At 39.9% G+C, this 288,358-nt stretch overlaps 1 protein-coding gene, 1 long non-coding RNA gene and 1 pseudogene across 3 annotated transcripts; 2 read left to right on the forward strand and 1 right to left on the reverse strand.

Moving 5' to 3' along the window:
- Positions 1-38,538: 38,538 nt before the first annotated feature.
- TSPAN7 (tetraspanin 7) lies at positions 38,539-169,939 on the reverse strand. The gene is made up of 8 exons (XM_081042136.1): positions 168,486-169,939; positions 62,563-62,751; positions 58,514-58,588; positions 55,438-55,533; positions 53,860-54,015; positions 47,797-47,880; positions 39,762-39,837; positions 38,539-39,488 (listed from the first exon to the last, which is right to left on the reverse strand). Exons 1-7 carry the CDS (start codon positions 168,759-168,761, stop codon positions 39,769-39,771), a joined length of 945 nt encoding a protein of 314 aa, XP_080898262.1. The 5' UTR covers positions 168,762-169,939; the 3' UTR covers positions 38,539-39,488; positions 39,762-39,768.
- Positions 168,639-204,226, forward strand: LOC308494370. Its single transcript, XR_013992921.1, has 3 exons — positions 168,639-168,903; positions 176,565-176,647; positions 203,397-204,226. It is a non-coding gene; the product is annotated as an uncharacterized lncRNA (long non-coding RNA).
- Positions 204,227-270,170: 65,944 nt separating this feature from the next.
- On the forward strand, positions 270,171-270,887 carry LOC308495100 (annotated as a pseudogene). The gene has a single exon. The product of its transcript is annotated as an uncharacterized misc_RNA (transcript).
- Positions 270,888-288,358: the final 17,471 nt, after the last annotated feature.

Below are 288,358 nucleotides of genomic sequence, written 5' to 3' on the forward strand. Positions count from 1 at the left end.
CAACTGCAGCCCACGATCCATTTTTTATTGGCCTGCAGCAAATTCCAAAAATATATTTAGTTTACTTAAATAAACCAGGTGAGGCAATGCGTACTTCACCTCGAGTGAGTGGCCCGGCTGTTTGTGTATTTTACCGCATAGGGCCCTTGGTGAAAACCGTTGAAAAAAGTTTGGACACCCCTGGTTTAACCAGTACCCTGTACCTGGGTTATTTCTGGCTTTCTACTCTTACAGATAATACTGTAATGAATAAGTTATACATTTGTCATTTTACATGCACTCTGGTGTATCTGTGGGATAGCATCGCAGAGTGGATTGCTGAGTCAAAGGGTAACTATATTTGCAATTTTGATAGTTGTAACCTAATTGTTCTTCATAGGGTTAGAACATTTTGTGTCCCACCAACAATGCATGAACGGTGACTGATTCTCTACAATCTCACTGAGTGTGTGTCAAACTTCTTTAATCATTTTTAAATATTATAAATTAAATGTTATATCTGACATACAGCTTCTTTCAGGTTATTACATTGTCTCCAGTTCTCAGTATCTCCCTGCATATTATCTGTGGACTTCTCCTTCACTGAGAACCATTTCTTCTCATGTTCATAATTTGTATTAGTAAGCACCTTTTTACCAGAGATTCCCCTCCCCCCCACCTCTTTTTTTTTTTTTTTGGTTATCTATTGCTACAGACAAGTTACTCTAAAGCATAGTGGTTTAAAATGACTATTTTATGTTGCTTACAATTTTTGGGATCAGAAATTCAGGGCTTGACTGGGCAGTTCTTGCTTGAACTCTTTTATGTTTTCATAGTCCAATGCCAACTGGATCTAGAGTCACCTGAAGACTTTGCTGGGTTAGTATCCAAGATGGCTCATTAACAAGGCTGGCAGTTAACCTGGTTATCAGCCAACAGCTCAGCTGACATGTAGGTAGGAACACCTACATGTGCACTCTCAAGCATAGCAGCCTCAGGATGGTAATACTTCTTTACATGGAGGTTTAGGGCTCCAGCATGAATGTTTCAGCAACTAAGGTAGTAGGTTCAAGACTTCTTAAAGTCTAGCCTCAGAAATCATGTAGCATCACTTCAGCTGTATTCTGTTGGTCAAAGCAGTCACAAGCCTACCTGGATTGAAGTGAAAGAACATAGACCCCAACCCTCAGTGGGATATAAATAACATTTTGGCCAATATTTCTTTATTTTTTTAAATTAAAGTTTATTGGGCTGACAATGGTTAGTAAAGTTACATAGGTTTTAGGTGTACAATTTTGTAATGCATCATCTATATATCACATTGTGTGTTCACCACCCAGAGTCAATTCTCTTTTCATCACCATATATTTGATCCCTTTTACCCACATTTCTGAAGTCCCAGGTGTCCTGGACTGTAGAATTCCTACAGGATGTGTTTCCATTTCCCTTAGCCAGGGGGCTGAGAGGTATTGTTGGTCTAGAACCAGTTTTTATATTGATTTCTCAGCTTGGAGATTCTCATACCATATAGATAGTGAAAATTCATACTCCACATCCACTTGTGGCATAAACCTGTGGTTTTCTCTTCTAACAGAAACTTTTTAAATCCATCTAGAGTTGTACACAGAGATGACCTCCCTGTTAAATCCTTGAGCCAATCAGGAGAATTTTTCTAGGGTACCTCCATTGAAGGGACAGCTCTTTTGGAATTCTGGCTTTATAAAATAAAGTCCAACTTGTCTTGCATGGACACAAGACATGTCTTCTGTCCCAATATGACCATTAAATTCCAATGCTTGGCCATTAAGACCTATATCTGGGTCTGATGCTTCACCCTATCCACACTTCAAACCCATAGGGTTTGATTTTGATTCCTTCTTAGTTTTGCATTTGTAGGAAGGGATTTCTTTTCCTTTATTTTTAACTAAGCTACATATTTTAAAGTTATTGTTGATATATTCTATCCACCATGTCTATGTGTTACTAGGGGATGGATCATCTACAGTAACTCAGCCCAAGATGTTCCCAGAAGTCCTCAGTTCTCAAATAATTTTTTGAGGTTAAAAGAAGGAAAACTGGGCAGCTGGTTAGCTCAGTTGGTTAGAGCACAGTGCTCATAACATCAAGGTTGCCAGTTCAACCTTGGGCCAGTTCAACATGAGCCAGTGAGCTGCACCCTCCACAACTAGATTGAAGACAACGACTTGGAGCTGATGGGTCCTGGAAAAACAACTGTTCCCCAGTTGTTCCCCAATAAAAAAATTTTAAAAAAGGAGAATTATTGAATGACTGTCCTTGAAGGTAACTTTGAGAGGCCATCATTAGTGGGCAAGGACAAATATTTTCCCTCCACTGGCATGCTTTTCTGTAAGGTTATCTCTTTCTTATTTTCTGATCTAGATCAATAGGTAGATGCCATTTTAGTCGACCTCAAATAGCGGCTGAAGCATGTGTAGTCACTGCCTTTTTGCCATCCATCACAGCTATTCTTCTTGTCATAGGTTTGGCAGGATAATCAATAGGACCCAAATGGCAATCAATTTCATGTGATTGCACTTGGTTTCCCATCGATTTCAATGTTGACTGTATGGTAGAATAATGAGGGAAATCTAATGCCAATCATTGTTTGTGAATGCCACTGCACATCTTTCTAGGTGACTGAACAACATCGAAGAGATAAGGAGAAAGAGACATGCTGGCAAAAAGAAAGAGAGAGAGAACCAAGGGAGCCCCAATGCTGAAGATGAAGAAAAAGATGTTAATAGAGATGTGAAAAGGAAAGCCTGAATTATGACACTTCTCCGATCCAGAACACCACTGCAAAACCTTCTGGGATTGGTACAGTGGAGGATAAAATCAGCCTCGGGGCCACATAGCCTGAGCGAGATTCCAAGGTATGTTTTCCCTAACAATCATGATGTTTAATGGCTTAATCTTAGCGAGGCAATCTTGGTTGTAAATTCACACTTGGAAATCATTAGTCTAATTGCTTTCTGACCATCAAATTATATTTTCTTGAAGCCAAGAATCACATTTTTATTTACCCACAAAGTATTCCACCACCCTCCACTATATGTATTCTCAATGAATAATTAGTAGTAATATATATTGTATCTTTTATGGATATATTTTTCTAACCTATGGGTGTAGTGTGTTATTAGTATTCGCCAGACTTCTCCTGTCAATACTGACATCCTGGTTTGACATATGACAGAATTATTACACCAAGCAAAGGGTCACAGTTGATCTTAATAAGGAGGTAAAGTTAACAATACAATAAAACACATTTAACTTAGATTTCTTCTAAAGCATAAGCTCTACTCCACTCTTCTGTTATTTATCTCTAACTTTGGCAAAAGTTTTCTGTAGAGTACATTCTTAAATTTCATTTATACATTTTTGAAAAGGAAATACATTCACAATAGCCAAAAGTTAAGGTGATATGGAAAGACATATATTAAGGCATATCCCTTCTACCACTGACTCCATCCACTTTTTTCTCCTCTAGTCTCCGTTAGGTAATTAGTCACACTAGTTTATTGTGTTCCAGTGCTTCCTTATGCAAATATAAGCAAATGTGAATAATTATTCTTATATTTTCCATTTCTTATACAAAACAAGAATACTACATATGATGTCTCACCCCTTTTTTCACTGCATATACTCTAGAGATTTTTTTCCATATCGGTACACATAGAAGAACATCTTCATTCTATTTTAGCAGCTACATAGTATTCCATTGTATGGATATGCCAAAGTTTACTTAACCAGTCCCCTATTCATGGACAACTGGGTTGTGTCTAATCTTTTGCAATTACAGTGTTGCAATGAATAATCATGAACATGTCATTTCTTACATGTGCAAGTGCATCTATGCAATAGGTTCGAAAGGTAAACACATTTGTAATTCTGATAGTTAATAGATGTAATGTGTGAGAATACCTACTGCCCCAAAACTTTACCAAGAGAATGTGTTGTTACACATTTAGATTTCAGCCAATCAGAAAAGTTAAAAATAATACCTCAGTATAATTTCAATTTGCATTTCTATAATTATGACTGAGGTTGGGCATATTTTTACATGTTTTAGGGGCCATTAATTTTGTTTTTGTTTTTTTGTAAGCTGTTTGTGTATATTCTTTGTCTATTCACCCATGTTTCTTGAAATGCTTTTATGGTTTCTTTTTTCTTCTTGTTCCTTTTTTTACATTAAAATCTCCAATTCATTTGGAACTTGTTGTAGTGTACAGTTGTACATTTTGAGGTATAGATTCAACTTTGTATTTTTTCAGCTCACAACCCAGTAGTCCGAAATCCTCATGAACTAGCAATTAGGGATGCCATCTTTATCATATATTAACAGCACATACCTGGTTTAATTTCTGCACTTTCTATTCCTTTCCATTGGTCATATTCTTTATTCAAGCACTTTTCAATTGCTGAGACATCCTTGTACGTTTTAATTTCTGGTAAGGTCACTGTCCTTGTATTGTTTCTTTTTCAGAATTTTACTGGTTACTCTTGCTTATTTTGTAGTGAAGATTTCTTATAGTTTGATAGTGATCATTTAACCTTGGGTGTGAGGACATGAAGGATGAAGGAGACTTCTGCATGTGTTATAGGAACTTCTTTTTATAGAGGATTTTTCTCTCCTTTTTAAAAAAAAATTAAAACTGAGGCTAAATGAAATTACCAAGTTTAGATGGAGAGTGTTGTTGTGAATCTAAGGTTAACCTTGAATTGGCCAACATAACCCAATAGAACTTGCTCTGAAGAATTATCTCACCAAGTAAAATAAAGTAGTTGAGCCCACAGTAGTCAGAGCCCCATCTTTCCAGGTCCTAGGATTAACTAAGCCAGTAAGACATAAGCTCTTGGCTTCAGTTCTAACAACCTTAAGACAAGGGTTCAGGAAGCAGCTATTTGGCTCTGATGAATGAAAACTGGGAGCACCATGACTTTCGTGAGTGAACCCTGCACCCAGACTGGGGCAGGTGGTACATGCAGCTCATACCCTACCTTAAGTTACTCTTTCTTCAGATTGAAAACTGGTGGCCCAAGCAGCTGGGCATGGTCCCGGAGGAGCCATTTACAGTACATCAGCTGAACCACAGACATTCATGTCAGGGAAAGCACATTTGGGCATACCTGCCAAGGGAGGGACTGGGGTTTAGGGAGGTCAGGAAGAACATCGAATAGGAGGGTGCACTTGAACTAGGTCTTGAAGGATGAAAGGGAGTTTTTTGATAGATGAGCTTGGAAAGGACATTCTAGACCGAGGAAACAGCACAAAAGCAAAGAAGTTCAGGGATGCACAGTTCATTCTGGGCATGGCAAGTCGTTTGCTTGGGCTGTAATGAGGCATACCGGGGTATGGGTGGTGCCTCGTGGACAAAGAGATCCTGCAGTATTCTATATGTTAATACCTGAACCTTAACTCTAACTCCTTTCTCTATGTGGGAAATCACTGAAGGATTTATTAAGCCTGATATTTATAATAAAAATCTTACTTTCACATAGTAAAAATTTAAATAGCACACAAGTCTTTTTTGCCCCCACTCCTCTCCTCTAAAAAGACCGCTGCTACAATTTCTTATACATTTTTTCAGAATTTTCTCTCCAGAAACATGCAAGTATTATGGGTATCTGTCCTTTTAAAACAAGATTGCACTCGTTTTTTTTTTTTTCACTTTATTACTAATCTGTTCTATAATTGCTCTTGAAAAGCCACACCATTTTTTGGAACGACACCTTTTTTTTGAATTGGTATAGTGACTTTTTTTCCACAACGCATACTAAATAAATGGTCTATGAAAATTTTGACACTATAGTTTCACGCAAAGATACTTTCACCCATTTACTTGAATAATGGTCTCTAGTTAGAAATTATCATGCAGAACTAATTGGAACTGTGCACCATGTTTGGATGAATCCAAAATGTTTTGTTTGGTATGCACAGACCAAGCAAGAGGGATGAAGCAGTATGGCCTGCACACGTCTTCAGTCTGGAGTTCGTGTGTGCTATTTCCACACGATCAAAGCACTGTGTGTTTAGTCTTTACGTCACCCTCACATTATTCTATGCTATCACTTTATGTTTAAGGACAATTTCACGGCAATATAACATGAGCCCACATAAAAGTGAAGAAAATGGGGGTGGCTGGTTGGCTCAGTTGGTTAGAGCGCAGTGCTCATAACACCACGGTTGCCAGTTCAATTCCCACATGGGCCAGTGAGCGCACCCTCCACAACTAGATTGAAAACAATGACTTGACTTGGAGCTGTTGGGTCCTGGAAAGACACACTGTTCCCAATATTCCCCAATAAAAATTTAAAAACAAAAAGTAAAGAAAATGGCACAGAAAACAGAATTCACCTTCCAAGGCAGGACTCCCTTGCGCCCCATCTTCCTCAGGGGTGTCCAAACTGTTTTCAACGTTTTTTACCAAAGGCCATATGAGGTAAAATACACAAACAGCCGGGCCACTCACTCGAGGTGAAGTACGTATTGCCTCACCTGGTTTATTTAAGTAAACTAAATATACTTTTGGAATTTGCTGCAGGCCAATAGAAAATGGATTGCGGGCTGCAGTTGGCTCACGGGCTGCAGTTTGGACACCCCTACTCTTCCCTTTTGGGCAAGAACAGTGGACCTTCACTATGTGCACACTTGCAAACTGATGTTTATTACTTACAGAAACTTGTTTTCATCGTTCACCTGATTTCTTTTTCTATTAGTAAAACATTCTTGGTTATTTGAGGTTGGATTAGAGCACAACACAATTTTCCCAGTAAAGTTGATGTAGGTAGTTTTTCATGAAACAGCTCTTCACTTAGTGGCCAGGCTTTCAGGAGCAGATCACGGTCTTTGAGGGAGGATATGGAGGGTCTTTAAAGGTGTAGATCATAGCCCAGGTCACAACAGCACACCCCGATCTACACCATTTGGTTTATGACTTTCCAGTGTCCAATATCTGTAGATACCACAGTGACTCTAGCCCTCTTACTCTGACCTCTTACTGGATGATCTAGATTTTGTTTCTAAGAAAAGAAAAAGAAAAATCAACAAAAAAATGCTGCACTGGAGATCCTTTTATACACATCTTGAAATGCTTGTGCAAGAACAGCTGTAGGAGAAATTTCTAGGAGTGGAATTGCTGGGTCAAGGAATGTTTACATTTACGATGTGAAAGTGAATGCCAAATTGTCCTTCCGTGAAGATGCACCAATTTACACTGCCATTAACGCTGGAGAAGAGTCCCTGCACCCCTACCAACAGGGAATCATAGAAAACATTTTCAGATGTGAAAAGCAGTCATTTGTCTGTTTCTATATGCATTTCTTTAAATGCTAGTGAAGCATAAGAGTGAAATAAATCATTTTTCATGTGCTTAAGGCTGTTTATAATTATTTTTCTTTGATCTGCCTCTTCATGTCCTTTGCCTATTTTTACATTAACTTGCCACCTTTCTTTTATTGAATTGTAAGACTTAAGGATTTTAAATAGGGGTGAGATTCAATCACATTTTAGAAAATTCTTTTGCTATTTAGTACCACACTGATATCATTTAATTGACAAATGTAACCATATTTTAGTGATTTCTGAAGAATCTGGGCATAGATTTCTCTGCGGCTCTCTGAAGGAGAAAAGTTACTATAAAAGTATAAACTTTATAGAATCCCATAGGCTAAGTCTCACTGAGGGAGAATTTTATTCTTTTTTTGAAGTTTGAGGGTTACGCTGAAAATAACAGTAACCAGAAATTTGACAAAAAAGAGCAGAAAACCATACTTTCTGAAAATAAATTGATTTGTCAGACTGTTTCAAAAGTGGAAAATAAAAGATAAACCAGCATTGTATTAATTTCTCTAAAACACTGCTTTCATTCTCTTGGAAGGTCAGAAACATTTCATCTTACTGTTCTTTGCAGGATACACACTTAGCAACTGCTTGTTAATGAAGGCAACCCTTTTCCTGTACTGAACTTTCCATTTCCATTTATATGGAATCTGAACTCCCCAGGCAGACAGACATTCATGCCGTTTTCAGACCTGACTTTGAGCTACCTTTCCAGTATGATCCATCTCTGTTCTCCCATGTGAAGTGGCTGCTCTATCCACAATAGCCATTACATTGTCCTCGTCTTGGTCTTGGTTGTCATGTTTCCTTTCCGTGGAGAACCCTTCCCCCATGGCCCACCCAGTCCCAAGGTCAGCCAGGTCCTGATTCACTTTGAGATTTTGGTTCCCTCGCTCCCACAGTCTTCCTGACCTCACCCTCCTTGACTGTTTGCCTTTTCCTAAGGCTTTCATTTAACTTCTTTTATGAGTGAGCTTTGTTCCCTCAACTAGATTCTAAGGCTCATTTTTGTTGTTTATTTCATCTCTATTTTTTTAAATGAAATTTATTGGGGTGACAATGGTTAGTAAAATTACATAGGTTTCAAGTGTACAATTCTGTAATACATCATCTATATATCAAATTGTATGTTCACTGCCCAGAGTCAGTTCTCGATTATAAGGCTCTTGAGGCCGAGTCCTGTGGTAAATTTCCTAGTGGCCCCCTCCCCTCACAGGAACTATCACAATGCTAGGCACTCAAATATTTACTAACTGAATAACATGAGTAGGGTCTTACGATGCTTCTAACCTGTAAGGTGAGGTCCTTCTCAGAACTTTCTACCACCAGATGCTTGCTTCTGACCATTCCTTCCCTGCCCCAGCCTGGTGACCCACATCCTCCACCTATCCCTTCCATACTGGGGTTCTCTAACTATTCAGTCCTTGCCCTTCTGCTCTACTCCTTTTCTGGAAAAATCTCATCTACCCCATATTGTCTGCTACCAGTAACTTAAGAGTGTAGCCTAAACAAACTCCGGAGCCAAACTCAGTATGAGATTCATACTGAGATTCAACTCAGAATCTTCTGGTTGAGATTCACATGCCTACCAGACATCTGCACCTAGGTATCTCTGAGGCACCCAAACTCACCCTTCATAAAATAGGACTCATTGTCATCTCCCAGCCCTTCTCCTGTTCCTGTGTTCTTCATCTCCACTGGTGGCTCCACCACTGTCCCAGTCATCTGAGCTAGAAATCCCACAGTCATCCTTTATTGCTCCTTCACCCACTTGCCATTCCCATATCCAATCAATTACCAAACCCTACAGATTTGAATCCCAATATGTAACCCTTTTCCACCCCAACTCTCAGTGCCTTTGCTGAGGCTGGCATCATCTCTGGATAATGGTAGCCACTCCTTAGTCTCTCTTAATCTCACATCCCTCAACTCCTTCCAATATGATCTATTTTCCCTGCTCAAAACAGTTCCCCACCTCTTTGTTGCCTATAGGGTGAAGTGTCTGATTCTCAGCCTGATATAAGGCCCATAGTGCTCTGTCTCTCACAACTCCCACTGAACACAGCTAAGCAATACCCTATTCTAAATCAGTATGATTTCACATAGAATGCAGAACTGCACTTATGATATTTTTCCTTTTCTGTATCTGGCTTCCCACTTGATTGTGAGCTCCGTGCACAGAACTCATTTTGGTACCCACCCATCCACCCGCCACCAAACCCTATCTTATATTCTTGCCTTGTCTCTTGCTCCAAATGTCTGCGTTGGCTGAAATGCTCTTCCACCTTTTCTTTACCTGGCCACTTCTGTTCATCCTTTAACACTGGACTCGAGGTGTCCTTCCCCAGGAAGCAAAGCATTTTCTGATATCTGATCTTTCCCATTTCAGTTCCCGACTCACAGCTAAGCAATACCCTATTCTAAATCATTATGATTTCACATAGAATGCAGCATTGTACTTATGATATTTTTCCTTTTCTGGCTTCCCACTTGATTGTGAGCTCCATGAGGACATGGTTCAGAGTTTATACATCTTTAGTCTGACACATATTAAGTACCCAGTTCACTGAATGAAAAACATCAGGGTTTATTTCTCTTCAGTGTATAGACAATTGCAATGATATACAGATGAAATTGTTTAGGATACTTCATAATCCACTTCTACTGCCTTATAAAAGGTATGTCTTTGTGGGTTTATGGGGGATAAAGGTTTCAGAAATTGGCATGAATGCCATGATTTATTACATGTATTTGATACTTGTTTATTTGTTCTTTTGCAACTTTTCCTGGCTAAGCTGTAACACAGTATTGCAGAGTGGGAGAAGTGAACTCTATCCCTGTTGTGAAATGATTGTGGTATAGGTTAAATGTGTGTGCCAGTGAGCTGCCTCATAAAATCAGATTTGTTTGGATATTGCTTCTGGGATGGGACCACAAGTTGTCAAGTGATGAGGGAAACCACAAGCAGAAGCCTAAATAAACCAAGTGGCTGTCAGGATGAAGAGGATTGTAAAACTGGAGTTGGAGAGGAACAGAAAATAAAACAGAATTGCTTTGTATTCATGTAACTGCTATTATGGTTCCTGGGTCAGTATTTCTCACCAAATGGTGACTTAAGCATCAGAACAGAAACAGAAAAAGAAAAATAGGCAATTTTATCTGGGTTTCTGGTTCTTAGTAAGGAAATATGATAAATTCAAATTCAACTTAGCATATAGGAGGAAATTATCAGCAGTCTATCTCAAGTCACTCCAAGTGTGAATGGGTTCTCAGGGCAACTTGTCAGTTTCTGTCTGCTTCTGCCCCCTAGTGGTCCATTTATGGCTGTTGACACTTAACCTTGAAGAGTTTTTGGCCTTTTATACAGAGAGGGAAAATGATATTCCCTAGAAATGAAGAAAAGGGAGTATCTCTGTGTACAGGCCCTTGAATTTAAAATTGGAATTTATGGAGTATATTTCATTTATTTTCTAACTATTCAGTAACTACCCACTCCTGAAAGCCCAGGTTAACCTATAAAAAAATATATCAACTATTACTTTACATGCCCTTGAAAAATATGGCTTCTCGATTCTGGGAGAATGATTGACACATTGATTTTATTACCTTCGTCCTGTCTAGAATTATTAATAGTTTGTTGTTCCACTTGATCTTCCTTCCTTGTTAATCTTTGTGAGATTTGTGGTTTGTAATTGTTTTGTAGCCAGCATTCTCAAATAATGTAGTTTTCATTTTACATTAATCTGAAATGGAATGTTATTGGGTAAAATACCCCTTAGGAGTATAATGAAAAGAACCCATTAATTTTCAGGGCAAGAGGGCTAATTACTCCCCTCCCCCTTAAGTCTACATTAATTGCTAATAACTTTTTATAAAATTGAGTACATGAAGCTAATTTTGATTTCTTCTTTCCAATATACAGCATATCTGAAATGCTTGGCCAGAACAAGAAAAGGAGCTTTAGAAGGTCGAGTGTTTAATATGCTTTATGACACTGCAGTTTGTAAATGACTCAAAACTGAAAGAAATTTGGGGCTCCAAGAGAGAATGCTCGTGTTTTTAATTAAAGGGGGGTGTGATTGGGAGTCCTATTTGAAGAGCACACACATGTAGTACTCCATAGGTGACACTTTGTAGCATCGTTATACAAAATAAAGAAGAGGCAGTGTAGCATGGTAGGTGAGTGCAAGGCACAGGTGCGAGTCTGATTCTGTGAGAATCCCAGCTCCATAGTTGACCTTGGGAAAGTTTCTTAACCTTTCTGTTGCTCAGTTTATTACTTGGTAAAATGGAGATAGTGAGAGTTCTTCTTAATTCATATTGTTGCTGTGAAGACAAAATGAAATAATGTATAAAAAGTCTTTAGTGCAGTTCCTGACATTAATGTCATCAATCAATGTTAGCTACTTTTACTATTAAAAGACATTCTCATATTTACAGTCCCATGTTCACTGAAGCATTATTCACAATAGCCAAGAGGCGGATGCAACCCAGATGTCCATCATTAGATAAATGGATAAGCAAAATGTGGTGTATACCTACAACGGCATATTATTAAGCTTTAAAAAGGAAGGAAATCTTGTCACATGCTACAACGTGGATGAACATTGAGGATAGTATGCTAAGTGATATAAGCCAGTCACAAATAGACAAATATTGCATGAGTCCATTGATATGAAGTATCTAAAGTAATTAAATATATAGAAACAAAGTGGAATGGTGGTTATCAGGGGCTGAGGGAAGGGAAAAATGGAAAGTTGTTTAATGGGTATAGAGTTTCAGATTGCAAGATGAAAAAGTTCTGGAGATTGCAAAACAATATGAATACACTTATCACTAGTGAACTGTGCACTCAACAATGGTTAAGATGTAAGCTTTTACATTGTGTGCTTTTTATTATTTTTAAAAAAGATTCACTTCTCAACACGAGGGAATTTCTGGGGAGCTGGAGATATTCTATATTTTGATCCAGGTGCTAGTCATATGAATGTGTTTAGTTTGTGAAAAATCATCAAAAACATGTTTATGATAGGAGCAGTTTCTGTATGGCTCTTACACTTCAGTGAAAAGTTTAAAAACAAAGATATTCCCTTCCATGATGACCTTGCAATCTCATAGCCAGGAAAGGCACATAATTGCTTATAGAAACACATTTTTAAAATATTAACAGACAGAGACATGATTATACAGTGAAATAAAAACAACTATCTAGCAAGCAGGTGTGCTAAGAATTCAAGGAATTCAAACATCCTTCGTATAATGTTACAACCTGAATAAACATTACTTAAGAAAATGTGACACAATGCAGTGGAGACACAATTCTTGCTAACTTGCACAAGGATCTTAGTCACTGTTTTTTACCAGCCACATTTAGGGGAAGACTCAGAAGAACTCAGTGACACAAAATATACCTCTTAAAAAATAATTAACAAACAATAATTGACATACACAGTTTTTTACTAAAACTTTTCTTGTTTTCAATTTTTGGGGAAGATGAACAGGACTTTATTGGGGAACAGTGTGTACTTCCAGGACTTTTTCCAACTCAAGTTCTGCTTTCAATCTTACTTGTGGAGAGCGCAGCTTAGCTCCAGGTCCAGTCGCCTTTGCTAGTTGCAGGGGGCAGAGCCCACCATCCCTTGCGGGAGTCGAACCAGCAACCTGAGAGGACGCGCTCCAACCAACTGAGCCATTCGGGAACTCAGTGGCAGCTCAGCTCAAGGTGCCGTGTTCCATCTTAGTTGCAGGGGGCGGAGCCCACCATCCCTTGTGGGACTTGAGGAATTGAACTGGCAACTTTGAGGTTGAGAGCCCACTGACCCATGTGGGAATCGAACTGGCAGCCTTCAGAGTTAGGAGCATGGAGCTCCAACCTCCTGAGCCACTGGGCTGGCCTGACATACATATTTTTAAAACAGCTGTATTGTGATGTAATTCACTTACCATACAGTTCACCCATTAAAATATACAATTCGGTTATTTCAATATATTCACAGAATTGTGCAACCATCACCACAATCGATTGTGAACCTCAGAAAGAAACGATGTAAGGTTCAGCAGTCAATCCTCATTTCTCCTCAACATACATGCCCCCACACCTAAGCAACCATTAACCTACTTTCTGTCTCTATAAGATATGCCTATCATTTACATTTTATAAAAATAGTCATACAATACATAATCTTTTCTGACTGTCTTCTTTCAAGTATGTTTCAAAGGTTCATTTATATTGAAACATGCAGCAGTAATTTATTTCTTTTTATTATTGAATAATATTCCATTATATGGACTTATTATATTTCATAAGAGAACTTTCTATTATTGATCTCTTTACTAAAATCCCACTGTAGCCAGAGAATATGCTTTGTTTAAGTTTAAATCCTTTTAAATTTATTGAGACTTGTTTTGCGGGCCACAATATGATATCTCTTGGTAAATATTCTGTACAAAGCTGGTTGATTTTGTTGTTCAAGTCTACTAGATCCTTGATGATTTTTTGTTTACTTTTTTTTTCAATTTATTGAGGTGACAATTGTTAGTAAAATTACATAGATTTCAGTTCTACAATTCTGTATTACATCATCTATAAGTCCCATTGTGTGTTCACCACCCAGAGTCAGTTCTCTTTCCATCACAATATATTTGTTCCCCCTTACCCTCATCTCCCACCCCCCACCCCTCTAACCCTGTGATAATCACTAAACTATTGTCTGTGTCTTGAGTTTTTCTTTCTCATTTGATTGTCTTGTTCTTTTGTTGTTTTTGGTTTATATACCATATATCAGTGAAATCACATGGTTCTCTGCTTTTTCTCTCTGACTTATTTCGCTTAGCATTATACTCTCAAGATCCATCCGTGTTGTCACAAATGTTCCTATATCATCTTTTCTTACCACCAAATAGTATTCCATTACATATATACCATGACTTCTTTATCCATTCATATACCAAAGGACATTTTGGTCTTGGCCACCATAAACAAAGCTGCAATGAATATTGGAGCACACAAATGTTTTCAGATTTTTTTGGTAGACACCCAGGAGAGGGATTGCTGGGTCATATGGTAATTCTATTCGTAATTTTTTGAGGAACCTCCACACTGCCTTCCATAGCGGCTGCACCAGTCTGCATTCCCACCAACAGTGTATGAGGGTTCCTTTTTCTCCACAGCCTCTCCAAAACTTGTTACTATTTCTCTTGTTGATGATAGCCATTCTGACTGGGGTGAGGTGATATCTCACTGTGGTTTTTATTTGCATTTCTCTGATGATTAGTGACGTTGAGCATCTTTTCATATGTCTATTTGCCATTTCTATGTCCCCTTTGGAGAAATGTCTCTTCAGGTCCTCTGCCCATTTTTCAATTGGGTTGTTTGTTTTTCTGTTGTTGAGCTTCATGAGTTCCTTGTATATTTTGGATATTAGCCCCTTATCAGAGGCACTGTGTGCAAAAATCTTCTCCCATTCAGTTGGTTGCCGCTTTACTTTGTCGATTGTTTCTTTTGCTGTGCAGAAGCTTTTAAGTTTCTTATAGTTCCATTCGTTTATTTTAGCTTTTACTTCCATTGACTTTGGAGTCCAATTCATAAAATACTCTTTGAACCCAAGGTCCATAAGTTTAGTACCTATGTTTCCTTCTATGCAGTTTATTGTGTCAGGGCTTATGCTTAAGTCTTTGATCCATTTTGAGTTAATTTTGGTACATGGTGACAGATAACAGTCCAGTTTCATTCTTTTGCACGTGGCTATCCAATTCTCTCAGCACCATTTATTGAAGAGGCTGTCTTTTCTCCATTGTATGGTTTTAGCTTCCTTGTCAAAAATTATCTGTCCATATTTATGTGGTTTTATTTCTGGGTTCTCAATTCTATTCCATTGGTCTATGTGTCTGTTTTTCCGCCAATACCAAGCTGTTTTGATTATTGTAGCCCTGTAGTACAAGCAAAAATCAGGGAGTGTGATACCTCCAGTATTGTTCTTTTTTTTTAATATTGCTTTGGCTATTCGGGGTCTTTTGTGGTTCCAAACAAATCTGATGATTTTTTGTTCTATTTCTTTAAAAAATGCCATTGGGATTTTGATGGGGATTGTATTAAATCTGTATAGGGCTTTGGGTAATATGGCCATTTTAACTATGTTGATTCTTCCAATCCATGAGCACGGAATGTCTTTTCATTTCTTTTTGTCTTCTTCAATTTCTTTAAAAAATGTCTTATAGTTTTCAGCATATAAATTCTTCACATCCTGGGTTAAGTTTATTCCTAGGTATTTTATTCTTTTTGCTGCAATTGCAAAGAGAATTGAATTTTGTATTTCTTTTTCTGAGATTTTATTGTTAGTATATAGGAATGCAATGGACTTTTGTACGTTGATTTTGTAGCCAGCAACTTGACTGTATTCGTTGATTGTTTCTAACAGCTTTTGGAGGAGTCTTTAGGGTTTTCTATATATAGCATCATGTCATCTGCAAAAAGTGATAATTTTACTTCTTCATTCCCAATTTGGATGCCTTTCATTTCTTTCTCTTGCCTGATGGCTCTGGCAAGGACTTCCAACACTATGTTGAAAAGCAGAGGTGATAGGGGACAGCCCTGTCGTGTTCCTGAACATAGAGCAAAGGGCTTCAGTTTTTCACCATTAATTATGAGATTACCTGAGGTCTTGTCATATATGGCCTTTATTATGTTAAAGTATTTTCTTTCTATACCTATTTTATTAAGTGTTTTAATCATAAATGGATGTTGTATCTTGTAAAATGCTTTTTCTGCATCAATTCATATAATCATATGATTTTTGTCTTTTATTTTGTTTATGTGATGTTTCACACTGATGGATTTGCGGATGTTGAAACATCCTTGTGCCCCAGGGATGAAACCCACTTCGACATGATGAATAATCTTTTTAATGCATTGTTGTATTCGATTTGCTAAAATTTTGTTTAGGATTTTTGCATCAGTATTCATCAGAGATATAGGTCTGTATTTTTTTTTTTCTGTGTTGTCCTTACCAGGTTTTGGTATCAGGGTAATGTTGGCCTTATAAAATGAGTTAAGGAGTACTGTCTCTTCTTCAATTTTTTGGAAGAGTTTGAACAGGATTGGTATTTGATCCTCTTTGAAAGTTTGGTAGAATTCACTAGTGAAGCCATCTGGTCCCGGACTTTTGCTTTTGGGAAGTTTTTGGATGACTGATTCAATTTCGTTACTGAAGTTCGGTTTGTTTAGATTTTCCAGTTCTTCATGGTACACCCTTGGAAAGCTGTATGTTTCTAAGAAATTGTTCATTTCTTCCAGGTTATTGAATTTGGTAGCATATAGTCCTTCGTAGTATTCTTGGATGATCCTTTGTATTTTTGTGGTGTCCGTGATAACTTCCCCTTTTTCATTTTTGATTTTGTTAATTAGTGTCTTCTCTCTTTTTATCTTAGTGAGTCTAGCCAAGGGTTTGTCGATTTTGTTAATCTTTTCAAAGAATGAGCTCTTTGTCACATTAATTTTTTTCTATTGTCTTTTTGTTCTCTATTTCATTTAGTTCTGCTCTGATTTTTGTTATTTCCTTTCTTCTGCTGACCTTGGGTTTCACTTGTTCTTTTTCTAGTTCTTTAAGTCATAACATGAGGTTATTTATTTGGGATTTTTCTTGTTTCTTGAGATAGGCCTGTAATGATATAAATTTCCCTCTTAAAACTGCTTTTGCGGCATCCCAAAAATTTTGGTAGGATGTATTTTCATTTTCATTTGTTTCTATGTATCTTCTGATCTATCCTCTAATTTCTTCTTTGACCCAGTCGTTCTTTAAAAGTATGTTGTTTAATCTCCATGTATTTGTATTTTTTCCTGCTTTCTTTTCAGAGTTGATATCCAATTTCAAAGCCTTGTGATCAGAGAATATGCTTGGTATGATTTCAATCTTCTTAAATTTGCTGACGCTGATTTTATGTCCCAATATATGGTCTATCCTTGAGTATGTTCCATGTACACTCGAAAAGAATGTATAGTCTGATGTTTTAGGACGAAGTGCTCTATAAATGTCAATTATGTCCATATCATCTAATGTGTCATTTAGGGCTGCTATTTCATTATTTATTTTCTGTTTGGATAATCTATCCATAGCTGTCAATGATGTATTTAAGTCCCCTAGTATAATTGTGTTTTGGTCAATTTCTCCCTTTAGTTCTGTTAGTGGTCGCTTGGTATATTTCGGTGCTCCCTGATTGGGGGCATAAATATTGATGACTGTTATGTCTTCTTGTTGTATAGTCCCTTTTACCCTTATGAAATGTCCATGTTTTTCTCTTGTTATCTTTTTCACCATGAAGTCTGTTTCATCTGATATTATTATGGCTACACCTGATTTTCTCTGGGTACTATATACTTGGAGTGTCAATTTCCACCCTTTCACTTTGAGTCTATGCTTGTCCTTGTAGCTGAGAGATGTCTGTTGGAGACAGCATATGGTTGCGTTTAGTTTTTAATCCAATCTGCTACTCTGTGCCTTTTTATTGATGAGTTCAGTCCATTTACATTTAGGGTGATGATTGATATGTGAGGATTTCCTGTCATTCTATCTTTAGTTTTCTGGTAAGGCTGTGTCTCCATTGTTTCTTTGCCTTTTTGTTGTTGTATATTGTTTCCCTGTGGTAGTATTCTATGATGTTTCCTTCTGTTTCTTCTTTTACTACAGTATATATTTCAGTTCTTGATTTTTTTTGAGTGGTTACCCTTAAGTTTATGTAAAAGAAAGTTTGATATTTAGAGTATTCCATTTTCTTCAGCATGCTTACTTTCTCCATTCCCATATTCCGGTTCAGGCCTTTATGCTCCCCCTTTTTATGTTTCGGTTGCCACAAATTGTCCCTGTTGATGGTGGTCGAATAGCCTCCTTTAGTTTTTCTTGTAGTGCAGGTCGTGTAGTAGAAAATTCCCTCAGCTTCTGTATGTCTGGAAAGGTCTTTATTCCTCCTTCATATCTAAAGGATATCCTTGCTGGATATATTATTCTTGGCTCATAATTTCTCTCTTTCAATAGTTTGAATATTTGGTTCTACTCCCTCCTGGCTTGTAGAGTTTCTGCTGAAAAATCTGATGATAATGTAAAGGGCTTTCCTTTGTAGGTTACTGTTTTCTTTTCCCTGGCTGCCTTGAGGATTCTTTCTTTGTTGTTGATTTTAGACAGCTTCAATACAATGTGCCTTGGAGAAGGCCTGTTGGGGTTGAGGTAATTAAGTGTTCTGTTTGCTTCTTGGATTTTGGGATCTAGTTCTGTCCACAAGTTTGGGAAGTTCTCATCAACAATTTGTTTGAATATATTCTCTGTTCCCTTCTCTCTTTCTTCTCCTTCTGGTATGTCCATTATTCTTATATTGCTCTTTCTGATGGAGTCAGAAAGTTCTCGTAGAGTTCTTTCATTTCTTTTAAGCCTCAAGTCTCTTTCTTCTTCCATTCTTGTCATTTCCATGTTTCTATCTTTGATGTCACTGATTCTTTCCTCCATCTGGTCAACTCTACCACTAAGCTAGTTATTTCATTCTTCATTTCTTCTATTGAGTTCTTAATCTCCAGAAATTCTATTTGGTTCTTTTTAAAAATTTCAGTCTCTTCCGTGAAATGCTCATGTTGTTCTTTGATTTTTGTTTCTGAGTTCATTAAACTGCTTCTCTGTGTTTTCTTGTATGTCGTTGAGTTTTTCAGAACTGCAATCTTGAATTCTCTGTCATGTAAGTCACATATTTCCATATCTTTAAGTTCCTTTTCTGGAGACTTTTCACTTTCTTTCTGAGATGTCTTGTTGCCTTGGTTATTCATGGCAGTTACTGTTTTATTAGTTCTCTTCCTAGACATCTACAGGAGTGGCTTCTGCAACAGGTTAATAGGAAGAGGTGTTTCTTTTGTTTTCCAGTACTTGTTGGTAGAATGTTTTATTTTCTCTCCAACTGCAGCCTTTTTTCCCTCTCTCACATGGTAGTGCTATGTTTTCTCTGCACTATTGCAGCCTCTCACACAATGGGGGAATTCCCTGGGAGACGGGTTTCTCGTCTGTTAATGGTTTGCCTGGGTCACAGAGTGCAGTGACCCTGTGGGTATGTGGAGAGCTTTTGAAGTTCCAAAGCTCTTGCTGCACCAGATTCAGAGCCCATATGTTTCAGCAGTTCTATTTACTCCTGTAGGTTTCTGCTCAGATAGGTGGGGACAGGGACGATTGAGTTGTAAGAGGTGGCCCAGAGCAATGGGACAACCACCACCACAGCCAGTCCTGCTTCCATAGCTCTCTCCTCTTTGCCGGAACTAGTTGGGCTGCAATCTGTCTGCGCACCACAGTTCTCAGAACAGCAAATAGTCTGTTCTTTTGATCTGACACTGCTACTGTTCCATTTCTAGCATCAGGCAGGTGGCTGCTGGGTGAGCTCTGGGAGGGTAGGAAGGGGCGCCTAGTCTTAGTGCCTAAGGCTTCCGTTCTCTGCTCAGCAGTGAGGGCTTAAAGCACCATTTTCAGCCTTCTCTCCTCAGTCTTTTCTCTGAGGTCTCTGCCATGAGCCTTGGGTTCAGCCGTGTTACATGCTGCCCCCTCAGCCCTGTGGGCAATAAGTGGAGCCCTAGCATTCCGAGTTCTTTCCTCTCCCACAGCTGTGGTAGTTACAGGATGCAGCGAGCTCGGAGCACTGATCTAGGTCTGCGTTCTGCGCCCATGTGTCCTCGTCTCCGCACTTCTCCCTTCCCTCCTCCCCTGCTCGCGCGATTCGCCCACCTTTAGGTAAATTCAGTAGTGTGCCTCTTCCTCTTGCCTGTCTGCTGTGCAGGGAGTCCTTTGTGGAGTTATAGTTGTTCGATTTGTTGTAAATTCTAGGGGAAATTTACAGAGGCTCACCTCACGCCACCACATTGATGACCTCTTGTTGTTTACTTTTTAAAATCAATTGTTGAGAAAGGAGCATTGAAATATTCAAATATTCAATAATTGTGGATTTGTCTATTTCTCTTTGTAGTTCTATCAGATTTATGTGATTTATTTATTAGGTGCGTAAACTTTCAAGATTGCTCTTTTTCCTGTTGAACTGATTCCTTTAACATTATGAAATGACCTTCTTTTAGCACTGGTAATAATCTTTACTCTGCCGTCTAATTTGTCTAGTAGTGATGTAGCCACTTCAGCTTTTTGTCAATTAGCTAGCATAGTATATCTTTTCCATCCTTATACTTTTAACTTATTTGTGTCTTTATAAAGTGTGTTTCTTGTAAGCACCATATAGTTGGGTCTTGCTTTTTAAAAAATCATGCAATATGACTATCTCTATCTTTTAAGTGGGGTATTTAGACTATTTACATTTACTGTGATTACTGATATGGTTAGGTTTAAATCTATCATCTTGCTACAAGCTTTCTTTTTGTCCTGTGATTTGTACTTTTTCCTAATTCCTTTTTAAATTGAGTACTTTTAAAATTCTATTTTATCCCACCTATTGACTCCTTAATTATAACCTTTGAAATTTTATTGCTTGCTTTTGGATAGATACATCTTTAAATAAATACAATCTAAACTTCCAGTGATATCATACCACTTCACATATAGTGAAAGAGACTTACAGTAGCATTCTTCCACTTCTCCCATCCCAATCTTTGTGCTATTGTTACACAATTAATTTTTACACATATTATGCAACCCATACTACATTGCTATTTTTTTTGTTTAAACAGTCAGCTATATTTTAAATATATTGAAATGACAGAAATAATTATTATATATTTACCCAAGTAGTTATTTCTGGTGCTCTACGTTCCTTTGTGTAGCTCCCGATTTCCATCTGGTATCATTTTCCTTGTGCCTAAAGGACCTCTTTTAACATTTCTTACAATGTCAATCTATTGGTGATGAGTTCTTTCATCTTTTTTTGTGTGTCTAAAAAGTATTTCCCTTTGCTTTGAAAATAAAGAAGTCTAGGTTAATGGTTTTAAAATTTTTCTTTCCATATTTTAAAGATGTTGCTCCACTATTGTATTAGTCTCTTCTGGCTGCTATAACAAAAATACCACAGACTGGGTGGCTTAAACAACAAACATTCATTTCTCACAGTTCTGGAAACTGGGACATCCCAGATAAAGGTGGTAGCAGACTTGGTGTCTGGTGAGGTGTCTGGCTCACCTCCTGGTTCATCTTTTTGTTGCAACCTCACATGGTAGCAGGGGCTAGGGATCTCTCTGAAGTCTCCTTTATAAGGGTACTAATCTCATTCATGAGGGCTCTTTCCTCATCCCTCAATCACCTCTTAAAGGCCCCACCTGCTAATACCATCACCTTGAGGGGTAGGATTTCAACATATGAATTTTAGAGGAACATAAATATGCAGTCCGTTGCAATGGTCTTCATACTTACACTTTTCTTTCCAAACAGAAGTCTGTTATCATCCTTATCTTTGTTTTTCTGTACATAATCTCTTTTTCCTACGGTGAATTTTTAAGATTTTCTTTTTCTTGCTGATTTCATGCAATTTGCTTATGATGTGCCTTAATTTAGTTTTCTTCTGTTGTTTTTTTTTTGTGCTTGGGGTTTGTTGAGCTTCTTGGACATATGGGTTTAGAGTTTTCATCAAATATTACCCATTGTGTATTTATACGAATACAAAAATATCCAGCACTTGCCTCACTAATGGGGAATAATTAGCCCTAGAATAAACATGGCTCTAGTCCCCCAAAGAATCTTAAAAGAAAGACTTGAAGGGATTTAATGGTTTTAAAGTAACTGAACTGTGTCTCACATCCTTTTGAGTACTTTGCCCAGTGCCCTGTGAATTGTGAGTTTTTCTAGTCTGATGGATGGGAACAGGCAATATTCCTGTACTTGAGTGAGCCCCAAGTACTGTTTCCTTGTTGCCTTTGGGGTGATTTCCCAGCCTCTGGTCATTTTCCGACATGTGTGTACCAATCTCTATTCTACTAAATAGTCAAGGTAGTTTCTTTGTAATCTCTGGAGGTTTCTCTCTGTTCACCTCTCTTCTTTCCAGTATAGGTCCTGCAAACTCTAGCTGCTCTGGCCTCCCTATTATCTCAAACCTGTCTGTGCAACTCAGGGATTCTTCCTCCGTGAGTTCTTGCTCCCTTCATCATGGCCTGGAAACTCTCTCAAGGCAGGCAGATGAGGGAATCACAATGAGCAAAAAGCAAGAAACCATCAAAGTGATTGCCTTCTCTCTCTAGTGAGAGCAGCTTGCCAAGGTAGGTAGAGGGACTTAAAGAACTTTGGCCTCATAACTATGATTATTTTCCTATTTGAAGACATGAGACCACCCACGGCTGGTTTTCCAGGTGCTGAGTTCACTTCACTCTGTGCCACGCCTTTATTCATCAGGCACTGGGCTGAAGATAGCACTGAATTAGGATAAATGTCCCTGCTGTAGCCAATTACTTTCATAATAATCTCACCTATTTGTGAAAAAGCTATAAACTGCCTGAAGGGCAACAAATGTGACTGATCAATTCTCACCTTCTTGCCTATTTAGATTAGTTTTAATATATAGTTGTTTTGAATTTTAAACAGTATCTCCCCCAAATCTCATGAGATCCTCTGGGAAAGGGCACATTTATCCTCATTGCCCAGCCCCTGTCTGAGAAGTTATGAATGACACTTTTTCTTTTTCCCATGAAACTCTTTTGGAGTTAGTTTCTGCTAGGCTGCTCGTTTGAAGGTAGGGGACAGGCTGTGAGTGGCTTTGGAAGAGATGTGGTGGGTCATCCTTGGGCTTTCCTGGGAATTATATTTTTTCAGAATCTCATTTTCAGGAGACTACAGAGATAAGCACAGTAAGGCAGTGTTGATATTGCATTGGAAATAACTCACTACCTGCTGATAGGCTGACAGCGAAAACTTCATTAATGTGTTTCAGCTATAATCTGGAAACCAGGCTGTGGCTGAATATCAGTCCAGAGGAATGCCCGACGTAACCCCTGAATTTTCCTGCCAACATGGACCAATGGCACAAACACATTCTCAAGGTTGCCAATAGGAATTTACTTACCTAAGACTTTTGAGGGAAAGCTGCTGGGTGGCCTACAACATGTGATCTGAAAAAAAGTACTATGTAAAGGGTCATTTTTTTAAATCCTAATTTCTCGTTGACTTATATTACAAATTCAGAGCCATTGTACTTTATTTCTGGTAGATATTCCATTGGCAGTGATACCTAAAACTTTGGCTTTATGTTTCCTTCAACTCTTATTCACCACCACCCACCCCAGGAAAATTGTTACCTTAAGGAATTCCTGTTTTGAAAACTTCAAAAATTTCTTGCAATTTTGAATTTAAAATCTGAACAAGACTAGAGATTGCCTAGCCTTGTAACTACCTTTGTGGTCAGATTTCCTACTTCCAAAGCACACTCCCCTCCAAAATGTCTTTCCAATTCTTGGACTCAGAATCAAGAAGTGAACACACACAAACACACGAACACACACACACACACAATGGACTACTACTCGGCCATAAAAAAGATGAAATATTGTAGTTTGTGACAACATGGATGGATCTTGAGAGTACTATACTAAGTGAAATAAGTCATAGGAAAAAAAGACAAAAACCATATGATTTACTGGTATGTGCAATATACTCATAAAACAAAAATGTAACAAATGAACAAACGAAACAAAAACAAACTCATAGGTACAGACAACAGATTGGTGGTTACCAGAGAGGAAGAGGGGTGGGGGAAGGCGAAATGGGTAAAGGGGGTCAAATATATTGTAAATGATGGAAACTAGATTTTTGGTGGTGAGCATACAATAGAGTATACCCATATCAATTTACAACATTGTACACCTGAAATTTATATAATGTTATTAACCAATGTTACCTAAATAAAACATTGGAAATATCTAATGCAGATTGAATTTGTCGAATCACATTTCTGGGAGACGGAGACGGTAAACGAAGGAAGAGTTTCCCTCCCAAAGGTGTCCTTTTCTGATGTTCAGTCACCTTCTCCCCTCCCTCAACAACCTCTTGCTGTTTGCTTTATGACTTAACAAATGCATAAGGTCATTCTATTTACTGCCTTCAGAGGTTTGAGCTATCCCTGTGGCTTCCTTCCCTGGAGGAATTTCAAAGATAAATTATTGCACACAATTACATAAAATAAATTTAACTGGATAGGGTGAGTAGCAGGCAGGCTAGTCTTTCTGAGTGTTTCTGCTGAGTTAATCCCTGGTGAAGAGGGAAAATCACTGCATATAAATGAGATCTCACTGCTGTCTAAACCAGCTGATAAATGATACCATCTACTAGAAAGGAATTCTCAGTGCCCTTGCCACTGCCCCCCTTACAAGAATAGCCATTCTCCATTCATTATGTACTAGATTTCATACGCAAGGAGGATGTTGGGCTGAGGTGGGGTAGGGGTGGGGGTTCTATATGGTTGACTTACACTATAAACTTGGTTTGCCAGGTGGCCAAACAGCCAATATTTTCAGGATACCGATCAGTCTGTGGCCTAGATCAGTGTTCCCAAACTTGGCTGCACATCTAAATCCTCTGGGGAGCTTTCACTCCCAGGTGATTCCAAAGCAAAGCCAGGATGGGAAACCAGTGGCCTAAATCAGTACTTCTCAAATTTTTATGAATATGAATCCCCTTCAGATTGTGTTAAGATGCAGATTTGGGGTGGGGCCTGAGATTCTGCCTGTGTCACCAGTTCCTCGGCGAAGCCCACACTGCTGAGCTAGGCCACATGTTGGGCAGCTCCGATTCCTCTCAGTAGTGTCATAATTGAACTCAGTGATGTTCAAATCTTTTTCTTAAAGCTATGAAACCCTTTCTTCCAATCCAATCTCACAGGAAAGCTCCATATGCAACACATAGAACTGGTGCAGTCCCCAGGGTGAAGGGCCAGAACTCATCCATAAAGCTAATCAACCATGATTATAGCATGCATAGTCCTTGTTAATAGACACACCGTGCCCATTATCACGCCCTTCTGCATGAGGTTAACTCTTCTTTGCAAGGAAATAGTTATAATTAGAGATTAATTTAATTTCTGGAAGAGTCTTCAGGGTCTTTATTTGGGGAATGTTTTTAGCCTTGTTTGCATAACCACAAATGGCTGATTTTCATATATACAAACAGCCACCTGGGGCCACACTGCCCCACCCAAACTTCAAGTATGTACAAATCTGACTTCAGCCCACCATTAAATTAACTCAGATGAGATGACTGTCAGAGTCTGATTGCCCAGGCTGAAAAACTAATTTAAATATATAGTAAATGTTGGATTGTTTAAAGTAACATCACCAATGTTACCCATTTTCATTTTCTTCCTAAAACACATCACTAATTGTATTCATTCATACATGTATCAGCTTCCTGCTTCCATAAAAATGTAAGGCAAGGGCCTACTTTGTCTTGTCACCACTGTAGTCCCACATTCAGAACAGTGCTTAGCATAGTAGGTGTTTAATAAGTAGTATCTATGGAATGACTGCATAAAGGAAATCCACCAAAAATTCTTGTTTCTTTTCATCCAAACCAGATTGATCTAGACTTTCCCTCAATATAGTGTCCAAGTCAGCCTCACCACTGCCGTCACTCTGGGTTTATATCCTTTCAGCCCTGTGGTTGGTTGTTAGCAACTGACCTGTACAGATCTATAGTTCCAAACATAAGTGTGAGCTGGCTACTTGAAGATGGAAGTCACTGGCATATACATAGTCATTGAAGCAATAGGGGTGGATAAAAATGCCCAGGGGGGAGAGTGTGCAGAAGATGGCTCAGGCTTGAGCTCTCATGAACTCAATATTTCAAGAAGAAAATGTCCGATGTGCTCCACTCCCCTGCACAAAAACCTGCACAACAAGACTACCACAAATTCCGTCAACCATAACATAATTTCTAGAACCCTTACTATTCAGGAGAGTATGTTGGACATATTCATTTATCAGCTTATCAATGTCCTCTTAAAATGTTACTCATTTTGCTACCAAAGAAATTATAAATAAGACAAATAACCCCACTGCTCCATTTCTTTACCTGAACCAATCATCATTTAAAAGAATTAATCCTCATGAAGTAGAGGTAATGGAACAAAGGGTAAAAACCAAATACCAAGTCATTTATTTTTAAAGATTTCTCTTCATGGTTATTTTAACCAAAGTTGTGTGATATCACAGAAATGAGATAACTACTAGATTGTTTTCAAGAGAGAGAGTAGACATGCAGAAATTAGAAAATCTTCTAAGATAACGGAAAAAAACATCTCTGATATATTTGAAAACTTGCAGCATTTGATTTTGCTGATCATCAGAAATTCTAACTCCTAACAACAAATATTTCAGGAGGTAGTGCCAAAAAAAAAAAAAGCCTTGGGTAATAATGAAAGAAATGGAAAACACCAAGATCAATGAGAGTGCAGGGTAAATTTACTTGTAAAACAGTCTTCTTCCTTAGTTTAGTTGCCACTTTCTGTTAACTATGTGCATCGGTGAATAAGTCCCAAAGGGAAGCAAATCAAGCATAGTTGTGGTAGGCAGCCTCTAAGATATTCCCTGATGATCCCAACCTCTTCGTATTCACACCTTTGTGTAATCCCCTTCCCTTCTGCTTGGGCTGGACTTATTCACTGACTACTCACAAACAGAATATTACAGAGGTGATGGCATGTCACCTCTGAGGTGAGGTTATAAAAAAGTGGCTTCTATCTTGAACATTCTCTTACTCCCTTCTCTCATGGATTTCTCATCTCTCATCAAGCCAGCTGCCAAGCACTGCTATGGAGGCATAGGACAGCCCTATGCCTACATGGCGAGAGACCAAGCTTGTCAACAATTACCTGAATGAGCTCAGCAGCTGATTTCCCTTCCCCAGATTGAGCCTTCACAGGAGCTCACAGCCCCAACCAGTAGCTGCAACTTCATGATAGACCTTGAAAGCCAGAGGCACCCAGTTAAGCCACACCTGGATTCCTGATCCACAGAAACTGATAATAAATGTTTGTTATTTTAAACTGCTAAGTGATGGGGTAATTTGTTATAAAGCAATAGATAACTAATACAGCTGTATTTGTAGAAGATGTCATATTGGCCTTTTCACAATCAACTGTACAAACCTGAATTATTCTAGTAGAAAGATTAGTAGCTTGTGTAATCTACTATAGACATAGAAATTGACACTTCTTGAAGACAGACATTTTCTTATGCTTCCTCACATGTTCCATGGTCTAAATCTAGTAGCTGTTCAATTAATTTCCTTTGAATTAAATTATGTTACTCCATGGAATCATCACACAACAGGTCAAAAGGATCCAAGAATAGATAAATGAACTCCTCTCAACCCAGGTAGTTCTCTGCAACAAGCAGTCCTGGGTAATAGGTCAAACTTTATGTACATACATTACCCAGTATTGTTTGTTGCATAGAGCTACCAGGGCTAGGAGGAGTTATCTGTTCTTAGATCCTTTCCGTGTTTATTAGTCTATTTGTAAAAGTTATTTTGGGAGTTCTATTAGGAGACAGAGGACCACTTTCATTCCTCCAAGAAAGAATCTGGCCATTCTGACTATAAGTCTAGATGAGTATACAGGTTGGACCATATCCGTACTACTCTAGGCATGTTGAATTATTTATTTTGAGGATAGTGGGAGAAACTATGACACATCCATGATAAAAGCAGTGATACATTAACTGGAGTACAAGACATGAGGCAAAAATAGAATGCCACAGAATACTAGAGATAAAACAACAAATAGGACTCAATAATAATAAACTAAGAAAATATATGTACCTAAGACCAGTTAAGCTTCTGGCACATAGTTTAAGGACATGGAGGTTATTCATTCATTATTCGTAAAATAATTTGACAAACTGAAAAGTTCTTAGTTATGTGCCAGTCACTATGGTGATATAAAGGAAGTATTGACATTACCCTTACCCTCAAGAACATTACTGAAAGATATTGACTAACTATGAGTGAAATCATTTACACATGAAATAATTAGAGAACAAGAAAGCAACATGTAATATATTGCAAATAACAGAATATAGGTCCTAGCAACATGGCAAACTGAAAAAAACAAAATGAAGCCACACACACCGGGCAGCACATCAAATACTGGATAAAAATATGTTTAAGAATTAAATATACATCTAAAAACAAAAAGATGAATCTTCAAGAGACGGAAACAAAGAAACATAAAGCTAGAACAATAGGCTCATGAGTTGTGTTCCATCAATGAACAGGAGGTGGGGTACAGTGGGAATTTAAACCTACTATACTCCTCAATGCCTTGAGGGTTTAACCCCTACACGGGGTAAAGAGACATGTCCCGGAGCTCACACTGAGCAATAATCTGCATTCTTATGATCTTGCTTAAATCCAGTGAAAGGGGAAATAGCGAAAACCATTCAGAAATAGCTAACCATACACAGGTGTGGAGACAAAATTTATACTCCCTATGTTGTGTGTGACTCCTCAAGCTGATAAGGTAATATGAAATCTGGTTCTGGAGGAGAAAAACTCCTAGGGTGTCTGGCTAAACAAATGCAAAACCTCTTTGTAGGGATAATCATATAAGCCACATTGCATGGTATTGACGGTAACACAGAAAAAACTATAACTTTCTAAATGTAATATGGTATCCTGGATTACATCCTGGAACAGAAAACAGACATTGGAGGAAAAATTGGTGAAATCTGAATAAAGTCTGGAGTTTAGTTAATAGTAATGTACCAGTATTTGTTTCTTAGTTTTGACAAATATACAAGGGTAATTTAAGGTGTTAATATCAGAGGAACTGGTTGGAAATCTCTGTATTATTAGGTTGGTGTAAAAGGAATTGTGGTTTTTGCAATTAATAACCTTCTAAACCACAATTCCTTTTGCACCAACCTAATATCTTTGTAACTTTTTCCACAAATCTATATTAATTCCAAAATAAAAACGTTTATTTAAAAAATCCTTGAGACATCATCAAAATGGCACTGTGAGGTGAGCCTCTGTAAAGATCCCCTGGAATTTACAACCATCGAACAACAATAACTCCACAAAGGACTCCCTGCACAGCAGTCAGGCAAGACTAAGAGGCCCACTACTGAATTCACCTAAAGATGGGAGAATCCCAAGAGCAGGGGAGGAGGGAAGGGAGAAGAGCAGAGACTGAGCGCGCGCGCGGGCGCAGGGCACAGGCCTAGCTCAGTGCTCCGAGCTCGCTGAATGCCGGAACTACCACAGCTGCCGGAGAGGGAAGAACTCGGACTGCTAGGGCTCCGCTTATGGCCCACAGGGCTGAGGGGGCAGCATATAACACGGCTGAACCCAAGGCTCACGGCAGAGACCTCGGAGAAAAGACTGAGGGAAGAAGGCTGAAAACGGTGGCTTAAGCCCTCACTGCCGAGCAGAGAACGGAAGCCTTAGGCACGGAGACTAGCTGCCCCTCCCTCCCCTCCCAGAGCTCGCCCCGCCCCTAACTGCCTGGTGCTAGAAGCGATAAAGTAGCAGTGTCAGATCAAAAGAACACAATATTTGCTGCTCTGAGAACTGTGGACCGCAGACACAGATTCGCAGCCCAACTACTTCCGGCAAAGAGGAGGGAGCTATGGAAGCAGGACTGGCTGTGGTGGTGGTGACTGCCATTGCTCTGGGCCACCTCTCACAACTCACCCCACCCCTGGCCCCACCTATCTAGGCAGATCCCTGCAGGAGTAAACAGAACTGCTGAAACATACGGACTCTGAATCTGGTGCAGGAAGAGCTTTGGAACTTCAAAAGCTCTCCACATACCCACACGGACACTGCGCCCTGTGACGCTGGTGAACTATTAACAGAGGAGAAGCCTGTCTCCCAGGGAATCCCCCCATTGTCTGAGAGGCTGGAATAGTGCAAAGAAAACATAGCACTACTGTGTGAGAGAGGGAAAAAAGGCTGCAGTAGGAGAGAAAATAAAACAATGTACCAACAAGTACTGGAAAACAAAAGAAAGGCCTCTTCCTATCAATCTGTTGCAGAAGCTGCTCCTGTAGATGTCTAGGAAGAGAAATAACAAACCAGTAATTGCCATGAATAACCAAGGCAACAAGACAGCTCAGAAAGAAAGTGAAAAGTCTCAAGAAAAGGAACTTAAAGATTACGAAATATGTGACTTAAATGACAGAGAATTCAACATTGCAGTTCTGAAAAAACTCAACGAGATACAACAAAACACAGAAAGGCAGTTTAATGAACTCAAAAACATAATCAAAGAACAACATGAGTATTTTAGGAAAGAGATTGAAATTTCAAAAAAGAACCAAATGGAATTTCTGGAGATTAAGAACTCAATAGAAGAAATGAAGAACGGAATAACCAGCTTAGTAGTAGAGTTGACCAGATGGAGGAAAGAATCAGTGACATGGAAGATAGAAACCTGGAAATTACACAGATGGAAGAAGAAAGAGACTTGAGACTTAAAAGAAATGAAAGAACTCTACAACAACTTTCTGACTCCATCAGAAAGAGCAATATGAGAATAATGGGCATACCAGAAGGAGAAAAAGAGAGAAGGAAACAGAGAATATATTCAAACAAATTATCAATGAGAACTTCCCAAACTTGTGGACAGAACTGGATCCTCGAATCCAAGAAGCAAATAGAACACCTAATTACCTCAATCCCAACAGGCCTTTTCCAAGGCACATTGTATTGAAGCTGTCTAAAATCAACGACAAAGAAAAAATCCTGAAGGCAGCCAGGGAAAAGAAGACGGTAACCTACAAAGGAAAGCCCATTAGATTATCATCAGATTTTTCAGCAGAAACTCTACAAGCCAGGGGGGAGTAGAACCAAATATTCAAACTATTGAAAGAGAGAAATTATGAGTCAAGAATAATGTATCCAGAAAATATATCCTTTAGATATGAAGGAGGGATAAAGACCTTGCCAGACATACAGAAGCTGAGGGAATTTTCTACTACACGACCTGCACTACAAGAAATACTACAGGAGGCTATTCGACCACCATCAACAGGGACAACTTGTGGCAACCAAAACATAAAAAGGGGGAGCATAAAGGCCTGAACCGGAATATGGGAATCGAGAAAGTAAGCATGCTGAAGAAAATGAAATACTCTAAATATCAAACTTTCTTTTACAAAAACATAAGGGTAACCACTCAAAAAAAATTCAGAACTGAAATACATACTGTAATGAAAGAAGAAACAGAGGGAAACATCATAGAATACCACCACACAGAAATAATAGACAACAACAAAAGGCAAAGAAACAATGGAGACACAGCCTTACCAGAAAACTAAAGATAGAATGACAGGAAATCCTCACATATCAATAATCACCATAAATGTAAATGGACTGAACTCATCAATAAAAAGGCACAGAGTAGCAGATTGGATTAAAAACTAAACGCAACCATATGCTGTCTCCAAGAGACACATCTCAGCTACAAGGTCTAGCATAGACTCAAAGTGAAAGGGTGGAAATTGACACTCCAAGCAAATGGTACCCAGAGAAAATCAGGTGTAGCCATAATGATATCAGATGAAACAGACTTCAGGGTGAAAAAAGATAACAAAAGACAAAGCTGGACATTTCATAAGGGTAAATGGGACTATACAACAAGAAGACATAACAGTCATCAATATTTATGCCCCCAATCAGGGAGCACCAAAATATACCAAGCAACTACTAATGGAACTAAAGGGAGAAATTGACCAAAACACAATTATACTAAGGGACTAAAATACATCATTGAGAGCTATGGATAAATCATCCAAACAGAAAATAAATAACAAAATAGCAGCTCTAAATGACACATTAGATGAATGGACATAATTGACATATATAGAGCACTTCATCCTAAAACATCAGACTATACATTCTTTTTGAGTGTACATGGAACATTCTCAAGGATAGACCATATATTGGGACATAAAATCAGCGTCAGCAAATTTAAGAAGATTGAAATCATACCAAGCATATTCCCTGATCACAAGGCTTTGAAATTGGATATCAACTGCGAAAAGAAAGCAGGAAAAAACACAAATAGAATGAGATTAAACAATATACTTTAAAAGAACGACTGGGTGAAAGAAGAAATTAAAGGAGAGATCAAAAGATACATAGAAACAAATGACAATGAAAATACATCCTACCAAAATTTTTTGGATTCAGTGAAAGCAGTTTTAAGAGGGAAATTTATATCATTACAGGCCTGTCTCAAGAAACAAGAAAAGTCCCAAATAAATAACCTCATGTTACACCTTAAAGAACTAGAAAAAGAAGAACAAGTGAAACCCAAGGTCAGCAGAAGAAAGGAAATAACAAAAATCTGAGCAGAACTAAATGAAATAGAGAACAAAAAGACAATTGAAAAAATTAATGTGACAAAGAGCTGGTTCTTTGAAAAGATTAACAAAATCAACAAACCTTTGGCTAGACTCACTAAGATAAAAAGAGAGAAGACACTAATTAACAAAATGAGAAATGAAACAGGGGCAGTTATCACGGACACCACAGAAATAGAAAGGATCATGCAAGGATGCTATGCAGGACTATATGCCACCAAATTCAATAACCTGGAAGAAATAGACAAGTTCTTAGAAACATATATCCTTCCAAGGGTGAACCATGAAGAACTGGAAAATCTAAACAGACCAAACTCCAGTAACGAAATTGAATCAGTCATCCAAAAACTTCCCAAAAGCAAAACTCCAGGACCAGATGGCTTCACTAGTGAATTCTACCAAAACTTCAATGAGGATCAAATACCAATCCTGTTCAAACTCTTCCAAAAAATTGAAGAAGAGACAGAACTCCCTAACTCGTGTTATGAGGCCAACATTCCCCTGATACTAAAACCTGGTAAGGACAACACAAAGAAAGAAAACTACAGACCAATACCTCTGATGAATACTGATGCAAAACCCTAAACAAAATTTTAGCAAATCAAATACAACAATGCATTAAAAATATTATTCATCACGACCAAGTGCGGTTCCTCCCCGGGGCACAAGGATGGTTCAGCATCCACAAATCCATCAATGTGATACATCACATAAACAAAATAAAGGACAAAAATCATATGATTATATCAATTGATGCAGAAAAAGCATTTGACAAGATACAACATCCATTTATGATTAAAACACTTAATAAAATAGGTATAGAAAGAAAATACTTTAACATAATAAAGGCCATATATGACAAGCCCTCAGCTAATCTCATAATTAACAGTGAAAAACTGAAGCCCTTTGCTCTACGTTCAGAAACGCGACAGGGCTGTCCCCTATCACCTCTGCATTTCAACACAGTGTTGGAAGTCCTTGCCAGAGCCATCAGGCAAGAGAAAGAAATAAAAGGCATCCAAATTGGGAATGAAGTAGTTAAATTGTCACTCTTTGCAGATGACATGATGCTATATATAGAAAACCCTAAAGACTCCACCAAAAAGCTGTTAGAAACAATCAACGAATACAGTCAAGTTGCTGGCTACAAAATCAATGTACAAAAGTCTAATGCATTCCTATATACTAACAATGAAATCTCAGAAAAGGAAATACGAAAAACAATTCCCTTTGCAATTGCAACAAAAAGAATAAAATATCTAGGAATAAACTTAACCAAGGATGTGAAGGATGTATATGCTGAAAACTATAAGACATTTTTTAAAGAAATTGAAGAAGAAACAAAGAAATGGAAAGACATTCCGTGCTCATGGATTGGAAGAATCAACATAGTTAAAATGGCCATATTACCGAAAGCAACATACAGATTTAATGCAATCCCCATCAAAATCCCCACAGCATTTTTTAAAGAAATAGAACAAAAAAATCATCAGATTTGTTTGAAACCACAAAAGACCCCGAAGAGCCAAAGCAATCTTAAGAAAAAAGAACAGTAATGGAGGTATCACACTCCCTGACTTTAGCTTCTACTACAGGGCTACAATAATCAAAACAGCATGGTATTGGCAGAAAAACAGACACATAGACCAATGGAATAGAATTGAGAACTTAGAAATAAAATCACGTAAATATGGACAGATAATTTTTGACAAAGAAGCTAAAAACATACAATGGAGGAAAGACAGCCTCTTCAATAAATGGTGCTCTGAGAATTGGATAGCCACGTGCAAAAGAATGAAACTGGACTGTTATCTGTCACCATGTACCAAAATTAACTCAAAATGGATCAAAGCCTTAAGCATAAGACCTGACACAATAAACTGCATAGAAGAAAACATAGGTACTAAACTTATGAACCTTGGGTTCAAAGAGCATTTTATGAATTTGACTCCAAAGGCAATGGAAGTAAAAGCTAAAATAAACGAATGGGACTATATGAAACTTAAAAGCTTCTGCACAGCAAAAGAAACCATGGACAAAATAAAGAGGCAACCAACTGAATGGGAGAAGATTTTTGCAAACAGTGCCTCTGATAAGGGGCTAATATCCAAAATATACAAAGAACTCATGAAGCTCAAGAACAAAAACACAAACAACCCATTTGAAAAATGGACAGAGGACCTGAAGAGACATTTCTCCAAAGAGGACTTACAAATGGCAAATAGATATGTGAAAAAATGCTCAACATCACTAATCATCAGAGAAATGCAAATAAAAACCACAATGAGATATCACCTCACCCCAGTCAGAATGGCTATCATCAACAAGAGAAATAGAAACAAGTGTTGGAGAGGCTGTGGAGAAAAAGGAACCCTCATACACTGTTGGTGGGAATGCAGACTGGTGCAGCCATTATGGAAGGCAGTGTGGAGGTTCCTCAAAAATTACAAATAGAATTACCATATGGCCCAGCAATCCCTCTCCTGGGTATCTACCCATAAAATTTGAAGACATTTATACATAATGACACGTGTGCTGCAATGTTCATTGCAGCTTTGTTTACGGTGGCCAAGACATGAAAACAACCAAAATGTTGTTCGATAGATGAATGGACAAAAAGTTGTGGTATATATACACAATGGAATACTATTTGGTGGTAAGAAAAGATGATATGGGAACATTTGTGACAACATGGATGGATCTTGAAAGTATAATGCTAAGCGAAATAAGTCAGAGAGAAAAAGCAGAGAACCATATGGTTTCACTGATATGTGGTATATAAACCAAAAACTACAAAAGAACAAGACAAATGAGAAGCAAGAACTCATAGACACAGACAATAGTTTAGTGGTTACCAGAGGGTAAAGGGCGTGGGGGTGGGAGATGAGGGTAAGGGGGATCAAATATATGGTGATGGAAGGAGAACTCACTGTAGGTGGTGAACACAGAATGGGATTTTAGATGATGTAATACAGAATTGTACACCTGAAATCTATGTAATTTCACTTATTGTCACCCCAATAAATAAATAAAAAGAATAACTGCTGTCAAAAAACAAAAGATAACAAAAGCTGGTGAAGTTGTAAAGGGAACCCTGTGCACTGTTGGTAAATTGGTATGTAAATTGGTATACCCACCATGGAAAACAGTAGGCCAGTCCTCAAAATCTTCAACTAGATCAAGCAATCCTATTTCTGGGTATACAGCCAAAGGAAATGAAATCAGGATTTCAAAAAGATATCTGCATTCCCACGTTCATTGCTGCCTTTTTCAAAATAGCCAAGATATGGAAACAACCTAAATGTTCATCTATTAATGAATGGGCAAAGGAAATGTGGTGTATATATACAATGGAATATTATTTAGTCATGAGAAAGAAGGAAACTTGGCCATTTGTGACATGGATGGACCTTCAGGGCATCATGCTAAGTGAAATAAGTCGGACAGAGAAAGACAAACACTGTATGATCTCACTTATATGTGGAATCTAAAAAGGCCAAACTCAGAGAAACAGTAAAGTGGTGGTTACCAGTGGCTGTGAGGTAACGGGAATGGGGAGGTGTTGGTCAAAGGGTACAGACTCCTAATTATAAGATGTACAAGTTTTGGGGATCGAATGTACAGCATGGTGACTATAGTTAACAATACTGCATTATATACTTGAAATTTGCTGATAGTGTATCTTAAATGCTGTTACCACAAAAAATGGTAATTATGTGAGGTGATGGAGGTGTCCAGTAACCCCACTATGGTAATTATTTTGCAAGATAGCAATATATTAAGCCATTATGTTGTACAACTAAAGCTTATACAATGTTATATGTCAACTATATCTCAATAAAGGCTGGAGAACAAAAGAATTGACTGTACACAAAAAAGGCAAGTCACAGGCTGGGAGAAAATATTTGCAACACATATGTGCAAGAAAGGACTTGAAGCCAGAATACATAAAGAATTCCTACAAATGAAGATAAATGAATCTTTAAAAATGCAAAAAGACTTGAACAGCTCATAAAAGAAGATATCAAAATGGCCAATGGCAAAATGAATGTTCAATATCATTACTCATAAGGAGAAGGCAATTTAAAATATCGCTACACACTCATAGAATGGCTAAAATAAAACAGACTGAGATATCAAGTTGGTGAAAATGTGGAACAACTAAAATTTTTTACACTGCAGTGGGAGTATAAATTAGTGTAATCACTTTGGAAAAATGTTAGGCAATACTGTCTAAAGCTAAATATACCTTATTTCTGAGCAATTCCACTCATGTGTTTATGTCTACCAAAAAGCATATACCATAATGCTTATTGCAGTTCTATTCATAGTAGCCAAAACCTGAAAGCAAGCCAATGTCCAGCAGAATGGATAAATTATGCTATATTCATACAGTGAAATCCTATACAATAATGAAGACAAGACTATGTTTACACGTACCACATAATCTTGGGGACAAAATGTTAAGTAAAAGAAGGTACATGAAACAGTCCATATTGCATCATTCCATTTATATGAAATCCAAGAACAGAAAAAACTAACCTATAGTAATGGAATTCCGAGTAGTGGTTACTCTTGGGGTGGTAGTGGTGGTTACTGACTAAGAAAGGGCAGAAGGGAACATTTAGGTGTGCTGAAAATATCCTGTGGCTGTTATACTGGTTTATACATCTGTAAAAATTCAAGCTGCACACTTACATTTTGTGCAACTTATCATACGTAAATGTTACACCTCAAAAAAAGTATTTCAATTTATGTCTTTTTCGTTTCATTTGAAGGAGGAATGTACATTATATACAAGGCATTCAAGGTTGAAACATGAATACTTTACATTTTTAAAGTCAAATCAACCTTGGTCCAAATGTTTCCCATTGAAATTATATGATGATGAGATCTGAACACAATTTAGAAAATGTGTAGATTTCTTGCTAACCAGAGTATACCAATATTAGTATACTAATAGTTTGCAAAAGGATGAACTATGGGTGGGGTTATTTAGGATTTTATAGAAAAGCCTCATTTCAATATATAATAAAATAGAAATTTAAAAATGACACTTTGAAAAGCTTCGAGCTATCTATGTTTCCCTAGAAGAGATCTCCTTTTGAAGAAGAAACAAGTGAAGGTGTGGGACAGTGTCCTTTGTAAGCCTTTTAGGGTTTACCCCATGCAGAGTTCAGGCAAATGAATGCATATAATTAGAACACCATCTTCATCCTAATTACACAGGTTGTTCTACAGAAAAAAGGGAGCTTTTTAGATCCATTTATTTGGGAACAAATCAATATATGCTTTTATTAGTTTTGGATTTTTTTTAAGGTGATGATTCATTACAAGGAAAAAAATAGATCACAGTTAATATATATTGTACCTATTGCTAAAATGCTCTTTAAATGAAGTGTAAGGATTTCATATTTAGTTCAAACCAGGGCATGGGGACCACTAAATTGTATGGTATGATGACTTCTCTGGATTGTGTGTATTCAATTCGAGAAGAAGAAAGGAGGAAGGAAAGAATACATGCTCATTAGAAATGATGAAGGAAAGAATAGATGCTCATTTCCTTTTTTAAAAAATGACATCCAGACTTTAAAAACTCTCCTGAAATGTTTCTGCCTCTAGCCTGAAGGAATATGAAGGTTCCATTTTTGCAACCAACAATATATCCTTCTCATGATCAATGATTCAAGTTTCTGAAATTTCCATAAAAAATTTCTAACCCTTCAACTTTTACGCTGTCCAATGCTATTTTGGTGTGGTGGGGTACGAGCATGTATGAAGGGGTATGTCAGTGTGTAAGGTGGTTGTTAGCCAATCACTTGTGGGATAAGATGGAATAGACATATGTGTTTTAAAACTTGTGCAATAACCATAGAACAAAACCAGGACACAGGAATTTGTAATGACTATTTATTAATACATGTATCACAAATGTTCACAATATCAATGCATTCTTGTTGGCATGCTAGACAGAGGCATTATTTAAGATCTTGGAAAAATATTTTGACTTTTGTTCCCCCTTCATATTCATTTTTCAATTGTCCTTGATGTCTGTAGTGTCAATGCAAAGAAAACATACAGAAAGTAAAATAACACAATAGCAATTAATCGGGGGCAAAACAGAAGTAATGTTATTTCCCTCACGGGAAGCAACAATACAGCTTTGTAATAGGATTATACGGATTTCAACTGAGAGGCATAGGAGCACTAAACTATACATACCCAGGCATGTGACAATAATGAGGAAGGAGGCCACCTACAGCTCAACAATTTCCTTCATGCATCACACATGCTTTTTTTCTCCTCATGAATAATTATGATGTACCTCTTTACATGTCATAGGCAGCCTGGAGAAGGTAGGAAAAAGCCTTAGTAAAGGGCAAACCAAACTAAAGGAGATTAAGTCAAAAGAAGAGAGAGCTGTTTATCTACATCAAGGGGTGTGGCATATGTCAGTCATGATGAAGGGCTAACAGGAGCCTCCTACACTACATGCAAGGCCCAGTGGGGCCAGTGATGGTGCGATCACCAGTCACCTACGATGAGCGGCAGTTGGACCAAGTACAGATGGAGGAGCCTCGGGTGGGGTCCACTAGGACTAGATGCAGGGAATCTGGCTACACTCTGGCACAACAGGGCTTCACAAAATGGAACACTACACATGATTTGGGCTGAAAGGCAGGGCAGAGACTGTGTGGGAGTGTCAGTTGTGCACAGGGTCGGAGGGGGGTTAGGGGGAGCAGGGCAGGTGTAATATGTACTGTGCTCTAACATTCTTTGGAAGTCTTTCAAGGATTGCTGCAGTTCTTTTTTAAACAGGTCTCCTATTCCGTCGTTCTTGAAAGACTAAGAGAGAGAGATGAAAACATGTGAGTGACTCACCATGAATAAGGAGTTAACATAAGGTAATAAGCCAAAAAGAGCATTTGTACATCTCCCACTATGGCAACGATCACAGCTCCTCCCCAGCACCACAAAAATGAGGTTTTGGCACACGGACAAGTACCACTAAGATCAGGTAGTTAAGTGGAGGGACAGTACCCTTGCCCATTTAAAGGGTAGTATGTGCCCCAAAGGGAGAAACCTGAAACTGAACACTCCCTACCTACCGCCACTCACCTTCTCCTTACACCATTTCATACTGGTTGGCCGTGATGAACCGGGACAGACAGCAGGCCAGCAGCATGCCGATAAGCTGTTCCAGGAAGAAAAATGAAAATGGCAATCTCAAGTCACTAAACTACATCCTGCACTGAACCCCCAAATACAATTTTTAACAATGTAGGGCTTTTGTATATGAAGGGAAAGGCACTACAGAAAAAGGTCAAACCTGATTTCAGTTGTGAAACCTATGTCTCAGGGAGTCTAACTACCAGTGAAGGACAACTGGAGGTTCTCAAACTGGCCATAAGGTTCTAGCTCACTTGGGCCATTTAAAAACAAATTTTGACACATAAGTAGTATTAAAATGTGTCCGTGTTATGAGAATAATGAAAAAAATTAAGTACACAGAATTAGTGAGGTATTTTTTTAAATGCCAAAATTTAATTTAAAACCATAAACGCATGCATTGGGAAGACATCTCAATGTACTGTGATACCCCAGCCACACCTGGCTGACTGAAGAGTTCTTTCCTCGAGACAACAAGACACTATTCTTCATCGGGTGAGTTTGCCAGTGAAAAAGTAATAAAGTTATGGTGTGGGGGGGGGTTGGAGGGGAAGAGGGGTTTTCATTTTTTTTTTGTCTCTCAACCATGTAGATACCTTAGGCCTAAATAGGCCCATCTACATCCAAGGTCCACTTCCCAGTTTTTCCGAGGCCCCAGAACAACCAACTGTTAGGGTATCTCCCCCTCCTCAGAAGACCTCAGTCCTCTACCTGTGTTTGTGCTTTGACTTCACCCAGAGCATAGGTAGATGTAATCAAAGCCATTGTGACGCTATCAGGACAGCCTTAAGCATATCTGTTCTGCTCACTGCAAACCACAATTCTCTCTCCTGACTCCAGGCCATCAGCATCCTTTGGACAGGAGCCCCATTGTGTACTTGAGTCTGGAGGCCTACAGCTTCTCTTAGCCAAACGGAGTCCCTTCTCCTTAAGCAATTGACCGTGTTTTATTGGATCAGAGTGGGAAGGACCTTTAGACACTGTCTGGTACAGTGTCGCTCCAAGTGTGGCCCCAAGGCCAGCAGTATCAGCATGCCCTGGGACCATGTTAAAAATGTTAATTCTCAGGCCCCACCGCAGACCTGCTGAATCAGACGTCTTTGGGGGTGGGCCCCAGCAATTGGTGTTTTAATAAGCCTTCCAGGTGAGAGGACCACTCACCTAATCCATCTATCCAGTCACCCTTATCTTACAGGTGAAACACCTGCGGCCACACCGGCCCTCCTGTTGGTCAGGGCAACACCTGAATTCTGTTCTCCCTGGCTCTTTCCCCACCCGTGCAGGTTCCTGTCCACCTGCCTGTCTTTCTTGCTGAAATGCCTGATTCTTGTCTTTCTTTTTAAAATTGAAATTGTGCAGTGAAATATGAAACTGTACCATCTGTCAGGTAAGGAAAAATCACCACCTTATTGGACTTACCCTGACTCCTACCAAGGTTCTGGACAACATCATTTTGTGGCACAAAATACATTGTATCATGCATGTACTGCCAGATGACCAAAGGAACCCTGGCTGTAAATTCCAGAATACTGCGCCAAATGAGAAGCTAAAATTCTCTCCACGAGTGCGAGGAGTTTGAACCTTACAGCTTGTCCCGTCTCATTAGAACTACCATTTTCCAGGACCAACCTACAGCAGAATGCACTTGATACTCTCAAAAACCAGCTTCCAGCCGAAACAAATAAGTACTGGAGATGCATAGCACATTCAGGTATATCAAGTTATTGAATCCTTACTACATCTCTGTGCAATATTAGCATCCCAGTTTTCCAGATAAGGAAATGGGTTCAGGGAAGGTTAAAGAAGCTCCCCCAACCCACACAAGTAACCCACACAGTTGAAGGTTCCACCCTCATCCTCTAGCCAAGAATAGCCCCTTTCCCCCACCCCCACTCCAGCACTAGACCCCTTTCCTTTCCAGAATAAGTCCTAGGTCTCACACCACCAGGGGTTCCTTCCTGCCTTATAATTGCAAACTTTAAGCAGAGGTTTTTCAGTGGGCATCTCTTTATTTGATTTCAAGTTCCTAGACTTTCCTTTCTTTGTAAACCTTATCACGTTAGTTTTTTTCTCATTGCCCTCATGTGTGTTTTAAGCGCTTACAATAGTCGCCATTCCACCTCACAGTTAGCAATGATCCTGGCCAACATGGTAATTCATGAGCCACATGGCCAGGATAGTCTTTAGAACACCTAAGTATTTCTTGTATCTAAAATCTCTGCTTTCAAGCAAATATACCACGTCCCTCCAGCTGTTGTTCTCTCAACACAGGAACAGCATGATTTTTAAGCACTGGACATACTTTCTCACAGAAGCAATAACTTTTCAAAATATAAGGGGAAAAAAACATTTGCTTTTAAACTTACTATATTTTGCATTTCTGGGGCAAGAACATACTTTCTTCTTTTTGCTCATGGAAGAAGACAGATTTTTTAAAATTATTTTTTAATATCTACTAAGAAATTTATTTTCCTCAAAATATGTCCTGAACTGAGACACATATACATAGAAGCTACGTGGAAACAGTGTTTTATATACATTGGCTTTTCAGTTTATTCTAGTGTAAGAAAAACTAGGATTTGGAATAATGTAGGTGTTTTGAATTATTCACAGGACTACTGATTTCAAATTTGTTACTAGTGTTTTCACCATATTCGAGAGAAAACTTTGATTTCTAATTTCCATAAGTACCAAGTTAAGGAAAAGTGGAGGTGGAGGGTGGAAGCACCCTATACTTAATGTCAATTATTACCAAATTATTTTTAAGTACATAACAAAAAGCCTGTTCAGCCTAAAAACATGTCCTCTTCCCCAGTCAGGGGCAGACAAAATGCTCGCTTGCCACTAGACCCAATTACTCTCTAGATAGAAAAATCCATCCTTATACAAATGAAACCTTTTTTTAAAAAAGGTTAAATATATGTAAAAAATGCCTCAAAGAGCAGAGGTAGGCTCTGTGGGATTCTGGGCTGCCCTGCAGAAGAACACTGCTGATATGCATTAAGGCTGCAGTATGTGGACACTTGGACAAACTTCTGCTTTAAACCCTGGAGGGAGACAGGAAAAGGAGAGCTTGGCTCTTATGCTGAACACCCCTCAGGATGGAGACCTTACAGCCACCACTCACCCTTCCCATGGCTGGCGAAATGACTAATCCTGCACAGTCTAGGGAGTTTTCGATCAGATTATTTAATTTGGTTAACTAAGACTTTGTAATTAGCATCCATCTAATTTTTTGAACTAACTTTTTACTTTTACCACTATCTGTCTCATCAGTACTATATTCTGATTTCCTTTGGGTCGTGAAAACCTCTGGGAGCTCCTGCTGCTTTAAGAACTGAGAAGCTAGAGAGGGAGAAAAGAAGGGCCCTCTACTTACAAAAGGCTGATTCCAGGCTTTCTGGAGGTACCCCCCACATAGAGAGCTGAGGGGTCTGGGCAACACAAAGCTCTAGTAACACAGATTGCATCACTGGGGTTCTGCAAATTACCAGTAACGGGCTGACTTCAAAAGGTGGGGTGAGGGGCTAAGAGAGAGGCGGGGCCAAAGTCAACAAAGACATGAGATGTTAAAGGCAAAGGGCAAGGTTCTCTTTCCCTGTAATCACCATGGGAAGCAAACGTGGCCCAATCCCTGATTCCTGAGGGGCAGAGAGAGGACAGCCAAAAGCTGCAAAGGCAACTTTCTTAACAAGATAGTGACGGGCAATAGGTTGAAAATTGAGATTCTTATAATGCCTGTGGAGATTTTATGTTAATGACTTAACTAAGAAACAAAATAAAACTACCATGTCCTTGTGAAAATGCCAAGGAATCTTGTTTGAAATAAAACTGTATAAATGCTATTAGGGACCATCACGAAGGAGTAAATAGTTCCGTTAGCCTTATTCGACCATGTCTCATCAAGGCTATCAACAGCTTTGTCCTGGACTCTACATAGAGAATATGAAGAAGTTCCAGGAAAGAATTCTGGCCCATAATGAATCATCCCAGAAGCTCGTTGGGCTCTGGGAGACGGATGAGGGTCAGGGGATGGATGGGTAGGAGGAGGATCTGTAGTTTTTGATGAGTACCTTTTCCCTTCCGATTCCACAGACTCAAACCCTTTAGGTATAAAGGCACAAAGCGAGTTCTCTTTAAGTGCTATCTGAGGCAAGAGCAAGGGTGATCTTTAGCCTAAATGTTGAATACAGCAGACCAGGTGAGGAAGTCAGAATGGTAATCCTGGACCTATAGTAACCACTCAACCTCAAGCAAGCCACTCTCCTCTCCCCTTCTGCAAAACAGCTCTACTGTCCACACTCAGGACTATAACATTCTGTGATGTGGGGATTTATTCCAGTCTAACAGGTTCTAAGTCTAGTGAAGCCCTGTGTCTACTATTTATATTGGATACAGAAGTGCTAACTACGGAGGTGCAGGGGACACCTCACACCACCACCACCACCACGACTACTCCTACGCACACACACACACACACACACACACGTGCATGAGCACAGACCAAGGCCAACCAAGGTGGGAAGCAGTGTCACAAATGGAGCACTGCAAGTGTTCAGACTCAGACACCCTCATTCTTGGCTTCCAGACCAGGGTGCAGGGGACGTAATGGCCCCGCATTGTGTGTGTGTGTGTGTGTGTGTGTGTGTGTGTGTGTGTGTGTATCTCCTCAAACCCTCTTGAGTGAAAGAGTAGCTGCCAAAAAAGTAGGGATGAGTACCCTATGAAAACACACTCAACCTCCTGCTATAAATTTACAGGGCAGCAAAACCTGCCCATCAAGTCCAAACAAATGGGCTTTTCCTTGAGAGTGTAAAGGCAATGGGAGTTTGTTGAGAGAAATATTAGGTTGGTGCAAAAGTAACTACGGTTTAAACGGTTAAAGATAATTGCAAAACCACAATTACTTTTGCATCAACCTAATATTAAATGCCTGCCAGAATCCTGCTGTCCAAAAATAGAACTCGAGGGCTTTAAGTTAGCTACATTAGCCAATAGGGACAAAGTTCTTGCAGTCTGTTAAAAGGCCAGACTCAGCTTAGTTTGTCTTGTACTTTATACTACCTTTAATTTCCAAGACAACAGATGTGCAAGGCCAGTTTGTTCCAAAAGAGGATAGCATGGAAGTCACAAGAGCAGGTAAAAAGAAGGGCAAGGGGAAGGTAGAAGGCAGGTGAGGAAAGGTAGAAAAAGAGAGAGAGAGAGAGAGAGAGAGAGAGAGAGAGAGAGAGAGAGCTCAGTTGTTTCCTATATGCTTTGATCTCTCTGTAGCCTCTACTCAGTAGAGCTTGCTTTATTGTAGGAAGGCTAAGACATAGGCCAACATGATTGATTCATCAATATTAGCCAACATTTCCTAAGTTTTACTGTGTCATGGGTCCTACAATTTTGAACACATGTAGCTAAAGCTTTGGTTCTGGGTCATTGACCAGAATCAGTATGGTTGCTTCTTCTTAAACAGGCATCTGGTAAGTGGCCACCAGTGTCCCAGAAATGCAGGGGATCTACTGGCATCTGGAAGCCAACTTCAGCTTCCAGGAACTCTGAGGCTGCTGGCACCATTAAAAGCTGTAGTTCCTAACACATCTGGCTAATAAAAGCCAGCCGTGGCCATTCCTCTCCCTACTGAGCATAACAAGACTTAAGTCTCTTCCCCACTGCATCTGTCTGGCCATGTGGGTGAATGATACTGACTGTGCAATGCCACCAGGCTTTGTGCTTTGTTTTCTTATGCCAGCAACTGGGTGATACCTTATCAGACCTAAACTCTCTGCAGAGAGTTTCTGCGTGGTGGTTCCTTGGGACCACAGCCCCTCTCTCACTGCCCCAGAGGGCCACAGAGTAAACTGAACAGTTCCTGTGTGAGGGATTTCTTCAAGGTAGCAGGGAGAGATTAATGCTCATCAGGCCAGATAACCATTTGTCTAAGCACAAATCCCTTCACAGGGCTGCATGAGAAAGAAGTGGAGGAGAGGTATCAGTCAGGCCCTTTATGACTTGGGTCACTTCAGTAATGAAAACATGATTGACCCCCCACCCCATCATGGACACATGGGAATATTCTTGGGTGATAAGATGTTTCACCCATGAGATTCCAGGCTCTTTGAGGCTCTCTTCTCCCCACATAAAGTACTGGCATCATGTCCCTTTATGGCTCTAAGACAGCCATTAGGGAAGACTTTAGCACTATTCCTTCCTCCAAGGGAACATTCCTCCTCCAATGCCTAGCACCAGCCTGTCCTGCATATGGGTGTGAATGCTGCACATACATGTGTAACACAGACTTTATGTGCAAGCTGTCAAATGCACCCTGAACATCTGCACTGAACACAAGATCTGGGATCCTCTCAAACGTCCCCTGGCCGTTAAAGGTAAGTCACTGAAGTGTTAGTACTGAAATACAAGAGCAACCAGAAGAAAGTTCAGGGCAGTAACTACTTTTGAAGCCTCTAGAGACTGGTTCATTGGCACTGTTTGTTATATCACTCTGGTTTGTCTGTGTGTTGGTGTGTTGAGGGTTTAACTTACTTCATGAGCTGCGAAAAACAAAGCACGGCCAAGAATTATGCAACGGCCATAAGAAACACACTCATGTTGGCTGAGTCCACATGCTTTTGTGAGGTGACGTGTCACATGGGTTTTTGTAACTGCTTAGAAAGGAAACTTTGCCACTTATCTAAGGCTAAGCCCTCTATTTCCAAAAACTACCCGGTTAATGTTCAATTCCTTGATCTAAGTGACAGTTACCGGGGTTTGTTCATTTTGTGACAACTAAGCTGTATACTTACAATACTTATAATTTGTTGCCATATTTCAAAAAAAAGTTTTAGGAACAAACTGGAATAAGATTATTGTTCAGTCTGACTTATTTTTTACTAACAATTGTCACCCCAATAAAACTAATAAAAAAAAAAATAGATTCCTAAAAAGCCAAACATGTTGTTTCAGGCATATGGTAGAAGACCTTCTGAAAGCCATGGGGAAAATAAATATTTACATCAAAGTTAAAAAAAAAAAAAAGATTATTGTTCAGCAGGAAAGCAAGAGATACAAAGAAGTGGAAAAAAGTAACTATAGTCTGAGAGAGCCAATACATAATTCAGCCAAGTGAAATTAGAGCCATGGATACATTACTGAGATAATATTAATTGGGCTTTGTTGAAAAAATGATCCGTTGGTCTGAAACAGTTCCACATGAAACATAAATTTGTTATTTGGCTGTTAAGTATATATGCCAATCCTTCCACCTATAGCAATATTACAGCAACAATATATCATTTAGCCAGGAGATCAGAAGCCTGTGGGATAGTATGCTGCCTGGTGAAGGTGGGCAAAATTTTAGATTTAGCTTAACCTTGTTCCATCCTTGAGTATCTTTGGCTTACTTACTTTGCATAATTACTTTTCCCACTGTTTTTAGAGGCTAGGTAGAGATAAAGGGATATAAAATGTAATATGCAGGAAGTCACTTTCCTCTTAAGAAACAATAGTCAAACCTAGAGATTAAAATACTGACCACAAAATGAAGTTGGCTAAATTTAGGCTTTCTTTAAAGGGAGAGGTCTCGTGCATGATCTATAGGAATTAAGAACAGAAAAGGGACAGACAGGTCAAGCAGGGAAAAAGCCTCCCCCTAAATCCCGATCAGCCATTTGATGTTTGAAGTTGTTTATGCTCCAATTAAGCCAGCATTTTTGTTCGGTTAACCTCCATTTGACCTACAGAAGAAGCAAGTTGTTTTTCTGGAGCTAGTCATTAGTTGAACTGTAACCGATATTCCCTTGATGGCAAAACTTCATTTAAGTTGAAAAAGGAAAATCAATAAACAGATGACCTGAGGACTAATGAGCAAGGAGTTCTGACCCCATCTATCAGCCTCTCCCAAGGCACAGGGAGGCAGGCAGAGAGTCTGGAGACCAGGGACGGAAAAGAGAGCAGGAGACAGGGGAAAGGCTTGACCGGACTACACAATTACATAGGCTACCTGGGAGAATGCAATTCCAAAAGCCACTCCAGCGATGATTCCCATGTTAGTCTCCATGAAACTGGTCACCAGATCATAACAACCCTGGAAACAGAGAGAGACAGTCTTGGAGACGTATTTGACCCAGGCCAGACTGGGCTGTGTTAACTTGCAACACTCCCACATGCACTCCAACCTTCGTTCGGCAAATATAATTGTAATGCACCCTAGAAACTTACCACCATTACTTTCACACTTAAAAAAAAATAAAGACTTTCAAACATACAAAAAAGTATAGAGACCAAGTACAATGAACCTGCAAATGACCCTTCTTCTAACATCACAATTAACATATGGCTAATCTTATTTCACTTAAATCTCCCCAACTCTCATCCCCTGGCTAGATTAGTTTAAAGCAAATCATATTTTATATATATATATATATATATATATATATATATATATATATATATATACACACATACATACATACAGTTGACCCTTGAACAACACAGTGGTTGGGGTGGTGACGCACCACCTGCACAGTCAAAAATCTATGTATGACTTTTGACTCCCCTAAATCTTAAATTGTCCCTCAGTATTTGCAGGGGATTGGTTCCAGGACCCCCTGTGGATACCAAAATTGAAGAATGCTCAAATCCCCGGTAAAAAATGGTGTAGATCAATGCATATAGTTGGCCCTCAGCATCTGTGGACTCCCAGCTGTGATCGAAAAGAGTACAGGCATTTATTGAAAAAAGCCTGTGTATAAGTGGACATGCGCAGTTCAAACTGGTGTTGTTCAAGGGTCAACTATATTTTGATCCACAAATGTTTCAGTAGTAGGATTAAATATAGCAAGATAACTGTAAAATCTATGACGTAAACATTGTAGACATACAGAAATAGACTTAAAGAAATGAAAAGGCATTCCACATCCTTGAACAGGAAGACTCAGCATCATAAGCATAGTTACTAACATTTCGACACCAAATGGCAAAGTGTTGTATAAAGTTAAATCATCTGGTTAGAGGGAGATGTTTGAATACCTGCCAAGTTTACAGCATTTTAGGATTCTTCCTAAGGAGACTATTAAGGTTTTTTAAAAATTATTATTAATAGGGAAAACCTGTGTTCTAGAGTCTTTTCCACAGATTTCCTATATGCCCTTGAATAAGTCACTTCCCCTTTGTGGATGTCAATAACTTTATCCATAAAATGAAGGGAATTTAACATATTATGAAATCGCTAAATGTTGAGATTAAAAGCAACACCAGTTTTACCAGTTCCAGTGTTAGTCCAAAACTTCATTATTCACCTTTCTTTAAAAGAAATGATCTGGTTGGCATTCAACAGCGTTGCTGAACAAGTTTTTTGTTCTTGTCATTTTGGATTACATTTTATCAATCTAGTACAGGTAGGAAACACCAAATTTTGTACATCACCAATAATGCAAAGGCAAAAACTAACTCTACCTGTTAAATCCCAAACAGCAGGGGTGACGGGGAAGGGGAAAAGAAAAGGGACACGGGGGGGGGGGGGGGGGGAGGAGAAGGAGGGAAGGGAGAGAAGGAGAAATGGAGAAAGAGGTAGGCGGGGAGAGAGGGGGGGAGAGAGACAGAGAGAGAGACAGAGAGACAGAGAGAATTTATATGTATGTTCATTTGGAACTGGGCCAAATCAACCTAGACTTCTGAACTGATGTATTCAGCTTTGGAAGACATGGTCATTTTCCAGTTTTCTGAAAAAGGGCTTCAACTTGAATGTATAAAGTCTGTGAAAAATCAAGACATTAATTTTATAAACAGAGTAAAATGGATTGTTATTTATCAAGAAAGGCACATTAAATTGCAATAACATCTGAAGAACAAAAACTATGTCTCCCTTTGTTAAATTCAAACTTGAAGAATTTAACATTTCTCATAGCTTGTGAAAATGCTGAATCTTCTAATAAGTGATATTTTATGCATTCACAGTCTGTTTGCAGAGAAAAAGACACATTAACTTAGCAGCAGTGCTTTGACACATGTTTCCAATGCAATGGACAGACTATACTCCATAGTTACCTGATGTAAATTCGAAGGCCAGGGCAGGGGTGGGAAAGGAAATACATTATTGCTCATGGGGAGTTTTGAAATTTGATTCTCTCTTTATAGTAGACGCTTGCTTGCTGAGTTCATTTTTACTAGTGAAACTGTATATCGCACTATTTTTCAAAAGGTCGTGGAAGGGAGAGCCGTTTGGGTAAGGAATAATTCAAAGAGAGAAGAGAGGTGGATAGTCTAACACTTTCCCAAATGGTAGCAGCTAAAATAGTGTTTTGCCGTACTGGCCATCATGACTGTATCATCCTCACAGTGCTGGTCGATGGTTGGGCAGAGGAATGAAGTTCAGACTAACACCAGTGTTAGGTTGGCCCCAAATATGGAAATACAAACCCAATAATAAAAACTAGAAAGAAGTGAGGTGGGCTATTATCTTATTTTGCACAATAGTTTGGCATAGAAGTTTTTTCCTGTGAACTTCAATTCTACATATAAGCTGAATATGTTTTTCTGAAGTATGATTTCTAGTCCATTTTAGGAGATTTCAGAGTCAGTCACATTATTTTTGATATTTTTCTCTCACTCCAACCATTTAAGAGAAATCAGAAAAACGAAGTAGATGCCTGGCATTGGTACAACTGCAGCAAAATCGTTCTCTCTAAACCTTGTTCCTCAAAGTGGGGTTCTTCCACGAGCAGCAGTAGCGATACCTGAGATTTAGTTAGAAATGCAGAATCTGAGGCCCCACTTCAGACCTACTGAATTAGAATCTGCCTGGGTTATTTGTTTTTAATGCATTTTAACGAATATAAGTAATATCCCCTGATGTTTCACATGCCCAATAAAGTTTGAGCAGCACTCTTCTATAAGAAAAGTTCCCCCTCTATTTTTTATTCCAAATAAGAAACCAAACTAATGAATCATATCAGTAACAGGGTTACTTAAAATGAGGAGATAAAAGTGATTTAGCTTCTCTGTTTAAACGATACAAGACCAACGTTAAAATCAATGACTTCTACCTCTGGATTTAGCTCTGTCACTCACCATGTGAACCCACAAGCCCATTTTCCAGATCTCAGCATAGATCTGCGGACTACAAGAACTGCCTTGATACACAAGGCCAGGCCCTGTTTGCATTCCACTTGAAGTTCTCCACTAAACGATGATCTTATCGCCCACAACGATCTCTTTTAATTTCCTAAAATGAAAGCCTGGTTGTCAGGCGTGAGATAAACCTACAGAGGCCTGCTAAGTGTCCTAAGAAACACCCAGAAACAGAACAGGTAATTTGCTCACCCTCTCAGCACATCTAAATCAACACGGTCACCAATGGAAAACATGTGTGAATGGCAGACTTTCAATACCACGAGTAGACAGCTAGTCCCAGACAGGTTCTGGGAAGTGGTATCTCAGTAGCTGCCAACCTGAATAACTCTCATCCTCTTGCTTCTGCTCTGAAAAAATGTCAAGGATTTCCTATGGAGGAGGGACACAGTCAATGGCTATTGACCAACTGAACCTGCAGACATTTCATCATCCTGTTAACAAAAGCAAAACAAACTCCGTCCCCCAAATACAACAATAAATATCCTGCTTAACTGTTCTCCCCTCCTTCCTGCCATCTCCCAGTTATTTGTACAAGGTAGGTTTCTCAGGCTGCCACGTAAGAGCCAAGAGTCGTCTTTCTGTGCTGTCAGAGCAGAGGGTTCAAAACACCAAAAGACCTATGAGGATTTAGAATGTATTTATTCTCTCTATAGGATTCTCTCTACAGGATTCCACATAACTAGAATGAGGCAGTACTAACGCCTCCTGGGGGAGGGAGCCAGTAAGGGGGCTAATCTTTATGAGCATCTACTATTACTATCTCTATTCGTCCCTGTTTCCCACTTTTATAGATGAGGTACCAGAGACTCAGACCTGAGAAGTACCGTGTTTCCCTGAAAAATAACACATAACCAGAAAATAAGCCCTAGCATGATTTTTCAGGATGATATTCCCTGAACATAAACTCTAATGCATGTTTTGGAGCAAAACTTAATATAAGACCCCGTCTTACTTTCGGGGAAACACGGTAATTTGTCTCAGAGTTTCATGTGGGCATTAAATGAGAATATCTAATGAAACTCAATGAATGATTTTCCGTTTTCACTCACTTTTTCTCCTCTCAGGGAGCCAGGCTGCAGAGTATAGGGAAGTGGGAGACATGTTGAGCACCTCTTCCGGGTATTTGCGGTGCTCAGGAAAATATAAAGTAGGATTGTGGGGAGGAGCGGGGAGTGAGGTCAATTTGTAGGTTATCAATCCAATGAAAAAAGGCTACCCTATCTTTCATTCTTGAAATAATTGTCAGGATTATACAAGTGCACTATGGGATATGCCTGTAAACTTGTTTTTGAATACTAACAAAATATCCTTCCTCCAAGGACCAGCTGCATCATTTCTAATAAAAGCCACAGTATGGTACAGTGGAAGGCAAACTTCTCCATCATCATCCTGACGTTTACATTACAGCTAACATTACATGTTACAGTTAATATTTCTTGTGTCCTTCCTCTGTGCCAGGCACCATGCTTGAGACTTTATCTCATTCAATCCTTATATCAATCCTACGGAGCAGGAACTATTATCTCCACTTTACAGATGAGAAAAACAAGACTGAGAAAGGTTAAGGAACTTGATCAAGATCGCATGACCAGCAAGTAGCTGAGACAGAATTTAAAGTGGAGTCTGACTCCAGACCACGTACTCTGGACTTCTAGACACTCCACTTTCACAAAAGAAGAGAACATTTGGGTGTAAAGACTTTTATCAAAGCTTAATGACTGCTGTGTCTATAAACGATCTCCTGAGGCTCTGGCATGCCAACATCTCACGGCCATAAAATGCATCTTGCCTTTTATAAATCGGAGTATCCACCATCTGTTAGACAAGCTGGGCACTTCATAAAATGGCAGCATAATGACATGTATGGATATGCAGTGGGGATATCCATGAAGAAACCAGAAGCTACCTTGCTGCTGAGAGGTGAAGGAGGCCTCCAATTTTGGGTTCATAAGGAAACTCCAGTAGGAGCAGATGTCCTCTTAGCTAAGACATGACACCTTACCTTACCACACCAATAGCAAAGTAATAAGCTCAGAATGACAAAATGAGCTTCCAGAATGGCAACAATGCTTGGCAGCATTTATGCTACAAATACCAATGTTAAATGGATAAAATCCAGAAAACGTCTCTTAAAATTCTAATCTTGAGAGAACGAATGATTCAGTAGTTGGCCCAGATCACATAGAATGTTGAAGATCTTAGAAGAACAGAACTTTATCTTAGTAAGAAAAGAAAATTTACCTGATGGCCACATAACCACAGGTAAACTCAATAGTAGGGTTTTATTCTCCCTTGTGTTTACCAAAATAGATTTTCTACCTGGCATTTCTCTGACTGCTGAAATTTCATTTCCCTCATTTCCACTACATACTCAATTTCACGTTTCTTTTAGCCAGTTTTGTTTTCTCTCTCTCTAATTTCTTTTGGAGTCAGGATGTCGACAGTGAGTTGAAGCGGAGTTGCTGATTTCTTTTCCTATAGCAGTGAACTCCCTAAAATAAAGGCCACCCTCCTAGCAGAAGCAGATGCTGTCTGTCAACTTGACTCCCCCTTCCTGCTAAGGACTGACACCCAGCTGTGAATAATTTCATGTTGAGAAGATATATTAAGCAGAAGAAAGACACCCAGAAAGAAGAAAGCCAACATTCCCTGACATCACCATCAGGGTTAACAGAAACCACTTGCTAAACCTTCCTAACTAACTATATGCCTGGTCCGATTCTTGTGAGAGGAATGGCAGGCTGAGTTGAGTCACAGCTTTCTCCTTCAGAAGTGGGCAGCCTCAAGTGCCTCTCCCAGCCAATAAAGGATCACAAAGGAGTATTCTTGATTCCCTCTTAAGACTACCATGTCTAACCTACGTCTCAGAAACAAAACAGCCCTCCCCAAACATTCACCACTGATCCCATCAGGGAAGAGAGGAAGCAAGTACCTTCTGGTTAACTTTGGTGGCGGCCACAGTCAAGTTGTGCAGATCCTGGGGATTACAATCGGTGTCATTCATGCAGCAACTCGGGGGGATGCCATGCTGCTGGAAGTAGGGGCTGGTGCTCCAGTTGGTGTAGTTCTGCACACCACAGCAGCTCAGCTGTTAACAGGGAAAGGAAAAGAATCAAAGTGTGGCAGATCAAAGACTATGTTCTCCTCACTCACCGCCCTGCAACTTTTCAAAGAGAAACACGGGCCAAGCCTCTAAGTCAACAGGCACAGCTTTGGTGAGTAAAGATGAGCTAAAGCTCCACTAACAATGATGCTCACTGGCAAGCCCATTTGAACTCAGAGAAGGAAGGTCGTCCCCGATGACAGGCCGCGTTGGCTTTCGTAGCACGTCCACAAAGCACAGCAGTGTTTCTCTGGCCTGGCTAGCCATCGAAACCACCTGTGTGTTTGGGTGATGTTCAAGGTATAGAGCAACTCAGTGAGGAATGGTGATGGGGGAGCTGAGGCAAAAATGGTTTTCAAAAGCTCTTCTAAGAATCTATACTGAGAACTAAACAATCGGTTTAAGGAAAGCAAAAGATGCACATAGATGAAGAAAGAGAGCTGCTGCTGGTAAACTCCAGCCCAGCAGCTGCCTGGTTTTGTAAATGAAATTTTATTGCGACACAGCCAGGCCTCTTTCTTTACGTGTTGTCTATGGTGGCTTCTGTGCCACAGTGGCAGAGATGAGTAGTTCTGACAGAGACTGCATGGGCTTCAAATTTACAGAAAAGATTGCCCAACCAGTGACACAGCGAATATTAAAACAAATGGGGCAAAAATATAATTTGTGTATCTGGGTAAAAGGTATACAGTTCCTTGTACCATTCTTGCAACTTTTCTGGATAAGTTTGAAATGTTATCAAAATAAATTACCCCCCAAATTAAAATACTGCTTCTGAAGTAAAACAAAACAAAATAAACAAACAAACAAATGAAAACCACCCCCAAACCAAAAGCCTCCATGGGTGATCCTGATGGGCTTAAGCACTAGCACCTCCCCTCCTGAGTGACTCCAGACCAGAAAACACTTCTTTTCCTCAGATCCTCCGTAAAGCACCAGGCAACCTGGGCCACTCACACCTGACTGATCTTCAGTTTCTTCTAGGTCCGCTCTCCATCCCCACTGCACTGCCCAAGCCAGTGAACACAGCTTACTTGAGCTTTCCACCCAGACTAAAGACACTATTTCCAGAACGTCAGCCTTTGGGAACCAACTCTAAACGAGGCTGTTAATACACTCACTGCCTACCTCTTTTCCAAGGCTTCAGACTTTAAGGGCAAACTGGCTTTCCTTGGGATGCTCACCATCCTTACTGATGAAAAGCAGACCAGAGACTGAGATGCTTCTTGACACTAATTACCTGGATACCCGGACCCTGGATATGTACTGGATATCAACCCTTGGAAACGGAACTGGGCCAAGAGTTGGAAAACTGGAATCAACAGCAAATGCTACTGGTCCAACATCAGCAGCACCCCACAAGGCTAAGGCCAGTTCTTGCAGGCAGTTCCCTTCCCTGGAACTTACGCTGCGCTGTACATGGTCCACCGCCCGGCTCCTTTCATCATTGCCATTGTAATTCTGCATGGCATCCGTGTAGGTCCTCAGGAAGGTGTCCTTGATCTATGGAAGACAAGGAGGAATGCGGTTCTGTTCCACGGCAGCCCAAACCGACTCAAGAGTCTTACCAACTTCTACCCTAAAAGAGCCTCTTCTAAAGTCTCGGAATAAGTTTAGGCAAGGGAGAGAGAATGCCCTGTTTTCTGAGACGAAAGAGCTCAGGAAATTCGCCCAGGAGTTTATTAGCTCAGGAATTTAAAAGAAATCGTTCCCTTTACCCCTAATCCAGAGGAAGCCTGCCTGGTGAAAGAACCCACTGAAGTGGCTGGTCAGTTTGTAAAAGGGCTTTGGTGGTGAACCGCTAAACTTGGGTTTTCTAGTTGCTTTCTCTGAATTAATTAGTGCCCATCTTTCTTTTTTTTAATTTATTGGGGTGACAATTGTTAGTAAAATTACATAGATTTCAGGTGTACAATTCTGTACTACATCATCTATAAATCTCCTTGTGTGTTCACCACCCAGAGTCAGTTCTCCTTCCATCACCATATATTTGATCTCCCTTACCCTCAGCTCCCTCCCCCCAACCCCCTTACGCTCTGCCATCTTTCTTTCTATAACTTTTCTGCCCTTCCTCAGAAGAATGACAAAGGACAAGCCACTGGGGTCAGGAAAACCAATGTTTTGACCAGAAACATCTTTATTCTAGCATAGAGGAGTGGAGCAAAACCAACTTTCACTTATCTGTCTTTACTAAGGCCAAAAAGAAGAGGCTAAAGAACACGAACCTTTCTTGTTAATAAATGGTTAACAAAAACCTTTCTCCTCTGTGAACACATTTGACCTTTGGTTAACTCTCAAGCTCTGTTCCCCCTGGAAATCTGCTGAAGGTGGAGGGTCAGGTGTGTTACCAGACAACCCCACTTCACTGTAAAACGGTCCCTGACTGGTGAAATTACTCTGGACTGGGAGGAGAGCAAATGACAATAATTACCTGGTGGGAGGCTTAGGGCTAAGTATAATGACTCTCCTAACTAGGCATGTTCCTTGCTGAGATACTGGATGCTATGCCACGGGACACTTACCAGAGAAAAGGAGACACTGGTTACATGGAGCTTCTAAGCCCAGGTGGCTACCACTCCCGGCTATGTCCTCTCATTTCACTGTACCTGTACAGTCTCTTAGGGGTGGGTGGGTGTCCACTTTGAGGACTCCCTCTGAAGAAACAAACCCACTGCTGCCCTGCTGTGCTTCTCTTACCATATGCTTGTGAGTAAATGGTGCTAAATGTCACCTATTGTCATCATGTTTAGCCACACTCAAAACCAGTACTGGTGGACAAAGAGTGGCATTGTAAACCCTCCTCACCACTCCCCTACGTGTTTCAGATGAAAAACTTAGGTGGCTGAGGTCGTCCAGGCCCTAGATATCAGGAACTATTAAGAGAACACCCCCTAAGTGGAGTCCAGTCTCAGCAGCACAGGGGAGGAAGGTGGGCAAGGGCTCAGGTAGAAGCCGGCCAGGTTGTGCATGGAGTTCACAACACATGTACTGGGGGTACCTCTAGGGCTGTCAAGGCTGTGACGTCATCAGATTTCACCTCACCTGAGAATAAGAATGGGGCTTCTAATTCCATTGCAGCGTGCATATGAAATGGGTTCTAGAAGTCAGCCCTGGCATCTGAGATACCATGTCTGATAAAGGGAAACACCAGGGCAATAGGGAAAAGGGACAAAAGGTGCATAATGCAGGCTCACTGGGCACTTAACTTGTTCCGAGCACAATAGCAAAACCTGAGACAGACGATGCCAGACTTCCAAGAGCCACAGAAACACGACTTCAGTGTGATTTCCACCTGGATCCTGCTACTTTGTTCCTTTCTGATACATGAGTCTCTATTTCTGGTTTGACTGCTATTTACAGGGTACAATAACGGATTTAGAATAATGGATTTTTAAACTTTTGGAGTTAGAACCAGAACTTTATTGTAGCATACACACTTTCTAACCTATCATCAATATACCGGGGGTGCCAGAAAAATGTATACAATGGACACTTTGGTCATCGTTGCCCAAGCAGTAGCTCGCCGTAATCAGAAGTATCTGGGCGCTGATGGTAACCACTCTGAGCACCTCTTGTCATTGCAGAAGCCAAACGTAACTTGTATTTATCTTTTGTTATTGGTGTATATTATCACAATTTTAATAGTTTTCCTTTCTTAAAATGTATATACACTTTTTGGCACCCTCTGTACACATGTCAAAAGTGATACCACAAGTGGCTACAGGCAGCATGAGAACGTCTTGTCTCTGCATTAGCATTGATCCATCATCTAGAACAGCTACAGTGACAGTATATGAAAGGATGACCACACGAGACACAGGACAGCTGACAGTGTCCTTGAAACCCACCGTTGTGATTACAAAACGGTGTTCAGAATTCTTTTTCCCCAGCTTTAAAAATCTAAAGTTTTACATGTGAATTCAAAACAAGGCGCTGTAGGGGTTTTGGATCACGACTGGCTTCTCCCCTTTTCCCTCAGCACCACACAAAGCAGCTGGGCTCCTCACTACTGGGCTGTGGATTTTACCCCTGGGGTGGCAGGGGAGGAGAGAAGAGAGCACAGGCTGCTCTGGGGACATCTAGTGCTTTGTCTTTGGGCCACAACTAGTTTGGCTTACCTCTGCAATCTCAGAAATCCTGTTATACAGATACACTCTTGGGCCTTGCTAAAGCAGGCTGTTTTAAAAGGAGTCTTTAATCTATATTGAAGGTCACTGCTTTACAACAAGGTGGAGAATCATTTTCTATCATAGCTATATAAAGAAACAGCGTGAGGATCAACACCTAAGGTTCCGAGTTTGGCGAAATTCCTACATTTAAAATCTTCTTGGCATTTCAGCCCGTATTACATGACATTTGGAAAATAACAATACCACTAGAGATGCCAAGTAGCCTATATGCGCCCTTTTTACATTTCATGAGGTTTCAGCATTCCTCCTCCCAAAGACCCTTTAGCTGAGAGCTCCAGTTTGTGTATACGCACCTCATGACGAAACACGAACCCTGAAATGCCAGCTACAAGCTCAGCCAGGAACACCAGGGACAGAAACATGGCATACTGAAAATCAAGTGGATAAGGACAAAGTCAGATATGTCAAGATTCCAAACGATGCTTCTTTGGGGTAGGTTACTTCTTGTCAGGGGGGATCAGACAAATCCTCATATTCCCTACCAATGTTTACGAAAAGTTTAAAACTACTCGTCTCCAGATTTACCCACATGAGCCTCAATATAGGAATGTGTCTGTTTAATATACACAAGCATTTTGGGGCAGACATGCTGAGGAGACCGCATCTAGGACCTGGCCTCATGCCTGTCAGGCTCAACCAGGAGAAATCTGGAAGAGTTTTTTAATACTAAGGTATCCGCCATTTTGAACATTAGAATTTTTGAGCTAGAGGGTACTCCGGAAGTCACAGGACACAGTTCTACTCTGACTGGGAATCCTTCATACCACCTTCCTCATTGTGGTCATCTGGCATCTGCCCACATCCTCCATCTAGCATCTGCAAGCCACGCCGACTCCCTCCACCCACCCACCCCTTGCAATCTATGCAATATTCAAACTGTTCAGCTGCTGGAAAGACTTCCTTTCCCTCGGCCACAGTCTTCCACTTGTAACTTCCACTTGCTGGGGTTGGATCTGCTTTCAGGGGGCACAAGAACCAGCCTAACTTCCTTTTGTTACAACAGACCCTTCAGATGTACAAACAGTCAGGGGCAAACCTGCTCCTTTTCTTCATTTGGACAAACCTCTCTAGTTTCCTTAAGACCATCTCATAGAAAATGGCCTCAAACTCCCTTCCTTCAGCATTGTATCCCTCCCGTCCTGACAGGAAAAGCAGAATGTGCACAGGTTGGCCTTCATCCTCAATACTGCAGTCAGAACTGGATACAACACCCACAGCAGTGGCCAGCGGGCTGCTTACCTCCCTGGTTCTGCACACTACGTGAACTGGATAGCCTTTAAAAAAGCAAATATTTTACGCTACTGACTACCAGTGTTTTCAGACATCTAAAATCCTCAGTGCTTCTTCCTCACTTCATGCTTCCTGTACTTTCCAAGTTGATTTTGTATGTGTGCATGTGCACGGCTAAGTTCAGGGATATTACGTGGTACTTATGAGACATTAAGGGTTTCCATTCTCGTGACTTTGAAAAGTAGATAAAAGGAAAGACAATCTATTCCTTTCTAACGAGGAATATGCCTTAAAAATCTGCTTCTTCTCATCTCAAAATGAAATTCAACAGTCCTCAGCATTTGGAATGGCCCTACGTGATGCTGTACAATTTAGATAGACTGCACATGGCCACATGACTTACTTGTAAAGTATACATACCTCCTGACTGTGTACATAGGTACACAGGACCAAAACTTACTGTTCTCAGCTAGTGGTACATGTTTGAAAGGAAGAAATACTGCCTTAAAATACCACTTTCATTTGAAATATTAACAGAAGTCTCTACACACATTTTAAGTACAGCCATTAAAATATCAAACACAGTTATGAGTAGAATGTCCCATGTACATGACTTCTCTCTCTCAAGTTGGTACAAAAATGAAGGTAGAAGCACAGTTTGTTCCAAGGAGAGTCTCACACCAGGCCTAGACTCCACCAGAAAGTCCCCTGGAAAATTAACTGTCAGGAGGCAGGTGGGAGAAAGGATATTGGACTCCTTTCTTGTGGTCACAAGTCCTCCTAGGTTTGAGTCCTCACCATGCAGACTAACTCTTAGAAAAGAAGCAGTCTCTCGGGGCCTCCGTAAAGTAGAAATAGTTATTTTCAGTTGTTTTGCAATTAATGAGGTGAAGTGACGACTGTAAAATTCTAGATTGGCAGTTAACCAAATGGCTTCTGCTCTCGTCAACCAGATCAGCAATTTTGGGTCTCTAGAAGTCCCCTGCTTCCAAGAGCTTCCAGAGAACAGCTCCTTCACCTTCAGAAGGCCTTGGCCAAAAGCCTATTGGGAAGAGCTTGCACTAAATACAGGTGGTAGCGTTGAAGTTTTCTCCAAATGAACATACCGTAGTAACATAATCCTGACTCTGGAAAGAGACATATAGGGGTTCCAATCGCAGCTCTCCCCACATTAGCTGTGTGAACCTGAGCGGGTCATTTAACCTCAAAGTCTTTATCCCCTAATATGAAAACACCACCTGCATTTGACAGTGGTGGTGAGGAATAAATAAACTGTAGTATGTACCCAAGACAGCAGGTAAAAGGAATAAATGATGGTTTTTAAAAGACCAAAACCAAATACAAAACAAAACCCTAAAAATTTCTCTACTCCTCAAAAGGCTCACCTTCCAGTGAGCTCCCAAGTGTTAGGAGAAAATGACAGTGTGGTATGAAACCACCTTTAGAAGAGGGCAGAGATAACTACTCCGGTATTGTACCCCTCTGCTGCCCCCCCTTCAGTCATAGTATTTGGGCTAGAAGAAACTTTGATGAAGAAACCTTGACCATTCTTTCGTAAATGAAGACAAATGCCCAAAGAGGTTACAACATTGCCACTAAAGTCTTAAGCCAGTTACTGTCAGAATCAGTCAGGTCTCATGACCAGGTCTCCCCTTCTTGTTTGGACGGATGGATTCTTAGCAATCCTTCTTTTCTATGCCTCTGAAATGAATCCTCCTCTTGCTACTCATTGTACTAAACAAGAGTTTCTTGACCCCGGCTGTATAATAGAATCCCCAGGAAAGCTTTTAGAAAATGTGATACCAGAGCCTCACCGCCATAGATTCCAGTTCAGTTGGCTGGAAGCAGAGCCCTGGCAAAGGTATTTTTAAAAAGACACCCAGGTGATTTAAGCACTCATCCAAAGTTGTGGGCTATGACACTGGAGCAAAAAGAAATCCTAGTGCTTGTTAAGAAATACCAGAAGATAGACTCAGGATGTTAGCATAGAGTGGCAGGTGATAGCACAAGAAGTGGTTCCATCAGGCCTCACTATGGCTTTTCCACCAACCCGGAAGAAATCAGTGGTGGTCAAGGCATCTATAGACCAGAACGTGCTGAATCAAGCACTTCTAAGACACTGCCAACAAAGAGACTGACCTGTGCCAGTTTGGAAGGTATTTCCTTTGGAGTGAATTACCCTCATGCCCATATCTGTCACTAGATGGTCTTAAATGTTACTACAAACTAGAGCTAAATAAGGAAGGGCAGACAACACAGTACTGATGGAATCTCTGCTCCCCCCTTTCACCGAAGGAGACGTCTGAAGAAAAAAATCCTTTTAAATAAAATTTTCTTTTGAGGAGAGGCCCCTGTTACCTTTTATCTATAAAATCCTTTAACATGAACTCTTAATGAAGATCGTCGGCAGTGAGTAGAGACTTAGGCAACTAGTCTACCCAAAAGTTAAGAATCATAGGAACAACCTTTTAACAGCCTGCCCTAAACTCTTTGGGAAACATCACTGCTGTCTCTGTCCAATTAGAATAAAGGCACCCAGCACTGGTACTGGTAGCCAATCCACGGCACTGTACCAACCCTCTGCTGAGTGGGGAAACCCTGGCTTAGCTCAACTCCCATAGCACTGAGCCAGGGTGTGCAGGTTTAGAGAAGAGCGTGCCCATTCATCCAAGCATGGCCAAGCTCAAGGAGGCAGAAAGTATTTCTCCAGTGGGAACGTAGAGATGAAAAGCTGCTTATGTTTGGGATACTCCCTCGCCCACCAAAGCTGCATATCACTTGCTTGAAGAGATTTCTAAGACAAAGTTCAAAACTGGAACAGGGAGTTTTGCCATGAGTATATCAATGGCCAATTGGAACTGCGGGCCACTGCTTTGTCATCATCTACCTCGAGGGACCAGAACTAGAGTTTTTTGTGCCAAGCTGTGTGTTTAGGGTCGTTTTTCCCTCTAAGGGATTAAACGGTGGATTATGTAAGAGTCTGGACTAAAATTAGAGTCAATGAATAGGAAGGTCTTGTTTGTGGCTTCAAGAAGCACCAGTTCACTTTCATGGGATTTATATTTTCACAAAAAGGAATTGAGAAAGCAGTATGATGTTAAGACGTACTCACCAGTTTCAGCATCCATGGGCTACCACGGCATGTAGCAAAGCATCCAAACAGGCCAAAAACGACGATAGTGGTGCCAGTTCCGATGAGCACATAGGGAGCATTTGTGGAGTTCTCGGCAATAAGGGAGATATAGGTGCCCAGAGTGAGCTTGCCCCAGACTCCAACGGCCAGCAGGATCACCCCAGTGATCTGAAAAGGGGGCGAGGGAGAAGGGAGGATGAAATCAACACAGCACTGCAGCCTGAATCTGAAGGCTTGCGTTTCCGTGAGCAACGTGGCACTTGCTGTTGGATCCCCTACAGCCATGGAAATGTTGCACAGAGCAAAGACACTTTGATTTTATCCAAGTTGACCTGTCTCTTACCCAATCCCATATGCAGTTACTATATTAATTGGAAGTGAAGTCAACAATAAAGAACTTTTAAAGCTGCTTAAAAAGTACATCCTTATACAGGTTTCAGAGCCTTTTCAGGTCTGGTCTCAGAGCTGCTGCCCAATGCCACGCTGAGTATAACCCCAGTGAGAACATCAGCCACCCTCTTAAATGGCGTGTGTGTATAAAATATGTTTAAAAACATCCCACATGTTTTAAGGAACAAGGTAATTTTTGACTACTTTCACAAAAAATCTTTATAAAAGGAAACATTCCAAATATTTTTGAATCCCTATTGATTCATTGCCTTATTTATAATATTTTATTCAATATAAAACAACAGAAGAATCCAAATAATTCCTGGAATTAGCTGTAATGCGATTTGTCAAACCCCGCTGAGCAGTCCAAAGGATATTCCCACAGCATGCCTAAACTCTAGAACCTTGTGTCAGTCAGGCCGTTACTTCAGGGGTTAGACTTGGGGCTGCACGCTATGCCTTATTTTCCACTCAGTGAAGCTTTAGCTACTGAAGCCAGTGGTTGACTTTGTGTCTCTCTCTAGCTGATGTCTCCTTTAGTTTACCAGCAGCTTAGCAACTCATGCAAATTAACAGGCCTCTAAGTGCCACCACTTCTGAAACCGTATGAGGCTCAAGGAAGCCTGGGTGTCCAAAGGAGCCCTTCCCCAGGTTGGTCCCACCCTATCACCCACTGTCCCCATCCCAAATGCCTCAGTTGCTTCTCCAGCTTGTCCATTCAAGTGCAGAGGCCGGATGAGAAACTGGAGAAAACCAGTATGATACCAATCAATACCCACCTCACCAAGATTTCCCGTCAATCAACAACACCTTGTCCCTTAACACCTATAAGAGAACACCACCAGATATATGCTACATGAGGAACCAAATGGCTGGGCTAGTGAAGGTGCCAAGGCCTCTCCTTTATACTCTGAAAACTCCTTCTGCAGTTTAGCGCCATCAGATTGTTTCTCTGTGCAGGAAAAATAACGGACCCTGCACCTTTCCTATGGCAGGTAAGAGTGGGCGCCACTTATTTGGGGCACAGACAAGAACAACCCCTTTACCCCCACCCCGATAGCCTCTCTACTTTGTAGAACCATCACTATGAAAGACAGAATTAAGAGGTTTAAATCAGAGAAGGATTGAGGAACTAATGCTACTTTTATAAGCCAAAGGTGAATGGAGGTTATACAGTCTTGAAGAGAAAGTGTTGGACACTAATACTTGGGAGACAGTGGCCCAGTGAAGGTCTACTGCCTTTGAAAAGCTCCAGTGGAGGAGAGCCTTCCTGAGTTAAGAAAATCAAGAATGCAGACGTTGCCAAGTCCTCTGCTGACACCTGGTGGTTGCTAAGGAAAGTACCTCCTTTGAACTGCCTCTTCCATACTCCTCCAAAAGGAAACATAAAACGGTCTTCACCCACTAGAATCAAAATTTAAGATTTCATTAGGGGGAAGAATGCACTGGACATTAGGTAGAAAGGGCAGTGCCTAAGCTATCTTTTATTACTCAGTGCTTAGCACAGTGCCAGGCACAGAGTAATTGCTTAATATTCATTGGCAAACAAAATACATCTAATTTCTCTGGATCTTAGAACCTCTATTTTATAAAACAAAGTCTTTCAAATGCCAATACTTACAAAACATTTCCATCAGGTAAATACTATGAGGTAATCACAATGAAAATGTATTGAACAAAACCAAGAATTCAGTTAAACTAGTCACTGTTTACATAGGCTGACTATAAGTCTCATCTAAAGACTTGCAATTTCACATGATTGTCCCTAAAGATTAAGTAACACTTCAGACATACACTGAGCAGCTGCATTCTATACATTACTATTGCCAGTCATTACTGGAATGTGATTGTTTTAATGAAAGTACAGAGGGTGCTAAAAAAAATGTATACACATTTTAAGAAAGGAAAACACTATATTAAAATTGTAATACTCAATATATACTGTTAACAAAAGTCACGTGTGACTTCTGCAATTACAGGAAGTGCTCAAAGTGGTTACCATCAGCGTCCAGACACTTCTGATTACGGTGAATTACTGCTTAAGCAATGTTGACCAAAGAGTCCACTTGTGTACATTTTTTGGCACCCCCAGTACATACTACTGACCAACTTTAGAGTCTGATATTATGTTACATTTCTGTGACCAGTGATTCCATAAAGTTCACTTATTACCATAACAAATTTTATATGCAGTATGTCAAAGTTAAAAGAAATCGTGATGTTAAGGCAAACAGTATTGACATTTTTATTCCTTTTCTCCTTTCAAAAAATAATTTCTTTATCAAATATATGGTGATGGAAGGAGAACTGACTCTGGGTGGTGAACACACAATGGGATTTATAGATGATGTAATACAGAATTGTACAACTGAAATCTACGTAATTTTACTAACAATTGTCACTCCAATAAACTTTAAAAAAATGAGAAAAAAGGGAAAATCTTGGATATCTCAGTTCTCCAAAATAGATGAGGAATACTTACATTTTATTAAAAATGACACTTCTTCGCTTAAAAAAATAATAATTTCTTTGAGTGTAAACATCACTTTGTAGATGAAACCCCTCCTCATGTAAACTACAAAGCCTATAATATCAACTTGCTAAAATGTTCATATAATGTAATTTACACAGATAGTCCTCTTTTTTTGCAAAAAGACTTTTTTTAAATTGAAGTTTATTGGGGTGACAATTGTTAGTAAAGTTACATAGATTTCAGGTGTACAATTCTGTATTACATCACCTATAAATCCCATTGTGTGTTCACCACCCAGAGTCAGTTCTCCTTCCATCACCATATATTTGATCCCCCTTACCCTCATCACCCCCCCCCCACCCCCCTTACCCTCTGGTAACCACTAAACTATTGTCTGTGTCTATGAGGTTTTGTTTCTCATTTGTTTGTCTTCTTCTTTTGTTGTTTTTGGTTCATATACCACATATCAGTGAAATCATAGGGTTCTCTGCCTTTTCTGTCTGACTTATTTCGCTTAGCATTATATTTTCAAGATCCAACCATGTTGTCACAAATGGTCTTATTTCATCTTTTCTTACCGCCGAATAGTATTCCATTGTGTATATATACCACAACTTCTTTATCCATTCATCTATCGAAGGACACTTTTGTTGTTTCCATGTCTTGGCCACCGTAAACAAAGCTGCAATGAACATTGGAGCACACGTGTCTTTATGTATAAATGTTTTCAGATTTTTTGGGTAGATACCCAGGAGAGGGATTGCTGGGTCATATGGTAATTCTATTCTTAATTTTTTGAGGAACCTCCACACTGCCTTCCATAGCGGCTGCACCAGTCTGCATTCCCACCAACAGTGTATGAGGGTTCCTTTTTCTCCACAGCCTCTCCAACACTTGTTACTATTTGTCTTGTTGATGACAGCCATTCTGACTGGGGTGAGGTGATATCTCATTGTGGTTTTCATTTGCATTTCTGATGATTAGCGATGTTGAGCATTTTTTCATATGTCTATTTGCCATTTGTATGTCCTCTTTGGAGAAATGTCTCTTCAGGTCCTCTGCCCATTTTTCAATTGGGTTGTTTGTTTTTTTGTTGTTGAGTTGCATGAGTTCCTTGTATATTTTGGTTATTAGCCCCTTATCAGAGGCACTGTTTGCAAAAATCTTCTCCCATTCAGTTCGTTGCCTCTTTATTTTGTCGATGGTTTCTTTTGCTGTGCAGAAGCTTTTAAGTTTCATATAGTCCCATTCGTTTATTTTAGCTTTTACTTCCCTTGCCTTTGGAGTCAAATTCATAAAATGCTCAAAAAGACTATTTTTGCAGACCTCGAGGGTGCCTCTCGAAGACTGCCAATGGGCACAAACACAGCACTACAAGCACCATATTGCATGGGAGAAAAGCCAACCTCTTGACCTTGACCAAGTCATTCATCCTCCAAGAAAGTCGTCCACTAAATGACATGGAAGCTGGGATAGGTAGGCCCCTTCCAGCACCCGTGTGCTAAGCATCTGAGATCAATCCAGAGAGAAAATGCTTCCTCCAATGTTGAGCTTTTCCTACTCAAACATTCCTGATGCATTAGCTGTGTTTGGAAGCCCAACCTCCACACACCAAGCCCACCTCTTCAGCCTCATCTCCCTCATTACTCTTAATGCACTCTATGTGTTTCCAGGAAAACTGAGCTGTTCCCTATGCACCTTCCATACTTTACCTGCTTCCCAACCTTTGCTCATGTTGATCCTCTTACCTCGATTTCTTACCCTTCCTATCACTACCTGTCTACATCCTAAACTCAAATGGTACAGTGCACCCACTTCTTCCAGCTTCCCTAAAGAGAACTTACTCTGTAGTATGCCATCGTCACACTGTGCCCTATCCCCCTCCCATGTACATCCAGGACTGTGATTCTCTTGAGGGCAGGGGTTGTGTGTCCCGCACATAGTCAGTGTCCAGAATGTATCTGTTGAATGAATGAATAAGTAGCCTATTGTAGATGTCAGAAGGGGAAAGAAGTTTCACATTAGCCATCTACCTGCTATACCCTCGGACCGTCTCTGAGCACCTATCAGAAATGGTAAGAATGCCAAGGTAAGCAGGCATTGTAATCAGAGGAAACAACAATCTAAGGACAAAGAAGTCAGGATTAAATAGACAAGGGAGAAAAAGGTTGGGTTGCAGTGCGCCCTGTGGTGAATAAAACCATACTTGGTGATGGTAGTGGTGGTGAACTTGGAGTGAGTATTAGGGAAAAAATTTCAGTTGAAGGAAAAAACTACAAGCAAAGGGTTAAAGACCCATAAAACACAACAAACTAGTGCTTTCTCACATTTTCCTTACTATAATAATGCTTCTTACCAAGGATAAGAAACATACAGAGACAAGCCAAAAACAAACGTCATTGTTATCTGTATGATTTTTTCCCTTTGGTTCCTGCCAAGATGCATACACTCACCCATACAGATAACTGCAAATAAACACACACAAGGTGAAAAGGGACAGGTTCTTTTGATATCGCTCTTCTACTTTTGGGATGCAATGAGTAGGTTTGGAGCTCACCAAAGCAAGTTTGTGTCTGAGATCCTGAGAGACCTCAAATTTCTAAATCAACCAGTGTGTCACTGATTTAGCTTTCTCATGGAAGTTTTCCTTCTTTCTCAGAAGAATCAATTAGCAAGCAGCCAATAGAGCCCAGAGATAAAGCACACAAATGGCTGGTGAAGGCATCATCACCACCACTTTACATGCTCCCACATCAACCACAAGCCCGGAGGGCAGGCCCAGTGCCCACCAGCAGTTGCCAGGCTGAGGCTCTCAGTCTCTATTCCCAGCATCTCATGGGTACTTGACATTACCTATCTGCTTACAGCACAGCTCAAAATATTGGGTAGGAGTACCTCCACCTACTTCTGATTTAGGCTTGGAGATGAGGCTGAAAAACCTATAATGGTAGCATCAGAAAAGGAAGGTAGATTAGAACTCGAAAAGCTTTTCTGTGATAGTTCATATTACTTTAAAATTACATTCAAAGTCAAGTGTAACTGGAAAAAATAGTTTAAAAAATTATGTTGAAAGAAAAGGACAGGTATGCCAATATACCAACGGGTGTCCAAAATGCTCCGGAAGAGACTTATTGAGGTTTATTTTCACCCTGCAGAGGATATTGGGGAGCAGACAGCAGAGATAAATGATTCTTCTTGCTCCTGCCAGGTCAACACAGCCAATGCTGAGAAATCTCCCTACTGTCCTTGTATTGTAGCGTCCTGATCTTGACAGAGGAGAAAAGGATACTGTACTTCCATCTTTCTCACATGCTCAGAGGCATTTTCCTTGAGCCCACTCCCTTTTCTCCATGCAGACCAGAGACTTTCTGATTAAACCGCAGCAGCTCCTCTCATGCCCACGAAAGGTTGAGCCAGGTTTGGGTCTAACAGTGGAAAGTCCATATATTCTTTTTCTTTCTTTAATTGCATGATATACTAAAAATGAACTTGTGTCATCATTAGAATAATGTCTATATATTCATGTAGAAGATGGGGCTCATGAACCATGTATTCTACAATTAAAGGAAAAAGACAATGGTAAATTGAATTATAGAAGCACAAGTTATCTAGAAGACAGCCCGTTCTATGAAGCCATATGGGGAATAAAGCAGGATCTAAAGCCAGCCAAAAGAAACACAGAAGAAATCATAGGCAGAAATCTCAGCTAGATAGCATTTTAGGTGAAAGCCACAATTCAATCTTCCTAGAGGTTTACAGGTTAATTCACTCACAGCAGCTACACACAGAGGTATTATAAAAAGTTCTTCCCCCACTCCAGATGATTCTAGAACTCAGACCAAAAAATGCATGACACAGAAACTGCATACCTATCATCAATAATTAAAATACAGGGTTCTCAGAAGTTAGCTTTCAAGAAGAAAAGTAGCTAGCAAACTGTGCTTTTGGCTTAGTCTTACTTGACCGTGTATACTAAAGAGAGACAGCAGGCGAAGGTGAATCTTTGCACAATGTTCTGACCTGATTTTGTAGAGGTGGACAAAGCAACCAGAAAGGCAGAGAAACCAGAAGCTTCCAGAATCTTGCAGTCTACTCTTTAAATTTGAAGAAGGAACCGTGTGAATCTGTCATATTTACAACTTAAGATTTTATTAAGAATTATTTGTGTAAATACTTAACATTTTAAAATAGACTAAGAACCAGAATTTATTGGGGTTTTACAGCAGGCTTGAGAACTCACTCCAGATGAGTGGCAGAAGGGGGCAGACGTAATCTTAAAAGATAGGTGAATGGAAGAGCTCTGGGTTGGGGGTTCAGATATCTGTGCTTCAGTTGCAGTTTTGCCACAAACTAGCTGTGTGACTTTGGGTAGATCACCTAACCTTTCTGGGCCTTGGTTCCCTGTTCAGTAGGCTCAGCAGGTGGAAAAATCTGATTTTCAGTGCTTCTCCCAGCTTTAACATTTGGATACAACAAATATGAATCTCAAACTTGACGTGCTTATTGACTCTGAAATATATTTATAGATGTGTCATTGGGCAAATAAGCACATGACAATTTATGAGGTACTCCCAGTGAATGACAAACCATCAGCACTGGGAGTAGGAAAGTTGGTTATTTCTGGACTTGAAGCCCACTGTTCTGCCAGTTTTCTAAGGTGACAAGTGGTTGCTGGGAGAGGGAAGGAAAAATGCCCAGGAAGTCACACATTGTAGTTTTACACAGACATCTAAAAATTCATAAGCTCACTGGCATGACAACAAGCTTTACTTTTTCTTTATGAGGAAGACACTCTAATCTTAAAAGAAACAAGACATATGCCTTGAGCTGTTTCTTGCTAGGCAAGTTATGTTATCCAATTCAGTCCTTCTCTCCCTCAAGTTTATGTCTATGCATATGTGTGGGTACACGTGTACATGTATGTGTGTAGAAGAGAACACACATTACATGGTGAGATTAGTGGTATCATTCAAAATGGATAGGGGAGTTGAGAAGAGGGAGAGAATGGAGGTAATCTTAAATGCTGGTTTGCTAAAACTGAGTTTGAGAACCAATAGGAAACTCAATGGAACCAATAGGAGACCATCTGGTCCAGGCCCTGTTTTCTGTTGGGTTTGAGGTGATCAAAGGCCACATGAGTAACATGTTCAGAAGGTAGTTTTGGATGTAGGACTGGAGTTCAGGAACGAGTCAGAGATGTAGGTGAGGGCTGAGGCCAGAAGTGACAGCTGAGAAAACAGTGTGTCTCAGGAAACAGAAGCAGAAGATGGTGGGGATGGATAAGTACTAAGACTTAAGGAAGATGGGCACTAAAACATGGGACAATACCAGAAGACAGAGAACAGTGAGGATACACAGAACAGAATGGACAAGTCTATGAACATAGTTGCCAGTAGGAAAAGTAGGAGACATGGAAGAAAAGAGATTTTTTTCTCCTCCAAAGACTTACAGCAAACAAAACACCAGCACAGTTCATTGACCCCAGGTATGCCAATGAGCAGACATGGTATGCTTTATTTAGATACTCAGTAAAGCCCACGAAAATTGTATTTTATATTTAAATATTGTTTTATCCTATAGCCAATTCATAGAATTCAAGTTGCAGGAGCTAGGTCATTTCTCACAAACTCTAACTTCTATTTGGATTTTCCCTATGACCATATAGAAAGGACTGCAGTACAGACTGTCTAACAGACCATAGATGCTTTTAAAAGTATGAAAAGGACTTTGAATGGTGCTATGAAAAGTAGGAATTCTGGCTCTGGCTGTGGGCCCACCATAGGGTCTTCTTCATTTGTGTAGTGAAGCCGCTGATCATTTCATAGGAAATGGCTCCAAGAATGCTTTAAATGCAGCAAACAATGTTTCCTTCTCCGAGATGTCTTTCATATGTAACCAGCAGCTTGCACCAGTCCTGTTGCATATCTGTGCTTTAGTTCTTCATCTGTGAAATGACAGGACTGGCTCTAGTAACATGTGTAGGAGCCCTTCGAGGGCTCAAGTTGTATGTGTTTCTTTGAATTGCCCAGTGGTCTTCAGAAGGCCCAAGATGAAGCCCAGCTGTTAGCTAGGACGCAGACCACACTGTTCAACAGCATGCCAGAGGACAGAGGGCTTGTGCTGGCTCGGCTTGGCACGCCGACTGGGAGAGTCCAGCTGGGCAGTGACTCGAGCAGGTGACTGGCTGGAGGCTGGATAACCTCTAAGGGCTCCGGAAGTGGTAGAAACTGATCAATATGGTGATGGTCCTTTCTGAATTAAAAACTGGGTCTCAACATGGTGGAAACATTTGAAATAGGCCTATCATAGAAAATCAGGGCTTCATAGCTACTAAAATCAGAATAGAGAACACTTCTTACAAATAGCCTTTTACTACTTGAATAACCAAACCCCTTTAAATGAGGCCCAAGCGGTTCCACCTTATACTTAATGCCATTATTTAACAAAGAGTCACAGGAAATTTCCAAACGTGTTATTAGGAACTCTGTATATCTCACTAGGAAATGAGAAAGAATGGACGGCCCTGAATTGGGTTCTCGTTTCCTGTATATTACCCTAAAAGATTCTGGACTGTAGGTCTCCTCCCTCTTAAAAAAAAACAAATCCCCAAAGACAGGCCTCAGAAGTAAAAGAATTTCACTCAATGTGCTTATTAGCACACTGAGAAATGTTCCACTGTATCAGGGAGACATTTTAAAGGCAGCTTATCCTGAGCCTCTTGGCATTACTTTTTATTTGTAAGTATTGTTGATGAATTCTCTTTCAAGATATCCAAAGCAGGACTTAGGTTTCTGACTTACACTCACTGGGAGTGTCTTACTCCAACTGCAAGTCTCTGAGAGCATGTAAAAGGAAGAAGTGAGCAAACCAGAAGTTAAGGCTGTCTGGATGGAGCTCAGACCTCTGGTTCCAAGGTTGACCCAGATACATAAATAGATAGCATATAAGTGAATGCCTACTAGGAATTGGGGCCAGCAAAGCTACTTATGAGGAGATTAAAGTGCTTAGAAATCAGCACCAGATGTAGTGGCTAAAGTGACAGAAGCTTAAAGTTTGGGGGATTCCCTCTATGCCACACCTCCTCCTTGGAACCCCCAGTTGATCTCACTCGTATATAAAATCTGTTGACCCAATTAACACACACAAAGGTAGATGAGTTCCAGAAGCACCCACAGCCTTAGTGTCATTAGCAGGTGGCTAACCAAGTGCAGGAAGAGCTGTGTGGAAATACCGCTTCGCTTGCCTCCATTCCTTGGTGACATAGGACTAGACCAGCACTGTGAAAAGATTGATCAAATTCTACACTAATAAGAAAAGATATTTTAAGAGAAGATCGTGTCAGTTGTAAGCTTATAAACAAGAGCTACAACTATATTATTAATGTGTGTTGACAGAAAGTTTCTGCTGATCACACATGTATCCTGCCCTGCATTGTTAATTGTGTGTACATCAAGATTTGAAGAGTCCTGTGGGAGGAAATAAGGTCCTTTACCTCTTTTGTAAACACCAAAGCCTCACCCACATCCTGTGGCTGATTTTCTAAGACAGAATGTCATTCAGGCATTCTGTCCTAATACCCATTTTTAAGTAGAATCACTGCTTGTCTGACAATGATTCTCAACTTTTTATTTGAAAGCCAGTTACTGTGCCATAATGAGTACATAGTGAAAGCTCAATAAATGCAAAATGAACCTTAGTGGTGATCTCGTCTTCAAACTCAGCTCCCTTAAAGTGGCCATATCCTTGGAAGTTACTAGCTAGAAATGAACCTGGAAAAACTAGCCCTAACAATTATTAAATGTGAACCTACATGGAGCAGCACATGTCTCTCTCATGATTATGTTGTTGAACAGATTTAGCTTTCTGGGAGTTCCACTATTTTTGAAAGGGAAAATTTTCATTGGATAATTTCTATATAGGATTATCACCTTCAAAATACCAAAAATAAAACCATAATCCTACATATATACATTATACCTTATACATACCTGTGTTAACAGGAAGAAGCTAGAACTCAGATGGTAAAGAAATCCCTTAAGACCTGTGCTCTATCTGGCTATGAGTTGATGGGGGAGGGGGAGGCGGTGGGGTATTTTGAGGAACTCATGCCTCTTTGCCCATAAAATTGGAGCTGATAACACATGATGCCAGAGGAGGACTTATTATTCAATGACTAAAACAATCTGTGAAAGAAACATACAGGCAGTATTCAATACATTTGTGACAACATGGATGGATCTTGAGAGTATAATGCTAAGCGAAATAAGTCAGACAGAAAAAGCAGAGAACCCTATGATTTCACTGATATGTGGTATATGAACCAAAAACAACAAAAGAACAAGACAAACAAATGAGAAACAAAAACTCACAGACACAGACAATAGTTTGGTGGTTACCAGAGGGTAAATGGGGTGGGGGGAGAGCCATGAGGGTAAGGGGTGTAAGAGGGTAATATGGTGATGGAAGGAGAACTGACTCTGGGTGGTGAACACACAATGGGATTTATAGATGATTTAATACAGAATTGTACACCTGAAATCTATGTAATATCACTACAATTGTCACCGCAATACATTAAAAAAAAAAAGATTCTTACACAAACAGTGAGGTGGTGTTTGTCTTTCAGTGGCCCTAACTTTCTCCTGTGGTGATTTAGGGGTAAAAAAAAACCACTCAATGAGTGATGTAATTGACTTCTCTCTCAACATTCAAATATCCACACTGCACATACAAGTGATACTGCCATCAATAAGACATACAGAGAAATTTCAGATGCCTAATGTTGAGAGGATATTGTGTGGGGGGGGATTAACTTTAAGTAACACATGATCTTGGTAAAAAGAAAAAATCAGTCATTTCAGGAAAACACAAAGAGGACAATTTGCCGTCTCTACCTCTACCTCTTGGGCCAAGCCTCCATCTCTCCCTGTCTTCTGCCATGTCCCCATGCTGTGTTTTCAACATAGCAGTCAAGGTGATCCTGTTCAAACCTAAGACCTTTAATAATATAAATCCTTTGCTCAAAACCCTTCCACACATTCCATTTCCCCGAGTGAAAGCCAATGTTCTCATCCTGACCTGAACTACTCACTAGTTCCTCTGATGTGACCTCTGCTGGCTCCCCTGCTTGCTTACTCAGCCTCACAGGCTTCTTTGCTGCCCTCAAACAGTAATAGCCTGTTTCCTGCCTCTGGGACTTTGCCCTTGCTCTTCCCTCTGCTTGGACATCCAAGAGCTCTCATTTCTTCAAGTCTCTGTTCTTCAATGAGGTCTCCCTGACGACCCTATTTAAAACTAGAACCCTGCCTGTCTAGCATTCCTTCCTCCCTCCCTTCCCTGCTTTATTTTTCTCCACTACACTTATCACCTTTGAACACTATTTAATTTACATTCTTAGTCTGTCTCCCAAAAAGAATGTAAGCTCCATGAGGGCAGGGAATGTTGCCTGTTTTACTGATGTATCGCTAAAGCCAAGACAAAGGCCCACTCATAGTAAGTGCTCAGTAAATATCTGTTAAATGACTGAATACAAGATGACCGGCAGGTGAGCACGTGTGAGCTTTGGAGGCCATTGAGATCTGTCATCACTACTGCTACTCTAAGGAAGCCAAAGAGTGGACTTGACTCTTACAAGGCCCGGGCAGTTGCACTCAGATAAATACCTGTTCTTTGGCCAATCCGCTTCTAATCCAGCACAATGCTTTCTAGATGTCTGCTTTTGATCACAAGGGGACTAAAGGAGAAAGCATGGGAATGGTTCAGTTCTAATCCATCACCATTACTGGAAACATAATCCAAAGCTCTAACATTCTGTAACTCCATGAAGTCTATAATTGATAGTTAGGAGAATGAGCAGTGCTTATACCAGCAAGATTTCTCTCTTTAAAAAAAAAAAAAAAAAAGTCTGGCGGCCGGATGGCTCAGTTGGTTAGAGCATGAGCCCTTAAGAACGAGTTTGCTGGTTCAATTTCCAGATGGGATGATGGGCTGCACCCCCTGCAACTAAGATTGAAAACAGCGACTGGACTTGGAGCTGAGCTGTGCCCTCCACAACTAGACTGAAGGACAACTTGACTTGGAGCTGATGGATCCTGGAAAAACACACTGTTCCCCAATATTCCCTAAGAAAAAAAAATTTTTAAAGCATAATGGTGGGAAGAGAGTAGGCACTTACTACATGCTAAGTGCTTTAATGCTTTATCTAACTCAATCCTCCTAATAACCCTATCCCCTTGTCTAAGGACGTCATCACTAAGTGGCAGAATAGGTACTCAAGGCCCTGGCCCTCAACTAATGCCTTACCTCCATGCCGGCTTAAGTAGCCTGACCTAAAGAAGGTTATTTCTCCCCAATCCTCTACTCCTGACTTTTCTATAAGAAAAGCTCACAAGCCAGTGTCATCCATCCTGGCACTCAACTATGAGAACTTGACTGCTACAACTAAAAAATAAAATCTGCAGGTGTAGTCACTAATTTATTTTAAAATGCTATCCATTATTTCTCCCCTTTCAAGCAGGAAAATCTATAGAAATGTAAACATGTTCTGCTCCAAGCTACAGTTTGATACTTTGAAAACCAGTATGATAAATAAATATCCTGATGTATATGTCAGAATGAGCCAAAAATGTTAAATATCACAAACAGCAGACACAAATTTCCACAGGGACCAATATGAAGAATCACGAAAATTTGACATGCAAACAGGAAACTGCAGCATATTCTGAGGAAAGTTTCAGAAACTAAAGTAGTACTCTGGGTTTAGCCCTGAGAAGAAAAACAAGAGGCTGTGGCTGAAATATACATGAGGAGAACTCACTTTGAAGCCCTTCTTCCGTCTCCCCACCCCACACTGGTTCAAGCCATTGTTTCTCAGCCTAGTTGTGTAGGACAGAGCTCCCTGGCCCATGCTGGTATTATGAGCCTTGCGCTCCCCCTCCCGCCCCCCCCACCCCCCCCGCTGAGGCAGTCGGTCACCAGTCATTGGTCAGCCGCTCACAGCAGCTCATGGCAGCTCTCGCCAGCTGCCGGCCACTCACACTGGCTGCCAGCTGCCCATGGTAGCCCATGGCAGCACACAGCAGCCTATGGTTGCTCACACTGGCTGCCAGCCTCTCATGCTGGTCACTGGCCACTCATGGCAGCACACAGAAGCCCACGGCAGTACAGCAGCCCATGGCAGCCCACGGCAGCTCACGCCAACCTCCAGCTGCTCATGGCAGCCCAGCTCCAGGGAGAGCTGATGTTCACAATCTTAGCTGTAGAGGGCGCAACTCACTGGCCCATGTTGGAATCGAACCCGCGACCTTGGCATTAGGACCACAGCGCTCCAATCACCTGAGCTACCGGGCCAGCCCAAATCATCTGCTTTTCAAAGTAGCTCTGGCCCAAAGCGATGAGCTGAGTCGCCGGCTAAGGCAATGGTGTCCTATTTGCCTGCCCCACAGCCTGGAAGGGGGATGGGATCAGTCTTTCACAAACTAAGGTCACAGTCAGGAAATATAGTTAACTGCATATGCGCCTGGGATAAATGGCATTTACTGAGCTGTACTGTGCTTCTATATGCCTCATCACATTTATTCTTAATCTCTGTTTTACAGATAAAATACAGACTTTGAAAACTGAGGCTTTGAAACATTCGGCAACTTGCTCCAAGTCGGAAAGCTAATAAGTGGTACAGCCCAGGGTTAAATTTATGTTTCTGATTTGAAGGCAGTTTCCCCAACCATCACGAATTCTCTACCTCCTGTGGCAGTGTGAGCAAAACAGCGCAGTTCCTAGGGCTGAGGTTCTCTTTGCCCAGTATTACCCAGTCCCTGGCCCTATCCTCCAGGTAGGTGAGTGATGCAAAGAGAAGCCCAGTTTTCTTTACACTGCCTTAGTGCTTCTTAAGATGAAGAGGGTAAACAGGGTCAAATATATGGTGATGGAAGGAGACTAGACTTCAGGTGGTGAGTACACAATAGAGTACAGATGTCGTATTATAGAGTTGTACACCTGAAATTTATATAGCATTAATAACCAATGTTACCCCAATATGCATCAAGTTAATTTAAAAAGAGTGAGTAATGAGGAAACTAGCATTCTAAACCAATTTCCACAAGTTTTTTTAGACAGTTTCTAATTGTCAACATGCAGGAAACACGGGAAAAGGCAGGGGGAAGAGATGGACTCTACAGACTGACTCGGTGAGCACTGATCTTCTCTCTTCATCATTCCTGGGGCATGCTTCCTGTGTCCCCTAGTGGGCATGCTCCAATTATGAAATGGGGTTGTGCTCCAGAAGATTATTTATACATTGCATGTTTGGAACTCAGAATGCATTGCATTTTGGAAACAGTGTTAGACATGGTACCTGTGTTTCTAGGCCAATCCTTGAAAGTCTATAGTTAAGCCAGTATTGGGGAAGTTATAGGGAGACAGAGTTTTGTCTCAATACAAGGATGAGCTTTCTAGTAATAGACATTGCCCAAAATGGAGTGGGTTGTCTTGCAAATGTGACAACAAAAGGTAGTCAGCTTTCTGGGCATTTCCACAGAGTCTCCAGAGGCAACCATGGGACAGAAGTCCTATGAATGGGAAGCCAGCAAGAAAAGGCAGAATTACCTGAGACGTTCTCTGATCCTATTCTCCTGGAAGCCTTGTGCTTTTCCTAGACAATTATCTCCCTGGATTTTCATACATGAATGAACAGAAGCTTTAACAACACAGGAACCAAGGAAACTATTTCCCCAGACTCTGAGTTATATATTCTTTGAGCTCCAAAAAGAAGTGATAGGTCACATAATTTTGTTACACAAAGAGCAAGACAAATACCTGCTCAACATAATGCGATTGCAACTAAAATGGGTTGTGGTCTTCAAAAGGGGATATGGCCCTTGAAAGAGTGTTTGCCTTATTATTATAATACCTCTTTTTTTCCCTAGGCAACTACATTCTACCATTTGTCAGCTAGAGTACGAATCTTGGTTGACTTTAAAAATCACTGATGCTTTAACAGAAGGAGAAGAAAGAGAGAAGGGAACCGAGAATATATTCAAACAAATTGTCGATGAGAACTTCCCAAACTTGTGGACAGAACTGGATCCTCGAATCGAAGAAGCAAATAGAACACCTAATTACCTCAATCCCAAAAGGCCTTCCCCAGGGCACACTGTACTGAAGCTGTCTAAAATCAACAACAAAGAAAGAATCCTCAAGGCAGCCAGGGAAAAGAAGACGGTAACCTACAAAGGAAAGCCCATTAGATTATCATCAGATTTTTCAGCAGAAACTCTACAAGCCAGGAGGGAACAGAACCAAATATTCAAACTACTGAAAGAGAGAAAATATGAGCCAAGAATAATATATCCAGCAAAGATATCCTTTAGATATGAAGGAGGAATAAAGACCTTTCCAGACATACAGAAGCTGAGGGAATTGTCTAATACACGACCTGCACTACAAGAAATACTAAAGGAGGCTATACGACCACCATCAACAGGGACAATTTGTGGCAACCAAAAGATAAAAAGGGGGAGAGTAAAGGTCTGAACCGGAATTTGGGAATACAGAAAGTAAGCGTGCTGAAGAAAATGGAATACTCTAAATATCAAACTTTCTTTTACATAAACTTAAGGGTAACCACTCAAAAAAACAATCCAGAACTGAAATATATACTGTAATAAAAGAAGAAACAGAGGGAAACACCATAGAATACCACCACACGGAAATGATAGGCAACAACAAAAAGGCAAAGATACAATGGAGACACAGCCTTACCAGAAAACTAAAGATAGAACAACAAGAAATCCTCACATTTCAATAATCACCCTAAATGTAAATGGACTGAACTCACCAATAAAAAGGCACAGAGTAGCAGATTGGATCAAAAAACTAAACCCAACCATATGCTGTCTCCAAGAGACACATCTCAGCTACAAGAACAAGCATAGACTCAAAGTGAAGGGGTGGAAATTGACACTCCAAGAAATTGGTATCCAAAGAAAATCAGGTGTAACCATACTGATATCACATGAAACAGACTTCAGGGTGAAAGAGGTAACAAGAGACAAAGATGGACATTTCATCATGGTAAAGGGGACTATACAACAAGAAGATATAACAGTCATCAATATTTATGCCCCCAATCAGGGAACACTGAAATATACTAAGCAATGGCCATATTACCCAAAGCAATATACAGATTTGATGCAACCCCCATCAAACACCCAATGGCATTTTAAAAGAAATAGAACAAAAAATCATCAGATTTGTTTGGAACCACAAAAGACCCTGAATAACCAAAGCAACCTTAAGAAAAAAGAGCAATGCTGGAGGTATCGCACTCCTTGACTTTAGCTTGTACTACAGGGCTACAATAATCAAAACAGCATGTTATTGGCAGAAAATAGACACATAGACCAATGGAATAGAATTGAGAACCCAGAAATAAAACCACATAATTATGGACAGACAATTTTTGACAAACAAGCAAAAAACATACAATGGAGAAAAGACAGCCTCTTCAATAAATGGTGCTGGGAGAATTGGATATCCACATGCAAAAGAATGAAACTGGACTGTTATCTGTTACCATGTACCAAAATTAATTCAAAATGGATCAAAGACTTAAGCATAAGACCTGACACAATAAACTGCATAGAAGAAAACATAGGTACTAAACTTATGGACCTTGGGTTCAAAAAGCATTTTATGAATTTGACTCCAAAGGCAATGGAAGTAAAAGCTAAAATAAACAAATGGGACTATATGAAACTTAAAAGTTTCTGCACAGCAAAAGAAACCATCGACAAAACAAAGAGGCAACCGACTGAATGGGAGAAGATTTTTGTAAACAGTTCCTCCGATAAGGGTCTAATATCCAAAATATACAAGGAACTCACGAAACTCAACAACAAAAACACAAACAACCCAATTGAAAAATGGGCAGAGGACCTGAAGAGACATTTCTCCAACGAGGACTTACAAATGGCAAATAGACATGTGAAAAAATGCTCAACATCACTAATCATCAGAGAAATGCAAATGAAAACCACAATGAGATATCACCTCACCCCAGTCAGAATGGCTATCATCAAGACAAATAGTAACAAGTGTTGGAGAGGCTGTGGAGAAAAAGGAACCCTCATACACTGTTGGTGGGAATGCAGACTGGTGCAGCCGCTATGGAAGGCAGTGTGGAGGTTCCTCAAAAAATTACGAATAGAATTACCATATGACCCAGCAATCCCTCTCCTGGGTATCTACCCAAAAAATCTGAAAACATTTATACATAAAGACACGTATGCTCCAATGTTCATTGCAGCTTTGTTTACAGTGGCCAAGACATGGAAACAACCAAAATGTCCTTCGATAGATGAATGGATACAGAAGTTGTGGTATATATACACCATGGAATACTATTCGGCATTAAGGAAAGATGATATAGGAACATTTGTGACAACATGGATGGGTCTTGAGAGTACAATACTAAGCGAAATAAGTCTGACAGAAAAAGCAGAGAACCATATGATTTCACTGATATGTGGTATATAAACCAAAAACAACAAAAGAACAAGACAAACAAATGAGAAACAAAAACTCATAGACACAGACAATAGTTTAGTGGTTATCAGAGGGTAAGGGGGATGGGGGGTGGGAGATGAGGGTAAAGGGGGATCAAATATATGGTGATGGAAGGAGAACTGACTCTGGGTGGTGAACACAAAATGGGATTTATAGATGATGTAATACAGAATTGTACACCTGAAATTATGTAATTTCACTAACAATTGTCACCCCAATAAATTTAAAATAAAAACAAAAAGAAAAAAATGAGTAAAAATAAGTACATAGTTCCTTAGAAGAGCTATGTAATTAGCTTTTAGTTAGGGTCATGGGGGTAAACACAGCTCCACATTTTGCCCCTCACGTGACACAGCTGCCACTGCTGAGTTCACTCCTACATGCTGGTTCCACCTGCTAAGTCCCCTTCCCATAGCCAGGTCCTATCTGCCCTCCAAAGCCCAACTAAAATGCATTTTCCATCAAGAGGCCTTTCCAATCACTGCAAGATAATAATCATTTTATCCTCCTCTGAACATGCTTAGGAATATCCACGTATCTCTTATGAGTGGCCAATTACCTTGCGTTTTACATCTCTGTGAAATCCTTACTGAGCCCAAGTACCAACTCTCCAAAACCAGATGAGTCCCTTGTGGGAACTGTGTTATTAACTATATATATCCTGTGGCATCTAGCAGTTGCTTTGGAAAACAAAACATGATCAGAATGAGCACTTTGATAGCAAATGAGCCTCATCTAGGCCACATCAGTGGGCATGCCTCTTGGCCCCTGAGGGTGCTGAGAGGGCACGGGACAGGAGAGGCGGGTTGGGGGCCAGACAGGTGAAAAGGACCGGAGAGACACCAACAGTCAAGTGTAGCACCAGTAGTAAAGGCTGTTGCATTGCTTCCATGTTGCGCTCAGAAGCAAATACTACTCCTGGGGACTTAGGCACATTAGAGTTCAGCAAAGTACAACTTGGTAATCAGGCCCCTCCAACTCAGGAACTGCGAATGTAAGTCTCCCGCCTTCCCTGAAAGTCCCCATCGGCAATTAGGTTGGAAAGCTAGGCTTCTCAGCAAACAGCAGAAATCCTTCCTCACTGACAGTGTTTGCAGCCAGCGACTGGCCCACTGACCATTCTATGAAGGAGCATGGAAGGGGCCAGAATGGCTGAGCCCTCTCATTCCTCCACGCAAGGTAATGATCAAGGACACTCTTTCCTGGGCCTAGAGGAAGCCACCAGATCTCACCATATGTTTGCACTCAAAGCCAAGAGCCCTCTGAAGTACTGGCACACACAGCAAGTGACTGTCACCACAGGACTGCAGTGACTTGCTGGCATTGTGGACCAGCAGGCATTACGGGTATCGTCTGATCTCTGAAACCAATGGGCATTGCTATTTTTGCTAAGCTATTCTTCCAACTCACTTTACCTTGTGGTGTTCAACTGGAAAGTTTCGTAACCATGGACCATATGGCTCCAGGGAAAAGCCATACAAATTACCTTAGCAAAAGGAAGTTCTCTGGAAGGCCCCGGGCATCCTGAGGGCAGTACAAGCAGCTGGTAACTCTAAGGAATGGAGCCTGGGAACCTACCTTTTCCCTCCGCTACAGCGAGGGCTCTGGGATGTGCTTCTCTTGCACATCTGCCACAATCTTTTTCTCCATCTGTGCAGACTGGCTCTCTGTACATAGTGACAAAAGCCTCCCATTGGAGCACCTCCCAATTCAAATATGCATCACAGAGTAACGAACAGCCTTGGACACTGATTTCAAATGGGCAGAGGAGAGGACGTGAAGGGACCATCTCAAGTCAGGTTATCTCTCTGACGTAACTGTCTGTGATGGGAACAGGACCATGTCTCTATGCCCCATGTTAGGAGCAAGAGCTAGGAGAACAGAGGCTCAGAAAAAGCTGTGAGCAGGTTCACCCACTACCTGCCCCTGAGAGAACTGGCCATCCCTTTCCTCCTGGAATAAGGGAAAGGGACTAGGAAGCAGTCTACCTATTCAGCCTTACTTTAAACACTCTGTAGTCTGTGCAGCAGCAGAAAATTCTGGTGGGAGACCAAGACCAAGTCACTGCCTTTCGAGATCGTCCCTTCACCAGCACAGCCCTTTGTCCAGAAGAGGCCTTGGGGAAACTCCACTCTGGTAGCCAGTAGCAGCTTGCAGGACGGGAAGCTCTGGCTGCCTAACTGGGGTGACTGCATGGAGGCCAGATCCTTCCCTGAGCTCCTCCTCAAATGTGGCTCAGGACCTTGACCACATGTGAGGCTCGATGCTGAGTGACCTTAAATAAATGAAGACACTATCCTAAAGTAACCAGCCTATTAAAGACCTCTGTCCTCTAAGGACCATTCAAAGTAGTTCTCTTATAAATGATCCAATGGGGTTGGCAGGATGCTTTGGACATCCTCGGGCCTACACTGAGCCTTGCACCACCATCGGGTTAAACACCATTCCTCTTCTGACTCGCCAGCTCAGTGGACAGTGGCTTCTACTACTACGGTTGGGACTCCACTGACATGAGAACGAGGGCTGGGCTGTTGAGAGAGAAATGGATAAATATAGACAGTACAGTGTAGGCAGAGGTGTCACACTGTTTCACAATCTGTTAACATATTCATTTGGGGCTAGAAAGAGCCTGAGGCTCAAGCACATACAAAATAAGCACCTTCCAAAATGCTAGAAGGGTATTAATAAAAATATTTTTAAGTAAATGATATAATAAATAAAAAAGCAAGTTTTGGGGATTGCACCAGGGGCCCTCCTTACCCAAGCAAAATAACGTAATTGTGGCATCAGTTGATTCGTAAGACATTTCAATTGGAAAAGCTTAAACTAACCTATGGTGATAGAAATCCTAAGAGTGACTATCCATGGAGGGACGAGACGGACAGGCAGGGGCACAGGGGATGACAGAGATAATCTTTATCCAGATTGAGGTCCTCTCTCAAAACATAAGCAGGAAAACAACGAGTGAAGAAATACAATCATTAGAGACAGCAAGAGGAAGAAAATGGCTCTTGGATTTCATATTCACAAGTAAAATTAAATTATTATCTCACACTTGTAATGTGCTTTACAGTTTATAAAGTATTTTCACTCATAAAATTCCACTTAGTACTCCTAATAACCCCACGAGGCCCACATAATCAGCACGCCCACTTACAAAATGAAGAAGCAGGTTTAGAGAAAATTAAGTGTTAACCCAAGTCCCACAGTCTGTAAGTGACCAAGAAAGAACTAAAACCTAATGCCCTGACTGCAGGTCAAGTCTTTTTGACTACACCATACCAGGAACTTATAAAGTAGCTTTCTGGTACTTGGTTTAATTCATTTTATGTTATGTAGCCAACTTGTGCCTGCCCTGGTTCTCCAAATTGTAAGTTCTCCTGAAAAAATGAGTTTATTAACATCTTCCAAATGTACTCGAATCAGAGTTGACCATCTGCCTCAAACCACAGGACTCCATCCAAGCCTAGCATCCAGCGTCCAGGGCTCTTCAGTATTCAAACCCTGAGAAGAAAGACTGAACATTAAACAGTTAAAAATAAAACTTTCTCAAATTAATACTGCCACAATTATGTCACTTTGCATATTGTAGTTTTCATCTGTCTTGAAACTGCCAATATCTGATGTCTTGTCATCTTAATAGCAAGCACCCGGGTGACGTTAGGCACTGATCCATTTTATTTTATATTTCCAGTAGCACCCAGTATGGTGCCCTTCTTACAGCACCCACTCCAGAAATGCTTATCTTCTCAACAGATTTAGTACCTTCTAGAAGTTAATAGTGTTAAAAACAGAATCGTCGACACAAAATTCTGTTTTGCAAAAAAACATATTTCAGTAAAAGTCAGGAGAAATTTATTATGATGGTTTACGTATTAACTGCATGTGTTCTCTCCCTTTAATCCAACTGGGGGAATAATTTACAGAGCTTAACTAAAGGTCTCTAGCTAGCAAAACCAACCTGTAGAAATTTCTGTGTTAAAACAGAGCAGTAAGAATAATTTTTTATTTTTATTTTTGAAATTGATTTTTGGTTTTTATTTTTTCAATTACAGTTGACATTCAGTATTATTTTTTATTAGTTCCATGTGTACATCATAGTGATTAGACGTTTATGTAATTTACGAAGTGATCCCCTGATTAGTCTAGTCCCACCTGGAGCCATACATAGTTATTACCATATCATTGATTACATTCCCTATGCTTTGCTTTACATCCTATGAGCCCCTTCCAAATCTCTTTGCTGATCTTCTCCTCCTCCCCTCCCCCAGCACCTTAATGCTCCCTGAAGTTCAGATCATTCTCAAGTTATCTTCTAGACACACATCAGCACTGTTCTTTATAAGTGGAGCATGGGAGAATGTAAGTGCTAACTTCAGTAAAGGGTCACGAACTGAAACAACCTGCTCTCTCATGGCCCCCAGTCTCTGGCAAGCTGACGACACAAATGTCCCAGAAGTAAAGATGAAAGCAATGAAGTTGCTTGATTGCGCATGTGCTTGCTCTCTTGCTTAAAGGCAGAATTTCACAAATTGAATAATACCCCAAATCTATCACTTTAACACATTGTTTTAAACTTTAGGGACATTTCACTTCACATGAATGCATATAATTAATTACAGCATATATCTCACATATCTATGCACTGGAACTGTGAAGTCACTAAAGCTTCTTAACTTTTAAACGGACATTCCTTTTGGTGAGCACAGAAAAGTTCGTGCCCTCCTTTAAGATTATTGGGAATTTCAAAAACTGTTCCAAGTAATGGTAACAGTGAATATACTTCATCCATTTATACTCATCTCTCTCATCTGTTTTCTTACCTCCCATGTTGAGAACCCCTTTTTTACATGCACCATCCCTCCCAATCTTTTTACTCTATTCCACTGTCACCTTAGTTTCGGAAAGAGGGAAGACAAATGCCATCTTCTCAAAATCCCACAGCTACCCATGTTAATTTGCATGAGCCAACTTACCAAACAAAATTTATTAATCAAAGCCACAGCCACATCCCATTGGCCACAAAATCCTGCAGCCTCGCCTTTCTTTAGTGAACATGTAACAAAATGATATTACAGCAAAAGCTCTGTGGTATTGTATCTATATTTTTTGTCGGAAGACGTTTTTCCGACAAAATTTTAAAATCTTTATAGGATTCCTTAGAAAGTGCGTCAACCACTACCAGATTAAAAACCAAAGTTTTAAGTCTATTTGACCAATAAATGTCCGGAACTTGCCAGGTCAGTAACTCACTGCCAGGTGATTGACAAGAAATACTCTAACTTAAACATAAATTGGGCAGACACCAAAAACAACAACAACAAAAACAAAAACAACCCTACACTTCCAAGTTCTTCATGTTTACAGAGGTTCTACTTTATTATTTCATTGGGTTGATGAATATACTCAGCAACCAGTCAGGCCTGGTAAGCAGGAAATGTTAACCAAAAACTGGTTATGCCACTGTTATTTTATTATTAATATTGTTATTATTAAGCTCTTTCAAATATTTCCGCAGCCATGAATGCTACCAAGAATCTGTACTGCCTAGAATCCTTTTATGTTGTGAATTGCCTCGTGGGCAAGTGTTTTATTCTGTTAAGCATCTAGACAGTTATGAATCGAGAGATCTGCTCTGGCGTTTAGGAAAAATAAGCCATGTTGGTTTGAAGCTAGAGAATACCCATCTCCTCATTTTCTGCACAATCATCTCTGCCTTCCAAAGAAAAAGCTTTTTTTCAATCATTTGCAAATTCCTGATAAAGTGTTTTAAATTGAGCTCTTGGAAGAGGTGCAAAGTTTGTCAGCTCCTTCATCTGCAGGTCTGATTTATGATTACTCTGTAGGGACCTTGGTCAAGGCGGTCAGGCCCAGCCAGGCAACAAAGGGCTCCTAGAGTAGCAGGACTAGAAGAAACTTTTGGATGCTCCCTCCATACCCCCAGCCACCTCAAGAAACCCCACACATCACAGGAGCAATGAGCAGCCTGAGTGGGCTCAACCTCATGCTGCCAGAGTATAGTGCTGATGAGTGGGGTGACTTCACTAGAAACGCTGAGCTCATGATATCTCCTAACCCCCCCACTAGATGCCACGTCAGAAGTAACCCACTGTCAGCAAGGGGAGAGTGAGAGGCAGGAGGCGGCAGTGGCCATGAGAACAGGCTCAGCGGCAGTCTTCCTGGGTTAGAATAAACATGTCTACACTACTTACCACCTGAGAGACCTTTGGCAAGTTCCCTGTATGTGTTCCTTCCCCAATCTGCAACATGGAGTCAGTGATGACAGTACCTCCGTGAAAGGGTTGATGGGAAGATTAAGTGAGTTAGTATGTGAAAAGCACTTGGAATCTGCCTGGTGCGGTAGAGGCAATCAATGTTAGCTACTTTCTTCATCAACATCATCATCTAGTCCAACCCTCACAATTTTACAAATGAGATGTCTGAGACCCAGAGAAGCAAAATATTTGCCTGAGATCACACAGCTAGTTTAGAGGCAGAGCCAGGACTAAAATCCAAGCCACTCATTCACCCATACATACTCTTCAAAGCATTCCCTTTAAATACCTTTAAATCATTTCTATCACAGAGAAGAGCGTAAAAGAGTTCCTAGGGAACATGAGTAGATTTATTAGGACTGTTTACAGTGACAATATTTAATTTATTATGAAATTCAAAAATCATTAAGGAAATGCAAAAGAGAAATCAAAAAGGACACTTGTTAAATTACTGAAAAACCAAGCTACAGTATAATGTATAAAGATTGATTTTGATGTTAGTGTGCCTTCTCCCCATTCCCGACCACTGTCCCCTGGTCACACAAGGTTGAAATAAAGACTTCACATCACAGAACGTCACCAGAACAACAGTGTGGTTGTTTCTTAAACTCAAGGTCAGAAGCATCAGCACTTGTCAGCAAAATGGTCCTCAAAACAGGTGACTCAGAATAATTTTAGCCTATATATCACCCTATTGAATCAAAATCTCTCTCCTGTGCATAGTTTACTGAGGTCAGCACAGTTTGGGAAGAGGGGGGAGTTTGAGCTCCACTAATTTTATGACACTCACTGGAGCCATCCATCCTACACCGAGAGAAAAATTCATACTGTTGGAGTGAGAGGAGTACAGAGCATTCACGGGCTGCTAGGAACTCTGGTGACTGACTTTACTAGTCTTTTATAGCAAAGATACCAGCCTTTCCACCCTTCCTTCTCATCATCTTCATTCATTACCACCAAAGCAAGATTGGTTGAAATTCCCAATTTTCCCTCCTTAACGCATGCTTTGTCCTCTTGTCGCTGATCTCTTTCCTCTCACGCCCAACTTCCATCCCCACAGTTTTGCTTTCCTTAATAGAATCTGGGAAACTCTAGTTTATTATAGGCTGAATCTCAATTCCATGTTTTAATATTAAGTCCTTTTCCCTGAATCTTAGCAACCAACCGCATTGCTGAAATGTCCCCCTTTATGACCTTGTTTGCATACTCTTTTATATTTGTTTGAAGAAACAGCCCCAACCCTATACCTTTGTTCATACATTGTCGCCAACCTGAAAAGCATTTCTTTCCACTAATCATTATTCGATTCATCCTTTACAGCCCAATTGGGTCATGTTTTTTTCTGGGGTTTAAATCTCCTACACTCAAGTCTGATGTTTAAACAATACCCAACGAGCTGCAGCTCCCTATAACCCATGCAGCCATTTTGTGTCTTTACTCATTGTCTGCCTGGACATCTTAAAGACCCTGTGCTAAGGACCCACTGTACAACTTTCACTTACCTCCACTCTCTCCTTTCCCAGCAGAGGTTCTCTTCCCCTTCTGTACAGCTCTTCACCATCACTTACATAGCATTGCCATGTATTAGGAACTCGTGTGTGCGTGTGTGTGTTGACTTAGTTAATCCTTATAACAATCTTACCTTCCATGACGTGGATACTATTATTATTCCCCATTTTACAGATAAAGAGGTGGAGGTACACAGTGGTTAAATAAGCTCCCCGAGATCACATGATCAGTAAGTGGCACAGCCAGGATTTGAGCCCAAGCAGTATCATCCAGTCTATGTTTTTAGCCACTGCCTCTAGTTGCCTACTCTTGTATCCGTTTCCATTACATGTTTACACAATACGTTTTAAATTTTTCAATTTATTGGGGTAACATTGGTTGATAACATTATATGGGTTTCAAGTGTGCAATTCTATAATACAGCATCTGTATACTGCATTGTGTGCTCACCACCCAAAGACTAGTCTCCTTCTGTCACAATATACCTGATCCCCTTTACTCTCTTTGTCCTCCCCCCGCCTTTTGCCTCTAGTAACCACCCTTCTGTTGTCTGCATCTATGAGTTTGTTCATTTGTTGCTTTTTGCTTTGTATCACACATCTGAGGGATCACTTGTGTACCCCCTGCCCTTAGGTCAGAGGAGCCCCCCTTAGGTCAGAGGTGGTATCTTATTGAACTTTTTATACATCCCATGTTTGCTGCCCTGAAGCCAATTTCTCAGAGCACCCTCAATTACAAAGGCCACCCTGTTTTTGCGCTTATAGTGTGATGCTTATTCTTTCCTTATTTGTTTCATGTTTTAGGTCTTAGATCACAAAATAGATTATGGGTGGAAGTTGGAGACAACCTCCCAGCCTTTTCTGAGTCCACCACAGCACTCAGCACAGTGATGATTAAAGTGTCACTGTCCTATAAATATCCACTGAAAGACTGGTGGCTTTCCCCTCCCGTGATGGTACTGTCAACTTGCCTTTATTCAACATCATTCTGCTGACTTCTACTACTCATGCTCACCCTGAATCGGAAGTTTAGTCTTAAGATGTCCTAGCCACAGCTGCCCGATTTAGTGGAACCTATCGCCTTGAGATGTGTTCCCCTTAATCCCCAGGAGTCACTGCAGACACTGTTGAAGACAGTTATAAATTCACTCTTGCAAAACAAATGCACACATGAGAGCGTGCCAGACAGAGAACAAAAGAAACTGCTAATGGCTTTCAGGAAGAAAGGTGACAAATATCTACTGTAATAGGAGGAAGGCTCTTCATGTCTAATGGAAATCAGTATTTTATACTTTATAATGAAAATTAAGGGGCAGTAGCAGCATGAGGTGGCAGCGAGTGGAGACAGACCTCACAAATCCCGAGATAAAATGGTAAGAGGGCTTTCCAAAAGACTAAAGGAGATGGTCCAGAGGGGAAAAGTATTTTTCTTTTCTGTTCCTTTTTTAACCTCTCCCTTTACATACTACTTTGCCATTTTTGGTCTGAGCCTCCACCTCTGATCTGTAAAATGAAGATAATCTCTGCCTTGGGGATAAAATGGGAAACACTCTAAAACAAAATGGGAAAGCGCTCTGAGAAGTACCCGAGGAAGTGGTATGAATGAAGGGAGCTCTGCTGTTGGGTAGAGCGGGCCAGAGGGCTGCTACCACCTCCTTCAGAGACTCCTTTCCTCATAGTTAACTCCATCAACGTCACCCTGAAGATAAAAATAAGCCAGAAGTCGGATTCGGCAAGTTACGAACGAGGCACATGACTTCACAAGGGCAGCTTCATTACTAGTTTCGTGCAATTTGCTCTGTTCTTCAACTGTTCTTCAAAACAAACATCTAGAAGGAAAACCAAATAATTTTCATTTGAGAAAGTTCAAAGCCTCTCTTCGGAACTGCAGACAGTAGAAGTACTTAGAGAGGTAGCTGCGTTCTGAGAACAAACGTGCTACAAACATATTTGGGACCTCTCACTAGAAGGCTGTGCACTATTCTCCAAGGCCAAGAACGTACACACAAATCCTATAGCACAAACACTGAGCATGGGCTTTGCCTTCCATCTGACCAGACACAAAACCCAGCTCCCATGACTACCTAACTTTGTGTGTAACCTCTGGCAAAGCCACCCTTATCTCATGTGTCAAGTGGGGATACCATACTTATTTCACGGAGGTATCATGAAGATTAAATAAAATATACCTAAAGTGCTTAGCACTGGGCCTAAAACCTAGAAAGTGCTCAATAAATGTGTTGCTCACTGGTGTTATTTAACCTCCAAGGAAAAATCAGCCTCCACTCCTGGACGGATATCTCCTGCCTAATGTCATTTGAGGAGTATGAGGTGTATGATCTTGCTCTAATCTTTCCTTCACATATACATGTTAGAGTCCCTGAAATTTCACTTTGAAAGGCATATTAACTCTTTCACTGCATTAACTGATTTCAAGATTTTTTTCAAAATGTGTCAGAAATCCCTCCAAAAACAAAAAGTTGATATTTTGACTATTTTATGCATTCAATAATAACAATTTGAGCTGCTTTGTATATAAATGACATTATTTTTGTGTATCAAAATTTCCTATTGTTATTCATTCTTGAAAAAATACAAAAATAGAGAAAACTGTACATCTGCTTTCCTAAACTTCCTTTCTGGAAGTTTCCATCTGTAGTCGGCAGATGGAAATATTCATTTGGATATATCCGACAGTCATGGCAAAGGCTCAAGTTAAATTTTAGCATTTTAAGGGAGAAAAATATCCTTAATAGTCAATACAATAGCAATAGATCACTCCAAGTGTAAGTGATCTAGTCAGCCTTGGCAAAAGGAGGGGGAGGGGTTCACGCAACACTAACTGAAAGAGTGTGCCTCTTATCATACATAGAAAATTCCAGGGCTTCTCCTTGAACAAAAATCCTGTGGACAAAGAACCTTGAAGAAAGGTGGGCCTGGGTTCCAATTCAAGCTTTATCAGCTAGGGACTGTTGTAAACTTGAGCAGCACCTAACTGAGCCTGTTTCCACATCTGTAAAAACAGTGATAAGATGGTATCTTGGGAATGCCCATTTGTTCCCCTATTTTGCTGTTATGCTATTTATGAGTTTTCAAAGGGGGTGGGGAGGAAACCAGGAGGAGTAAAAATGTGGAGCCCAGCACAGAGCAGGGTGTCAGGAAAAGGAAGTTTCCCTTCCCCTATTATAAGTCAAGCACCCTAGATATCCAATCCTGGTAAACCAAGTTTCAATTACCTTCAGACTTTTTAAATGCAATGAAAATCCAATTTTGATATCAGCATATTTTAATCCTACTTCTATTCCTCCTGGCTTCTTCCCCATCCCCTTCCAAAACTCGTGAAAGTATATAACAGCAGAAAATGGAACAGATCTGTTACAGAATAAAAGCTGCCAATTTTTGCTTCTATATATATTTCCAAAAACCTATGCTATTCATGGCTGAGGTTTCTAGAAGAATAACTCTGGCAAATACAGTTACAAACAGAAAATAATGATCCTCATATAAAATTACTTCCTAAAGATTTCTATGAAGGTGAAGGAAAATATTCTCATCCCTCAAAGACAAGAATCGTTGTTCAAAGATGAAGGGAAGGTTCAGCCTGAACTTGAAATTGCCAAAGCAGACCCCACTCATGAAGACAGTAAGTACCTCCTCACCCAAACCAAAGCAGGAGCAATAGAACCATCCATTGAGTTTTGCATCCCAAGAACAGGTAAACCAATACACAGCAGAATGTGACATGACACAAGACGAACAACCATGTGCCACATGGGTACAGAGAACAGGAAATCACTTCTCACCAGGGGTAGCAAAAAAGTGCTTCATGAAAATTAACATCCAAACTAGGTCCTTCCAGGTGGAATATGTGCTGACGGCCGGGGTTGGACAGGAGAGAACATTCCAGGTAGGAGGGAATATACGTGTACAATCACCAAACAAGACAACATTGCATGTGAGTGCTGGGCTCACGTGCTGGACCCATTTGTATTCTTTCTCCACCACTCAGGCAGGCGACCTTGGATAAGTTACTGAACTTCCTGAAGACCCACTTTTCTTCTTTGTAAAAGGGGGATGACGATAGCCACCTGAGAGGGTTGCTAAGAGGACAAGATGAGATCATGTAAACTAAATTACTTAGGCCCATGCCTAACCATCAATACCCAGTAAACTGCCAGTGCTACTAGTTGCATCTCATTCTCCTTCTAAAAACTAAACATGCCTTTGATCAGACTTTCTAGATGTTGCTCAGAAGAGCTTGCCAGAACAATTCCTTTGCTTGCTAGGCAACGGGTGTTGTACAGATAGGTAAATGCATTCCTCATGGACACTAGGAAGCCCCCACCTATTAAAGCATAAAAAGGAAAGGTACCAAAGACTGCCCTTTCCCCAGAGAAGGTCCCTGCTTGTTGTCGCTTGACACTCCTGCACTCTAGGGGTAAGTGTAGATTAACCAAAATGCTTACAGAGTCTCATGCTGGGGTTCACTGAGTTTTCTTATTAACTAAGAATTAATAGAAAACCAATTTGTTTTAAATCATAAAAACGTAAGTCCTTGAGTATATACTTTGCTTCAGAAAGTGCATTGTGTTCATAACTTAATCTGTCTTTGATGATTTAAGACCCAGCAGTGACCCAGGTCCATATAATTAAGGAGGGTTCCGCACGGTTGAGGCTTTGCCGAGCAGGAGCTGGGCCAACTGCAAAAGCAAGTTAATGGGAGTATGAGGCAATTTCAGACTAAGACAGAAGATAGGACCCTCCAACTCATGGGCTTCAGACTTGACCATGCTCGATGTACACAAGAAGTAAGATTTAGACTGAAATCCCGTATACCCAACTTTAAACAGTTTCTCAAGTCAATGCTTACCCTCACTATGAGCATGCATTCTGGTATTTTCTACTCTACTGTAAAAGCTGTTTATAAGTAGCAATTAGGTTTCACCCAGGAGGGCCTGCTGTGTTTTGAGAGAGAGAGAGAGCTCACCATGGTTAAGGTGATAAGTTAATACAATTTCATTATTTTCCTTTTTTTTTCCAGTTACAGTTGACATTCAATAGTATTTTATATTAGTTTCAGGTGTACAGCATAGTGCTTAGACATTTATGTAATTTATACAGTGATCCCCTCGATTAGTCCAGTACCCACCTGGCACATAGTTGTTGCAACATTATTGATTATGTTCTCTATGCTGTACTTTACATCCCCATGACTATTTTGTAACTTTGTAATGCATTTCTTAATCCATTCCCCTTTTTCACCCAGCTCCCCAACCTCCTCCCCTCTGGCAATCATCAGTTTCTTCCCTGTATCTATGAGTCTATTTCTGTTATGTTTGTTTGTTTATTTTGTTATTTAGATTCCACCTATAAGTGAGATCATATGGTATTTGTCTTTCTCAGTCTGACTTATTTCACCTAGCATGGTACTCTCTAGGCCTATCCATGTTGTCGCAAATAGTAAGATTTCAAAATAATTTCAATTAAAAAATGAACAAAAGATTAAAGGCTACAGTATTTTGCCAGAATTGGGGAGTGAGTGAGAAGAGAGGTATAGCTCCCTAAGGTGTAGTTCTAGGGTGCTGCCCTTTCTTCCCCCTCACAGAGTTAGCCAGAGATCCATGTCATGCCCTAAAAGTTAGGGTACATAGTGGAGAATCCTTAACACTTTTCTTCAACAGATGATTCAAACGAGGGGGGCTCTACGGGACCGTCAGGAGCTCCAGGTCTGACATAACAGCCAGTCAACCCTCCTGGGGCTGGGGGAGTCCGTTACCTCTTGTGGGGCCTACAGCATATACTAATTTGGACATATCTTCTGCTTCACCATAAGCCAAAAACCACTACAACATGAAAACATTTTCTGCATCACTAAACTGTCACAAATGTCTGCGGGAACCCCAAACACATCAGAGGTACTTCGCCACAAAGAAACTTCTATCACTGAGGAGCCTATGGTATTGTAGGCCACCTGTGTGGCGCAGCGCTGCCACCCAGGGAAAACAAACTCCTTGCAACTAGAGAAAACCATTGGCAGCCATCCCCACTGGCAAACGGCAGTGTGCATGTGCACACAGAAAGGTTTCCTATCAGCTGGGACTTGCTCCCCTGTGAGGAAAGATGGCTGTGTTTCAAGAAGCCCTGGGAAGGAAAACACTGAGTTCAGCATCCCCAACAATAACTCAGCAGCGCAGAAAGGAAGCGAAGCTCTGATGAGCTGGGCTGCCCGAGGGACCGAGAATGGAAAGGAAGCAATGACTGCCATGACATTCCTAAGTCTAGGACCAAAGACACAAGATCATACAGCTCTTAGATATGTATATGGCCTTGAGCATGTGACACGGAAATCAACTGGGGAAGGAGTCTTCGAGGAAGCCATGATGCACAAGGTTAAAGCAGCATCAGAATAAGCATATTCACGGGCACTCACAGGTCATATGAATTAAAAACAGCACTTTTGGAATCTTACAGGAAGGAGATTTGCCTGTTAGAATACTTAAAGGTCAATTTGCAGGATACCGACAGCAGCAGTAAGATGAAATCCTACCAGGATACAGGAACTTGCGGTGTGGCCAGCTAAGGAAAAACCTCCCAGAAAGTCAGGATGCAACAATGAACTGAGATTATGAAGCAGTAATTTCTTACAGCCACATGCTTTGTGACATCTTGGCAATTGGCCCCATGGTGCTTCTTCAATAGGACCATAGTTTTATTAGAGAATGCACTAGAACAAAATCCCTGCCTGGCCCTCATACTGCTTCTGCTTGTCATAAGGGGCAAAGGCCTGCGGTCCCCCAGCCTGGCCTGTCCCACCAGGCACCTCAGCACTGTCCTCCATTGTTGATGTCATCTTTCACTACTGCTCAACATGATGGCTCTGGTGCTGGAGTTCCAACTTTTTCTGTGATGTTCTACTCTTTGTGCTAATTCTCATCCCAAAATTAACTCGGAAATTTGTTTAGTGGCATCACTGATCCTGAGTGTAAGAAATCTGTTTGTGCAATCCAATTTAAAAATGGGCAGAGGACCTGAACAGACACTTCTCCCAAGAAGACACAGAAATGGCCAACAGATATATGAAAAAATGCTCAACTTCATTAGCCAATAGAGAAATGCAAATCAAAACCACGCCATAACACATCAAACCTGTTAGAATGGCTATCATCAACAAGGCAAAGAATAACAAGTGTTGGAGAGGCTGTGGAGAAAAAGGAACCCTCACACACTGTTGGTGGGAATGCAGACTGGTACAGCCACTATGGAAAACAGTATGGAGGTTCCCCCAAGAAATTACAAATAGAATTACCATATGACGCAGCAATCCCTCTCCTGGGTATCTACCCAAATAATCTGAAAACATTTATCTGTAAAGATATACACGTGCTCCGATGTTCACTGCACCTTTATTTATTGTGGCCAAGACATGGAAACAACCAAAGTGTCCTTCGATAGATGAATGGATGAAGAAGGTGTGGTATATATACACAATGGAGTACTACTCAGCCGTAAGAAAAGATGAAATATTGCCATTTGCAATAACATGGCTGGATCTTGAGATGATCATGCTTAGTGAAATAAGTCAGACAAAAAAAGTCAAGAACCATATGACTTCACTCATCTATGGGATACAAAACTGAAAGCAGCAAAGGAACAAGACAAATGAAGAAACAAAAACTCATAGACACAGACAACAGTTCAGTGGTTACCAGAGGGTAAGGGGGGAGAGGGGTGGCAGAAGAGGGAAAAGAGGGGTCAAATATATGGTGATGTATTATAGAAATGTATACTTGAAACCTATACAATTTTACTAACCAGTGTCACCCCCAATACATTTAATAGATAAAACAAATTTGCTGTGAACAGTGACAACTGTTTGCAATATTAGATGTTTCTCTATGTGGAAAGAAAAAAAAATAGTTAACTCAAAGTCATAATACTGATTATGAAACAATTTAAGCAAGGGGGGAAAAGGAAAAATACTGCTTTTGTCCTACTGCGAAGTGGTGTGAGTTATTAAAGAGTGGAGAGAGCAGATATATTTACGCTATCCTAATTATCAATAGCAAGAGGTTTCTGCACTATTTGGCTCAAATGTGGCCTGTCTGAGCTAGGGTAAAACCCATGTGAGTTTTGCAAAAACATTTCCCCCTAATTAGCAAGTGCATATAAATTAGTGGGGCTGACAGTAAGGAATTTTAAAGTTTTGTCTAAAAATGAGTAATTGAAACCTTTGCCAGAAATAGGATGCCTGCAATGAACTCCATGGGTTACTATTCATAAACTAAGTCCTGCATGGCACCTCCTGGAGTTTGCAATGGGTAGCCACACAGAACCACAGCCCACCTCACCTGGAAGGGCTCACACAGCTAGTGTAAGGGTCTTAGAAAAAGGATGAGAGTCCCACTCTGCAATTTACTGCTGTGGGACTTTGGGCAACTTACTTATTCTCTGCCTCAGTTTCCTTATCTGTTAAGTGAAAATAAGATTAGTATCTTTTTCATAAAGTTGTGCTAAGGACTAAAGGAGGAAACACACAGTGCAGACATACAGTAAGTGTTCAATAAAAATTCACACTCAGCATAACTATTATGGATGATTCCAAAGCTTGCTTTATTTTTCTTTTTTCTGGCCAGGGCATTTCTAAAAATGAAATGGCATGAATCCTTGTCAGCAGACAGTGGGAAACAGTGTCTATTTCATAAGCAATTTCACGAGAGATCTACATCCTTTTCCTCAGGAAATGGAAAGAGTAAAGAAGCAAGATCCTTTCATGACATTGTGTCTGTCCCCCAGTCTTGCCAAAGTGTAACAAGAGACATTCTATAGCATTTTTCTTTATGCAAAGGCACCTCAGCCTCTACTAGAAAACCCTTCCACCCAAGTTAAAGTGGAAAATTCAAACTAGGTCTTGGGGGTATGTTTCCTTTAAAAGTAATTGAAAATTGATTTTATTGACTGGCTTAATTAGCTCTTTTCTCTTCCAACCTTCAAAGTTCCAGGTAAAGATGTCATTTATTTTCACAGAGGGAAGTCATAAGTCACAGAAGTCCCAGCAAATACACGTCTGTGTAAGGCAGCTATCCAACAAGGAGAGGAAGGCGGATCTTCAAAGGCAGTAATAGAGTCTGCATAGAGTCCAGTCAGCAGATACTGAAGTTCAGGATGAGGCAGGCTTCACTGCCTGGAAGTTCACCATGGAGTCAGAATCAGCGCTACAGCCCCGCCTGGTGGGCCACATCCTGCTTCTGTTGTGGCCTTTTCCCTAGATAAGTGTCCTCGTGGGGGAAGGGTTCACTTCCCAGATGGCTCCGGACCATGGCTTCTTATCAGCACGTGCACACAGGCAGCGGAGGTTTAGAGACATCAGACAGCTGAGGTTCAGGTGCTAGTTATTGCACCTCGGAGTCTCAGTTTTCTCATGGCCCTGCCCTATCTCACAAGGCACTGAGAGGCTGGAAGGAAATTTTATGAGGACCGTCTGGATGCTGCAAAGAGCTGTGTCAATAAAATATTAGTCCTTCTAGGATCTACTTTATTCAAATTGAGAAAGCATTTGGAAATGTAAAAGGAAAATGAAAATTAAGAAACCAAATGGCACTAACCCATAAATAAGAAATGTTCAATTAGCTATATAACCCAATAATTAGTTCACATTGACAAGAACAAAATATCAAAATTTCAAATTCCATAACAAATGGATGAAAAGGTAAAGAAAGTGCTTTCTTTGTGAATGTGTATGTTAATGAAAATCATCATGATTAATTAACCAGTTAGGTTTACTTGGGGAAGTAGATGCGTCTCTACCTCAATAAACATTGTAAATATGCTCGTCAGTTAACAAATAGTTTTCTGAGGTAATGATTTTTTTTGCTGAAAACTTAGAGGTTCCTTTAAAAATTAAACTTACTAGCATCTATAGCAGTACCGGTTTTGTGGTGCACTTTGGAACCATCATTTGTGTACATAGCTTCTATTATTAGATTCTTTCCCTTCAGGCCAAATTCAAACATTACAGAATTCTATAAGGCCTTCTTCAAAGTATGTACTCTTTAACCACCTGACGGTTGAATGAATTAGGAGCACTGGCTTCTTACTAGAAAAACTAAAATTCTCTAACAAATAGTTTTAATTGAGTTGACCTTAGTATCAGAAAAAAACCATTATGGATATTTTTAAAAATCTTAAGGTTTATCATATGCAAGTATAAAAAGAAGACTTATTCTGCTTTGCTCGCCAAAGTAAAAACAAGACTGAAAGATGTTTCAAAAAAGCATATTTAAGAAAATTTCTTTGTAGATAAACCTATACTACAATGCCTTAGACTACTTAGCAGAGTCGTATGCTTTCCATCTTTGGAGGTTGGAAGCTTCTTGATCCAGGAAATGGCAGAAGAGACTTGTAAATAAAAAAGAAAAGGAGAACCAAATGACCTCTAGTCTTCTCTCCTTGTGTGGCTGCATATCCTTCTAAGGATACCCTCCTACAGCTTATCTTTCTTTTTATCAGTGATTGGTCTGGTTTATATACTGAGTACTAGAGCAAATTTTTTCTCATCCATAGTGATGACAATAATGAAATCATCACTCAATATTCAAGCCGTAAAATGTTCCCTCCCCGATTAAGAGCCATTTTGTAAATATTCACATGGTAGAGATACCTTCCTGACAGTGTAATGCTGACAAAATGACAGTCAATGAATATTACAGCATTATGTCATGAAATCAAACTGGACATCAACTTTTTCCAAGATTAATTAAGTGCCAGAAGGCCAACCATTTGAAACTCTCACTTCCATTTGCCAGGTGGTAGCCAGAAAGGAACTCGTGAGGGTAGAGTAGCTCAACAGAATCAGCAGCTGAAATAAACTCTCATTCTGCTTGTTAACACAATTCTCTCCCCCAGCTCACACTTAATATTTTAATGTTTCTACTTTTTAGAGCATCTTATACTAGGGTTGCTCAGAAATAAAATTTCCAAAAAAGGCTTAATAGCCACTGATTTTGGGGCAGCTGGGTATAGAGAGCTTTATGCAAACCGAACAAATAAATACTAACTTAGAATCCTACAACTCTGTCCAGTGGAATTTTACTAATTAGCATCATCATTGCTACAGGTACAAATGAAGATCAATTGTCTGAGGCGACTTCAGAATGCCATACTGTTGAAACCTTAACAGCATTATGACACTTAGAAAGTGAAGAGTTCACACCAATTAAGGCAGGTGTAATTTAGAACCAATCCACTAACGAATGTTCTTTAAGTGAGATGTCTTCTCCATAGTTTAACACAGCCATAAGACCTACAAATATAATTGCATAAAATATGTCAAAGATATACCTGAGCTGACAAAGCCTTTGGAAGCTTTACACCTGTTGAAAGCATCATCCTAGAGAAGTAATCACAATATGAGAATCAAAAGTTTAAGTACATTCAACTTTATATTAAGGTATAATGGGTCACAGAGCCAAAAAGCAACTGCTCTTTCTTCAGTCCACATCTAGGGGAGCAATAGATGTAGCAATTACTCCCTTTTAAACCTGAGATTCTGGAAAAACTCAAAACAAAGAGCAAGGCCATGTTTGTTCAAATGGTCTCGATTTAAATAAGTGGGGAAGTGAAATCCCCAAAGGGACTGTGGCAATTCAAAGACACATCCACGCCAATCCTCGCCAACTCTCCTTTAAGTTGTTCTCAAACACCCTCCCATAAAATGCACCACCATTAGGATGCCAGAATAAAAAAACAAAATCATAACTAATGTTGAAAGATTTGGATGTAAACTATCTACTTTCAAGTTTGGTAGATTAAAAGATTAAAATAAAAGCAGCTCATGTTCAAAAAATTATTACACCTATGAATCATGAAGAATTCTAGCAAATGGATCATTTATGATCTAACGGAAAGGGAAAACACCTCCCTGCCCCACTTCGCTCCAAAGAAATGCTGAAATGGGCAGCACAAGCCAAAAGGCTAGAGTCCGAGGTTTCTCCAGTGCTCGGGACTCTACTTCTGCCCTTGCACTGTACACACGTGGACACGAGCAGGGCTCCCTTGTCACACATGGGGCATTTCTGCACAAATGTGCTGCTGGATTGCAGGGGTCTTCTCAAGGTGACTCGGAACTAGAATGAGATCATCTGAATCTATCCTACGCCATACCATAAAGACAGCTGTAAAAGTTGAAAGAAAGAAGAGGGATTATGAAAGAAAGACATGCTGGCCCCTCAGTGGTCTACAGGTATGTAGTACACATAACACAATCACTACAGCAGGAGCGTAGAGCTATACACAAAAACTGCCTTACATATATTTGATCCCCGTCTGTAGCCATGTTTGGATTTTAAGTCACATTATATGGAGGATATTGCTATATCCACAGCCTTTCACCTGGGCATACCAGTGTGGCATAGTTCTCACCATTAGGTCTAACTTTGAGTCTAGATGGAGGGAAATCCAGTCCTACCACGGGAAATAGAAAACTAAACTTTACAAAACTCATTAAAAATATTATCATACTTGTTAGGAGAGGCTTGAGCATTTACCAATCTTTAAGCCCGTAGCTTGTTGATTTTCAAAAATCATTAATGTAAAGACAGCTACAGACCAGAGAGGTATATCCATTACATGTTTTCTCCTGGAAGCAAGTATGCATTTGGCAATAAATCAAAATCATAAATGTAACACTGCATGGCAACACCTTTTAGACTCCATGAGGGACACAACCATTTTCTAAACTGACTTGGACATTTTGGGTTGTAAATAGGCATACAATTAACTAAATTAAAATGGATAAATTATCACGTTTTGTTCTTTTCTCCTTTGTAACATTCTAAATTTTGAAAATGTTTCATTCTTCTTCCTAAGCACAACCACAAGAATCATAAACCTTCCATAGTACAATATTATAAACTGCAAGCCAAACTCATTCTGGCCATAACTATACAATTAGGCCAATTCCAGAGTTGGTCCTCCCTCGCCCCATGCGAAAAAAAAAAGCAAATACCATTTAGATGATGACCTGGTTTCCAGAGTTTATAGACTAAGGCTGCAAAAGTACTCTATCATTGTAGAACAACAAACACTGAACTGAGCAGAGACCTAAAGATGAAAAAAACATCTGGGGGGGTGGGAACCATGAGAAGGCCACTTTTCTGAAAGTCCTACAAACATGTGCAATGCCAGCCATACTTCCAGGCATTGGAGGCCCTCGGGTCAGAGCAGCATTAAGCTGTAACAAGCTCTAATGCTCTTAGGTATTTCAGCTCTGAGTATCACACCTGTCCTTTTTCATCAGAGGAGTGACTAAAGCGGTGAGTCTTTCATTGTGTACACGCAGCCACATGAACCCTGGCTTACATCACAGTCAGGTTGAATCTGTCTGTTTAGCTGTGCTATTCCAAAGCTCTTTCCAGAAAGAGCAGTGGTTCTCCACAAGTTCTCCATCAAGGCTACTCAAAAAAAAAAAAAAAAAAGAAAGAAAAAAAAAAGGAGCTAAAGGGTAATCAAATGAACAATGTGATAATTGTGGATGCAATTTAAACACTGCAAGTGTATCGCCCCAAATTTAATCAAAACGATGCTGCTTAATAACAACAACAATAGAAGTATGAGAACTGTGGTGGGAGATGCTCCACACCGTATCACATCGCCCTCTTAATGCTGTAGATCTGAACTGTCCATTGTCCATTAGGGAAGCCACTACCCACAGTGGCCGTTGAGCACTTGAAATGAGTCTAGTGCAGACGGAAATGTGCTTGAAGTGTAAAATACACACCAAATTTCAAAGACTTAGTATGAAAAATAAGGAATGCAAAATAACTCGTGCATTTTACCTCTGTCTTTTTTACTTTTTAATGTGGGCACTAGAAAATGAAAATGACGTGAGGTTCATGTTCTCTTTTTATTGAACAAACTGTGGTAGGCTTTCTCTTCAAAGAAAACAAAAATATCAATGGGAGAAAGCATTTGAAGTGCATGGCATAGTTCTTCATGATATCTATGCTACTTAGCCCAAACACAAAAACAATCTAAAACCTAAAATGGCGATGAAAAGGTGAATTACCTCCCACATTACACTAATTTCCTTAGGTCAGAGGTTCTCATTTTTACTCAGCAACATGAGGAGGTGCTCTCAATATCTCTAAATATTAACTCCCCTTTCCCTGCTGCTAGCCCTGTATCCCAAAGAAGCCACTAGGCAGGTGGTCTAGAAAAGCAGGCAGGGGCAGTAATGGGGTACATAATTTAGGAAGAAGAAAAAACCCTGGGACCAAGTCAAGTTAGGTCACGGCCAGTGATCTCAGCAGAGGAAGGTGGCTGAGTGAGAGAACTCCCCATTTTGAGCTGTAAGAGCCCCAACTACAGGAGTCATGAACGACACTGCAGTGTCTCACTAGAGTTGTGATCATTGTTTCCAACCCCTCTGGACACTGCAATGACAGTCCCCACTCTGATTTGGATAAATCCTGCTCCAGGCAGCAAGGCTCAGTGGCAGGAGCATTTCCTTAAATAAATAAGCAGAGAACAGGCTGATTATCATTTTTTGAGCTTCTGAAACTGTTTGCCAAGTTTCTGTAATGTATCTGTGTTCCAGTAAATTTGTAAACAAGTTGGCCTCTGGTCAAAATTTAAAACTGCACAGTAGGAATCCACATGTCAACACTTGGCCAATACTAAGCTACATTACTGATTTCTAAAGTAAATAGGCAGAAATTTCTCATTACAGATCTCAGTTTTTAGACATATCCCATATGTCAGTTTTACAAAACAAACCTAAATATACCCTAGTGAATGGCTCTAATACAGATCTGAGATGAAACGTGAAGCAATAAGGCAAATAATGAAACCTTGCATGCAGAAACATTTATTGTGCTACTTAAGATGCATGACATTCATTTGGAAATCTCCACAGATGGCCACTGTGCACCTGGCCACACCACATACTGCTACGGGCACTTTCCCTGTTCAGTAAAATAGGCTGAAAATTGTTTAAAAAACAGAATTGCCACCGCAAAGCTTCCCAGGATGCAAAGGCCATGTTTGGTGCAGTCCCTCTGGAGCCATGTTCATAGTCACAAATGGGTAGCAAATAGATGTGACCAGGATCACTCCAGAAGTCACTTGCATACCTGGCTTGTGACCTGTCAAACCCTCCTGAAAGTCCATTTACCAACATAGTCTCCCTTGCCCATGGTGGGCATTGGGGAGCGGCATAGGAAGAGTCCTTGGGATGAATGCCAATGGGATAGGGTGTAGACCCCTGCATCTGAAAAGCCTCCCCTAATCAGAGGGAAGTTCCGTTTAGCCAAGGGAGGTCAGAAAGTCATCGTAGAGCAAGCCACTCTGGGAGTCAGGCAGGCTCGTTTTCCAGAGTCTAGGCCAGAGGGCTCCAAGCAGGTTCTCTGAAAGAGCTATGAAGTCCTACTATAGCCACCAGAAGACTTAGCAGGGACTGGGTAGAGGACACTGCCCTCTAGAGGAGCCATGCATTATTACTGCTTTAGGGTCTGTCTTCTGGGCTGTCGGATATGAGTCATCCATGCCGTCCACTCCAGGGGCGAAAGCTACTTATTTTGACAGTCTGCTAATGATCAAGAATATTTTTTTCAGGAGACCTGTGGTTGGAGTCACTGAAGTATTGGTAGGGGTTTGAGCCATCTACCATGTTTCCCCGAAAATAAGACCTAGCCCAGACAATCAGCTTTAATGTGTCTTTTGGAGCAAAAAATTAATATAAGACCTGGTCTTATTTTACTATGATATGAGACCAGGTCTTACATAATATCAGACCGGATCTTATATTGAATTTTTGCTCCAAAAGACATTAGAGCTGATTGTCTAGCTAGGTCTTATTTCCAGGGAAACACAGTAGATACAGACTTTATTTATATGGTAATCTGGCCCCAACATTCCTCAGTGTGGCTCTTGTAATCGTGCCTGGACTTCCTCACGTGTTGCAGGTTAGCCATCTGCCAGCTGATTGACGCACACCTACCCCCACATCTTAAGTTCATCATTCACAAAATGTTTTCAAACTTATTACCTCATTGTAGTCTTAACAATCTAAAGAATGTTAACATCCCCATTTACACATAAGGTCAAGAAAGTACTTGGATTCGTACTTTTCCTGAGAGGGTTCAGACTGCCCATCCCCAATCCATCAGAGGGCTACTGGAACCAGCCATTCACCACACCTGTTTCATTTACAAGTCATCCTTGCTTGGTCCTAGAATCAAACCCTCCTAGTCCTTCAATTCCTCTCCTTATCTAGTTTCCCAAAGTGTGGCAGATTACAGAAATGACCCCAATTTCTTATCCTTCCTTATATCCATACCTATGGCCATATAACTTTATGGCTTACTCCGAGCTTAGCTGTGTGACTTGCTTGGACCAACAGGATGTTAGCAAATATGAACCAAGCAGAGACTTGACAAGCACTTGAGCAATCGTGCTTGCTTCCATTCTTGTCTGCTCTCATCACTGTGATAAGGCCATGTTCAGGCTAGTCTACTGGTCCCAGGAAGATGAGAGACACACAGAATAAAGCCAAGTCAGCCCAGCATAGATCAGCTGACAGCTACCCAACCCCCAGACTTATGAGTAAGCCCAACCGAAAGCATTAAACCTACCCACGTGATCCCCATCAGATTTTAGAAACATAAGCAATAAACACTTATTGTTGTACACCCCTGAGGTTTTTTCATTGATTGATAAGCAGCATTAATATGGTGAGAGATAACTGATATATACTGCAAACTCCCTCCAAAGTCTTCCCGTTGAAACTTAGTTCCTTTGTTGAGGAATAAGCTCCTCTGCTCTGAATGTCTCTTTCAACTCCTGGACCTCTGTAGAAGCCAGCTCTCCTCGGAGGATACCATGTCTTCTGCAGCTTTTTCCCCTCTATCCAACACACTCATGGCCATGAAGCTTGTTAGCATTTTTCTCATGATCCAGTGTCACTTCCAGACCATTGCCTTTTCACTCGCAAACAGCCATTCCTTCTACGCTGATGCTCAGACCATCTGGCTATACTGTATACCACACTCTACCTCTTCCTGTTACAGTACCAATCCCTTTATGTTTTTAAAGATTGACCACTGGTTGAGAGTTTTACCCTCTAGTCTATGCCCTATCATCCAGGGTGACTTCCTGCCTTTAGCATTTCAGTCCTGAGGTATCCCCCCAATGGCAACTTCACCTCCATTCCACTGCTACCACCTACTCCCATGGCCACAACACAAAATTTGTCAGCACCTGGAAACATTCTAACTCCAAAGGAGTAAATTAAAAACCCCACTTTCTGCCCATACCCCCCATTTTTCCAGCTCTCACTTCTTTAGTGTCACTATATTTATTCTCCAGTCAACCATTTATTCAAAACTTGCCATGTCCCAAGCACAATGCTGGGCATTGAAGAAAAACAGCAATGCATGAAAAACATAGTCTTTGCAGTGACAAATTCACATGATTTCAATCCTTAGTGAATTCTTGATGCTAACCGCTATTATCTCCCTTGTATCTCTTTCACATTCTCCACAAGGCCTTTTTCAAATATTGTCTCCTCAAACCACCTACACTGCCTTAGGAGGTTCCCATAGGAGACTTATCTCTTATGTATCACAAAGACAACTGAAGCCATCAGAAAAAAAATCACCTTAATTTCCTGCCATACCTCTAAATGTACCTGAATCCACACTCCCTTCGTCCTCCTTCCCAACTGTCAAAATCACAACTCATGTCCTTTCACCTGTTCAACACTAACACTTCCACTTGTGCTCTGGATCCTATACCCCAGGGTCTCTATGCCACTGTTTTCGTCTCTCCATATAATCTTCAGCCTTTCCCTTTCCACTGAATCATTAACGCACAGTGGTCGTGTCTGGGTAGGACCAGCTGCTCAAACAGGTAAACCCCCCAATCTCTTCCCTAACATTATTTTTCTCGTTCATGTAGAAGTATACTGTGGATATTTGGCAGGTGGCCATCCCAAGGTGATCCTCACTTGTAGCCAGCAGGTGAGGATAGAATAAAGGATGATCTGGGGAGGCCAGGCATGGAGGTGGCATATGCTATGGCTGCTTCCATTGCACGGGCTAGAACCCAGTCACATGGCCACACCTACCGTGGAGGGAGGCCGGGAAAGGGAGTCTGACTGTGTGCCTAGCAATGAAATGCCTCTTGCTGAATCCTAACGGACTTTGCCCCAGTGGTTAGACAAAGAAGTTCTGGGCTCAGAAAGGTCAGGGTTCAAATCTCAGACCTGCAACTTCCTGGCCAGGGGATAGTGAGACGGTCGCGGGGTTTAGATACATTAAGGGAGAACACTAATAAGAATCTCCTACACTGAACAGGGTCTGAAATGTATCTGCTCCGTGCTCCTGTAACTGGCTATGTACATGTAGCTAGTGCTCCAGATTCTGGAAAAGCATAAAGTTTAAAAACGAAGGGGAACTGTTTTTCATATCTTCCACAAATGAGTAAAATATATGGAAAATTTCAAGGAGGTTCCTGTCTCTTCCAGAAAACAAAAAATTGTTCAGATATCTTCAAATTATTTTCCAGTCCCTATTATAAGAACTCCCAACCCTTGGTGGCACATTAGAATCCCTGGGGGAGCTTTTAAAAATCCTGATTCTCTGGGGGTGGAACCCAGGCATCCATGTTCCTTAAGCACCCCCGGTGATGCCAATCTGCAGCCAAGGATGAGAATCACCACCTTAAAAAAATGGACACTCAAATTATATTTTTACTTTTTAATTCAAGTGAGCAAGATACAGAAAGATTAAATTCACTACTTATTACCAGGCAAGATAATTCTGCCTTGATAATTTGTTTTCTTCTAGCTTTAATATTTTAGGCTCTAGGAACTATTTCTTGGCAATGTTTCTTAGTTTATCAATACTAAAACCTATTTCTAAGGACCTGTGAACTTACTAAGCCCTATTAAGACCCTACTAAGAGAAGTCGACATTTATTAGTCACCAAGCGAAGAAGTTACTCCACTGCTAGCATAAATAATTTATCAACCTAAAAATAAATACAGTAATTTGCCCTGTCATAGCACCTTTCATTGTGAATCTGGTTTTAAGAGTCTCAAGAGATGTGTATGGTCAGAACCAATCTGGAAGCAACATTTCCTCCAGCAGCTCGGCTCGATGCAGCTTTATGATTCAAAGTTTTAAATAACAGCACTCTTGAGGGCTGAAGATTGTGGCTCACTGGGTAGAAAACAAAAATACTGAATGGAAAATCATGGCTAATACCTGTATATTATTTGATTATACCTTTTGCCTGGAGCCAGCCTGGGCCATTCCATCTTTATATATGACTACACTGAATGGCTCTGGAAAAAAAAAATACCTAAAAACTCACACAGCTATTTGCCAAGAGAACAAGAATCCATGAAACCTGGCTGTGAGACCTTGGGCCTGTGCCCTCAGCCTTAAAATAAGGGAAGTGAATGACAACGTGTTTCAGTTCTAGCCTGAGCTGCTTATTTCTCCTCCATGTGCTTCTACCACATGTACTTGGGGGCGGGGGGAGAAGCATGGAGAAATATCTAAAACATAATTTGGGAGAGAAAGAAGTGGGAGCTTAAGGAAGGGTGCATCTGTGGACAGAACTAGTTCTTCTTTGTTGTTGGTTTTGAGAGATGGGTTCATCCTGGGGACACATTCAGTTGGAGATATCAAAGTAGAAAAGGCTGTGGGATACGAGTTTGGGTTTCAGGAAAATGGGAATTTTCACAATTTACGTGGAATTTAAAAAGTCATGAGATGGGACAAAGTCACCAAGGCAGTGAGCACAGAGAAGAGAGGCACAGACTGAGACCTGGGCGTGCCTATATTAAGAATTGGGGCGAACAGGAAGAACTAGTCAAGGAGGCTGAAAAAAACAGGGAGGTATACGGGCAACCCAGAGAATGGGGTACTTTGGAAGTCAAGTCAAGAGAGTCTCCTAGAATGTATGGTGAGCTTTAAAATTCTTACCAATTGAAGTTCCATCCTCTTGCTTCATTGGAAGGATGGAAGCTGAGCTCCAGGAAAGTCTTTGATCTGACTTCCCACATAGTGTTATTTTCAGTAGTTTGTCTCATCATTCCAATGAAAGCCAAGTTGCTCAAAAACCATAGGATCAGCCAGTAACACTGACAAATGGGAATAAATAGAACTAACGATGATCACGTCAGTGTTTACAAAGTGCTGCCGTACACGGCTCGCCTTCGACCTCCACAGCCGCCCTGTGATGTGAGGAGGGATTGTACTCAAATGTACAGATTAAAAAAAATCTACAGCCCAATTGAGACTTGTTCAAGGCTAGCCACCTAAGGGTGTAGAAAAGCTAGAGGAGAACTTGGCTCTTCTGACCTCCAATCTTTGGTTCTGTCTCCCACACCCTGGTGTATTGCCTGTTATGTAGATGGGGAGAAAACTAGCTTCTTCTGATCCTCAGTAGGCAAAGCTGTACCAAATACAGAGAAATACATGAGCCAATCATGTTTGCATACTGCTCTGTGGATCGCACTATCACACGGTCATCATCAGGGAAAGAAATATAAAGACCCAGGTCTGAACTGAAAGAGTTGGGGAAACCAAAATGAAACACAGGCATGAGAAATAGACCTGTTTTTCTTTGCCTCACCAGTTTTACTTTACACTCTACTGAAGGTGAATTGCCGACATGGTTATCGATTTCTCCTCTTTTCCAAGAGGACTCAGTGCTGATTTAACATGAAATATCACGTACTAGTCAGAGTTTTAACCACAGTTACAGTCTTTTTATTTAGCACCAAGGAAATTTTACTTAGGGCCTGTCAGTCCCAGGCAAATCAAAGAAAGCTCAGATCCTAAAACTAAGCATTTTCAAATTATTTTAAAGAACTAACTTCAAGGCCAATAATCAATAGACTGTGGTCTGGGCAAGGCCTGGCAACTTGATAATTTTCAGACTCACTTCAGGGACCCAGAGCAGAGCACTACATTAAACCAGTTATTTTTGGCTTTATAAATTAGATGTTTATAGGCTATTGGCTATAAAAAGCTAAATGGTAGTATGTAAATGTGGAAGTTACTCATCTATACAGCATACCCTAGATTAAAATTCTGCATCTGCATCTGTTTGTGAAATAAGCCTCGTTGGAAAGTAATTATATCAGCAAAACCAAGTAGGATGGGTTAACACAATCACCATCAGAGGGATGTTATTTTTGAAAGACAAGTGACAGCAATTATTTCCTCTTTCTCATCAAGAAGCTGCTGTGTTTTTGTTTTTAATTAATTTCTGAAAGATCGTAAATGAATGTAACACAAAATTTAAAAGACACAAAGGGATTATATGGTGAAGAGAATCGCAGAACCCCTGACCTCCCAGTTCCCTTTCCTGGAGCCAACCACCATTACCAGTTTGTGTTCAGGGGACACAAATGAAATATTTTAATGAGCATTCCTCTGATCTCCCACTCTTTTCCTTATAGTCTTAGATCTTATTACTTTGTTCTTTGTTCTTTCTCTAGCTGGCTTTTTGTTTAAGATATGTCATTCAAAAACCACCATGAAAAGCCAGGGTTTTTAACTCTTCTCATATCGCTGTAATGGCAGACAATATCTTATTCAGAGGCTCAGGTTTGGTGTAGTAGGATTACTTCCTGAAAGTTAAAAAAACTTCCAATGACAAAATAACCAGGTACACCTCCCCAGGACTTCTCCAATCACTGTGTCAAATGACAGTAAAAAGAAAATTGTCTTGAAAAATAATAAATAAAATTCTGTGTCATGGGCTGATCTTGCTTAAAAACCAGGGAAGCAGCATGTTCTCAGGGTAAATTAGAATGTCTGTCTTGCTAAATCTATGCTGTCCTTGCTGATACCCAGTCTTAATATCTTAAGCCTTCTCACATCAGCATCAGTCTGTTTCTTATAGACAGTAATTTTTCAGTAATTGACTACCAGAATGCAACACCCTTGGTTACCCATTATCACGCCTCCAGGATCCGTGGACTGTCCCAATCTATCCAGAAGGGAAGGCATCCCGAATTCTGGCAGGCTCTAAGTACGTATCTGCTGGGCTTCTACCATGTGCCAGGCATCGTGCTAAATGTCTGAAATAGAGTGATGAAAACACCCATGCTCTGCCCTCCAGGAGTCACCAATTTCAGGACACCACTGGGTAGAGCTGAGTTACAAGTTTTCCTAGAGTCTTTATTCCTTACCAAATGTTGTGCCAAAACATACTAAGACCCCACCTGCCCGATACCTAGCGCTCTGCCTGATGGTAGGTTACCTCACGGCCCTGAGTGAAAGTGGGTTCTGAAGCTGGGGTTGCTCCCTGGAAGGCTCAGAGTGGACAACAGAAGAACTAGCGGCACCTTAGAGCCACTGCTGGAGTTAGGGAGGGAGGCTTCTGACCCCTCCCACAACTTGTTTTCTAGACAGAAATGTAGGCCCATGGTGACAACTCCCTTGCTTCATTTGGGATACAGATTTAAGAACAATCTGGCTGTCAGTTTCCAACAGAAAAGGCAAGCAATTTCTAAAGCAAAGATGATCAGAGGAGGACTTTCAAATGCCACCTGTTCTGTGTCATAGATTACGGGCCTATCTCCCAATAAGGACTCAAAGACCAAGGCAGGACCTTGCTCGACAATGAGACAAGAGTTAGGTCTGGCCATCCCATCTGCTTCCGTAAGGAGGGGAATTCTTTACTTGTTTGTAGTTAGAGTAGTGCGACCCAGGAATAGTAGCTTCCTGACAGCCTGCAGTTGCAACTGAAAGGTAAGGAGACTGTCAGAACTGTGTTCTCGCAGAAGTCAGCCTGCTCCGCTCAAGGATCCCCCACCTGTTTTTCCTCCGTGTCCCATCATTTCTCTCCTAAAATATGGTTTCCACCTTGCTACATAGGCAGACAAGTCCATCCACCCTTGCCATGTCCCTCAGGAACTTCCAAATTGACCTGCATAACAATAAATACATCACACTCATTTCTCTAGCACAGCAGATATCATTGTCTTAGAGAAAAGAATGGGAAAATACATTATCTTTAAATTAGAAAAACCTGAGTAGCTTCGTTTTTCATTTGGATAGCTCATTTTTCTTTTTCATTTCATCTCCCCATGTAGGTTTTAAAAGCGCATGTATTTATTACTATCTACATCCCCCAAACAAAAAGGTGATGTATACAATGTAGAAAAGCCCCCAATAATCCTAAAATCCCATTCTTAAATGGTCTGCAATTTTGCAGTTCAGTGTCAGTGTGCTCTGTGCTGGCAACCTACAAATACAAAATAGAGCACGTCAACACTGTGGAAGTCACGCGCCGCTCAGGTTTCCAGGCTAAATTAGGAACGAGGGTTATGAATCTAAACTGACAGTATGTCCTGTCTGAAAACAGGCTCCTGCCCTTCACAAAGATAGAAGCCCCCATAAGGCTTCCGCGGCTCTAAAAATAAGCAGCCAAGGATCACTTCGGAAACCATACAAAGACCTTTTATAAATTTAGTTTTCAGAGTTGACATACAATATTACATTAGTTTCGGGTGTACAGCACAGTGATTAGATATTTATCTACCTTACAAACGGATCGCACTGATAGGTCTAGTACCCACTGGCACCACGCAAAGACCTTTCAGGTGGCTTTCGGAGAGGGACTCAAGGCTGAGGCCCTGCCTCAGGTAATGAACACAGATAACCTTCCCCATCTCAGATGCCCTTTAGAGCGCAAGCAAGGTGAGAGCCGGAAGAATATCTCGGGCACACAGAGAACACACTATTGCTGTTTTCCAAGGAGAACATAGGAGGCACCAAGTACTCCAAGCAGAGTGACGACAGTAGGGGCTGGCAGCAGTGTGAGGTTCACGTTCGGGCATCCCGAATTCCAGCAGGGAAGACTCTGCTGCTACATTCCTGGCACGACTGGGGCCCAAACAGCTGCCATGGCTGCTTCACCTCTGCCTCCTGGTCACACAAGAGGCCTGGAACATCCCAGGGGCATCTGGATGTTCTTACCATTTAGGCTCTTGACACTATCAGAAAACTGGATTTCTGGGCTGGCTACGATTTCAGAATGAGTGGTAACTTGACATTGCCAGCAAAACAGGCAGGTTCTGAGATACAATCTCAGAGCAAAGACAAGATGGGGGAGGAATCGTTAGTAAGACATGGGTGTGAGAGGAGCACGACGTGCTCAAAGCCAGCATTTCAATGCCAGGAAGCAAAACCATCTGGCTTCCAGTGGAACACAACCATTTGCCCAGTCTGTGACACCAGGCATGCCTCCCTGTGTGCTGCCACCCAGACAGACGACTGGCCACCTACTCCCAGTTCCACACAGGCAGGATGTGTGTCCACTGTCCCTGGAAGCCCCTGGACCTAGCACAGCATCTGTCAGAGAATTACGTGATGAAAAAATGTCTTCCCTTTAAACTGCTGAACTCACTGAGAAAGGGAGTTCACATGAAGGCTCTCCTCTTAGCAGGAAATCGTACTATGTTCAAGGTAGCTCTACGATTAGGGGTACAGTCTGAGGAGCCAGAACTGACGGAAAGACTTGTGGGGGACTGCGCTTTCCTTACTCTCCCACACTGACTCTTACACACAAAGGACTACTCCCACCGGAAAGCAAATCGGAGGGAAATTAAGGTCTCAACCACCCTGACTTGATGGTACTTTCCAGGTACCCCGTATCAAGGACACCCACCCATCCGCCCCTTTGCTTTTTCACACAGAGAAAACCTAGTAAAAAGGAAGTCAGTTTGCTGACAGTCTGGGGCTTTCCTGAACTTCCGCATCCTCGGGAAATGCACAAGCCAGATTTGCTGTTTTGTCCAGGGAGGAACAGCATTTGAGGGAGCAGAACAGCTGCTGGCAGTTCAAAATCTGCAAGAAAGTAAATGTATAATGGATTGCCAACTTACTGAGTTCTGACGTCCATAACGTGCTTACTGAGGTCTGTGTAGTCCTGTTTAAAATCCATGCTTCCTGCTCTTCCAGTCTGTGTTCACCCGACAATCCCTCCCGTGCTGGCCTAAAACTCCCGGTCTCCCTTCCTCCACCTTCCTACAACTGCACAAAGCATTTTTAAGGTTTAATCATCCTCCAGTGCAAACACCCTTTCTTTAGTCCATGTAAACTATTTTTATGATCAATTCAGATTAAATCTCCCTCCATCCCTTTGGTTTTTCTTCTTGACATGAGCTAACAAATAGCAAAGTTAGAAGATGATGAGTTTTCCCCAATAGCCAGCCTTGCCCCGTCCCCACCTACAACAAAGAAACTATTTGTCATCCGTCTAGTCAAATCTTGTGAACCTCACAAGATGAGGGCTGATGTCCCTAAATCAGGGGAGAGGAGTGCAGAGCAGAGAGGAGTATTCCAGGAAAAAGAACAAACAATGCACCTGCATACAGTGTTCCTCCAAGTATGGTATGAAGTCTTGGACCAAAGCTTTGGAGATGCGTTCAAAATGCAGATTTCTCAGTCTAGCAGCAGACCTACAGAATCAGTCTCTCTAGAGTATATAAAATATGTGTCTCACAGGAAAACTGTACATTGTCTTCATATAGCAAATTCCTTCAGACTACTATCAGGCTTCAAGCTTTCATTGCCTGTGCCATTTTGCGGCTCTTTAGGTTATAGGTAACTGATAGACATAAAAACTCTTATTGTCCAGTTTTGATTGACTTCTCTACTGCTTGCAGAAAAAAATCAGTTTTGCCTCCATATGCAATTCAATTCCTTTATTCAATATAAATTTATGCTTTGACTTTATTCCTTTAAAGTGCTTACAGCATCTGCTAGTTTCCCTAATATGAGTAAAATGATATCGTTAACACATGTTCATTTTTATATTTGCATGATATCAATGATGTTACCTTTTCCTGAAACTTATCCTTTAACTGGGGTAACACCCAGGAATCTATTCAAAAACGTATGTTCTAGGTGATTCTACAGCACTGTAAAGAGTCACAACCAGGAGTACTCTGTGGCAAGACTGACAAAACATAGCTTTCAGGTCAAATGTGGCCAGCCAGTTTCTTTTTGTAAATAACGTATTCTTGGAATGCAGCTACACTCATCTTTTTATTTATTGTCTATGGCTAGTGTCAAGCTATAATAGAGAAGTTGTGATAGAGACTCTATGGCCTGTAAAACCTAAAATATTTACTATCCGACCCTTTATAGAAACAGTATGCCAACCCCTGCTCTACGGGAATAGCTTTCAATGATTTGCATTTATCAAGAAAATCTTTCAGTTATTGTAAGGCATTTGGGCCCAGGTTGGCTATGGGCAATAGCCCTGCTATAGAAAAGTTCAGTAGAAAGTTCAACAGGAAATCGGATTTTCTTCCAAAAATTAGCACAAATCCAGAGATTAAGGCGTTGGCACCAGCACCCTAAGGTGAAAGGAGGTACACCGGGGCTCAGGGAAATTGAATAGGGTGGCTCTAAAGAAAAACACGATGTGTGTAGCAAAATGGACCCACCTCAGTAAGTTATGGAAATTTCTTCATACACTCATTCAGCATGCACTTACGGAGCACCCACTCATACATACAGCATGCAATAGGCACCGCAAATGAATGAGGCAGAAACTCAGTCCTGCAGATGACCACAATGCAACACATCATTAGCTGCTGCCACTGTGTGCTAGTTAAGACCAAAGCTCTGGAGTCAGTCTGGGTTTAAAGCCTGGCTCTACCACTTACTAACTGTCTAACCCTCAGCACACTAAACTCTCTGTGCCTCAGTTTTCTCATCTGTAAAATGGGGATGTTATTATAATACTGTACCTTGGAAGGTTGTTATAAAGCTTAATACACATAATACACATGTTAATACACATAAAACCCATGGAACAGAGGCTAACAGGCCACAAACGCTATCAATTAGTGCTACACTATGATTAGAGCATTAGCGCCCCTCAGTTATACACCAGTTGCTGTTGTAGCCCCCGCCCCCACCCCATGTATTCTCTCTAGACCTTACAATAACCATGCAAGTTGGGAATTATCCCCATTTTGCTGACGCAGAAACAAGACCAGAGAGGCCAAGTTGACTTTTCCAAGAATGCAAGTTGTGGGCAGAATTGAAACCTACATCCAACTCCAACATCCAGGCTTTTTCCAGTAGAAGTCCCCTCATGAAAGCTCTAAAGGGATGGTGACCCTGAGATTGTAGGTCTGTGTTGACAAGGTCTTCTAAATTTTTCTTCTGATTCAAAATCTGGCTTTGGTATAGCAGATTTTTCTAATATCAGACACCTAAATATTTTTCTTTGAGTAATAAGAATGGAAAAGATGGCTTTCCATGATGAAAAACGTTAAAAAATAAATTAAAATATAAAACATTTTATTTCTCCCAAATAAAATACTCAAGGCATATATTATCCATTGTTTTCTCTCCTAGGTAAAGATTTAGTTAAGTTTGAAAGCCAGTACTCTAAAGCAGTTTACAGTGTCCTTATAATGTTCTTTACTTTAGAACTTGAGGGAACATAAAAAGGCCCCAAATGTGCATTTTAGAGCAGCTGAAATTGGTCCAGCACTCTTTTAATACTTTTAAATGAAAAGGATTCTCTCCATAGAGACTAAAAATTATCTGGCTTGAAATGCTGTATTAAAATGGAACCGCTGCTAATTTCAAGAGTGTAGCGGCAGGTTGGTATTACTTTGCATTTTTAAAAAAAAAAAAACAACCTTATTTTCAGCTATTTGGTGTTTTATATTTCAATCTTCTAGGCAAAGGACTAGCTATAGTTACGGTAAAGAATATGAACAGAATCCTATTAACAAGCCAGTAGCCATGCTTAAGAGAGCTCACTAAAGCTGAAACCTGTTATAATACTCTCAACAGACAGAAAAAAAAGGTCTCATTGCTTACCGATATTTCTAATACCCTAATATTCAAAGCTGTCTAGTCCATACTTAAAGCTACAGGTAACACTTTAGCTCTGAAGCATAATATTTTTGATACATAATTTGGTCTGAAAATTTGGTTTCAATAAGGTTTGCAAAAAACCATAATAAATAACTCAATCTGTAAAGACTCTAAAGCTCCCATTTACTGCTGTATTTATTTTGCAAATCAATGGCTTCACGCAGTTGCAGTGAAAAGCAAAACTGTCAATAGGGAAATGAGATGCTAGTGCTCATGACATTGAATAGGCAGTGAGTTACCCAGCCCTGTAGCCACACAAAAGACAAGTCCCTCATTACAGCACAGGCTCGACTGTAGGACACATTCTCCTGGGTGGGTGGGCCAGGAAACCATGCACGCTTTGTTCTATGGACGGACAGCACAACTGTACCTATGAATGACCTTCAGCCACACACCAAGTTAGCAGGGAGGGGTGAGGCAGTGCAGCTGGGTAAAGCAGGCACTTCTCACACTTTGTGGGTGCCCCATTCACTTTTCAAAAGCCCAGGCAAGGTGGGCAACCCAACACATGTCAGAATATTTTTCTCCTTCAGAGTCCAATGAATTCAGAGATCCCCATAAAACTCATAGGCATTAGTTCAAATAAGCTCCTGGTACAGAGAAAGCCCTGGGCTTGTAAAAACCTCTCACAAGGTTTCAAAGCCTAAATCTTGGACTGGATTCAGATCGCAGCACTGCCACTTTTTAGCAGTGTCCTTGGGTACATGGTTTAATCTGAGTCAGTTTTGTCTTTTGTAAACTAACATCTATTCCCACTTGCATGTCTACACATGCAAAAGGCTCAACAGCACCTGGCACAAAGGTGTTCCATAAATGGTCAGAAACCTCATTAATGGATGTGGCCTTTGGCTTCACATAAGCAAAAATGTACTGGATTCAATCATGGGGGGGGGGAAGAAAGGAGGGAGGACAGGAAGGAACGGAGGGAAAGAAAGTAGGGAGGGAGGAAGAGAGAGAAAGAAAGGGGAAAGTAAGTTCCAGCTTCCAGGTTAAATTGGTGGACTACACACATGCACCTAATTTCACCCTCTTGTAACCCCACTAAGACCACATAAAGGATTTTTTTCTTTTCGTTTGTTTGTTTGAAGGTAAACCTAGGAGAAAAGGAGAGGGAGCAACAACAAAGTTTTGGAAGCTACAAAGCAGACAGTTGAATGGTAACCAACTCAGCAGGTGAGGCCAAAATTAAATGACCTCAAACCATCACGGCGAAAAGCTGTACATGGACACCAGGCTTCTGGACTGGGGATGAAGAAGGTGGCGAAAGTGCAAATGGCTGGAAGGCAAGTTATCTTAGAAGCCCTTGCTTCTAGCTCTTCACTCCATTCCACTGACTAACTGCCCCTTCCCTGCCCAGGCAAATATCCAGAGTATTACTTTCGGAAGAGGGTAAAACACAGGGCATCTGCTTGGGAGACATAGTGAGGCTACTCTGGTGAAAACAGGGTCTTGAAGTTCCTAGAAAGGTTCATACTGAACCCTGAATGCAGACGCAGCCCCCACCTCAGTCCCCTTTCTCAGGAGCTGCCAGACTGAGTACCAGACCCATCGCTCCCAGCAGGAGACTGGAAGGCTTTTCAAGGGCAGTTAAGCAATCCAAGGGACTCAGACATTGGGGTTTTCCAATAAATGGCCAACCCAGATCACCCTATGGTGAAATAAGTTCAGTAAGCTCCATCCACCTGCTCAGAGTTTCACAACAGCTTTTTAGTCCCCAAGCAATGAAGGATTGCTTACAAAGCACCTGTGAAAAGCCTCCACCAAAGAAGACAGAGATCAAAACAAACAGAAAACAAGTTGGAGGGAACAGAGGCTACAGAGCTTGGAGAAGAGTTAAGCAAATATAGATCATGGATATCTTTGGAGAGATAAGATATTGTATCCACGAATAAGACAATGATAGAAAACAAAACCCAGAAAATTAAAACGCAAAATCAAACACTCTCAGAATTGAAAAAATACTATGAGAAATTACAAGCAATAGAAGTGTTAAAAGATTATCATTCAAAATTAGAGCAAATCCAGAGATTAAGAATGGAAAATCATATAACTGCTATGGAGAGTCCAGCTCCTGAATGTTAGTTTTAGAATGAGAAAACAAATGGAGAATAAAAGGAATGAATATTCAAGAAAAATTTCCCAAACTGAAGAAGTTGAGGTGTCAGAATGAAATGTCATAGACCATCTAGCACAGAGGATGGAAACAAACCCATGTCTTGGACCATTAGTGGGATATTTCAGATCCTTGGGGACAAAAAGACTTTACAAGCTTCCAGAGGGAAAAAGAAGTATCAGGTCCTAAGTAGCCTTTCAGGAATCAGAATGGCCTCACACTTCCTGACAGCAATGGTGGAAAGAGAGGACAATGGAGCAATGTGTTCATTTCCCTTCAGGACTTTGATTTCTAACTTGGAATTCTAGTCCCAAACTGCCAATCAAGCATGATGGTAGAATAGACATTTTCAGGCATGTGAGCCCTCAGAAAATTGACTTCCCACGTACCCTTCCTCACAAAGTTACTGGAGGAGGTACACCACCAAAAACTAGCAAAGAGGAAAACAATACTGAAGGAAAAACAGTTCTAAGACAGGAATGGTCAGGGGCAGCCCCAGATGCATGAAGGATGAGCCCAGGATAATAGCTGGGCCCTGAAAGAAGAGGGCAAACAGTCCAGATGGAGCCAGGTGACTCCAGAGACGGGTCCGCTGAGGACTCTCCTCACAAGATGCTTGCTGCCATGAAATCTGTGGGCAGAATGACCAGGAGAGCAGGGCCCAAATCCTTCCAGTATTGCTTTTCTTGACCATGACTGATGGTTGCCCCACTCTCCCGTCATGCTCTGCTGCCTGCATTAGCAGAGGACTTCATTTCACTGCATGGCAGTGTTCTGCTCTGACCTATTCTCAAGGGCTGGAGGCAGGCCCCAGTGAACTGAAAAGCAGGAAATACCAGTGCCAGCTCCCAATCTTCCCCACCATCTTCCTGCTGGGCATCCAGTATCCGGCTCTACACTACTGCATCGTCAGAGATCCTGAAGGTGAGGAGCCCTGTGTTTCCTTGGAGTCACTTGAGGCCTTGTCCACCAATTTCCCCAGAATAACCTCATGGCACTTGAATCCAGACTTCTCTCAGACTTGGCTCAGCTTACCTTCTCTTGGGACCTTCATCAAACCGAAGCAATGGTTTCCAAAACAGAAAAATACAGTGTTTAGGGATACATACATACATGGGGACACTAAAAGAAAAGGAAGAAAATGAGCAACGAGTCAAGGTAGTGGTTATCTCTGCGAGGAAGGAGTATCACGCAACTGGGGAAGGACGCAGGGAAAGGGTGTTTCCGGAGCTGCTAGCGTCCCATTTCCTAAAGTGGAGCGTGGGCACATGGTGGTTATTCTCTGTAGCGTATTAGAGCTACTAAACATTCTTCTGGATTTAGGATGCATTTGGGAATTTAAAAATTATTTGGGTCACCGATTACATTACACATGCCACAGAATCTGTATCATTTGTCTCTGGTGTCCCCCAAAACAACAGTAGACAGTCTATTCCATTCATCACAATCCTTTTATGTGCTCTAAGACAGCAGTCACAGAAGTGCAAATTCTAGAAGACACTTGACAACAGGAACAAACAGAAACAGGACCTTCTGTCACTAGCTTTCATGTACAGCCATAAGGAGAAATGCCTTCGTGTTCTTGTACCAGTGGAATTCCCATAAGCCAACAGGCTTCTGACACAAACTGAAATGTCTAGTCAGGAGACAGTGTGCTCACCACTTCCCTGACACATTGTCGTCTTGTTTGAACAGAAAGGCAGTTCCAAAATAAATACCCCAAACAACACGTTCACTTTCTCCCCTTGATTCAGATGAAAGAGCAGAAATATGTACCGTTAACTACTGACCCATGTTTGGTAGATTTCCTTAAATGCTATGTATGCTCCGCTCACACCACCATGACTAGAAGTCATGTTTCTTGAAAGGCATTTTGCTATGCCAGGGCACAAAGCTGCTCCAGTAGAAACACTCATTCCAAATTGTTACATGCTCAATGTTTCCCTTCTATGTCCAGTCAAAGAAAGAAAAAAAAATAGTTCTACAGCTCTCTCAGGGAACTGAAGATGCTACAGGCCAACCCTCTTACCCTTGTTCAGCCTTCTGGTTGAGACATGACTTTCCTTCCCGATTGGCAATGATTTTCTGGTACCTCTTGTGGGGGTGACCTGGAGGCTCACATGCAGAAGATCAAAACCACTCCGGCTCCGATTTGAGTAAGGGCATGTATTCCATTCACCCAGGTAATAAAGTGAAACAGCTGGCGAAATTATATTAACACAAATGGATTTACACCCCCGACTCTTCTAAAATATTGTCAGAACCAGAATCTTCAGAAGGAATCATGGTCCCCACACTTCCACTGCCTCCACTCGAAACAAGATTGCTCCTTTGTGAATAATCTCATCTCTTAGAGGACTTGGCGAAGTGAATCAAGACACCACAGTGCTCTCTTGCATCCAATGTTTCTGATAAAGCAATGACCATCAATAATATGTCTTCTTCTAGATCAGAGCTTCTCAACCTTGGCTGCACACTGGAATCACCTAGGGAGCTTTAAAACCTACGAGTGACTGGGTCCCACAGGTTTACCAAGTGAGGGGTGTGGCCTACTACTTGAGTTTGAAAAGTGCCTTGGTGATTCCAACATGCAGCCAAGAGTGACAACTATGGTCAACTAGAGAATAAGGGCGAACAATTTCTTCCTGTCAAAAATATAGACTAACATTTCCCAATACCCATCACTGCTTATATACTTGCATGCCAGGCAGCACAGCTAAATAATTAGGAACACAGCATCTTGAGTCAAGCTGCCTGGGCTTGACTACCCGCTTTGTCACTCACCGAATGAGTATTCTTGGGTGATTTATATAATTGCCCTATGCCTGTTTCCTCACTTGTGAAATGGGCTAATACTAGTACACACACTTCACAGGATGGTGGGTATTAAATTAAGTGATGTTTATAGAATGCTTGCTTACAACAATGGCTATGACACAGGACATGCCTTAGAAATGTTTGTTGAGTGTAATATCAAGCCAATTTCTGTCAAACCCCAAAGTGAAACTAAAAAAGAAATTGGCAATTGTGTTAACTAAAATAATTCAGAATCAGATAAAACTTTCTTTAGATGCCAAATGGGGGACATTTTGGGGACAAAAATCCCTCAAGTTTTCTGTACTACCTCTTATTTACACAATGGAACTTTATCCAGCTCTGGCAAAAAGGGCATTTTTGAGGTCCAAGACAGAAATTTAATGTAACATAGGAACATTCTTCCTTTCTGTGTCCACCCTTCTTTTCATCATTTCAGAAATCCATGTCTTTGTTAATAACATGGTGTGAAATGGGAGCGTTGTATTTGCAGGAATTGGCAAGAACAGCTTTAGAATTCCAAGTTTTTCTTTTCAAAGGAATACGTCCCTGACTCACTCAGAAGATAAAAGAGATAAAGGAGTATTTTTTCAAAGAGTTCTCTGTACCACTGTAGGAAACAGAGGTCCCTGAATTCTTCTAACTTTATTTTTTAAAAAGCTGTATGCCAAGCACCATGTACAGAAATCCGTTAATTCAAAAAGATATTTAAAACAGGAGATCAAAACTGAATACAGTCTTGACATGTCTGAGTAAACAGATATTTGGCTACATGAGCTTTTCAACTACAAGAATAAGTATAAAGTAGTATTTGAGGAAAGATATTTCATACATGCAGCTCCTAAACACAGAGGAAACCCGGTGGTTAAACATGTCAGAGTTTTGCCGACTGTCTTCCACTAATAATAGAACTGGTGGATCAAGGCACTCTGCGGAAAGGTTGTGCGAAGGGAGGGTTCCCAATGATATTCACCAGCAATATATCCAGCTTGCTAATGCTTTCATTCAAAAAACCGGCACTTAAGTTCTCTAATGCCATGAAGCAGCTTCTTAAAAATATTTAAGACCCATTTTGAAACATGCAGATTACTAATCAGATACTGCTGAGAGAGTATGTATACAGGCCCAACATTCCTATAGGGCAAATTGACACTGGTTATCAAAAGCATTTCCAGAGTGTATATACCCTGTTTCCCCGAAAATAAGATTTAGCAGGACCATCAGCTCTAATGCATCATTTGGAGCAAAAATTAATATAAGACCTGGTATAATATAATATAATATAATATAGTATATTATAGTAAATATAATATATATTTATAGTAAAATAAGACCAGTTCTTTAATATAATATAATGTAATGTAATGTAATATAATATAATATAATATAATACCGGGTCTTATATTAATTTTTGCTCCAAAAGATGCATTAGAGCTGATGGTCCGGCTAGGTCTTATTTTCAGGGAAACACAGCACATCCTCTGACCCAGGGTTCAGCTTCTAAAGATTTCCCTTTAGGAATAAATGAGACACACATGTAAAAATGTATACGCAAGTAAGTTCATCACATTGTTTAATAGCTAAAAAGGGAACAAAATTATCATACAGCACTGGTTACCTAGAGGATTCCTGTGGCATAAAACTGTATTGAGAAAAATGGAAAAATATCTGCAATAATGTTAACCAAAAAAAGGTGGTTAAATTATTTGGATAGCAGGACTCCACTGTTGCAGAAAATAAAGATACTGATTATAGAAAAGTGTATGTAAGGATGTACTCCAAAATATTAAAGGAAGTTACCTCTGAGCAATGGGATTGTGGGAGTTTTTCTTTGGTGGAGTAATTTCTAATTACTTGATTATATATGGCTGGTTAAATTAAATGAGTGAGTAAAATATAAAATAAAAATTTAAAAATAAACTGTAATACAAATAAATTGTATAATAAAAAACATAATAGTAAACAAGAGAGCAGATCACTGTTTAAACTTTTCCCACATTTTTCAAGAGCTGTACACAAGCTTCAGGAATAACACCTAGGAAAAGAGAGTTACCCACAGCAGCTGTATCCACTAAGAAATGGCCAGAAAACAAAGGCAGCTTGGAACTGAACATTTTAAAACTAAATACTGTCTTCGGAGGTAAGGGCTGCCCAGACTAGATTCTGCTGTTGGGGTGGTTGGCAGTCAGGTATTTTTTGGAATGTTAGGTTCTCAAGACCCTAACTGCGGTATAGTCTAACAGTTCAGTTACCCTCACTTTGTTCTCTTTAAATTGCCTCTTAAGAATTCTTCTGGAAGTGTGAATTGCCTATAAAAAACAAATGTTTAAAGAGAATTAAAAGCCTAGTGTCCCAAATTAACTTTGACTTATTTCTTACAATGCTCTGCCCTCCTCATCTTCCTCCCCTTTGATTTATTTCCTCTATTATCCCATATTTCCCTCTCTACCAGGGACCAGGCTAAGTCAGGGGAGATTCAAAGGATGCCAGAGTTTGGGGATACCAGGGAAACAAAAAGATAGGGCTTTGAAGCCATTCAAGATTCACTTCATAATCTTAATTCCAATTTAGAAATGGCTTCTGCTCTTTCCCAGCATTTTCTCTCAGGGCTAAAAGTAGACCAGAAACCAGTGCTTCTGTGGACATTAAGCATGGCCATGACTTGGTTTCTGCATGGTCAAGAACAAAGTGAGTCCTAAAGATTGCTGAGCAATTCAATAGTGCTCACTTCTCGTCCCAAGTACATGCCTGATGTTAGAACCTGAAATCAGAGAATTGTAGAACATTGGAGTTGAACGTGGCTTTCTAAATTTTATAGACAAATGCTGCCACAAGTGTAGTTGCTTAGGAGCATCGCTTGGATGCTTGTTAGAAATGCAAATTCTCAGGCCCCATCAGGAGCCTACTAAACCAGAAGCTCAAGGGTGGGGCCCAGGTATCTGCACGTTTACTGGTTCTCCAGGTGCTTAAAACTACCCTAAGTGAAAACTACTATTACAGAATAAGAAACTGAAGCACAGTAAGGGTAGAATTGTTTGTTTTCACAAAATTAGAGGGGGAAAAAGCAGTTATTCTGAGTAAGACATCTAAATAAAGCTATATTGCTTTCCTTGTTTCAAGATCTGCAATATTGTATCTGCTGGTCTCTGGATTATCTTTCATTCCTAGCTGTTTTTTTTCCTTTTTACATCACTACACTGGAGAAACTGTGGCAACCAATACAGAGCAGCCGAATGAAGTCTCTGGAGCATGAAGAAGCGTTTAATTCAAACTCTTTTTACAAATGACTGGATTAATGAAATTCATTATACACTGGAGTTCTGAGATGTCGATTGCATGCAAATAACATTTAATGAGCTAAAGTGCACACTTCTACATTAGCTCCCAGAACATCAGAGCAGCAAACACAAAATAGGAATTTGACTACGCATGAATCTACGAGGAGAACTGGAGCCCCTTATCTTATTTTCTCAGGCTGTCCTCCTCGATAACCCACACGAAGACAGAGAGAAGCTTTGAACTGTCGGCAGTTCTATCTCACAAAAAAGCTGAGTTCCCAAAAGATCATTTTAAATCATTTATTTGAAACCTGGACATATTGCCTCATACAATGTTATAAATTATCGTAGATGTCTAATCACAATAGATTTACAATAAAACGGATACTATAAAAAAAAACTTAACCATTTAAAAAGGCTTCCACTAGGCAAAAAAAAAAAAAAAAAAAAGTTCCAAGCTTAGATGTATCTTCACAAAGGGGACTTCCCTTGTGCAGGGGCTACTCTGGGTGTGGGGGTCACAGCAGTAGCTTCTGGTGAGGCACGAATGTGGGGGTCAAGATGTCCTTTGGGGTATTCAACACCTCCAGGTCATAGGCTACCAATATTATGGACTCCAGATTCAGGATCCCAGGATCAAAAGATCTCTCTTACCATATCAGCTACTACACTAGAAAACTCTGAACTAATACCTTGAGGAAGGCTTGTAGCTGTGGTTCTTGTAGGTACCAAGACCAAAATCAACTGATACTTTATCTTAAACATTTTCCAACTCCCCCTCCCCTCCTCAGTTGGGCTAGTCTTTGTAATTCTAGTCTCCATTTATCACTGATTTTTCTAAAACATTCCTATTTACATTTCCTTTTTATAATAAAAAGATAAATTAAATGCATAATAAGATAGCTTTAAAGTAACATTAAAGAATCCTGTACCCCTTAGCTGTTGCTCCCAAATCCTCCCATCCCCCCCAACTCTAAGTGAATACTAATCTACTTTCTGTCTCTATAGAGTTTCCTATTCTGGACACTTTTTATAAATGGAATCATACAATATATGATCTTTTGTGACTTTTTTTACTTAGCATCATGTTTTCGAGGTTCATCCATGTTGTAGCATGAATCAGTACTTCATTCCTTTTAATTGTCAAATAATATTCCATTGTATGTATATAGCATACTTTATTTATCAATTCATCAGTTGATGGACATTTGGATTGTACCCACTATTTGGCTATTATGAATAATGCTGCTCTGAATATTCATGTATAACATTCTGTATGGAAGTACGTTTTCATTTCTCTTGGGTATATGCATGTAAGTGGAATTGCCTCATCACATGATAACTCTATGCTTTCCAAAGGGGCTTCATCATTTTACATTCCTACTAGCAATTTATGACGGTTTCAGTTTCTCCACATCTTTGCCAATACTTGGTATTGTTTTATTATAAACATTCTAGTGGGTGTGAAATGGCATCTCAGTGTAATTTTGATTTGCATTTTCCAAATTAATGATATCAAGACTTTTTCATGTACTTATTAGCTTTTGGATATCTGCTTTGTGGAAATGTCTATTCAGACTTGACTACTTTTAATTGTATTATTTGCCTTTTTATTATTGACTTGTAGGAGTTATTCATACATTCTTAATACAAGTCCCTTTTCAGATACATGATTTGCAAAACTTTCTCCCATTCTGTGGGCTGTGACACCTGCTTTTTTACTTATCACACTGTGTCTGATTGCATTGCTATATATATATATATATTAAGAAAGGATATATATTAAGAAAGGAAAAAACACATTTTAAGAAAGGAAAAAACTACTACAATTGTTAATACTCAATATATACCGATAACGAAAGACGAATACAAGTCATGTGTATACAATTTTTTGGCACCCCTGTATGTATATATATATATATATATATATATAATTTCTATTTATATAAAGTGTCCAGAGTAATAGAGAATCTCAACATATTCTCTACTATTCCCTAGCTCAGATGATTGCAGCCACACACTGGCTGGCTTTTGTACCACCTCAGGAACTCACCATTGCTCTTACTTCAGCCTGGAACATTTCTAGAACACATGGCCTGTGCCCTCATTTCATTTAGGCCTCTGCTCCAATGTCACCACCTCAGAGAGGCTGTCCCTAAAACTGCAACTCCCCACCCATCTCTCCATTCCCTTACTCTTATGTTATATAAGTGCTATGAAAATATATCGGGAAATGACACTTGTCAGAAACTTACATTTGTTTGCCTTTCTTTGATTACTGATTAAAACAAGTGTTTTCTTAAATGTTTTTTGGCAGCCATGTTTATATTTATATTTCTTCTTTTGTAAATATCCTATTCATGACCTTTTCTGATTTTTCTAGTGGCATGTTTGTCTTTCTTGTTAATTTTTAGGAATATTACCCCTTTGTCTGCTATCCATAATTTCCCCAGCTGCAGTTTCCTTTTTTTTAAAAAAATATTTTTTTAAATTTTATTGGGGAATATTGGGGAACAGTGTGTTTCTCCAGGGCCCATAAGCTCCAAGTCATTCTCCTTCAATCCAGCTGTGGAGGGCGCAGCTCAGCTCAAAGCCCAATCGCCTTTTTCAATCTTTAGTTGCAGGGAGCGCAGCCCACCATCCTATGTGGGAATTGAACTGGCAACCTTGTTGTTAAGAGCTCGCTCTCTAACTAACTGAGCCATCAGGCCGCCCCTCCAGAAACTCAGCAGCAGCTGTTATCACCAGTCTAGTTGTGGAGGGCGCAGCTCACTGGCCCATGTGGGAATCTAACCAGCAACCCTGTTGTTTAGAGCTCATGCTCTAACCAACTGAGCCATCAGGCTGCCCCTAGGTGTAGTTTTCTTGTTTATTCACAGTGTTTACCATATAAGAGGGCTTCAGGATAGCTCAGTTGGTTAGAGTGCGAGCTCTTAACAAGGTTGCCGGTTCAATTACCACATGGGATGGTGGGCTGTGCCCCCTGCAACTAAGATTGAAAACAGCGACTGGGCTTGGAGCTGAGCTGCACCCTCCACAGTTAGATTGAAGGACAATGACTTGGAACTGATGGGCCCTGGAAAAACACACTGTTCCCCAAACTTCCCCAATAAAAAAATTAAAATTAAAAAAAAGAGTTCTTCCTTTTTATGTAGTCTATTAGTCTTTACATAGATTCATTGCCTTTAGTTCCTTATCTTCCCAAGAATACACAAAAGTGATTAGGTTTTATACTTAAGATACTTTTCGTGAAAATCCCTTGGCTAGAGTGTCCTATGACTTCTCATTCACACAGCACATTCATCACACCAACTGCAGAAACTTGGTTTTTCTCCATTCTCAGCTCTCATTCCTCATCACAGCAACCAAAAGCTCTTTGTCCATTTGACTGAAAGCATTTAGCAACTCAAAAGTCTACTGTCGGAGTCTGATTAACACACTCAGTGAGTCATACCTCCCCATATCCGAGCCCTTGTGTAGTCTCCCCTGCCACAATGACTCTGGGCTTGCTGATGTGACTCGCTTTGGCTAGTGGGACTCTGGTAAACTTTATGTAGATAGAGGCATGAAGGGTGCATATGCATTACGTCTGGGAACTCTTCTGCTAAGATGTGAAAAAGCTGAGGCTGGCCTCCTAGAGGATGGGAGAGAATGTAAAGAAAGTGTCTATTGTACCAGAAAGAACAGAAAGCAGCTTTCCTGCTAATTGTGACAGAACATTGCTTTTAGTTAGAAATTATCCAAATTCAATCAGGCAATAAGTTTATGGTACCTGCTAGCTGAACAAACAGGAGAAATGAGGCGTGGAAAACACAAAAACATTGCTAAATTAGAATCTCTCGGGCCTCCTATTTATAGGTCATCAAAGAATAAGATTCCACTCTTATGTAGCTGGGCTGGATAGACGTGACAGAAACAGCATAACATCTCTGGAAGTGACAAACAGCTGGCAGAGCTGAAGAGCTTCCCTTGCAGATGGAAGAAACAGAACAAAGGGCCAAAGAAGAGAATGGCAGTCAGTAAGCCCTAAGTGAGGTGCTTTTCACAAGTGGGACTTCCATTTCTGTGCTGTACAAAAAAAAATTTAAAAAAATAGAGGGCTGGGGAGACAAACAAGATGTAGGGAAATTTAAGACATTTTGTCTGCCTAGGCTTTCCAGCTGGGTACACAACTCACCCAAATATATATCCTCTCTTGCTGTTACTAAAAATATAATGAATAACTCTTTCAGGAGGAAAATGGTCACATATCACCAAGGATACAGGAAGACACTCATGATATATTTTTTAAATGACTTAGGAATCCAAGCAACGCTCGATTCTTCTTCTCTCTGGACTCTGCCAAGAGGGTAAATAAAGCTCCTGCCTAAAAAGAGATAGAATTCAGATAGAATTTTGTCTGTTCATGTCTGATACTGGGAATCAGCTGAAATCTAAAGTGCCTTAAAACTAGCTCATTGTGAAGGCAGACATTCTGGCATGAAAACTAGAAAAGGCTGCCACCGAAATAAATGCACATTGTCTTGCACCAAATGCTGCTAGAAAGAGATTTTCAAGGATTCTAGCAGAAAAGGGAATGCAGGATTGATGAGAAACTGAGCATGAGAGCAAGTACTATTGGGAAAAATGTAAAACAAAATCATTTCAAATGAAGAGTGTCATAAAATTGCAACATAGAAAAGACAGGATGCATACTTTTCTCACAAGCCTCACACAGTTGCTTTTCTTTGAATAGTGAGTGCCCTTGGCTTTCTTCCTGCTGCCAAGAAAATGTAGGACAAGCTCTTACAAGTACCACAAAATGGGGGACTTAAAGGTCTTAAAGCTGATCGCAATCCATCTCCACATCTCCAGTACTCAACTGACTCAAACAAGCCAGGCTATTTGTGCAATGTTCCCATTATCTTCTCACTTTTATAATGCCTATGGTCTTTGAATTCACCACTAATATTACCTTTTATATTTGGTTACTTTATTCACCTTCTTCCCCATATGAAATACTTAAAATTTTTACATATGCGTTTGATTCACCTTCAAGAAAGGGTAAAAGGGTGGAGGCTCCCCCAACATTTCCAAACAAGGATTTTTTAAAGTATAGAACTCAGGTAAAAATAATTGGATAAGTCATGTTAATCAAAATACTTCATGACCACTCATCATGGCCTTCTTGTTCATTTGTGTTTATTATGTTAATATGCACATACATACATGAACCTACATGTGCTCGCTTCGGCAGCACATATATACATACATGAACCTACTCCTTAACACGGACACTAGAACATGGACAATAACTTACATCTCTCCATGTGGTCATCCCCATACCCTTCCCTTCCCTTTCTCCTCCCAAGGTAACCACTGTCTGAATCTTGTGTTGAATGTTGATATACTCCTATCATGTAATCTTGAGGGACTCATTTCCATTTATGATATTAATAAGACATTCACAGTGTTCTATATTACAACACATCATTCATTTTGACTGCTGTACATTATTCACTGTGTGAATCAGGGAAAGGGGAAATTAAAATGCTTTGCTGCATTAATTCATTCTACATTCTTTACTTCTTAACAAACAAATGGTACACTACTGCATCACTTGTTTTAAAACAACTACCATATAAAACAAGTTGCTACTGTTTCAATTGCACTTCATAGCTATTTCTTCATCCTCAATTGTTTCGTTTTGTATTTTCCAGGATTGAATGCTTAGTGTGCATTCTACACTCGGTTTCCTTGGAGATTAGTGATATCAGAACTGGCACAGACCAGGGCTGTTGACATAATGCCCGTCTATTCTGACACTAATAAGATCAGACTCACCTTTAAATTCGCATTTATTCAATACTTCCAGTGTCCTCATGGCCAGACACTCCTAGAAAAGGCACTAGTGGCGCTGAGCTGAACAAAACTATTCCTTTCCGTCAAGGCTCTCACTGCCTACTGGAGGGGGGGAAATCCTGCAATCCCAATACAAGAGGTAATTTTCAACATCTTAGACCAGAAGGTAACTGCCTCATAGATGAAGAAAGTGAAACAAAGGGACAAATCATGCAAAGGCACAGAGGTGGGAGAGGATCAAGCAGTCAGGGATCTTCAAATTTAAGCACAGTGGCAAGGAAGTCAGAGGTCAAATCTCCGAGCATCTTCAATTGTATCCCAAGGTAAATGGGAGTCACTGAGAGACTTCACAGAGGAGAGATAGGATCGCGTGTACTACAGTAGAAAGTGAGCTGTACTGGAGTGGGCTTTAGGTAAGAGCAGGGGGACGTCAGTGTAAGATCCAGGCTATAAACGATGTGGATCTGAAATGAGGCAGCTGCACAGATCACGGATGCAGGTGAGAGGACACGGATTTCTGTGAGATGCAGGAAAACTGACTGAAAAAAGAGGACATGGACCCAAAGGAAAATGAGCTTACCAAAAATGGGTGGTCTACAAGCAACTGTAGTACAATTGTTTCACATGCCATGCCTAAAAGAATGCAACCTCACCCACAGGAAGACAAAAGCCTCCTCCTTTTCATATTGTTTCGATCCCAAGAAAGCCTCTAAATATTGGTGAAGTATGTTTTTGTAAATTATCAGGTATCTTTATTTGAAAGGAGCTCACAAAGTACAACTAAATATTTCTTATAACAAGTTAGTTGCATCACCAGCCATAAGAAAGAAAATGATGCCCAGTTGGAATCCCAGTCTAATTGAATTTTAAACATACCATTAATTCTCATTATTTGCAGCGGTTATGTTTAATAAAGTCACCACAAACACCTTGTTTTATGTGGATTTATGTTCAAAGACACCTATTTAATATATATTGTTGGTTCATGAACATTAACTCATGGTCAAAATCACAGTAACTCATGACTGAACAAAGCTTATCCAATACATGTATTTTCTCCATAAGACACATCACAGCCTTCTTAACACTTTGCAACACTAGTCAGCACTTTAGCACCACACTCGGGAGCCATTTCAAACAGCAAAATCACCAACAAAACGCACAAAAATGGGAATAATGTGGCACTAAATGGACTACGAAAAGGACACTTGTTTACAGGGTGAGAGTTGAAACAAGCACACAGAGTGTCGCCTCGTCCCACTTCATTTGGGAATGTGCACATCAGGCGACTCGAATTTTTCACCACTCTGTGCTTGTCTGTGAATGATTACAAAAGTACTGCAAGTATTGATTTGGGGTTACAAATGGATTTTAGCAAGTCGGCAAATTCACAAATACTGAATTGACAAATAATGAGGATTGATCGTATCTGGAAGAGATCATTCCCTGCCTTGAGGTGTCAAAAGGCACTTTCGTAGGTGGGCTGAGCGAGTCAGTAACAATGCCAAATCTTTAGTTATGTGCTTTCCCCAATGAGTTCAAAATGTCTCCTTAGACATAGCAAAATGACCCCTTTGCTTATCTCCTGTGAGTTTGGGAAAACCTAGTTATAAATCAGTTTTTAAATGAGAGAAAATCGATGCTTTGGAGAATTAAGAAACATGTTCCTGTTTCAGAAAAAAAAAAAAGACCAAAAATAAATTTGAGATGCCCTGATTCCTAAAATTGTCCACTTTCTATGTCCACCTTCTATGTTCAAACTTTACTGTGCTTGTGAATCCCCTGGAGAACATATGAATAATGCAAATTCTGACTCAGAATAGACAATGCCATTTATTTTTCTATCTGTATCTATCAGTATTGTAAAGAAATTAAAACAAAGTACATTAGGATCTCTATATTGCTTTCCAAATAGAACCTCGGGTTTGGGAGTATTTGTCTCCTCTCCCAATGGACCATTAGCAGCATTAAGGAAGTAAAAGAACAATCATCTGAAAGGTACAGAATGCTTCATATGCAGGCAGCTGACATACAAGTGGACAAAGCACCACTTGTCCATTTTAACATGAAGATAAGGGCTAGGATTATTAGGAAGCTATTAAATGTAGATAAAGACATTTGCTTCTCATTGCCTCTGTGCTCTTACCCCAGATACACTATAAATCAAAGATGACTTTGAAACAAAGGTAGTAGAACTGCAGGTCTGGTGACCTATCATTTTGGAAGGAAATCTGGCACCACAGAGCCTGAGAGAACAGATTAATGCAAAAGCCCCAGTGAAAATTTGACTTCTAAGATATAATTCAGAGGAACATTAGTCTCCCACAAAGATTTGCAGAGCTACAAAAATAACTGCAAAGCAGATAAAAAAAAGAATGTGTTCATTGGTGCTTCAGAGGGGCAGACATTTGCAGGCCTTTGGGATACACAAGATTGATCCTTCCAGCACATGGATTCCAACTTGATAGTTTGTGTTTAACAATTTAAAGATTCAAAGTTCTATTTGAGACTAAGTGTAGGGTTCTCCACCACTCAAGCAAGTATGATTTTCCATACAACTTGAGAATTATCCACAGCTGTCTTTTTTCTTGAAACCATGTTTCTTTCAGCACACATGGTACCAGTTGCAGTTAAGAAAAAAATAACTGTCTTCAATCGACTATTTGTCACTGATGAAACACCAGTTTTGTTGTATTTTTAAACCTGACAAAGATAAAATGCAGATAATTATACTTCAGTGAGCAAATCCCAGCTCAAGCTACAAATTAAAGACAGTTCAGAACATATGTAAGAGAGCTCTATGAAAAAAGATATTTAAAGAAAGAGGGGGGAATGACTATAGGAATCTAATGCTCAAAGGATGACAGGTATTAGGAGGAGTGTACTTGAAATACCAGACAAGTCAGGAAAAGTCCTCACCTATATTCCTGTGGGGAAAAAATTTTTTTGTTGTTTCACTCAAGCCATGGGAGGAAGGAAATGCAAAAAGAAATAAAAATAAAAACAAAAACAAAACAAAACCCTGCTATTTTCTGATACAAATCAGAAATTCCTCAGGCAAACAGAGGGACAAAAGGGCTATTTTTCCCAGGAATCCCACTTCTAGAATCTACACTAACGAAACACCTCCAATACAAAAATGCATATGCATAAGATTATTCATTGCAAAGCTGTTTGCAACTACAAAATAATGGAAACTACCTAAATGCCAATAAATAGGAGAGTGGTTAAAACCACACAGTGGAGTATTGTGCTACTGTAAAAAAGAATGAGGAAGATCTCTATGAACTGATATGGAATGAGTTACAGGAGAAACTGTTAAGCAAAATAAGTGCAAAAAATGTATCCATGGTATGCTATCCTTCATATAAGAAAAAGGGGGATATAAGAAAACATTCATGTATCTTCTCATTTGTGCAAAAGTAATATGGTAAGGGTGAACAAGAAACTAAAGAAATTGCTAATCGAAGGGGGTAAATGGGAAGGGGAGAAAAAAGGGGGCAAGGGGAAGGCATAGTAGGGATGAGGAGAGAGTGATACCTGTGAGTATACCTTTTTGTATAGACCTGACTCTGAGAGCTACAGTACTGTTTAATAGATTGAAAATATAAATAATTGAAATCAATCAGGATGTCTGTGTTTTAGGGGAAGAGGGCAAAATGGAATACAAATACTAACAGAAGAACCAAATGTATCACAAGTGAACAACGTAACCACACTGAAGGGATGAGGAAGAAACTGAACTAGCTTTACTAACTGTGAAAAACAGTATCTTGATGGGATACTGTAAATTAAGGCAAAAAAGAACTTTACCCAGAATGGTACTCTAGCTAGTGAATGTGTTTCTCACAAGGGTATGGGTGTGCAGTTTTGAAATTATTTTTGTGTATACTAAGATTAAAGAAATAAGTAAATATATTTGCATATATTACAGATGAGAGCCAGATTTCTCACCATCAGAGAAAGAAGGCTGGAATGAACAATGTGATGTTGGATTAGAATCAGAGGTATCAGTATGAGCTCTTGATTTTGACAGATAGATAGATAGATAGATAGATAGATAGATAGATAGATAGATAGATAGACAGACAAGAGGGAAGCAGGGAAAGAGGGAGGGAAGAAGGGAGGGAAGGAGGGAGGGAGGGAGGGAGGGAGGGAGGGAGGGAGGGAGGGAGGGAGGGAGGGAGGGAGATAGAAAACAGGTATGTTTGCATGGTTAGTATACCGGGGATACCAAAAAAAATGTATACACATGACTTGTATTCATCTTCTGTTATCAGTATATGTTGAGTATTACAATTTCAATACAGTTTTTTCCTTTCTTAAAATGTGTACACATTGTTTTGGCACCCTCTATATTTCCGTATATGTCCTAACCACTGGGAAGGCCTAAAAGCAATGATACTTAGTATCAAATGAGCATACCTAAGACCCAGGTCCTAATTTCTAAACACCAGTCTGCAATAAAAGGAAACAAAAAAGGGTGGGGACAAAAAAATATATTTGCAAATTATTGACCAGAATTTCCCAAATTTTGCACAAACAGTAGCACTTTAACAGAAAAGGGAGAGTCATTTCAACAAATTGATACTGGAACAATTGAACACCCATATGCAAAAAAAATAAACTTTGAGCTATACTTTGTGCCTTTCACAAAAATCAAACCAAAATGGATTATAGACCTAAATGTAGAACATAAAAGTATAAAATATCTAAAAGAAAACATAGGATAAAATGTTTGTGACCTGTGGTTAGGCAAAAATTTCTTAGATATGAATTCAAAAGTGTGCCCTTAGAGGAAGAAATTGATAAATCAGATTTCATTGAGGTTAGAAACTTTAGCTCTTCTAAAGACACTGTTTGTTTTTTTTTGTTTTTTTTATAGTTTTATTTTATTTTATTTTATTTTTACATCCCTCACACCGTGAACCCCCCTCCCCCCATTCACCACCACCCCGACCTCACACCGAGCCATCACATTATACACATAAAATTATAGTTGGCATTCATTAATGTCCAGTCTCTGGTGTACAATGCCATGACCAGGCATCCACAGCATCCCTGAGGTGGTCTCCCAAACAGGACACATGTCCATCGGACACCCAACAAAATCCCCAAACACTATTGAATAAGTTCCCCAAAGTAATTAAAGACACTGTTAAGAGAATGAAAAGTAAGCTACAGAATAGGAGAAAATATTTGTAATTTATGTATGTAGTAAAAGACCTGTATCCAAAACATATTAAGAACCCTTAACACTCAATTGTAAGAAAATAACCCTACAAAAAATACTGGGCGAAAGATTTGAACAGTCACTTCATCAAAGAACATATGCAGATGCCAAACAAGCACATGCAAAAAATGTTTGACATCATTTATCATTTAGGGAAACACAAATTAAAACTGCAATGAGATACCACTACATATCTATTAAAAGAAAAACAAAACTTCAAAAGCTTACCATACCAACTGTTGGTGAGGATATGGAGAAACTGAAACTGTAAATGTGAATATAAAACGGTATATCCACTTTAGAGACCAGTTTGGCAGTTTCTAGAAAAGTTAAACAGATACCTACCATATGATCTAGCTATTCCGCTCCTAGGTATTTACCCAAGAGAAATTAAAACATATGTCCATAGAAACACTTGTACATAAATATATATAGCAGTTTTATTGCTAATTGACAAAAACTGGAAAACGCACAAATGTCTGTCCACCAACAGATGAATGGGTAAACAAACTGAGATACATCCATTTAATGAAAAACTACTCAGGAGTAAAAATGAATAAATTTGAAATGAAATTGAAATGAAAAATGAAATGAAAGAAATACACACTACAACATGGATTAATCTCAAAATCAGTGTGTGAAGTGAAAGAAATCCAGACAAAAAAGTACAAAAAACCCTACAAAAAATACTGGGCGAAAGATTTGAACAGTCACTTCATCAAAGAACATATGCAGATGCCAAACAAGCACATGCAAAAAATGTTTGACATCATTTATCATTTAGGGAAACACAAATTAAAACTGCAATGAGATACCACTACATATCTATTAAAAGAAAAACAAAACTTCAAAAGCTTACCATACCAACTGTTGGTGAGGATATGGAGAAACTGAAACTGTAAATGTGAATATAAAACAGTATATCCACTTATCATATAACAGTATATCATATACAGTATAACACTTATCATATAACACTTATCATATAACAGTATATCATATACTGCATGATTCCATGTATATAAGATTCTAGAAAATGTAAGCTACAGTGGTAGAAAGCAAATCAGTAGTTGCCTGGGAATGGGGAATGGGAAGAGGCATGATGACAGATTTCAAAGGGCATGGGAACCTTTTGGCATGACAGATATCCTCACTTTCTTAATTGTGGTAATAGTTTCCCAGGTGTACACATATGCCAAAACTTAAATTGTATACTTAAATTCTATACTTAAAAAAACTGTATGTCAATTATACATCAATAAAGTTATTTAAAAAACAATCAAGCAAGCAAACAAATATGTGTAGCAAAATCCTACCTTTTTTTTCTCACATTTATAGCATGCACTCCATCACTGGAATATAAACTCCCTGAGAGCAACGACAATCACACACATTTCTGGCCAGGCTAACAGACATGAACCATTCCCAATAAACGTGCTGATGGCATTGCAAAACTAAGAAGACTTAGAAATTAAAAGACAGTATTTATCAGGAAACTTTGATCAAGGACTTACGTAGCAAAGACCAAAAACTTTCTGCAATTAGTAGTGATGACCTTAATACAATAAAGTAACATTCCAACCCAGTTCATGAGATGTAAGGCAATTAGAAAAAAGGGGGCGAGCAGGTTATAAAAGTGCTAGAAAAAAGCAGAATCCAGACCAGACCAGGAAGCCTCAGCTACAATGCCTTAGATTATGCCCAGTTAGGTCCTGATGGAAAAGTAAATGGATATTAATACCAATCTACTCGATAGCATTATAGCTATCTAATGAATTTACATTTTATTTTATCAAATTCATAACTTATATGGCTCATACCTCATAAATTACAAGAGGAATGTCAAATTAGGTAACCTGCAACAACAAAAATGGATTAATAGCTTTAATTTAGAAACACTCATAAAACAATAAAACACCACTAACAGAAAAATGGCCAGAGTAAAGGAACAGATAATTCATAAAATAAAAATAGAGTTTTAAAGTTATACCTTATAATTAAATATATACATACACACGTACATAATTTATCATTTTTTAAATTTATGAATTCTAAAGTTTTAAAAATCTCTGTCAATGGCAAGAATGTGCTATGATTGACATTTTCTCATACAATTAGAAGGGGGATATTGGCAAACATCCTTTCTGAAAGCACTTCCAGCAAAAGTTTTCAATATTTATAAAACATTCACATTTAATTCTGCCAGGAAGTTAGCTTAAGCAAATAGAAATGTGAAGCCAGCTGGGAGCTGCGGTGGACTACTGTGTGTTGCCATGAGCAGCCGGTGACCAGCGTGAGTGGCTGGCAACCATTATGAGCTGCAGTGGGCTGCTGTGTACTGCCATGGGCTGCTGTGTGCTGCTGTGTGCTACCGTGTGCCTTTGTGAGCCTTCGTGAGGGGCCAGCAGCTGGTGACAGCTGGTGACAGCTGCTGTGAGCTGCTGTGAGCTGCCGACTGAGGACCGGCAACGGATTGCCTGGTGGGGGGGGGGGGGTAAGGCTCATAATACCACCATGGGCAAGGGAGTTGTGTCCTACACAACAAGACTGAGAAACAACGCTTGAACTGGAGTGGGGCGGGGGGGGGGGGGAAGCTGAAGAAGGGGAAAAAATGTGAAGCCAAAAATTTAAGTGCAAGGCTACTAATCACAATCTTATATTAATGAAAAACTAGAAACAATCTTATATCCAACAGCAGGAAAACTGTTTAATAAATGAACCTCGGGATAGAAAAATACATGGCCATTTAATGCTATTTTTGAAGAATTTTTAAAGACATGGGAAAATTCTGGTTAAAAATGAAAAATATTAGGACACAAATATGTTTAGAACAGCATGATTCCAAATCTGTCTCACTCCTCCAGATTATTTTAAAGTTTTCTGCTGCTCTTTAAGCACTTCCATGAAATTGTGACCTATTAGTAGCTCGCCAATCATGTGGCTAACCAACTAAAGCCTTAAGCATCACCAAACAGAAATTCTGAATTCAGAATATCCAAGCCATCCTTCTAATGCTAACCTGCCCTTGGCTGGCGGGTTATATAACCACAAATCCATTAGCAAAACATCCTCCAGGTCAAGAGGGACGGGACCAGTAAATGGTAGCGAAGAGTAAGTAAGGCAGTGATGAAAAATAGGGACAAATGGGCAATTTAAGTGCCTGAGATTTTTGTCCGTGATGCAATCCATTATTAAGAATAAACTGGGATCATGTTATTAATGCTTTCTTTCAAACACAGATAAGGCCATTTCAAAATATCACTTCTTCAGGACAAGACACTCACTGTTGGGACTGGATTGTCAGGGCTTAAGATGGCACCTTGGGCTAAAGAGGCCAAGGAGAAGGGACTAAGGATAAACATATCCACAGGAAAATCTTTTCTTAGCATTTGAAATGTTGTTCCAAAAGGGTCCTGATTTTCTCATGTTGGAAGACTGTTCTCATCAAGAGTGTTCTGAAATACTAAGTTTACCATGAGGGGCAATTCAAATACAAATGACCCCAAGATTATATGGTGAAATTGGCAGAATTGTTCAACATGACTTATTTCTCCAGCAATTCTTGATTGGTGCATCAGGCCAAGAAAGGAAAACCAGCAAACATAGCATTTTAAATTTGTGGGTACATTTTTTTTTTCCTTTTCACAGAGTATCATTTCAGTACTGTTGGTACTTTGCCTAAAATAAACCCACAAATAAAACTAGCAAGATACCTATGGTTGTTCGAAGCCATAGCCTATAATATTAAAACATAGTTAAATACCTCCAAATGTTGCAATGCTCCAATCCTTACCTCGTGGGTTGTTTTTTTTTTTTTTTTTTTTTTTGCCATTAAACAAGAATTGTTTTATTCTCATTACAGCACACAAATCAAGAGGTTTACGGCTGCACCTTTCCATCTAACATTTCTGTGTTTCTCCTTGAGACACGAACAAACTCACTATGAAACCCTGATTATGAATATCAGCTTGACTGGAAAGGGAACTAAAGGGGAAAAGAGAAAACATGTGCCAAGCATTCAGACTCACCTATCACTCAATTCTCATCTCAAATCATCTCCCAGGCTCTAATTACAGCAATTAGTAGTCAAGGTAAAGCCCCCTCACCCACCGTCACCCCCCACCCCCCGCCCCTCGGAGAATGTGGTTCAACAATGTAAGCAAGGGTTTCCATTCACTTTACCACAGACAACTGCTGCTACTTACCGAGGTTAAGCTCAACCACTGAAGTAGCCAACATTCTGGAAATTATCCTTTAGAAGAGAAGCATATATTCTGTTTGTTTTCACACACCCAGTTTTATTTTTACCTGCGTGAACAAAAGAACCTAGAAAATATAAAGGGAATCCAAAAACTTGTGGACGTAAAACTCAGTACTTTATGGGGACAGTTGTTTGGCTCAGTTGGTGAGAGAGCAGTGCTCTTAACAACAAGGTTGCTGGTTCAATCACCACATGGGTCACTGTGAGCTGCACCCTCCACAACTAGATTGGGACAACTACTTGACTTGGAGTGATGGGTACTGGAAAATACACTTAAATAAATAAAAATTAAAAAAAAAACTTGTTACCTTATGATAGAGGCTGATACAGTTTCCTATTTTTCAATGTGCAATGTACAACGATCCCCTAGACAATCATCCAGAGGTCTAAATGTGACCCTCCAATTAAAATAAAGTACCCACCAGATTAATATTACAATAGAGTAAAATTCAGAACTCAGTTCAAGGGCATTATCCTTCATGAATTACCATATACAGTCTGCCAATCAGTCACAAGCTACCCATCAGTACCTGAATTACTTTAAGTTTTCTTCTTTCCTGGAATATAATAACACTTAGTGAATGCATATTTGAAACTATAGAATTAAAATGTAAACATATTGGCCTGCCTGGTGGCTCAGGCGGTTGGAGCTCCATGCTCCTAACTCCAAAGACTGCTGGTTCGATTCCCACATGGGCCAGTGGGCTCTCAACCACAAGGTTGCAGGTTCAACTCCTAGAGTCCCACAAGGGATAGTGGGCTGCGCCCCCTGCAACTACCAACGGCAACTGGACCTGGAGCTGAGCTGCGCTATCCACAACTAAGACTGAAAGGACAACAACTTGACTTGGAAAAAAGTCCTGGAAGTACACACTATTCCCCAATAAAGTCCTGTTCACTTTCCCCAATGAATATTTTTTTTTAAATGTAAACATATTAAATGTGCTTATAATGGTGGTTGCACAACTGTATACATTTGTCAAAATTCATCAAATATATATATTATATATACATACAAAACATACACACAACATATATGCAATAAAATTTGCCAATTTTAAGTATGGTATATATGTATGTGTGTGTGTGTGTATATATATATATATATATATATATATATAGAGAGAGAGAGAGAGAGAGAGAGAGAGAGAGAGAGAGAGAGAACCCAAAAAAAAATCTATACACATTTTAAGAAAGGAAAAAACTATTAAAATTACGCTGATGGTAACCACTTTAAGCAGCTCTTGTAATTGCAGAAGTCAAATTTGACTTGTATTCTTCTTTTGTTATCGGTATATATTGAGTGTTACAATTTTAATACAGTTTTCCTTTCTTAAAATGTGTATAAAAATTTTTTGGCACCCTCCGGATACAAGTATATAAAATCTCCCCAACAAAGCTGATCAAACAATATGAATCATACTACATCCCCATGGAACATGAATATGAACTGATAATTCACTCATAAAACATGGAAATAACAGTGACTAGGGAGGAAACAGAGGAAAAGAAACCTGTTTATACCAGAGCAGGGTTTCTCAGCCTCAGCACTACTGACATTTTGGGCCAGATACCTCTTTGTTGTGAGGAGTTGTCCTGGGCATTATAGGATGCTTAACAGCATTCCTCTACCCACTAGATGCCAGTTGCACCTTCTTTCTTCAGTTGTGACAACCAAAAATATTTCCAGACATTGCCAAATGTCCCCTGGGGGGACAAAAGCACCCCGGATTGAGCACCTCTGCAGTAGATCCTTATAACAATATCTATTACGCAAATTCAGCTAAAGCTAATGGTGGTGAAAGGTAACTATCCCAGAGAAAGAAAAGAAATGGAGAATGTTGATGACTTTGGGTTTATTTAGGACACTTTCAAATACAGGTAATCAATATTATCAATGCTTTCCTCCACAGCTAATGAGCACAAATAAATCTGGAAACATCTCAAGTACATTTTTCCACAAGTCGTCATTAAACTTACGTGAGGTTTCATAGTTATAAATCACCACCATTGACCAACTCTCTTAATAACTTCCTAAATTGGTCATTTGCTCCAGTAGAACATAAGGGAATTAAAGAATTTATCATATACTCTGAGGACACGATGCAAATAGGCGCTAGACTTTCAATAAATGATTTTTCAAGGAATTGACTTTTTCAAACTCAGGTCCCTAAGTTTGACATTTAGTCAACTTAAAAGAAAAATCTATACTACTTCTGCCGACTAATTAAACTTAAAAAATGCATATTAAATAAGACCATATGTGAAATAGACTGGGTAAATAGCTAGTTTGATCTAGTTCATCTCCTAACCTGTGAGATACCAAGTTGAAAGAAATAAACTGTTTAATAATTCCACATTTGGAAACATATTTCAAATAAATTAATCCCCAAAAGAAATTAGATAAAAATATTCAAAGTATCCCTGATATCAAAGATTGCACAACTCTCAATTCGGGAAACTGAGGCAAAAAAACAGACACATAGATGACAGCTGAAAGCTGAGTTTCTAGTTCAATGCCTGGTCTTGAAACCACTGAGCGGAACTGAAAGTAGTAAAGAGGGCCCACTGAACATTTCCAGAGCTTTTTAAGAAAGTGCCTAGGCCAAGGCTCGAGGTAGTGGTCCTATGCTGCAAGGTTCAGAGAAACAAAGAAGCACAGTCAGATGGATAAATGACTTGATTAGCAATTGCATACTTTTGTATTGTATACAAATCATTATTTATATGCAAATATATTGTGTACAAATATGAGACTTACAGTTATAAAAACATTCTTAAAAATGCAATTATAAATTAAAATTCTTTCAAATCATAAGAATTAGGGAAAAAATAAGATGCCTTTTTATCAGGAAATAAAATATTGCCCCCAAATTCATATAAGAATGGGCAAATTATGAAAAAATATATTTCCTCATTATTAACCAGGGGAACATAGATTAAAAGAACCATGATACTCTTAAACATTCGCCAGATTGAAAAAATACTAAGAAGTTTAACAAGATCAAGTGCTGGAAAAGATGTGAAATAGCTAGAATTCTTAATAATCTACAATTGCTTTAAAAAACAGTTTAGCAGTATTTTTTAGGTTAAAGATGTACCTATACCTTCACAAATATTCAACAGAAAACAAAAGAAAGTTCATAGCAGCATTATTCATAAAAGCAAACTGAGGAGCACCCAAATGTCCAATAACACAATGAGTAGTTTGTGGTATAGTCATACAATGAAATACTATACAGCAATGAAAAAGAACAAATGTGGCCCCAACCATCAATGTGGATAGATCTCATACAATGTTAAGTAAAAAAAGTCACATAATACACAGAGTATTATCCACTTTACATAATACCCAAAAATAGACAAAAACAAAATAGAGAGAAAAGAGGCCACTTAGGAATGCATTCATAAGTGGCAAAGCTATAAAGAAAAGCAGGGAGGTGGTGAATAAATCTGTATAGGGTTTCTTTACAGAGGGGAGATTGGAGAGAGGAGTATATGATGAAAGGTCACTCAGGTGGCTTCTGAGGGTACTGACAATGTTCTATTTATTTTTTTAAATTGTTTTTTTAAATTAAATTTATTGAGGTAACATTAGTTAGTAAAATTACATAGGTTTCAAGTGTACAATTCTGTATTACGTCATCTATATATCACATTGTGTGTTCACCACCCAGAGTCAGTTCTCCTTCTATCATCATATATTTGATCCCCCTTACCCTCATCTACCACCCCCCATCCCTCTTACCCTCTGGTAACCACTAAGCTATTGTCTGTGTCTATGAGTTTTTGTGTCTCACTTGTCTTGTTCTTTTGTTGTTTTGGGTTTATATACCACATATCAGTGAAATCATATTATTCTCAACTTTTTCTGTCTGACTTATTTTGCTTAGCATGATAATTTCAAGATCCATCCATGTTGTCGCACATGGCACTATTTATCTTTTCTTATGGCAGAGTAGCATTCCATTGTGTATATTCTGAACCTGCCTATTAAACATCTTATTTCTTAACCTGGGAGGTAAACTACATGAGTATTTGCTTTTTAATTATTCTTCACATGGTATATAAACGTTTTCATAGTACTTTATGTTTCTCCCACAACATAAAGGCTTAATTTTTTAAACACAAAGCAATACACAGACCATTTTGACACATGCAAGTCCATATCTGAATAATATTCTCTGGAAAAAGCAGAACTCAGTATATTTAGGATGATTATAATTGCACAGATATGAAGGTACAATGACAAAGACCACAGGCTAATTAAAAGTGATACGGACCCAGCAATCCCTCTCCTGAGTATCTACCCAAAAAATCTGAAAACATTTATCCATAAAGACATGTGTGCTACAATGTTCATTGCAGCTTTGTTTACAGTGGCCAAGACATGGAAACAACCAAAATGTCCTTCAATAGATGAATGGATAAAGAAGTTGTGGTATGTATACACAATGGAATACTATTTGGCGGTAAGAAAAGATGATATAGGAACATTTGTGACAACGTGGATGGATCTTGAGAGTATGATGCTAAGCAAAATAAGTCAGACAAAAAAAGCAGAGAACCATACGATTTCACTGATATGTGGTATATAAACCAAAAACAACAAAAGAACAAGACAAATGAGAACCAAAAACTCATAGACACAGACAATAGCTTAGTGGTTACCAGAGGGTAAGGGGGTTGGGGGGTGGGAGATGAGGGTAAGGGGGATCAAATATATGGTGATGGAAGGAGAACTGACTCTGGGTGGTGAACACACAATGGGATTTATAGATGATGTAATACAGAATTGTACACCTGAAATCTATGTAATTTTACTAACAACTGTCACCCCAATAAATAAATAAAAAATTGTATTATGTGGACAGGAATTAGTTTTATTTTACATTTATGTAATAATTTTTTGTTGTTGTTTCCAATAATCTTTTTAAAATTTAATGCCTCCAAAGGAATTCATATGGTCCTAGTACTGAGGCACTTGGCGTTGATCTAATCTAATCCAATCGTTTCATTAAAAGAAATAGAAACATCAAGAAATTTTAAAAAAAAGAAGTGGTATGATGAAGTCATGCTCATTAGGGGCTTTTCTTGCAGAAGTGCTTAGGTTCATAACTTCAAAACTAGTTGATTGATGTCACACAGCAAATTAAATCCAGAGCTGGTGGTGTCAAAAAAAATAATATACAAAAAGAGGTCTAATTGACAATGAATTCAGAATAACCACAAGTCTCCGAATTGATGTTTAACAGGCACTTTTAGGAGGCAAATATACAAGGTGGATTTGAGAGACTTAGATTGTGTACACAAGTTTAGACGTGGACTGATTCTCCAACGAATATTTGTCAGCCAGAGAATTTTGGGTTGGCAATTATATTTTGTGGTAAAATGTTTTTGTCATTATAAAGCAAGATACTGTATTTTTAAAAATTAGTGGTGATAATCAGTAAAGATAGAGACTGTATGTGTGAGGAAAGCATGAAGACACATCAATTTGGATAAAAGAAATAAATTGAGAAATTTTCAAGGTTAGATGTATGGGAAATGAGATAAGGAAAGGATCAAGAAAATTTCAGAAAGGGGAAGAATGGCCCACCCTATTTTCATTAGCTCATCCACATCACAATTATATTTAACAACAAAGTGCTTTATATCATGATCATCTATTAATTGCCAATATGTAGATTAACCAAGACAGTACTTTTACATTTGTTCTACATTGTTTATCTACCTCTCAAAAAAAATCAGATTCTTGTTTTTTTTTCATGCTCAAAGAACTGATACTTACAAAGACAAACCCGGTGCTGCTGTGGGGGGAGGGGGAGGTCACCACAATCCAAAAGAGTAAACTGACTTCTAGGCTATCTGCTTCAGCACAGAGAACTGGAATGGTCAGGTTAACAATGATCAGCAAATAGTAAAATAACACATTGGTTTCTGCATCATCTCAATTCTAAATTATGGATCTTCCTTATTCTTCAGGTCTCAGGTCAAATGTCACCTCCTCAGGAAGGCTTTCTGTGATCCCTCTATCATGTAGGTCCCAACACCACCATCCCATGAACTTTTCCCTTTGGAGCACCTAACACTGCTTGAAATGATAATATTTGATTTCTTTTTATTGTCTATTTTCCTCTCTTCCTAACAGATCATCTTGTTCATCCGGTCCAGTTAAATCTCAGAAACTGGCATGTAACAGGCACTCAATGTTCCTAGACTATTCCTTGAGTAAATGCAATGAATAAATAGGGAAGGCTGACAGGTAAGCAAATAAATGATTACTGTGAGTACTAAAATGGATGGGCAAAGTTCAAAGAGGGCATAGAGGAAGGAGACTGACTCCAGAGTGGCAGGGAGAGGCTGCCAAGAAAGGCAAGGCTTCCTTGATAAGACAGAGGGATTGTAACGGTGGCACTAAATCTTCTATTTTGAGATTTGGATCTCTGGTATAATTCGATATAACAAGTGTAATTTAGCTTGGGACTTTTTGAAATCTTTCTTTTCTTTAGTTTGCCTCCTTTCTGCCAGGTCTTGATGGCTCTGTCTGCTGTACATTTACTATGCCAGTCTCAATGGTTCCGTTTAGTTGGCTGGCCCTGTGACTTGGGAGAGGTTTTGCATCTGTATGGGAGCCACTACAAGCTCCAACTTAAATCTACATAACATGCAAAGGTTGCGATAACCAATTTAAGCGCTTCCCCGACCCCAACAAAGCCGAACAGAATAGAAGATTCCACTACAGGCTGAAGAAATTTACATCCTAGTTGGAAAATATAAAACTTAGAAAATATAAAACTTCAGATGAAATAAACTCGAGACAGTAGTCTCCAGCAGACTCTGCCCAGCCAACCCTCCTCTTACTTTAATAAATCTTCCTTCAGTATTTCTATCTGCCCGCGAGCGAGCAGCCACAACATTCCTAGAAAATTTGACATTGGAATTAAACCTTGAAGACAAGTGAGATTCACTAAGCAGAGGAACTGGAGCTGGTGACCAAAAAGGAAGCTAAAAAGGTGGTGGGGGTGCAGTGAGGATCATGAAGGGTCTTTGATCAGCACACACAAAAATTGAACTTAGTCTTATAGGTAAGATCAAACAACTACCGTTTTTTGTTTTGTTTTTTCTTAATCAGATTGTTTTAGAGAAATTGTTTCAACAGAATAGATGGGATGAAATGAGGAAGCTGGGGGTAGGGAAAACATAAAAATGCTGTAATGATTCAAGTGAGAGCAAAGTGTGGCAATGTGATGGAGAGAGAAAGCAAGCCATAGGAGAGCTATTTAAGAATTAGAATCAATAGGGCTTGGTGATTCACGGGATATGAGTGAGGTTGAGGCCAAGCAAAAATCTGGCATTTACACCTTAAGTAACTGGATACAACATATGCATACACATACACACACACACACACACACACACACACACAATATTTAAAGGAGTTTAGGGGAGGTAGGAACGAGAGAAAAATAACACTCCATTAATTGCTGGGGGGTGAGGAGCTACCTTACATCCAAAAGACAACATAATTTTGCACATTCTGCTTAAGTTACACTTAACCTGTATGCAGCTTTTTCTGGCTCTCTGGCCAATGCCCTCATCTACAAATAGATGTTTTTTAACCCACCAAAATCATTATTACTCAAACCTTACAATGTTGGGCCCTGATGCAGAGGGAAGTCAGTGGCCCCAGAGCAGAAAAATGGTGCCATGGTTACACAGGAACACTAGATTTAAGCCAGGTCTGTTGAAGCTAGACCCCAAGTCAATCGGCTCCAAGGTTCAAATCACTTGCTTCTGTCACCTGATAGATCTAGGACAGGAGAATCTTATCCCAATTTGGGTAATGGTAGAGGTAGAACACGTTTACTAATTAATTTAACAAATAACTTAATAACTTATGTTAATGAGCTTTGTAATCTGTAATGTATGATGAATTATGATCCCTGCTATTGGTGTACTGTTGGCCTGAGAAGCAGTACAAGAGGCCCATCTACGAGATGTGATTTTAGCAGCCTAGAAGGGATTTCCTTTTTAAAACTGGACCTTCTCTAAATGCCTTCTAACATCTTAAATTCTTTTCATCAGAGCTAATATAGCTCATCACCCTGATATAGGCAAGAATTCCTCTTGCCGTTCCCAGGAGGTATAAACAACTGGTCAGATTATTGCTTGAAAGCAAGTTCAGGGGAGGGACCGTGATTACCCCAGCTGAAAAACTTTTACTTGGCAATTGTGCCAATGAGTTTTATCTGTGTGTCCATGTGTGGATTAGATAACTGCATTTAAGCTAGTGTCAGCTCCATAGGAAAATGCTTGACGATTCCTGCTGCTTTCCACTTTGTTTCTTTAAAGCAAAGAAAAAACTGCATCTCTAGCAGCTTTTCATGCCTTGGCTTCTGTCTTGTTCAGAGTGGTTGGGCGCTTATAGCCACAGGAGACAAGTTCACATCCTTACCATGTTTTATAGCAGCAGGAAAATAATACCCATGCAGTTTGGGCCAGCAATTTGGAGTCCTTCTGGCATAAGATTTTTTTTTTTTAAATGACAGAGTAGAAAGAATACCTATCCCCATGAAAGTTTTCAGGATTTCTTATGTCTTGCCCACACCAACCACAACTGAAGATGGGAAAAGACATTACAGATTCAAACCTCTGGAAGTGAATGGGCATTACCCGTCCTCAGACAGTTTTCGGCATCCACTATCTGTGAAGCAGTAGAGCTCACACTTGGAAAACTGGAGTTAGTTTTGAGCTGGGAAGACAGGAAAAAAATGTGAAGAGGGCCCTGGCCGCGATTGTCTACGAAGGGCCCATGTGGCATGATTACTCCTACTGAATTTGTAAACTTTGACCTTTCTGGAAAACCAAGACTTTTCCTTTGCGCATGAAACCTTGGCCACTTGTAGGAGCCAAGGCTGGAGCTGATGAGGACTTGTACCTCAGGCAGCGTGGATTCCCAAAGAGTATCCTCTCTTCCATCTACAAAGATTCACCACGGAGAACCGTGTCCCTGAAACATCAAGCATCAGGCGCAGTGCAGGTGGAGAGGCCCAGATTAAAGCCTCACTTAAACGTGACCTTGGGCCAAACTCTGACCTCAGCTGCGTCTTCTCAAAATGAGGAGTAATAATTACCACCTTAGCAGGTCAGAATGACGATTGATGCACGTGACATTTTTCATACTCTCCTGGTCCTTTAGTAGATGCTCAATAATCATAGTAGCTGCTATTAATAGTAACAATAATAACGACATCACTACGACTTAAAATACTGAGCTGCACACAGTGGGTACTCTCTTGTTGCTGACAGGACCATTCATAACTCCATATGGACTACACAGCTCTTCTTATTTCCAGCAATAAAAATCCACTTTGAGAAATAAACATCTAAATCAAGAATAAAAATAGCTCTTCTATCTCAAACCACTAAATAAAATACCAAACAGCTAACGGTCATTTTTTTTTTTGGCTAACTATGGAAAACAGGATGAAAATACAGTGGTACCCCAGTTTTCGAACGTCTCCATTGACGAACATTTTGGTTTATGAACACCGTAAACCCGGAAGTAAGTGCTACGGTTTTCGAACATGACTCAGAAGTCAAACATGTCACGCGGCTTCCGCTGAGTGCAAGATCCTAAGGCCTAACTGTCGGCTGTTTTTGAACGTTTCAGAACTCATGGATTACGTTGGAAAACTGAGGTACCACTGTATATAGAAGCTTGTATCATAATCAATATGCTACACTAGAAACCCTCTCAAATGGTAAGGAGATATATATGTCAATGTTCACCAAACCATCACTTCTTCACAAATAAACAGGACATAAGTGTCGATGGAGAAGAAAACGGACGAATAGTGATATATCCATACGAAGAATGATCTAGATCAAAGGTTGGAAAACTTTTTCTGTAAAGGGCCAGACAGTAAATATTTTAGGCTTTCCAAGCCATACAGTGTCTGTCCCAACTACTCGACTCTGCTGTTGTGGTGTGAAATCAGCCATAGACAGTACATAAAGTTTATTTACAAAAAGAGGTCACTCGCTAGATTTGGCCCACGGGCCAGTTTTTTCAACCCCTAAACTTGAACCACATCTGTCAAGATGGAAACATGTCAAACTCAAACGATGCCTGCAAAAAAATGCAAGTTTCAAAACAAGATGTTGGCATGATTCATGTATACAAAGTTTTAAAATCTGAAAGCAATACTTTATAATTATGGAATGTATATATTAGTAAATGTATAACAATAGGCTCAACTGATAAACTGAATTTCTGAGAGAGAAGGAGATGTAGGGACATTAAATGTAAATTTGTCATATTTCTTTTTTTTTCTCAAACACTTCCTGTGTGTTTAATGCTTATAAGACATAAAAATATTTTTAAATACAAATGAAATCCCCATAAAAAATAATTTCTTCTCCGAGTACCCAGAAAGGTTATATTTAAGCTCAGCTTGAAATACTAGTAGGAGTGGAGAAGAGTGATCACATCTGAATAATAGGAGTAGAATTGACAAGGTATTGGTAATTTATCTGATAAACCAGATAAGGTTATTCCAGATACCTGCAATGAAATTTGTCATATTTCTTTAAAAACTAAATGTGCAAAGCAAATAAGGCAAAAGGTCAACATCTGATAAAGCTGGGTGGTAGGCACACAGATAGTTATCATATTATTCTTTGTCTTAGTATTATATTTGAAAGACATGGTGAAATTTTTCTTTAAATGTTTAATAAGAACAGGCATTTTCCTCTATCTTGAAGAGACAAGAATTAAAAATCAAGTTAAATGTGGTTTTGTTCTGCATTCATTTAATCCAATCTAAAATGGACAGGATCGGAGAACTGCTGGATTATAAGTGAGACGATGTAGTAAAAACAGGCATTCTATATTTGAGAAACAAAAGAAAAAAATATAATGTAAAATGTCCAAAAAAGTTTAGTTTTTAAAACAGCATTTACTGTTTTCTTAATTGAAAAAGTATTTCATACTATATGTAGGTGAAGTGAGGAAAAAGTGGGAAATAAAGACAAGCACAAAGAAAAACGTAACCCATTAATGATCTTATGAATTTAGCATAACCATTAACATATTTTTTTTAACCATTAACATTTTGATATGAGTCTCCCTCCAGGATTTGTTACACACATTTTTGTCCTTACCAAAATAGTACACGATATATACATATTGTTTTGTAGACAGCTTATGTGAACATCTTTTTTATTAGAATGTTCATGTATGCACCTTTCTTTTCCTGTATCTTTATCTCCGAATAATTCCCATGCCAAACACATAGAGTTCACTCCTGACATCTTAGTTTAAAAGATTTTGATTTCAGTTTCCAATGCTGGGGAGAAGTGCTTTTCCCCTCCATTTGTCATCTAGACTAAATCAACCCCCTGCCCCCAAAGTACTCACTGAGACTCCAGTCAGCAGGCTGCCTATTCTAAGCCATTTATAGAAGCTATCAGGCTAGCTACCACCTCTGTATACCAGGATTATCTTATGAAGAATACAAAACACAAAACAGTTACTTGTTTGTCCTCAAAACATCTCTGAAGGATATAAGCTGAAACAACTGCCAGCAGCACTCTGCAAATAGAGCAGCTGCTGTTAAGATTAATAAATAACTTGCTCAAATAACTGGCTCCTATCCTGTAGTAGAACCTTCATCCCTTAAACAAGACCTACTGAAAACTCAGGCTTCCATTAGTGCTGCTAGCTGGATGCTTCGATAAACCTATTCACACCTATTATCGGCAAGCAATTTAGCGTCAACTACATTTCACTCTGGGCTCACTGTGCAGTTGAAAAGAATACTGCTTATGATCTCATGCATCTTATATGGACAAATGGGCTTTTCTCAACTTTGCATCACCACACCAAACTCCTCTTTTAATTCTAAATCTGCCTTCCTAACGGCTTCCAGCATCCACCTAATCACCCTTCTTGGTTAGCCAAGGCACATTACTGTTAGGAAAAAGGAAGGAATAAAATGGGTAGGAATCAACTGCTTGGCTGGAACCATGAAAAGTCACTCTTCCAGGCCAGAAGGGGAAAGCATGGGCTGCTACCGTGTTTCCCCGAAAATAAGACCGGGACTTATATTAATTTTTGTTCCCAGAGACGAATTTAGGCGTAATTTCAGGGGATATCTTATTTTTGTACAACAATCTACATTTATTCAAATACATGTCATCTTCTTCTGGAACATCATCATAACATACTAAATGTGTCCGTCTGGCTGATGATCTTAACTGGGGCTTATTTTCGGGGTAGGTCTTATTTTCTGGGAAACACGATATAGAGCTGTCCAGGAGCCTGTACAATCTAGTGGCCAGGAATTCACTCGTCCCACTGAGCTATCCACCACTCCCATGACTTAATTTTTTCCTGTCCCTGCTACTTCCCCCTGTGTGTCTTTCTCCTTCTGCCTCTATACCAACTGCGTCTCTTGTATCTCAAGTTCAAATGCCTAAAAAAAGAACTGTTCCATTCACATCGTACAAGCCTGATCATCTCAAGTTCCACTGACCAGCCAACAAGCAAATACCCAAGGAAGGATCAGATCCTCTCGCCAGTCAATTAACCGTGACCACGGTGGGCGGTGGGAAGGGTCAGGAAGTACAGTGATGGCCAAACGTAGATTACTGCCCAGGGCAACTTTTGTCAGCAAAAAACATAAATGAGCAAGCATCGGAGAGCTGGCCTACCTTTTAAAACTAATGGTATCTCAACCTAAACCCATGCAAAATGGAAAACATCCTATTAGTCTCAAGCCAATCTCTTCTAAGGTCTGCATTTCCATGAAGGCAACACCATCATGCAGGTACTTCAAGCACATACATGTAACACTAGGGTTCTCACTCACTCACAAATATGCTTGCCACATCATCAAGTGGCTTTCTGATGTCCTCTGTTCTTCATTCCTGTTGCCACCCTGTATTATACCTTCGTTCATTCCTCGTCAACCTGGTTTCACCACTTCTTGCCTTTCTTTTTCCAATCCCACCAATTTACTGTTTCTAGATTAGACCTATGAACAGCTTCCAAAGTCACCACTCCCTGCTCGAAATATGGCCTCGTCCCCACCTCACCACCAGCACCCTCCAGCCAATAGGTCCAAAGCCCTAACCCATGCAAGTCAACCCACAATAGGGCCTAAGCCTACTTACCTAGATTCATCACATGCTTTGTCCCTTCTAGCTAAACGAACTCCTGTCCCAAACACAGAAACCACAGTGCTTTCACCCAACCTTTACTTATGCCATGTCCTCCACCTGATAGCCTTCATTATCCTCCCAGAACACCACTTGTCAAAATCCCGTCATTCTCCAAGGTCATTCTGTCCACAAGATCTTTCTTAATTCCTGTTCGATGAGTTCTCTCCCTTGGTCCCATAGCACTTAATTTAAACTACCAGTACTTCTAATCCATTGCTGTCCAATAGAGATATATTGGCAAGCTACATATCTAACTTTAAATGTTCTAATAGCCACATTCAAATTAAAAACAGGTGAAATTAATTTCCATGTTTTATTTAAAGCAATGTCCAAAATATTACCACTTCAACATGTCATCACTATACAATTTGAGATATGTTACATTTTTTCATATGAACTCTTCAAAATGTGCTGTGTATTTTACACTTAGAGCACATCTCCATCTGCACTACCCACATTTGAGGTGCTCACGAGGCTGCCTTATTGGATAGTGCATGAATAGCTCTCTCAGGCTAAACAGTCTCAGGTTTGCTTCATTCCCACTCCTATAGGCCCATAGAAAACTTCAAACTTTAATTCTTGAAGCTAAGGATTATCATCCTCATACAGTATCTCCTAGATCAGGAGTCAGCAAACTACAGGTCATCAAAGCTGGCTGGCCACCTCTTTTTGTAAATAAACTTTTATTGGAATATAGCACTGCTTATTCATTTAAATTTTGCTGCTTTCACGAGATAATGGCAGAGCTGAGCAGTTGCAACAGAGACCATATGGTCCACAAAGCCTAAAATACTATCTGGCCCTTGACAGAAACAGTTTGCCGACCCCTACCCTAGAGCAGTAACTCCCAGTGTGGTCAGTGGGCCCGTGCTGCTCAGCAAATGGTTGTCAGTCCAGAATGAGAAGGAGCTTGCATCAGAATATAAATAGATGTTTTTGTGACAAGACTTTCTTAATGAAGAAAGCAACATACTAGTTAACGGTCTGGCACTAGCTCCTTATCGCACCACAATCGTTTAAGTGACTTTGTTGTACCTTCTGCCATATAATTTTAAAAATTATAATGATTTAATGATTTTTTTAAATTTAAGTGCTTCTGAGTCTCCAGCTTGTTTAAGGGCCATCTCTCTGACTCCGGTATTATACAGATGATCTCTATATTTTCGTACAGTATTTTGTTGTTTGTTTTCATATTTAAGCATTTATAACCAACTAGAAGTTTTAATACACTAATTTTAAGTAAGGGTTCCAATTATATTTTCTTCCATTTTATCCAGTTGTATAAGCACCATTTAAACCTAGCTTTCTCTCACAGAAATGAAATGTCCCTTTTCATATGTTAAATCATAAACACTGTGATTGATTTCTGGATTTTTCTATTGTTCCACTGATCTATTTGTCTATTTCTAAGTCAAAATCATATTGAATCAACTAGTGACTTTATAGTTGTATTAGTTATGTATTGCTACATAACAATATTACCGCAAACGTAAGGTTTAAAGCAACACACAATTATTATCTCATAGTTTCTGTGGGATCAGGAGTCTGGGCACAGCTCTACAGGGTTTTCTCTTTAGGGGTCTTGCAAAGCTTCAATCAAGGTGTCAAGTGGCTGTAATCTCATCTGAGACCTAAATGGGGAAAGATCTGTTTCCAAGATCACTTGATTGTTGGCATCATTTTGTTGGTTGCAAGCTACCAACCTGAGGGCCTCAGTTTCTTGCTGGCTGTCATGCAGAGACTGCCCTCAATTCCTTGCCATGTGTCCCTCTTCATAGGGCAGATCACAACATGGAAACTTGCTTCTTCAAAGCCAACAAGGGACAGTCTCTCAGGAAGATAGATATTATAGTCTTATCTAATACAATCATGTACACATATTGACATACATTTGAACATCCTTGTTGTATGCTATTTAGAAGCAAGTCACAGGTCTTGACCATACTCAAGTAGAGGAGATTACACAAGGGCATGAATACCAGGAAGTGGGGATCAAGGTAGCAGCCATTCATAATCTGTCTTCCACAGTCCCGTGTTTCCCCCAAAATAAGACCTAGACAGACCATCAGCTCAAATGCATCTTTTGGAGCAAAATTAATATAAGACTGGGTATGGTATGGTATAATATAATATAATATAATATAATATAATATAATATAATATAATACTGGGTCTTATATTAATTTTTGCTCCAAAAGATGCATTAGAGCAGATGTCCGGGTAGGTCTTATTTTGGGGGAAACACAGTAGTATATTCTGATAACTGTTAAAGCACATACTTTCTCCTCCCCCCAAATTTCTCTTGATTTCTCAGGTATTTATTGTGCTACATAAACATTTTTGTCAAACACTACCCTCTCCCCTCAGAAAAATTCCTGTTGGAATTCTATTTGGAATTGTATTAAACAAATTTTTAGAGAACTGATATTTTATATTAAATCTCCCCAGTCAAGAACACAGCATCCTTAAATCTGTTCAGATCTTATTTTATGACCATCCATAAGATTTTAGTTTTATTCATATAAGAGCCTTGCCTTTCTTGCTAACTTTATTCCGAAATACTTATGATTTCTGTTGCTACTGAGACTAGAATGTTTTCCTCCCTCTCCTTTTTAAAGGGGTATGCTAAAATAATGAAAAAAAACATTAATTTTTGTATTTTTATCTTATATCCAACTATTTTAGCAAATTCTTAGGTTTTGATTTTTTTAAAAAACTAGAATCCATGGGGTTTCTTAGTATATAACAATTGCATTTGTGAGAAAATAATTTCATCTCTTCTTTTCCCAACATTATGTTATTTTTATCTTATTGCATTTACTAAATAAACCAAAATAATAAATAATAATGGTAAGCAAGAATCCCTGTCCAATTCCCAACTGACTCAAATGTTTTTAGTATTTTAGTCTTTGCTAGATCAAGTATTTACTGGTGGTTTTAACATTTGTTGAATGGAAATTATCATGGTTAATAAAAAGAATGGTAGATACTCCACCTTTAAGGAAATGAAGCATAACTCTCCACTTCTTAATTGTGAGCTAGTAGGCATAGTGACTTCCTTCCAAAGAGTATAGTATGAAAAGGGGGAAAAAGAGTAACTTTATGATGAGAAACCTCACAAACTATTTCAGGCAAGTGATCAAGATCAGTATCAATAATGATTTTTTTTTTCTGTTTGACTTATTTCGCTTAGCATGATAATCTCAGGATCCATCCATGTTGTTGCGAGTGGTAGCACTTCATTTTTTTTTATGGCTAATATTTCACTGTATATATGTACCACATCTTCTTTATCCAAGCATCCATCGAAGGACACTTTCATTGTTTTCATGTCTTGGCTACCGTGAATAATGCTGCAATGAACATAGGGGTACATATATCTTTATGGATAAATGTTTTCAAATTTTGGGGGTAGATACCCAGAAGAGGGATTACCATATGATTTCACTCATAGGTGGGATATAAAACTGAAAGCAACAAACGAACAAGACAAACAAACAAAAACTCATAGACACAGACAACAGTTTAGTGGTTGCCAGAGGGAAAGGGGGAAGGGAGATGTAGAAAAGAGTAAAGTGAGTCAAATATATGGTGACAGAAAGAGATTTGACTTTGGTTGACGAACACACAATGCAATACACAGATGATGTATTACAGAATAGCATACTTGAAACCTGTAAAATTTTATTGACCAATGTCACCCCAATAAATTAAAAAATATCAACAGTGATAAGTCATGTTGATAGTAGATATCCTTCATATGATGTGATGAAAATGGCACACTTAACCTCTGTGGTCTTCCTCCTCAAAACACATAATCCCAGTCTAATCATGAAAAAAAAATCAGAAAAGTCCCTATTGAAGGACATTGCACAAAGTACATGTCCTACACTCTTCAAAACTGTCAATGTTATCTAAAACAAGGAAAGTCTGAGAAACTGTCACAGCCTAAAGAAGTCTAAGGAGACATGACTACTAAATGTAATTTGGTAGCTTGAATGGGATATCAGATAAAAATTCAGAAAATATGAATGAAGTATGGACTTTAGTTAATAATATATCAGTCTAGGCTTCATTAACTGTAACAAATATATCATCCTAATGTAAGATGTTACCAATAGGAGAACTGGTTGTGTGGTATATGAGAACTCTATGTACTACCTCCACAATTTTTCTGTAAATTTAAAACTGTTCTAAAATTAAAAGTTTATTAAAAAAGAATAAGGGAAATCATCAATTCCTCATTTGATTTTGAGTGACAGGTTTGTATTTATTTATCCTAGATAGGAATACCCTTATTCCAACGACAGGGCTAAACTCAGCAACCTAAACTTATTATATTTTTGGTTCCCATTCAAACCCTTCTGGAATCCCTGCTCTCTTTGGTTGCAAACCATAAAACCCAAAAAGGTAATCATCCTTAATTTCCAGGATAGGGAGCATTCTGTCAACTTATGTGTTTAACAAATATTGATATAGTAACTCCCTGTGCAAGAAATTAAGAAAAAAGCAACATTCTACACCATATCGAATAAGTTGCCAACACGTGTGTCAAACTTCACAAAGCACTTGAATGCCATTTAGCATTCAACACTTGACTGAGGCATATAAGCACAGATATTCTCAATTCTGAAGAAGAAACTAAAGCTCAAAGAGACTATGTGACTTGCATAAGGTCACCTGGCAAATATCCAAGCCAAAACTTCACACAGTACTAATTTCAAATCCCCTCAATAGAAGGCAATAGTTAAAAGAATACTAAGTGAGCGATACAGGTTAGAATATATGAAACAGAAATTGGGAGAAGCAAGAAATCCTCAAAAGCCTCACCAGAAATAGAAACTGAGTACAAGAAAAGACAAGGATGTGGAAGGGATGTGTAAGAACATTTACCACCCAGCCTCATTATTAAGCTTTGGGTTCCTTTTCAACTCAAAGAGGTCTACTTTTGAGAAGTCCTAGTACAATCCCTGGAAATCAGAAACTCTCATTAGTGTTTGTGAAAGATTAGAAAAATAAACTGATCCAGGAATTCTATACATCACCAGGATGATGTTTAAGGAATTGTAATTGAGGTGCACAAGCAACCTCATTTCACCAGAGAAGCAAGGAACGGTAGTCAGAGACAAGAATAAAAGTCTATGCTCTTGGGGTGGTGTAGGGGGAGATTGATTATTCAATAGGCAATGGTAAATAGTAACCACCAGCACCCACTTTGAGACCTATTTGATCAATGACAATATACCTCAATCTAATTATCGATGGCAACTTGCTTCAGGGAACATACTTATGGAAGCCAATTACAATGACAGTCTCATACAATTCAAGATCAACCAATCAGCAACAGACACACTGCAATGAACACGCTTCTCAAAGTCAATGAACACCAGTTTCACCCAAACAGCCATGGTTCTAAGGCCAAGGTCAACCACTTATGCCTCTGTAACCAAAGCAACCCCCAAACACCACCACACTTCCCAGATAGATCAGCAAGCTGCTTCACTCATAAACTGTGCTTGACTAACACAGCTCTCTGTTACTTTGGTAAGTAATGAATTCAGCTTTGTGTTTTACATGTTGGATGACAGTCTCATCTTTTAACAGAGGGCAAACCAAGAGACTTAACTTCTCAGTGCAACCGTGAACAGAAATAGATTCTCCCGAAGAAATGGAAACTACCCCAAACTCCAAGAGTTCATTTGGAGACTCTTGCCAGAAACCAGTTAAGAAAGAAAAATACTACATTGGCTACATCTCGCTTGTGGAACCTTCTCCTCAAACTAGCTTTATGGTAACATAGGTCAATTCACAAGAAAGCATTCATATGGTAAGAATTTACTTATAACAAACTTCATCATGGACCACGGAGTCACCTTCCAGGAATTAGAATCACCTTGGGAATGGTTTAAAAAATTACATACCCAGACCTCTCTCCCAATCAATTAAAATTGAAACTACATGAGATAGGACTAAACATCTGTGTTTTCAAAAGCCCCTTAGTATTTCTGATGAGTACTCCTCCAGTCAGGAACAACTCGCGAGGTCTCCTAAGAGTGACAAGGCCATGTGGCCTTACTAAGATACACTGGAGACCTAGTGCAGACTTTTGGGCAAAGCAGACAAAATCAATAGGCCAAGGCTAGATACTCCCTAGGCCTGCTATTATATACTGAGTTCTCTCCAAATCGATGGTTTTCAATCCTACCTGTACAGCTGAATCACCTGGAAAATTATTTTAAATATACCAATGCCGGTACCCCACTCCAGACCAACTGAATCAGAATCTCTTACCGGTGGGTCTAAGCATACATTTTAGTCCTCCTAGGGAACTCCTGATGGGTAAACAGGATTGAGAAGCAATGATCTAGATTGCTCAGCTAGTACCTGTGCTGACCAACCCCATCTAAAACAGATGATGATAAAAAGCCCATCATGCATTACAAAAAGCTCTAAAGAAAATCTTTCCAAGTATAATTGGGATATTTAATCCTATCACCAAACTATTTAACATGCTTACATGTTTAGCTGATCAACTAACCAAAAGGGAAAAACAAAACAAAGAAAACCCTCTCCTATCTCCCCCATCCCCACCTGGAGTCCTTTTTTTGATGAATATCGGGGCTCTATATAAAACGGGACAAAAATATTCAGCCAAGAATGAAAAGCATTTAGTCATGGCAAGGGAAATAACAGCCAAAAAAAACCCAAAACCTGTTAAGAGCAGTAATCCAACGATCTGGTTGCCATGAGATAACCCAAATTGGAAGCTGCTCTAATGGGACCAAAGGAGGAAAAGACATAAGAATATATTTTAAAACTGCGTTTCAAATTGGTTTAGCAGTGCATTAGTCACCCCTGTCAAGGGTTTAATATGTTTAAACAAAGAAATACAGTTACAGATGACTTTCAATTTTCAGCACCTTCTGAGGTGCTTACTTCAAACAGTATATAATGCTAAACAGTCAATGAATCATATGTAGCTCACAGTAAGGTCAAATAAAGAACTCTGGCTATAATTAAAATTGAAGAAAGTATTTCATTCTATTTGGACAAAAATTGAGCTAGTTTCTAAGCAACTACTAAGTGCAAAAGACTTAATGTTCTCTAAATGCTATAAAAGGTAGTGCACATACCCTTACTGCATGTTGCATATGGGAAGTAAATTTGATTAAATAAAAAGACTCTTCAGATTGTAATGTACAAGTCCTATAATAAAATGAAGGGTTATCATTGTAGTAACATAAAAACGGCAGAACAATGACCCATTTAACATTAAGTACCCCACTCCCCACCATACTTAGAATTCTCCTGCTTCCACATTGAATTAATCTAGCAAGGTCTGAATTAGGTCAGAAGACACATGGGCCTTCACGTGGTGGGAAGAAAATTAGAAGAGCAGAGAAAAGCAGCAGCAACCTTCAGACCTTCATTCCTACTTATCCAACTCCAGTCCCCAATAACCAGATGACCTTAAAGAGGACGTGCCTTATTCAACCTGTTCCAGCCTGGAACAGTCCCCTTGATATCCAAAAGCTCTTTGAAATTTGAAAAGTAGATACCAATATCTACTAGAATAGCCCAACTATTGCCATTTTAGATGCTCTATTTAATCACTCACATTCACCTATGTATTTAATTGGTACTATGCAATGTAGAGATACAGATAGAAAGGACTTCCAGTTAAAGATGATGGATTAAACACATCCATTGACCTTGGCTATCTCCCAAAACTCCGCTGAAATGACACCTAAAGGATTTTTTTTAACCCACAATAATAAAGAGAATGGAAGAGAAGACAACCACAGTGACATTTTGGAAGCTGAGAAAAAGCCAAATTTCATAGCAGCTGTGGGAAAAGCCAAAAATGAAATATTTGCATACAAGTCCCCCCAAAAGGTGGCTCCATGAACATCTAGAATTTGGGATGAAGGGGGGCTTAAGATAAGGAGGCTCTGGTAAAAAGCTGTCTGAAAAGAAATTAGGTCCCCTCCAGCTTCCTGTCTCTGGCCTCTTCTGCATTCCAGCACAGGTTCAAAAATTTATTTTCTAGAGAGGGTCTCTGACCTGGAGAACAAAAAAGTGTAGTGTACATGGATTCTCTACTGGAAATAGGAGATTAAACAAAGGTTTATATACTGCATGTGGAGACACCCATTTCCCTAACATTCTTCATCTGGAAAGAAGATTGGAAGATTCTTCTGCAGGAAATCTGATTGGACCAGGGGGAAAGACCTAAAGATCCTGACCTTGGTTCCCAAACTCAATTGCCCAGGCAAATCACCCAACTTACAATTAACAAACTCCCACTTCATGCTGGGAGCTTCCAATCAGCTTCTTAGTTGCTCTACTCTTAAACATGAACAGAACAACACAGCGAATGGTCGCCAGAAATTTGAGGGAAGCCTGTAATATGCCAGAAAACAGAGAAGTTTGGAAGAAACTATGGAGAAAAAAAGCAAACTTTTTAAAAAATCATTAATATTGTCAGAGGGCTTTACAAAAGATACTAGACTTATGAAACAAGAGCAAGATGCTAGAAAAAAACATTCAGACATCAAAAAAGAGCTCGTGGAAACCAACACAAAAAACAAATGGAAAATTCAATTGTGAAAATTAGAGGATCTGTATAAGAGGTCCAACATCAAAAGAGAGAGAACAGAAAAGACAGGGAATGAAATTTTAAAAACACAATGTCAGAAAATTTCCCCAAACTGAAGGAAGGACCTGAGTTTCCGGATTGAAAGCAATGAAATTAAATATACAACACAGCACTAAGAACGAGAAAGTTTCCAAAAGCTCTCAGAGAAAAAAAATCAGAATTTAAGAACAATCAGAAATAACATTTGATTTTGCAACAGCAACAAGAACAAGAAGACTGGGTTAGTGGGCAGAGGGAGATAGCAATATTCTGAAGGTAAATGATTTACAAACTAGAATTCTAGACTCAGTCAAACTATCTAAGTGCAAGAGCAAAATAAAAATTTCACATCTGTAAGGCTTAAATACACTCTTTTCCAGAAAGTTAATAGATTTACTCCATCAAAATGAAGGAAGAAACCAATAAAAAGAGTGAGAGGACAGGCATATAGGAAACTAAGGATCCAGCATAAAAGGAGACAGGACTCCTCAGGGTGATGGGTAGAGAGTATAATAATGTCAGCTGTTTCAAAGACCCAGATTGAAGGTCAGAATGCTCTAGGAGGAATGTCTTCAATAGGAACTGATAGGATACATGAAGGGTTTGAACATACTGAGTGAGATATACAGTTCCTGGGGAGAGCATGGAGATAAATTGGTGGTGAACACAGAAGACTAACAAGCAAAGGATATAAAACAAAGCAATTTTAACTACAGGGAAAACAAAAAGCTGTGCAAACAATCCTAATGTGCACACTACATGGCTCAGCTGTGAACAGGCTTACCTAATCGCATTAATGGAATCACCGCATACTGCTCTAACCAAAACGAAAAGTGACAATAATAAAAGGATAAATGATACATTGGGGTCTGCCCCAATATAGGAAAGATGTGAGTATGGGAGAAAGAAGTAGAAGAGTTAAATCTCCATGTTCCATAGTAGAAAGACAATATATAACACCTAACACTGAAAAGTCAAGAAGTGGTAAAATAAGTACATGACTTAGAAACAAAGGTAAAATGCTAAATGCAGCAGCTAGTAAAACTTGGTAAACATTTTATTCAAATACCTGGCATGTAAAAGACATCCATTGAATGTTTGTTGAGTTGCATTGACATGCAAGATAATAAGTATAAACTTTAGCTTGTGCCCAAATTCAAACACTTTGTAAAATGTTAGGGACTGTTTTATAAGATTCACCCCCCTCTATTTAACCTAACAAAAAATCTTCCCCCAAAGAGATTAGTGATGTTTCCCAAATGAAAAAAAAAATCACTCCTATTTCACCATAAGAGAATTTTATTGCACTATTGATAGCTAATTACCTCCTTGAATAACCAAAGAAGAAATCAAAATTAAGATACACTGGAATGATGCAAAAAATATTTCTTTTCACAATATTATTTAGCAGATTTAGATATGGTGGATTTAAATCTTAGCTTAGAACTCAGATGAGTATTTAAAATACATGAAGGAACTTATAAATCAAAACAGAATTTACCTTGTAAACAGCATATTTATAAAGTTTTCCCGCTTGTTGAAAAAAATGTATTTATTGTGAAGGAGGGATGTTTGTTTTGTATTAGGACAAGATAGATATGTTTTTTTTTAATTCAAGCTTAACAAATTAAATTCCAATTAAAAAATTAGATAAGTAAAATGTCTGGTAAACTAGCTGATCATAAAAATATAAAAATTGAATTATCATTAGGATAAGTAAATCTTTATAAAGTCCTCTATCCCACATTTCTATACATCAGTGTCAGGAACACATTTATATCACCACAGATATACTGGAAATAACATTGTTTTAAAAGTATCCCAATTGAGGTGAGTAGAAATAAATAAATGAGCCCAAGAGTAGTCAATAAAATTTTATTTATTCATCATTCATTCATTCATTAAGTAAACATTTCCTCAGCAAACCTCCTAGATATATGCCAGGCACTGCTTGCTAGTCTTTAAACCACAGAGTAACTTACTCCTAGGTGTGCTTTTTCCTCCTCTTCTATTAACCTGAAAACGAAACATAGAAATCAAGGAAAATAAAGAATCCATTTACATAGCATTCAGGTGATGTCATTTAACTCTAAGACGAATCATCCTAACCATTTCAACACTATTATACAAAGAACTACCTACCTTTCATCTTCAAATAAAGAATTACGGTGTATTAGTGAAAGTTTTTCTTCTTACTTGCGACTATGTTGAGCATGGTCTAGTATGGTGGATCCACACCCAGTAAATATGGTGAGTTTTGCAAGACTTTATTTCTCTTCATAGGACTTACTACTATGTAGAAGTTCAATAGTGCAGAGGTTGCAGGCACGGTTGACATTTTGAGCCAGGTAATTCTTTGTTGTGAGGAGCTGTCCTTGCCTTAGAGGGAGTTTAGCAGCACCTGTGGCCTCTGGATACCAATAGCACCCCACCCCCATCTGTGACCAAAAATGTCTCCAGTCGGTGCCAAATGTTCGGGGGCGGGTGGGAGGGCAAAACTGTCCCCTGCTGAGAACCACTGCCTTAGAGGAACACCTCAAAGAGAGAGATTGTAGACAAAAGAGGATGCCAGACAAGACAAGTCTGTTTCATAACTGTAGACTTCTGCTTTAGCATATGCTCAAGTATATCAATCTCTTAATGCTACTGGTCTACCACAACTTTAAGTGCAAATGTCTACTAGTCCTAAATTTAAACTGCAGTAAGGGAAGAGAAGTAGTCCTATTAAAACTATTCATAGAGAACACAAAGGAAAGAATTCTGTCTAATATTTCCTCCATCTTCCACTTAAAAACAACACCAAGGTCATCTTTTTTTGTTAATTACTTAACATAACCCCGGAAGTTTTGACAAATATTTGAGTATCTACTATGTGCCAGACATAGCTTTAGGTGCTAGAGAAAGAGAAATATATCAACTGCATTCGCTGAATTGATAAATCACAAACAGTATTTTCTTTATAATCTTGGATTTGGCAAAGGATTCTTAGATATGATACCAAAAGCACAAACAGCAAAAGGAAAATAAGTAAATTGGGCATTATCAAAATAAAAATAAAAACTTTTGTACTTCAAAACTTTTCTACACCATGTAGAAAATGAAAAGATAACCCACAGAACAGGTGAAACTATCTGCAAATGATGTATCTTTTAAGAGACTTGAATCAAGAAAATATAAAGGACACTTGTAACTCAATGATAAAAAATGAATAACCCCAATTAAAAATGGGCAAAAGATAGGAATAGGCATTTCTTCAAGGAAGATGTACAAATAACCAACAAGCACATAAAAAAATGCTTGACATCATTACTCATCAGGAAAATTCAAATCAAAACCAGAATGAGATACCTACTAAGATGGCTAGAATAAAAAACTTAGATAATTACAAATGTTGGCAAAGACGTGGAGAAATCGAAACCCTCATACACTGCTGGATGGAATGTAAAATGGTGCAGTCACTTTGGAAAACAGTCTGGCAGTTCTTCACACGATTAAACATAGAGTTACCATACCACCTAGCAATTCGCAGCAAAGAGAATTGAAAACATATGTTCAAATAAAAAACTTGTACATGAATGTTTACAGCACCAATATTCATAATAGCCAAAAAGTAGAAACAAACCCAAAGTCCATCAATGGACAATGAACAAAATGTGATATAGTCATGCAATGGAGTATTATTTAGCCATAAAAAAGAATGAACATGGATGAATCTTGAAAACATCATGCTAAGTGAAAGAAGCCATTCACAAAAGACTATACCTAGTATATCATTTCATTCATATGAAATGTCCAGAATAGGAAAGTCGATATATAGCGCAGATTAGTAATTGCTTAGAGCAAGGAGGGGTGTGGAATTGGGGGGAAAGGTGGGATGATAGCTAAAGGGTTTGTGATTTCTTTTTCAGGGAATGAAAATGTTCTAAAATTAGGGTGATGATTGCACTTATCTGTGACTATATTAAAAAACAATGAATTGTACACTTTAAAAAGGGTAAATCGTATCTCCATAAAGCTGGTTTAAAAAAAAAACCAGCATTTAAGGTACAATGGAAAACACAGCATTTGGATCACGGTTTAATAACAAAAATGACGTATTTAAAATACCCTCACATCTGGAGAGATCTCATTCTTTTGGCTGTGAAGTAGGAAATGATTATTGAATGCTATTTAAATTATTGAAATTGCTCCAGGTTAACATTTTATTGAAGACTATAAAATATTGAAAGTAGGAAAAAATTAAAACGCAGGCATCAAGGAACACCAGAGGACAGGAAATGCAATGCTTGTCTAAGATATATTAGGGGGCATTAAGTAATTACTAGATTCATGGGAATGGAGGCGAGGTAAGCAAGAAGACTTAAGGAGCTTACACGAAAAGCCTCAGTCTAGAAGACTCCCTTCCTCTACCAGCCTGCAGTGATGCTGAAAGAACAACACTCCTTTGTATATACTGTAAACCTTATTTTTCAGGAAGCTAAAAATAATCACCCATATGATTTACTCCAGTAACAAAAATGAAATCAAGTAAATATTAAAGGGCTAAACAGAAAGAAATTTAAGGAAACAAACGAAAACCTAAAACAGTTCCTAGGAATGGCTACTGCGAAGTTTCAGCAAGCAACATGCATTACAGCTTTTTCCAGGCAGAACCTAAGATATGATCCATACATCGCTTACAATTCCACTACCGAAAATTTTCAACCTGTGTTGTTTCCCGTCCAAATAAAGTGTGTTTCTGTGTTTGCCTTGTGTTATATACCAGTTAATATACCCTGTCTCATTGCAGAGCTCTTGGTATGCCTGGTCCCCAGAGTCCAGTTTCCCTGACCTGAAGAATCACCAATGCCAGTGACAAGGAAATGCTCGCAGGAGTGGGGGTGGGGAAGCATTAGGGATTTTTTTTTTTTATCCTTAATAAATTTCAGCTCCTGCCTTGGTAATTACAAACAGCCTAGTTCACCATCAAGCGCAATCTGGGTACCTCATAGAGCACTGTGTCCAGTCTCAAACCAAAACGAGGGCTAATTTTCTTTTTCTTTTTTTTTCTTTTTTTTTTTGGGGGGGGGGTAGGTGGCAAGGAGAAAAACAACCGGAGACGGGACTGGCTTTTTTCTACAGAGCCTCAGGTTTCAAAATGACTGCTTTGGAAGCTGAAATGACCCAGATTATTGGGGAATGGGGGGGGGGAGGAATGAGAGACATTCATTCTCCAGCAGGGTGGCTGTGGCTTGGTGTGGAAATGAGGAACTTGGGGAGAGGGAGGCTCTCTACATGTAAAAAGAAATAACGGGTAATGTTCTTTAGGTACCACCCACCCCTCCAAGTGAATCACCGCAGTGTCAGTCCCGCACCGATTCCACGAATTGCCAAACAGGATGAGGTAAGGCACAAGCCTCCAGCCCCCTCCTTCTCGCCCCTCCCGCGCGCAGATGGGCGCATCGCTCCGCGAGGTGCACCACGCAGCCCCCCGAGGCCTTGGCTGAGGGGCTGACGTCACCCTTCTGCATTGAGCTTCAAGGACTGGTAGCAGCACCAGTTAGATGGGGAATAGAGTTGGGGCGCTATTGCTGTCACCAAGTGGCGGGAGTCCTCCCCCAGGGCTCTGCGGATTGAGCTCACGCAATGACAGAAAGGCCAGATAAAGAGTGTGAGGGTGGAGGGGAGTGGGAAAAGGGTCGCAAGACCCATCTCCTGGGTCGCCGAGAAAGCTCAAAGATGCCCTTGGTTTATGTAAGACCCTCTCACGTCCGTGCGTCTTCGCGCGGCGGCGGGGCCTCCACCCCCAAACAGTGCGCTTGAGGGGTTCTGGCCACCCTTGCCCTGCCAGGCAGGCACAAGGCTCCTGACGCATCCCTCTCGCAGCTCCGCGGAGTCGGGAATAACCGGGAATCTGGGATCAAGCCCAGCGCTCCCGCGCCCGCTCCCAGCTGACCACAGGTTAGCTCTAAGTAGCACCTATTACAGGCTGATAAGGGAGGTTGGGGAGGAGGTTTCCAGAGAGGAAAATAGACAAATAAATCCGCAACTTTCCCCAGAGGCTGACCCCATCCAGAGAGCTTAAAAAATAAATCAATGTATTAAACAACGTTTGGAAAGGTCGACAACCTGCAGTCACCGCCACCACGCAGCCCCTTGCAGCCTGCGCCCGGCGGGGTCCAGGGTCCGAGCAGCCCCAAACCTGCACCCACCATCCTGCAGCGCCAGCCCAGCACCACCCTGCGTCTGTCTCCTTAAGGAGGGGTCCAAGATTTGATTTTTGATTTGGGATTTTTCCTCCCCCTTCCTTTCTCGGAGCATCACCGTACGGACTGATCGGCGGCGGCCTGGCCACCGGCCCGGCTTGACCACTCACCCAGAAGACGAAGGAGTAGATGATGAGGAGGGTTTTGAGACAGGTTATCACAGGTTTGGTCTCCATTCTCCTCGATGCCATACTACAGAGCTCCGGCGGCGGCGGCGGCGGCGGGCGGCAGGCGGGCGCGCGGGAGGGGGGAGGAGGCGGGGCGGGGCGGGGCGGGGCGCGTGCCGCGAGAGGCCCCGTGCGCGAGCAGGCGAGGCCGTGCGCGTGCGTGAGCGCATACCCCGCGGGGCACCCACTGAAGGAGCGAGCCCGGCAGCGACTGCGCATGCTGAGAAGGCCGCCCGCCCCCGCAAGCCCGCGCTGTCTCAGACCCCCAGCGGAGGAGCAGGACCAGCGACAGGGAGGGATGGGAGAACCTGGAGGTTGGGTCGGAGGTCCGGGCAACGTCTTCCAGGCCGCCGTGGCACCTGTAAGTTTCTGCTTTGTACATAGTAGGACGTTACATTTGCAGGGCTCTCCTTACCTGGCTACATGAGGTTTATTGGTATCCTCGAAAAGTAGTTCCGTTGCTGCATTTGGACGCCCCACCAGGCCTTCTCAGATGGAAGTGGCCCTAGTCATGTCCTTGGAACAAGTAGGCCTTGTCTGTGCCAGGAACAGACAGGTGGCCTGAGATACAGCTGGAGGGATGATCAGGAACCTGGGAGCTCAGACACCCCGAATCCTCGCCACCACAGGTGCTCCACTTTTTAGATTTCCTCACATTTTGAAATGATGAAACTGAATGACAAGAAGTTTCTCTGTGGAGGGACCATTCTCCCTGCACATACAATGTTTAACAGATAACAGGAGAAAAGTTTAAAGTGCCTGAGAATCCTTTTCCCTACCCTAACAAGTACAGACCACTTCACACCTAGGAAAGAGAGCTGTATCAAGGTCAAAAAATCTTCAGAAACAATTTGGAAGTTCCTGAAAAAGCTAAATATAGAGTTACCATATGACCTAGCAGTTCCATTCCTAGATACCCAAGAGATGAAAACATGTCTTCACACAAAGGCTGGTACATGAATGTTCATAGCACCATTTATCATAGCCAAAAAGCAGAACAATCACAGTGTCCATCAATTAATGGACAAACACAATGTAGTAAGGATGTCCATACAATGGAAAATTATTTGGCCACAAAAAGGAATGAAGTACTGATTCAACATGTATGAACCTTGAAAATACACTTAAGTGAAAGCAGCCACACACAAAAGACCACATATCAAATGATCCATTTATAGGCAACCTCCAGAATAGACAGATCCGGAGAGACAGAAATAGGTTACTGGTTGCAGGGGGGCAGCAGGAACGAAGAGTGACAGTTAATGAGTAAGGGATTTCTTTTTTGGAGTGACAAAAATGTTCTGTAATTAGATAGAATGGTTGCACAATTTTGTGAATGTACTAAAAACCACTGAATTGTACACTTTTAAAGGGTGAGTTTTATAGCATGTGAATTATATCCCAATAAAAAAAGTAATATACGCTCCATCCAGATTTCCTGTGGCTGGTTTGTAGAAAAACACACAGTATAGATTCTGTGGGAGACTTAGCTTGCTTCCTGCGAGACTCTGCAGTCAAAACAGCAACACTACCACAGGCTAACTCAATTGTGGGTGATGTTAAGAATACTCTTACGAAAGAGTAAAAGACAGTCAATAAGGCTTGAGAAAAGCCTGCCAAAGTCAGTTGTTGCAGGAGTAATTATTACCTCCAATGAGTTGTACATGGTCCCAGGTCAGTGAGGTCATTGTATAAACAGGACACAAACAGGAGGAAGAGGAGAACTTGCTCAAGGAAATGATCAACCATAACAAAAGTTTATGTGGTCATAGAAGGGAGTGGAGAGGAATATGGGTGCTGGTGGGAAAAGATTAGGAACAAACTGGCAAGGTTACTGTTATAAAGGAAGACCCTGCACAATGATTCTCAACTCTGGTTGCTCATTTGCATCACCTGGAGAACTTAAAAAAATTATGACTGCCTGTGCCGAATCCCAGGTAGCCTGAGTCATTTGGTGTGGGGTGGAGACTCAGCAGTTTTTAAAGTTCTTCAGGTGGTCTTAATAGGAGTCAAGTTGAAGGATACTGTCCCTACTTCGATAGGCTTAAATCCAATTTCAGAAAGGAGCTTTCCCCCTCCACTTTGACAGTTTCCAGGCAGCAACAGGACAAGAATACTGAAGATTACAAACAAACTGGGTAGCCTTAGCCTCAAAAGGTTTTGCCCTTTCATAGTTACTCTGTAAAGGGGTTAGAAATCTCGATTTTCAACCCAACAGGGACACTACTGAGCGTCATTGTTAATTTCATGAGTTAACATATGATATTCACCGATGGTACCCATCAGCTCAACTAACACCATTTCACAGTTTTGTCTGGAGTTTTTTTCAGGGTATCTGTTAGGTCCAGATTCTTGGAAACTTGAATTGTTCTGGCAAAATAAATTATTGAAATGTAAAGACACATATGAATATTCAGTAATGTAATTAATGGGGCAATTTACATAGCTTGTAGCTAGATCCTTGCTCCTCAAACTGTGGTCTGTGATATAATAGGGTGACAAGCCATCCTACTTTCCCCAGGACCGAGGGATTTCCTTGCACTTAGGATTTTCATTTCTAAAACCAGGAAAGTCTTGGGCAAACCAGAACAAGCCGGTTACCGTATCCCTGAACTAGCAGCATTGGCATCTCTGAGAGAGCCTGTTGTAAAGGCAGAACCTCAGGCCCCACCCCAAGCCCATGTTAACAAGATCCCCAGGGAATTCAGACGCACAGTAATGTCAGTTTATCGTTAAATGAATTGTGTCCTCCCAAAAGACAAGTTGAAGTCCTAACCCCAGAACCTCAGAATGTGACCCTATTTGAAAATAGGGTTGTTGCAGATGTAATTATTTAAAATGAGGGCATACTGGAGTAGGGTAGGCCCTTAATCCAAGAGGGTAAGGGGGGTGGGGGGTGGGAGATGAGGGTAAGGGGGATGAAGTATATGGTGATGGAAGGAGAACTGACTGGGTGGTGAACACACAATGGGATTTATAGATGATGTAATACAGAATTGTACACCTGAAATCTGTAATTTCACTAACAAATGTAATCCCAATAAATTCAAAAAAATAGACACAGGGGGAGGGTCTTGTGAAGACACGGAGACCCCCAAGGAGAAGGCCATGTGACTGATCGGAATGACACAGCTGCAAGCCAAGGAATGCCAAGGATCGAAGGTCACTGCTAGAAGCTGGGAAGAGGCAAGGAAGGACTCTACCCAGTCTCAAAGGAAACATGGCCCGGGAGACCCTTTGATTTCAGCCTTCTGGCCTCCAGAATTATGAGAGAATAAATTGCTATTGTGTTAAGCCACCCATTTTGTGGTACTGATACCTGTCTAAGATTCCCTGATCTCCAGTTCTTCAAAATATAACCGCAGCTACCACATCAGTCCAAACAAAAATGTGTACATGAATGTTTACAGCAGCATTAGTCACATCTGAAAGGTGGAAACAGCCCAAATGAATGGCTATCAGCTGATGAATGGATGGATAAACAAAATGGGTATAGCCATACAATGGAATATTATTATTCAGTCATAAAGTGAAATGAAGTACTGACACATGCTACAATATGGATGAACCTTGGAAACAATACTGAGTGAAAGAAGCCAGACACAAAACCACATACTGTATTATTACACTTGTGTGAACTATCCAGAACAGGCAAATCCATAGAGACAGAAAGCAGATTAATGTTGACTGGAGCTCAGGGAGAGGGGAATGGGAAGTGACTGCTTGTTAGGTAAGGGGCTTCCTTTTGCGGTGATGAAAAAGTTTTGGAACTAGATAGTGGTGATGGCTGTACAACATTGTGAATGTACTTAATGCCACTGAATTGTATGCTTTAAAATGGTTAAAATAGTAACTTTTATGTGATGTGTATTTATCACACACACATAACATAACCACAGCAAGTGCAAAGGCCCTGTGGCCTGAAAGAACTGTGCCTTTGGGAGCTGACAGGTCAGTAGGGCTCAATAGCAGGGGCAGGGATGGTATACAGAAGGCTGGAGAGAGGTCAACCCATCCAGGTCCTATTAGATGACAGGAATTTTAATATTTTGCCCCAAAGCAAAGGAAACTTTAGATTTTTATTTGCCTTAAATTCAGCAAGGACATCAAGGAGAACTGGACTGCCACCAAAGCATCTACCTGGTCCCTGCTCCTACTGTCACCTTCTCAATGTGTTATTCGCACAGCAACCAGAGTGATCTTGTTCAAACACAAACCATATCATGTCACTCTCCTGCTTAAAACCCTCTAGTGGCTTCCCATCATTGCACAAAGAATCAAATCTCAACTCTTCACCCTGATTAGAAAGGATACACGAGCTGGCTCTGACTGCCCGTCCCACTACTCTCCCTGTGCCCCTGTGCTTCAGCTGCTCTGGCCTTTCTGTTCTTCAGTCAGACTTTGTTTACCTGAATACCTTCACACCGCCTGCTCCTATCTTTAGAATGCTTTGCCCCCTAAACTCTGAATGGTTGGTCCCTTCCTTCCAGTCATCCAGATCTCAGTATAGATGTCATCTCCTCAGAAAGGCCATTTCAAATGAAAATAGCTACGCAGTTCCTATACGTTCCTTATCTAACATTTTCTCATTCATGAGCTTGTCCGCTTCTCCCATTAAGCTCCACATGGGCATGTCTTTTTGTCTGTTTTGTTCACGGTTGTATCCCCAGAACCTAGGTACGATAGCAACTAAAAAAAAAAAGTACAAATGGATGGTACACAGTAGTCACTCAGTACATGATCAAGGACTGAAGAAGAGTGTGTCATTTGAAATGGACCTTGAAGTATGGATCAGATAAAGGTGATCATTGAGGAATGGAGAAGATCATTACAGGCTGGGAGAATAGGATGAACAAAAGCAGGAAGCCTAGAAGAGTAGTGAGGTGCACTGGAGGACCTAGAATAGAAAGGGTACAGCACTGTAGGTGGGTGGGGCTGTGGTGAAGGGGGGCCTTGCTCAGGCCACGTTAGACTCTCTCATGTAAGCAGTGGGGAGCAGTGAAGTCTCTCAGTAATGGAGTGACCTGATCTGTGTTTTAGGCAAGTCATTTGGGAAGCAGTATACAGGATTAGAGGTTGCAGGAAAAGAGGATGTAACTGCAGTAACCTAATTGACGAGGACTGGACCTCAGGCAGTGGCAGTGGGGCTGCAGGAGGGGCCAGAGCAGTGCGTGTCAACTCTGACTGCATTAAAATCCACTGGGGGAGCTTTTAGATGTATGGATGCCTGGGTTCCATCCCCCAGGTTTTCTGATTGATTTGGTCTGTGGTGAGGCCCCAACAATCAGTATTTCTTAAAAGTTCCCCAGATGCTCTAGCTGGGAATGAATCCTCTGGGATAGAAACTGTTTAGAAATTGAATAGACAACCCTCAGCACTGAATGGATTCGGGCAATGACAGAAAAGGAAGAATTGACTAGGACTTCCTTCTACTCTGAGTAAACTTGGAGGACGGCTTTCTTTTTTTTAATTAAAGTTTTTGTTGGAGGGACAATTGGTAGTAAAGTTACATAGATTTCAGGTGTACAATTCTGTAATACATCATCTATATCTCAGGTTGTGTGTTCACCACCCAGAGTCAGTTCTCCTTCCATCACCATATATTTGATACCCTTTACCCTCATCTACCACCCCCCTCCCCCCTTACCCTCTGGTAACCACTAAACTATTGTCTATGTCTATGAGTTTTTGTTCCTTCATTTGTTTGTCTTGTTCTTTTGTTGTTTTCAGTTTTATATACCACATATCAGTGAAATCATATGGTTCTCTGCTTTTTCTGTCTGACTTATTTCACTTAGCATTATACTCTCAAGATCCATCTATGTTGTCCCAAATGTTCCTATATTATCTTTCCTTACCTCCGAATAGTATTCCATTGTGTATATATACCACAACTTCTTTATCCATTCATCAATCGAAGGACACTTTGGTTGTTTCCATGTCTTGGCCACCGTAAACAAAGCTGCAATGAATATTGGAGCACATATATCTTTACAGATAAATGTTTTCAGATTTGGGGGGTTAGATACCCATGACAGGGATTGCTGGGTCATATGGTAATTCTGTTCTTAATTTTTTGAGGAACCTCCACACTGCCTTCCATAACGGCTGCACCAGTCTGCATTCCCACCAACAGTGTATTAGGGTTCCTTTTTCTCCACAGCCTACCCAACACTTGTTACTATTTGTCTTGTTGATGATAACCATTCTGACTGGGGTGAGGTGATATCTCATTGTGGTTTTTATTTGCATTTCTCTGATGATTAGTGATGTTGAGCATTTTTTCATATGTCTGTTGGCCATTTGTATGTCCTCTTTGGAGAAATGTCTCTTCAGGGAGGACAGCTATTAAAATGTGTTAATCCCAATCTATAGTACATCTAAACAAGGGACTAGTTTACACTTATTAAAAAGTATGTGTATCTGTTGGTGGGAATGCAGACTGGTGCAACCGTTATGGAAGGCAGTGTGGAGGTTCCTCAAAAAATTAAGAATAGAATTACCATATGACCCAGCAATCTCTCTCCTGGGTATCTACCCAAAGAATTTGAAATCATTTATACATAAAGACACGTGTGCTCCAATGTTCATTGCAGCTTTGTTTACGGTGGCCAAGACATGGAAACAACCAAAATGTCCTTCAATAGATGAATGGATAAAGAAGTTGTGGTATATATACACAATGAAATACTATTCGGCGTTAAGGAAAGATGATATAGGAACATTTGTGACAACATGGATGGATCTTGAGAGTATAATGCTAAGCGAAATAAGTCAGACAGAAAAAGCAGAGAACCCTATGATTTCACTGATATGTGGTATATAAACCAAAAACAACAAAAGAACGAGACAAATAAATGAGAAACAAAAACTCATAGACACAGACAATAGTTTAGTGGTTACCAGATGGTAAGGGGGGTGGGGAGAGAGAGATGAAGGAAAGGGGGATCAAATATATGGTGATGGAAGGAGAACTGACTCGGTGGTGAACACACAATGGGATTTATAAATGATGTAATACAGAATTGTACACCTGAAAAAAAAAGGTATGTGTATGAAGAAACATTTAGTCACAAAGCAAAGTTTTTGTTATATTAAACAAAACAGTAGAAAACTGTATATCTATTATGACCTCAACTATGTAAAAACATAGAAAAGAAATCAGAAGAAAATGGATAGGAAATATTCACACTGGTTGTTCTGGGTAGTGGGGTTATAGGTGATTTTATTTCCTTTTTTATATTAGCTCTATTTTGCAAAATTTCTAAATATATACGAGGTCAGACAATTAGGTTCGCGAACTCATCCTAGAAAAAGTGCTACATACCTCATTGCTGACTATCACTACAGTCACCTTCGAATCACTCGCCTTGGGAAGCTATGCACTGATGCCAGTGCCCAGTCCACCCTTCAAAGCAATTTTGGAACTGTTTTTCTGGAATGGCCATCAGAGCTGTCATAGTATTACCCTTGAAGTCCTGGATGTCATCAAAATGTCTTCCTTTCAATATTTCCTTTATCTTTGGGTAAAGAAAGAAGTCATTGGGGGCCAGATCAGGTGAGTAGGGAGGGTGTTCCAATACAGTTCTTTGTTTACTGGCTAAAAACTCCCTCACAGACAGTGTCATGTGAGCTGGTGCAGTGTCGTGATGCAAGAGCCATGAACTGTTGGCGAAAAGCTCAGGTCGTCTGACTTTTTCACGCAGTCTTTTCAGCACTTCCAAATAGTTAACTGTTTGTCCAGTTGGTACAAATTCATAATGAATAATCCCTCTGATATCAAAAAGTTTAGCAACAGTGTTGCAATAAGTTCTCAAACTTAAGTGTCAGACCTTGTATACCATTTAGAATAGAAAAGAATATTTTATAAAGGAAGCCCCCCACCCAAAAAATTAAAGTTTTAGGACTTAAGGGAGAAAACCTTGACTTGTTTTCATCCAAGAAGCTACTTGGATGAAATTTGAGCATACTCGTATGTCCATTTATCTAAATTTCTATCTTAATATATGTGTGTGTTTCCAGGGTCTCTACTTGAACACCCAAAATGACTTTCTGATTTTGGGATTCAGAAACATCTCAGAGGGCTAAAACTGAACCTGGAAAGGGTATGTATGCTTGCAATAGCTAACTAATACACACCTTTCTTATTTTTGTAGAACTTTTTATAACTGTGTAATAAATTATTAGCATTAAGTCCATTTCTGCATCAACATATAGAGTGTTTTCTGTTTGCCTAACTGGATACTGTTAGGCAAACAGAAAACACTCTGACTGTTACAAATGCCTATGTCCATAGAATGGAATTCTATACAGCCATCAAATTCATGTTAAAGTAGAACACTTTGACACAGGCAAATTCTCACAGTGTGTTTTTAAGTAAAAAATGAAATTGTAAAAAGTAAATGTAGTATGATGCCAATTTGAAGCTACACACCCAGATAGTGATAAGTGTTACCTCATGATCTGATACCGTTCTGTGAGTTTTTTCTTTTCTTTTTTACATTTTCTTCATTTAGTAAATGTTCTGAAAAGCACGTATTTTTTATAATTAGAAAACATCTTATTTTAAATTAATTTTTCATGACACCTAGATTGATATTTGGTTTTGGGGAGCCATAATACCTTCTGTAACTCCCCTCTTTAGCAATATATTTAAAATGACATTTGTTTTTTTAAAAATCGGTGACAAGAGAATAGTGTCTTCCCTCTGTTAACGGTATTCCAGGCTAGACTGCAGTCACTCTTATTGCCCTGTAATCCATAATCATGCAGTAACCCCTGAAGTGGGATATGAACAGCTTTTTTCTTCTTTGTGCTTTCTTTCTAAATAATCTAAGTCACCTTACCGCATAGCAGCTGCTGAAACGTCCTCCTGACATGTATCCCCTACATGTGTCCAGCTCCAGATTATTCACTCAGCCGGTATATGAATCTCTGATTACTGAGAATCTTTTATTAAAAGGATATTATGCTTTTATACTGACTCCAATACCTGTGATGAATACTGCATTCCTGTGACATGAAAGATATAACTGATGGAGACTTGGCTCAGAAAAATTCAGCCAAAAAGATGATAGTTCCAGGTATCCAGGTTCTCTGTAGTGGTTTTTTTTCTTCTGTTTTTACCGTTTTAGTCATTTATGTCATAATTTTTGTTGACCCTGTTTTTGAAATCCGAACACTAATTAGTGTTAATGGATTCAGTAGAAATATCCTCTACATAACGGTAACTAATCTATTTCAGTTAGTTGCATTTATCAGAGAATTATTTTGTACTTTAATAAACCAATATATAAAAATGAGTATATTGAAATTCCTTCTATCTAGTTACAATGAAATGTGCTTTAGACATTCAAGGATGGAAATGTTTTCTAACCCAGGCCAGAGCCCCATCTTATTTCAATACATAAGTGACTAAATTTAGGGTTAAGACTAGGCCAGCATGGCTAAAGCAGAGCAGAACATTGAACTGATTATCAATGAGTTAACCACTGAATTTAGTTAACATACATAACCCTGACCCTAAACTTCCTTTTCTTAGAATTATCCCCATCAATGTGCTGGTGGCTTCCAATAACTGAATTACGTCATGATCATAATTAGAAACGCTTCTTGATTGACTGTTTGCATCAGAACCCAAAGTGTCTGATGTAGGAGCCTGCACTCTTGACAGTAGATTTTGGAGTCAGACTGCCTGGATTCCCTTCTGGCCTCTGCCACTCACCAGTCTTCACATCTATAGAATGGGGGTATTAATGTAGTACCCACTTTGTTGTCTTCACATGAGGCAATATATATGAAGTGTTTGAAACATTTCTGGCATAGTGAGTGCTCAATACATGTTACTTGTCATTGTAATAACACTGTGCCACCTCCTAATTACAGAAGTTTAGATCTGGAAGGGACTTCAAAGGTGACTAAGTTCATAATTTTTCACCTACAGGTCACAGCCTGTTAGTGGATTGTGAAATCAACTTAAGGGCTCATGTCAGCATTTAGTAATGCAAATAGGAATATAACCATATAGAAATTATCAAAGTGCATTGCATGTAATAAGGTAAGTGTTGTTTCATGCAACATTTGTTTCAGAGGGCTAGCAAATAGAGTTGATGCTCTGTCATCACCTGTAGGTCTCTTCTGTGGTTCTGCCCATCCCCCAGCATGTTTGTGCTTCTCTCCTAATCAGTCTTACCTGTAGTTCTTCAGAAAACTAACCTTCAGGTGCGGGAGGCACATTAGCCTAATGTATTTGTATTATGTGTTGTATAACAAAAATTTCAAAAATCTCGTGATTTAAAAATACAAAAAGGTATTATCTCACAGAATTTCTGAGGGTCAAGAATCCACGAGCAACTTAGCTGGGTGATTCTGGTCAGGGTGTCTCATGAGATTGCAGTAAAGCTGTTACTAGCTGGGGCTACAGTCATCTCAAGGTGCAACTGGGGCTGGAGGAGCTGCCTTCAAACTCACTTGGTTGTTGACGGGCCTCAGTTCCTTGTTATGAGAACCCATGTAATAGGCCTCTACACAGGACTGAACACGAAGCGAGACCTTGCTTCCCCCAGAGGCAGTGATCCAAGAAAGGAAGAATCTAAGATGGAAGCCACTGTCTTTTATATCTTAATCTCGGAAGTGACATACCATCACTTCTGTATTTCTTTGGTTACAAAGACTAACCATGGAACAGTGGAGGTTAACTACGCACAGGTGTGAATACGACAAGGTGGAGATCATTGGGGGCCTCCTTTGGGGACAGGCTACCACAGGTGCCATGAGCTGAAATGCCTGGGACGTTACATCCTCCTGGAGTGGGCTGTAACCAGTGAGTGAGTAGGGATGAGATAGGAAATCCCAGCTGTCTGCCTCAAGGCGAGTCAAATTCTGTGGTGCATTTTCTGTGCCAGAGCTCCCCAGTGGATCAGGCTAGGACTTCACCTGAAATCTTACCCTTGGTGGATTTCAACTCCTTTTCTGCTCTGCCTCCTTTATTTCCATACTGGTTTCTTCGGGAAACACGTCCTTGATATATCACTTGCACTTGAGTCTTCATCTGAAGGTCTGCTTCTAGAAGACCAGACCTAGGACAAAGTGAGCGTGTGTGTATGTATGTGTGTGTGTGTGTGTGTGTATGCGTGTGCTCATGCTCACATGCATGCATGCAAGCACTGGGTCAATATAAAATATTTCTTACTGTAAATCATGGTATAAAATGTTGAATTGAAGAAAGAATCCTGATCTATATCTATCCCTTCATTTTATAACTGAGTAAACTGAGGCCCAGACAGGTAAAGTGATTAACCCAAGATTATCCAACCCTTAGTGGTTAGAGGAGCCCTTGGTTTTATTTTGACTTCCTATTCCTAGCTTCTGGATGTAAAATCAGCTCCATTGGATTGACTCCACCTCTGCCTCTTGATAGTTGTTTGACTTAAATCAATTCAGTCCTTCTGGGCCTTAGTCTCCTGATCTGGAACCTGGGGATAATAACTGCTCTAAGTACAAAGACATGGTTGGATAGAAATGAAATAAGATTTCAGGCTTCACCATTTACTGGCTTTTTTTTCCTCCAATTTTTTTTATTGTGCTAAAATACGCAACATAAAATTTACCACCTTAACTATTCTTAAGTATACAGTTCAGTGGTATTAGGTACATTCATATTGCTGTGCAGCTGTCACCACCATCCATCTTCAGAACTCTTTTCATCTTGCAAAACTAAAACTCTATACCCATTAAACAATAATACCCTATTCCCGTCTTCCCCTAGATCCTGACAACCACAATTTGACTTCCTGTCTCTGTGATTTACCATTCACTGCCTTTTTGACCTTAAGCAAATAATGCATTTTCATTCTCCTCATCTTGGGCAAAAAGAGACTAATACTTTCTAGTGTATAGTTTATCAAAATACCTGGCATATACAATCAGTGGCAGCTGAAATTACTATCATGTACTTGGAAATGCTTTGTAAACTATAAAGCACCATAAAAATGTGAATTATTGTGATTATATAACACTATACCTAGGTAGGACCCCAAATTCTGCTTATTCGTATGGCGTTATACATCAAAACATTATAAATTTTTGATCAAACTCATGTCATTATTTAAAAGCAAGCTGTGGTAATGGTAACACCAACCTTGTTTTCCTGTTTTTCCTTATGGTCAAATTATCTGAAAAATAATTTTATGAACGAATGATTTTAGTTCTTTGTGTCTCACAAGCTGGTAACATTTCTGACAGTAAGGTAGAATTTGATAATGTTTAGCCTCAAGGGACCCTTCTTTGAGTAAAGAAGTGGAATGATTTTATAGTATGTATTAACACGAGCTTATCTCTTCATTTGGAGTTACCGCCACTCTGTCCTGATGGATCAAATATTTCAAAATTTTAAGAAGAAATAGTTAAAAGGAAATGTATCATGTAAACAGAAATTTTAGCAGAAACCGGAAGAAAAGATGTTTAGAAATGTAATAACTTGTGGCCCATGTTTAGAAAAAACCTATTTGGACTTGGGATAGCCTGTCCACAAGTTAGAAGAATGAACTTGCCTACACAGGGAAAAAATTAAGCCTGATTCTGGCTGAGGGACTATAAACTAGTTTTTGGTTTTTCGCTTTTTTGGTTAAAAAAACAATTGAGTTCATTGAAATCTATGGCCCTCCACGTAAAGAAATAAGCACCCATATACATTTCTGGTGGAAAATGGTATATCTCTTATGAGAGGCAATTTGGCAATATTCATCAAAATTTCGTATGCAGTTTGGACCCAGGAATTGTACTTTTGGACACGTACATATGTGTACATATATGTCACTTATTCTGTCAAGTGTCTCTTTCATAGCTGAATAGATTATATAGATAATATAGGGTCTCTAATTAGTTGGGGAGACTTTTACAGGCATCAAAATGGACATTTATCAACTACATGTGTGTAAAATGTATATGCAAGGTTGTTCACTGTAGCTTTTATATTTTGATAAAAGTTAAAGGTTTGGAAACTACCAATGTCCATCAATTTAGGTTTAGTTTAAGAAATTATGATACATCCACACAATAAAATGCTATACAAATTTGAGAAGATTGAGGATGCTTTTTTTTTTTTTTTTCGTGGAAGACACCCTCTTGTTCAACATAATTGGAACTGGCTACTTGAAAATATCAGTTACATCTTTTAAAAAATGTACATATTCAAAATGTTTGATTTTCTTTTTTTTATTTAAATTTATTAATTGGGGTGACAATTGTTAATGAAATTACATAATTTCAGGTGTACAATTCTGTATTACATCAACTATAAATCCCATTGTGTGTTCACCACCCAGAGTCAGTTCTCCGTCCATCACCATATATTTGATCCCCCTTACCCTCATCTCCCTCCCCCCACCCCCCTTACCCTCTGGTAACCACTAAACTATTGTCTGTGTCTATGAGTTTTTGTTTCTCATTTGTGTGTCTTGTTTTTGGTTTATATACCACATATCAGTGAAATCATAGGGTTCTCTGCTTTTTCTGTCTGACTTATTTCGCTTAGCATTATACTCTCAAGAGAGGATGCCTTTTATGTGTTGATAAACTACATAATCTAAAATATTAATTAAAATGGCAAGATGCAGTACCATACATATGCTAATTTTTGTGTAAAAAAAGGAAATACGAATATTTGTGTTCAAACACTGGTGGGATAAACAAACAAGCAAGCAAGCAAACTAAATACCCACTTTCTCAAAACTGGAGATAAAATAATAAAATGTGCATGTTCAATCCTCCCCTTTGTATAAGGAAGTGTACTAATAATTGAAAAACAAAGCTTCCCAACATTTGGACTCATCTCTGAGAACATCAGACATCTCCCAAAGCTAGAGACACGTGAAGCTGAGCAGCCACCTTGAAGCCAATTATGTGTCTTTAAGATAGATGATGTGCTAAGGATTGAAAAACATTACTTTCGCTCCGTCCTCTTTTTAAGTCCTCAAGCACAGGAATGTATTTGGAATTTGCTGGGTTTTCTCCTCCTTTGGGAACTCAACCAAAACTGAGGCAAAAAGAGTTTCATTCTTATATCCTCTTATACAGTTTTACTTTTCACTAACAGAATGCAGGATTGAGCTTATCAGTCAAAAGTCATAAAATTGTCCTGCACATCTTACCACTTAGGTTATCGGTTACTTCATCTACTAAATCACAATTGAGCAATTGTTCTCACCTCTATATTCCCTGCTTTACCTAGCACAGGGCCTCATTTAACACATGCTCAATAAATGTTTGGGGAATTCAACAACCTGCTTTATTTTCCATTGAAAAAAATCAGCCAGGTACAGATAAAATGTTAAACTGGTTTAAATTTCAGTTGTGAAATTAAAATCTAGAACCACTACCTTCCTTTTGAAATGAGAAATGTTTATCTCAAAAAACCCTTAGTTTAGCATTTTGGAAAACATACTCTTGTGTTTTGATTTCCATTCCCTAGATAATCGAGGCAAAACAATTTTCAACACTACTGAATTTAAACCAGTGATAGAGACTATACAATTTATTGATTTGGTTTTTTGGGGATATATTTAGTCTTCTTATATATTTGTTTCTTTATTTTTTTTCTCCTGATACTAGTTGATTGTCAAGATATAATTTTATAAGCTTTCTAAAGTAGCTGAATTATTGCCACCTATTAGACAACTACAATTGCCCTTTCAGTTTCGAACCTTGGAAGCTGAGTTCTACCAAAGCATACCTTTTCATTGATTCAATTTGCTTCAAATTTGGTGCATTCTATAAACAAAATCAAATAAGTGGTGATAATTATATTTTGGAAAGCGTAAAAATATAGGTACTAGACTGAGAGAAATGTTACAGACTAGAAGAAAATATTTGCAAATTCTATATTTGATAAAAGTCATATATCCAGGGCATATAAAAAAAAACTCTTACAACTCAGTAACAAGACGAATAATTAAAATGAGGAAAAGGTTTGAATACATATTTCACCAAAGAAGACATGCAACTGGCTAATAAGCACATTGAAAGATACTCAATATCATTAGTCATTAAGGGAATGCAAATAACGAAAATGAGATACTACCTTACACCCACAAGAATGGCTACAATCAGAAAGACAGACATTAAAAAGTGTTAGGGCAAAAACTCATAGACACAGACAATAGTTTAGTGGTTACCAGAGGGTAAGGGGGGTGGGGGGAGGGAGATGAGGATAAGGGGGATCAAATATATGGTGATGGAAGGAGAACTGATTCTGGGTGGTGAACACACAATGGGATTTATAGATGATGTAATACAGAATTGTACACCTGAAATTATGTAATTTCACTAACAATTGTCACCCCAATAAATTTTAAAAAATAAAAATAAAAAATGCTAAAAAAGTGTTAGGGAAGATATGGAGAAATGGGAACCTAATACACTGGTGGTGGATATGTAAAATGGTACAGGAACTTTGGAAAAGTTTGGCAGCATCTTAAAAAGGTAAACATGCATTTACCTTATGATCCAGCAATTCTGCTGGGTATCTATCCCCAAAAAATGAAAATAATGTGTACACAAGGACTGATACGTGAGTGTTCATAGCAGCATTATTTATAATAGTCAAAAACTGAAAACAATTCAAATGATTGTTAACTGGAGAGTAAAGAAACAAAGTGTGGCATGTCCATACAATGGAATGTTATTTGGCAATAAAATGCAACAAAGGACTGATACAGGCTATGAAATGGATGAACCTCAAAAACACTTTGCTAAGGAAAAGAAACCAGACAAAGAAGCCTACATGCTATACAAGAATTGGGAAATCTACATAGACAGAAATTAGATAGTGGTAGCCTGGGACTGGGAGTTAAAATTTTTTTTTAAAGAATAGAGAGTGACTAAAAGTGGGTAGGAGTGATCTTAACGGGGTGGTGGAAATGTCCTAAAATTGGATTTTGGTGATGGTTACGAACTATAAATTTACTAAAAAGCATTTAATTGTACACTTAAAATAAATGAAGTTCATGATATAACATTAAATCTCAATAAAGCTGTTAAAGTGTTTTTAAAAATTCAGATTACAGGTATTCTTTTTTACATTTTATCCTGAATTTTTTTCCTACTTAATTATCAAACTTAGATTTGAGGATGTGTTTGCATATCTTTTTTGTAAATTAAGGAATATCTGTTCATTGAAGAAAATTCAGGAAATATATACAAGAAAAATCCTTTGCAGCTGCTATGGAAGGCAGTGTGGAGATTCCTCAAAAAATTATGAATAGAATTATCATATGACCCAGCAATCCCTCTCCTGGGTATCTACCAAAAAAATCTGAAAACATTTATACATGAAGACACATGTGCTCCAATGTTCATTGCAGCTTTATTTATGGTGGCCAAAACATGGAAACAACCAAAATGTCCTTCGATAGATGAATGGATAAAGAAGTTGTGGTATATATGCACAATGGAATACTATCCGGTGGTAAGAAAAGATGAAATAGGACCATTTGTGACAACATGGATGGATCTTGAGATTATAATGCTAAGCGAAATAAGTCAGACAGAAAAAGCAGAGAGCCACATGATTTCACTGATATGTGGTATATAAACCAAAAACAACAAAAAAACGAGACAAACAAATGAGAAACAAAAACTCATAGACACAGACAATAGTTAAGTGGTTACCAGAGGGTAAGGGGGGTGGGGGTGGGAGATGAGGATAAGAGGGATCAAATATATGGTGATGGAAGGAGAACTGACTCTGGGTGGTGAACACACAATGTGATTTATAGATGATGTAATACAGAATTGTACACCTGAAATCTATGTAATTTTACTAACAATTGTCAACCCAGTAAACTTTAATTTAAAAAAAATCCTTCGATTCAACTCCCTAAGCTAAATATTCTTAGTATTTTGGTGTATACCTTTCGTAGAGGGCACCCACCATTGCCCACATATTCATGGTTACCCATTAGCTTTGGATAATCTTACTATAGAAGAGGGTATAATGGTTTTAAAACCTGTCAAAATTCGTTTTTTAAAGATTTTATTGGGGAAGGGAAACAGGACTTTATTGGGGAACAGTGTGTACTTCCAGGACTTTTTTCCAAGTCAAGTTGTTGTCCTTTCTTTCAGTCTTAGTTGTGGAGGGCGCCGTTCAGCTTCAAGTTGTTGTCCTTTTAGTCTTACTTGTGGAGGGCGCAGCTCAGCTCCAGGTCCAGTTGCCGTTGCTAGTTGCAGGGGTGCAGCCCACCATCCCTTGCGGGAGTCGAACCGGCAACCTTGTGGTTGAGAGGACGCGCTCCAACCAACTGAGCCATCCGGGAGCTCAGTGGCAGCTCAGCTCAAGGTGCCGTGTTCAATCTTAGTTGCAGGGACCGCAGCCCACCATCCCTTGCGGGACTCAAGGAATTGAACCGGCAACCTTGTGATTGAGAGCCCACTGGCCCATGTGGGAATCTAAACGGCAGTCTTCGGAGTTGGGAGCACGGAGCTCTAACCACTTGAGCCACCAGGCCGGCCCTGTGTCAAAATTCTTGATCCCATCAAAAGGTGGAGTCTAATCCCCTTTTTTAGAACCTGGTGAACGTTTGTAGTTATCTCAGCAACTAGAATATGGCAGAAATGATGCTGTTTGACTTCTGATCCGAGGTTATGAAAGGCTATACCACTTCTACATAGCTCTGTCTTTTGGGACCCTTGAAACTTAACCATCATGTTGGAAAGAAGCCCAGGCCCCATGATGTCAAATGCTGGCTTTCCAGATATCACCAGACCAACACACATTGATAAGACAAAGCTGAGTATATTGCTTAGAGCACTACCTTGTGGAGTTTGAAAGTGTCTCAGTGAGGGAAGACAATATATCTGGTGATGTATTGAGAGTTGGAAGGTGGGTTTAAAGTGGGTCTTTCCATATAAGGACTTGATTAGATTTGGGTAAAGATCTTAGGATTGGTGCCCACAAGGTGAGCATTTTGAAGCTAGACGCTCAAACCATCTTGGTATATAAACTCTTCTGTTGAAGAGTGATGGTTCTTTCTGGAAGTTCCTGTCAAAAACAATAATTTTATTTACAACTTTTATCTTCTTGGGCAGCAATCTACTGGAATACTAAAGTTATGCAAAAAAAAAAATACAGTGGAATAGTAAATTCAAGTTAACGTTGAAAATAAGCTGTGAAGGGGTAAATATTTTGGTTCTTTATGGAGAGGACACATGTAGGTGTCTGGCCAGCGGCCCCAGGGAAATTCACAGCCTGAAAGCCATCGTCAATCACGGGACATGTAAGTGAGTGAGCTGTCAGAGAATTCTAGCCCCCCGTTACACTGAGCCAAGCAGACTAACCTCCGAACCTTGCCCAAATTGCAGATTTGTGAGCAAAATAAAAGTTGTTGCCTTAAACCACTAAATTTGCAGGTGGTTTATTACACACCAGTAGATAATCAGAACAAGGAAATTCCCCTATCAGAGTCCAGCTTCCCCAACATAGGAGTAAAAACTCAAATTCACAGCCCCACTTGCATGGAGTGTGCAGGGATGTGACCTAGACTCTGTCAATCAGATGCACCCATGTGAGACTCCAGTTCAGAAGTGAGCAATCTGTGATGTTTCTGTTTCTTCTGTATTTAGCCTCTAATGATGACAATGACAGGAGGTTCCTGGTGTTTGCAAAGTTGAGTTCCTGCCACAGGTACGGCATCAGATGACAGCAATGAGGGCTTCCTTTAGTGATCAGTGGCAGTAGTAGTTTATCAAGTCTGTTTTGAGGTAGCATTTTGGGTTTTGTTCCTGGAAGTTTAGCTTCAAACCCAATTCTCGAGCCCACTGCCCAATAGTGACAACTATTAATGAGTGACTTTTCCGCTTAATAATGCACCTGATCAAGAGAGTGGTACCAGAAGTGATTGCAGGCAATTTATCTTCAGGAAAATTGGAGTAAATCGCTGGTTGATTATCGCTTTTAAGTGTTGATGTTTCTGAAAACCTGAGTGGTACGAAGTCAGATCGAGGCATGCATCAATCAAACAGCTAATTAAGTTATCTGTGCTTACTGGGAATAACAGGCTTGTTTTGAGTAAGGCTCTGGGGATGTAGGTGCAGGTGTAAGGGAAAAATATGAAAGGCTTAAGGAATTTAAAATTTACGGTGGAAGTTAGTTGTTTCTAACTGAACTTCACAGTTGAAAGAAAGAGAAGGGCTCATGTCAAGGCAAAGGCAGAAAGTTTCTGTGATTTTATTCAAAGACTTTCTTATCATTTGCAGCCGCTGGACTAAGATAGCTAAAACAGAACTCAAATTTTGATTCTTAGGCTTCTGTATGAAACCACTGATTTACCAGGTATTTTACATAAAACTTATATTTGGACTGTGAGGGAGTGGGATCCCAGAATTGGAATGGAGACCCGTAGGACATCGGGAACTCAGTACCCAAACTCCATAGAGCCTTTCTTCCTCTCCTGGTTGATGAGGCTGTTCATTCCTTGAAGACTGTGTAACAACCTTGCTGAGTGTGTTACCTTGAAAAGGAGAGAGAATTTCACCCTTAGCCCACTACTGATTATTGCCACACCTAAACTACAATTGGGTCATGGCAGGCTCCTGTTAGCAAATTACAAACTTACTATTAATACTGTATATTGGCAAAATCAGAATACGTTCAATGAGTGCTATACCAAGGACACCAGAACAGAACATAAGATCAGGCTGAATTCATTGTTTAGGAAGCGCTTATGAGGGGATTTCATTTTGCTAGCTTAAGGTGCTGGAAGTGATTCTAACGGTTTCTTCAGTTGGATTCAATAAGGAGGCCAGGGCAAAGGAACTTGAGATGCTAAAAGTTTCTTGCTATGATATCGGTGAAGGAATCCAAAGGCAGGAAGATAGAAATATTGTAGTGGATTTATTATGCTCACCCATTCAGGTCACATGGTTTGGTATTTTATACTTAGAGCTTCTGCCATAATCTCCTCTAATTGTGTGTGAGATAAATAGGCAGTGGACCATGTCACCAGTATAACATGTAGTTAAATCTGAAAACTGATAATGATGCAATAAAGTGTGCTTCATCAGTGACTAGAGACAGCTAATGCCCACTGGCCTTGGAAGGTGGTGGAAAAAATATTCGACACTGCTTTGCCCCTGCTGGCCACTTGGAGTACCAGCCAGTTGTGGTATGTATTAAGCCACAGCCTGCAAGATGCATGAAACTGCTAGGTCCCAATTGATGGTATCGGTGGGCAATTATAGGTTAAGTCAGTGATGCTCAACCAGGGGTGATTTTGCCCCCCAGACGGTATTTGGCAATATCTGTAGACATTTTTGGCTTTTGCAAATGGAAGGGTGCTACTGACACCCAAAGTGTAGAGATCAGGGATGGTGCTAAACATCCCATAATGCACAGGACAGCCCCCACTCCTGCCCCAACAAAGAAGTATATAGCCCCAAATATCAATAGTCCCAAGGAGGAGAAACCCTAGGTTAGGTGTATGTAAAATATGTACAGGAAATAGAGACTGACCAACCCTGCCATGCTGCATGTAGAACAGAGGTTGGCAAACATTTTCTTTAAAGGGCCAGAGAGCGAATATTTTAGGCTTTGTGAATCATATGGTCTCTGTTTCAACCATAGACAATTCATAAAGGAAAGAGAGAGAGTCTGTGTTCCAGTAAAAGTCTGTGTTCCAGTAAAACTTTATTTACACGAACAGGTCATAGACTGGATTTGGCCTAAGGCAGGAGTTTTTCAACCCCAGATACAAAGATTAGCCTGAAGAGTATTTCTACAGTGGTTTTGTCATTTGTTGTATTGTTTGATAATGCTTTTTATTTTGCAATAAACCCTTTCAGTTACAATGAGCTAAAACAATGAAGTGCATGATTTATTAATGACAAATGAACTACTGGATTGCCATTTCTAAAAAAAGTTGGTCATAGACATGTAATTTGCACAAAATTTTAGGAGACATTTACCATCCACCATGGGAGCCAAAATAATATAATTGACTATGTAAAATCAAGAAATATAAACCTATTAAAAATGTATAAATATTCATTTTGAAACTTAGTAATTCATTTAAGAAGCCTGGGCCTGAGAACAATAGTTTAACACGTACATCTTCAGAAGGTGTATTTATAGATCACTCTGTAAAGGGTGACTTTTCATTCAGATCGAATAATCATTTTACTAATATCATAATTTTTTATTCCAAGTTTTCATGTGCATATATAAAAATGAAATGATAGATATTATTGTGTTTGATACATTAGCACAAGAACTGAAAAAAAGAATTAAGTGAGGTCAGTTTTATGTCAGTAGTATTGGAAGGTTCAAATGGAAAACATGTTAATCTCAATGATGGTTCCATTTTTTTTATTAGTTTCAGGTGTACAAAACAATGTAATAGTTAGACATTTACACCCCTCACAAAGTGATAACCCCCCCAATCGACTACCCCTCTGACATCGTATATGTTACAATTCCATTGACTATATTTCCTATACTGAACTGCACATCCTATGACTCCATATATAAGCATATACTTAACTTCAGCTTCGGGTGTACCATGCAGTGGTCAGGCATCTACACCGTCCATGAAGTGGTCTCCCTCATAAGTCCAGTGCCTATCTGGCACCCTACATAATCTTCACAACACTATTGATTGTATTCCCCATACTGTATTTCACATCCTCGTGACTATTTTGTGACTACCGATTTGTGCTTTCTAATCCCTTTACCTTCTCATCCATACCCACCACCCGTCTAGCAACCATCAGGTTTTTCCCCTATATCTCTGAGTCTATTTCTGTTTTGTTTGTTCATTTATTCTGTTCTTTAGATTCCACATATAAGTGAGCTCTTTCTCCGTCTGACTTATTTCACTTAGCATAATGTTCTCTAGGTCCGTCCATATCGTTGCAAATGATTTCATTCTTCTTTATGGCCGAGTAATACTCCGTTGTATAAATGTACCATAGTTTCTCTTTTTTTTTCAGTTTTATTTTTTTAAGTGTGTTTTTCCAGGACACATCAGCTCCAAGTCAAGTAGTTGTTTCAATCTAGTTGTGGAGGGCGCAGCTCACAGTGGCCCATGTGGGGATCGAAACAGCAACCTTGTTGCTAAGAGCACCGCGCTCTAACCAACTGAGAAACTGAGAAACTGCCCCATTACCACAGTTTCTTTATCCAATTGCCTGTCGATGGGCATTTTGTTGTTTCTATGTCTTGCCTATTGTGAATAGCGCTACAGTAAACATAGGGGTGCATATATTTTTTCAAATTAGTGTTTTGCATTTCTTTGGATAAATACCCAGGAGTGGAATTGCTGGGTCATAAGGTAGTTCCATTTTCAATTTTCTGAGGCACCTGCATACTATTTTCCATAGTGGCTGCACCAATCTCACCAACAGTGCACGAGGGTTCCCTTTACTCCACATTCTCGCCAGCACTTGTTGTTTGTTGATTTATTGATGACAGCCATTTTGACTGGGGTGAGGTGGTATCTCATTGTGTTTTTTTTTTGCATTTCTCTAATGATTAGTGAGATTGAGCATTTTTTCGTATGTCTGTTTGCCATCTATATATCCTCTTTAGAGCAATGTCTCTTCATGTCCTCTGCCCATTTTTTAATTGGGTTGTTTGTTTATTTTTTGGTATTGAGTTGTATAAGTTTTTTATAAATTTTGGATATTAACCCCTTATCAGATGTATCATTGGCAAATATGTTCTCACATTCAGTAGGAATGCCTTTTTGTTTTACTGATGGTTTCCTTTGCTGTGAAAAAAATTGAATTTGATGTAGTCCCACATGTTTATTTTTACTTTTGCTTCCCTTGCTCGGGGGGATGTACCAGTAAAAATATTACTAAGGGTAATGTCTGTGAATTTACTTCCTATATTTTCTTCTAGGAGTTTCATGGTTTCGGGTCTTACACTTAAGTCTTTAATCAAGTTTGAATTTATTCTTGTATATGGTATAAGGAGGTGGTCCAGCTTCATTTTTTTGCATGTGTGTGTCCAGTTTTCCCAGCACCATTTATTAAATAGACTGTCTTTACCCAGTATAAATTCTTACATTGTCATAGATTAAATGACCACATAGGTATGGATTTATTTCTGGGCTCTCTATTCTATTCCATTGATCTATGTGTCTGTTTTTATGCCAGTACTATGCTGTTTTGATTACTATAGCCTTGTAGTATGATTTGATGTCAGGTACCGTGATACCTCCCACTTTGTTCTTATTTCTCAAGATCGCTGTGGCTATTTGGGGTCTTTTATAATTCCACATAAGTTTTAGGATTATATGTTCTAGTTCTGTGAAAAATATCATTGGTAATTTCATAGGGATTGGATTGAATCTGTATATTGCCTTATGTAGTATGAGCATTTTAACTATATTAATTCTTCCTATCCATGAGCATGGTATATGTTTTCATTTATTTGTATTTTCTTTAATTTCTCTCTTCAATGTCTTATAATTTTCTGAGTACAGGTCTTTTACTTCCTTGGTTAAATTTAGTCCTAAGTATCTTATTGTTTTTGAAGCAATTGTAAATGGGATTGTTTTCTTGATTTCTCCTTCTGATAGTTTGTTATCGGTGTATACAAATGCAACTGATTTCTGGATAGTAATTTTGTGTCTGGCTGGTTTACTAAATCCATTTTTCAGTTCTAATGTTTTTTTTTGTGGAATGGTGGTTCAGTTTTATTTTCATCCAATTCATGAAATCAAAGTAAAGTTTTTAGAATTCTGTCAAAGGGAAAATATGGCATAATCACTAATTCAATTGAAAATTCAGTTTAAAAAGTTCAACACTAAAGATATAGTTATTTTTATTGTGATACAACATAAAATAATATTTTGTGAAAGTCGGTGTCATGGTGAAAACCAGGATTTTACTAAGTAAAGATGCCTGTGGAGCATAAGTGTACTTGGAATTGGTTGACATACACAGATGATTCCAAACTGAATCTAAAAAGCTATGATATTATAACAACCAAAATTTAAAAGGCAGGATCAGCTGGATTGCTCAGTTGGTTAGAGCGTGAGCTCTGAAAAACAGGGTCGCTGGTTTGATTCCCACATGGGCCAGTGAGCTGTACCCTCCACTACTAAATTGCAGACAACGAGCTGCCACTGGGCTTCTAGAGGGGAGGCCAGATGGCTCAGTTGGTTAGCGAGTGAGCTCTCAACAACAATGTTGCTGGTTCAGTTCCCACATGGGATGGTGGGCTGTGTGCCCTTGCAACTAAACGTTGAAAACAGCAACTGGACTTGGAGCTGAGCTGAGCCCTCCACAACTAGATTGAAGGCCAACGAATTGGAGCTGATGGGCCCTGGAGAAACACACTGTTCCCCAATATTCCCCAATAAATTTTTTTTTAAAAAAATGTAAAAGGCAGTTGCCAAAATTTACAAATACTTATACACACATATGACTGAACCAAAAAAACTTTTGCAATAAAGTTGATATTGAGTAAAAAAAATACTTTAATATGGAAGTACATGGTTTCTCTCAAGCTGAGGAAAATACTTATAGAAAAGACTGCAAAATTTTAAAAAATTGAGATCAACTTTAGGTACATTACAACTTTCAAATTTAGATTTTGGCCTCCTTCCCTAGAAGGCCATAGTGGGCAACACTAAAGTAATATTTCTATGAAAGTAAAATATTTATTCTGGCAATATTTACATGAATTGAAAATTAAAGTTTTCCATATTTCCATCTTCTAATGACTACTGTGTATATCTTGCTAGTATAGTTGCTTTCCTCTGATTTGTGCAAGAAGTCACCCATATCTTTTAACTTTTATATGTGTAAAATATGTAGCACAAAATTACATTCTTTGATATTTATTGTAGGCTTCTTGATTACCTCCAAGGAAAGCACGTGGACTCTTAAAAAAATACAGTGAGATCCAGAACAGGTCACTAGTGAGATAAATTGATAGTCAGAGCTCTCTGATGCCCAGAACTGTTGTTGAGATGAATTTAATGTGGTCACTAAAAAGGTTATTAAGCTCCAAATACAGTCAATTAAGAACCTGTGTAAAAGGGGGAAAAGGCCTGTTTTGGTCTTCCTCTACCCTGCCTTGTGTACTCTCTGGTAGACATTTGTTGTTTTCAGCTGTCCAAAACGTACTGCCACTTCCCAAGAGTTTCCCAGTTTTCTGTTGCAGAAATGTCTCTCCCTCATTAGGATGGTCTTGGTGTGATATAATCCCAGGTCCCTGCCTCACCCTTTGGAAGCCAAAGGCATTCAGTCCTTCCTTGTCTTGCCCACTTTAAGAGCTGGGTTGGAGAAGTTGGTCTGAGCTTGGCTGATAGGATTCTCTCTCCTGAAACTTGGAATCTTGAGCAATTGATGCACAAAGACAGTTGGAGGTCATGCACTAATTAGCCACTTCTTGCTTCGAGTTGGTGGCTGTGGGTTCGGTGGCCTAGGCCTGTAGAGTGAGCTTAGTTTCTGCAGACTCCTAAACCTACCTTCCCAACCTTCTGCCTTCAGTTCAGCAGAACATGTTTCACTTACTTGTACAGTGAACCCTACCTGACACATCCCTCTTTAGCAGTGCTTTCCCCTCTCTCCACCCCAAGTAAATTATAACCTACCCATCCTGCTTGTCTCTGAGGAAATTATTTCTTGCTAAAGGTATTTGCACTAAGGTGTTAAGGACTTATTGTGTTACTCTTCCTAGGGGTATTAGAATGGTGGAAAGATCTTAGGGAGAAGGCAGTAGACAAACCTTGAAGGATAAGTGTACAGATGTTTGGTTCCCATAAAACTATAGAGTGAAATGCTACCATTTATTGAATGCTTTGTTATATGTGTGCCATTGTGTTAGGTAAGCACTTTAAAAACAATCCCCATGACAATACTTTGAAGAAGGTACTATTATGCCCACTTTAGAGATGTAAAATAAAAGGCTTAGAATAGTAAAAAAAAAATTGTTCAGGGTCACCCAGATAATATTTGGGGAAGCCAGGATTTGAATCTATGCTATTAGACTCCAAAGTTATTTTCATAACCACTAGCATGTAGTGCATTTCTGTATGATGGGGATCTTCTTGGAAAAGAGGTGTTTTCTCTTTTAGTTGCTCTGTATCCATGCTTTGCCACCTCTGTGTGCAACTGGCCCAGCACGTGCACCTAAGTATAACATGTCAACATGGAGGGTGACATTTCTTACCTGTATGAAGATGCATGGGTTAGTTGGGCTAGGCCAGCAATGTCCTTGTCTAGTTGTTTCTGTTAAGACTCAGCTATTATTTTGGTATATTACTGAGATATAATTTACATGCAGGAAAATTCACAGATATTATGTGTACAGTTTGGAAAATTTTAACAAATGTATACATCATGTTATCATCACCCAACTTAAAACTTAGAACATTTCCATCTCCCAGAACTATCTATTCTCCTTTCTAGTCAATTCCTCCACTCACAGAAACAATCAGTTTTTAAATTACCGGAAATTTTGCTTGTTCTTGAGCATCATAAAAATGAAATCATACATGTATTCTTTTGTGTAAGGCTTCTTCCACTCAACCTACTGTTTCTGAGATTAATCCATGTTTTTGGATGCATCCTAATTAGTTCTTTTTATTCCTCATAAATTGCATGAATATACCACAAAGTTTTTTATTTATCCATTTTTCTGTTGATGGACATTTGGGATGTTTTTAGTTAATAGCTAATCTGAATAAAGCTGCTCTGAACATTGTACAAGTCTTTATATGGATGTACGCATTCTTTTCTTTTGGTTAATATATATTTAGAAGTTGAATTACTGGGTTATGAGGAAGAAATATATTGTGTTAGAAACAAGAATGCACATTTTTGCATTCGTGTTAGCAGTGGTTGAGAGTTCCAGTTGCTCCACATCTTCGTCCACACTTGGTGTTTTGAATATTTTCCATTGTGGTGGGTGTATGGTTTCATCTCATTGTGACTTTAATTTGTGTTTCCCTAATGACTAATGATGTTGAGCATCTTTTAATATGCTTTGGCCATTTGGATATCTCTTGTGAAGTGCCTGTTCAAGTCTTTTGTTCACTTTTTTATTGTTTTATTGTTGGCATATGAAAGCATATGACGGCACACTTGACCAACCACACAGACAATCTGCATTCTGTACACATGTCAGAGAGCATACCTCCAACTCAGTGACATTCAACACTTACCCAAAGCTGAGCTTTGGTAAAGAGAAAGGTTATATTTATAAGGACTGCATTAGATGTTCCCACCTACTTTTCAAGGCCAGGGGTTTTCAGCTGGCAGTGGTAGGCCAACTCTGGACTGCTAAAGTGTTTTATTCAGCCAGACTTTTAACTGATATAGTTGCTAATACATATATTATCAGGAGATAACTCCTACAAATCTGGCTATAGCCTGTCTTAAGAAATCAGAAAATCTGGCAACATTGGGCCTACTTTTCCCTCATGGCAATATTGACTAAAGCTGAGTAGTTCCTGCCCTCTTTGACTTCGCATGTGCTTTCCAGGTTAACACAGCCCCAGCCCCACCCCCTATTGTCTTATTCCCAATTTGCTTCACTCATTTACATTACCAATGCAGCCCCTTGGAGGCATGGAGGAATTTTCACTCTGGTCTCAGAACCAGGCTGGCCTTTTCTGAGCAACTGGTTTATTATTTCCTTTTGACTTTTGTGAACTAGATAACTCACGATATCTCCTTCTTAACTCTACAAATGCACAAATTTGTGACTCATTTACAAGAGACCTTATACATTTTATATACATATAAAATACATCTTAATACATACATATAAAGTTTTACACATACATATATAATACATGTAGGGTTATTAATTAACCTTATTCCAGATTTAATCTGTTCCCTATCCTTATCTATCTTTATTTTGAATTCCTCATTTACTTAAAATATCTTGTAGAACATTTATTTAAATCTTTTGGGGGGGAACAAAGCAATGAATTATGCCTCTGCATATCTATTAGGAATGATATCTAAGAAAGTAAAGCTAGTCATTAGCTACAGACCCCAAGTAACTCATTCTTTTCTCTTTTTAAAAGAGGGTAGTCAAGGGGGAAGAGGTGGTAGTTAAAAAACAAAAAATGTCCCCTCCCACCATTTGACATGGGTGAGAAGTTTCTGAGCAGGCACTGAGCCTAGAGCCCCTGAAGAAAATAAGACCATTGGTAAACAAGAAGAGACAGAGTTCATGCACATCTGGTCAAACCATACTACAAAATATGTTATTATATCAATAACCACACCTATCAGAATGGCTAAAATTCAAAATAGTGATAACACCAAATGATAATGAGGATTCAGAGAAACTGGATCACTCATACATTGCTGATGGGAATGGATGGTACAGCCAACTCTAGAAAAGAGTATGACAGTTTCTTACAAAACCAAGCATGTACTTACCAAACAACCCAGCAGTTTCACTCCTTTGCATTCATCCCAGAGAAATGAAAATTTATGTTCACACAAAAAAACTGTACATGAATGCTCATAGAGCTTTATTCATAATATTCCCAAACAGGAAACAATCCAATTGTTCTTTAATGAGTGAATGCTTAAACATCTGTGAGACATCCATACCATGAAATGCCACTCAGCTATAAAAATGAATGAGCTAATAATATGCACAACAACTTGGATGAATTTTCAGGGAGTTATGCTGTGTGAAAAAAAATCATCCCAGAAGTTTACGTACTCTATGATTGCATTTATATAACATTCCTGAAATTACAAAAATCATAGAAATGGAGAATATAGGAATGGTTGCCAGGGATTGGGAATAGTGGTGGGGGTGGGAGTGGTTGTACCTATGAAGGGTCCATAAGAGATTCTCGTGGTGGAATTGTTCTGTATCTTGACCATATCGGTTGAAACTACACATGTGATAAAATTGCATAGAAATGATTTTATATAAAACTGCTGAAATCTGAATAAAATGTGTGAGTTGTATCAATGTCAGTTTCCTGCTTGTGATATTGTACTCTACTTAGGCAAGATGTTAACACCATTGGGGGAAACTAGATAAATAGTATACGTGATCTCTCTGTAGTATTTCTTACAATTGCATGCAAATCTACAATTACTTCAAGATAAAAACATACCATTATTTAAACAACAGTATTGATTAAAAACTTAGCTTCAAGCCAATGGACCTAATTTACAGCCAAAGCATTTAGGTAATTATGTATGATTTCATATACATGTAAGTCATTATATCCCCATCAGTCTGGCAAAGAGCCCTTTTCAGTTACTATGGCTGTGTAACAAATTATCCCCAAACTTCGTGGCTTGAAATAATGACAAAATTTACTTTGTCACAAATCTGTAATTTGAGCAAGACTCAGTGAGTCCAGATCATTTCTCTGCTCCATTTTGGCATCAGTTGTGTGGGTCGGGGGGAGGGTGGGGAGGGTGCGGTGATAGTTGTGACCCGGGGCAGGAATTATCTGAAAACGCATTCACGTATGTAGTGACCTGTGCTAGCTGGTTGATGCTAAGATCTTAGCTGGAAATGTCAACTAGAACATGTACACGTGACCTCTCCCTGAGCGCTGGGCTTCCTCATAACATGGGGACTATTAATGATGAGAGTCTCCACAGAGATAGAGAGCCTGATAAAAATTCAATAACCTTTATGACCTAACCTCAGAAGTCATGCAGTGTCACTTCTGCCATAGTCATAGTCCTGTCCAGATTTAAGGGAAGAGAACATAGACCACATCTCTTGATACAGGGATACATTAATGTGGCTGTCCTTGAAACATACAATTTAGTACAGGGCCTGAGTAAATGCTCAATACACATTTTTAATGAATGAAAGGAGGGAGGGCAACTAACCAAATACATACCTTCGTACCTCTCCTTGTAGCTCCCTTGCCGCCTTTTTGCTCTACTGTGCAAAGACCTTCAGTCTCATTTTTTGAGACTCATAAATCTCTTAGCACTTCTCTCATCTCCCTGAGTGTATAACTAGTGTGGTCGCTTTGTAGTGTGTCAACTTGGCTAGGCTGAACTACATATTCCTGAAATCCCTTTCTTATATGTTTCCAGTTATGGTGGGCTACACGAGAGATTCTTGTGTGAAATTTGGAAGGAAGAATAGAACAGCAGCTATTTTGTAGCTCACACACACTGGCACTGATCTGCTAACTCATCTCATTAGAGTGAGACAGCAGCTGGGCTTTCAACTGCTCCACCATCCGTTGGCTCCACCTTCAATTGCTTCTACTTCTGACCTAGGTGTGTGGGTTTAACTGTGATGAAGGGTCCCAAGCTTTCACAGGACAGCCATCCTACTAAGGTCAGAGGCAACGAGAACTGACACAGATTTCAGCCCATCCTGTGGTCTTCAGCTTGTGCTTGTGGGTGCCAACTCATTCTTGCTTTCCCTCACTTCATATCCATCTTCCCTTCCCCCACTGCCTCATCTGTGGACTTTGAGCTCCAGCATCAGAAGCAAAGACAACAGCTTTACAGAGACTGCTTAACTAGCTTCCACAATTGTATAAGGTCAAATCCTTTGTGTGTGTGTGTGTGTGTGTGTGTGTGTGTGTGGTTTTGCTTCTCTGATTGAACCCTATATGATAGAGAACTTGACGTCAGAAGGCCCCAATTCAAATATCCAAGTTCCTATAAATTAATTTTTAAAGTTTATTGAGGAATAATTGACATACATATTGATTAACTTTTCATTCATCCAACATTCAACAAATATGTGGAGCTTCTTCTATACTTCTATTTATCTAGTCTTTTTATTTTCAATAGACTATTTCAAAAGTATGACTAGGTGTGATTTAACTTTTGATATTTTTTAAAGGCCTGTTAAATAAACAGATGAGAAAATAAATGTGTGAACCTAGGTCCCATTTTTCTGTGGAAGAAAAGGTTACCAGAGATACAAGCATTTATGGCTTATCAGAAATAATTTTTTATTTGGGGACTCTTAAAGACAGAATGGAATGTTGGCATTTCAAGCTGTAGGAGAGATGTTTTGGTCTCTTGGGTGGATGGAACATTTCTGTACATCCTGTTGTTTATGAGGTGTGATCAAACATATGAGGTGTGATCAAACAATACGGTGAATGTTTTAAAAAATGTATTACAGTAAAAGACACGTTGCCATTAATCCCCCTCAAAATACTCCCCCTTGCTTCAAACACATTGATCCCATCATTCTTGCCACTTTCTGAAGCAGTTCTAGAAGTCCTCTTTCATGAGTGTCTTTAGTTGCACTGTCATGGCTGCCTCGATGTCTTGAATCGATTCAAAGTATTTACCTTTATGGTCATTTTGACTTTGGGGAAGAGCCAGAAGTCACACAGTGCCAGATCCAATAAATAAGATGGATGAGGACATACCGCAGTGTTTTTTATTTGACAGAAATTGCCGTATACCAGAAGGGATGTGTGATATGGAGCATTGTCATGAAGGAGGATGATTTATGGCACCCTTTAAAACACACCTTCTCTTGGGTGGCCAGTTAGCTCAGTTGGTTAGAGCACAGTGCTCTTAACAACAAAGTTGTTGGTTCGATCCCCACGTGGGCCACTGTGAGCTGCACCTGCCACAACTAGCTTGAAACAACTACTTGACTTGGAGCTGATGGGTCCTGGAAAAACACACTTAAATAAATAAAAGTTTTAAAAAACAAATAAATAAAACACACCTCTCAACCGTAGCTCACACCCAACTGACTGCACCGAATAAGTTGAAACTTGTCACACACTGTTACTAAGGTTTGATGCACCGCTTCCCATATTGAAGCTCCCTGACTTTCTGTTGGATGGCACTCAGCAGCCATATTCACTGTATCTTTTGATCACAACAGAAAGGCCCCGTGTCACACATTGCTTTTGGTACGGCAATTTCTGTCAAATAAAAACATTATGGTGTGTTCTCATCCACCTTATTCACTGGATCTGGCACCATGTGACTTCTGGCTCTTCCCCAAAGTCAAAATGACCATGAAAAGTAAACATTTTGAATTGAGGCAACCACGACAGCACAACTAAAGACACTCATGAAAGAGGATGTCCCGAATTGCTTCAGAAAGTGGCAAGAATGATGGATAAGTGTGTTCAAAGCGAGGGGGAGAATTTTGCGGGGGATTAATAGCAATGTGTCTTTTACTATAATACTTTTTTTAAAATTGAAACATATATTGTATTGTTTGATCACTCCTTGTACGTACAGTTTACTTAAAAATATCTTGGGTGCCTTTCTATATTGGTACATATAAATTTACTTAATTCTTTTCAGTGGCCGTGTAATATTGTGTTGTGTGATTAATCCATAATTTATGTAACCTACTTACAAACATTTAGGATTTTTTCAGCATTTGTCACATTTACAATGTTACGAGGAATATTTTTGTGTCTCACATATATCTTATACTTTGGTTCATTTGTTTGTGAGGGTGTCCATACAATAACTTTCTGGAAAAAATACTACTACATTAAATTTATTACATGATACGTTTTGATAAAATGGCCAAATTTGTCTTTCAACTTAAGCTCTAACCCAAGTTAAGCTCTAACCAACTGTTTATGAGTATTCCACGTTCCCTAAACATGACAGCTCTTATGTTTCCATGTTTTTAATGCATCTTCTCCCAGCTAAACAGAAAAGTATTCAGTTAAATATATTCCTATTCTCTTAAGAGAACAGATGTTATGAGGATAGCAAAGTGATATAAATAAGCTTGGGGACTTAGAGAAATGCCATATAACAATATCTCTACTAGCCAAATGGATAAAATTAAAGAGTGTCTGATGAATTTCGTTGCCAGGTTCCCAAACAGGGTATTTCATCTGAATCTTATTTTTAAAATGCATTTTATTACGTATTTCATTCACAGAAAAGAATATACTTAGAAAGTATAAAGAATGAATGCCTGTGTAGAATCTTTCTTTATGGCAACGAGAGTTTGGGTTGAATAGAATAATGGCAGTTTTCATTTCCACTGACCTGATCATTATGGAGATCACACAGTCTTCCCTTTTTGTTTCCTTCTTTGCCTAACCCTCCCCCAACCTGTATTCAGTGAAGTACAAGTGATTAGTAGAGCATATCCATTTTAATTTTGAGACTGTTTTGAAGGAGTTAATTTCAGTGAACATTGTGGGTTTGTTTTAATTCAAAAGTTAAGGGATTAAATGTGTTATACACCCCAGGATTATGTGCATCTTACAAAGAAACAAGGCCTTACATCCAAGGAATAGACCCCTAGTTGTGAACTTTTCAGCATTAAAAAGCAGATGGGAGGGTAAAGGGGATCAAATATATGGTGATGGAAGAACTGACTCTGGGTGGTGAACACACAATGGGTATAGATGATGTGTTACAGAATTATACACCTGAAATCTATGTAACTTTACTTACAGTTGTCACCCCAATAAACTTTAATTTTAAAAAAAAGCAGATGGGAATGCATATGATAGAATGGGCCTGGAGGGAAACCTAAGTGAAGGTACGTGTGTATTGGAAAGGTGGGGCAGTGGTCCATATGCTTCTGAAATACACATTCTGTTCCTGGTTATGCAAATTGATGAAAAATGCCAGAGCTGGGAAGCTGGCTGATGGTAAGAAATAGATCCTTTCTCTCCTCCGCCTCAGCCTGCAGCATGTGACCCCAGAGATTGTTACAAACAGGAAGATAACCTGTATGTCCCATACTCTACCCTAGAGGCATCCTACTACATACACCACAGAAACACAGCCTTCATGTGTGTCTGATCAAGGAGTAGGTGTTTTCCCAGCAGGAATGTGGAGCCTAGCGTAGAAATTTCAGCCAGCTTATAGCTCTGAGCATTGGTTTGCTACTCCCTGGCACTTTGGTTTTTATTACCATGGCTACAGTTCCCACACCCTGTGACCATGGGTATTCACTGGCTTCATGTTGCTTTTTTATTTCAACACCATACAGCAATTTTTAAGCCCCAGTAGTCAGGCATTTGTTTGTAGAACCCAATTCCCACACAAAATAAATAAATAATTAAAAATTGCTTCCTCTTTTGCAAGGCTGCCAACTTGCTTTCTTCAAGGGGTAATTCTGTCACTGCCAAAACCACACTGACAAATAATCTCCCTGTATCTGAATTTTAAAATGAAGCCCTCCAGAGGGATAGGCTCAGAAAGAGCCAGTGATAGCTTACTTTGTTGGGCTCATGCTCAATTTAAAATTCACATCTTAATAAAGAGAACTTCTTTCTTTCTAGTTTGGACTTAAAGAGAGAAAATAATGATGAAACGGAGTTAAGACTTACCTTAGCAATTAGGGAGTCCCAATGGATTAAACTTGCTAATAGAAACCCAATTAAAACACAGTTTTGCAAGGTTTTGTTAGAACTTGTAAACACCCAGAGCTAGTTCTAGAATGCCAGCTTTTCTCTCTTTTAAGTTTACAATTACATTTTTGTTGTATGTTGCATACCAAGTAGGACTAGAGGAAATCAGTCTCTATTAATCAATTTTTAGACAGTGCATAAGTCCCTACCACTGTAGAGCCAAATCTGGCTTCACAGTTTCATTGTAATCCACATGTCATGCCTATCCTTCTATTAGAGGAGCCTGTCATTAATAAAAGAATCTACGTTGCTTCATTTGTGTCTGAAGATCTGAAAATGCTGTACTTAGTAAGTTCACAGCCTCACTGCCAACAGGCAGGCACCTGCCAGGTTGAGAGGGTACAGCCATCTGGAACAGCACGGAATAGGGTGAGGAAAGCTTTTTTTCAATTTGCAAGGAAAGAAATTACTACATAAAATGAGTAAGATGGGACCGAAAAATGAATGCCCTATCTACCTACCTGCTGTTCTTAAACTAGAAATAATTTAGTCCTTTGGTTATTTTCAGGGAGCTTTGGGAGGAAACCCATTTCATAAATCCCCATGGCTACAGAGATTGCTGCAATGGTTATCATCGCGTCCAGTGCCCTGCCATTCCTGTGGACTGTTACATGGCTTGGTGGACTCTGACTCACTGACACATGGTGCTGTAAAGCACTTTGATGTCCTCACTGCTGATAAGCCCAGTATGAGGGTTTGAGAATGAAGAATTCAAGATGAAACGGCTGCCTTGGGATCCTTGCAGGTATTAACACTCTCAGTTTTCCTTGGGTGTAAGTCAGAAGACTGGAACAGTAAACGTTACACATTTAACCCATTGCACTGTCAGCATGAGAATATCATGAAAAGAGGCTTTTATTGACAATATGCCTAGGATTCCAGGAGCCTTTCTGGGGGTATTCATAATGCCAAAGCAGCGAATGTTCATTTCAGTGATTAATCAGCCAAGCTGGTTCTCTTAGTTTTGCTGCCCCCAGAAGCAAACCTCAAGACAGGTATCCAAGTACAAGTAGCTTATTTGGGCGGTGATTCCCAGGAATACTTAGGTGAGTGAGGAAGTGAGACAGGGAAGATAAAGAAAGCAGTAAAGTATGAGTTTTCCAGCTAGATACCACTGTGGGATCCCAAAGGAAACTTTGAGTGCTAATGTAGAACAGGGGTTGGCAAACTACAACCTGTGCGCCAAGTCTAGTCTGCTTTTATACAGCCAGTCAGGTAAGAATGGTTTTTATGTTTTTAATGGTTAAAAAAATCAAAAGAAGTCTAATATTTTGTGACACATAAAAATTATGTGAAACTTAAATTTCAGTTTCTGTTAAATAAAGTGCATTGGAACACAGCCATGTTCATGCATTTATGAATCATCTGTGACTGCCTTCACGCTACAACAGCAGAGTTGGATAGTTGCAACAGAGACCATGTGGTCCACAAAGTCTAAAATATTTACTACCTGACCCTTTACAGAAACACTTTGCTGACCTGTGATGTTGACATGCACCTCAAATTTATCCCACCCGAGAGGCTTTAGAGTGGGAGTCTTAATCCACCAGTTCCCATCCATCAGCTCATGAGGGTTGCTCCCAGAGAGCTTTAATTTCCCAGCACTACAGCCTGCCCTGCAGAATATCAGAATATTCAGGTATTCTGAATTCTATGAAAATTCATTCTCATCTCCAAATGACATAATTTCATATTTTCCTAATTAAACGTGAAAGCACACATTTTGTAAATGCCCAGTTTTCTGAATTCCTGAGAAAACTCAGTTCCATTCTGGGCCCAAGAGCACAGAATGACTTAAATGTTTCTATCCATGTGCCAATCATGGACTGAATTAAGCAATCCAACAAGTTATGTAGAAGAGCATTATGTTCAAAATACGTTGCCTCTGTGACATGAAGTATGTTCTCTCAATTGACAACAATCCATGATACTGGGTAAGTTGGAGTTGAGAATGTCATTTAGTTCCACGTAACTTCACCAAGTAGATAGTGAGTTATTTCAGTTAGAATGATATCAAAACCGAAGGGGACATTGTTACATATTTAATTTCATAATTAATAATATTTTGTTTGTAAATAACTGAAATCAATGAAACATAAAAGGCAGAAACACTGTCCAAGTAATTGTAAAACAAAATCGGCATTTGCCGAGGGAAAATTTGTTCTGGTCGTGGATTCTGGGTACCACTCGTTCCCAAGACTGCATGTCCTTTGCACAGGTGCTTTTTAAACGAAGCCTAAACTCAGAGACCTTTATACAGCCTTATGCACTAATGTACTGAGACTGTCAGCCACCACCAAACTCTTTCTTTAAAAGTCACAATAGCAGCACAGCTTAAAACCCAAAATGAAAACTTCAGAGAAGATTAAATTGAAAACAAAATCAATTTTTTTTAATTCAGAAACTGTTTCAAATTAATCTTTGGTTGCTAAAACTAAGCACAGGTGGTTTCCTCCAATAAAGGTGTTAAAGGCTGCAGAATTTTAGATGTTGTTTGTCGCCCAGTATACCAGTATATTGTCAAAGAGTCAAAAGTCTATTTTTCCAAGCCCCGATTCAGAGTTGGAACAAACTGTATACTTGAACAACCTTCTGCCTGACCCTGTTTTCTTGTACTGTTCATGCTAGAGAACTGCTAGATTAAGTGCCGCCCCATTTCATCATGCCCGCCTAAGTTTCCCCTGCTGATTGGAAGGTTAACCTTGGGATTGTCTTGGGATTCTCCCACCAACAATCAAGCCACCTGTGCAAAGCCATCCCAGTTTTCCTGCCTGAAGAGGAGGATGATTGATGATAGCAAGGTAGGGAAGCACTAACCTTATCTACAGTGGTCTGCTTCTACTTTTCTGTCTTGCTTTATCTGTTTTTCCCAGGCCAAGAAGGCACTTTTCATTCCACTATTTAAAGTGGTTCCCAAAATTTCTCTCATTCATTCAATGACTTTATTCATTTAATAAATATTTGAGTTCCAATAATATCTCAGGCAGTATTCCCTCATATCCCCCTGCTACCTCATCCCCCGCTACCACACACACACACACCCCTTTGACTCATCTCAGGTAAAGCAGATAGGAGGCTGGAGGAATGTATGCCCTGTCCGGAAGTCTTCCATATTACCAAATCCACCAGAACCACATGACAGACCTCTATAACTTTAGATGGTAGAGCAATGATGTGGGGCTTGACTCCCCTGAAAGATCTTTTCAGGAAACCAACGTGATATTACCAGCAAGATTTACCCTCTAGCCCCTGAAGGCCGTTAGGCAGCTTTGAAGGCTCGACTACCAAAAGAAATAAAAGTTATTAAGCATTGCAAGGGGTCAGAGTTCCAGCTAAGATTTAGGCAGTATAGCTTTGGGGTTAACAAGATGGCTCTGGAAATGGATGACAATTGCAGTTTAGCTCTATGACTGTAAAATCAGTTTTGTAATCAATATTGGGAGAATATTATCTGTGTCTTCATTAGGCCAAGCACTATGGTATATGGCAATAATGATATCAGTTCTGTTTCCTCTGTCCTTTAAATCATACCTAAATGTCCCCCTCAGAGTTCCAACCTTAGGGTAGGGGATTTGCAAAATAGTTTATCTATGTCTTTTCCTTTTCTATTGGATCTTTTTTTCTTTTGAACAATAAGTAGGCCCTTATTTACATATTCTTAGAAGGAGTCCATTAGGTCATGCACCAAATCTCAGTGATACCTGGGAGATCATATGTATATGCCTCAGAATATTAAAATATTAGATTACTTTTGCATCGCTTTTAATTATAGATACTCCTTGTGTTGTCATATAGCAGGAGTAGCAAATACCTGATAAGCATGCTCTAATCCCTCCTTTCTGAACGGGGCAGGCATTGCTAATCAGACACAGCCCTCTGAATGCAGCTTCAGAATATTTCTCAACACAAAGTTCAGGAAAACTCTATCAAGATGAAGCCTCTTTGCCATTCTTGGTATATTAGGCTATGAATCCTGTTCTTAGGGGTTAATATCAAGAAAATTACTTTTGAGATAGGTTCGGGCCAGTTTTTAATTTGGAAGGGATGAAAAGAAAGAAAGAGAAGAGCAAATAGAGCATTGCTCATATAAAGCAATGTTTTTCCAAGGAGAATGCTTATCGGATTTAATTTCCATTGCAACAGATGGATTCTAACGTTTAAACAGAATCTCTTGGGTTTGGAGAGACCTCTCGTGGGTCGTTTAGTTCATATCTCAGCACTACCACAAGATAGATCTCATTAGTTTTCTTAAATCCTGTCTTAAAAATGAATGGATATCTAATGAGTCTTTAAATAGTGATTTTACTACCTCCTCTGGATGCATCTGCCATAACTTCTGTATTCTAATAGCTTCAGAGCTTCTGTATTTGAATAGCTACCAATGATTCTGTAATATTATTTTAAAATTTCCCATAGCACCACAAGTCCATTGCTGCTGCATCCTTTATATTTACCCCTGCCTTTAACCTCTTAAACTAATCCCATGGGCAGTCACAGCTGGCAGCCACTGAATAAGAAACATGAGCCATGGGTTATGGATGGGCTGGTCACTGGAACCCCCTTGGACTAAGCAGATGGTCCTGACCAATTCCCATTTTGAACTTCACCTCCCTTAACTCTAAAAGCTGGGAGAATGCTTGGCAATCACGCATCTGGCCCTTTGGATTTAATATTATTACTTTGGGTCTTGACTTTTCTTGCTTGTTTTTCTACTTCTTTGTACTTAGGGCTGCTTCAGCCAGGAATCCCTGCAACGCTTCTCCATATTATTCAACCCTGACACTCGCACAGGGGTTATTCAGACAAATTATTTTTGAGCCTCATTAGAATGTTGACATTACAGCATGATTATGTCTAGACTGTGCATGCTCGGGTCTATTAATTAGGGTGCTTATCATCCATAGATGGAGTGGGAAGATATCTTTGTGATATGATTTGAGTGGGTAGCCTCTATAATCAAAAATATCTTCGCTGTTCCAGAGAAGTGCTGGAAATTCCTCGCAGGAGAGCCTTTCTCTTGATTAATCATAAGGCAATCCAAGATTCTCTTTTAAAATGTTGATGACCTCTTTTAAAAGGTCAAAAACTCTTTAGTATGAATTAGGTATTTCTTAGCCCATTTTCTTCCCAAATATGTGATAGTGAAACATAAGTAATATAATGGAGTCCTTGGGAGAAGTGATGCTGAAAGGAAAGAAAAGACAGCAAAGTCGTGTTGGAAAAGCACCAAAGGAACATTTTGCCTATTTCACCATGTGGTCATGGTCTAACCTGAAGTCACCTCTCACACCCACACAAGTAAGACTTTCTCATTGTTTCCTTATGGCTAGGTTCCAAATCAATATCTCTCCTTCTTATCAAGTGTTCTTTATTCATTAATCCTATCTTTGGCTGCCTGAGGCTTCAAAGATTAGCTTCATGCCATCTTATTACCAGGACCTGAGAAGGCCTTTATTCATTTTTACTGTCCATCAAATCTCAGCTTCCCCTCAAGGCCAAGATCATTATACACCTTCCACAAAGCCATCTCTGAGGCTTCAGAGGTGACACAATATCTCCTTAATCTCAATTTCTTTAGCAAAAAGTATTCTAGGGAATGAAAATGAAGAGGAAGCCAACTATTTTCACTGAGTCCTCAGTATGTGCCAGGCACTATGCTAAGCACATGTCATAAGGTATTTCATCTTAATATTCCCAACAACCGAATCACATAGGTGTTATTATCTCTATTATCTAATGGAAAACTGAAATCAGAAAGGATCTGTAACTTTCCAAAATTTTGAAAATCAGGTCTAAAATCCCTATTATTTCTCTGCCTGTCATTCCCCCGGGAAGTTAGCATACATAGCTTTGTACTGCTATTCTTCATGTCTGGGGAAACTCCTGTGTAATAGTATTTAATGTTCTCTTTCAACTGAAAAAAAACTGAAGTGTTAAAAAGTGAAAGGCATTACATAAAATTAAGCTGAATATGATAGAAACTCAAAAGGGAAACCCACAGGGATTGCTATAGCATGAACTTGCATTTTATGCTAAAATAGTTCCCATCATTCTGATTGCAGTTTCCCACAAATGGGTTACAGGTGTTTCAATGCAGTGGTTCCCTGTAGCCTTCAGGGCAGCTCAGTGCGGCCTAGAGGAACTTAAACCCCTTTGGCCAATTGCCTCTGGCCATGAGCATTCTGCTCTACTTATCCAGAACGTTTTATAAATATTATCACTTTCTATGTGTGCTATGATGTAGAAAATGTAGAAAAGTATCCTTCTAAAGAACTACTCTTATAAAGAAGCATTTCAGAATAATGGTATCTCCTTATCTATGGTGGCCCCATATAAATTTCATAACTGACAAATGAGACTCAAGGCAAGTGATGTTAGGTATATGACCACCTTGTTTTCTTACAGATTTGAAGCATAAGGCTTTGTACTACAGAGGGTGTAAAATGAAAATGGGGAAAAAAGATCTGTTTTCATTAAAGGAAACAGAGATCTGCCTGGAAAATTACTTTGCACCTAACTGGGAAAGTTAAGAAGAAAAATGTATGTCTTGTGTTCTTAAAGTAAGCCATTAGATTAGAGCAGTCTTCAAGATTCTAATTGGCGATCCATGAACATTCACAAAAACTAGCCAGCTAGCACTGGGCAACATTTTAATATATGGATGCCTGGAAGTTCTGTGGATAAGATGGAATAAAACTTTCCTGAGAAAAGAATGTAAATAATTTATTAAGGAATTATTGGTGACAAGTAGCTTAGATTCCGCATTGTACGACTTTGCCATAGTTTTGTTTTCTTTTATTACAGTCACTCTAGCTTTCCTTTTTTTAGTATTTGCATAAAGGTATATCTTTTTTACATTTTTAAAAGATTTTATTGGGGAAAGGGAACAGGACTTTATTGGGGAACAGTGTGTACTTCCGGGACTTTTCCTAGTCAAGTTGTTGTCCTTTAAATCGTATTTGTGGAGGGCGCAGTTCAGCTCCAGGTCCAGTTGCCATTGTTAGTTGCAAGGGGGGGCGCAGCCCACCATCCCTTGGTGGGAGTTGAACCGGCAACCTTGTGGTTGAGAGGACGCACTCCAACCAACTGAGCCATCCGGGAGCTCAGCAGCAGCTCAGCTCAAGGTGCCATGTTCAATCTTAGTTGCAGGGGGTGGAGCCCACCATCTCTTGCGGGAGTCGAACCAGCAGCCTTGTGGTTGGAAGCCCGTGCTCTAACCAACGGAGCTGTCTTGCCACCCAGGACCTGAGTGCCAGCTCATTGACTTCATTCTAGTTGCAGAGGGCGCAGCTCGCTGGCCCAGTTGGGAATCGAACCGGCAGCTCTGTTGCCCAGTGCTCGTTCCCCAACCAACTGAGCCACCTGTCTGCCGTCTTTTTCACTTTTAATATACCTATACCATTATATTTGAAGTGAGTCTCTGATAGACAGCATATAATTGGCTCTTGTTTTTTTATTAAACAATCTTTGACTTTTACATTTGCATTTCATGTAATTATTGAAATTTGGATTTAGGCTTACTGTTTTATTAAATATTTTGTGATTATTCCCTCTATTTCTCATTTCTCTGTTTCTCCTTTCCTGCCTCCTTTTGGATTACTTAAACATGATTTAATATTCTACTCCAAATCAATATTTTACTACTTCAAGTGGAAAAATACTACTATCATATAGGTCCCTTTACCCTCCCCCTTTATATTGTTCCTTTTTATGTAGTATGTCTACATACATTAAAAACTTCATCAGGAAATGTGATAAATTTTGCTTTCAGTCACCAAACATATTTTAAAGAACTCAAAAGGAGAGAATATTCTATTTACTGAGATAGTTACCATTTTGTTGCTCTTCTTTCACTCTTAATGTTCCAAGTTTCTTTCTGGTAACATTTCCCTTCTGTCTGAAGAACTTCCTTTAGCAGTTCTTTCAGAAAAGGTCTGATGGCAAGATACTTCTAGTTTCCAGTTCTGCATGTAAGGAGCTTAGAAATCGCCACTGTGTCCTAACCAATAAAAAAGCTGAACGGACTGAAAAATCAACAACTCTTCTCAGATCAATAAGAGAGGGGGAGACATAGGGTCAACCACTGCATCCAAGATTGGAAAGACAGGAGAATAAAGGGATTTGCAGCTTACATCAGCAGAAACTCACTTGTGGAAACCCTGCGGGACCTAGTGTTGCGATAGGGAAACCTGAATTATAATTGATAAATTGCTGGAGGCTCAGTGTTGAAAACTCTGAGAGTTAAAACTCCAGGGGGATCTAAACATAGAGGAGCCCCTATAACACTGTGAGATTTACCTCCAGGAACTCAACCAGGTACCCATAGTAAATATCAGAAAAAAATCCCCTCAGGCTTCCAGCAGGGGGAGGGGAAAAGGAACTATTTTGAAATACACCAGAGCACTCTGTTCTTCTTAACAAGGTTGGCCCTCAAGGGAAACTAGTTAACCAGAGCCTCACTTGCTGGGGTAATATCAGAGCCTCACTGACCTGTGGAAGTGAAATACCCAACTCCAGCCCACTCTACCCATCCTGTCCCACCGAAGAGGGGAGAAAAAAACTGAGAAACACTTGTGAAGTTCATAGTCTAGAGGCTTGGGATCACTAAAAGACTGAGACCTAACCATGGACTTCCCCTCCCCCACACCTTACTACCACACTACTAAAGACCTATTTGCAGCAGTTCCTTTTACCTGGTATATCATTTCTGGCTATCACGAAAAAAAATATAAGGTACACCAAAAGGCAAAACACACAATTTGAAGAAACATAGCCAGCATGAGAACCAGATGTGGCAGGGCTTTTGGGATTTCAGACTGGGGATTTAAAAAAAAACTGTGATATTTATGCTAAGGGCCCTAATGGATAAGGTAGACAGCATGCAAGAACAGATGGGCAATGTAAGCAGAGACGTGGATATCCTAAGAAAGAACTAAAAAGAAATGGAACAGATAAAATACACTGTGACAGATGAAGAATGCCTTTGATGGGCCTATTAGTAGACTGGACAGAACTGAGGAAAAAATCTCTGAGCTAGAGGATATATCCATAGAATGCTTGAAAACTGAAAATTAAAGATAACAAAGACTGAAATAACAGAACAGAATATCCAGGGACTGTGGGACAAATACAAACTGTGTAACATAAGTGTAATGGTAATACCTGAAAGAGAAGAAAGAGAAAAAGGAACAGAAGAAATATTTGAAACAATAATGACTAGGAATTTTCCCAAATTAATGTCAGATACCAAACCACAGATACAGGGAGCTCAGAGAAAACCAAGCATAATAAATTCAAACAACAACAACAACAACAACCAAACAAACCTACTGTGGGGACAGAGCCCCAGAGAGCAGTTTCCAGGCTCTCGGCCTCACGTGGAAAGGTGCTGGCTCAGGTAGTAAATGGCCATCCACTGTGATTGGATGGCCATCAGCTGTGGCTGTAACCAATGAGCCATTGGCCACTAATATAACTGCTGTGGCTACGCTAGCAGAAAAATGGGGGCTAGCAAGAAAAATGGGGGCTAGCAAGAAGATGGTGGTTGAGCTAGCAAGAGCGGACTGCAGCTAGCAAGGGGTCGGTTGGCAGGCAGAAAAGCAAGACAGCAGGTTGCACGTCGTGTGACTCCAGCCTCCAGTGAGACTATAGTGGTATGACCCCTACCTATGGCTCCGTGGGTGTTCCTTTTTGACCTAGCCACATCCTGCGTTCTTATGTGGGGAGCGGGAACTGAGACCCCACATGACACCCTGCATGACACCTACAACTTGGCATGTTATTTTCAAATAACAAAAAAATCGAAGATAAAGTCCTAGAAGATGCCAGAAGAATAAAACACCTTACCTATAAAGGAACAAATGTAAGAATTGTATCTGACTTCTCAGAAACCATGCAAGAGTGGAGTGAAATATTTAAAGTGTTGAGAGAGAAAAAACACCAACATAGAATTCTGTGCACTGAAAAATTGTCCTGCAATACCAAAGGATAAATAAAGATTTTATTGGGCAAGGAAAAATTGCCCCAAAAAGTTCCATTTTTGCCAGTGGAACTGCTTTGCAAGAAATGGTAAAGAGGTTCTTTGAAGTAGGAAAATAATCTGAGTAAGAAACTCAGATCTACGTAAAGATAAGAAACGCATCAAAGAAGGAATAAGTGACGGTAGATTCTTTTTTTAATTTTTCTTACTCTTAATTCGTACAACAGATAGCAATTTGTTCAAAATAATAACAGCAACAATGTATTCAAATATATATATATACATATTATATAATATAACATATACGGAGGGTGCCAAAAAATGTATACACATTTTAAGAAAGGAAAAAACTGTTAAAATGGTAATACTCAATATATACCAATAACAAAAGGTGAATATAAGTCACATTCGACTTCTGCAATTACAAGAGGTGCTCAAAGTGGTTACCATCAGCATAATTTTAATACAATTTTTTTCTTTCTTAAAATGTGTATACATTTTTTGGCATCCTCTGTATATGCTTATGTAGGGTTATATGTAAGTAAAATGAATGACAGCAATGCTACAAGGTAGGGAAGGCAGGAATTAGGATTATTTTGTTATTATGAGGTGGTCACATTACCAGTCTTATTTGAAAGAGGATTTAGATTAAATATAAATGTATATTGCAATCTTTAGGGCAACAAGTAAAATAAAGTTTTTAAAAGATGTATATCTATATGCTAAGAAAAGAGATAAAATGGTATTATATACAATGCTCAATTAAAACCACGAAAGGCAGAAAAAGAGTGGAAGACAATCAAGAAACAAAGGCAACAAATAGAAAACAGGAATGAATATGGTAAACATTAATCCACCTATATTAACAACTATCTTGAATGCCTGTGGTCTAAATGCAGAAATGAAAAGAGAGAGATTATCATAGTTGATCAAAAAACACAACAACTGGGCCAGCCCGGTGGCTCAGGTGGTTAGAGCTCCAGGCTCCAAACTCCAAAGGCTGCCAGTTCGATTCCCACATGGGCCAGTGGGCTCTCAACCACAACGTTGCCAGTTTAACTCCTCGAGTCCCACAAGAGATGGTGGGCAGCACCCCCTGCAACTAAGATCGAACACGGCACCTTGAGCTGAGCTGCCTCCCGGATGGCTCAGTTGGTTGGAGTGCGTCATCTCAAACACAAGGTTGCCGGTTTCGACTCCCGCAAGGGATGGTGGTCTGTGCCCCCTGCAACTAGCAACGGCAACTGGACCTGGAGCTGAACTGTGCCCTCCACAACTAAGATTGAAAGGACAACAACTTGACTTGGGAGAAAAAAAAAGTCCTGGAAATACCCACTGTTCCCCAATAAAGTCCTGTTCCCCTTCCCCAATAAAAAAATCTTAAAAAAAAAAAAAAGAAGAGTAAAGGGACTAGACCAAGATGAGTTAGCCTAGAGGCAGGATTTGAACACAGGCAGTCTGGACCAGTGCCCATTGCTCAACCACTGTGCTATTTGCCTTCCAGCTTACAACTTGCCTACTGTCTAATGGATTCCATAAGACAACTGAAAGAAGATGAATCCATGCCAGACACTGAGTTGGGTTTGTCAGGGAAGATTTCATACAAGGCAGATTGGAACTGAGCTGAAAAGTGGACTGAGTTTGATTTGGTGAAGACAGCTATGAGGGCCTTCCAGGTGAGGGAAACCACATGAAAACTGCAAATATTAGGACAGCAAACTGAGCACTTTGGCTACGACAGAGCGCTCCTCCAGTGTTTCACAGGAGACATTAGCAATAGTACAGGGTCACTGCAAGGACAAGGCAATGGGGCCGCCATGCTCCTCCCACTTCCCTTGTGCCACCAGCACTGCCCTTGGTTCCAGTCTCCACTGGGATAGCATGTGAGGCTGAGCCTGCCTCTGGCCAGCCCAGCATGATTTCTGTTCTCTCTGTTTCAGCTTCTCTTCCTGGAACTGGGTGGTTGAGTTTAATTCAGGATGTAGCAATGGAAAGCCCTAACACATTCTCCAATTTGGTTTTACCACCAATAAAGCTATCTTGATTTCCATCTGGCTTCTTTTGTGTGTTCTAATTGATTTGAACTTGGATAAAAGGTGAGATGAGCAATTAGTACTCCAAAAACTTCTAACAATGGGGAAGTAGAAGAAAACTTATTTTAAAAGGTAGATTAGACATGGTAGAAAAAGGAGGGCCTTGTAGACTGGTATAAGGAATTTAGTTATAGCCTACAGGAATCATTTATAATTCTCTGTACAAGTGTGCGTGCATGCTCGTGCACGCATTGGTTAGCCTTAGAGAAATTTATGTTGGGCCTCGTTTCCAAACTAATCTCTAGAATTTTAATGTCATCAAATCCCCATTTTTCCACAAATAAATTTGCCAAGAACCTTAAGTCATTTTTAAAAGCCAAACTAATATTTTGTCCATATATCTTTGAATCATTTATTGTCTGCTAAGCAAGGTACTGTTTTTCAAGAATTATTTGATCACTGAAGAACATTTCAGCCTAAGTCAGTCAGAAAAAGCAGAGAACCCTATGATTTCACTGATATGTGGTATATAAAACAAAAACAACAAAAGAACAAGACAAACAAATGAGAAACAAAAACTCATACACACAGACAATAGTTTAGTGGTTCCCCAATAAAGTCCTGTTCCCTTTCCCCAATAAAAAAAGTCCATTTTAATCCATCTATTAAAAAATATATATATATATATATATATATATATATATATATAAACACAACAACTATATGTTGCTTACAAGAAACCCACTTTAAATATAAAGATACATATAGATTAAAAAATAAATGGATGGAGAAAAATATACCAAGCTAACACTAATCAACAGAAAGCCAGAGCAGCTATATCAATTTCAAGTAGAGCTCACTAAAAAGTAAGGAAAGTTATCAGGATTAGAAAAGGGCAATATTATAATGAGAACAGGGTTGATTCTCCAAGTAAACATAACAATTCTTAATGTGTATGTGCCTAACTAGAGCATCAAATTCCATGAAGCAAAAACTGATAGAACTGCAAGGAGAAATAGATGAATCCACTGTCATAGTTGGAGAGTTCAACACCCCTCAAAAGTAGACAAGTCCAGCAGGCAGAAAATCAGTAAGGACATAGTTGAACCCAACAACACCATCAATTAACTGGATATAATTGACATCTATAGACAACTTCATCCAATAACATCAAAATATGCATTTTTCTCCAGCTTACAAGGAACATTCACCAAAATAGATGACATTCTGGATCATAAAATACACCTTAACAAATTTAAAAGAGTAGAAATTATACAATGTCTGCTTTTAGACCACAATGGAATTAAACCAGAATTCAATAACAGAAAGATAACTGGAAAATCCCCCAAATACATGGAGATTAAACAAGACACTTCTAAATAACACATGGGTCAAAGAATAAATCTCAAGAGAAATTAACAAGTGTTTTTAACTAAATCAAAATGAAAACACAGCTTGTCAAAGTTTGTGTGAAAGCAGTTTCTAAGAGGAAAATTATAGCATTGAATGCATATGTTTGAAAATAGAAAGATGTAAAATCAATATCTAAGTTTTCACCTTAGGAAACTAAAAGAAAAAGCAAATTAAATCAACATAGAGTGGAATATTACTCAGCCATAAAAAATGAAACTTTAGCATTTGTGACAGCATGGATGGACCTAGAGGGTATTATTCTAAGCAAAAGAAATCAGACAGAGAGAGACAAATACCATATGATCTCACATATGTGTGGAATCTAAAGAACAAAATAAACCAAAAAAATCCAGAAATGGACTCATAGATACAGAGAACAAACTGATGGTTACCAGATGGGAGGGTGTTGGGGGGCAGGATAAAAAAAGTGAAGGGATTAAGAAGTAGAAATTGGTAGTTACAAAATAGTCATGGGGATGTAAAGTACAGTATAGAGAATATAGTCAATAATACTGTAATAACTATAGTGCCAGGTTGGTATTAGATTTATCAGGGGAATCACTTCATAAACTATATAAGTGTCTAACCTGTATACTGCACACCTGAAACTAATATAAAATAATATTGAATGTCAACTATAATTGAAAGTATTTTTTAAAATTTCAAAAACAAAACAGAGCTTAAATCAATGAAATTGAAAACAGGAAATCAATAGATAAAATCAATGAAACTCAAAGCCAGTTCTTTGAAAAGATCAATAAAATCAATAAGCCCCTAGCCAGGCTAACTAAGAAAAAAAGACAGAGGACACAAATTAGTAATATCAGAAGTGAATGTGGGGCATCACTATGGAAATTCAAAGGAAAATAAAGTAATACTATGAACAAGTTTATGCCCACAAATTTGATAACCCAGATGAAGTGCACCAATTCCTTGAATGGCACAATCTGCCAAAACCCACACAAGAAGAAACAGATTATCTGAATAGGTGTATATCTATTAAAGAAATTGAATCAATAATTACCTTCCAAACCAGAAAACACCACTCCTGGGTTTACTGGTGAATTTTACCAAACATTTAAGAAAGAAATTATGCCAGTTCTTTACAATATCTTTCACAAGATAAATGCAGAAGTAGTACTTTCTAATTCATTCTAAGAGGCCAGTATTCCCCTAATACCAAAACCAGAAAAAAAGACATTACAAGAAAAGAAAACTACAGACAAATATTCCTCATGAACACAGAAGCAAAAATCCTTAACAAAACATTTAGCAAATCAAATCCAAAAATAATAAAAAAGATTATACACTACAACTAAGTGTGACTTATCCTAGGTATGCAAGACTGGTTAATTAATTAATGAACCATTAATTAATGAAAGTTAATTAATGTAGTCCAGGCATACAGATTTTCCAGTCAAGATGGTGAATTAGCTAAAGGCTGTGCTTGCATCTTCTCCCGACCACATCAAAATTCCAACTAAATTACAGAACAACCATCATTGAGAATCACCTGAAGTCTAGATGAATAGAAGTCCTATAAATAAGGATAAACAGAAGAAGCCACATTGAGACTGGTAGGATGAGCGGAGACATGGGCTGGTCCCCATACCCAAATGTGGTGGTTAAAAATCGGGAGGGATATCTCAGCAGCAGAGCCTCCCCCACTGAGGAGTGAGGGGTCCTAACCCCACACCAGGCTCCCAAGCCCAGTGTTTCAGTGCCAGGAAGAGATGTTCCCATAAATTATAGCTGTGGAAACCAGCAGAGATTGTGGCTGGGTGAGACAGAGGACAGCTAGAGTCCCAGGCAGTCCTCTTAAAGGGCCTGCACATGGACTTACTTGCCAACAGACCTACTCACTCTGAGCTCCAGTGCTGAGGCAGCGGCTCAAAAGGGGACATACGAGGGGGCGGCCAGATGGCTCAGTTGGATAGAGCGTGAGCTCTTAGCAACAGGGTTGCTGGTTCGATTTCCACATGGGCCAGTGAGCTGCACCCTCCACAACTAGATTAAAGACAACGAGCTGCCACTGAGCTTCCAGAGGGGTGGCCAGATGGCTCAGTTGGTTAGAGTGTGAGCTCTCAACAACAAGGTTGCTGGTTCAATTCCCGCATGGGATGGTGGGCTGCGCCCCCTGCAACTATAGATTGAAAACGGCAACTGGACTTGGAGCTGAGCTGCGCCCTCCACAACTAGATTGAAGGACAACAACTTGGAGCTGATCGGCCCTGGAGCAGCACACTGTTCCCCAATATTCACCAACAATTTTTTTTTAAAGGGGGAGACAACATAGGAGGAACTAAGTTGTGTGACTTAAGACGAGGGCTGGAGGGGCAGCTTTTACCGCAGACAGAAGTGCTGGCAGAAATCATTGTTTTTTGTTGAGCGCACCCTCCAGCTAGCATGCAGATGCAGGCAGTCACAATATCTGAGTCTCCCTTACCTGGCTAACACCATTCACCCCTCACTAGTGATTCTCTAAGACCCTGCCACACACAGCTTACAGGTCCACCCAAGCCACATTCAGGGCCTTTTCCTTACAAATGTCCTGTCTTGGCTCATGCTGCAGACTTTCCTAAAATCTCTCAAAGGTTCACAAACCCCAAACAAGGAGCGTCTGGCCACAGTGTACCCTGTACCTTGTGCTGAACAGCCCTAAGCCCAGCACTAGGAGCAGCCGGCCTTAGTTCAAGGCCTGGCTTCTCCCAAGCACCTCCAAACCACGTGCGGATTGCTTTCTGGCTCATTCCAGGTGGCCTTGGACCGGGCATAGGCTGTGGCTGAACGTGGCCTGTGGCAAGGCTCCTCACAGCAGGCGCTGGGGCCAGCACGCCCAGTGGCTGGCTTCAGACCAAGCCAGAACAACACCTGGCCACCTCCACAGATGACACACCTAAAGGGATGACTGGGCCGACACCAGAGCCCTGCTAAAGTGAGTCCTGCTCCATAGGATCAGCCCCTGCACAACAGCTCCTTCACTGTATTCATGGTAAGTCCGCACAACCAATCACCCCTCCCATTGATGTGCAAACAGCAACCAAGGCTCAACTACAACAGGAGGGTACACAACCCGCACAATGGACACACCTGATGCACCCGGCTCAAGTGACACCTACAGGACACCTACTACATAAGGCATGCTACCAAGACCTGGAGACACAGCATCTCTACCTAAACATAGAAACAAACACAGGGAGGCAGCCAAAATGGGGAAGCAAAGAAACATGTCCCAAATGAAAGAAGAGAACAAAGCTCCAGAAAGAGAACTAAACAAACTGGAGACAAGCAGTCTACCAGATGCAGAATTCAAAACACTGGCTATAAAGATGCTCAATGAATTTAGGAGAAGAGCAGATGAATTCAGTGAGAACTTTAACAAAGATATAGGAAACAGAAAAATGGAGATACAAAACATAAAAAAGAGGCAGAACAGCGGGGAGACTCGTGGAGGAATTTGCCTGAAGGTGTGCGCGGATTACAAGCAGGGGAGGAGGCGGGACAGCGAAGTGGAAGCGCGCCCCCCCACCCCCACCCACGCGGAGCCGAGGCCGGCGGCGCCGGGACTACGGAACGCAGACTCCTGGAAGCGGAGCACAGGCCGTGCAGCGTTGCTGCGCGGCTCCCAGGTCGGACGGAGGCTCGTGGAAGGTTTGCTTTGAGGTGCACTAGGTGGGCGAGCGGGGGGGGGAGGAGCGTGCCCACAGAAAAAGTGGAGGGCAGCACCCGGGGCTCTAGAGTCCCACGGGAGCCCAGGGTGTGGCGGAGAGCGTAGGGTCCAGGAGGTGAGCTCTTTCCCTGCGTCCCACAGTTGATCGCTCCCGCCGGGGCGGGCAGCTCGTGGGCCCTAGGGCAGACAAAGAACTGAGACGCCACACCTGGGCCCCTCACCGCGCTTTTCGAATCCTCCCCCCGCCCTTCCAGAGACTCAAACTACCCCTAACTGAGAAACAGTGTCAGATTACAGAGGGGCGTCTGCGCTCAGGCGCTGGGAAGATTGGCAGCCGGCTCTGACCATTGGAAGAGGCTGGGAGGAGGGGATTTTCGCTGGACGAGGAGAGAGGAGACTCCCACACCCCCAGCCACCACCTTTTCAGGCCTGCGGGAGGAGTGTGAGTGGCTGGCCTGGGAGGGAGGAGACCCCTCCATCCCCAGGCCCCACCCTTTCTGGATGGCCTGCGGAGGGGCAAGGGCAACCGCGGAAGCAATCCCTGAGTTCAGCAGTAAGCGGCAGTCGCAGCTCCCGGCTTTCAGCAGCTTAGAGATCTCCCGCCCGCCCCCTCCCACTCATCCTTGGAAGGAGGGCCCTAAGACTCAGGAGTACTGGGCACAGGGCTGTTGGAGCTACTCTCAGCGTGCATTTGTGCAGGAAAGGACAGAAACTGCATGGTCTCTCTGAAAACTGTCATCCAGACCCCTCAGCCCCTCGCATTTAAATCTACACTCCCAAATTCACTCTGGGCACCAGGTGACTAGCGATGCCTGCGCACTAGGCAGGGAACTCTTTGGCACAGCGGAGGACAACCTGGAGATCACCTGGTGGGCTTAAGCCAAGACTGGTGCTGCTTTCTGTTTTGCTTTGCTTGGTGGTCTTTATTTTTATTTATTTTTTTATTTTTATTTTTTATTTTTTATTTTTTTATTTTATGTTATTTTTTTTCTTTCTTTCTCTTCTTTTTTTTTCTTTTTTCTGCTTGTTGTGATTTGCTTTGTTCTGTCTTTATTTCTTTGATATCTTTGCCTATGTAGAGTGGGGATTGTCGGTTGTATTTTGTGAATGTACTTGATTTGTTTTCTTTGTTGTTGTTGTTGTTGTTGTACTTGCTAACTTTATTTGTGCTGAAACTGCCCTACCAGGGCCCAGCTTAAGAGGCACAAGATTCAACATATCCAGAAGCCAACTCTGGACCAAACCAGAGTACTACCGGGTTTGACCTACAAGTCACCCACGGAAGGAGGGCCCTAAGACTCAGGAGTACTGGGCACAGGGCTGGTGGAGCTACTCTCAGTGTGCATTTGTGCAGGAAAGAACAGAAACTGCATGGTCTCTCTGAAAACTGTCATCCAGATCCCTCAGCCCCTCGCATTTAAATCTACACTCCCAAATTCACTCTGGGCACCAGGTGACTAGCGCTGCCTGTGCACTAGGCAGGGAACTCTTTGGCACAGCGGAGGACAACCCGGAGATTACCTGGTGGGCTTAAGCCAAGACTGGTGCTGCTTTCTGTTTTGCTTTGCTTGGTGATTTTTTTTTTTTTGTTTGTTTGTTTGTTTGTTTTGTTTTGCTTTTTTGTTTTTTTGCTTTTGTTTTTGTTTTGTTTTGTGTTGTTTTGCTTTGTTCTTCTCTTTTTTCCTTTCTTTTCTTTTTCTTTTTTTTCTTTCTTTCTCTTCTTTTTTTTTCTTTTCCTTGCTTGTTGTGATTTACTTTGTTCTGTCTTTATTTCTTTGATATCTTTGCCTATGTTGAGTGGGGATTGTCGGTTGTATTTTACATGCGAATGTACTTGATTTGTTTTCCTTGTTGTTGTTGTTGTTGTTGTTGTACTTGGTAACTTTATTTGTGCTGAAACTGCCCTACCAGGGCCCAGATTAAGAGGCACAAGATTCAACATATCCAGAAGCCAACTCTGGACCAAACCAGAGTACTACCGGGTTTGACCTACAAGTCACCCATGGAAGGAGGGCCCTAAGACTCAGGAATACTGACCACAGGGCTGGTGGAGCTACTCTCAGCGTGCATTTGTGCAGGAAAGGACAGAAACTGCATGGTCTCTCTGAAAACTGTCATCCAGACCCCTCAGCCCCTCGCATTTAAATCTACACTCCCAAATTCACTCTGGGCACCAGGTGACCAGCGCTGCCTGCGCAATAGGCAGGGAACTCTTTGGCACAGCAGAGGACAACCTGGAGATTACCTGGTGGGCTTAAGCCAAGACTGGTTCTGCTTTCTGTTTTGCTTTGCTTGGTACTTTTTTTTTTTTTTTTTCTGCTTGTAGTGATTTGCTTTGTTCTGTCATTATTGCTTTGATATCTTTGCCTATGTTGAGGGGGGATTGTCGGTTGTATTTTATTTGTGAATGTACTTGATTTGTTTTCTTTGTTGTTGTTGTTGTTGTACTTGGTAACTTGATTTGTGCTGAAACTGCCCTACCAGGGCCCAGCTTAAGAGGCACAAGATTCAACATTTTCCAGAAGCCAACTCTGGACCAAACCAGAGTACTACCGAGTTTGACCTACAAGTCACACACCCAGAGGGAATTCTCTGAAGGCACAAGAGCCCATAGAGGCCAAACCTCATTTAAGTGGCCAACCCTCACCCAGCAGAACACCCTGTGGTGAGCAGAGCCAAGTTTCACAACTAGACGGCCTAGGAGTTAAGCCCACCTACTCACAAGCAAAAAGCAATCAAAGTTCTTCTTGAACAGGACGATATACTAAACACACGAGCCTCCTGTGGAGCACATGCAGAGAAGAACGAAGTAGTCCAAGTCAAATATAAAAGACACATACTACATAAGATAACCCAGCAAGAACTAAGAGCTCTAGGGGATCTTCCTAATACATCAAAGCAAACACAGAGAGTCAGTCAGAATGGGGAGACAAAGAAACATGTCCCAAATAAAAGAACAGAAGAAACCTCCACAACTGGAACCAAATGAAGCAGAGGTAACCAACATGTCAGAGACAGAGTTCAGAACACTGGTGATAAGAATGTTTAAGGAGCTTAGAGAAGACATAAAGAAGGATATAGAAATCATAAAGAACAACCAGTTAGAGCTAAAAAAGGATGTAGAAATCTTAACGAACAACCAGCTAGAACTAAAAAACACAATTACCGAAATTAAGAACTCACTTGAAGGAATGACCAGCAGGTTAGATGAAGCAGAGGATCGAATCAGCGACTTAGAAGACAAGTTAGCAGAGATCACTCAAACTGAACAACAGAAAGAAAAAAGAATAAAAAACAATGAAGATGGGTTAAGAGACCTCTGGGATAACATCAAGCGCAACAACATGCGCATCATAGGAATACCAGAAGGCGAAGAGAAGAAGCAAGGGATTGAGAACATATTTGAGGTAATAATGTCAGAAAACTTCCCTAACCTGATGAAGGAAACCAACATACAAGCCCAGGAAGTGCAGAGAGTTCCAACCAGGATAAACCCAAACAGGCCCACACCAAGACACATTATAGTTAAAATGGCAAAGCTTAAAGACAAAGAGAGAATCTTGAAAGCAGCAAGAGAAAGGCAGAAGGTTACATACAAGGGAACTCCCATAAGACTATCAAATGACTTTTCTACAGAAACATTGAAGGCAAGGAGGGAGTGGCAGGAGATACTCAAAGTGATGGAACACAAAGGCCTACAACCTAGATTGCTTTATCCAGCAAGGCTATCATTTAAAGTTGATGGAGAGATAAAGAGCTTCCCAGAAAAGAACAAACTGAAAGAATTTATGACAACCAAGCCAGCATTGCAAGAAATACTAAAAGGACTTCTGTAAATAGAAGAAAGATGAAAACAATTTACTACAAATCTAAAAATGGCAATAACTATGTACCTATCAATAATCACTTTAAATGTAAATGGATTAAACGCTCCAATCAAGAGACATAGGGTGGCTGAGTGGATAAGGAAACAAGACCCTTGTATATGCTGTATACAAGAGACTCATTTCAGATCAAAAGACACACACAGGCTGAAAGTGAAGGGTTGGAGTAACATATTTCATGCAAATGGAAGCAAAAAAAAAAGCTGGAGTTGCAATACTTATATCTGACAAAATAGACTTTAAAATGAAAAAAATATTAAAAGACAAAGATGGGCACTATATAATAATAAAGGGATCAATCCGACAAGAGGACATAACCCTAGTAAACATCTATGCACCTAACATAGGAGCACCTAAATATATAAAACAGGTACCGATGGACATAAAGACAGAGATCAACAGCAACACTATCATAGTAGGGGACTTCAACACACCTCTGACAACAAGGGACAGGTCCTCCAGACAGAAAATCAATATGGAAACAACAGCCTTAAATGATACTTTGGAGCAGTTGGACTTAATTGATATTTTCAGAGCATTTCACCCCAATGCTGCAGAATACACGTTCTTCTCAAGTGCTCATGGAACATTTTCTAAAATAGATCATATGTTAGGACACAAGACAAGCCTCGATAAATTTAAGAAAATTGAAATCATACCAATTGTCTTCTCTGACCACAGTGCTATGAAATTAGAAATGAACTACAGGGGAAAAAAACCAGGAAGATACACCAATTCATGGAGGCTGAATAACATGTTGCTAAATAATGAATGGGTCAAGCAGCAGATCAAAGAAGAAATCAAAAGATATCTTGAGACAAATGAGAATGAGAACACGACGACCCAAAATCTATGGGATGCTGCGAAAGCAGTCCTAAGAGGGAAGTTCATAGCACTGCAGGCCTACCTAAAGAAACAAGAAACATCACTAATTGACAGTTTATCTTCACACTTAAGGGATCTGGAAAAAGAACAGCAAAATAAACCCAAAGGGAGCACAAGGAAGGAGATAATAAGGATCAGAGCAGAAATAAATGAAATAGAAACCAGAAAAACAATACAAAAGATCAATGAATCCAAGAGTTGGTTCTTAGAGAAGATAAACAAAATTGACAAACCTTTAGCCAGACTCATTAAAAAAAGGAGAGAGAGGACCCAAATTAATAAAATCAGAAATGAAAGAGGAGAAGTGACAACAGACACCACAGAAATACAAAAAATTGTAAGAAATTACTATGAGCAACTATATGCCAACAAATTTGACAACCTTGAAGAAATGGACAATTTTCTAGAGGCGCACAACCTTCCAAAGCTAACTCAAGAAGAAACAGAAAGCCTGAACAGTCTGATTACCACCAGGGAAATTGAATCAGTAATCAATAATCTCCCAACAAACAAAAGCCCTGGACCAGATGGCTTTACAGGTGAATTTTTCAAAACGTTCAAAAAAGAATTATCACCTATTCTCCTCAAGCTCTTCCAAAAAATCCAGAAGGAAGGAAGACTCCCAAACACTTTTTACGAAGCCACTATCACCCTGATCCCAAAAGCAGACAAAGACACCACAAAGAAAGAAAACTACAGGCCGATATCTCTAATGAACATAGATGCAAAAATTCTCAACAAATTATTAGCAAACAGAATTCAGCAATACATTAAAAAGATCATACACCATGATCAAGTGGGATTCATCCCTGGTATGCAGGGGTGGTTCAACATCCGCTAATCAATTAATGTGATACACCACATTAACAAAATGAAAAATAAAAATCACATGATCATATCAATAGATGCAGAAAAAGCATTTGATAAAATACAGCAACCTTTTATGATAAAAACCCTTAAGAAAGTGGGAATAGAGGGATCATATCTTAACATAATAAAGGCCATATATGACAAACCCACAGCTAACATCATACTCAATGGGGAAAAGCTAAAACCATTCCCCCTAAGATCAGGAACAAGACAAGGTTGCCCACTTTCTCCACTTCTATTCAACATAGTGCTGGAAGTTCTAGCCACAGCAATCAGACAAGAGAAAGAAATAAAAGGCATCCAAATTGGTAAGGAGGAAGTAAAATTATCATTATATGCAGATGATATGATACTATATATAGAGAACCCTAAAGACTCCACCAAGAAACTATTAGAACTGATAGATGAATTTAGTAAAGTAGCAGGATATAAAATTAATATTCGGAAATCAGTTGCATTTGTATATACCAATGATAAAATAGCAGAAGGAGAAATTAAAAAAACAATTCCATTTACAATTGCTCCAAAGACTATAAAATATCTGGGAATAAATCTAACCAAAGATGTAAAGGATCTGTACTCAGAAAATTATACAACACTGAAGAAAGAAATGAAAGAAGACATAAATAGATGGAAACACATTCCATGTTCATGGATAGGAAGAATTAATATAATTAAAATGTCCATACTGCCTAAGGCAATATACATATTCAACGCAATTCCTATCAAACTACCAACGACGTTTTTCACAGAAATAGAACATATAATCCTAAAATTTATATGGGACCATAAAAGACCCCGGATAGCCTCAGCAATCTTGAGAAATAAGAACAAAGTGGGAGGTATAACGATACCTGATTTCAAACTATACTACAAGGCTACAGTAATCAAAACAACATGGTACTGGCATAAAAATAGATACATAGATCAATGGAACAGAATAGAGAGTCCAGACATAAATCCATGCCTATATGCCCATCTAATCTACGACAATGGAAGCAAGAATGTACGATGGGGTAAAGATAGTCTGTTCAATAAGTGGTGTTGGGAAACCTGGACGGACACATGCAAGAAAATGAAGCTGGACCACCTCCTTACACCATATACAAAAACAAATTCAAAATGGCTTAAAGACTTAAATGTAAGATCTGAAACCATAAAATATCTAGAAGAAAATATAGGAAGAAACTTCATGGACATTACCCGGAGTAAGATTTTCACTGATATATCCCCTCGCGCGAGCGAAGTAAGAGAAAAAATAAACATGTGGGATTACATCAAACTAAAAAGTTTTTTCACAGCAAAGGAAACCATAATAAAACAAAAAGGGATCCTACTGTATGGGAAAAGATATTTGCCAATGATATATCTGATAAGGGATTAATATCACAAATCTATAAAAAACTTACTCAACTCAACTCCAAAAAAACAAACAACCCAATTAAAAAATGGGCAGAGGACTTGGGGAGACATTTCTCTAAGAAGGACATACAGAAGGCAAGAAGACATATGAAGAAATGCTCAACCTCACTAACCATCAGAGAAATGCAAATAAAAACCACAATGAGATACCACCTCACTCCAGTCAAAATGGCTATTATCAATAAATCAACAAACAACAAATGCTGGCGCGGATGTGGAGAAAAGGGAACGCTAGTGCACTGTTGGTGGGACTGCAGATTAGTGCAGCCACTATGGAAAACAGTATGGAGGTATCTCAGGAATCTGAAAATGGAACTACCCTATGATCCAGTAATTCCACTCCTAGGCATCTACCCGGAGAAATCCAAAACTCCAATTCAAAAATCTGTATGCACTCCTATGTTTATTGCAGCACTTTACACAATAGCCAAGATATGGAAACAACCAAAATGCCCATCGGTAGATGACTGGATTAAGAAGCTGTGGTACATTTATACAATGGAGTATTACGCAGCCATAAAGAAGAAAGAAATCTTATCATTTGCAGCAACATGGATGGATCTAGAGAACATTATGTTAAGTGAAATAAGTCAGAAAGAGAAAGACAAGTACCATATGATCTCACTTATATATGGAATCTAAAGAAAAGACTATGTGAATGAACTAATCAGAGTCAGTTTTGGGGACGCAGAGAAAAAACCGAGAGTGGTTAGATGGGTGTGTGGGAGGGGGTTGGGGATAAGGGGAAAGGTGAAGGGATTTGGAAGCAGCTGGTAACCACAAGATGGCCTCAGGGTTTTTCTTTTGAAAATTAATTTGGGGAAGGTATTCTATAATGTTGTAAAGATTTTGTTGGGTATCCGATGGACATGCGTCCTATTTGGGAGACCACCTCAGGGATACTGTGGATACCTGATCATGGCATTGTACATCAGAAGCTAAACATTAATGAATGCCAACTATAATTTTATATATATAATGTGATGGTTCAGTGTGAGGTCGGAGGGATAGTGGATGGGGGGAGGGGGGTTCACAGTATGAGGGATATAAATGATGAACGTCTAAGTATTACCTTGTTTTGTACACCTGAAACTAATAAATAAATTAATTAATAAAAAAAAAAAAAGAACCTGTCACAAATGAAGGATACAATAACTGAAAGAAAGAATACATTAGAGGGAATCAACAGTAGATTAGATGAAACAGAGGATCAAATCAGTGATTTAGACGTTAAGGTAGGAGAAAACACCCAATCAAAACAGCAAAAAGAGAAAATATTTTTTTAAAAAATGAGGATAGGTTAAGGGGCCCCTGGGACAACATCTAGCATACCAATATTTGAATCATTGAAGTACCAGAAGAAGAAGAGAGAGAGCAAGGAATTGGAAACCTATTTGAAGAAATAAGAATGGAAAACTTCCCTAACATAGTGAAGGAAATACACACGCAAGTCCAGGAAGCACAGAGTCCCAAATAAGATGAACCCAAAGAGGCCCACACCAGACACATCATAACTAAAATGCTGAAGGTTAAAGACAAAGAAAGAATCTTAAAAGCAACAAGAGAAAAGCTCCTACAGGGAGCTCTCATAAGACTGGCAGCTGATTTCTCAACAGAAACTCTGCAGGTCAGAAGGGATTGGCATGAAATATTCAAAGTAATGAAAAGAATGGACCTACAACCGAGATTACTCTACCCAGCAAAACTATCATTTAGATTGGAAGAACGGATAGCTTCCCAGACAAGAAAAAGCTAAAGTTCGTCACCACCAAACTAGTATTACAAGAAATGTTAAAGAGACTTCTTTAAGAAGAAAAAAACATAAAAATTATGAATAATAAAATGGCAACAATAATAACCAACAATTACTTTCAGTGTAAATGGATTAAATGTTCCAATCAAAAGACATAAGGTGCCAGAATGAATAAGAAAACAAGACCCTTACATATGCTGTCTACAAGAGACTTCAGATCGAATGACACAGACTGAAAGTAAAGGGATGGAAAAAATTATTTCGTGGAAATGGAAAGAAAAAATAAAGCTAGGGTAGCAATACTTATACCAGACAAAATAGAGTTTGAGAACTATCACCCCTCCCCAATGAAATACGTATAAATCTAACAAAATATGTATAAGATCTATATGAAGAAAACTACCAAACTCTGATGAAAGAAATTGAAGAACTAAATAAATATATATTCTATATTTATGGACAGGAAGACTCAATATTGTCGTGCTGTCAGTCCTTCTCAGCTTGACCTACAAATTCAATGCAATCTCAATTAAAATGCCAACAAGTTATTTTATGGATATTGAAAAACGGATTCTAAAGTTTATATGGAGAGACTAACTCCCAAAATAGCGAACACAATATTAAAGAACAAAGTTGGAGGAGTGATGCTACCCAAGTTGAAGACTTACCATAGAGCTACAGTAATCAAGACAGTGTGGTATTGGCGAAAAAATAGATTGATCAATGGAACAGAATAGATAGCTCAAAAGTAGACCACCTATGTATAGCTAAATATCTTTGTCATAGTTCTTTAACAAAGGAGCACAGGCAATACAAAGGAGCAAAGATAGTCTATCTAACAAATGGCACTGGGACAACTGGACATTCACATGCAAAAAAAAAAAAAGCATCTAGATATACACCTTACACTCATCACAAAAATCAACTCAAAATGGATCACAGACCTACATGCAAAACAGAAAACTATATAAATCTCCTAGAAGATAACATAGGAGCCCACCTAGATGACTTTGGGTATGGTGATGATTTTTAGATACAACACTGAAGTCATGATCCATGAAAGAAATAATTGATAACCTGGACTTCCTTAAAATTAAAAACTTCTGTTGAAGAGACAATATAAAGAGAATTAGAAGGCAAGCTACAGACTGGGAGAAAATATTTGCAAAACACACATCTATCTGATAAAGGACTTTTGATTCAAAATATACAAAGAACTCTTAAAACTTAACAATACAAACATCCCAATTGAAAAACGGGCCAAAGATTTTAATAGATACCTCCAAAAATATACATAGTTGTCAACTAATCATATGGAAAGATGCTCCACATCATGTATCATCAGGGAAATGCAGATTAAAACAACAATGAGATACCACTACACACTTAATAAAATGGCCAAAATCTAGAACATGAATGACATCAAATACTGGTGAGGATGTAGAGCAACAGGAACTCTCATTCATTACTGATGGGAATGCAAAATGGTACAGCCACTTTGGAAGACATTTTACAAAATGAAGCCTATTCTTACCATATGTTCCAGCAATTGTGCTCCTTATTATTTATCCAAGGAGTTGAAAACTTACATCCACACAAAAACCTGCATGTGGATGTTTATAGAAACTTTATTCATAATTGCCAAAACTTGAAAGCAACCAAAATGTCCTTTATTGGGTTAATGGATAAATAAAATGTGATACATCCAGACAATGGAATATTATTCACCATCAAAAGTAATGAGCTATCAAGCCATGAAAACACACAAGGGGACCTTAAATACATATTACTAAGTGAAAGAATTCAGTTTGAAAAGGCTACTTGCTGTATGATTCTGACTATGACATTCTGGAAAAGGCAAAACTATGGAGACAGTAAAAAGATCAGTGGTTGCTATAGTGGGGTGAATGTGGAGAACACTGAGAATATTTAGGGTAGTGAAAATACTCCGTGTAATATTATAACAACGGATATATGTCATTGTACATTTGTACATTTGAATATACAACATTAAGAGTGAACCTTAGGTAGACTATGGACTTTGGGTGATTATAATGTATTAATGTAGCTTCATCCTTGGTAAAAAACAACAATAACAAAAAAGTACCTTTCTGTTGAGTGATATTGATAATGCAGGAGACTGTGTATGTGTGGGGGAAGAAGGTATGTGGGAAACCTCTGTATCTTCCTCTTAATTTTGTTGTAAACATAAAAATTCTCCAATAGGGGCTGGCCCGGTGGCTCAGGCGTTTAGAGCTCCATGCTCCTAACACTGAAGGCTGCCGGTTGGATTCCCACATGGGCCTGTGGGCTCTCAACCACAAGGTTGCCAGTTCGACTCCCTGACTCCTGCAAGGGATGGTGGGCTGCGCCCCCTGCAACTAACAATGGCAACTGGACCTAGAGCTGAACTGCGCCCTCCACAACTACAATTGAAAGGACAACAACTTGACTTGGAAAAAATCCTGGAAGTACACACTGTTCCCCAATAAAGTCCTGTTCCCCTTCCCCAATAAAATATTGGGGGGGGGGGGAAACTTCTCTAGTAAAATAAGGTTTGTTTTTTCTAAAGGTCTGCTGGAAATAAATTCTCTTAGTTTTCTTTTGTCTGATAATGCTTTTATTTTACCCTCATTACTGAAGGATTGAGTTGACAATTCTTTTTTTCCGGTAGATTAAAAAAATGTTGCTCCACTTTCTTCCTGTGTCCACGGTTTCTGAAGAGAATTTGCTGGAATTCACATTGTTATTCTATAAGTAATGTGTTATTTTCTCTCGCTACTCTGAAGATCCTTTTCTTTGTATTTAGTTTTTTGCAGTTTGATTATGCTGTGTCTGGGCATAGATTTCTTAGGGTTTATATTATTTGAGATTCACTGAGCTTGTTAAATATGTAGGTTTATGTCTCTTACCAAATTGGGGGAGTTTTTAGCCATCGTTTCCTCAAATATTTTTTCTATAGCACATTCTTTCTCATCTCTTTCTGGGATTCCAATGACACAAATATTAAACCTTTACTATTATCCTACATGTCCCTGAGGCTATGTTCATTACTTTTTTCAGTATTTTTTCTCCCAGTCATTTAGATTGAATCATTTCTATTGATCTATCAATAAATTCACTGACTATTTCATCTATTATCTTCATTTTCCCACTGATCCCATTTTGTGAATTTTTTATTTTGGTTATTTTATTTTTCAGTTCAAATTTTCCATTTGATTCCTCTTTATATATTCTATTTCTCTGTTGAGACTTTGTATCTTTCTGTTCATTCCAAAAGGGTTCTCTTGAAGAGTGGAGTCTAAGATTGTGGCATAGGAAGATCCTGCACTCACCTTCCATGGCCACACCACATTTACAGCTACACGGATCATGATTTTTCTCTGAAAACTAGATGACTGCTACTCTCTACAACAAAGGATAAAAGGACCACATCAAGACAGGTAGGAGAGGCAGAGACACACTCTGGCAAAAACAAACAAACAAAAAAACAGCCCACCCCTGGTGTCGTGACACACAGTAGGATGGGATCTCACCAGACAGGTGATTTTCTGAGAGGAGTGAGGTGCCCTCCATCTGGCACCCCAACTCCTGGTAACTGCACCAGAGACAAATCCCCAAATATCTGCCTTAGAAAACTAATGGGGCTGAATTTGATGAACCCAAAGTGCTATGAGAAACTGAGACTCCCCTCTTAAAGGTCACATGCAATCACACTCACCCCAAGACCCAATGGGGAAAAAAAAACAGCAGTTAGAAAAGTGCCCAGACTATATAGCAAGAAGATTCACTTATTAACCTAGAACCGTCAGCTGGAGGGGCAGGGGACAGTTGAAATGCTCCTCAGATGGAGGAGCTGGTGATTGCTATTATTGTACTCCCTACTTAAACTGCTAATGCAAGTGGACAAGCTCAGACATGGCACCTTACCACCACCCTGCTAATACAAGCAGGGGCAAGTAGTCTCAGCACTACTCCAATGGCTTACTGAAACCAGAGAGTGTGGGTGGTTGCAACATTTCCCTGCTCCCTGGATGGGGCAGGTGAGCATGAATGGTATGGTGTTCCACTATTTCCTAGTTGACGTCTGTGAGCTCGAACAGTTGCAAAGTCCCACTGCCCCCTAGATAGAGCTGGTGAGCACAAGTAGTCATGGCATTCTTCCATCTCCAGCCTAAAGCCAGAGGGGGCACACACAGACAAGGCAATGCTGAAGCCTGCGGGTACACACAGTCAAGATATTTTCCCATGGCCTTCCTGAAACCAGTCAGCAAGCCCCGCTCCCTACATTCTACAACTGTCTTGCTAAAGCCAGCAAGCATGTGCAGTCCACACAGTGGATGCCCCTCGATTATCTGACCCTGGTGGCCAAGACAGCTAGCGTAACTGAGCTCCACAGGACTAGAACAATCCAAAAGACAGTTCTTGGCAGGCTTCCACCCCCAAGGCACTGCACAAACAGCAGACTGAAACACAAACCCAATCTTCCTATGGAAAATGCATATTTATTTGGCCTGGCAGTTCAGCCTGAGGGAGAGGCTTCAGGTTTCCTACATAACTAGAGGCTAAGGAAGTACTCCCAGGGAATGAAAGCAGGGAGAGGCCATCATTGCACACCCCCTTGGCCTCACTACAGCTCAATGAGACTTCCCAGAAGGGAGCTTAAACATTCATCTGGAGTCCTGATTTCAGCAACTATTGCCTAGGGGACACCTCCAGATCTCCTGGTCTAGAAGCCAGCAGAGATAACTACTGTGGCCCCATAGGACTGTACAAATTTACGTAATATAAAAGCTGTTGACTGAGCGTCTGGCTTCCAATCAGCCTGAAACTAGATACTGAATGAGATTCCTCCCGCTGGAACACTGACAGGTCTTGGTGCACCCTCAAAATCAGGGGCATATCAAAAATAATTCAGGCAGACTAGACAATCTCAAAGGTTCAAGAGACAACGAAGAGCTAGGACAATGGTGAATAAGAAGGATCCTCACCTATACAATGCCACTCACTTAAGACTGAAAAAGGTAGCTTTTTCACCTAAATTCTCCAATCAAAAGACATAGGGTAGCTGAATGGATTTTAAAAAGCAAGACCCATCTATATGCTGCCTGAAAGAAACACATAGTCTGAAAGTGAAGGTATGGACAAAGATATTCCATACAAATGAAAATGAAAGCTAGGGTAGCAATACTTACATCAGACAAAATAAACTTTAAAACAAAGACTGTAACAAAAGACAAAGAAGGATATTATGAAATGATAAAGGGGTCAACCTAACAAGAGGATATAACATTTGTAAATATTTATATACCCAATATAGGAGCACCTAAATATATGAAGCAAATATTAACAGAAATAGAGAAATTGACAGCATTACAATAATAGTAGGGGACTTTAATATCCCACTCACATCAATGGATAGATCATCCAGATAGAAAATTGATATGGAAACATTGGTCTTAAATGACACAATATATTAAATAGACTTAATTGGTACATACAGAACATTCCATCCAAAAGCAGCAGAATACACATTCTTTTCAAGTGCACATGGAACATTTTCCAGGATAGATGACATGTTAGGTCACAAAAATGTTTCAGTAAATTTAATAAGATTGAAATCTTATCAAATATCTATCCAGACTGCAACAGTATAAAACTAGAAATCAATCATGAGAAGAAAACTGGAGGAAAATCACATGGAGACTGAACGACATTCTATTAAATAACCAATAGGTCAATGAAGAAATCAAAGAGGAAATGAAAAAATATGTTGAGACAAATGAAAATGCAACATTTCAAAATCTTTGGGACACATCAAAAGCAGTTGTAAGAGGGAAGTTCAAAGTGATACAGGCCTACCTTAAGAAATAAGAAAAATTTCAAATAAACTATGTAACCTTATGTCTAGAGGAACTATAAGAAGAAAAACAAGCAAAGCCTAAAGTTAGTAGAAGGAAGGAAATTATAAAGATTAGAGTGGAAATAAATGAAATAGAGACTGAAAAAATAGAAAAGATCAATGAAACTAAGAGCTGATTCTTTGGAAAGATAAACAAAATTGATAAACCCTTAACCAAATTCATCAAGAAAAAAAAGAGAAAGGCCCAAATAAACAAAGTCAGAAGTGAAAGAAGAGAAATTACAGTTGATACGACAGAAATATAAAGGCTCATAAGAGAATACGATGAACAATTATATGCCAACAAGTTGGACAATCTAAAATAAATTCCTGGAAACATGCAATATTCTAAGACTGAGTCATGAAGAAATAGAAAATCTGAATAGACCAATTACTAGTTACAAAATTGAATTAGTAATCAAAGAACTCCTAAAAAAATAAAAGTCCAGGACAACAAACAGCAGACTTAAACACAAACCCAATTTTCCTATGGAAAATGCATATTTATTTAGCCTGAGGGAGAAACTTCAGGTTTCCTACATACCTAGAGGCTAAGAAGGTGCTCACACATGACAGCATCAGAGGTGAATTCTATAAAACATTTAAAGAAGAGTTAATACCTATGCTTGTCAAATTATCCCAACAAAAAGGAAAGGAACAGTTGCAAACTGGTCAGCATTACCCTGATACCAAAACCAGACAAAGACACTACCAAAAAGGAAAATTGCAAGCTGATATCCCTGATGAACATAGATACAAAAATCCTTAATATAATGTTAGCAAATCTAATTCAACAGTACGTTAAATGGATCATACACTATGAATAAGTGGGATTCATTTTAGAGATGTAAGAATGGTTTAACATCCACAAATCAATCACTGTGACACACCACATTAACAAAACGAAGTATAAAAATCATATGATCATCTTAATAGATACAGAAGAAGCATTTGACAAAATTCAACATCGAGTTATGAAAAATTTTTTTCAATAAAGTGGAGATAGTGGGAACATACCTCAACATAATAAAGGCCTCATATGACAGCTAACATCATACTCAGCAGTGAAAAACTGAAAGCTTTTCCTCTAAGATCAGGAACAAGAAATAGATGACCACTTTCACCATTTTTATTCAACATAGTATTGGAAGTTGTAGGCACATCAGTTAGGTAAGAAAAAGAAATAAAAGGCATCCAAATGGGAAAGGAAGAAGTGAAACTCATTGTTTGCAGATGACATGATATTATATAGAGGAAACCCTAAGCACTCTACCAAAAAATTATTAGAACTAATAAATGAATTCAGTAGAGTTGCAGGATATGAAATTAAATACAGGAATTTGTTGTGTTTCTATATGCTATTAACAAAATATCAGAAAGCAAAATTAAGAATATTATCATATGTACGATTGCATCAAAAAGAATAAAATACTTAGGAATAAATTTAGCCAAGGAGGTGAAAGCTGTACTTTGAAAACTATAACACATTGATGAAAGAAATTGAAGGTGACACAAATAAATGAAAGGATATATTGTGCTCATGGATTAGAAGAAATAATATTGTCAAAATGACTATATTCCCCAAAGAAATCTACAGATTCAGTGTAATCTCTATCAAAATACCAATGGCATTTTTTACAGAACTAGAACAAATAATCCTAAAATTTGTATAGAACCACAGCCAAATGCTGAGAAAGCAAAACAAAGCTGGAGGTATCACACTCCCTGATTTCAAACTATACTACAAAGCCATAGTAATCAAAACAGTATGATACTGGCTCAAAAACATACACAGAGATCAATGCAATAGAATAGAGAGTCAAGAAATAAACTTACACATATATGGTCAATTAATCTATGACTAAGGAGGCAAGAATATACAGTCGGGACAAGACAGTCTCTTCAATAAATGGTTTTGAGAAAACTGGACATATACATGCAAAAAGATGAAATTGGACCACTATCTTACACCATATACAAGAATAAACTAAACTAAGACGTGAATGGAAGACCTGAAACCATAAAAAATTCCCAGAAAAAAACATAGGCAATAAGCCCTTTGACCTCAGTCTTAGCAATATTTTTTGGATATGTCTTCTCAGGCAAGGGCAACAAAAGCAAAAATGAACAAATGAGACCACATCAATTTAAAAGCTTCTGCACAGCAAAGGAAACCACGAACAAAACGAAAAGGCAAACTACTGAATGGGAGAAGACATTTGCAAATGATTTATCTGATAAGGGGTAAATAGCCAAAATATATAAAGCACTCACACAACTAAAGATGAAAAAACAAACAAACTGATTTTAAAATGGGCAGAAGGCCCAAATAGACATTTTTCCAAAGAAGACATATAGATGGCCAACAGGGATATGAAGATGTGTTCAATATCACTAATCATCAGGAAAATGCAAATCAAAACCATAATGAGATCACCTCACACATGTCAAAATATTATTAAAAAGACAAAAACTAACACATGTTGGTGAGGATATGGAGCAAAGGGAACCCTTGTACACTCTTGGTGGGAATGTAAACTTGTGCAGCCACTATGGAAAGCAGCATGGAGGTTCCTCAAAAAATTAAAAATATAACTACCATATGACCCAGCAATCCCTCTTCTGGGTATTTATCTGAAGAAAATGAAAACACTATTTCAAAAAGATACATGCACCCCTCTATTTATTGAAGCATTATTTACAATAGCCAATACATGGAAGCAACCTAAGTGTTCATGCACAAATGAATGGATAAAGAAGATGTGAGATACACACACACACACACACAAAATGGATTATTACTCCGCCATAAAAAAGAATGAAATATTGCCATTTGCAACAACATGGATGGACCTGGAGAGTATTAGGCTAAGTGAAATAAGTAAGACAGAGAAAGACAAACATGGTATGATTTCACTTATATATGGAATCTAAAAACAAAATGAATGACAAACGAAACAAAACAAAACAGAAACAAACTCTAGAAACAGAGAACAAACAGGTAGTTGCCAGAAGATGGGAGCGGGTGGGTGAGGGAATGGGCGAAATACGTGAAGGAGATTAAGGAGTACAAACTTAAAGTTATAAAATAAGTAATTCATGGGGAAGTAACAAACAGCATAGGGAATATAGCCAATAATAATGTAATAACTTTGTATGGTGACAGAAGGTAACTCGACTTAATTGTGGTGATCACTTCGTAATGTGTATAAATATTGATTCATTATGTTGTATACCTGATACTAATATATTGTAAGTCAGTTATATACTTCAGTAAAACAGTGTTCTCCTTAACTTCTTGGAATATTTTAATAATAGTTGCTTTAAAGTCTTTGATAATTTCAACATGTGTCACCTTGGTGTCTGTTGGTTGTCTTTTCCCATGTACGTTGAGATTTTCCCTAGTTCGCTGTATACTGAATAATATTAGATTTTATCCTGGTTATTTTGGGAGACTCTGGGTTATGAGATTCTGGGTGTTGTTTCAGTCCTCTGGGTAATGTAGATATTTTTAACAGGCAATCAAGTTGTTTCAGCTCAGGCTGCACATTCCAACCAGCCTTCTATGGCTTGTGGTTCCAATGTCAGTTGAGTTTCAAAGCCTTTGCAGTACTATTCAGATTTGTCTCACGTGTGTGCTAACCCATGATTCAGTTCTCAAAATTTTTATGTTTTTTAGGGTCAGATAGATCCACTTATGCAAGCTAAGGAGTGAGCCTAGGTATTAATGAACAATTTTATAGGGTTGTTTTCCCAAGCTCCACACTCTTCAACATTTTTCCATTACTTTTTTTTCCTTGGGGCTCACCTTTCAGTCTCTGACTCCAGAGACTGAAGATGGGACTTTAGCTACTATGTCGGGCACTACCCTCTGTTGTACCCATGTCTGGGACCAAACAGCAGGAGGGAAGGGAGAGAAAACCAGCAATGGGGGCTCATTACATTCTCTTGGGACACAGCTCTTCTGATCAGATATCATGGCTCCCCTCCATCAGTTTTAGGCACTTGTAGGCCCCATTGTTGGTGCTGTCTCTGCTGCTGCTGCTGCTGCTGCTGCTGCTGCTGCTGCTGCTGCTGCTGCTGCTGCTGCTGCTGCTGATACTGCAGGTTTAAAGAGAACAGAGAAAAGGAAAGAAAAAAAAACCCTGGGAGATTGTTCACTCTCTCTAAGTATCAGGTCATCTCTTTCCTCCCCTTCCAGACAGAACTAGAGGGTCTCTTCTGGATCTTTTTGTCCATGCTCTAGTTCCACTTCTAGGTTTGGGGCTGCCTTGAGTCTAGGCCAGCAATAGCAGAAGAAAAATATATAATAAACTCACCACTAGTTTGGTAGTACTTTGGATTCTGGTCTATCTTCTTTCCCACTCTGTGTGCTCCTATTTACTTTTGAGAGCCCTCAAATAGCTGCCCTATGCATTCAATCCAGGATTTATATCTGCATTGAATGGGATAAACATGATGTCGTTACCCCATTTTACTTAGAAGCAGAACCTCCTAGTTCTTTTCTCTCACTACAAATACATATCTCTGCATTTATTCACAGAATCTCTTTTGTTATTTTTACAACTCGTTTTCCTTGGAAAAACCTCCTGGACTGCTAAATACAAATGGTATCTTTGGTAGAGTAATCTAGAAGCAGAGAATGAGACAGGGATTCTTAGTGAGGGAGTGATCTCAGGAGAAACCTCAAAGGAAGGAAGTGAAGGAAGCAGGAAAAGCAGGAGAGGAAGCTAAGCAAAGAGGTGGCTACAGTAGAAGTCTGTCATCAACCTGATTCCACGTAGGGCTCCAGAGCGAAAATGGCACTGCAGAGTGGTCTCCCTTGAGGCCAAGGAGTTGGTCTTTTGCTTTTTCATACAGCCAGTCATTGGTCATGTTGCTGGCTATCTAACCTCCTAGGGACCTCTGGATGAGGTGGCTCTCATCAGCCGAGAACAATTCTTCAGAAAAGAGTGCAGCTGTGAGTTGCTAGCAGCCAACACTCACAGCTGCTAAATAGGAAATAGAGCCAATCTTGGTTGTGGGAAAGATGGAGTCAGCAGCTGGGGGATGGGTGCATTAGACTGGTAAAGGAGCTCTGGGTGGGGCATTAACAGCATCATTACAAGGATGAATCGCGCATTTCAATGGTCATAGTCACAGAATGCGGCCATTTCCTACCAAAACACAAAGAACCATTAACTAGTGGTGGTATTACAGGAACCATGCCTTGGCTGAAATAATCAGCCTCTAGGGCAATACAGTTCTCAACATTTCGTGTGCAGGAGACTCACTGGGGAGCTTGTTAAAGGTGCAGATTCCAACACTAATCCAGAGATTCTTATTCAATAGATCTGCAGTGTGAACTGCATTTTAACAAGGACCCTCATGATTCACTTTGAGATTATGTGAGTGGTCATGTAACGCAACCTAGTTCAGTGATGGCAGACATAAAATTCTGTTTTGCGTTTTTCTTCCCCAATAAATTTGGAGCTCCTATAGGTAGATGTAAAACTGCAGTAGTTTCCCCTATAGTGATGTTAACAATCATAACTTTTTATATGCTGAATATTTTTAAAAAGCCCTGGTCAATTCACTGTTCCAAGTAACCCAAATAACTACTTTATGGGGGTGGGTGCTGAAATATGGTGGCTATACCTATCTGGGGCACAAAGGCAAAATCTTAGAGCATGACCCATGGGCGTTGTAGGATCCTAGGAGGCTCTAGAGGTGGTTAGTCCCCATCATCAATGAATCATAACTTAAAAAAATAATCTTCAGATAGTCCAGGCGTATCAGAGGCTGACTGACACAAGATGCTCAGCATCTCTGCCAAGTGCCCTGCACCTTGAATCAAAACATATGGCTGAAATGGGCCTGAGAGAGTAACATCTGGTTTTACAGCTGTAATTGTCCATACAGATTGAGGTTAGTCATCTTTCACTATAAAGGACAGAATATTGATCTGTACCCGTGCTTGCCTAACAATACTAGCTCCAATTTAGATATTGAGTCAAAGTCTAAGATCAAACATGAAACAATATTTCCAAAGGGACATAATAAGACAAAAACTAATATGAGAAACCAATAGACTGTCAAGTACTCCTTTGTAAGAATTAGGCTGCATGCTGTGAGAGCAAAGGATTTGCTTAGGAAGATCACTTAATAAGATAAAATATCTTCCTGCAGAAAAATAAGCAGTTATACTCCACTGCATTTTGATCCTTTATGATTTTAGTAGCTTATCAACCACACTCAAACACACAGTACTGCACACTTAAGTAGGGCAGTTATTTTATCTATTCTTAAAGATCAAATGGAAGCTATGAGGTTTGCCCAGTTGTAGTTTAGGAAATCTGACATGTAAGGAAGCATGTTAAGATTTTATGGGCCATTCAAAGTACAGATATTTTAACGATTACTCAGATCAAAATGCCATTTGTGGTCATGAAAAATAAGTGGTTTGGAATTTGTTGTTCCCAAAGTGGGTATCCTTGAGGCTGACTCTTGCCCAAGGGCATGTTTACAAATGTATTAGCTTTACAAAATAGGTGAAGCACATAGTTGTTTATATTCCCTTAATGACCGACTCTTTGTCTGCTTCTGACGTATAGTTAAATGAACTTGTTTGCTGATAAATCAATCTAGGACACAAGAGGTCAAAGTAAAGAGCCAGCGTTGTGTGGCAACCCATGATCATCTGTCTCACTTCCTTGAAGAAAGAGAAGTCCTGAGCTGAGAGAATGAACAGTAGGCAGCAAATTGATTAATGGGCATCAGGGAAGATCATTTTTCTGGCTTCATTTATGTGCTTATGTAAGCAGACAGGCTAGACTAGTAATGCCTCTGAGAAAAAGTGAAAAAATGATTGCGGATGGGTTGGGGGATTGACCAGGGAGCTATAATCCTGAGAGGTCATTTTGTCTCCTGGGTTTAATTCTGGAGGACTCCAGAGACCATGCCAATGAGTGTGAATGGCGTGGACTAGACCTTGTGTTGTAGGCTGGGATTTCTGGGAAGCTGACTCTGAGCAAGAGCATAGGAAGCAGGAGGCTTATTAAGGCATGGCCTTGGGATCAACACTTGGGGAAAGGAGGGAAGGAAGTCGGAGTTGGCAGAGGGAGAACCTAAGCTGTGATGCAAGCCCAACAACAGCCTCCGTCAACCCATAGGGAGCTCTAGAGCTAGAATGACCCTTCAGAGTTGTCCTGAGTTGGGCCCAAATGGCTGGGAGTTTGGATTCCTGCATTGATCTGTCATTGGATATGGACAACCTCAGAAAGTCATTAAGGACACCACCTTTTGGCCAAGGTGGCTCTCCGCAGCTGAGGCAACCCCTGAAGGGGCTAAGAGCTGAGGGTTGTCTACCACCAGGACCCCTAGCAGTTGTAGCAAGGACTTTATTGAAAGTGGATCTGGGCACTGCGTGAAAGCGGCCACCACACCTGGTCAAATTTGGGCTGTGGCTTATCTGAGTGATTATAACATAAATGGGAACCTAAAGGAACTGAAAGGCAAGTTATGCCACCTGCGTTTTGTTGCTTCTCGCTCTAATAATTATTTTATTTCGAGATCTGACAAGGAAGGGCAGAAGTGAGTTCTGAACCTGGCCATAGGTCTAACTGCAGGGGTGAGGCAAGCTAAAGTGGAGTCCAGGGTGGAGGTGACACATGCTGGGTGACACATCCACGGAACATCAGAATGATGAATGGGTGTATTATCCAAGGCCTTCAGCGAGAGTCAATATAGGGCGTCCAAAATGACACAAAAGTCAGTTGGGGGTGATCTTTGGAAGCAGTGAAGTCAGCAGGGATGTAGGGGAAAGCAAGGCCCTGGCACAAAAAATGAAAACAACTACCTTTTAGTAAGTGCTTATGTGGATCAGGGACCCTACTAAGCACTTTATGTACGTCCTCTCATTTCAGGCTTACAACTCAGTGTGGTTGGCATTATTATGTCCGTTTTTGGGGGGGCAAAGAAACCAATTCAGAACTTACTCAAAATGATATACCTGGTAAGTGGCAGAGGTTCTGTAGACAGACTACCTGCATTCAAATTCTGACTGTTACTAGACGTGTGACCTGGCAAATTACTTAACCTGTCAGTATCTTCATCTTTAAAATGGGAATAATAATAATTAGAATACCCACCTCTTATTGACTCTTATGAGCATTAAGTGCATGAATATCATTACAGTACTGAGAGCAATGTGACAGAATTTAAGCACTATGTTATTGTGAACTAAGTGAATAGGTCAGCCTAACTCCAAAGCCTGTGTTCTTGACTATTATGCTACCCTGGCAGCATTCTGATTCTTAGGATGTGGATGGAGAGAGCTAGGCAGCCTCAGTATTACGAAGTAGCTAAGATTTAGGCAAATCATCACTCATTCACTTATTCACAAATATTTACTAAGGACCTCTATATATGTGCTAGGCATGTTTCTAGGTCATGGAGATTAAAGCAATGAACAAAACAGCTAAAGTCCCAGACATCACAGAGTTTATACTCTAGTAGGGAGACAGGCAATAAACTAAACAATAAATTAATATCTAAATAATGTGAGTGGTAAGAGTTATGAAGAAAATGAAATCAGGGTAAGGGCAGAGGGAGCCATAGGGGTGGGGTTGTGGCGAAGGGGTGAGTGTGTGCTTTTTTAGAAAAAAAGATCAGGAAAAGCCTTTCTGATGAGATGACATTTGAGCAGAGACCTGAATAAAGTGAGGAAAGGAGTCAGGCAGTAATCTGGAAGATAAGTCCAGGCAGAGAAAACAGCAAGAAAAGCAGGCCTCTCTAGGTATTCTCAAGCTGGGAGAGGGGGGCTGCCCTTAGAAAGAGAGGAGATATTGGGCGAGACAGATTTCTTCAGTGGAGGCCATCTCCAAAGTGGACTGACAGCTGAAGGCCGCCTCCCAGCAGCACTCCTGGCAGCTGGAGGATTAAGTGTTTCATTCCTGAGGGGCCATCTGGGTGGTACATCCCAGCTTCTATCACCCTGTGCGTGCTTCAGTTGCTTGTTCTATTTGGCTTCCTCCTGGAGAAATGATCTTTGCCACCAAAGAATATATGTTAAACATTTTGAAAATGTCATCAAAGTTTTTGTGCAAAAGTACGAAAGCTAAAATTCTACTTTGGACATAAGCAGCTAGAAAGACAATGTAAATATTGGAACACTAATTCCTGAATAACACCGGAGGAAAGAGCAGAAGTCTAAATCTGAAAGTTCTTTGCAAGGGAGTACTTGGCAGACGGGGGATTTTAAAATGTGATATCATGGATTCTTTTGCAACTTGATAACACGTCAACACTGCTCACATGCTCTAGAAACCATGTGAATGAAGCAGGCAGTCATTAGAGTTGGAAATTGCTTTGTGCTTTTGGCAATGGTTTGCTCTTAGGCCAGATTTCCCAGTTTCTGAATTTTAATCAGTAATTACCGTTACAGTGTGTTTGGGAGATAGTTGCTGGAGATTGTGGCAAGATGATAGAATTCTCTGCCTTTTAAGGCATCTCAATCACAATTTTGGCAGCATAGGAGCCTTCAATTTAGTAAACCGAGCAGCCATTCCCATAGCAAAGAAATAAGCTACTGTTTGACCCAGAGAGGAAGCCTTCGGCTATTGTTTGTTGACCTGAGCCAAGGGAAACAAGATGACAGATTGGACAAGCAGCACACCATGCAATTTATGTCCTTCACGGACTGTCAAACATTAATTTAATTTAATTTTAATCATGACCATCTGGTGCTTATATAGTCAGGCCCAGATAGATATTTCCTTATCTTGAACTGAGGACCAGTGCTGTGTTTTGGCCCTCAACCATGTCCATACACCCCAAGGAGGGGATCTGTGAGAGGGGAGATTTGTACTGACACCAGCCACGCCACCATCACCAGCCCCAGAAGCTGTACATGGGACCTGTGGTTGGTGCTGTTCCCACCATGGGTCCGTGGCCCCTCTTGCCCCACTCGGGGAAGCATAAATGCTGAGTCACGTCTTTGTATTCCTGGACTTTGGCAAAGGGGACTGGCTGGGGAGATGCATTGGGGCGTCTGACTCTGTGCCTCAAACCTCTTGAGTAGCTGAGTTAACCAGCAATCACATTGAATCTGTTTATCAGGCAGTTATGAAGCAGTGACAGTGGTAATAAGGACTGGTATCAAATGACCTTTGAGTTTTCATCATCCCTGAGAATCTGTGATTATTTGTGTCGATCACAGTGCCGGGCCCACCAGAGAATAAGGAAGAAGCAGACGGCAGCATCTCTGTCCTACAAGTCACCTCAGGCCCAGGAGGGACTTCCCTTTTTTCCCAGTCCTCAGATTGAACCTCAGGTTCTCAGTGGCTGGTAGTGGGTAGAAGGATTGCCAGTGACGTCCCAAGGAAGTAAGGGAGGGGATATGCAGAAAGAAACTTTCATTTTCCCGAATTTTAATTTCTCAAATGCCAAGTAGCTTGGTACCCACAAGGCTAGAGGATGCCATTCATCCAGACAACTCTGGCTTAAGGAGACAAACACCGAGCCCTGTTCATTGCTTTGTGGACCAAGGTCACATGACCTACCTGTTCTTTGAAAAGAGGAACAGGGTCTTTTTTCCTGAGTTTTCTGCAGTAATTTTATATACATGCTCATTCCTAACAGAAATCAGATAATATAGCAATGTAGAAATAACAAATTGATCACACACAGATACAGACCACAGTTAACATTTTGGTATATGTGTTTGCATACACACACACATACATACATGTATTTACAAAAATGGGATCATGTTATAGTTAATGAAAAGCAAAATAATCTCTTGCTGGGTGATTCTCTTCTCCAGCCAGATGTCAGCATGACCAGAAGGAGCATTCAGGGGCTTCAAGCTGGGGAAGGGAGAGTGGAATTGGAAAAGTTGCCACTTCACATTTCAAGGCTGGATGTTCTTTCCAGCTCAAGCTGTGTCTGTCCAACCCACCTCCTGGCAACCACCAAGGGCAGACTTGCCAGCCCTTCTGAAATATGAGGCCACCTCTCTTCAGAATGTGAATCTTGTTCCCTTCCATGAAACGTTACATTTTTTTTCCTTTAAAAAAGTAACAGAAAGCACTTTTCATTATGGAGGGCTAAGGGGCAAGTGCAGGTTGGAAGAAACATTTGCAAGGGCTAAGGGGCAAGTGCAGGTTGGAAGGAACATTTGCAAGGGCTAAGGGGCAAGTGCAGGTTGGAAGGAACATTTGCAAGCGTTAAAATGGAGCATGGTAAAGAAAGAAAAAACCATATCCTGCCTTTCTTTCTTGACTAGACAGATTTTATTATTTGTGTTAACAGAGAACACTATTCCATACAGAGCCCATTTGGATCCACATGCATCAAAATTAAAAGGATGTGATCTCCAAGTGTAGTTTATCCCAGGTAATGGTGGGGTTGAAGCTGTTTCTCTGGGGGGACTCCACTCACTTCTGAAGAGTGACCAGAGCAAAGGCCCACAGAGCCAGGCCATGTGAGGAATAGTAGAGGAAGCCAGCCTGTTTCGGTGGAGAAATCTTTAATCATTGGGAAGGTGGGCTAGACTTATGTTATAGTCTTCTGGAAGTTAGAACCAGAATGAAAGGACCAAACATTGTTAAGCAGAGAACTAACACATGAGATTTGAGAAGATGGAGAAGGAAAGGAGTGAAGGCAGCTAATATTTATTTAGCACCTACCATGTCTCCCCGAAAATAAGACCTATCCAGACAATCGGCTCTAACGCATCTTTTCAAGCAAAAATTAATATAAGACCTGGTCTTATTTTACTATAAGACCGGGTATAATGTAATGTAATATAATATAATATAATATAATATAATATAATATAATATAATATAATATAATATAATATAATATAATGTAATATAATATATAACACTGGGTCTTATATTAATTTTTGCTCCAAAAGACGCATTAGAGGTGATTGTCCAGCTAGGTCTTATTTTCGGGGAAACAGGGTAGTATGTGTCAGAAGTTGTGCTGAATTCCTTGTATTTAATCTTCAATGTAACCTCAAGAGGTAGATAATATTACTGATATTTTATAGCTAAAGAGATTAAGACTCGGAGAGATCAAGTAACATGCCCAAAGTTACACAGACATTAAGTGGAAGAGTCGGGTTCAAACTCAGGTCTGCTTCGCTCCCAAGTGGCTGTTTCCCCATATCACACTCCCTCAAAATGGAATGGATATCCCTCATGAGCTAAGGTGTTCCTGGTAACCTGGTGTATTCAAGCAAAGACTATGATTATTTACCAGAAAGTTCTTACGGGGGTTCATGCGTTGGTTGGTATAGGGTGGGACGCTGGTTTCTAAGAATCCTTCCAACGGCAGGTTCTAACAAGATCTCTCTAACTAAAACATATCACTCTTGCTTGTCTCCTAGGATACCTACTACGGTCATGATTAGCATTACTTTTTTGGCTAAGGCATCATCCTCGGAAAAAGCCACTGAAGATATATTCCCATGATTGTTTGCTTGGAGGACCAACCCCAGCACACTCAGCACTCAGTATTCCCATACATGCCCATGGGGTCCTGCCGCAAGCCCCCAAAACTCTCTACCTAAGGGAGCTTTCTTTTAGTTCTTGACAGGTAGTAGTACCAGACACTGAATATCCTTGGGAGCAGTTCTCAGCTCATGAAGGATGGGATTTGGGAGATAAATATTCCTTGTCCTTTTGTGGGACAACTCTGAGGCATGCCTCATAGTCTTCCATAGTTTTCCAGCAGCATTGAGTCCTAGTTGCCCATAGGGGTAAGCTGCCGTTCAACACACCCATTCTTAGTTTTCTTCCTTTTCCTGTCTCATTTACCCTCATGCTTACTAGTGCTTTCAGAGATCACTTCTCAAAGACATTTGTTTTACTTAAACCCTTGTCTCAGAGTCTGCTTTTGAGGGGCCTTAAACTAAGACACCAACATTCTTCGCCCAATAGCACAGGGTTTCTCAGCTTGGCACTACCAACATTTGGGGCTGGAGAATTCTTTGTTGGGAGGGGCGGTACCATCCTGTGCCCTGCGGGATGTTTAGCAGCATCCTTGGCCTCTACCTACTAGATGCCAGCAGTGCATCTAGTTATGACAAACAAAAAAATGTCACCGGACATTGCCAGATGTCTTCTGGGGGACAAACTCAGCCCCAGCTGAGAACCATGTCTTGTCTGAGGTGCCTGTGGGAAGCACAGAGAGGGTAGGTTGCGTGAGGGAGACGTGTACGGTGGGCTGTGAACAAATCTCTCAGTGAGCTCTAGAGTTTAGTGGAAGGCACAGGTGGAATGAGGGGGAGGCGCTCTGTGTGTGTGTGTGTGTGTGTGTGTGTGTGTGTGTGTGTGTGTGTGTGTAGAGGAAAATTATGAATGAACTCTTCCTGTTTCATAACTGCCTGGTGCCAGGCTGTCCCTTGTAAAAGTACATGAACAGCTCAGAACAAAATTGTAGCCCTTACAGTTCCTTTTAGATAAATGACAAGCACACAGAGACAGTTTTGCAGTTTATACAACATCGGTTTTCAGGTGAGTCCAGCTTGGATGACAGGCCCTTAAGCATCCGTTTCGTAGCCTGTCGGTTTCTGGGTTGCTAGGGATGTTTTGACTTTTAAGCACGGAGGATGCTGTCAATTAGAGTAGAGGGTCCGATAAAAGATGCAAATGTTTTCTTAGCTGGAGCTTTGGGTCTGGTTTGGCCTGGTGTATGTGCAAATGAGACCCCTGAAGAATTACAGATTTTCAGGGCTGGTAAAGGAGATTGCAGCCATAGACTCCAAAACTCCTGGATTCTCTGTAAGTAGAAGTGGTAAAGAGGTACAAATACAGGTTAATGCCTATGATAAAGTCTTCATTTTATCCATTGGCTTCCTGGTAAAAAGGTGCTCATTGGTGGTTCTCATTTCCGCTGTGCTCCAATTCCTTCCATGGTCAAGTAGAAAAGCAAGCTAGTGATGGACACTACATGCTGTGGCCGAATCCTATCAGATCCTTCTCACCAGTTTGCTATGCTCAGCACCCCGTTTGTGTGCTTATCTGCTAATGATTAGCACCCATGCTCTTCTTTGGCTTTCCCTAAGGCTAATGGGGTTGCTTCACCTATACATAGACCCTTTGAATTTGCAACCCCATGGAGAGGCCCATAGCCACTGGGCAGGAACCCTGAAAGTGCAGTTCCCTTGCCTCATGTTGAAATAAACTAGGTATAATTTACACTCGAAAGCTACACACTGGCATGATTATGAAGCTGGGACTTCTCCTAAAATCACAGCCTTGCTTCTTGACTTCCCTCCTTTCTCTGTCTTGTTTTCCCCCACTCTTTTGGTCTCCCCTGGGAACACTTTCCCAATAAATCACTTGCACAGGAATCCTCATCTCAGGGTCTGCTTCTGGGGAATCTGAACCAATACACAAGCACCCCAAAGTCTATATTTGAGTGGGAGAGCAGATAAATTCTACCATTCATATGGGATCTTTCATAATTGTACCCTCTCCTATAAGAAACATCATTAGATTTTTCTTGCTGTAATGGATGATGGTCTTAGGCTGGATTACTTAGAAAACAAATAGACCTCTGCCACCTATGCACTGCTCCCCCTGCCTCCACAGGTGACAGGGCCACAAAGGACCTCAGGAGGTGGTGTTGAATCTCACTTAGCCAAAGGAAGGAAGAAAAGCTGGCTTTGCTCATGTTTTAAACAAATTAGAGCTTGGACACCTAAAGCAGTGCCTCTCTGCTTTCATACTTGAAAGGACATTGCCACAGAAGATAGCTATTCAGCAAGAGAAGTCTGCAGTGAGGAAACTTGGATCAAAAGCATATTGCAGGGTGGCTGGTTAGCTCAGTTGATTAGAGCGTGGTGCTGGTAGCACCAAGGTTGCCGGTTAGATCCCCGCACGGGCCACTGTGAGCTGCGCCCTCCTTAAAAAAAAAAAAAGAAAAAGAAAAAAATCAGGAGATGCTTCAGATACTTGAGAGGGTCTCCCCAATTTTATTGCAAAAGCAATTGATGATACAGTACTATTTTTTGAGTGCTTTCTACTTGTTTGACAGTGTTTTCTCATGCATTATATCATTTCATCCTTATGGTATACTTGTGAGATATTAATAATATGCCCATTTTCCAGGCAAGAAAGCTGAGGCTGAAAGAGGTTATGCGAGTTGCCTAAGGTTACACTTGTAGTAAGTGGCATAGCTGAGATTTGAGCCTACGTTTGTTTGATTCCAACAATATGTACTTAACCACCCTCTAGAGTACAGTTCCAACACTGGCTCTCTTCTCTCCAGAGTGATAAGGGAAAAGTTTGTCAACATTTGCACAAGGCTGAAAACTATCTCATGTGCGAGGGTTTATATAGACATTTTTCTTTTTCAGGAAGAATAAGTAAATGTATAGGAAATTGAAATATATTAAATGAGCCTAAAATGCTACAATATAGAAAATATGTTATATGGTGACGGTTTCTCTAAGCTTAGCATTTTCTTGTTATTAATATAAGGTCAATATGATGATTAATGATTTATGCCGGAAGTAGAAAATGATCATTTTCTTTGCAGTCATTTGGAGATGCAGTCATATTACACCTAGTATAATTTCTCTCCTACTTGAGTACGTGCTAGGATTGTTCTTGGGTTTGAATTTTTGTTTTCCCCCTCTTCACCCCCAGCCTCTTCTTTCCTCCAGAACCAAGCCAGAAAGGCTGCAGAACTACTCCTGTTTTATCCAATTAATTCCCTCCAGGATGGAAAAATGTGCTATTCCTGAATTTTAGCCATTTTTGCAAACCTCAAATGCAATATGAGAACAGTTTTGGACAAGAACCTTCCCTGAAAAAAAATTGACAACGTATCCTGTATTTAGATACAGGATATGTGTTCAGATTTTAGCTTCAGCAGTGAAAAGAGACTGCAGCTCTCTTTTTGAAATTTTAAGATGTCAGTTTTCAGCAACAGAAAAAATAAAATTTGAAAGTAGCTGCAAAAGAATGTTTTTTTATTTTGTTTAGAACTAGGTCCAAAGTTGAGAGCAAAACTCTCCTGTCTGGGGTTCAAATATTGTTTGCCCTGAATAGAATGTGCCTTCCTGTTTGATAGAAAACACATGAAAGCATTCTAATTGTGAAGTAGCCCCAGGCAAGTGGTATTTAGGAAAATAAAATGCTAAGCATGGAATCACAAGCTGGAAGAGACCCTACGAGCACACCTAGTTCTGCCGCCATCTTCCAGCTGAGAATGGCTAACTCAGCCTATATATGTTATTTTCTGTTTTGGTGGGGTTTATAAATCTGCATGTTCTTCTTTAGTGCCCATTCACATGACATGTTTCAGTTAATGGTGGAATATCTGGGTAAACACAAGGAGCCACCAGGACCTAACAAAACACCTGGCACAAACACTATTTAGTAGAACTTTTACTAGAAGGAATAAATGCATTAAGAAATGAAAAAAAAATGGAGGCTGAATTCTAGAAAATTTATGATAGGATTCTTACTGGTATGATTAATTAATATTATGAAAACAAATTATGCTCAAGTTCAATGTCTGGCAAACTACCCATTTCACATTCCATAGTGTGGATTTTGTTCCTTTTCAATGAATAAGGTGACCATGTAATATGGTCAAAAATACTTTTGAGTGTGAAAGGGGGTATTATTTTAAAAATTGTTCATTTATTTATGGGGTAACGTTTATAATTACAACAGGACAACAGGACTGCTCTGAGAAAACTGGAACTAATAGTCACCCTCTCAGTGAGGGATTAGGAGCAGGGAAAAATACGGGAGGTGACAAAAAATTGAACACCAGTGGACACTTTGGTCAACGTTGCTCAAGCAGTAGTTCGCCATCATCAGAAGTGTCTGGACGCTGATGGTAACCACTTTGAGCACCTCTTGTAATTGCAGAAGTCAAACGTTACTTGTATTCATCTTTTGTTATCGGTATATATTGAGTATTACAATTTTAATAGTTTTTTTTTCCTTTCTTAAAATGTGTATACATGTTTTTGGCACCCTCTGTATATGTATACAGGCTCTAAAACAAAAAACAAGGGAGTTTTACATCACAAATGAAGATTGGAGGGGTTCCAATATCAATACTTCTGACATTCTTAACTTCGGACATTTTTACCTCATCTTGAAATTATGGTAAAAAAATGGGGCAAAATGACAGATAAAGACTCCTTTCTAAAAATTAGACAAGAAATTAGAATTAAATTCTTATCACAAGCTGGACTGAGAGACAGTGTGCCCTGCAGTCCCCTCGACCTGTCTCTTGCTTCAAGTGTTTGGATGGACTAGATGGGGTACTCCCACCCCTGCCTACCTTCCTCCTACCTGGGCCTGCCTCTCACCGCTCCTCCCCTTCGGTGGAAACTTCTGGCACCATCGTCTCAGCTATTCCCTGCTTCCAGGAGCAGCCAACAATATATTTTCTGGTTCGCTCCTCATTGCTGACTAACCATGAGCACCAAGATCAACAAGAATTATTCCTGACAAGGTAGAGGCTGCCGTCCACCATCTGTTAACCTGCATCTGCAAGCCTCCTACACCTACCTCTCTCTGAGCTTCTATTTTGAAGTTGATTATGTGGCCCTGCGAAGTGCAGACCTCTTTCTTCTTCAGTGACGTGGCTGAGGAGAATTGCAAGGGCACCAAGCTTCTCTTGAAGATGCAAAACCAGTGGAGCAGTTGTGTCCTCAACCAGGATGGGAAAAAGCAGTCTCAAGATGAGTGGAGTGGCAGCATGGATGCCATGGAAGCTGCCTGGGTCCCGGACAAGATCCTGAACCAGGCCCTTTTAGATCTGCATGCCTTGGGTTCTGCCAACACAGACTGCCATTTCTGTTGACACTGTGAAGAGCTCCTTCCTAGAGGATGAGCTGAAACTCATCAAGAAAATGAGTGACCATGTGACCAACCGCCACAGGCCGGCCAGCCTCCCAAGGCTGGGCTGGGCAAGTTTCTCTTAAAAGGCTCACCCTCAAGCTCTGCTAGAAGCCTCCCAAGCCCAGCAGCCTTTGAGGAACCCCTCTGCATCCTCCTGTCATCAGGATTTCTGCCCCAGCCTCTTTCTCCAGCCAGGAGACAACTTTCTAATCACCTTGAAACCCTTGCCCAAGCTGTGAGACCAAATGGAAACAAAATATATTCTTATTGTAGAGGGAAGAAAGCTAAGCTGTGAGGGGGGGGGGGAGTATGCAGAATACTGTGAAGGATTTATAGTCTGTTTAATTCTCTAGGTTTTCTAAAGAAATTGTTTCTAACTTGTGAATCGCCTGTGTATGTTGAGTATCTGATAAACTATGTTTTCTGTGACAAGAAAAAAAATGCATCTATTCATAAAATGTTGCATACAATTTTGGTGGTTTCATAATTTCTCTGAAGCCTCTCTGGGTACTGGATTTTTTTTTATTAGTTTCAGGTGTACAAAACAATGTAATAGTTAGACTTTTACACCCCTCACAAAGTGATAACCCCCTCCCCCAATCTGCTACCCCTCTGACATTGTATATAACTGTTACAATTCCATTGACTCTATTCACTATGCTGTACTCCACATCCTGTGACCATATATATAAATATATATATTTTATATATAATATATATGTTATATATATAAAATTATAGTTGACATTCAATATTACTCAGCTTCAACTTCGGGTGTACACTGCAGTGGTCAGGCATCTACAGGCATCCATGAAGTGATCTCCCTAATAATACACGTTCCCATCTGACACCCTACAAAATCTTTACAACAAACTGTCCTTCATATCCCCATAGCAATATTGTGGCTACCAATTTGTGCTTTCTAATCCCCTCACCTTCTCCCCCATCCCCATCGCCCTTCCATCTAGCAGCTATCAGTTTTTTCTCTATTATCTCTGAGACTATTTCTGTTTACTTTGCTCATTTATTCTAATCTTTAGATTCCACATGTAAGTGAGATCATATGGTATTTGTCTTTGTCTGACTTGGTTCACTTAGCATAATGTTCTCTAGGTCCATCCATATCATTGCAAATGGTAAGATTTCATTCTTCTTTATAGCCGAGTAATACTCCATTGTATAAATGTACCACAGTTTCTTAATCCATTCATCTAGCGATGGGCATTTCAATTGTTCCCAAGTCTTGCCTATTGTGAATAGCGCTGCAGTAAACATAGGGGTGCACATATTTTTTCAAATTAGCGTTTTGGATTTCTCTGGATAGATACCTAAGAGTGGAATTGCTGGGTCATAAGGTAGTTCCATTTGCAGTTTTTTGAGATACCTCCATACTGATTTCCATAGTGGCTGCACCAATGTGTAATCCCATCAGTGCACGAGGGTTCCCTTTTCTCCACATCCTCGCCAGCACTTGTTGTTTGTTGATTTATTGATGATGGCCATTCTGACAGAAGTGAGGTGGTATCTCATTGTGGTTTTTATTTGCATTTCTCTAATGATTAGTGGGGTTGAGCATTTTTTCATATGTCTGTTTGCCATCTGTATGTCCTCTTTAGAGAAACGTCTCTTCATATCCTCTGTCCATTTTTTAATTGGGTTGCTTTTTGTTTGTTTTGTGGTTTTTTTTTGGTGTTGAGTTGAATGAGTGTTTTATAAATTTTGGATATTAACCCCTTATCAGATGTATCATTGACAAATATCTTCCTTCTCCCATTCAGTAGGATGCCTTTTTGTTTTGTTTTTTTGTTTGTTTGTTTTTTTTTTCAGGTTAAATATTTTCAATTTAGCCTTTTTGTTTTATTGATGGTTTCCTTTGCTGTGAAAAAGCTTTTTAGTTTGTGGGTACTGGATTAAACTCTATTGTTCTAAAATTTATCTTTGGTTTTGCCTAGTAGAGCAGACAGCTGAGCACCTTGACCAATATCATATGTGTGTCCTGGCCTCAACCCCCAAGCTTATAAGTAAATTGCTTTTCCTGATTTCCAAGTTGGTGTGATGCTATCTGCCTATACTGAATACAGTAAGAAAGAGCCCTGTGAAATTCATCTTTGTGTCTCCCATTGGGTTGCTATTGAGAACACTGATTATTACATCATACACTGACCTCTTTATGAAGCCTCTCAAGAGAAATTTCTTTCTGGTCTTAATATTAGGAATAACAGTGCGTCACTTGGATAATTGGTTTGTTTTTGTTTTATGGACACTGTAAATGATATAACTAATTAACTTTCCTTTTTTTGACTGCCTGCTAGAAAGCTTAGAGCCAAATTTGTGGTCCATCCAGAGTAAATGAGTAGGATTGTATAAGTGTTTTTGTATAAGCTTCATTCCTGGTTCTTGTGTTTCTAATTTCTTGGTGTACTTTAGGGATTCTTTTAATTCACCTTAAACTCTTTCTGGAACAAGGTTGTGTATAAGTAGATAAAGTAAACTTTAAAAATGCAGATTAAAAAATAGCTCTGCAGTTCATTTTAGAGAAAAGAGAAGACAACTTTAAGGAAGCAAAAAGAGCCAAAGTGATTAGAATAGAGGTGGGTCAGACCGAGGTTAAATTCCAGAAGCCAAGAGGGAAAGCAGTAAAATGCAGCATTATTTTAAAAATGCGTTTCATTTTACTGGTGAGTTGTTTTCTACTAAATTCATACATTTGTGTCCCCCAGACAGCAATTCAATAATTGTGTATTATTTTCCTTGCACTTTGAAAATCTGGAGTTATAATTTTGTTCTCAAATTACAGAGTGGAAAAAAAATCAATTCTTTTCCTACAACTTTCTTTCCTAGAGCAGAAAGACCAAAGGCATGCTATCACTTATTTTATCCTACAAAGGTCAGAGGCACAGGAAGAATATTTTACAGAGATTGAGGCAACTGTTTTGCTCAATTAAGGAGAAAACCTTATTTTCCTGTTTTCATGGAAAGTCTTTTGATAATAAAAAAAAGAATATACTGTAAAATTTATTACTCAAGAAATGAGTTTTGCCCATTTTCTGGTAGTTGGAAGTAAGAGATATAAGGAAACAGTTAACAATTTTTATATTTGGATTAAAACTCAAATCTCGGTACTTAAAATATATACTTAAAATCAAAATTATTTTTGAATTAGTGGTCAAATATAAACACATAAGCCAATGGAAAAAAAATCACCTAATAATATGAGATCAATTGAAAAACTATAATTTGAGGTAGACTGTTTGGGAAGAAAGATGTTTCCAAATAATGACATATTTGTCCAACCATTACTTTAAATCTCAAGAATGGAGATGTAGGAGAAAGATTTATTAAAGTCTCCCAAATAGGCTGAAATGTTCTCTTTTTTTTTAATTTATTGGGATGACAATTGTTAGTGAAATTACATAGATTTCAGGTGTACAATTCTGTATTACATCATCTATAAATCCCATTGTGTGTTCACCACCCAGAATCAGTTCTCCTTCCATCACCATATATTTGATCCCCCTTACCATCATATCCTCCCCACCCCCTTTACCCTCTGGTAACCACTAAACTATTGTCTGTGTCTATGAGTTTTTGTTTCTCATTTGTTTGTCTTGTTCTTTTGTTGTTTTTGGTTTATATACCACATATCATATTGTTCATATGATATGAACCACGTATCATATGAACCATATGAAATCATATGGTTCTCTGCTTTTTCTGTCTGACTTAGTCTGAAATGTTCTTTAGTGATCAAACAATTCTTGAAAAACAGTACCTTGCTGAGCAGACAATAAATGATTCAAAGACATATGGACAAAATATTAGTTTGGCTTTTAAAAATGACTTAAGGTTCTTGGCAAATTTATTTGTGGAAAAATGGGGATTTGATGACATTAAAATTCTAGAGATTAGTTTGGAAACGAGGCCCAACATAAATTTCTCTAAGGCTAACCAATGCGTGCACGAGCATGCACGCGCACTTGTACAGAGAATTATAAATGATTCCTGTAGGCTATAACTAAATTCCTTATACCAGTCTGCAAGGCCCTCCTTTTTCTACCATGTCTAATCTACCTTTTAAAATAAGTTTTCTTCTATTTCCCCATTGTTGGAAGTTTTTGGAGTACTAATTGCTCATCTCACCTTTTATCCAAGTTCAAATCAATTAGAACACACAAAAGAAGCCAGATGGAAATCAAGATAGCTTTATTGGTGGTAAAACCAAATTGGAGAATGTGTTAGGGCTTTCCATTGCTACATCCTGAATTAAACTCAACCACCCAGTTCCAGGAAGAGAAGCTGAAACAGAGAGAACAGAAATCATGCTGGGCTGGCCAGAGGCAGGCTCAGCCTCACATGCTATCCCAGTGGAGACTGGAACCAAGGGCAGTGCTGGTGGCACAAGGGAAGTGGGAGGAGCATGGCGGCCCCATTGCCTTGTCCTTGCAGTGACCCTGTACTATTGCTAATGTCTCCTGTGAAAGACTGGAGGAGCTCTCTGTCGTAGCCAAAGTGCTCAGTTTGCTGTCCTAATATTTGCAGTTTTCATGTGGTTTCCCTCACCTGGAAGGCCCTCATAGCTGTCTTCACCAAATCAAACTCAGTCCACGTTTCAGCCCAGTTCCAATCTGCCTTGTATGAAATCTTCCCTGACAAACCCAACTCAGTGTCTGGCATGGTGTGGGGACAAAGCCCCAAAAAACAGTTTCCAGGCTCTCGGCCTCACATAGAAAGGTGCTAGCTTGGGTAGTAAATGGCCATCAACTGTGATCAGATAGCCAGCAGCTGTGGCTAGTTGGCCGTCAGCTGTAACCCGTAAGTCATTGGCCACTAATATAACGGCTGTGGCTACGCTAGCAGAAAATGGGGGGCTAGCAAGAAGATGGTGGCTGGCAAGCACGGACTGCTGTTAGGACGGCGGGTTGCAAATTATGTAGATCCTGCTTCCTGTGTCTCCAGCCCAGCCGCCAGCGAGAATATATTGGTTTGACTCCCCTACCTATGGCTCCGTGGGTGTTCCTTTTTGGCCTCACCATGTCCTGCGTTCTTATGAGGGGAGCGGGAGCTGAGACCCCGCCAGATGCCCCGCATGACAAATGGTGCAGCGAGCAGTCCCCTGCGTGAAACATGGCGTAGTCGGCAGGATACGGTGCCAGCCAAAGCTTTCCGAAGGGCAGTGGAGCAGTTTGTGCTTATGAAAGCTCAGTCTGAGGAAGACCAGGAGGAGCAGCTGCCGGAGAGCTCGATTCCCGTGGAGGGGTGGAAAGATGTGGATGGTTCCCCAACCAGCAGAGGCCGGAGAAAGCGGAGGTTGTTGCCGCCCTGTGGGCTGGGAACTGCTTGCTCAGGCAGCCCGGATGCAGGACTTTTAGTCCCAGGAGGAAACGCTTGCTGAGTCCTCCGTGGGAGATGAGGGTGAGGTCAAGGTCATCCCTCACCCCCAGGACAGCCCTGGCGAATGACTATGGACTATGGGGAATTGCCTTCTATCCCTGATTTAATGGACGCTTGACTGTTTGGGAACATACCACCATGTAGTGGGACTGGCGGATGTTTGCTTTTGTGTCTTGACTGGCCGCCATTGATAATATGTAAGTACCTTGATGTGAGCCGCTGTTGTTCCAGCACGGTACCCCGAGAGGCCCAGAAAGAGAATGGCAGTGCCCGGAGAGGCCCTGGCTGTGTCCAGGAAGTCTGGCTGTGCCCAGAGAGAGTGGCAGTGCCCTGAAAGCTCTGGCTGAGCCCAGGAAGTCTGGCTGTGCCCAGAGAGAGTGGCAGTGCCCTGAGAGGCCCTGGCTGAGCCCAGGAAGTCTGGCTGTGCCCAGAGAGAGTGGCAGTGCCCTGAGAGGCCCTGGCTGAGCCCAGGAAGTCTGGCTGTGCCCAGAGAGAGTGGCAGTGCCCTGAGAGCCCTGGCTGAATCCAGGAAGTCTGGCTGTGTCCAGAGAGAGTGGCAGTGTCCTGAGAGGCCCTGGCTGTGCCCGGGGAGACAGGTGGTATCCTAAGAAGCCCAGGAAGTCTGGCTGTGCCCAGAAGTACTGGGGTGGTGCCCTGAGAAATCCTGGCTGTGCCCGGGGAGACTGGTGGTACCCTAAGAAGCCCAGGAAGTCTGGCTGTGCCCAGAAGTACTGGTGGTGCCCTGAGAAACCCTGGCTGTGCTCAGAGAGCCTGGCTGTGTCCAGGATATTGCATTCACCTCCAGACTCCTCGCACAGGGACCCTCGCGGAAGACACTTGTCGAGTAGATGTGAGGCGAGACCCTGTAGGGGTGGAGTGTGGGGACAAAGCCCCAAAAAACAGTTTCCAGGCTCTCGGCCTCACATAGAAAGGTGCTGGCTCAGGTAGTAAATGGCCATCAACTGTGATCAGATGGCCAGCAGCCGTGGCTAGTTGGCCGTCAGCTGTAACCCGTAAGTCATTGGCCACTAATATAATGGCTGTGGCTACGCTAACAGAAGGATGGGGGGCTAGCAAGAAGATGGTGGCTGGCAAGCACAGACTGCTGTTAGGACGGCGGGTTGCAAATTATGTAGATCCTGCTTCCTGTGTCTCCAGTCCAGCTGCCAGCGAGAATATAGTGGTATGACTCCCCTACCTATGGCTCCGTGGGTGTTCCTTTTTGGCCTCACCATGTCCTGCGTTCTTATGAGGGGAGCGGGAGCTGAGACCCCGCCGGGTGCCCCACATGACAAATGGCGCAGCGAGCAGGGTCCCCTGTGTGACACATGGATTCATCTTCTTTCAGTTGTCTTATGGAATCCATTAGACAGTAGGCAAGTTGTAAGCTGGAAGGCAAATAGCACAGTGGTTGAGCAATGGGCACTGGTCCAGACTGCCTGTGTTCAAATCCTGCCTCTAGGCTAACTCATCTTGGTCTAGTCCCTTTACTTTTCTTTTCTTTTTTAAAAAAGATTTTTTATTGGGGAAGGGGAACAGGACTTTATTGGGGAACAGTGTGTACTTCCAAGGACTTTTTTCCAAGTCAAGTTGTTGTCTTTTCAATCTTACTTGTGGAAGGTGCTGTTCAGCTTCAAGTTGTTGTCCTTTCAGTCTTAGTTGTGGAGGGCGCAGCTCAGCTCCAGGTCCAGTTGCTGTTGCTAGTTGCAGGGGGCAGAGCCCACCATCCCTTGCGGGAGTCGAACTGGCAACCTTGTGGTTGAGAGGACGTGCTCCAACCAACTGAGCCATCCGGGAGCTCAGTGGCAGCTCAGCTCAAGGTGCCCTGTTCAATCTTAGTTGCAGGGGGCTCAGCCCGCCATCCCTTGCTGAACTTGAGGAGTTAAATCAGCAGCCTTGTGGTTGAGAGCCCACTGGCCCATGTGGGAATCGAACCGGCAGCCTTCAGAATTAGGAGCACGGAGCTCCAACTGCCTGAGCCACCGGGCCAGCCCCCTTTACTTTTCTTGGTCTCAGCTTCCACACCTGAAAAACTGGTCATGATCCTAATACTATCCAATTGATAGATTTTAGGAATATTAAGTGGGACAAACCATGTGAAATCCCTAAGTCATGGCCTAGCACATGCTACATGCACAATAAATGTTGACTATTTTTATCAACTGACTTTGTATCCCAACAGAGCTTAGTAGAGAGCTAAGATAGTAACATCCTAAAATAAGCTTGCTTCTCAGTTTCAGGAAAATGGATAACTTTAGATTTTAGAATCTTCCTTAATGATCATTCCTCCCTCTCAATAGGCCTATGTGTGGAAATGAAATGTAAAAATTTGCTCATTTCTTGGATGTGATGTTCAGTGAGTATGAAAGGATAAAAGAAAATGAAGGAGGACCACTCTTCAGCCAAATAAGTGGAAGCACCTTATTTGGGACCCAGGATTAATTAATTACCACACTGCTAAAAGCAGGCATGACAGTATTTTGACCTCTCAGGAAGGACAAGCTACACAAAGGGGTCATTTCAGAGCTGAAACTAATTAACTGCTGGTTTCTACTCTTTGCATAGTTTCCAATTCTTGGGAGTTTTCTCCCACGCTTTTCACCCACACATCTTCCTCCTTCTACTTTGTGGTAGCTTTGGGTATGTCAGCATGAGGGAGCAGGGACTAACTAGGCACAATCCAAACTCCAGGCATCACTGAGGCCTTGAATTTCTTCTTTACTGCAGTGCCTGTTTAAAGCTCTTGCTTTTGGGATACTATGTAGTTGACTCTCCTTTGTCATAAAGATGTACAGTCTTAAAGGGTTGGGTTAAAAATTCTACTTATTTAGAAGAGAGAAACGTTTTTACTACATTCATGCCATTTTATTTATCTCCATAAGTCATGTATCCATCTTGATGAATAATTTTGTCTTCACAGTAACAGTGAAACAGGCAATGATCCATGGGGGGTGTGGGAGAGGCACACATTAGGAAAGAGTTTTCAATTAATGTACGGTTTCGGCTGAGTATAAACTCCCCAAGAAGCAGACATCCTCATCGGGAGTTTACCAATTCTGATGGCTAAATTAAGGATCACAAAAGGAAGCAGAAAAAAGTCTGGGTTTTACCAGGAGACTTCAAAGGTCCCCGACCTGTGCAGTGTCAGGTCAAAGCGGGGCATATGTGGATTGAGGCACGTATTCTGAGATTTAAAATGAAGTACATATTCCTGCTAAATATTCATACCCTGAATCTAATAACAAGAGAACATCAGACAGACCCAAATTGAGGGGCATTCTGCAAAATAACTGGCCTGCGATTCTCAAACGTGTAAAGGTCAGGAAAGGCAGAGAAAGACTGAGGAATTGTCCCAGGTTAAAGAAGACTAAAAAGCATGACAACTAAATGCATGATCCTGGATTGGACCTGCGTAGGAGAAAAAGAATTATAAAGGACATTGCGGCAATTTATAAAATTTTAATATGGACCATATATTGAATAATGGTGTCGTATCAGTGTTAACTTTCTTGATTTAGATAATTGCATGGTAGTGAGGTAGGAGAATGTCCTCGCTTTGAGAAAACACACACGAATGTATGTAGGAAGTGCTGGGCACAATTTTTCTATCTCAGTCACAAACGGTTAAGAAAAGCAATTAGTGAATTTCTATGAAGGGTAAATTATTGTTGCAAATTTTCTCTAAGTTTGAAATTATATCTAAATAAAAAGTCCCCCAAAAGTCTATCACAGATCATTTAGACCTGTAACTACTACATCTAGCATAGTACCTAATTTATACTAAGTGCCCAAAACTAATTTGTTGAATGAATATTGTAATGGCTTTTTAATGACCCATGGACTTAGATTTCCAGTCACAGGCCTTTATAAACAATTTAACTACCAGAAAATTCCAAATTCTTTTTTCCTTCCTGAATATAAATTATATACTTTCAGATTTGTCATCTAACCCTCATCCCCACAAAGGATGTCAACAATTTTTATTTTTTATTAAATTTATTGGGAACAGTTTTAAAAAAAAAAAAATAGAAAGAAAAAGAAAGAGAGAGAGAGTGGCCAGAACATGGAGACAAAGAACAGAAAATCCTATTATTTTATCACTTCACAAATGATATTGCTGCTGAATTAAGTATTTTAATTTTCCAGACCTTATGGTTTTATGCCTTCGAAGAAAAATCTATACTACTTGCTTTCTTGTGAGGGGAAAAATCTTTGAGCCATTATATGTCTTTAGTACTAAACTCTTGTCAACCTGAAAGGTCACAGAGCAGGATGGAAAATTCAGTTTGATTTTCACTTTTATTCCCTTCTTTTCTGCTCTCATTCCACACTTGTGGATGCTATCAGCACCTGTACAAATAACCTTTCTTTTAGGCCTTCCTCTCCTCTCAGCTTCTCAAAAAAGTGGCGGTGGGGGAGGGAAGCATTCCCTGATGTTCAGAACTTTATCTGATGTTCACAACTGGACCTCAATATTATTACAGGCTGGTCAAACATTCACAGTCAGCCCATTTTGTTGTCTTGGACATAAACAATCTCATAGAATCCCAAATTCAGATAGTTACTCTGAGACCATGATAAAATGGGAAAAAAAAAAACAAGGTCACTTTGTAATTTTGTCTAAGCACAGACAAAATCAAAGTCACTATACCTTTCACAAAATACCCCATGATAGGATCGCCCCCGCTTTCAGACAGCATCCAATGTGGAGCAACTCTCTGCTTCCTTGGTCCCTCCCCCAAATCATCTATCCAAAGCCCAAATCCTATAATAGTTCCTTTCTAACATACTCTTACTGAGACACCCCAGAGTCCTTCATAACGTGTGTTCTCTTTCTGCAACGAGTAGAATTCCAACTTGTTTAACTACAGATGTGTTCTTGTTTGTCTTTGGCTGAAGGGCAATGACATGCTATTCTGGGGAATATTTTCCATTCAATCTACAAATACTTGAGAGGTATTATTAAGGGTGTCCAAACAGGTATGTCCAGCTTCTTGTTTCACCTGATCTGGAGGATTTGTTGGTCATGTTCATTTATTCATTCAAAATATATTTATTGAGCATTTACTCTATAGCAGGCACTGAGCTAAGTGCTGCAGATAAAGAAATGTATAAGACACAGTTTACTTTCTCAATGCACTCACACTCTGGTAGGCAAGACTAACACGTTAAAATATAACTACAACACAGTATGATAAATTGTATAATAGAGGTAACAGCCAGGTAGTGATTTGCAAAAGAGGGCAGGATTACTCTAATTGGGTGGAACATGGAACACTTCTATGAAAGAAGAGTTACTTAGCTGATCTTGAAAGGTGATCAGTGTTGAGCAGTTGGGCGAGGGAAGAAGACGTATTCCAGGCAGAGAGGAGGTGCTTGAGGCAAATGGAATAACTGGAGTGCTTGGAATGAGAAAGTGGACTGGAAGGAAGTCTGGAGAGGAAATCTGGGCAAGGCCCAGGTCATGGTGGACTTAGTGGATTTCATCTTGCAGTAGCCAGGTAGCTCACCAGAAGCTCACCAGAATTTATGGAGGAAGCAATACAAATATAACCTGTAGCCCATGCATTCAGAGAGTTTACATTACTGTTGTTGAAACGAAACTCAAGTATTGAAACAGCCAGAGAGTAACACAAGCAATATAGAGCACCCAGATCTTCTTTGTCTACTCTGGAAATTGCTTATAAATAGTTCCCACACAACTCTTTGCCAGAGGATACTCTCTGGCTTCAGCTGTGTGCTTGGTCTACATGTGGGTGAGTTTAGAAATACAGAGTGTTAACTTTTGCCCCTTTTCTCATAGTGACCTTGAACTGATAAGGGATGGAAATTAGTGTATATATATCTCAGTTTCCTCAGCTCACAGTAGGACAACTCTGAGACATGTTTAACACAGTATCTCAGGAAGTGCCCAGTGAGATTGAGCCCATTTGCATAGCAGTAACCCTTTCATTTACACATTCATAATTTTATGAATTATCCTTCCTTCCTTCACTATGCTTCTGGAGATCATACCTCGTCTCCCAATAAACTACTTGCATCCAAATCCTTGCTCAGGGTCTGCTTTATCAGAACCCCAGACTAAGACAAAAATGAAGTATAATAATAAATGATGTGTTACACTCTCAATCAGCTCTGGGAAGTTCTGGAAGGACCCATAGTTTTCTCCTTATATCCTCCAACCAGAATGTCTCACCCTTCTGCTCCCACCACCTTGTTCCATATCCTCATGGTGTTGATTGCCCCAGGACAGCCTGGAAAGCCCGACTCCCATGCAAAGCTGCTGCTCTTATTGTGGTCTCAGTTAGGTGAGAGAGTTGGCTGCCTTTCAACATTCAAATAAAATTGTCACATTTTGGGGGCACTGAGACCATTGCCAGTCACTGTAGCTTCCTAAATATTCATAAATATAACAGCTGGGACTTGGTAAACACATTTTCCCAGACAGCGACCACTTGGAATTGTCTGAGTAATGACAACCTTAGTAGTGGGCTCAGCTATAAATTTATTCATCTAAACATCCACGTCATGGACCCATTGAGACTGGAGAAGAACACTTGAGCCTGTTTCTCTGAAGCAAATATTAATGAGCCGGATGTCTATTCTTGAGTCAGCTCACATTCCAATTATCATTAGCTGCTTACATCAGTCAACTTGTGGTTAGCATGACACCTGTTGCAAAGAGGATCATGTTTCTTTATGCCTATAATAACAACTTAAATCTCTAGGAGCAGTCAGAAATTGACATTGAATCTATTCCTATAGCAGCATTGACTGGAAAATCTCTTTGGCATGGTGGGATAGAGTGAGAAGTAAAAACAACCAAAAGAGAAATTGGAACATGTGGTCTTTTTAAATGACTGGCCAAAAGGTAATAAGAACTTTGAAAGTATATATCAAAAAATAGAATTTGGTAAATTAACAGGTTATAAAATCAACATATAAAAATCAATAATGGGGATGGTGGTTAAATTAGTATATGCTTTTATTAAAATTCATTGAGCTGTACACTTAAAATCGGTGCATGTTGTATGTAAATTATACCTCAACAAAGTGAATTAAAATTAATAAACTTTATATATGCAAGCAATAACAAGTTAGAAAATTTAATGGATGGAAGACCCCATTTAAAACAGCAAAGAATAAGTCCAAATAAATAAAATATAACACCTAGGTGAAAACTTGTTTTTAAAAAGTCCAAAACCTATATGAGAAAAGCTATAGCACACTTCTGAAATGCACAAAAATACCCATGAACAAATAAAAAGACATACAATGCTCTTGGTTAGGAAAATATATTATCACTAAGGTGTCAGCACCTTGTTAATTTTTAAGTTTGCATACTGACTGAATGTTTGATAATATTAAAGAATTGTTAATTTTTGATGTGATAATGGTATTGCAATTATATTAAAAATAATCCTTATATTTTAGAGATACATTTTGAAATATTTATGAGTAAAATAATATGTTTATCTGGGATTTCCTTCAAAAAATCTAGTGGTGGGGAGAGAGGGGAGAAGTGGTTGAGTGTATAGATGAATCAAGATGTCCCTGTGTTATGCAACTAAATACACACACACACACACACATTAGCTTATTTGTCAATTCACAGATGATAGTAATGAAACTCTAATAGTTGTAGGGAAACGTAGTTGTTACAGTGTAAAATAATGTTTTTAAGTAAGTTCTATTTACAGATATCATTATAAGTTTCTATTTTCTCCTCTTGTAATGGTTGATCAAACAAACAAGACCTCAAAATATAAATCAGTAAGAGAGAGGAAAGTAAGATATATGATCAGGTAAGGTTAGAAAATACTGCATCTATTTTCTTTATTTTAATTTTTTAATTATAGTTGACATACAGTATTATATTAGTGTCAGGTGTACAGCATAGTGGTTAGACATTTATGTAACTTACGAAGTCTAGTCCCCACCTGACACCATACATAGTTATCACAATATTATTAACTATGTTCCCTATGCTGTACTTTATAATCCCCATGACTGTTTTGTAACTACCAATTTGTACTTCTTAATCCCTTCCCCTTTTTCTCTCACCCCCAACCCCACTCCAATCTGGCAACCATCAAAATGTTCTCTGTATCTATGAGTTTGTTTCTGTTTCGCTTGTTCATTTATTTTGTTTTTTTTAGATTCCACGTATAAGTGAGATGACATGGTTTGTCTTTCTCTGTCTCTTATTTCACTTAACATAATACCCTCCAGATCCATCCATATTGTTAGAAATGGTAAGATTTCATTCTTTTCATGGCCAAGTAATATTCCACTATGTGTATGTACCACCTCTTTTTCATCCAGTTGTCTATTGATGGACACTTAGGTTGCTTCCATATCTTGGTTACCGTAAATAATGGTACAGTGAACACAGAGAGCATATATCTTTTCACATTAGTGGTTTGGATTTCTTTGGAGCGTCTATTGTCTTACTCTGGTTGATTCACAGTGCACATTAGGCAGTGATTCTGAATTAGGTGAACATCAGACCTATTCAGAGAGTGATGTTTCTTCTCTTACTCCCTAGATCTCGGTGGGAATTCCCTAGATCAGTTAAATACAGGTGTTTTTTTTAAGTTCCCCAGGTGGATTTATAGATGATGTAATACAGAATTGTACACTTGAAATCTATGCAATTTTACTAACAATTGTAACCCCAATAAACTTTTTAAAAAAGTTCCCCAGGTGATCCGAATGTACATTTTTGAATAAGAGTCACTGTGAGCACATAAAATGCCTAGAAAATTCCTGCAGTCAAGAAACTTGTTTGATATTCCTTGATATTTCTCCAATTTATATGTTCAAGGAGCCCTTTTATCAGATAAAACATATTAAGATCTCCCCAAACCAGTGTTCTGTAACAGGCAGCAAAGTGGAAGTTTAAGCTTCCTTGATTGTTATCTAAACAGGAGTTTAGAGTAGATTACCTCCAGGGTATCTTCCAGCTGTAAAATTTGCAAATTTTAAGGACCAAATCTCTAGGGATGAAAAGTGACCATTGACCTAATTAACTTTGTGCCTTGTCTTCAGCCAAATGATTCCATCAGTTAATATACTGTTGGATTCAAATGTGTTCTTCACTCATATTTCTGACAGCTTTCTGTCTTCCACACTGGCTCCCCTATCTCATCCCCCAACTGTCAGCTGAAATATATCACGTGAGTAAGATTTAAAATCTTTCCGATGTCTTTTTCCAAAAGACAGTATCTTTTTCACTTTTTAGTGGAAGCAACAGAATTGATAGCACTACCTGAAAAAAATAAGCTTTGCCAGTAGGATATTTATAGCTTTCAAAGAGAAAAGTTTAAGAAAATGGGTTTTTATTGACATCTCCCATAAGAAAGCAAACTTCAATGGGAGCAGAGCCCTTTTAGAGTTAATGATTGTTGCTAGAGTGACCAACCATTCTGGTTTGCCAAGGACTCAGCTGTTTCCCAGAATGCAGGATTTTCAATGCCAAAACGAGAACAGATTCAGACAAATCAGGACAGTTGTTGCCAACTACTATTTGCAAAGGATAGAGAAGGTGTACGTTTTTCCTTGTGGGTCATTACACAATTGCCTTTATCTTCTGGACTTGTTCTACTCCTGCCATCATTGTGTCTAAGGGGCTCAATGTCATCCATTCCATTCTGACCTTTTGTTGCTGTGGAAGTTGGAGGGCTACATATTTTTCAATTTTACGTCTATCTTCTCTGAGTTTTAATCTGTCATCCCATGGCAACAAGAGGAATAAAGAGTTAGAGAAAGCATCTGTCATGCAGGGCGGCCTGCAGGGTCTCAGCTCCCGCTTCCCACATAAGAACATAGGACATGGTGAGGCCAGAAAGGAACACCCACGGAGCTATAGGTAGGGAAGTCATACCACTATGGTCTCACTGGAGGCTGGGTTTACACGACATGCAACCTGCTGTCCGCTTTGCTGCCAACCGACCGACTCTCCTCGACTCTCCTTCACTCTCCTCCGTAGCCGTGACAATTATATCAATGGCCAATGGCTCAATGGTTACAGCTGATGGCCAAGTAGCCACAGCTGATGGCCATCTACTACCCAAGCTAGCACCCCTCCACATGAGGCCCAGAATCTGGAAACTGCTCTCTGGGGCTCTGTCCCCACAGCATCCTTGGTGGATGTGCATTTACATGACAACTCTGCTATATATGGGGGGGATGCAGAGACACAAAGAGGCACATGTTGGAAAACACAAGGTTGACTGGGAGGCACTGAACATAATTTTCCTTACTATTGTACTCTAAGCCAGCCGGTGCCCAATTTGCATTGTCCCTTCTTGATTGATTAATTGATTGAAACAAACACAAAACCGAAGGTTTATTTTGTGTGCATTAAAAGCAATTCTTTACCCAGTCCTCACTCATAATTTATTTGTTGGTTACTTGGTTGTAAGGGCACAGAGTACCCATCATATTGGAAAGTTAATGCTTTTCGAGCGGTTTATTGCCACCGTCCTAGCTAAGTTTATTGGACTGTAAAATTCTTCAGAAGTGATAGATTATTAGTTAGCATTTCTACTGGTAAGTGGCTGAGCCAGAAGTTGCAAGTGCTACAGAGAATAACAAGAATCGCTCCTTCTCCGCTTTCCTGACAGCAGTTTTCTTTTTTCAATACCACACATGTATCTCCCAGCTGAGGCCTCTGGTTCAGGATCTCTCCTGGGCTGCAATCAATATGTGTACTACAGCTGTAGTCTCACTGGGGAAGGATTGACTTCCAAGCACACTCCCGTGATGGTTAGCAGGATTCAGTTTCTTGAAGGTGTTTGCACTGAGGGCCTCAATTCCTTCCTGACTCTTGGCTGGAGGCCACCCTCAATTCCTTGCCACATGGGCCTTCCCAGCAGAGCGGCTTGCTTCATCAAAACCAGCAAGAGGGTTTGCTAGCAAAAGGGAATGTTTTGTATAACTAATCAGGGAAGTGTCATCTCAACACTTTTGCCCTATTCTGTTTGTTAGAGGCCAATCACTAGGTCCAGTTCACACTCAAGGGGAGGGGATTACATATGGGTGTGAATACCAGGAGGAGGGGATCCTGGGGGTATTACCCATGGATTACCCATTGTATTACCCAATTAAAAAACAGAGGTTCCAGGCTGAGTAGTGGAATAAAACAGGTTCACAGAATACTGTAATTAATTGCAAAATGTAATAATTGCTGTAATTGAACGTTCTGGCAAAGGTTTGGGGTCCTGGCAAAGGTTTCAACCAGGTCTTTATAAGAGAAGACAGAGGAGAAGACTTGCAAAATGATATTGAATACTGGTCTGGATTTCAACAAGCAAAGAGGAGGGAAGTGGTATGAAAAAAGGCATGGAGGTAGGGAATCCGAGGACAGGTCTAGGGAACAAATCATTCAGTTTTCTTGTATAGTAGGAGAAGGGGAAAAGCCAAGCATAGATGGTTTGGGAATAGATCACAAAGAAGCTTGAATGTAGGAGTGATAAATTTAGACTTCACTGAGAAAGGAACTGGGGAGCTACTGAGGGGTTTTGAGCAAGTAAGACATCATTGCCCTACTTTAGGAAATTATTTTGATTTTGCTGGATATGATGGAATAGGAAAGGAAGGGAAGGAGAGAAATTAGAAGATTATTACAAAGTACAATATGAGTGATTGTGAGGATTGGGAGTAGGGCAGTGGTAGTGAGAATGGGATATAGGAAGCAGACGCAGCTGCTACAAAAGCAGACAGTTTACAGATCTGGCAACAGATTAGATATAGGGAAGAGCAAAGAACAAGCTTCAAGCCTTTGGGAAAGGAGATAATTTATGGGAAAACATTATGAATTTACCTTTGCACCTGTTGAGTTTGAGATGCTGTTGGATTATCCAGGGTGTTTTATGTCCATTGGGAAGTTGTGAACATAGGGATAGAGCTTGAGGAAATCATTGAATTAAGAGATGTGGGTTTGGTAGATAATACGATGAACATTGGTAAACTCACCAAGGTTCAAGGGAGAGAAAAAATAGTGACCAATGACAGTCTTGGAAGACCTTTAGGAGCAAGAGGAGGAAGAAAATCAGTGCAGGAGACAGAGAAAGAGCATCCAGAACAAGGTAGAACAAAGAGATTTCTGTGTCATAAAAGTTAGGAAAAGAGAGAGGCTGAAGAACAACATGGAAAAAATGGAGAGAGGAGTCTGCAACGCTGAGCGCGAGCAGGAGCTGGGTAGGGGCCATGGCCAGGATCACCAACATCGAGGTGGAGAAGCACAAGATCCAGGTTCTGAAACAGCAGGCTCGTGATGCAGAGGGCATGGCCCAGCGCCTCCAGCAGGAACTGGAGGGAGAAAGGAGGGCCCGGCAACAGGCCGAGGCTCAGGTGGCATCCTTGAACCTTAGGATCCAGTTGCTTGAAGAGGAGCTGAATCACACTCAGGAGCGCATGGCCACTGCTCTGCAAAAGCTGAAGGAAGCTGAGACAGCTGCTGAGAGCGAGAGGTATGAAGATTATTGAAAACTGAGCTTTAAAAGATGAAGAAAAGATGGAACTCTAGGAAATCCAACTCAAAGAATTCAACATTGCAGAAGAGGCAGATAGGAAGCATGAAGAGGTGGCTCCGTAAGTTGTTGATTACTGAAGGAGCCTTGTAATGCACAGAGGAATGAGCTGAACTGGAAGAGTCCCGTTGCTGAGAGATGGAATGAGCAGATCAGACTCGTGGACCAGCACCTGAAGTGTCTGAGTGCCGCTGAAGAAAAGTACTCTCAATAAGAAGACATATGAAGAAGAGATAAAGATTCTTACTGATAAACTCAAGGAGGCAGAGACCCATGCTGAGAGATCGGTAGCCAAGCTGGAAAAGACAACCGATGATTTGGAAGATAAACTGAAATGCACCTCTGTACGCAAAGGAGGCCCGACCAAACCCTGCTTGACCTGAATGAGGTGTAGAGTGCCTGTCGTGTGGGCCGTCCGGCGGGGCGGCCTGCGGGGTCTCTGCTTCCGCTCCCCGCCCAAGAACGCAGGACATGGTGAGGCCAAAAAGGAACACCCACGGAGCCATAAGTAGGGGAGTCAAACCAATATATTCTCGCTGGCGGCATCCGCCTCTCTGCAATCCTCTCTTGCTAGCCCCCATTCTCTGCTAGCGTAGCCACGGCAGTTATATTAGTGGCCAATGGCTCACTGGTTACAGCTGACGGCCAACTAGCCACAGCTGATGGCCATCCAATCACAGCTGATGGCCATTTACTACGCGAGCCAGCACCTTTCTATGTGAGGCCAAGAGCCTGGAAACTGCTTTTGGGGGCTTTGTCCCCACAGTGCCCCAGTCCCGCGCTGCCGCTGCTCCTCCCTCTGACCCTGACTCCACCAGAGGCCAGCCTGCCTAAGCAGACCTTTAAACTGAGGACTGATCTTTAACTGGAAGGCTCCTTTCTCCTTTTACTGCCTCCCACCCTAACCCCTGCATCTTTTACACCAAACTGTTTCTGCCTCTCCCTAGAGATTCTGGTTGGGTTAGAAGCTGAGTACCTTTGGGAACAGCATTTAAGGGGATGTGAGCACAATGCAAAGTGTCTTTAAAATCATGTGATGTACACGTTTTGTAATTGCCTTTTTTATTGTTGTTGATGTAGCAACCATTTGGAAGCATTCGAAATAATTCCACAGTTCTGAAGTAGCAGTCTAATCCCTTTCTCACTTTTAGGAGGTAATTTTTCAGCTTAATGCAAATTGTCCTTTCCATAGAGGAGGGAAAGAGCTATGGATCTGCCTTACTGAGAGCCAAACAGAGCCCAGAGAAAGACTCCACCATGGGGAAACTTATTGCTTTGCACAGAGTACCAGCCACACCAGAAAGGTGGTTCTGGGAGTTAACACCCCCCACACCCCCAAAAAGTGCTATTCAGGTTTTTAGCTTTAAGGTATCTTTGGGCAATTTTATTTTTATTTTTTGCATGAAAAGTGATCAAATTAAATAATGAGACCTCTGAGACCAAATCCTTGTCCCAGTTCTACCCCCCTCCCCAACAGCTCACAGAATGGATCATGTGCCCCTTATATTGAGGTGACCAGTGACTTGCTCTTCTGCATCTTCGAAAGAAAGAAAATGATGGGTTTGCCACTGATGTGGCCACAGGAAACTCATCTCATCATGGCTTTCTGGGTCTGAAGCTGCTGTCTCTAAGAGTGCCATCTCATTGTGCTTTGTATCACATAGTGCTGGAGAAAGCTTGCATAGCTATGTACAGAACTGTTTTTAAATTTTATGTTATTTTGAAACTTTGCTTCTTTGGGGTTGGAGCACACTGGCCACCCCATCTGGCTGTGAGAGCTCTCTAGATCCTGTGCTATGGCAAAGTGCTGATCTTTAAAAGTTTCTTTCCCTACCTAGTACCCCCTTTTTTGGTGAGGTTTCTGTGAGATCTATTAGGTGTGCGTCTTGCAGCTTATTGGCTTAAAATGTTCTCCATTGATGTGGTCTCTTTGGGGGCTGAGTGGGAGAAAGAGAAACCAAGACTGCAATGTTTTGATACTGAAAATTGACGTGTCTTAGTGGAAATGTAACTGCTGTGTGCAATGTCAGAGGGTAGTGGATGGGGGAGAGGGGTTATGACTGCGTGAGGGATATAAATGATAAATGTCTAATGTTACATTGTTTTGTGCCCCTGAAACTAATAAAAAAATGTTTAAAAAAAAGAAAATTGGCGTATTTTTAACATAAGGAATCGGTCCCTCCAAAAAAAAAAAAAAAAAGGAGAAAGATAGTGAAGGAGGCTAGAGAGAAGATAGCAATGGGATCGACAAGTAGCAGGTCATCAGTGACGTTGGTGCGTCATTGCAGTGGGGCACCAAAAATGGAATCCACACTTCAGGGGATGAGCAATGAGCAAGTTATGATAATTTCTTTCAAGAAATTTGATTGCAGTGAGTTTGGAAGCTTGTAGGAGTTAGGATATAATTATTTTTTTCATAAGATAGACCTAAAAAGGGAAGCAAGGGGAAGGGACAGTACAACAGAAGTAATTAAAAATATAAACCGATCTAGTAGATCTACAGTGTTCCCAGAAGGGATTGAGGTCACGAGAACATATGTATTCTTCCCGTCCTTGCAGGCACCAGTTAGGGAAAGAAACTCATTGCAGCTTCCTGCGGTTCCTGTGGTTATCACTCCCGCTCCATTCCCTTTAAGCTGAGAAGCTTCCAAATTGTTACTCACATAGTGTCTCTAGCAAAGTGCCTAATTTCAGATGATGCTTGCCATTTGAGAGAGTAATTTGCAAAAGATGACTGTATCAAGGTGAGGCAGAGTGAATGCCTGCTGGCAGTGAAAGCTCACAAATCCACCCACCACACTCATCATTACGGAGGAGAGCAGTCACTCCGAAACAATACAATTTCCACATCAAATGGTTGCTCTCTCTGCTAACTAAAGGTTACACTAGCACACAGATACAATATCCTTTAGTTGATCTTCATGTGCCCGGTCACTCTTGATACCTATAAAGGTAAGGATTTGGGGACACGTTTGTTAGTCAAAGACTCTAACTAGAACCAGAAATGAAAGAATCTTAAAACTAGTCCCTATACTATTTTTATCATATATATCATTGTGGGGACAGAGCCCCAGAGAGCAGTTTCCAGGTTCTCAGCCTCACATAGAAAGGTGCTGGCTCAGGTAGTAACTGGCCATCAACTGTGATCAGATGGCCATCAGCTTTGGCTAGTTGGTTGTCAGCTGTAACCAGTGAGCCATTGGCCACTAATATAACTGCTGTGGCTGCGCTAGCAGAAAATGGGGGCTGGCAAGAAGATGGGGGCTGGCAAGCGCGGACTGCTGTTAGGACGGCAGGTTGCAGATTATGTAGCTCCTGCTTCCCGTGTATCCAGCCCCGCCGCCAGTGGGAATATATTGGTTTAACTCCCCTATCTATGGCTCCGTGGGTGTTCCTGTTTGGCCTCACCATGTCCTGCATTCTTATGTGGGGAGCGGGACCAGAGACCCCGCAGGCCGCCCCGCACAACGATCATATATGATATATCATAAATGTATTTGTTGTTGTTGTTTGGATTTCTTTTCTCAAACACCAGGAGAAGGGATTTGGTGTTCTAAAGTGGGCCTGGGAATGAAGAAAGTAAAGCTATCTTTGTGACATTATTAGTATTGTCCCAGAGTAGCATCCTGGATTGCAAACATGAAATTAATCTTCTTAGACACAGAAAGACCCAACCTTGTGCAGACTTTCACAATGGCAACTATGTTCCTATAATGCAGGGTCTCAGATCCTGCTCCCCTTACAAGAACGCAGGATACAGTGAGGTCAAAAAGGAACACCCACGGAGCCATAGGTAGGGGTGTCATACCACTATATTCTCAATGGCAGCTGGTCGAGACACAAAAGCGAACATCCGCCAGTACCCCAATGACAGGTCTACCTGCACCCCAGTCTGGGTGGTGGGCGGGCAAGACACAGGAAGTAGAATCAACAGGATCTGCAACCCACAATCCGCTTGCTAACCGCACTTGCTAGTTGCAGGCCACACTTGCTAGCTTAGCCATGGCAGTTATATCAGTGGCTAATGGCTCACCGGTAGCAGCTGATGGCCAGCCAATCACATCTGATGGTAATCTACTACCCAAGCCAGCACCTTTCCACGTGAGGCCGAGAGCCTGGAAACTGCTCTCTGGGACTCTGTCCCTGCAGTTCCCCTGTTAAGGGCTTGGTGGTAGTGATGATGGTGATGACCTCTGAAAGCTGTGCAGAGCCATGCTGCACTGGGTAGCCACTTTCATGTTGCTAGATTTACATATGCCATTGTTAACAAACTGAAAATTAATTTAGCAATATTACCATATTGCATATATGCATGAAGTGGCTTCTTTTCACCTGTCTGTAGCCCACAAGAAAAAAAAACCCTAAGGACCAAACAATAGAACAGAAAAGTTCACAGATATAAATCCAGGAAACATTGCTGAAACAAAAGGAGCCTTGAATATACAGATGGAAATAGCATACTATATCCCAGGAAAATTTGATACTGAATGAGCATACTAATTATTAATCTCTCAGCTCCAAACATACCCTTCTGTATTCTACCTGGTGATGCTGAGACTGAGACTCTGAAAATTGTAGTACATTTTACATTTGCCACCTGCTAAACTCTTTTTTTATTAGTTTCAGGTGTACAAAGCAATGTACTAGACATCTAAACCCCTCATAAAGTGATAACCCACCCCAAGCTACTACCCCTCTGACATCTTATATAACTGTTACAATGCCATTGACTATCTTCCCTATGTTGTACTCCACATCCCATGACTATATATACCTATATATTTAGTTATGGTTGGCATTCAATATTATTCTACTTCAGCTCTTCAGTGCATTGGTCAGGCATCTACGCAGTCTATGACGTGACCCCCTGATAAGTCCAGTGCCCATCTGACACCTTACATGACCTTTACAACATTGCTGATTATACTCCCCATATTGTATTAACTATCAATTTATATTTCTTAATGCCTATACCTTTTTCACCCTGTCCCCAACCCCATTCCCATCTATCACCTTGATCTAGTATCTATCACCATACCTAGTTATTACAATATTATTGACTATATTCCTTATGCGATAACCTACATCCCCATGACTACTGTATAACACCCAATTTGTTCTTCTTAATCACTTCCTCTTTCATCCATCCTTAATCCCCTTCCCATCTTAAAGAAGTCCCTCTAAGATTCCTTGGTTTCGTGGTGGTGAACTCCTTCAGCTTTTTCTTATCTGGGAAGCTCCTTATCTGTCCTTCAATTCTAAATGACAGCCTTGCTGGGTAGAGCAATCCTGGTTGTATGTCATTGCTTTTCATCACTTGGAATATTTCCTGTCACACCCTTCTTGCCTGCAAAGTTTCTGTTGAGAACTCAGCTGACAGTTTCATGGGTGCTCCCTTGTAGGTACTAACTGCTTTTCTCTGACTGCTTTTAAGATTCTCTCTTTCTATTTAACGTTTGGCATTTTAATTATGATGTGTCTTGGTGTGGGCCTCTTTGGATTTATCTTGTTTGGGACTCTCTGTGCTTCTTGGGCTTGTATGTCCATTTCCTTGACCAGGTTAGGGAAGTTTTCTGTCATTATTTCTTCAAATAGGTTTTCAATTCCTTGCTCTCTCTCTTCTCCTTCTGGTACCCCTATAATGTGAATGTTGATATGCTTGATATTGTCCTAGAAGCCCCTTAAACTATCCTCAATTTTTTGGATTCTTTTTTTCTTTTTGCTGTTCTGGTTGGGTGTTTTCTGCTACCTTATCTTCTACATCGCTGATTGGATCCTCTGCTTCATCTAATCTACTGATTCCCTGTAATATATTCTTCATTTCCATTCTGTCCTTTATTTCTGACTGGTTCTTCTTCAGGGTTTCGATCTCCATTTTTATGAGATCATTGAGCATTCTTATAACCAGTGTTTAGAACTCTGTGTCTGATAGATTGCTTATCTCCATTTCACTTAGTTCTTTTTCTGGATCTTTGTTCTGTTCTTTTATTTGGGACATGTTTCTTTGTCTTCCCATTTTGGCTGCCTCCCTGTGTTTGTTTCTATGTGTTAGGTAGGGCTGCTATGTCTTCCAGTCTTAGTAGAGTGGCCTTATGTGGTAGGTGTGCTGTGGGGTTCAGTGGCGCAGTCTTTCTGGTCACTTGAGCCACATGCTCCAGGTGCATCTCTTGTGTGGGTTGTGTGTACCCTCCTCTTGTAGTTGAGCCTTGGTTGATAACTGCACATCAATATGAGGGACTGACCCTTGGTCTCACTGGTTGTAAGGACTGGCCATGACTACAGTGGAAGAGCTGTCGTGCAGGGGCTGATCCTATGGAGCAGGATCTGTGTCAGCAGAACTCTGGTGCCTGCCCAATCCGCCTCTTGGGTGTGTCATAGTTGGAAACGGCTAGGTGATACTCCAGCTTGTTTTGAAGCTGGTCACTGGGGGCGCCAGCCCCAGGACCACCTTGGAGGGGACCCACTGTAGGTCTACTTCAGCCACAGCCTGTGCCCCATCCAGGGCCACCGAGCGGGATCCAGAAAGAAATCCGCAGATGTCTGCTACCCATGCTGAGCTTGGAAGCGCTTTTGAGAGGCCAAGCCACAAACCAAGGCCAGCTGCCACTAGTGCTGGCTTAGGGCCGCTCAGCCAGAGGTACAGGACACACTCAAGCCAGATGCTGCTTGTCTGAGTTCCACAAACCTTTGAGAGACCCTTGGAAAGTGCAGCTTGAGCCAAGGCAGGTGGTCTGCATGAGAAAGACACTAAAAGCAGCATGGGTGTGCCCAAAAGTTCGGCAGGGCCAGGTCCCAAATCGCCAGGGTGAGGTGGACAAACAGCGGAGACTCAGAAATGACAGCCGCCTGTGTTCACATGCCAGGAAGGGGGAGGGTTCAACAAAGAAACAATGGCCTTCACCAGCCAGCTCTTCCATCCAGGAGAAAGCCACCTCTCCAGCCTGTCCCAAGCCAGACAACTCAATTGCCTACCATTTGTCCCTGCCGCCTTTCCAGCTGCTGTCCCAGTGCTGGAGCTCAGAGCGAGTGATTCCACTGGTGGGTAAGTCCACCCGCAGTCCCTTTAAGAGGAGCACCTGTGAGTGCAGCCACACTGTCTCACTCAGTCACAATCTCCGCTGTTTTTCACAACCAGAAATTATGGAGACTTCTCTCCCTAGCACTGGAACCCTGGGCTGGGGTGGGGCTAGGATCTCTCGCTCCTTTAGGGGATGGGGGTGTTACTGGAGGGTGGGCTCTTCTGGGGCAGGATCCAGGTTCTTGGCGTCTCAAGCAAAGAATTCAATGAGATACTAAAGTAAAGTAGTGAAAAACAGTTTATTTGAAGAGATAGTACACTTCAAAGAAATAGGAGCGTGCCCAGGCAGAAAGCAGTGGCTCAAGGGCCATTATTAAAAGGGATAGTACACTCCAAAGAGTTTGGAGCGGGCCAAGCAAAAGAAGAGGCTCAAAGGCCCAAAGGGCAAGGGCTTGGGCTCACAAAAGGCCCTGACTGGTGAGGGCTTGGAGTTTTTATCTTTTTCTCTCAAATGGGCTGTTCCTTTCCGGGCGTGGGACCATTTGATTGACACCTGTGATTGACAAGAGGCTATTATCTCATTTTTTTAGACTGCACAGCAAGTGTGAGTGGCCACTTTGAGCTAGTTAGGTATCTTGTATCCATTTGTTTACAATGAAAAGGGAAAGTTTTGGACAGAGAGGGGAGGTCTTTTGGTCGGTAATGCAGAGACTCGATGTCTAACTGCCTGCCTTGTTTTCCTCATGAGAGATGTGATCCCCGTAAAATCTCTATGGGAAGTTGAGGGACAGAAGTTCTGTTCTTTTGTATCTGCTTCCTGCTGGACAGGGGTGTAGAGCTGTTCCCTACCTATTGGGGAATTCACAGAACTCTCACCCTATCTGATCTTAGATGAGAGAAAGGGGTCTCAGGATCCACCTGGAAGACCGTATTGGCTTCTTTGGTTGGGACTGGCAATCTTGCTGGGGTATCCTCTGCATCCCCAAGGCCCCTGAATGAGGAAAATAGATTTTAATTAATAAATCCGTTAGCTCTATAGAGCCTGTGGCCATTCAACCAGTCATTTAGGTGGCCTCAATTGTCCAGGAGCCGGGCCCAGAATGGGTTGGAAAGAACATTAGACTTCAATGATTACACTCAACAAGTAAGCTGGTTTAGGGGGTCCAGAATGGCTTGGGGATGTTGGGAAGTCACAGGCTTTTAAGTAGTTATCTGAAGCAGGGGTGAGAGACATTCTGTGATTCAGGCTAGGAGCAATCTTTAGTCTAGGATTCAGAAACTGATTAGAAGTGTAATCAAAGCCAGGGGCTAAAGAGCTAAGAAACTAGGGAAAAGGAGACTTAAAATTTCTACAGTGAGGGGGCTTCTGTATCAGGGGGACCCCCATAGCCGAAATAGCCCTCCCCATCTTTAATGGTCACATGTGGGACCAGCTCGTTCGTTCTTCGTCTCTGACCTTTCTACCAGTCTGGAGGTGGCTTCTTCTGCACGTCCTTAGTTGAAAGCCTTCAGTTCAACTTGATTTTAGGCGATTCTCAATAATGGTTGTTTTATAGATTAGTTGTAATTTTGATGTGGTTGTGAGAGAAGGTAAACACAGCATTTACCTACTGTGCCCTCTTGGTTGTCCTAAAGTTTTCTTAGCTCTAATAAATTATAAATTCTGTCAGATTTCCTACACCGATAATCACGTCATCTGCTATAATGACAGCTTTTCCTTCCTTTTCAATTCTTATACATTAAAATTGTTTTTCTTGTTTTATTGTACTGGCTAGGATGTCCAGTATAATGTTGAATAGAAGTGGTGATAGAAGTCTCCCTTGTCTTTTTTTTTTCCTTTCTGATTTTAAAGGTAATTCTTTAATTTTGTCACTATTAAGTGCAATAATTGCTATCATATTCAGAGATGTGCTTTATCAGGTTAGAGAAGGTCCCTTTTATTGTTTGTTGAGTGTTACTATGATGAGTATATATTGACTTTGTTATCAGACCTATTTTCTGTATCCAAATGGTTTTTCACCTTTAAATTGTCAATGTAGTGAATTACAGTCATCAATTTTCTAATATTAAATTAATCTTGCATTCTGGAGTAAACTAAACATGGTCATCTTTCTAAACACTGCGAAATTCAGTTTGTTAATATAGGACCGTGTTTCCCCAAAAATAAGACCTAGCCAGACAATCAGCTCTAATGCGTCTTTTAGAGCAAAAATTAATATAAGATCCGGTCTTATTAGATCCGGTCTTACTATACTATAAGACTGGGTCTAATATAATGTAGTGTAATATAATATAATAATAATAATAATAATATAATACCAGGTCTTATATTAATTTTTGCTCCAAAAGACACATTAGAGCTGGTTGTCCAGTTATTTTCAGGGAAACACAGTATTTGGAATTTCTACATCTATGTTCGTTAAGGAGAACAGCCTGTAATTTTCCTTTCTTATACTATCCTTGATTGGCTTTGGAATCAAAGTTGTGCTAGCCTCATCAAATGAGTTGAGGTGCATCTCCTCTTTCTGTGCTTACCTTATGGTCTAACATATAAGTGTTCCCTATGTGCTTGAGAAAAACGTGCTTTGCAGCATACAGTGTTCCATGTATGTCCATCGGACCAAGCTTATTGATTGTCATGTTCAAATTTTCTCTTAACTGATTTTTCTGCTTATTTTATCAATTCCTAAGAGAAATGTGTTAAAATTTCCGAATCAAGTTATTGAATTTGTTTATTTCACCTTTTTTTTTCATATTCTTACATATATGAGGCACACACAAATTTAGAAGTTGTATATAATCTTGATGACATAAAATATGGAGGAAGATAAAAACATCTTTAACCTCCTCCTAAACAACTCAAGGACCTTAGCATTATATCTGATGGCCACTCTCCATACTTACATGGTTATGCAGTATTTTAGTTCTATGTTGTTTTTCATTTTAAAGATTAGACATTACTAGCTATATATTCACTTGTTTTACATACTCAGTACTCAATGGATTTTATCCATTATCTTTCCTTCTTGCATTTCAGGTCTTACCTCTGAGATTATTTGCTGGAATGGCAGTCCTTTAGAATTTAATGAGCATTTATTGATAAAGATCTTTTAACTTTTGTTTGACTAAATTTTTTTAAATTTCATTTTCATTCTTGAAATATAGTTCCTGTGGGCACAAAATTCTAAGTTGACAGTTATTTAACCTCAGAATATTAAAGCTATTATTCCACTGCCTTCTGGCTTCAGTTCTGGCTATTGATCTAATAGACATTCCTTTATAAGTGATTATTCGTCTTTTATCTCTGGCTGACATTGATATTTTCTGTCTTTGTTATTCCACAATTTCATTAGGATATGTGAAGGTATAGATCAATTTTTATTTATCCTGTTCCCAAACATGTTCAATGTTCATTAAACATAGAAGCTTTTTTTTTTTTTTAAGAACAGTTGCTCGATCATTGGGATACACAACTGTTACTCTCAGTTGTGTTCCCATCTGTACTTGTACTTATTAATGTGCTATGCTTAATTCGAATAACTCAATGAATATATATATGTGTGTGTGTGTTTAGAAGAATCACAAAGTCATTCTGACCTCTTAGTTCTCATATAGCAATTTATCTTGTAATTTCTAAAATTACCTCTTCTTTAAGGAATAGTTTGTTAAACACTTAAGGATGTATGAAACCTACACAACTAAATATGCCCTAGCTTCATCATTGGTATTCCTCAGAACAACAGTAAACAAACAAAAACATCAACTTCTGGTTAGTTTTCCAAATTAGAGTGAATACAAGCACAATCTATTGATTGGGGTGAACACATACTGGCATCATCAATTAACAACTATAATTAGGAGAGTCATCAATTAAAGTAAAGCAAGCCTTGGGCTGAAAATAAACATGACAGAAAACAGTCATGATCTGCTAACTTTCTAATTACTAATGGACATTAGTGACTTGAAGGACATAACTCATAAAAGTACTGAAATTTTAAAATAAAAGGATATATGCTTATTGTAAAGCAAGCTAAACAAGACAGAAAAGTATAAAAAAGAGTATAAAAATCTCAAATCCCTTGACCTAAGATAAATGCTATTAATATTGTGGTAATGGTCCTTATAGTATATAAGTCCTTTTAAAGAATCATATTTTGTCTGGTAAGCTCAGTTGGTTAGAGCATGGTACTGGAAGCACCAAGGTTGCCAGTTCGATCCCAGGCATGGGTCACTGTGAGCTGCACCCTCCTAAAAAAATAAAATCACATTTCGTCATTGTTTTGAGTGTCTGTAACATATATTGCCATTTCAGATGGTTCCCAGTATTCTCCAGAACCTCTTCACATTCTTTCGTTTTATAGAAGTAAGATAAATGACTAGCCAGAATCTATTTGTAGACACGCCAGAGGGATGGTGGTGGTGGAGGGCAATCTCCCAAAACCTGGAATGTGAAGAAGTTATGAAGAATATTGAGAAGCATCTGAAAAATTCAAGAGTTGCCCATAATTTTAGGGACATCCCCCAACTTTGATAAGGAAGACTATATTTAAAGGCACAATGTTAGCAAGTCAGTTTTGCCCTGTTGTTCCCATGCCTGTGTTAAATCAGTGGTAACTTCTTTTTCGTTTCCTCCTGTGTGGATCTTCTTTATAATTGTCTTTGTGGTGTCTCTAATTGCCTAAGCAGGACTGCCACCTAGCTTCAGTTGCTTAGCTTTCATCAAATGACAAGGAGTGGCCAACTTGAAGGTCCCTTCAAACGTCTTTATTACTTATCACTTCAAGTGCCTTTATCCCAGCGTAAAGAAGCTCTTCGTTTGGACTATTATAATTCAAGCTTTGTTATATTATCACTGCAGGTATTGAAGATTTCAGAGGAAAAAGTAGAATGATTTATCCTTGTGTGAACAGAAAATAAGAATGAACAGGACCTTTGGCCACCCAGAAGATGGAACAAAGCGGGGAATGCCGTGGTCCTTGGTTAAGGGTGGCAGGCAGGCACATCTTTCTTCCCCAAGGAGATATGAAGTTTCATACATCACTCAAAATGTCAGGTGTCTTGTAATAGAAATAATTACTTGATAACTATCATAATCAGGGGTTCTCACCCTGGCTGCACATTAGAATTATCTGGGAAGCTTTGAGACAATATCAAGGAATAGACCCCACCTCCAGAGACGCTGATTTAGTTGTTCCAAGTTGTTTCTCAGACATCAGTACTTTTAAGCTTTTCGGTGATTCTGATGAGCACACTGATTGGAATGAATAAAAGGGAGAGGAAGTCTTGTCATAGCTACAGTTTAGATAGTGCAGTGTGTCAGTTGAGCACCTTTGGGGCAGGAGAAATGGGGAAAAGGCAGGAAATTTTCCCATTTTGGCTATTTGTGCTTCAGTGCTGTATCCTTATAGTTAGGATAACCATATAATTTGTTGAAACTAGGACACCTGTGAAAGTGAAAGAGCGCACTACTAACAATAATGCCAGGACAACCGTTGTTAACCGTAACCGTCCAGGCAAACTGGGACCGGTTGTCACTCTGTTTGTAGCTATGGCCTGCCTCTCCTCCTGGTCTCAGTAATGGCCCAAAGTTAAGCTATGCTGTTGTTGATGTTTTAATATTTGCCTGTTGGAAGACTTTTAAGTCACTTTTTAAAAACTTGTCTTTATCATGTCAAGTTTTGGCAATCCTTTTTTGAAAAGTCATATTTTCAGGGTTTAAAAAAATCTGCTTTCCCAAGGTTCGTATTTCACTTCTTCACCACCACTCTCTTGCAGGAGAGACAGGAAACGAAACCCATGAATATTGCCTTTTTTTGCCACTGTGGATAATTTTTAGGACCTCCAGTCAAAGTTTAAAGAGAGAGAAGTTAGAAACTACTTGCTCTAATTAAGTTTTTTTGTCCGTGTCTAGATTTTGCACGCATATTTCCCATTAACAAGGATAATTAAATGTTAACTGGACTTCACACATTTGCAAGTGCAGTCTTAATTAATTGCCTTTATTGATTAACTTTGTTCTTCTGGCCAAATGAAATGTCTGTGGAGGCTCTTTAAAGAAGTAGAAGTGTCGTATAAGTGGCAGGCATTGTTCTATCACTGAAAGTTTGTATTTTAAAACAGAGAGAACCCTCATTTTTCTGGGATGATTTGGTTCAGTGGGTTTTCAATATTTTTTAATCTGAGAACCATTTTAGCAAGTGAAATCTTGCATGGAAAATTCAATAGATACAACAAGTTATAGACCAGCTGCTTGCGTTGAAGTGAGTAGAGGTAATTGCGGTGGGGATAAGGAAAAGGGGGCTGTGAGTTGCCTGCTGAGTCCACTCCAGGGTAAGGGGATAGGAACAAAGTAGAGGAGTCACGTTGGGCTTGGGAAATCTACATTGTATTCCTCATTTCAGTCCTAAATTTCTGCTACAGCCCAAAATATTAGTTTACTTCCCGAAGTTTCCAATTCAATTGAGGGAGGATAATAGATTCTGCCATCTGCCTGCCACTCAGGGATAATATGTGAACCATACGTAATAAATATGATATGTTTGGATTTCTGCCAATGACAATTTACATAAACCTAAAGTATTTCAGGTTTGTATAATAAAATTATTACTAAATATTAGAAAAGCAATAGACCCAAAGAGAGAAAAGAAGGCAGAAGTTTAGTTGTTAAGAGTAAAGAATATATTAGCAAGAATCCTACTCTCTTTATATCTTCTGTTATTTATAAAGCCAAAGTGGCAGATTTACAGTTTGTTTTGTTTGTTTGTTTGTTTGTTTCAAATGTCCTTCTCTTACAACCATTGATCCATCAACTAGTGAATAGATAAACAAATCGTGGTATATCCACACAATGGAATATTATTCATTAATTTAAAAAATGGACTTTTGATACACACAAAAACTTGGCTGAATCTCAACAACATTGTGCTGAAGGAAAGAAACCCGACACAAAAGACCACATACGTACTCAATGATTTCATTTATGTGACATTTTAGAAAAGACAAATCTAATCCAAGATGGCGAGGATGGGGCACAAGGGAACATTTAGGGGTTTTGAAAATGTTTTGCATCTTGATTGTGGTGGTTACACAAATATGTAAATTTGTCAGAGCTCATCAAATTATATACTTAAAACAGGTAAATTTTAATGTATGTAGACAACATGTTGATTTCATTGATTAATAAGTTTAATTTTCTTAGGACAAACACTTTGTTCTTGTCACTGATGCCATTGGAACAAGATGAAATATTACATGAACTAATCCTGTACAAGATATAGATCAGTTTGCCTGATTTTATCTCTTGGGTACTATTATATCTGATTCTAGAAGCTTAAACTCTAGTTGTGAATATTATTATTGTACTACTTCTATGTTTACTTCTAGTTTGACTTTACCCTCTGATTTATTTTATTTTTTCACCCCATTTTTAATGCTTGCTATTTTTTTATGTTGAAATTCATCTATGCAAGTTATATCAAATCCTTTCTAGTACAGGTGGAATATAAATTTTAAAAATAAAATAAATTTATTTGGGTTTTTTATCATAAACAAAAATAATATGTATTTTGCCTCACTATACTTATACACATACTAGTATATATACAGACACACTTATTAACCATTAATAGATTTAAAAATCTAATAAAGTTGATGGATTTGAGAGGATATCTCTTAACTGTGATAGAACTAATAAATGAAATGTTTGCTGTTTTCTATGAATCCTCTCCTAAAGTAGATAGCAATTTAATCAAATATATATGTATAATATATGTGTATATATAAATAATACATGTATATATAAATGTATATATATATATGTATATGCATATGTATATGTATATATATGTATATTTATGTGTATATATATAAATGTATATATATATACATATATAAATAGTGGACACCCTGTAGTTGAGAAACTGTCAAGAAATAATTCTAGACAACTCATTGAAAATGTATGGTATGGATTTTTATATTGTTTATCATGTTAGTGTTTGCAGTAAAAATTAATAGCAATAAGCCTTGCTGTGGTATTTAGGAATACTCAAAATTAGCATTTCTTTCCTGGAATCAAAGCTGTCTTACGGCATCGAACAAGTGTACTGTTCAAAGGAGATTTGCTATTGGGAAATGTGCCAAAAGAAAAGTAAATAAATGAAATTTTAGGTAAGGAGTTGATGAAACAAATCTAGGAAGAAGCCTTATTAAGCACTTTCATATTTTTATATGAAATATATAAAATTTATAAAGAAATATGTCCCTGTAAACTAAAAATAAGGAAATCAGGCAAAACTCATACACACACACACACACACACACACACACACTCACACACACCTCTATTAGAAGATACAGATGGTGCCTACATGTGATTGTGATAGGAATGGACAATACAGACACGTTCATGAAACTAAAATTATCTAAAAATATCAAGTTTAAAATTTGTTCAAAATCCGGAACAGAACTAAATAAAAGGTGAATAGTATAAAACAGAGCATAAAAGGTGAATATAAAAAAATAGAGCAACAACCATCATCTACAATTTTTGTATCAGTTAAAATTTGCTTTGTTGTAAGTTGAGTACCCTTCCTTTAAACTGTTTTTCATAAACACAAATGCACAATTGGCAAGTAAATTAATGTCTTTCTTTTCACTACAAACATTCATAAAGGAATAATATTATCACACAGCACGTTTCTTTCTTTAAGTTAAAAGCAGAGATGAACTAAAATTAAATCTCAAGTGTTGGAGATTTACAGCAAAGCTATGGCATCAATATTATGCCTGCCTTGGACCCTTGCCACTCAAAGTGTCATCCCTGGGTAAACCAGCAGCAGCAGCATCACCTGGGAACTAGAAATGCTGACTCACAGGCCCAACTCGACCTATTGAATCAGAATCAGCATGTTAACTATAAATCCAGGAAATCTGGATGCACTTTAATTTGAGAGGCCCTGTCCTAAACCATCAGCATAACCAGAATTATTTAAGAAATCACTAAGGTGACAACCATCATGGTTTTCCCTAGACTGAGGGGTTGCCCTGGACTTAGTACTTTCAGTGCTAAGCCCAAGAAAGTTGTAGGCAAACTGAGATGAGTTGATCACCCTAAAATTGCCCAAAGTTCAACTTTAGCATGAAGGGGGAAAAGTCTGGATATGGGGAAATTAAACTTCAGGTCAACTTCCATTAGTGTTAGCTCTTCTCTCATAATCTCTATTTCAACTCACTAGTTTTAAGTATTAAGAAAAGAAGTGAGGAACAGCTCTCTTTTCTCTGAGATGTTGAGATCTTTCAGCTCTTAAGTCCTTTTATGAATCAAAACATGGACTCCAAGGTCAAAGGCCTAAGAGGTCACATATGTTTGCTTTGTCAGGAAACTTGCCACAGGGTTAATACACTTGATAGTCTCAAGCAAGGCATTTTGTCCTATTCCTTTCCTTGTTTCTCATTTAAGATTCTTAAACTGCGCCTCTTGCTTGTGTGTGATTATCTTATACTTGTAAAACCTCAAAGGAATGCTACCCGCCACCCAGGATAAAGCTGTTTGCTCTCATTACCTGGGAAAACAAGGTTCTGTTTATTCCTCGTGCTAGTGTCAGGGGGACCCTGGTTTAATTCCAATACAGACCTGGGTGTTGATTTCACACAAAGGGATTAGTTTGGGCATCTGTACAAGTTCTAAGGAAGCCTCATGGGAGCCATCTAACTCCACAGTGTGACTAGGGAAAACTGGCTGTACAAAATAACACTAATTTTCATTTAACACATGTGATTAGCAAATAGTTATGAAGTCAAATAAAGTAAATAAAATGCCAGTGATGCTCTCTCATTCAGCGTAGACACTGGTGTTGATTTTGAAGCCATGCCTGATAAACGTTCCTTTTGTACAGTGCTAAGCCGCCATGAGTGTGGAGGGTAGTCACTCATTGAAGCAGATGATACTAGTGCTCACCCATAACCCTTCCAATCCCTTTACCATTTCCAACCGCCAGTTCTTAAATCTCTCAGTTGGCTGCTTCCCCTCAGGCAACTGGAGCCTGCTTTGCCTGGAGACATAGAAAATTAGGCCTGGGACTCTGTAATCCCTGAGGGCAGCCCTTAACTAGTGAATGACAATATAGAGAATGAATTTCCAAGCCCTTTTGTCCCCTCATGGGGACAATCGTGTTTCACATTGTCTCCAGAACTCCCTTATCAGATTACCCAAAGCAATATTCCTTGGAACTGTGCTTCCTATCACACCTTACCTTGGCATCCTTTCCTTCCTTATTTCATTTCTCCATTCGCCTACTGCTTTTTCATGGAAATACCTCCTAATAATTCACTTCCACATGAATCCTTGTCTCAAGGTCTGCCTTTGGGCAACCTAACCAGAGACACTCATGTTGCATAATTTGAAGAGCATCCAATCTTTCCTGTCTCAAAGAGAGATTTATACAACTGAACATGTAAATGGCCCTCAAGCATGTGCAAAGATGATCTACGTTGATCATGATTAGAGAAATGCAAATTAAAACTACACTGAGATACTATTTCTCACTTGTCAGAGGAGCAAAACATTTCAAGGGTTGACAGCATACTCCCTTGGTTGGGGTGTGGGGAAATAGGCACCTGCATTACAGAGCTGTTAGAACTGCAGTTCTTTGGAGCATTTGGAGCATCTTTAAGAAGTTACATATACCCTTTTAAAAAGCAAACCCACTTCTAGAAATCTAGCAAAAATACAAGATGACATATATAAAAAAAACTATTAATTTCTTTTTTTAATTAAAGTTTATTGGGGTGACAATTGTTAGTAAAATTACATAGATTTCAGGTGTACAATTCTGTATGACATCATCTAT

The sequence above is a fragment of the Rhinolophus hipposideros genome (assembly GCF_964194185.1).
Source record: "Rhinolophus hipposideros genome assembly, chromosome: X".
NCBI lineage: Eukaryota > Metazoa > Chordata > Mammalia > Chiroptera > Rhinolophidae > Rhinolophus > Rhinolophus hipposideros.

Bases quoted from the DNA above. Each gene is read 5' to 3' on its own strand.
- TSPAN7 (XM_081042136.1), bottom strand. From the start codon at position 168,761: ATGCGCAGTCGCTGCCGGGCTCGCTCCTTCAGTGGGTGCCCCGCGGGG. The intron at 62,752-168,485 runs GTGAGTGGTCAA...CCCCCTTTTCAG, and splicing joins TCTACTCCTTCGTCTTCTGG to ATCACTGGGGTGATCCTGCT. The intron at 39,838-47,796 runs GTAGCCTATGTA...TTCCTGGAACAG, and splicing joins TTGGAATTGCATTCTCCCAG to CTTATCGGCATGCTGCTGGC.